General features: G+C 49.9%; 8 protein-coding genes across 29 annotated transcripts; 3 read left to right on the plus strand and 5 right to left on the minus strand.

Annotated features, from left to right (window-relative positions):
- Window positions 1-58,346: 58,346 nt before the first annotated feature.
- Window positions 58,347-62,203, minus strand: CAMK2N1 (calcium/calmodulin dependent protein kinase II inhibitor 1). Its single transcript, XM_088790314.1, has 2 exons — window positions 61,183-62,203; window positions 58,347-59,659 (listed from the first exon to the last, which is right to left on the minus strand). The coding sequence occupies exons 1-2, from the start codon at window positions 61,346-61,348 to the stop codon at window positions 59,589-59,591; spliced, it is 237 nt and encodes a 78-aa protein (XP_088646440.1). The 5' UTR covers window positions 61,349-62,203; the 3' UTR covers window positions 58,347-59,588.
- A 10,277-nt stretch (window positions 62,204-72,480) lies between these two features.
- On the minus strand, window positions 72,481-104,360 carry MUL1 (mitochondrial E3 ubiquitin protein ligase 1). Of its 4 annotated transcripts, none has more exons than XM_088790316.1 (6): window positions 104,222-104,360; window positions 95,832-96,099; window positions 79,648-80,195; window positions 76,156-76,243; window positions 75,625-75,745; window positions 72,481-74,456 (listed from the first exon to the last, which is right to left on the minus strand). In XM_088790316.1, exons 3-6 carry the CDS (start codon window positions 79,765-79,767, stop codon window positions 73,727-73,729), a joined length of 1,059 nt encoding a protein of 352 aa, XP_088646442.1. In that variant the 5' UTR covers window positions 79,768-80,195; window positions 95,832-96,099; window positions 104,222-104,360; the 3' UTR covers window positions 72,481-73,726. The 4 variants fall into 4 exon arrangements, with proteins under 4 accessions (XP_088646442.1, XP_088646441.1, XP_088646443.1 ...); XM_088790315.1 differs by lacking the exon at window positions 104,222-104,360 and adding an exon at window positions 104,027-104,165; XM_088790317.1 differs by lacking the exons at window positions 95,832-96,099; window positions 104,222-104,360 and having other exon boundaries at window positions 79,648-80,210.
- Window positions 103,271-106,962, plus strand: FAM43B (family with sequence similarity 43 member B). Its single transcript, XM_088790319.1, has 2 exons — window positions 103,271-105,587; window positions 106,687-106,962. Exon 1 carries the CDS (start codon window positions 103,799-103,801, stop codon window positions 104,783-104,785), a length of 987 nt encoding a protein of 328 aa, XP_088646445.1. The 5' UTR covers window positions 103,271-103,798; the 3' UTR covers window positions 104,786-105,587; window positions 106,687-106,962.
- Window positions 106,963-124,972: 18,010 nt separating this feature from the next.
- On the plus strand, window positions 124,973-146,289 carry CDA (cytidine deaminase). Its single transcript, XM_088790320.1, has 4 exons — window positions 124,973-125,183; window positions 137,269-137,380; window positions 142,436-142,493; window positions 145,882-146,289. Exons 1-4 carry the CDS (start codon window positions 125,030-125,032, stop codon window positions 145,996-145,998), a joined length of 441 nt encoding a protein of 146 aa, XP_088646446.1. The 5' UTR covers window positions 124,973-125,029; the 3' UTR covers window positions 145,999-146,289.
- An 8,803-nt stretch (window positions 146,290-155,092) lies between these two features.
- Window positions 155,093-168,260, plus strand: PINK1 (PTEN induced kinase 1). Its single transcript, XM_088790325.1, has 8 exons — window positions 155,093-155,551; window positions 160,027-160,314; window positions 161,731-161,831; window positions 164,708-164,890; window positions 165,387-165,550; window positions 166,477-166,604; window positions 166,966-167,202; window positions 167,957-168,260. The coding sequence occupies exons 1-8, from the start codon at window positions 155,165-155,167 to the stop codon at window positions 168,212-168,214; spliced, it is 1,746 nt and encodes a 581-aa protein (XP_088646451.1). The 5' UTR covers window positions 155,093-155,164; the 3' UTR covers window positions 168,215-168,260.
- A 1,497-nt stretch (window positions 168,261-169,757) lies between these two features.
- DDOST (dolichyl-diphosphooligosaccharide--protein glycosyltransferase non-catalytic subunit) lies at window positions 169,758-178,666 on the minus strand. The gene is made up of 11 exons (XM_088790326.1): window positions 178,437-178,666; window positions 178,125-178,235; window positions 173,743-173,829; window positions 172,832-172,935; window positions 172,604-172,698; window positions 172,215-172,308; window positions 171,790-171,938; window positions 171,222-171,369; window positions 170,491-170,611; window positions 170,261-170,367; window positions 169,758-170,185 (listed from the first exon to the last, which is right to left on the minus strand). The coding sequence occupies exons 1-11, from the start codon at window positions 178,591-178,593 to the stop codon at window positions 170,036-170,038; spliced, it is 1,323 nt and encodes a 440-aa protein (XP_088646452.1). The 5' UTR covers window positions 178,594-178,666; the 3' UTR covers window positions 169,758-170,035.
- Window positions 178,667-180,596: 1,930 nt separating this feature from the next.
- On the minus strand, window positions 180,597-223,201 carry KIF17 (kinesin family member 17). 4 transcript variants are annotated; one of them, XM_088790322.1, is made up of 16 exons: window positions 222,618-223,186; window positions 217,245-217,391; window positions 216,214-216,315; window positions 210,661-210,850; window positions 208,484-208,936; window positions 205,211-205,320; window positions 201,445-201,592; window positions 199,466-199,986; window positions 198,282-198,359; window positions 196,965-197,152; window positions 194,270-194,501; window positions 185,885-186,143; window positions 184,670-184,740; window positions 182,714-182,831; window positions 181,122-181,334; window positions 180,597-181,013 (listed from the first exon to the last, which is right to left on the minus strand). In XM_088790322.1, exons 1-15 carry the CDS (start codon window positions 222,846-222,848, stop codon window positions 181,156-181,158), a joined length of 3,027 nt encoding a protein of 1,008 aa, XP_088646448.1. In that variant the 5' UTR covers window positions 222,849-223,186; the 3' UTR covers window positions 180,597-181,013; window positions 181,122-181,155. The 4 variants fall into 4 exon arrangements, with proteins under 4 accessions (XP_088646448.1, XP_088646447.1, XP_088646450.1 ...); XM_088790324.1 differs by having other exon boundaries at window positions 180,883-181,013; window positions 182,714-182,834; window positions 222,618-223,112; XM_088790323.1 differs by having other exon boundaries at window positions 180,883-181,013; window positions 184,670-184,737; window positions 222,618-222,994.
- Window positions 223,202-224,424: 1,223 nt separating this feature from the next.
- Window positions 224,425-237,785, minus strand: SH2D5 (SH2 domain containing 5). 16 transcript variants are annotated; one of them, XM_088790334.1, is made up of 12 exons: window positions 237,196-237,782; window positions 236,858-237,014; window positions 235,914-236,022; window positions 233,302-233,544; window positions 232,879-232,959; window positions 232,311-232,385; window positions 231,096-231,242; window positions 229,591-229,839; window positions 229,252-229,426; window positions 228,716-228,824; window positions 227,272-227,431; window positions 224,425-226,608 (listed from the first exon to the last, which is right to left on the minus strand). In XM_088790334.1, the coding sequence occupies exons 4-12, from the start codon at window positions 233,386-233,388 to the stop codon at window positions 226,405-226,407; spliced, it is 1,287 nt and encodes a 428-aa protein (XP_088646460.1). In that variant the 5' UTR covers window positions 233,389-233,544; window positions 235,914-236,022; window positions 236,858-237,014; window positions 237,196-237,782; the 3' UTR covers window positions 224,425-226,404. The 16 variants fall into 16 exon arrangements, with proteins under 16 accessions (XP_088646460.1, XP_088646465.1, XP_088646454.1 ...); XM_088790339.1 differs by lacking the exon at window positions 236,858-237,014 and having other exon boundaries at window positions 229,252-229,423; window positions 235,914-236,025; window positions 237,196-237,785; XM_088790328.1 differs by lacking the exon at window positions 236,858-237,014 and having other exon boundaries at window positions 233,302-233,430.
- Window positions 237,786-243,793: the final 6,008 nt, after the last annotated feature.

Here is a 243,793-nt window from a genome sequence, read left to right on the forward strand (position 1 = left end):
GGAGGAGGGTACCTGTGCCCTGAGCAATCAGCAAGTATTCAAGACCACAAGCCCAAGTAGCACAGAGGGAAATAGATTCTGCAATGAGGGAGACTTCTGCTGTTTATTCAGCACGTTAGAATTTTCAAAGGCATCATCTCGTGAATCCGTACCACATACCTCTGCAGTTCAGAGAAGTTCAGTGACTTGCTCAAGATCACACAGCATTTCATGTGTAAAGCTAAGGCTTGACCCCTTGTCTGCATCCACATCTCGTAGCATTTTCTTTACGTCATGGCACTGCCCCAATGTAATGTATCAGCAGTGATACTAGTGATAAAATAGCATGGGACATGCTCTCAAGGGGTGAATGGGGACAAAATTGAAAAGCAAAAAGTAGGGCTTGTTTGGGCAGTTCCTCGTCAAAAGGTCATAAGAGAAAGGAGGACGCAGATGGCCTGAGGTAGTGAGGAAGGAAACACTTTGTGGAGGATGAAGGGCTTTGTCATGGGCCTTAAAGGATAAGTAGAGTTTGGATAAATTGTGAGGTATGGGGGCATTCCAGGCAGGGGGGAAAATCAGGAGCAAAAAGGCAGAAACTAGAAAGAGCTTGGTGTGTTGGCTGTGAGGGTGGAGACAGGGATGGACACGTGTTGGTCTGGATGAGAGAATGTCTGTTTGGCAGAAGGGGAGATGAACGAGGGGGGGTGGGCCAGGATCAGGGACTGACGGCCCAGCCATGAACTTCCAATCATTCAGCCCAAGGTGGTGCAGGGCATTCAGCAGGTACTTAATATCTTTCTGAATGGACGGATGATGGATGGATGGATGATGGATGGATGGATAATGGTTGGCTGGAGATGGATGGATGGATGATGGATGGATGGATGGATGATGGATGGATGGAGATGGATGGAGATGGATGGATGGATGATGGCTGGCTGGCTGGCTGGATGATGGATGGACAGATGATGGATGGATGGATGGATGGATGGATGGATGGATGGATGGATGGATTAATCAATCAATCAATCAATCAATCATACAGGGTGGAAGAGATGAGTGTGACAGCAAGGTCACTGAGCTGGGAACTAGGAGCCTGAAATTCAGGTCCCTGCTCTGTCAGTAACCAGCCATCTGAAGGATGTCACTGGGCCTCAGTTTCCCCATCTGCAAAGCCCAGGTGATTCTCAAGGTTCATCCACGCATGATAGTCTGTGATTTTATAGACAGAAGTGGGGGCTCAGGCTACCAAACACAGGTATCCTCAGGGAGGAGCTGGCAGCAGGGGGCCATCTCCTGGTAAAGAACACAGCCACTGGGGAGGAGACCCCAACCTGGGTTTTGGTCTGCCTCTACTGTCACTTAACTGCTGTCACTTCACCTCCCTGGACCACAGTCTCAGCAGGTGCACTCCAGCAGTCGAGGATTCTGTGAGACTTGTCTGAGGGGCCAAATCTACGAGTACAGCATGAGGAACCCAGCCCTTCCACCACGACTCTCTTACCCCACTTAGGCTATTAAAGCAACTTGGAAAAGGCACTTATTCTCAGCTCCTGGAATTGCCTTTCACTTTTCTGGCAGATAAATGGGGCAAACAGAAGATGCCCATGCATTTAAATGGAGCAAGGCAGGTGGAAGTTATAAGATTTGAATACACATTTTGGCTGCCTTTGAATATTCATTTGCCCAAGGGAGTATAGGGCAGCCAGATCCCTCGCCTAGAGGGAGGTTATTTGAGGTTGAGGGGAAGGGAAGTACAAACACAGAGCTGGCAAGAAGCCCCGCTCCTCAGGCTCTCAGAAGCTAACTGCAGTTCTCCACCAGCTAAAATGTCACAGGCTCAGAGTAAATTCTGGGAGTTGGTACACCCCATGGTTACTGTTGCCACAGCAACCGCCTCCCTGTAACCATGTGTACCGACAGATCACAGCAGATAAGACAAGTGCAAGCAGGTGAATGATGGAGCCAGCCCAAGACCCCAGCAGGCCTTCAGAGTTCTGAAAGATGTCCCAGAATTCCAGAATACACCCTAGGCTTCTCAAACACACCCTAGAATTCTGAAACAGAGCCCAGAGTTCCAGCAACAAACCTAGAATTCCAAAATCTGTTCTTCAATTCCAAATATGTTCCCCAAAGCCCAGAACACACTCTAGGTAGCCACAGCATTCCCTTCATTTCTGGTGATCTGGGCACACTCTCCAAGTAGCAAGCACCCCCCAACTCTAAAACCTGTCCTCATTTCAGAGAACATGCCCTGAAATGAGTCGATGCCTCCCGGGACCTGGTTTTTGGTCTAACTGGGAGGATTGTGGAGCGCTCTGGGTTTGTGCTGGAGAAAAGGGTCAAGGGGACCACCTGTGGAGTTGAGAAGTTGAAGACCTGGTCCCCATACCTTAGGAAACACAGATCATCAGACGTGCCCGTCACGTGCCAGCCCTCTAGTCAGAGGTGGCTCCTCTGGCCTGGCGCTGCCAGTGCCTTGTTCTCTGCAGTGGGGATGAGTCGACACTGAGTCACCCAACTCTCTGCCAAGGCCCCTGGGTCACCATCAGTGCATTAATCCTGGGGCCTGCAGGAAGGGCAGCCCCAAACTCTCCACTTTGCCCCGGCAGATTGAAGTGGGGAGGAGCTGAGTTGTGAAGCCTTACCCTCCCAGCCTGGGGTGAGGAGGTGGGGCGCCCCTGCCCTCCCCCGCCATCCCTACCAACATTGTCATCCAGAACAATTCCTGGGCCAGAGCACCTTCCCCATAAGCAGGTGGGAAACTCCCGCACTGCCTTAGTCTCTTCCCTCTTCCTTTCCCACCACACGAATTCACTGCCACATCAGCTCCATTCTTAGTTCCCTCTCTCTCCTCCCTCACTCCGTCCCCACCGCCTTGCTCCAGGCCTCACCACCGCTCAGCCTCCTCCCAGCCTCCCTGCCTCCCTGCTGCCCTCTCCATTTTATCACCCACATGCAAGGCCTTGATGATTCTACTGTCCTGCTCCAAGCTTCCGTGCCGCATCCCTGTGCCATGGCACACGTCAGGCACAAGCATCTCTCCTTGGCATTCAAGGCCCTCTAACAGCTGGGCCCAACGTTTCCCATTAATCTCCACCAACCTCTGCCAACCTGAATGGCTCACGGTTGTCTGGAAAAGGCCCATATCCCCCACTCCCAGGCCTCTGCCTCTCCTCTTCTTCCTCCTCAAAGGCGCCTTGGAATATCTCTAAATCCCTAAGCCAGTTGAAAGGCCACCTCCTCGGAGGTGACTGAAAGCCTTCCTCACCTCGCCCTTCTCTGAAACCCCAGCACTCGGCTGTATCACTGTTTCAGAGTGGGCTATGGGCTATCGGAGCTGCTAGGAGACTTTAAGATCATCAAAGCCAAGGAGGTTTCAAACTGGGCTTTGTGGCTCCCCCATGGTGGGGGGTGGAGAGGGTCTCAAAGACCTTGGGAAGAGGGACATGACGAGGAGGTGAGCCAGCCAGTGAGGCACACAGCCCTCCACTACTGTTTCGACCCACAGCTATCTGTTTTAGACAGTTATTCATTTATTCATTCACCCATTCGTCAGATGTGTTATTGAGCACCTTCACTGTACCTGCTGCTATGAATAAAGGAGACAAAGGGACCCTCATGAGACATGTAAGTTGGTGGGGATAACAGATCGTCGACATGCTACCAAATAAAGACACAGGAAAACATCAAGGGCTGGTAAGTGCTGAGGACACAGTAGGGTAGGGACGGGGTACAGAAGGGCTCAGGGGATGCCGGACATCACTAGACAGGCTCAGAGAAGGGTCTCTGGGGAAGTAACATCTGAGCTGACTCCTGGATGACAAGGGAAGGGCCAACGATGCATAGATCATTCTATAGAAAGGATATTCTTGCAAAAGGAAAAGCAGTGCAAAGATCCTGAGGCCGAAACAAGCCTGCCACCTTAAAAAATACAAAAAGGTCAGAGACATCGAAGGTGAGACTTCCACAGCCTATTCCACTTGGGGGAATTGGGTTTCACTGCTTTAAAAAATATAAAACCCATTGACCTAATCTAATTCCACCACTTTGCAGAAGAGAAACTATGATCTGGCATATCCAGGGATTATTACCCAAGGTCCAACCGAGAGTTAGTGGTGGCAGAGCTGAGACCAGCACTCAGGTCTTGGGACACTGCCCCCAGGCACCATCTGTCACCCTTGTGAACAGTGCAGGCCTCCCTGGCTTCTGCTGGTCCCAGCTTACCCAGCAGACCCTGCTCCTGGCCCCCGCCCCACCCGGCTCTGTGCACAGGTGAGAAGGTGAATGAGGTAATGTCTCCCAGGCCAGCTGAGCTCCAGGGAGCAAGCAGCCAGCCAAAGAAAGGCTTTATTGGATTTGTTAAACTCGCATCCTGTGACCAACGGCCTCCTGGCACCAGACAGCATCACAGAGGGAAAAAAGAAAAGCAGACGATGAAATTAAAAGGCATTTCATTTCCAGAGCTGAGCCTGACACGCGGGAGTCAAGAATGCGTCTCTCCCTGGTTTCTTCTCCTGCCATCCTCCCCTGTCCCCGGCCTCTGTCGGTGGTGCAGCCACACTGGCCAGGGTCGCAGCTCATACGGTGACACATGCCTCCTGGGCAGCCATCTTGAGGCACTTGACCCAAGAATAAAGGCCCTAGAAGGGCTTCTGGGGAAGGAAGGATATCCGGGAGATGTCTGAGAGGTCATTTAGTCTATCCCACTGTCTCAGGGCATGATCTGAACTTGATTATCTCTACTGCAGCAGAGAGTAGGCCCCAACCCTGGAGAGAGCAGATCACGTGAAGACGAGGGCCAGGGGGCAGTAGAACAGGCAAGGAGGGGAAGCCAGACAGACTAGGGTCCTGACCCAGTCCTCCCCTGACCAGCTTTGCAGCCTTGGACAAGTCACTTGATTGCTGTGCGCCTCTTTCCTCTGCTGCGAGAGAGAGGAAATGATCCTTGTGAGGATGCAATGAGATCTTTTAGTGCAAAGCTTCTGACACATACAAGGCACCAAAAACCGTTTTTTAAAGGCCCCTGGAGCCTCAGTTTTCCACATAGAGTGGGAGGGATGAAATCTATTTTTCTACTCCCCATCCACACCGCCAGACTCACTGTAATTCCCCAGAGGCTCTGATCAGAACAAACAATATAAATTGCATAATATTTTCACTGCTCTCCCCGGAGAGCATCACCTCATTTCTCTCTGTTCATTTCTTTTGATCACTCAGGCCACTAAGATATTTGTATGTAAATAGATGCTCTTTCCCCACCAAGATTGGGGAGGGGGGAGAGAGAGAGAGAGCGCGCGCACACTCAATTTTGTTAAATGCCCGTTCCTAAGGTCAAGGTTAGTCCTCTATTGTCTGTGATGCCCTTGAGAAAGGGTCTGTGGGAACTGACAAGCACCATAAGGAAAAGAGATGGTTTGTAAATTACTTTAGAGGAGATTATGTCACTGCTGGCTCTTTTTGACGTTTGTTTTTTCTTTTTCAACAAACATCTATTGAGCACTTAGTGCGTACAAGGCAGTGTAGTAAATATATTTTGTTCACAAGAGCAAACAAAACAGACCCATCTTCTTTCCTTTTGGAGCTTACATGTCAGGGCTGAGGGACTGGATGGTTAGGTAAATCGATAATCTGTCAAATGACCCAATTCAAGGGGTGCTGACACATGAATCGATGTCAGCCTGCAGGGGGTCTCTGATGGTGTGTCATGGGATTCTGTCTTTGGACCTTCTCATCAAGGATCTGATGATGGAGGGATCCTGGATTCATAAAACCCAGAGCATTCGTGCACAGATATTTACAGAACACCCACTCTGTACCAGGCACTACAGAAAGAGCTATGAGCAAAACAGACCAAAAGCTCTCCTCATGGGGCTTACATTCTAGTTGAGGGAAACAGATAATAACAAACCAACAAATAAGGGAAATGAAGAGAATGTCAAATCCTGACAAATGCTGTGGGAAAAAAGTGAGGGGTTAGAGAGTGCTGGGAGACGGGGGTTGGAATTTTAAAGATGATCGGGGAGGCCTCACTGAGAAGACATTTCAGCAAAGGCCTGAGGAGAGGAGGCAAATCAGGAAAACCACCTGCATGACAGAGAGCACGCTGAACAAAGGAAAAGCATGTGCAAAAGCCCTGGGGTAGGAGTGTGGCTGGCATGTTCCTGTGGCAGCAAGGGGTCCAATGTGCTTGGAGCAGAGTGGCTACGGGGTGTAGGGTAGTAGATGAGGTCAGAGGAGAAACAGGAAGAGGCCACTGTGGGCACGCAGGTGACCAGTGAGCACGCTTAGACCAGGACAGACATATGGAGTAGCGATGACAACGGGGGCTCCAGAGCCAGGTTGCTGAGATGAAGACGCACCTGCTACATCACCTTGCACAGGTTACTTTAACTTCCTGTGCCTCCATTTCCTCATCTTAAAATGGACATGGAAGGAGGCTCTTCCTCCTGCAGTGCTTGTGAGAATTAAATGAGCTAACACCCACAACAGTGTTCCATACGTAGCAAGCACTTAAATGTCAGCTCTTCACCTGGACAGGGGAGAGACCTGGCAAACAGCACCTTAATTATGTAGTCAAGGCTCCACCACCAGTCATGTCCCACGGGTGTCAGGGACCCTCGATACGACGTGACGAGAAGGGCATTTCACTCCTGTGGTCTGCTTTCCAAAACCCCACCACCCCAGTCTCATCCTGAGAGGAACATCAGCCAAACACAAATGAAGAGACGTTCTACAAGGGGTGGGGTTGTCACTGTGTAAGGGATATAAATGATAAATGTCTATTACATTGTTTTGTGCACCTGAAACTAATAAAAACAAATTTTAAAAAAGAGAGAGAAACTTTCTACAAAAGACCTGGCCATTACGCCTCAACATCGTCAAGGTCGTCAAAGCCAAGGAAAGACTGAGAAACTGTCACAGAGCAGAGGACACACAGGGGACGTGATGACTACATGGCCATGCGGGGTTCTGGATTGGGTCCTGGAACAGGAAAAGAACATTAATAAAGTCTGGAGAAACCCAAATGAAGTCTGGAGTTGAGTTAGTAGTCATGTTGGTCGCAAGTGTTGACAAACACACCACACGCACGGAAGATGTGAACAACAGGGAAAACTAGAAGAGGGGGTGGAAATATTAACTTATATGAAACTCCAAGGGCCAGATGATATCTTTGTGTTATTCACGCACCAAATATGGAGAGGGACACCAGGTGAGCCCGCATATTCTACAGGACCCCAGGGGCAACACAACAAGGAGCGAAGAAATGAGGAGTGGGAGGAAGGGTTCCCTAATAATCCAGGCAATTCATCCCTGGAAAGGGCACTTCCCCACCATGGGAAGGGCTCCAACGGAGGCTGGAGAACCCTCTGCCTTGGAGACCAGATTCTACCATCCAAAGAGGAGGCTGCAAACAACCTGGACGGCTCTAGTCCCCATCAGAAATATCTGAAGCCAGAAAAATCTCCAAGTGCAAACGCAACCCCCAGATGGGTCGGCCGCAGGTCACCCTCTCCCTTCCTGTCTCTGACAAACAGCTGCAGCTGGCCTCGGCAGGCCGGCAGGCCGTTCAAACCCTTTCACCACCACATATCATCACTGTCAGTTGTTCGACAAACTCTGCCTCCATAGGCGGAGGGAGTGCGGCACAGTTTAGAAGACGGGCCTTGGAAGGGTCAGATCTCAGCCGTGCCTAAGCTGTGTGACCATGGCTGGGCCCCTTAAGCTCTCTGAACCCATTTCCTCATCCAAAAAAAGGGCATAATCGTAGAACCTACTTCAGGATTGATGTAAGTGTTCATCAAAAGATAACTCTCATAATTATACTTATGTGGCAAGCGTTGTGCTGGACACAAAAAGGGGTACAAAGACCCGACCCTGACGTCCTGGAGGGAACTCAGGCATTTCACAATGAGTTACAATAAAGGAGAGTTGTTCTATTGGAAATGTCTATTAGGTCACAGAGTGTCCCCTCTGGACCTCCAGCCCCACGTCTCAAGGCTCCAAGGAAGGAATTGTAGGGTCCCTTCCTCAAAAGTTTGAGGACCCTGACTTTAGTTGGTAACCTGCCAAAGAAGACTGGCATCCAAAATCTGCATGCCGTGGTTACAGAAAAACTCTTTTTGGCTTTTTCAAAACACAACAAAAATACAGACTTCCCCAAATCTTCAAAGCAGGGTGCCAGATGAGCCCCCTCTTTTCCCTTAGGTCCCTGCCCCCCATCACCCCCCTGGACTTTGCTCCTGCAGCAGCCCTGGTCCTACGGGCACCCTGGACACGGCTCCTCACCCGATGCCCACTGGGGAGGCCTCGGTTGCCCCAGTGATGAACTGTCTGCAGTTTGGCCAGCAGGCAAGGACAAGATGTGTCAGGGCCAGGCTGTTTGGAGGCAAACACGAAGTGTAGACAGGCCAATCTCCGAATGGCAGAGGGCCAAGCTGCTGGACCAGGAACTCAGCCAGCTGCCTGGGGCACCAAGAGGAAGTCAGGTGCAGGCTCCTGCTGTTGGGGCCATGCGCAGCCAGTGGGTGGGAGCAGGGGACGCCTGGCTCATAGAACAGTGATTTCTACCGCACGCCTGCTCCGTGCCAGGCATTGTGCAAAACGATTTCATTCACTAACTCATTGAGTCCTTGTGGATGGGGGACTATTTTCTCCCCATTTTGTGGATAAGGGAATTGAGGCTCAGAAAGTTGAGGAACTTCCCCCGGTCACACAGCTAGCGAGTGGCAGAGCTTGACTTCCAATTCAGGTCACCATTTTCACCACAGCCCTGGTCTGCGTCATTCATTCCATTCAGGCTTTCCTTTCATGCCTCCCAGCTGCAGGCCTTGCACTGGGCTCTTGGGACACTGAGCTGAACAAGACCCAGTCCCTGTCCTGGAAGAGCTCAACGTTGAGGGTGAACAGAGAGTGGCAGCCATTTATAAGAAATCCGATGCTCACCCTGCGAGAAGGATATACACAGATCTGACGGAGCAGGCAAGAAGCTCTTCTCACCCCAGACCTCAGGAAGCTCTAGACTAGGGGGCAGCAGGCACAGTGCATGAGATGGCACTCTACTGATGACAGGGAGCAAGCTAGATGTCAAGATCCCAACCATCTCCCATCACTCTACTCTCAGGACACTGGCAGCCAGATTTACGTCTTCCAGGCAGACTACTGGAAGAGCTTTCTCTGGGAAACATGATGGATCAAGGAGACAAGACCTAGAGAAATCCTAGAGACACGAACCTTGGAGGTTTTCCACCAAACAGCCCTGCCAGGTCACCCTGCAAAGGCGCCCACAGCCCACAGACCCACCCATGAGTTAAGAGCGTCCAATCAGCTCCTACTTTCCTATTTGTAAATTGGCATGGATAACTGAGTCTGCCAGACATCACAAAGATGCCTCTAACCTGAAAGATAAAAATAAAACAAACAGAAAACAACAACTTGAAGATAACAGAGAATAATAGCAAGGAAAGAAGAAACCTGTCTTAATAGCCTCAGTTAATATAATACATGAACAGGTGAAATTCAAACAGGATTCTCATTTTTAAAGAGAGACACACAGCACAAAATTAAAAAAAGCTTTTAAAATGTAATGGCAGAAATTAAAAAGGAAAAATTAGAAGATAACGTTTAGTGTTTCCACAGTGGCAGATAAGGAAAATAAGAGAGAACATAAAGGAAAATATGAGGACTTGTCCAGGAGTTCCATTTTCAAATAATAAGAATTCTAGAAAGAATATAAAAATGTAGGGGGGGATCATCATAAAATAATTCAAGAAAATTCCATCGATCCAAAGAACAGCTTTCCAGATTTCAAGGACTCACCGAGGGCCCAGCCCAATAAATAAAAATAGACCCACACCAAGGCACGTCATCGTGAAACGTCACCAAACTGGGAACTAAGAGAACATTCTCTAAGCTTCCAGATTGAAAAGAGGAAGAATGAGAACAGCTTCCTTCTCCTCAAAGCAACACTGGAAGCCAGAAGGCAATTTCCTTCCAGTTTTCTGGAGGAAAATCATTTCCAACGTGGAATTCTATACCCAGACTAACAGGAAGAGGATGGAATAAAGGCATGTTCAGAAGTGCAAAGTTTCAAAAAATTAGTACCCATGGATCTTTTCTCAGGAACCACTGGAGGATATGCGCCACCAAAACAAAGGCATAAGCCAAGAAAGAGGAAGGCAGGGGATACAGAAAGCTGAAGCTCCAATACAAAAGAGAGACAGCAGAATCCTCCAGGCTGACCGTGAAGAATCCCAGCATGACACCTGTGCACCAGGTGTAGAAACCAACCAGTCCAACGTGAAGCAGGTCAGAGGCTCTGGAAGACTTCCTCAGGAAGGTGAAATGGATAGAAAGCTGATGCATCTAAATGTCTTGAGAGGAGAGCCACACTGTGGGCCAAGAATTTGGAATTTACTTAGCTGTAAGTGCAAGCGAACAAAGATACTTATTTTAAAAAAAGGCGATTAGTAACTCCAGGGCAAACAAAAACTTGCACAGAAAAGGAAAACATTATAGCATTATTGGGAAGCTAGGAGAATGGGGAAGAGCGAGGTAAAGCTGAGAGGGAGCAGAAAGAAGCTAAAGCCTCATTTCCTTTAGTGTAAAGTCAAGGAGTTGGAGTTGCACTTCTGGTGTGGCTATGTGAGCAGCTCTGCAGATTTGTCCCCCAGTGGAACTGCTGAAAATTATTTTAAAACAACCATTTAAAGGCCCCGAAAATGGTCCTAAGGGCATATAGCAAATGAGGAAACATTTATTCAAGAAAACTTAATAAAACTCCACAAGAACAGCAAGAGCCTGTGGCATTTGAACTATGACCCACTCCTCCCTCTCCCCTCCCAGCTCGCAGCATGAGGGAAATGCCACCCCAGATCATGTCACCCATAGTATAGGGCTCTCTCTCCCCCTAGCTCCCAGTTGGAGGCCGGCAGTGTCTTCCTGAGAAGGGCAGTATTTCTCAGTATTTCAGTATATATCAGTATTTCTCATCTTGCCCTAGTTTACTGCTACAGAGGCTAAGTTCTGGGGAAATGCAGCTTAGAGATGGGCACCCCTTTCTTCCCAGCTCCCACCAGTGGGATGTATGGCACGCTGAGAAATACTGGGCTACCAATCACCCTCACCCTGATTCATTCATAAAGCACAGTTGCCATGCCAGGAGAGGCAAGCTGAGAAGACCAAAGGTTACAGCCAGCCCCTATTGCACCAAGTGCCCAGTTCCTAAAGCAAGGATGTCCCGCAGAGAGAAGCATGCCATCGTCTTCCATACCCAGCTCCAGGGCCCTGGCTCAGACATCTTGCCCAAGGGGAGAGATGGGTCATAAAAGAGAGAGTTCTAAGACTCCTATCAGAAGAACTGAGTTCATTTGCAACACAGTGTGGGGAAGTTAAAGCCTAGGCTGCTTTCAAAAACAATAGAGGTGAAAAACTATTAAGAGGAGACTAGTAAATCCACCTGAAATATAAGGTGAAGCATAAACAGCACTAGGTTACCTGAGAGAACCAGGGAAGGAGACAGATAAGAAGAACAAATCTCACACGATAATCTGAAAAACTATATCCACAAAGGAGGCCAGAATTGCTACCATATATTATTTAAGAAGTCCAATTTCCAACCCCCAAAAATTTGCAAAACATGCATAGAAACAAGAAATTTTGGCCCACACACAAGAAAAATAGCAAGCAACAGAACCGCCGCCTGTGAGAGGAACCAGATGTCAGATGTAACAAAGAATTCTAAGGAGCTATTATAAATATTTTCAAATAACTAAAGAAAACCATGCTTGTTAGTGGAAATGTAAAATGGGGCAGCCGCTGCGGAAAACATTCTTGCAGCTCCTCAAAAGTTTAAGCATGAAGTTATTCTACGACCCAATTCCACTCCTAGGTCTACTGTGCCCAAGAGAAATGAAAACATATGGCCACACAAAAGCTTTTACATAAATGTTCTTAGAAACATTATTCATAGCAGCCAAAAGGTGGAAACGTCCCAAATGCCCATCAACTGATGAATGGATAAACAAAATGTGGTATGTCCATACAGTGGAATATTATTCAACCGTAAAAAGGAATGAAGGGCTGACACAGGCTACCATGTGGACGAACCTTGAAAACATTGTGCTCGCTGAAAGAAGCCAGTCATAAAAGGTCACAGACTACCTGATCCATGCATATGAAATATCCAAAATAAGCAAATATATAAAGACAGAAAGCATATTAGTGGTTGCTCAGGACTGGCGGCAATGGGGCAATTGGTGATAGCCAACGGATACAGGGATTTTTTTTTTTAAGTGATTAAAATGCTCTAAAATTGATTGTGGTGATAGTCACACAACTGTGTGAATATAGTAACAATCACTAATCGTACACTTTAAATGGGTGGATGGCAGGGTATGTGAATTATACCTCAATAAAACCATTAACCAAAAAAGTCAAATAACTAACAAAAACATGAAAATTCAAGTAGCAATACAAGCATGTTATTTAGAAATGTGAACATAAATACCAAAATAATCAGCTAAAAAAAAATGAAAGTGGTTGCCTCTCTGGGGTCAGGGAAACAGAGTGAGGTCAGGGGACAGCTGATTTTTATAATAAACCTTGTAGAACAATTTAATTTTTAAAACTGTGCTCATATGTAACTTTGATGACAATAAAAACTTTTTGGACTTAAAAATAAAATCTCTGGTCTTAGGGCCTAAACCATCTCAGTTTGGAGGAGGAAGGGAGGCTGTAGGGAGCGCAGGGAGGGGAGGGAGGAGGGAGACTGACGGGAACCTTAGATTTGCTCCTACAGAATTAAAAGCTTGTGCATTTGGCCAAGGGCTGGAGTCTAGCTCCAATTAGAGGAAACAAGTGAATCTTGCCTGACTCTGCCCACTGCCTTGAAGTTCTGGACCTCTGTCTCAAGGGAAAACGCTCCGGAGACACTGCAGCGGTCTAAAGGACACCAGCCCATTGCTGGGGAAGCCATCATTGTCTGTCAGAGCTGGTGCTTGCTCAGATCCACTGGCATTTATTGAGCACCTACTGTGTAACAGACACCTCCACAGATGTCCTCTAGTAATCGTCTCAAGGACCCTGAGAAGCAGGTGGGTGTACCCCCATGTTCCAGATGAGGAAAACTGAGGCTCAGGGAGGTTTTGCCACTTACCTGGGGCCACAAAGCTAAAGAGAGCCAGGTTTAAATCACAGGTCTGGCTGTGTCCAAGTCGGTTCTCCCTTCCTTACAGCGTTTCCCAGTGCAGGGGAGGGGACGGAGTTTGAGAAAGAGCCCCCCCCCCCCCGCCACTTCCTTGCTGGGCAACAGAGGCCCTATTTGAGCCCAGCTTACTCCAGGATGCAGGATTCTCAGTTTCTGCTTCTGGGAGGGTCGCAGTGAGAAGCCCAAATGAATCACAAGTCAATGAAGGCTCTAACTCAGAGCAATGGCTCAACAAGCTTGGCACTGGATCTGTGGACAGTGGCTCAAAACAGCTGGTCCAGCCCCACAGAAGCCCCCAGCAACCCAGTCCCTAGATGGCTCAGCCCATCACCGCTTGCCTCTGTTTGGGGCCACCCAGATGTTGAACATGACTTCGGGGCTCCCCTTGAGCCTCTGATGCCAGTTATGGTCACCCACATCAAACCTCCAGGAGAGAGTCGGCACCCACCTTCTAACCTGGAAGAGAGCTTAGTATCATTTAGTTCACTACCTTTATTTTACAAATGGAAGGCAGCACCCTCAAAGAGAAGGGGATTTATTTGCTCAGATCACACAGCAAGTGAGTAGCAGAGCCAGCTCTCTAACCAAAGCATTAGTGCCAATGCCATCCTGCTGCCCACAGCGGCACCCCCACCATAGACACCCTCTCTCCTTAGTCATCATCCATTCCCCCCTGTGACTTTCTCCTCTTTCACCCAATCTCGGTGCCAGGGTAGAAGCTATTAATTCACACTAAAGAGTAAGTGACTGATAAGAGCCCACTTCCCCCCAAATTTTAAAAGAATCTAAGAATCCGTCTCTTTCTCCCTCTCTCCATGACACACAGCTGCCACTCAATAATTACTTTGATGACAACGGGGAAAGGTGCCCGTGGTACCTCATTAGCAGTTAGGAGGGCAGGTTTGGATCAGACAGATTTGGGGTCTAATTCTGAATCTGACACTTAGTAACTATATAATCTTGGGAAAGCCACTCAACTTTTCTGAGCCCGTTTCTTCATCTGTAAAGTGGGGACAACAATATCCACCTCTCAGAGATGGGACGAGGATGAAGGGAGATGATGTGTGTGGAGTCCTTTACACAGTGCTCACCTGAGCACCTGAGTGAGCACCCAAGTGTTGCTACGGACAGTTAGCGATAAGGAGGGAGGGAAGCAGAAGGGGAGGGGACATGTGCAGACAGGCTTTTTCTTTTTTTCTAGGACATTCAGAATTACCTCTTGCACGAGTCTTGTCTCTCCAGCTAGACTGAGAGCTTCCTGATGCTGGAACCACAACTTTGACTCTGAGCCCCATGCCACCACACCCCTATACCCAGCACGGGACTTACATCATAGCAGGGGTTCAATAGAGCCTGTGTCTCCCTGCGGTTTGATACAGAGATCACCTTAATAGGAAGCGCACAGACCTTAACTGTGGCACCAGCCAGCCTCCTCTCTGGCAAGGACTTCAGAGCGGCTTTTCGCAGAGGACCTGGGAGGTAGTCAGGACCAGCTCTGCCCATTTCACAGATGGGTAGACCGAGGCAACCAATAGTGAAAAGACTTGCCTTGGACCACAGCCGAGAGAGCGGGGTCCTAACCCTCAGTCTTACCTCTAGAGGCTGGGAGGTGAACTCAGGCTCCGGGTCCATGTACATTTGAGCCCCAGCATCGTGATGCCACTTCCAGGCTGCTCTCTTAATGTCTGTTTTATTTTTAGATGCTCTGAGACTATTGGGGAAGAAGAAGAAAATCCACTTTCCTGTTTAGAAGTGTTGTCATCACTTTGAAACCACCCATCTCTTCTCTGTCACAGAAAGGCTGCTGGGGCTTCCACTTGGCACCCGTATCCTCCAGGCAGCCGGGCCCTGCCCCTCTCCAGCTCCTCACACCCCATTCCCTCTCACTCAAGCCTCCACCACACTAGACTGCCTTTAGTGCCTGGAACACATCCCCTTCTTCGTCCCTCCGGGCCTTTGCACCTGCTGTCCTTCTGCTTCAAAGTCCCTTCCCTGGTGCCTCCCTTGTACCCAGCGTCTTTATCCTTTGGAGCTCAGCGGGAATGTCAGACCCAGTCGGGCTCCCCCAATCTACATTCCATGGCACCCGGAACTTTTCCGTTGTATTACATTACACACATTTATAATGACTTAAGAATTTACAGTCGTTCTAAAGTAACTTTTCATTATGTATAATCATTTTATCCCTCTAGGTAGACAGTTTCATGATGATAAGCCCTATTCTCCCTTGCTCCTGGTTGTCCCCCAGTATCTAGTAGAGCCCCTAGCACGTGGAAGGCATCCAATAAACCTTTGTTGACTGACTGACTGACTGACCTTCTAAGGGAAAGGAAGCGCCCATTTGAGTGACTACTATGTGTCAGTTCCTATATGGTATTTTATCCAATCTTCACAACTGAGATGGGGTTGGTGGCCCCCATTTTACAGAAGAGGAAACTAGCTTAGAGACATGATGTGACTTGCTCAAGGAGATGAGAGGGATGCGATGGAAACTCAGGCTCCTTCCAGGTCCCAAGGGAGCCCTCTCTCCCCTCCAAAACCCCCTCCCCTTGAGGTTGTTAGGGGGTCATTATGACACCCTCTGCCCTTGGGGGCACCCCAGACCTGCCCCAGGCTCCAAACAGGCTAGAATTGGCCCAGTGCTGTGGGGCCTCCTCCCACCCCACCCCACCCCCACCACTCCTCACCCTCTGCACCCACAGCGACACCCACCCCTACCCCACTTCAATGCTTAGCGGCCGGTCCCAGATTGACAAGTATGGGAAGACCGTGGCGCCTCAGCGCCCTCTAGTGGTGGCAGGAAAGGCGTCTAAGGGGGGAGAGGTTGGGGAAAGAGAGGAGGGGTGAGAAGGGGACGGGGAGCAGAGAAGAGATGAGGAGAGAAAGTTGGAGCCGAGGAAGGCGTTGGACAGGAGCGAGAAAAGAGAGGCAAGGCATTCTGACCTTGGCTCCTCCTTCACGCACACACCCCCTACCAGCTGCCTCTCTGGGTTTCTGCCCTTCAGCTCCTCCTAGACTCTGGGGGTTTCAGGGGGGTACCCTGTCCCAGTTGAAATGATGGAAACTGTTCTCTCCCCCTCTCCCTACTGGGACAGTCCATCTCTCTCCTGGGATAGAGCTGCTGACCTCTCCCGCCAAAGACCTCACCCCACTAAAACCCGGCTAGGAAGGAGGACCTTTCCTCTTCTCCCTCCCCTCCACTCCCCCCACAGAGACAGTGGGGTTCTGCACATGGCCCCCCAACAATCACAGGGACCCACACACCCCGGGTCTGCCCCAGTCCTTACCCACTCCCTCCCCTCCCCCATCCTGACTCCCGGCCCAGCCACCCCAAAACCCCAGCAGCTGCGGTTGCCATGGTAATAGCGCCCCCCACCCCCTACACACAAATAAACTGCAACCTGGGGAACTGGAGCTGCTGGAAGAGGCCGAATGTGCAGAGCCAGCTCATTTCCCGCTCCTCTCACTTCGGGATAATTAGTGCAAATTAAATTTCACACCCCTTCTCCGGAGCAGTGAGAGCTCCCTGGGAATGGATGCCCCCACGATTCATGGGGGAATACAGTCGACTTGTCTTTTCACAATGTGCAAACATGAGAGAACATTTCTCTGGCTGCGAGCTCTCAACGACTCCCGACTCCCCATAGTCGCTGGCACCCAGGTGGGCTCAGACACACAACCACTCTGTGGGGAGAGGAGAACCCCAGAAAGGGGAGACTGGAGTCCAATCCCCAGCACTGGCACCCCCTTACCAGGCTTTCCTCATCTGTACAACCAGAAGGCTGGGCCAAATCACCATAGAAAGGAAACCCTGGGGTCCTCGAGGCCTCACAGACACACATCCACAACGTCATGCGCATGCCTGCCCTCAGGGCAACCTCCTCCTGCCACCTTCCCAGGCTCAGAGGGGCCCTGCTGGCTTTAAGGCTCTGTCTGCTGTCTAATTTTTTTTTTTTTTTTTTAAGATTTTATTGGGGAAGGGGAACAGGACTTTATTGGGGAACAGTGTGTACTTCCAGGCCTTTTTTCCAAGTCAAGTTGTTGTCCTTTCAGTCTTAGTTGTGGAGGGCGGAGCTCAGCTCCAGGTCCAGTTGCCATTTTTTTTCTAGTTGCAGGGGGCACAGCCCACCATCCCTTGCGGGACTCCAGGAATTGAACTGGCAACCTTGTGGTTGAGAGCCCGTGCTCCAACCAACTGAGCCATCCAGGAGGCAGCTCAGCTCAAGGTGCCATGAGCCCACCATCCCTTGCGGGAATCGCGGAGTTGAACCAGCAATGTTGTGGTTGAGAGCCCACTGGCCCATGTGGGAATCGAACCAGCAGCTTTCGGAGTTAGGAGCATGGAGCTCTAACCGCCTGAGCCACCGGGCGGGCCTGCTGTCTAATTTTTGAACAAGCGGCACAGATTTCATTTTGCACTGGATCCTGCAACTTCTGTAGCTGGTCCTGCCTGCACTCATTTATTTACACCTATTAAGCACCTGAAGAAGCAAGCATGCTAAACACACTGGATGCCAATAATCATAATACTGGACCAGATGCTGTTTGAAGTGCTTTTCGTAGCTTAACCCCGTGTAACCTTCAAAACAACCCTGTCAGTTTGGTGTCCACCATGCTTCTTGCGCTTTAATGTGCTCAGGCCTGTGGATTGTGTTCAAATGCAGGTTCTGGGTCAGCAAGGCTGGGGTAGGGCCTACAACTCTGCATTTCTAGCCAGCTCCCAGGGGAGGCTGATGCTCAGTCCCCAGGACCTCATTTTGAGAAGCAACGGTGTAGTAAAGGCTGTTGCTGCATCCCGTTCCCCAGCTGCTGTGACACGGGCTGCAACCAGCACACATCTGCTCCGTCTCCTGAGTAGTGTCCATAGCCAAACGCAGCTGCCTCACCGGAAAGTGCCTGGGAGATGACATCCTCCTCCAGGCGACGGGTTGTGGGGACACTGGCTGGAGAGGGCTGGCCTCCTCCCTTCAAGGTGAGCCAACTCTGTGGTGTCATGCATGTTCTAGAACTCCCCATGGGATCAGGCTGAGACCAGACTTCAGCTGAACCCACATCTCAGCTTAGTTTCTTTTCCAACTCCGTCCTTACTCCCTCACTCCCGTGCAAGCTCCTCCTGAAATCAATCACTTTTGTAAGAATGCTGATCTCGGGCTCTGCTTCTAAAGAACCCAATCTAGACAAGAAGATACTAGTATTTCCCCCATTTGATGGATGAAGAAATGGACCAAGAGGTTAACTTGCCCAGGACAGACAAGCGACAGAGACAAGATGCGAACAGGCAGCCTGGTTCTGCTACATGACACTGCCTCTATGTGCTTGCATATGCAGTGTAAATCCGTATTTGTATTCACATAAACTCTTGTGAATGCACCTGTTATGTGTGTATTTATACACACAGCATTTTTGGGGTGCACATTGACACACGCACATAGGTGGATATCCATTCATTCATTCTAACATCTACTCACACACTTGCATATCTACGTCTACAACCCAAAAAAGGCAGGAAGGAAGGAAGGAATTCATTCTTTCATTCAGTGAGTAAAGGCATTATTGCACATGTACATCATATCTCAGCTCAGATATCACTCCATCCTGGAGCTTCGATGTCTCCCTGAGATTAGTTCTGCAGCCCCTCCTCTCAGCTCCTTCAGGCCCTGTCTTCACCCAAGTTTCCAGGTCTGTCTCCCCTGATGGCCTGAGAGCTCCCCTAGGGCAGGGGACCTGGTTTGATCTGTCATTGTAACCACAGGGCCTGGCTCAATACGTATTCCTTGAACTGAATTTAATCCGATTCTGCCACTTACTAGTCATGTAACCTCAGATGAGTCCCTTCCCTCTCTGCACCTCAGTTTCTTCACCTCTCAGGGAGGGGGAGCCGTGGAGGCTGAAGCAATGGACAGAGTTCAGTCATAGAAAGGCACTGGGAAAGAGTTCTTAAAGGAAAAGAAGGGACACAGAGCTGAAATCTGAGGGAGAATCAGAAGGATTTAGCCAGGGGGAGAGGGAAATGGAGAGTTCCAGGCAGATGGAAAAGCATGTGCAAAGGCTCAGAGGTAAGGGAATGTGATTCATTCAAGGAGAAACCTGTTCAAAGAAGAAACCCACGTGTCTGGAGTACGGTGGGGAGAATTCCCCATGAGGAGGCCGGGGCCACCGTTTGTGTTTATATTGAGGGCAGAGGAGAGCCATTGAATCCTTTAGTGATGACATCTGATTTGAGTTTTAAAAAGAGCACCCAGATTGCTATAAGAAGAGTAGATCCAGGTGGGGTGGGGGATATTTAGAAAATAGAATCATGAGGCCTAGCAACAGCTTAGATGTAGAAACTCAGGGAGAAGTGAGCGTTAGCTAGACACCCCAAACCTCTGACAGACCCCATTCTGACAGATCTTGCTTCATCTTGCCTCACCCATCCTCACTAGAAGCCAGCGAGCCATTCCCTCTAAATGTCTCTGATCGGCTCTCTCTGCCTTCTCCAACCACAGCCAACCCCGCATATGCTCAAAACCAGCTCAGTCACGGGGCTGTTCCTGCAGCCTGCCTGGTCCTTCAAGGCTTTGGGACTCCCGTCCTTTCTAGCCCCATCTCCAGGCAGGGCTCCTCCAGGCAGGGTTGTAGCACAGCACTCACCACAAATATGCCAGTCAGCATTCTGCTCGGTCCGCGTAGATCTAAGTGGCCCCCAGGCACCAGCTGCAGCAGAAAGAGCCCTGAACTTAAAGTCTCGGTCCTCACTCTGCCACTCACTTGCTGTGCAACTTTGAGCAAGTCACTCTTCCTCTCTGGGCTCCAATTTCTCCGTCTGTCAATGAAAGGATGCGGGTGCAATGATCCCTAAGGATCTGGGCAATCAGAGCACCAAATTTCCTAGGCTACAGTGATGGGTACCAGGGTGGGCACACGACCCAAACTGAGTTGATGCGAGTCCATCATGAAACTTAGGCCAAAACTATTGTACAAAAGCATCTCACTTCCTGCCGAGGTTGGTAGCTGGCAGCATGTGAGCCTGGAGATGCCAGGCCCCTCTGGGAAGAGAACAAAGCCAATACTTATCCCTAAGGGCACGGTTCAAGCACCTGAATCAGCCATGCCTGAAATCAGTTACATGAACCAATAAATTCCCCTTTTTGCCTAAGCCAGTCGGACTTGCCCTTCCGATGTTTGTCTCCAAGGGCATCTTAACCTATGTATGTCTTTCTACTCGTATAATATAATATTTAGCACTATAATATTTAGTGCGTTCTCCTGTGACGTATTTGGGATGCCTTCCCTGCTCCCATCTGGTTTTCCTAATCCTCCTCTCCTTGAATGTAGCTGACGCACTGCCTCTGCCAAGAAGCCTTCCCTGACCACCCTGTTCCACACTGATCTTTGTATCCTTGGCGTTTCCCCAAATGTTTCCCTAAACACTGATCCTTTTTAAAATCCCACTTTTATAAAAAGGGCTGTAGAGTCAAATAAACTTAGGAAGCACTGTATGCTCTATCCTCCTTTGGGGGGAATTCACTGCCTGGGCCTATTAAGAATTCTAAGATGTTCTAATGTAAAGAAAACAATTCGCTTTGTGTTTCACAAACTTCTTTCCTCATGGAGCCTTTTCTTTGTTCATGGGATACCTATGAATATCCCTCAGGATAGTTTCCAGGGTCTCATTCGGTAAACACCACTTTATCCTCAACTTCCATTGATTCACTGTGCGGATCGTCCACAGGGCTTTCAGATTGATTTCTCTAGTGCTTATTACACGTCCACCATGCGCAAGGCCCAGAACAAGTGGCTGAGCATACAACGCTGAGTCATTCACATCCCAGCCTGGGAGGAACCTGCCGGCTGAGGGAACCTTACTGCAGGAGTCTGACCTGCGCCCACCTGTCTGTGTGACTTTGAGCAAGTCATTCTTCCCCTCTAGGCTCCAATTTTTCCATCTGTAATATGAGAGCATGAGGGATGCTGTTATCCCTCAGGATCTGGCCAACCAGAGCACCCACCCCACTAGGCTCCACTGATTGTTCCCTGGGGAGGGGAAGGGTCACATGACCCAAGTTGAGCCAATGAGAGTCCATCCTGGGGCCCTTCAGGAAACCAGTTGCCTCTTAAAATCAGGTGGCAAATGTGGATTTGAGTGCAAGAGTGCATTTTTGGAGGCAGAGAAGGTCCACAGCTTTCAATACATTCTCCAATGCCTCCATGACCCAAAGGAGGTGTATAAATGCAGGCAGTAATGAAAACTCAGCAACGGGAAAAGGTTAGAGTAAGAACCTTCATGCCTGTGTGAAAGGGTCGGGGGATTAAGGCTCTGATTGAATGAACGTGTTCAAGCCTCCAAGAAGGCTTTTATGGTCACCGAACTAAGGTGGCTTTGATCATCTGGCAGGTGAAAACTTAGTCTCTGATGAATTCCAGTGACGCCACTTAATAGCTGGTTGTCCTCAGGCAAGTTACCTCACCTCTCTGTGCCTCTGTTTCCTCATCTTGTAAAATGAGGAAACTTTCAGCTTTGATCTCATAAAGGGAGGATTAAATGAGATCATCATGCAGGTGAATTTCTTAGTCTAGGGATGGACATCGAATAAACATTAATGAAAGGTTCGCGAGTACCATGAAAGCATGGCGAAAATCAAACAGAAAGAATAGCCCTAAACAAAGAGAACAGCAAGATCTTCTGCAAGTTTCCCCTCAGTCAGGAAGGGAGTCCCACACTCCGTGTCCTTCTTCCACACTCCAGGACCTTTGTAAACTCCCCGCCCTCAAGTGTCCCCTAGATGCCTTCAAGTTCTCCTTACCTTGGGACAGATCAGAGGTGGGGTTGGTGTCCACGCTTCCGTTCTGATGTGCAAGGCCTTTCCGACCGTGTGCCTTGGAACTGAGGTTGCATAGCTCTCGTGGCTGGTGGTAGGCAGCTTCTAAGATGGGTCCTGATGAGTCCCCACCTCCTGGTATTTGTGTCCCATGTAAACCCCTCCCATTGAGTGTGCACTGGACCTAGGAAGTTGCTTCTGACAAACAAATTATCACAAGTCTCTTGGGATGTCACTTTAAAAAAATAGGTGAAAAAATAGTCTGGCCTCAATGTTGGTCACTCACTCTCTCTAGCTCTCTCCCTTGCTCACTCGGGTTGAAGCCAGCTGCCGTGTTGTGAGCTGCCCTATGGAGAGGCCAACGTGACCAGGAACTGAGGGTGGCCTTTGGCCAACAGAGAACAAAGAACTAAGGACCCCAGTCTAACAGGAACTGAATTCTGCCAACAGAAGTGAGCTTGGACATAGATCCTTTCTCAAACAAGCCTTGAGATTATGCAGCCTAGGCTGACACCTTCATTGCAATCTCGTGGGGGACTCTGGCCAGCAGACCCAGCTAAACTGCCCTTGGGTTCCTCACCCACAGAAACTGTGAAATGCTAAACGTGTCGTAAAGCCACTCAGCTTGGGGGTGATTTGCTACACAGTAATAGATAACCAACACACATAGCAAAGGGCGTGGTGCTTCTTTTTGACTCACTTAACTGAAAAGTCCAGGAGTAGAATTTGAAGTTTCAGGTATGGCTGGATCCAAATGCTGAAATGTCAGCAGGAACCCATCTGTCTTCGCTTGGGTCTCCATAGGAATAGAGGCTGAGACAAGGACCTGTGTGCAAATGATCTCTTTGAGAGGGACTGCAGGAAGCAGGAATGAGAGAGGCTGGAGACTGAGATAAGAAAGAAAAAAGAGTAATAACAGGTGTGTCTTCAAAGGCAGTGTTTTCAAATTTGCTGTGATAAAGGTTGAACTCCTCTGGAACCTCTGAGAAGCAGTGTCCTCCCCACCCCCAGCCTTGTCCGCTGAAGAATGGGGGCCAGGGGCACGTACCTGCCAGCTCCTCACTGCACTGGTTGAAGTATTAACTTCCCTAAAAGCCAGCGCTGCACCTACACTCTGGCTGAGTGGGATCCTCAGCTCCAGAGACCCTGGCAGCTGTGCCTGAGATGAGGCATAAGGTGATACAGGATGCCCAAAGCATCTGTGCACTGTTTCCGCCATCCCTCAGCTCCCCTCCTCTGAGACGCCTGCAGCATCAGGCAGCCTCTTCCATGTTCTTCCGCAGCCTGGGCAGCTCCTCGGCTTTCTTCCTACCACTCAGCAACCGCGGGGAAAGAGCTCCTCTTTCCCAATAGTTTCAGCAAACTCTCAAGACTGCATTTCATTGGACAACAAGGATCACGTGCTCATCCCTGAACCAACCACTGCTGCCGTTGGGTAGGCCTGGGTCGTGACCTACCCTTGGAGCCATGAACTAGGAGTAGTTCTCCTACTGAAAATTTGGGAAATTGAAGAAGGAGAAGAAATGAATGCTGGCAGGAAAATAAACATCTGTTATGTCTGCATGAGTCTGACTCATATTGGCAGGTTCTGAGATCAATGTCGTAGGTGATAACCAGCACGATTTTAAAATGGAGTAAAATAGTAGTTATCAAACTTTAGCTGCATCAGAACATGCAGAGTTCTTGTTAGATTACTAGGCACTACCCCAGAGTCTCTGACTGAGCAGGAGTGGGACGGGGCCCAAGAAACTGCATTTCTAGCAAGTTCTCAGGTGATGTGGATGCTGCTGGCCCGGGACCACGCTTGGAGAACCACCTGAATAGAAACTATCAGAGTGCATTGCAGCTCATAAGACTGTTTTATTCCATGAAACTTTTGTTTCGGTGATATAGGCATGTGGACACAGAGTCACCAAGTGAAAGTCATTTCTTACTGAAATCACCCCAGTACAGTACGATTCAGTAATTTGTCCAAAGTTTCATTGCTGGTAGGTGAGGGAGTGGGGATTTGAAGGCAGGTCTAAAAGGCTTTGAACCTCAATGCCATTGTGGCTGATCCCAGTCACATGGTGAGATTAGCTGCAAAGGAGGCTGGGAAATGTAGTCTTAAGCTAGAGGCCTGTGATGACTGGGGGATAACTGACAGATTTACAGCATCAGATATCATAGCCTGAGGTGCCTAACAGGCACCTAGGGGGAAGGAAGAAAGCCTCTGGAAGGACCCGTGGGGGTCTCCTAGCGACAGTCTCCCCGACAGAGGACAGGATGGTAGCCCAGCCTTACTTCCCAGAGACAAGGTCCAGCCACCCTTCTTCCAGCTCCCCACTGTAGATCTAATGCTTAACCCCTACCCAGACCAGGCTAACTTGGTTTAACATTTTCTAACAGGTTCCTACCAATAGCATAGTTTCCTGTTCATTACATCATGTCAAGCAGAGCTTTCAATTTTAAGCTTCAAAGTTCATTTACTTAGAAAATGTTGGCTTTATCAAAAAGGATGCTGTGTGGATATTAATAAAGCCATGTATCTCCAGCCATAAAATATTAATCACCTCTGGCTGAATGGGAGTGAGACCACATTAGACTTTGTGCCAGGGCTCATTTTTACTGGCCCAGCCACTGAACTTCACCTCCCTGTCAGCTTCCCAGCTGCACATGCTTCTTTTTCTAATCTTTCTGAAAAAGCAGTGACTCATAAACAAGAACAGATTTCTCTTGCTTGCAGAAAAGGTAAATTGCTGGCAGAAATAAATTTGCAGATGCTAGAATTTCACAGAAAGGAGCTTGTTGGTGGAGAGGGTTTGATATCCTGCCCTGTGCCACCCGCCTCCTTCCCCCTGCTATCTGTGCCCTTTCTCCTCCCTGCCGAGCCAATGGGTACTGCTGGGACCTGCTGGGCTGGGCCCAAGGCTGGGCGTGGCAAGGAGGTGGGCTCTGCCTGTGAGAATGACTCCCCTGTTTATCTCTCGGTTTGTCCCAGTTCCTGGGCTTGGGATTGGGCCGGGGGGCCTCTGAGGTGGAGGACTCTGGCATCCCGGCTCCACACAGTACACCGACCTCGATTTATGTGGGTTACTCCCAGCCTGTGGACCTGTCCCCTGGCAAGCAGAAGGCCTGTGGGACCTGCTCAGGGCCTGCAGGAGGTGGTTCCTCATTCAGGCAGACTGTGGGACCCAGGCCAGCAGGAGATGGTTCTAAGAGTGAGGGCCTGGGGTTGGGTCTAGAAGCCTCCGTCTCTGACACAGAATCCCTGGTGGAGGGAAAGAGGGGTGCAAACTGCCATTGCCTGCGCAGCTGCTGCGTGCTCTCACCAGGCCAGGACTCCACATGCATCTTCTCCGATCCTCACAGCCACCCTGGGAAGTTATTGTGCAGATCAGGAAACTGAGTCACGGGGGCAGGGGTGGGGGTGGGGAGTCACTCACCCACACTCACGCGCCCTCTTGTGGCAGATCAGTGCTTCAAACAGCTCCTGCTGGTGGTCTCATTTTCATTTGCCTTCAGACCTCCCTTCTCTTTCTCCCTCTCTCTCCTCTTCTCCCACCCAACCTTCCCTGCCACCTCAGCCTTCTTCACTCCTCTACTGGAATCCTGACTCCCTCCTCCTCCCCACTGCTCTTTTCACACTAAGCACAGAGCATCCCAGGGAGAACATTTTTCCAAAGAAAACAAATGTAGAGGAGCCAGAAATGGGGGTAGGGGAATCTCTGAGCCCGATAAAGAAAACTCAGCTCTCAACAGCAGCAGAGGCCTCAGAGATGCAGGCCAGATGAGGCATGGATCCTCCCCTACTCCCATCAACATCCAAGGACAAGTTAGATTCACAGTAGCCCAACACCCAGAACCACCTTAACAACTGAGTTTTAAACCACTTAAGTCATCTAATAGGCCTCACTTCGCTCCCATGCCTAAAGTCTTCCCTGTTGACAATTTGTTAATTTAAGGTTCCAATTTTGATTAAAATCCAAGTTTCTACACACCCTCCCCATCCACTGCCTTCCCAGAAAGGGTTAGTCATTTACACTCTAGTGTGAATAAGTCTCTGACCCTTCCCTGAGAGAGCCCCAGGGAGAAGCATGGGCTCTCTTGATGTCCACTCTTCTGAAGCTGGAGGGACTCCAGGTTACATTGTCTCCAAACACTCCAGAGCTAAGAGGTGCCAAATGCGAACAATGGCTGTCCTGAAACAGGTCAGGTGCTTTCCTATACTAATTCCTAGCATGGCAAAGGCCTGACTAAGGTCCCTACAGGCAGCAGATGGCGAGCCAACTTCTGCGTTGCCATGGCAGCCCTGGAATGGGGGTGAGGAGACTGCACTGTGTCTTATGCTTAGATTACATGAGGGCACATGGGTGGATGCAAGTTTCAGATGTTATTATTCCCTCCTCCCAACCCCATCAGGTGCTTTAGGAATTCCCAGAGGTGCCCTGGCAGGATGGGGCCTGAATGCCAACAGACGGGCTCCAGGTCGCCCAGCTCCTCACTCTCTGGCTAGAACAAAACCAGCTGTGAGGTCAGGTTCAACCAGGGGGCATCCGGGAGCCCACAACGCCCTGTTTGGAGGTTCCAGGACATCTTATTTGTAGGACCCTCAAAGACAGTAGGGGTCCCAGAAGCAAAAGATCTGGAGGCCAAAGACCAAAGGGCAGGTTAGCCAAAAGAGGCCCCCAGAACCTGCCTCCCCCATCTCTAGGAGGAGAGGCAGGTGCTGAGGTCTCTGATTGGCACCGACTGGCCCTGGCGTCCAGCTCAGGACCCAGCCCTAGGTGATCCACCCACCCCCAGATCCCTACGGGCAATTCCCACTCCTTGGGGCTGTCTGAGCTTTGAGAGCAGGCACCGTAGAAGCAGGCTCTTAGCCAGGCTAGCAGCGTTGGGCAGGACACGCACACAATGCTCAAGCTTGAAGCCCTTCTCCAGTCCAGTCTCAGAGTCAACCCTGGTTCTCAGAAGACTGACTACCATGTGCGTTCACATTACGCGTGGTAAGTGGTGTGATTACAATGTGCACACACTCCGAGTTCACACACAGTGAACACACGTATACAGTAAGTGCTCAGGGTGTGAGCACATCATGCGCCTGCCCCAAGGGCTCCCTTACCCACCAGTGCATGTACATACACTGTGCACACAACTTATGCGTAGGAGGTCTACACACACATTGGGCAGAAAACGGGTCCAGTGAGAACTTCTATAAACACACCCACACACCCACTTGCTGTGTACACAGTAAGCAGACAAAATGAACACAGCATGTATGTGAACAACACGTGTATCACACACAACAGCACACACACACATACCCACAGCACCTTCAGCCCTGCAGAGCTGGCCCAGGGAATGGGCACAAAGAGGCAGGGATCCCCTTGGCTCCTCCCTGGAGAGAAGCTAAACCTGGACGATCATCCACAGAGGCAGGTGGAGGCCTGGGGACCTCCTGACTCAGCATCTGTGCAGACCCCTCCAGGCAGTGAGGTCAGAGACCCACTCCCCTGAGAGGGCCCCAGCCAGGCCCAGCAGCCCTGGGATCACTGGGGACAGAAGTAGGGCTGGAGGACACCCCAGAGAGACTCCCTGAGCTGGGATGAGGCCTGGCATGGGGCAGGCTCCACAGCGCCTGAGTCCGGTCTTCTCTCTCAGTTACACCTGCAGGGCCGGAGCCCAAGGTGGTGGGGAGAGAAGCTGAGCAGAAAGCCCCAAATTGGGGATCAGGACACCTGCGTTCTAGGCCTGGCTCTGCCTCTACCTCAATGGGCATCGTGGGCAGAACTCTGCCCATCCTGAGCCTCAGTTTCCCCATGGATACCCAGGGAAATAATCTTAGCCCTCTGTGCTCATATTGTGTCACGTGGGTCACTAGTCACCTAAACACCTGACCCCACTAAGGGGTATGCTCCATGGTCAGGGTCCTGGCCCCATCTCTCTAGGACCTCTCCAGCAGCAACACTGGATGGGCTCAGGGGAAAGATGAGTGAGAGGCTTCACCACCCAGGGAGAGCCCAGTCTGCCCAGCCAGCCCTTGCTGGACAGGGTACACGGCCTGACTTGAGTCTGCACTTTTGAGCCACCAAGCCCAGAACACATGTACCTCTTAGACGCATGAGTATCCCAGAATCATGGAAGGAACTGGAGGTCAGAATGTGTAGGTTCCAGCCTCTGACTCTGTGTGGCCTTGCGCAGGTCCCACTCTGGGCCTCAGTTTCGCCATCTTTCATCCGAGGAAGCTGAACTGGAACTGGTCTCCAAGGGACATCCAGTTCTAAGATTGGTTCCATCTCACCAGAAGCAGCAGGCGGGCTGATGTTTGTCTTGCTCATGGCAACTGGTGATGGGCTGAGGGCTGGCTGGGCTAGGATGGTCTCACTGTCAGCGGTCTGTCAGGTGCAATGACAGAAGTGGCTGGGCCACTTGTCTCTCATCCTCCAGCAGGCTAGCCCAGAATTGCTGACATAGCAGTCACAAGGGTCAGAGAGGGAGGTAACGTGAGACAGAAGGACAGAAAGAGGGAGGAGAGGGAGGGAGAGAGAGAAAGAGAGAAGAGAGCTAGATAGCTGCAGCTCTCTTGAGGCCTAAGCTTGGAACTAGCAAGTTGCCATCGCCTCCACTTTGCATTAGTCAAAGCAAATCACCAGGACAGTCCGACTCATGGACTGGAGAAATGGACTCCACCCCTTGAAGGAGAAGCCGCGGTCATTTTGTAAATGGTGTGATTACAGAGAAAAGGGAAGACCTGGGCATGTTTTGCAATGGATCAACAACATTGTGTATCTATTTTCCACTTTCATTTTCACATATCCTCTTATTCCATCAGAGTCATAGAAAATCAGAGCTGGGATGGGGCGCTTAGAAATCAGCTAGTCCTCAACCACCCATTCTACAGATGGAAAGCCTGAGGCCCAGAGAGGGAAAGGAATGTACCAGGGGTCCCGGCCCAAGGCTCTTTCCTTTGACTCAGGGAACAGCACAGACCGGCAGCCTTCCCGTGCCTCTTAGCTGCTGGTGCCGTCCCTACCATCCCACTGAGCTGGCACTTGGCACTTCATACCCAGAGAAGATGGATCTCATCTCAGCCCCCACCCCCTCCTGCTATCCAGACTGAACACTCTGTATTTATATGAGTCACACCAAGCCCTGACATTTGTGTCATTGTCTTTCACATACAAAGTATCTTCACCCCTTTTTCAATCCCCACGATCACCCTAAAGGGAGGGCAAAAGCAATCACATCACCCTTAGCCTGTACTGAGCACGTTCTCAGGGGCATGCATTGTTCTAGATGTTTCACCCACATCAAGTCATTTAATGCTCACACCAGCCTAATGATGAAGATGTGATTGTTACCCCAAATTACAGAAAGGGAATAGGTCAGGGAGAAGTGCCTTACCCAAGGCCATGTAGCTAATAATCTGGGGACACAAACCCAAGTCGGCCTAGCTCTCTACCACAGACTATGCCAAATCAGTGAGGTGGCCTGGGCTCTTTATTTTTGTTTCCCCAGAGTTCCAGCCTGGAGTGTGGCTGGGGGGTGGGGGTTATCTCCTGAAAAAGGAGCTGTGCAGAAGCCCCACCAGGAATCAGAGTAGTGCGGAAAGCGGGGTGAGGCATGGAGCTCAGCTGCTCAGGTTCAAATCCCAGTGCTGTCACCTGAATAGCTGTGTGACTTTGGACAATATATTCAACCTCTTGGCACCCTAGTGTTCCAATCTGTAAAATGGGGATGATAACAGTATTCACCTCCTGGCTTTGTTATGAAGATTGTTCAATGGAAACATATATAAGGCAGTTACTGGCATACAGTAAACGCTCAATAAACATTGGTCTTTATTATCACTATCTGGCCCTTTTGGCTTCTGGAACACCAGAGAGCAGCCCTCATCTGCTGCCATCAAGTCAGCTCTCCAAGATGTCCTGCAAGACCAACCTCTCCACCAACGGATGGGAGCGTAGCCGTCCAGGGGTCTGCTCCCTTCATGCCCTCTGAGGGCTAGGTGCAACCTTTGCGAGACTCAACGCAATGAAAAGAGTATGGTGCCCTGCTCCCCCATGCTGTGCAAGTCCAAATAAAAATTCAAATAAAAATAATACTAAAACATAAAATGAGCACAAAGAAATTTAATAACGTTCTGATTTTTTGGATGACGACAACATTGATACAAATGGCATTTGAATTTATTTTGGTGCCTCTGTCTTGCTGGCATCTTAAGCATGTCCTGGGTCTGACTTGGTGTGTTCCTGCACTGTCTCCCAGCGGCCTAAGGCATCCATGGACCCCAGGCCAGGAGCAGGGGCAACTCAGGAAGTGGCAAGCGGATCCTTTTCCAAGAGCAACCCACCATTCAAGGGGATGCAAGAAGAAACCCCCCACTCCCCAGGGCGCTAAAAAAACACCCCTCCAACCCACATTTTGGCAGCTGCGGTTGCCAGGGAGATGATGAGGGATGCATGTGGGGCTGCCTGCTTGCTTGGCAGAGCCCCTGCCTCCGCCCCAGGGGGGCATTCTCCTGGTGTCACCGTGGGGGCGAGGGGCCAGGCCAGGAAACAGGAGCCTAACGATCACATTCCCCCATTGTCACCAGTTGTCCTCAGAGCAAAGGGCGTGGACCAGACAATGGGCCGAGGGACAATAGAGAATAGCAGATGGTCTCCCCCCTACCTCCACCCGCCAGATGGTGCCACCAGCTTGCCAGGCCTGCCTGAGAGGGTGGGGTGGGAGCCCAGGCTCACCTGGCTGCAGACCCCAGCCTTGCACCTGCCCACAATGGGTTTTTGGAAAGAGGCTTAAACTGGGAATTAAGACCCCTGAGTGATGGAAAACAAAAGGAAGACTAACCACAGCCAACACTCACTGTGTCTAAAATAAACGTGCTCTTCCTATAAAATCCAATCTCCTGCAAGGCCCAGCACCAGCAAGCCCCACGCCCGCTCTCTCGTGTCTCCACAGCCCTCTCTCCTGGATCTCTCAGTACCAGGGTCACACGGCTCTTTCTGTGTCTGAAATACGGTCAGATCTTTCCAAACTCCACACCTTTGCATAAGCTATTCTCCCACGCGGAACACCACCCCTTCCACCTGCCCACGTGGTCAGCTCTTCCCCATCATTCAGATCCCACCTTAAATATCGTCTCTTTAGAGACCCTCTCTGATCACCCTGTCTGAAGTAGATGACAACTTGGCTCCTTCAAATGGCACTTGTCACAATTTATAATTGTTGATTTTATTTATTTGTTTCCTTATTTATAACCTGTCTCCCACCACTGTCTGTAAATTCTAAGAGCATAGGAACTATTTATCTCATTCTCCTCCATATCCCCTGCACTAAAAACAGCGCCTCACACATAGTAGGTGCTCAACAAAGATTTCTTGAATTTTTGGATCTCCAGGCACTTAATCTCCCAATCTATCGCAGGGGTCTATGCCCCCATTTTACAGAAGGGAGAATAGAAGTTAAGAGAGGTTAATAATTGGTTAAGCCAAGGCTTGTATCTGGGGCTAATTCAACTCCGAAATCCCTGCTCTCAATCCCACTCCACTCCACTGCCTCCTGCCACCTCCACCAACACCAAATCCCTCTGGGAGAAGAATAGGTCCCTTCCCTTTCTGGGCCTCTGTTTTCCCATCTGTACAATGGCAACACAGAGCTTGGCATCCCTGGAGGTTCTTGTTACTCTGATAGCCTAAAATCCTTACAGAGATAAACAGCCCAACCAAGCCCTGCCTCTGCTGCCCACCTCTTGAATTCATGGTCTCACCACTGCTTGGGTTTTGGGGGCAGGGGTCTTGGGTTGAAGTGTTGGCAAAAATATGGAGGAACTGGAACTCTCATGCACCACTGATGAAAATGCAAATAATAGAGCCACTTTGCAAACCTCTTGACATCCACTTACCAGATGACCCAGCAGTTTCACTCAAGAGAAATGAAAACATATGTCCACGCAAAAATCTGTGTGTGATTGTTCAAAGCAGCTTTGTTGGTAATAGCCAAAATCTGGAAACAACCCAAACGTCCATCAACTGGTGAATGGACAAAAGGTGATACCCCTAAACGATAGAATGCTCTTCAGCGACGAAAAGGAGTGAACTACTGACACAAGCAATAACATGGATGAGTCCCAAAATAATTGTGCTGAGTGGAAGAAGCCAGACACAAAACGCATATACCATATGATACCATCTGTGTGAAAGAGCAGAACTAGTGACAGAAAATAGATCAGTGGTTATCTAGGCCAGGGGAGGGGGGAGGGGACAACTGCAAAAGGGCATGAGGGTGATAAAAATGTTTTGTATCACAACCGTGGTCATGGTGACACAACTTATGCATTTGTCACAAATGTATATCAAATCATACACTTGAAATTGGCACATTTTCTCGTGTATAAATTATACCTCAGTAAAGTGACCAAACAAGAGAAAAGGAGGATCCTGGTTTAAGTGCCAGCTTTGCCATTCTTTCTCTTGGACAAAGCACCCCCTTGCTTTGAATCTACTTGGGGGACGAGTCCAGGCCTCCTGGATGCCAGGCTTTTGCTAACTTGGTGACTAAAGCCCAGCTAGCAGCAGTTGCTACTTGGCCAAACCCCTCATAGGGCTGCTCCTGGTACCCAACCCAACAACCGCTCAGAAGGCCCTGACCCTGGATGGGTTTTGGGGCTCTCCCTGTCCCTTTTCTGCAGTGGCCCCTACCTCAACAGCTTCTAGGCAGAGCCAAGAATAGGACCAGAGCCAAGGCAGCATTACAGTCCCACCCCCAGGCCAGGGTGAGCCTCCTCCGGGGACTCCAGATGTCACTCGTGGCCACCTTGTGCCCCCAGTCAGAATGTTCCCTCTCCACGGATGAAACAGCCTGTCCCTGCTCAGCGGTGGTGCCCACAGGTGGGACAACTCCAGTCCCAGAGAACAGGAGAGTCCCTGACAGAGGTCTCCACACCCACACTCTCTCCTCCCTGCACCCTCTTTCCTGCAGGGTAGTAAGAAGGATGGGGGTACTGCACCCACCTCTAACATTTGCTGAGCCCAGGGCAAACATACAAATGGAGGTCTGTGTCAGAAGCATCCCCTAGTCCTTCTCTTCCCAACAGTGATTCCATCTCACCCTGCAAGGTGCCTCGTGGGCACAGGTGGGGCCTCACATGAACATGGCCAAGCATAGGTCTGACAAGTGGCCAGCTGTTGGCCATCGCTTGGACTTAGGGACACTCACATCAGAAGTGTGGTCCAACTGCAAGATGACCCAGGGAAAAGGCCCTGGAAGCAAACTCAGGGCCATTCGAGCAGGGAATTAGGGGGCCCAGGTCCTAAAGCGTATTCCAGAAGGGGACGTGTGACTTCTGGGAGGACACGTCCCCTTGGCCTTGCAGAATCCTTGACCACGGGGCTGGGCCTGGCCAGAGAACCTTCTGGCCAGATCAGGATTTCTACAGCACAAGCACAGGGGTAAGGTCTAAGTTGCTCAGGTCTAAGGGCTAAGGGCAGTGGTGGGAGGCGATGATTCAGGACTTAGATCACAAGGGGTTTCACATCCCAGGCTAAAGGACTTATTTACTGATCGTCCACCATGTGCGGGCCCGGGCCAGAAGCTGGGGAGATGGCCATAACCCCAATGTGACTGTCAAGGCACCGGCAACACCAAAAGACTAAGGAAACAGTGCTTGGTGGAAGGAAGGAAGGAAGGAAGGAAGGAAGGAAGGAAGGAAGGAAGGAAGGAAGGAAGGAGAACACCACTGACTGAACGCCTGCTCTGTGTCAAGCTAATACTGGGCATTTTGTAGAAATTACCTTGATTAATCCTCCCCATAACCTACGAGGGAGGTACTACTCCCCCATTTTACAGATGAGGAAATTGAGGCTCCAAGAAGCAAAGTGAGTTGCTCAAGTTTACACAGTCAGAAAGGGGTTGAGCTTCATTTAAAACTGGGTCTGACTCCAAACCCAGGGGTCTTTCCACTGCCAGAGGATGGAGCTGTCCCTCTTCCTGCAGTGCTAGTAGAGGTTAGGAGGCAGCGATGTTCCTTCCATAGGAAAGGAAGTTCACTGCTCCTGAGGACCAGCCAGCCCCACCACCCAGCCAGCTAGAGCACGTTTCACCTGCCTGTCTTAGAAAGAATTAAGAACTATGTAAAGCAATTGATTCCAGTGCGCAGAGAACTCCCAATTCTCCATGATTTCATCACTCTTGCCTTCCTCCTACTCCTGCCCACTTGGGTTTTCCATCATCCTCTCAGCAAAGGCACAAAGGAGTGGGGGAAGGGAGATTTCCTCTCCGGAAAGCTTGGTTCTTTGTATTCTTTGAAGAGATTGGATTGGAACCTGCCAGGGAAAGCCCAACACGAAGGTTCCCCGGGATTTCCTCCTGTAGAGACACAAGCCAAGGCGTCGGAGCATCTTCTCCAAAGACCACAACTCATGGGTGTGTCTCTGTGTGTATCCGTGTGTGTGTGTGTGTGTGTGTGTGTGTGTGTGTGTGTGTCTAGGTGTGTGCCTGTGTGCGTATCTCTGTGTGTCTTTGTCAGTGTGTCTATGTCGGTGTATCTGTGTGTACCTGTGTCTATCTGTGTGTCTGTGTATGTATCTGTGTGCCTGTATGAGTATATGTCTGCGGGCACGTTTGTGTGTGAGTATGTATATGTTTGTATCTTTGTGTCTTTGTGGGTAGGCGACCATTTAATGGCTCATGGTAGGTGCAAACGCTTCATGTCAGGCCTGGGCCGTGGTCCTGTCTCTACAACTCACTGGGTGTGGGATCCCTTATCAAGTTGCCTAATCCCTTAAGTCTCCTTCCCTCCCCTGTGAAATGGGGAGAGTGATAATCTTGTCAGCTGAGTTATGGTGAGGGTTGATGCAATGGGGTGTTATATGCATCATTCCAGATGTAAACTGAGTGTCCAACATGGTAGGTTTTTATGTTAGTAAGGGCCTTTCGCTCCTACTTGTGGCTGAGACCAGTGGCACTCATCCCCTCAGCAACTATTTATTGAACCCCCATTAGGTGCCATGTACTCCAGTTTTAGGCACTAAACGCCCTTTGACAGAGGTTATAGAAAAGGAATAGAAACCAGACTCAAACAGTCCTGGTCTAAATTCTTATTTGTTCATTCGTTCAATGTGTATTATGTCCCTTTCTAGCTGTGTGACCTCAGGTAAGTCATTATCCTCACTAAGTCTCCATTTCCTAATCTGTAAACAGGACATGGAAATAATGCCTGCCTACCTTGTTTGGGCATTGGAAGACTGAGTTGGAAACAATAGAGTATAAAAGGCCTTTTCCATAAACACAGCACAAATGGTAGTTATTACTAATATGAGGCGTTGTACCTGCATTTAGGGTACAAATCTATGCAGCTACAGCCGGAGGAAGTCTCAGGCTATGAATGATAAACACAGGAGTAGCTTACAGGTGCATAGCTGAACCACCTCACCTGTGCTGTAGGAAGTTAGTATGAGGGTCTCACTTTAGCAGGCTCTTCCTGACTCCACGCACACCCTGGCCCAGGTGGCTCTGCTTCCTCTTAGCCTCTGAGTTCCCCCTTCCTTGAGACATTCTCGGGTTGCTCACAGTTCTCAAAGCTTTTAAATTAGCCTCTGGCCAACTTACACCCTAGAGGGTGTCAGTGGCCTCTACCACGAGGATGCATTTCTCCAGGTCCACAGCTCCCCAACAACTGTCCCCTCAACCTGTCACACCTCCCAATAGAAACTCCTCAAGCTCGTGTTTACCTTCAAAACTGTTTTAGGTTTACCAGTTGCCCTAGCCTGCATGACTGTCTCCTACCCCCTACAGAGGTCACAGACACACAAGTCTAGCAAAGCAGAAGCAATTCAGGATATACCCCAGTTCTACCTCTAATAATTGTGCATCTGGTAAGTTGCTTCACCTCTATTCCTTCATCTGTAAAGTGGGGAGAATAATGGTACCTACCTCACAGAGTTTCTGTGAGAGTTCAATTAGTATGTGTAAAGTGCTTAGAATAGTTCCTGGCATATAGTCTGTACTCAATAAGCGTTAGTTTATTACTCTGTCTTCCAAGATTCAGGTCTCCTGGCCAGCTGATTTCTCCCTCTGAGCTGTTGTCGACACTTGTGTGGGTATTTATTTTTTCCTTACTTCATTCACTTTGCAAGCATTCATCAAGTTCCCACAGAGATAAATTAAGCCCAGTGCTGGCCCCAGGGAGCTCCAGCGAATGGAGAGGGCAGGAAACAGATCATCAAAATCCAGGATAAAGAGTGCAGGGATGGAGAGAGTCCGGGGGGCTGGGGAAACCGGGGGTGTCTGTGTTTGGTTAAGAAGGCTTCTAAGAAGGAGAGCTAACTGAAAGTCTGAAAGGATGAATAAGTATTAGGCCAAGCAGGGGAGAGGGCTCCTCGCACAGAGAGGACAGCATACGCAAAGGCCAGCAGAAAGAAAAGGCCTGACCCCTTAGAGAAACTGCAGGTAATTCTGGAGGCCAGAGCAGAGGGGCTTGGGGTGAGGGGCTAGACATGGGCTAGGAGATAAACAGAAGCCAGATCACGAAAGGCTTTCGATGTCCTATTGAAAAGCTAGCACTTCTAAGTGTAACCTGGTATCCTGGATTGGCACCTAGAACTGAAAAGGAACAACACTGGAAAAACTGGTGAAATCTGTAATTTAGTTCATAGCGTTGAACTAATGCTAATTTCTTGGTTTTTAACAAACATACGATCGTTACATGAGATGTTAACATTAGGGGAAGAATGGTAAAGGATATACAGAAACTCTCTGTCGATATTTTTACAACTCTTCTACGAATCTAAAATGATTTCAAAATTAAAAAAAAAAAAAAAAAAAAAAATGAAGGCTAGGACTTTATCTTGAGAGGAAAGAGGAAGCCACTGACGGGTTTATAGCCAGGATAACCAGGTCAGATTTGTGCTACACAGATTACTCTGGCTAAAGTGATGGATTATAGAGTGGGGAAGCCTGGACCCAAAGGGAGAATCCCCCATAATCCAGGAGGCTGTGGGGATGGAGAGAAGTGAGCAGAGTTAAGAGCTCATCAGAAGATAGAGTTTAAGGAATTTGGTTTTGATTGGACGGGGAGGGAAAGGGGAAGGCTGAACCAAGGAAGATACTTGAGTTGCTGGGTTGAGCAGTGTGATGGCCAGGATTCTTTGATTGTAAGTAACAGAAACACAATCAAACCGTGAGGAAAAAGGGCAAATGCATTACCCACCCACTCACCCCTGCCCCAAAAACAGACTGAGGGAAGTCAAGAGGTAGAGCTGACTTCAGGAGCAACTGTTAGGTTGGTGCAAAAGTAATTGCGGTTTAAAAGGTTAAAAATAATTGCAAAATACTTTTGCACCAATCTAACAGGACCTGGGCCTCAGGCACTCCAGGATGCCCTCTTTCCACCGATGTCTTGGTGTCATTCTCTGTCCAACTGCAAAGAACTCAGGACTTATCTCTTCAAAGCTTTGTATCGATTAGGAAACAACATTTTTCTTATTAGCTCCAGTTAGAAAAAAAATCCCAAGAAAGAGCTCTGATTGGTCAGTCTTGGTTAGGTGTCCACCTCTGTCCCTGGTGCTATGGCCTGCAGCCTAGGGAACTGTGATTGGCCTAATTTGGATGTTTCCCACCCCCATGGCCAGGAGGTAGAATGCTGATGGGCTGGTCCTTTAGACCCAGACTGGGAGAAGAATAATTATGCCAGGAAAAGAAGTACTGTTACCTAAAGGAATGCAGAAAGAGAAGTGAAAGAGACAGGCAAAAGGATGGATGGCAGTGTCATTTTTGGGGATAGAGGAGAACAAGAGAAAAGCAGGTAGAGGGGGTGAAGCAGAAAGGAAATGGGTTTAGTTCTGAACTTAGGGAATTTAAGGTACCTGGAGGGCTTCGGGCGGGAAACGCCATAGGCTCAGGAGGAGTCCTCTCTGTGAACTCCATTTGGCTTCCTGTGAACTTGAACAGCCAGACTTCCTTTCCCCAAAGCCCCAAGGGGTTCTGGGGCCTGGTCCTCTTAGCATTGACTGGCCCTCACCTGTGACACTGACTCATCACACCCCACTCAAGCTGCTTCATCTGTTCCCCCCCAGAGGAGGGGATGGGAGATGAGGGTTACCTGTGGAGAGTTTTAGATTCCTCCTCACTTCACATCTGGCTGCCAAGGAATGCCCGCTCAGGCTTTTCTTATTCTCTCCCTTTCTCTCCAGGGGTAAAGATCGGGAACAATGATCCTTATTAGGAGGGAATGGGGGACAGGGCAGAGAGATGGTCAGAGTTTGAGGAGATGAGGATCGGGGTGGGAAAGATTGGGTTGTTGTGGGAAGAGTGTACAAGTCAGCTTAAACCATTCCCCCGGAAGTATTCCCCACCACAGCCAAGTAAAAGGCCCTGGGCTCTGGAGTCACCCAGCTTTAAAGCTCAGTTCTGCCATTTACCGGCCAAGTTACGAAAACTCTCTCCATCTTACTTTCCTCATCTGAAACATGGTAATAATAATCCTACCTCATGGAGTCTTTGGGAGATTTTAGTTTCATTTACTCAGTTAGTTAATGTAGGTGCTACACTTGAGCACCATGCTTGAAACAAAGTGAGCATTGGGTAAAGGATGACCACTTGTAGTTCATCTTGTTTGGCTGCATTTGTGCAACTTTCTTGGTTTTGAAAGAATGGATGGATGGTTGCATGAATACATGGATGGATGGATGGATGGATGGATGGATGGATGGATGGATGGATGATTGGTTGCATGAATGGATAATTATAGAGATGGGTGGATGAATGGATCATGGATGGATCACGGATGGTTGGGTGGATGGTTGGCTGTTGGATGGACGGATAGGTGGTTTGACAAATAGGGGTTGAACAATAAGTGGATGGATGGATGGATCCAATGGTTGGGTGGATATTTACTCGTTGGATGGATAGATAAGTTGTTAGATGAGATAGAGATGTGTAATACATTGTGCCTGTCCTCACTGAACTCACAGTGCAGTGGAAAACAAAGACACAGAAACAGATTATTACAACAGAGTGAGGCATAGAATCCAGTTCCCTTAAGGCAGAGGGGCAAGTAGGAGTTAGCCTGGCAGGAAAAGAAGAGAGATGATGAAGGCAGTTCCTGCCCTCAAGGGACTCACAATCTAATTAAATAGCCACTTCAGATTCTCTTTGAAACTGAGCCAGGTATAAATAAATCTGTAAACAACAGTTAAGTAAGCAAGGTGTTCTTTAAAAGGCAGTGAGCTCAGATGTATAATAAGTCCTTATTCAAAACATCATTTTCTCCTTGGAACAACCTCAGCGTTAATTCGCCAAATTTGTCAGAATACACACATTTCTTTGTCCCTGCTGCTCGGCCTCACCTCCTCCCTGGGCCTCCTGTGCTAGCTACTGTGATAGGAAAATAAATATAGGAAGCCGTCTCCAGCCTGCATACCCGCAGCTGTGTGTTACAAGGTGAAACAGGCCCACTCATCTCCCCCGAGCAGGCAAGCAGAAACAGAGACCAAATGTCCACAAGCTTGTGTGGTGTTGGCCTTCCCATTAGTGGTTTAGGTTTTAGTCTTAAGTGGGAAATAATTCATGGCGTGAAATTGGAAAAATCCCCAACCAAGAGTAATTGAATGCACCCCAGACTCAGCGCTGGCTGTGGCTCTGCCACCTGTCATTGTGCCATCTGGGGGAGAAGGGGAGCTCAGACCTCGAGGCCCTATTTGTCAAACAAAGGATCCCACAGGATGATTTCTATGCTCTCAGACATTTAGCAACACACATATTTTTATGTGTAGGTTAAGAATGAGGGAATTGCAAGAGTTCTTAAAAGATCGAATGGCCTGAGGCAAGGTCGCGTCTAGCCCCTGAGCCTCTATTCACCATCTGACCCAGGAAGGGGATCATTCGGCCTCACAGTGGAACTGTGGGGTTCAGACGTGACCACGTCTGTAAAGGTGTTGACAAATGGTAAAGCTCTGCCCTGGTGAATAAGGAGATGGTTTTTAGGACATTCAGAGGTTGTGGGCCATCCACGTGGACGTGAACTACATCGCATTAGTTCTGACGGACACTTAGAGGTCTCCTGCCCATCTCTGCCTGGGGAACCGAGGCCCAGAGAGTGCAGGGACATCTCCCCGAGTCCATGGGGGGTGCTGGGACCAGAGCCAGGTCACCTCATGACCAGGACACTGCTCGTCACAGGTCCTGGCCTGGCCAGAACCTCCATCTTCCAGGGTCTCAGATCTCAGGGTTAAGGTAAATCAAATTCCAAATCTCCTCTGCCCGCAGTTCCCCCAGTGGTACCAAGCACATGTGAGGCAGCACACAGGCGAAGACACCCACCTTGGCAGCAGTAACAATGGTGTGACATCGGCAGCTGAGCAGTGGGTGGCTGAGGGAGGTGTTGTTTTCCACTGTGCAAAGCTGGCACGCAGGGGAGGCTCATGAAGACTGCTGCTGCTGCTGCTGCTGCTGCTACTATCCCGGCTGCAGGCCAGATGGGGAGAGGGACAGGGGACGAATGGCAGTGGTCCAGAGTCATCCTCAGCCCGACTCTCGGGGCAACAAAGAGTGTTAACTACTTACTGCCCTTTGCTGGCTGCTTGTACCAGGCCAGGCTCCACCGGGTGGTTACAAGCTGGGCTGTGGTGTCAAGTACTCTGTGTTCAAATCCCAGTTTTGCCATTTACTACCCTGCGCGTCTGCAAGCAGAGAGCTAATCTCTTTACTCCGGTTTCCTTGTGTGTAAAAATGATTTAATCATGGTGTGTCATTCAAAGGGCTGTTGGGAAGATTTCAGGAGGTAGGTAATGTGAGCAAAGGGCTATCCTAGGTGAGGCTCCTGAGAAACAGCCTCTAAGATGAAGACTGGGACCTGGGAGGTTTGTCACGGGGGCTCTTGGGAAAGCACCTGTGAGGGGTGCAGGTTGCAGGATTGGGCAGAAGGAAAAGCTGACCTGCTCTGCAGTTACCACAGTCTGGAGCTCTGGGACAGGTTTGCCCTTCGAGTTCTGCCACGCTGAGGCCAGGGGGCTGCACCTTGGAAGGGGTGTGCCCTCGACTTGGGCTGTGGGCAATTCTGAGGAGGCACTCAGCCATGAGCTCTCTGCAGGCAAGACTCCTGGAAAGTGGAGCATGAGCACCCCAGTCCTGAAGCGGGGACCCCAGCAGTGCACTGTACCATCCACTACAAGGGTTAAGGACTCAGTAAATAGTAGCTGTTAATGCCGTCATCATCACCACCACCATCGTCTTCATCTTGTGTCACCCTCAAAACTGCTCTGAAAAGTGGCTGCTATTAATATGTATATCATTTTACAAATAAGGAAGCTGAGGCTCAGAGAAGCTAACTGATTTACCCGAGGATGCACAGCTGGTGCATGACAAAGCCAAAACTGAGAAAGCAGATTCCAACGCTCATGCCTCTTCACTCCAAGGTGAAAGTCCATCCATCCCAATCAGCCTTCCTTTCAGAGCTGGACAGAAGATGGTCACCCAGCTACCCCATGAGTGGAAGTTCTCTCCCACTCGGTGGCCAGATCCAGCATGAGACTCGTGATGGAGCCACAGTCTGTCTCGCCAAAGCTCTCACCCCCTGAAGCCCTAGATCCATGCTGAAGAGCTCCAGTTCCCCTTCACAGGAGCTTCAACCATAAGCGTCCACCTCCAGGGTGAGAGAAGAGAACACCAGGGGAAGGACCTTCAAAGCCCTGAGTCTCGTACAGACACCTACAGTCCTGAAATACCCTTGGCCAGATCCCCTCCTGAAGAGATGCTTCAGGAGGAAATTTGGCCCCAGGTGGAAATTTGAACCCATCGCTGTCCCACCCTCCCCAGAGGCAGCCTTTCCATCACCTTGGGGTGTTTCCGACCCCCACCCCCCACCCTGCCTTTTTTCACTCCGCATCTCTTCCTAGACCCCTCCCTCTTCCTGATGCTCCCTTTCCCTGTCTCCTTTCCTGGCTTTCCCCCCTTCACCCTTTGGGTCCCAGCTTAGATGCTGGCTTCCCCAGGAAACCTTCTCTGACCTCCAAAGCCCAGGTCAGGGGCCTTTTCTCAGTGCTCCCCGGCACCCTATGCTGCCCCTCCCCCACCACAGTGAGAGCCCTGTACGCCGTGTCTTGTTCATTGCATCCAGCACAGCATCAGGCATGCAGCCTGTGATGAAGAATGAATGAATGAGTGAATGAATGAAGTGGTGAAAGAAGGAGAGTCACTTGTGTGATTTACCCAGTCCCCTAGAAATGACCCAAGAAAGGAGCGAGCCCTTACCCCAAAGTCTGAATATTCCAGTCTTGCCCTGGCCCCTCCCCTCTGCTGCACGTCACTCCCTACTCTGACATCCAGGGGATCTCCCCTAGCCCAACCCAGTGAGAACCAAACTGGCTCTCAGACAGGCATGTTGAAATTGTCTAAAATCATAGCCACTAAAGTCTTTAAAAACTTGTCAAAGCCAGATAAGGAACTGAGACCCAGAGAGGGTACATAAACTACCGAAGATCACACAGCAATCTAGTAGCCGCGCCTGACGGGCTTCTCCAATCAACCAGCTCTCCCCGGAACCCAGCAAATCCAACCAGCTCTTTTCCACCGTTGTGCTAGACCAGCAGTCCCATTGGCCCTGCTCTCTGGGGGTGGTAGGTGGAGGACACACCTTCTCCCTATCCCTGCCACCAAGAGAACACTTGGAAGTTCTCTGGACCCTGTAGATCCCTCCGCCTCACCCCTTCCCCCACCTCCCTTCTCCTCCCTCCGTCTTCTTGGCTTGCCTTGCCTCTGGCCAGGGGTGGCAAGTGTAGGAGGTTGGCACCAAGGGAGGCTGCAGGTGGGAATAAGTTCTAATCAAACACAGAATCATTCTGTCTTCTCCCTCTTCTCGGAGGACAGTTTTGCCATGTATTACTCATATGTTCAGAGAGAAATCTGAGGCTTCTCAGAGCCGGAGGGGAACTTGCAGGGTAAGGAGGATAAAAATATTTTCTTTTCCCCCCCCAGGCTGTTTCTTGCTTTGATTATCTTTTCTCTCTGCCTCTCATTAGGGCAGGACTTTTAGGAGATAGATTTCATTTGGCCCTTCTCTCCCCATCTTAAAGGCACAGGACATGGGGGGCGGGGGTCCTGACAGCGGACTGGAGCCCAAAGGCAGAGGACTGACAAGGTGGGGGGTGGAGCCAGCCCTGTAAGTTGGATGGGAGACAAGAGGGGACACAGGTGATGGCTTGTCATCATCACTGAGGACAGGGGCTGCTAATAAGGAAGCCACTAGAGAAAGGACAGCCTTTCCCAGAAACAAAGATCCAAGGAGTTCAGGATGATAACTGTTATTCTTGAGAACCTTAATATCTCTCTGTCCTTCATCACAAACCCACCAATCCTCTCTACCCCCCAAATGGACCCAGAATCCAAACACCTCTTTCTTTTCTCGCAGCACCCCTGTTCTGGCTGTCAGCATCTGCTCTTCAGACCACTGTAGGAGTTCCACCATCTGCAAGGGGGCCCCCCACCCCCAACCAGCAGCATGGGTGAACTTTCAAAGGCGTAAATCATGCCACATCATGACCCTGCTGAAACCAGAATGAAAGGCAACCACCGCCTGAGAGGCGCTACCTGCGTCCTCTCAGATTCCCTCATCTCCAGGTCGCAGCCACCCTGCCCTTATCCCTGTCCCTACACCATCCCAAGTTCTCTTCCCCAGGTCTTGTGGCAAACGCCACTTCCCCAGAGGAGCTTTCCCCACCCAGCTGAGCTAAAGCAACACCCCATCCCTGTCACTCTACCACATTATCCCACTTCATCTCTAGCTTTGCTCTGTGTCAATACAAGTAACATGGTGCAACCAACAGTGCAACTCACACGGTTCAACTAACACAATGCAACTAACACAATGCAACTCACACAGCACACAGTGCAACGCACTCCGTGGAAATGACTTCTCCCCAAATTCCCTCCCCTGGATAGGGCCAGGGTAGCATGGGGAACAAGAGACCTCTTCCATGAGATTTGGAAGGTGAGAGTGAAGCAGCAGCTACATGTTTTTACTATACTCGGAAGGCCAGGACAGGGTGCACCCTTGCCTCCAATCTGCTGCCCCCCTTGCTGGTGAGGGGCGGCACCGGGACCTGCCTCTCCCACAGCCCCACTAGGTCTCCCCTTCAACTTCCTCTAGTCCAGGGCCAGGGGTACATGCAGCTCCCTGGTGAAAGGTGCCCACGTGTCCAGCAGGTCACTCACAGCATCGAGGCTGGACGTGGGGAGATGCAGGTGTGGCTTCCAATGTCCTTGCTCTCCCCCTCATCCAGCTTTCCCTCCCAACTGCCCGTTGGCCGATCTATAGCGATTCAGGCCTCACCCCAGATGCAGAGGCAGCGGCCTGCACAGACTGCCCCACAAGTTCCCACACTTGAATAAGGCCGACCCCCTATAACAAAGCCTTATTCTGTCCCATTCGTAAAGCTGCTACTTCTCTGATTGAAGCCCGATGGATATTATCTCATTTTAGCCTTCATCAGTGCCAAATGTCAGTTTAGTTATAATGTGCTCACTGACTTTCTCCCCACACTGGATGGGAAGATCCTGGAAGGCAAGGATCCTGCCCATCTTTTCACAGTGGTATCCCCAGCACACAGAACAGAACCTCGCACAGAGCAGGTGCTCAGTGGTTACTGAGGGGAAAAATAGCTGGCAGGGCTTGATGAACAAGAAGAAGACGCTGCAGACATGAAAAGACAACTGGCCAACGAACTCCATGTACACGCCAGTATGTTCACAACAGCGAGGGGACCCTTGCCTTCTGCCTCAAACTGCATCCTGACCAAAGCTGTTCCCTCCGCCAAGACCACCCCCTCCATCTCCCTGCCCCGTCTTCCAATGAATGACCAAGGCTCCCTACCTGTCCAGCCCACCTCTTCTAACTCCCAACTCCCTGCGTTCTGGTTCCTGCCTCATGGTCACAGAGGTGGCCATACCCAAGGTCACCCAGATGGCCACCGGGCCCTGGATCTCCTCTACATTGTTAACCACCAGGCTTTCTTCAAGCTTTTATCCCATCCAGCTCTGCTCCCATCTCTCAGAGCATTTCTCCTCTGGCTTCCCAATCTTTTCATAGACCGTTCACAGGGTTCTGTCCTCCGTGCCTTCCTCTGTTCTCTTCTGCCCCTCACTTCTTTCTCTATACCCCCAGCCCAGGCAATAAGACCTACCGCCATCTTTTGACTCATTGCCTCCAAGATCATAATCCAAATCTTCATCTCCCAGTTGCAACAACTCTCCCGATTCCCCTATTTCCACTGGTCTGTGAGATCTGTGACATTTTGAGGTAGTATTTGGACCCCGAAGTATCAAAGTAGATGTGTTCAATGGTAAGTTTATGCTTCTCATTATCAAGTACCATTCCCAACCCACATCTCTGACCATAATGACATTGAGTCTTGTGAACAGACCCCTGGGAAGGGGAGGGAAGTGCCTGGAACCACTCATCAGATGCACCCAAGCTCAGCCCCAGTCATTCATGACACCCTGTTTCACATGCAGGGTTCAGCAGGTGTAGGATTTAATACACAAGTGCTGAATGGATTAGTGCATGGGGGGTGAGTGCTGATTCAACCGCAAGGAAGAAGGTTGGAGTATTTAGTGCTCCTTCAGGCAAGGAACATACAAATACAGGGGTGTCTGACATAAATCCGCAAGGGAGAAAGTAAGGGAGGGCACTCAGTAATGGTGACCGAGACCTTGGGGGATGTTGGTGTGGGTGAAATATTCACTCTCAGTTTGTAAGACTTCCTGCAAAGTCCTGTCTAATTAGATCCAAGGGAGGACAATCAGATACCAACCAGTCTTAAGCTACTCTGTGGTGATATGCCCCCCCCCCGCTGCCCCCCAGACACCATGTCACAGCCAGCCCAGGGCTGCAGCCCCAAGGATCCCAAACCACTCTGAATGCTGCTACCTGCATCTCCAGCCACCTGGGCCTCTGCTCCTGCAGGGGGAACATCTGCAGAGCACTGAAAGCTCCTGGAATGACTCTCACACTGACACGGTGCTTGACAGTTTGCAATGACATCCAGACAGGTACTACTGTCTCCATTTAACAGACAAGGAAACTGAGGCTCAGAGATGTCAAATGACTTACCCAAGAGCTAGCAAGAGGTTTGGTGAGATTTATACCCAGTGCTATCTGACTGGGACCTCACCATCCTCACTCCAACACGATGTCTTTTGAAGAAAGCTGAAATCTAGAGCCAGTTGAAATTCATAGTAAAGGCACACATGTGATGTTTGATCACGCAGTCAATGCACATATTCAGTGCTCAAAATACACGATAATTGCACACAACTGGTGCTGAATAATGCAGTCAGTGTTCACAACAGGTGGTTTCATCGTACACAGTAATTGCATTTACATGATGGTGATGACAAATGTTACCAAAGAGGAGTGTCTCAAGAACATGTTAATACCTACTGGCCTATTTACACAGCTGGATTAACAACCCAATTAGTTGTCACCTAGCAAGAAGCAGGGCTCTGGGGACAAATACACTTGACAGGTAGTGGGTATGGATAGAGGGTCAGGGAGAGTGGAGAACTGGGCCAGGAAAGGCGACAGAGTAGAGAATATGGGCCAGGGGTGTGAGGGTAAAGTGCCAGGGACAAGGAGGCATGCCAGGGACCAGGCCAAGGTTACAGGCCAGCTGTGCCAATGACTCCGTTTGACCGAGGCCCTTACCACTGGTCAAAGGAATCCAGTGGTGACGATCGTGGCAATGACTGATAATGACACCCGATAAGCAGCCTCTCCAAAAGCTCCCAGTGTGTGTCAGATCCCTGCTCTCTGTACCCACAGAACCCTGAACTTTCCCTGCCACCTCAGTGTCTGGTCGTCTGTCTGACTCCCGAATTTAACACCAGGCCGTCTGACCCGAGGGTCTAATCACTTATCCACTATTATATTGCTTCACGATGGATGGATGGATGGATGGATGGATGGATGGATGGATGGATGGATGGATGGATGAAGAGATAGATAGTTGGATAGATGGTTAAGTGGGCAGAGGCATGGGTAGATGGATGGATGTACAAAAAAATAGGATGGGCAGATGAGAGGTGGTAAAATGTTACAATGATGGTTATCATGGTCATTTAAGCCCATATCACATCCCAAGAAGAATTAAATCAAAGCCTAGCATAGACCCCCTAGGTCAGAGATCACCGTCCCAAAAGCCCAGAACTCATGCAATTCTCAGTAGAAGGGCCTGCAAGCATCTATGTGCCTTTACTCCCTAAAGGGACGGGCATCCTTCAGCACCCCGTCTTTTCACTCAGGATAGAGTCGTGCATATAGTCAAGACCTAACAAAATTCCAGTTGAACTTGACAAGGAACAATTATTGAACACCTACTGTGTGCCCAGTACAGGCGTTTGCTGACCAGCTGGCCAGCTGGCTGGCTTCTTCTGGCAGGCTGCCGGCCTGGCCAGCCAACTGACAGGGCCCCTATCAGCTTACACAGCAGTTGGCGTTTCCTTCACTGTAAATGTCCTTGTCTCACTGGATAGAGGGGGGGTGTGATGATGACAGGGATGATCAGAATGATTTAGTTTCATTTCTGATGCATCCTGCCCGGGGAGCTCTCGCTGTCATCAGGTGATGGCCGTTTATGGTTGTGGGTATTTAAACAGCTCAGCTCTATGTTTCAATAGGCATCATATAAAATTATAAACGAGCAGATGAGAGACGAAAGGTACAGCCTATCTGTTTGGAGAAAGATTACGTGGGAGCTGCTGACCCAGGCAAAAGTAAAATATTGACATGGGTGTGTTCTCAGGGTGTCCCAGACGTTACATATGGAGCCGACTCTCTGTGGTCACCCCTGTTGAGTCCAAAAGGAACGTATTCCTGAGTGTGTCCCCCTACTGTGGTGGTTTTGGGGAAAATAGTTTGTCCTCTCATGATAATAAAAGTAACTCATCCATTTAAAAATAACCCTCATCACAAAAAAAAAACCATTGACCTTTTCTTCCATCTTTTTATTTTTTCTTATATGTATTTGCAATAGCAGAGATAATAATTAATAATAATAATAATATCTTAATATCTGCAAGGCATTGTTCTAAGTGCTTTACACGTATTAACACACCACCGTCCCAAAGTTTCTATGAGATAAGACTATTGTTAGGCTTATTTTACAAATAATGAAACTGAGGCACAGAGAAGTTAGCTTGCCTGCGTTCACAGCCCTTTCCTTTGAGGCAAAGCTGGGATGCAAACCGGTCCACAGCACTGTTTCCTATCAAACGTCCTTTATGCTTTGAGCACAAGACATATGCGCTTTCTCCTGTCAACAATCTGCAGAAACATTATTTTTAACGGTTGCTAAATATTCTAAGTGGACGGACCACAGTTTACTTAGTCATTTCCCTATTTTGGGTATCTTTTCCCTGAATTTTCAGTGTTCTATACCATCACCAGCATAGTGGTGAACAAATCTTTGCAGACGCCACCGTTCTTTTTCCAGAGATTAGGTTCACACACAGCCACCCCACCGCCACCGTGCAGAGCTGGCCCAGCTCCTCACGAGGACTTGAAAGCAACGACTCCTGCCCCCCAACTCTCCACACGCCCCGTCCCCCAAGACAAAAAACTGGAACCAGAACTCAGGAGGCTCCCACCCTGGATCAAATATATCCACACCTGCCTCGAACAAGACAGTGGGAGCAGAGCACCTGTCCTATGGCCACCTGGGCAACGCACCGCATCTCTTCCAGCCTCGTTTTTTTCCTTGTAAAATGGAAATACCAATGCAAACCCTTCCTACCTCAAATGGAAAGTTTTCTGTGAGGATCCAATGACATAATTGCCATAAAAAGGCTTCTGAGACTGGAGAAGAGCTCTACATATACAAAAGATTGTTGTTTTTTAGTATCACATTAATTCGATAGCATTTCCTGAGGAGCTGCTCCGGGACAGACATTTGTGTGAAGTTCTAGGGATATGGAGACGAACAAGAGAGCCCCAATGCTGCCCAAGGGGCAAACACAGTCTGATGAAGGAGGACAGACCAGCAATAACACACAGTGGGATGAGCGCTTGGCCAGAGGGAAGCATCAGGGCAGAAGAGCCTAAGTGAGGGACCTAATTCAGGTCGAGGGGACTCAGAAAAGGCTTCCTGGAGGAGGTGACATGTCACTTGAAACCTGGAGAAGGAGTAGGATTTGGCTAGTGGCGAGGGGTAGGAGGCTGAGGGAGCAGCCTATGCCAAAGTGCAGAGGCATAAAAAGAATGACATTCTGGAAAGAACGGTGTGGCCAGGACACAGTAGGTTTACAGAGAATTGGAATGACAGGAGGCCTGCAGTATAGGCCACACCCCCATCTGTTCTTTTAACTGCTTTTGATCAACATGAACGGTTTGAAAGGTGAGGGTGCTATACAACCCACTCCCAGGAAGGTGACTTCCCCAGGCACACTTGTGGATGAAGGCAAAGCATCGCCTACTTTACAGCCTAAGGGCAGTACAGCATTGTGGGAAGTATCCCACAGGGACGGGTGGGTGGGCCAAGCTTCATAGAGAAGTACAGGATAGTCTTTAGAGGCCTCCCCCATCCCAGCCTTTGCCCACCCTTGGCCCCCCTTCCTCGAACCCTGTCTCCATTGCATCCCAGCAGGGCTACCCCAAAGCTCAAACTTGATGGATCTCCAAGAATCCCAGGGAAAGCACGGACTAGGTGCTGGGAATTCTATCATTTCTGTCACCTTTACATCCATCAGTCCTGTGAGGCCTGGATTCATGGTCCCGTTTCACAGATGAAGGTCAAAAACTGAAGTAACATTCCCAGGTCACTCACAGAATGTGTGCTTAGGGGTCCGGTTAATGTGGCCATCACACAGGCCAGGCCTGGTCCTCTCCGTTGGTGTCCTTGGACAAATTACCACTTCTTTAAACCTCACTTTCACACCTGTCCATGGGGTGACAATAGTGCTCCTCCCTGTGGGCCGCTGAGGCCTGGCTGAGACAAGCACCGAAAGCATGTAGAGTGCAGACCGCCCAGCAGCTCACTCATCATCTAACAGTGCCTCTGACTCTCCCACACGCCCTGCAAGTAGCCCCTTTCCTGAGGTCAGGACTAGGGTTGGATTCAATTTGAAATCTCTCTGCATTCACCAGATTAGTGGACAAGTCCAATGTCAGACACTAGACACATGTGCTGACTAAGTTCTGGGTTTGGCCAGAGTCCAAGATGACAATCCTTTCCAGCTCAGCTGGGATCCCAGGGAGACCCCTGGCCCCGCTGCCCTCTGGGCATCTCAGAAATGCCCCACACAAGGTCCCTTTCTGCCAGTGGCAGAGCGAGGCCCAGTGGCCCAGAGAAACTACCCAGGAGCTTTCCTGAGGCTTCAGCTGGAAAGCAAGAGGGTGAAAGTCCTGCTGTGACGCCACACAAGACCCTCAACATTTCTGTGCCCCAGTTTCTGCCCAATGGCAGGAGTTTCGTGGGACCACTGAAGTCCGAGGAGGGTTTATGTTTGTATTTCCTCCTCAAGAAATATTTTTTTCGACACTGTTCTAGATGCTGGGAAGAGAGCCAAAAACAAGACATTGCCCTGGGAAGGTTTCCATCCTCCTGTGCCCCTGTTTCCCCATTTGTTAAATAGAGAATATCATAATGCTCCCCCATGAAACTATAAGAATTATGTAAATCCATAGGTAGAGAGAGCTTGGTATGAGGCCTGGCGCTTCAGCGGCCCAGCAAATGTTCTTGTTATGAGTAGCAGCATTCCTCTTCCTGGGTTATAGGCTCAGGTGAGATCATATGTGTAAAGCACTTAGGGGTGTGACTGGCACTGTGCAAGCGTGAAAAAGATGACAGCTATTTCCTCAAAGGTTAGCCAATATAATCAACCCGTTTCAGGGAGGAGGGAACTGAGGCATGAGAAGTTCAGTGATGGCCCCAAATCCCACTTTGGTTGGTAGGCTTTTGAACATATCCTAATGAGGATTTCTCAACCTAGGCACACTTGGAGCTGGATAATTCTGAGTTGTGGGGCCGTCCTGGGCACCACCGGACATTTCATAGCATCCCTGGCCTCTGCCTACTAGATGCCAATAGCTCTAACCCCCTCTTCACATGTGACCACCAAAAATGTCTCCAGACGTTGCCAAATATCCCCTGGCGGGCAAAACTGCTCCCTGTTGAGAAGCACTACTGGAAACTGATCCATGAGCTTATATTTCAAGAACTTGCAGGATCTGACCTGAAGCCCCCTCCCCTCCAACCCTGGCAGCACCATAAGTGTTTGTTCCAAGCACTCCCCCAAGGACCTGCCCTTTGTCAAGCAAATCGCAAACCTGCCAGCCTCCCTCATGGTGTCCCCTACACCAAGACTGCCCTTCCCAGCCCCATCCCAAGGCCCACCTGAAGTCCCACCTGCTCACTGAATGGTCTCCCTGCCCCAGAACTCACTGTGTTTGTGCCCAGCCCTCCACCTTGTATCATACTTAGTCACGCACATGTCTGTCCTTGCCTGCTCCCTGTCCCTGACCTCCTTGACCTCCAACTCCAGACAGAAACAACTTGAGGGCAGAGGCTGTGCCTAACTCACCCATGTGTCCCCAGCAGCCAGCACAGGGCCAGGCACACAGAGCTGACTCATTGCTCTGTGCATATGGTGAGTCACAGATGTGACCGGTTCCCAAGCAGCCCGTGGGGTGCTGGTAAAAGGCCCTCAGGCTAAGGAGGCAACGTGGCATCCTGGTTAGGACTGCTTAAAAGTGACCAGTGTGAGCCAGACTGGAGCTGTTTCCATTTCTGGCTCCTTCCTGAGGACAGATAACTCACACCCTGTAATCCTGTTTCTTCATACCGTGTTTCCTCGAAAATAAGACCCAACCTGAAAAGAAGCCCTAGCATGATTTTTCAGGATGACATTCCCTGAACATAAGCCCTCGTGCGTCTTTTGGAGCAAACGTTAATATAAGACCCGGTCTTATTTTCAGGGAAACACGGGCATGTGCAATGGGGTAATATACAGTGTCCGTGATTCGTAGGATTGTTGTAAGAATTAACAAATGCTCCCGACTCCTAATCCAGGGCTCACTCGTTCTCCCTCGGTTTACAGGACAAGGATTCCCAGGTAAAGGTGGCCGGAGGTGGGAAGCTCCTGCCCCAAGTTCCTCTGAGGCCCGACATGGGAACTTCTTGGATAGGAAGAGGGGCTGCTGCAAACCAGGATGTGAAAAGACGGTGGGGGCAGGGAAGGCGGAGGCAGGCGGGGAAGCCGCTGAGGAGGCCGCCAGACAGTAAATAATTCACAAAGATGAACTGGAGATAAGTGCGGCTTCTGGGGTATAGAGTTCAGGTCGGAGGAGGCTCAGGCAGCTGGAGGGGACTTGTGGTGTCCCCTGTCTTAAGAGGGGAGAATTAATGTGGCTCCGTCTACCAAGAAAACCCAGCCCCAGGTGTCGGTTCGTGGCCACTCCCTGTCATTGGCGAGAGCTACCCGGAACTGCCCCGCGGGGCCACCGGCCTCCGCCAGCCACCTCCGCCCAGCCGTTCCCATGGCAACCGCTGGCCTGGTCCAGGGTTCATGGCCAACCGGATCCTCAGCCTCCCCTCCCCCATGGGAGGATGGGCGTTTTAGGCTCAGAACCCCACGCTGTCTGAGCTGCCAGAAGGGAGAGAAAGTTGTCTAGTCCCACCAACCCCCTCCATATATTGGAGCAGTTGAAACCAGGGTCTCTTGGGGTCAGCCTTCCTGGGTTTCAATCCCAGCTCCACTTTCTAGCAGGTGACTTCACTGCTCTGTGCCTCAGTTTTCCTTATCTGTAAAATAGGGATGATAATAATAATAGTAACTCCCTCCTACGTTTGTTGTGAAAAATTAAATGAATTAAATGTAAAGAGTGTAGAACAGTTACTGGCCAATAGCAAGCACCTCATAAATACTATTTTCCATATTGGGAAATGAGCTCCAGAGAAGCAAAATACCTGCTCCCAGTGATATTCACACAACCTGTTACTGGCACGTTTGAGAGTGGCATGCAATTGCCAGTGCATTTTAAGACACCCACTGTGAATGTTGGCAGCATTCTACTGGGGTTCCCCAAGGGTTTCCTAAGTTTCCTGTGGGCCACCCCTTCCTGACTTCTTGAAGCTTCACTGTCATTGAATGGTCATTGACCAGGCAGTGAGGTCCCTGAAGGCCAGAAAAGGCATTGCTTTAGCAAGCCCTGTCTGCCCAGTGCCAAGCACAATACCAACGCCCCCCCCACACACACCCCCCACACACACACACCTGGCATATGAGTCCTTGAATGAATATGGAATTAAACTCTTTAAGCCCTTAGCCACCTGCTTTCTCCCTTACAGGACACCCTTTCCCTGACGACTTCCTGTCCTCACAGTCTCCCCCCCACCCGCCCTACCCCCATCTCCACTCTGTTAGGATTTCCCATGGCACATTTCCCAGGTCCTCCTCTTTCTTTCAGCCTGTCCTCCCTGACCTTCCTTCCCCGTCAGTGACCCGTTGTCCTCAAAAGAGCTGTTTCTGGGTCAAAGGCCTTCCTCCTCCAGGCCCTTGGGTATGCACTGCCCCACGTTAAGGACAAACCCTCCCATGTGAGGGGTAACAAGATAAACTAAATCTTCACCCCAGAAGGGAGGGGAATGGATGTGGGCCCAGTACTGCAGGTGGGGCTGTCTGTCTGGGACTCTTGGTCTCACTGGAGAAGTGGCTCGGGCCTGAGGACACAGGCGCTCTATCCCCGAGGGCCACCCCACAAGCTCCAGCCCAGCTGCCAGGTTTCCCTGGATACAGCCCGGTCTCTGAGGATTTATTTTTGCATACGGTTTGGGAGAATCTCTGTTGCTGGAATAACGACAACCTTTTTTCCCCATCTCCTTCCCTCCAATAGGCAGATTTTATAAACCAGAGCAGCTGCCTGAAGGTTTCCAAGAGAAAATTCTGCACAGTTTCTAAGCAGAATGACAGTTCTCCTCCACAGGAAGTTGCTTTTATTATTATTATTTTTTCAATCTTTGTTTTGTAAGGTTCCACCTATCAGTCATCAGGCAGTACCTTGGGCCTGTGGGCATTTTTTGTCCCCCCCCCCCCTTCTTTGCCTGGAACTCATGATTACATCACAACCACAATGGGCTTGCCCAACACAGGGGCAAAGTTGAACGGCTGAAAAGTAAGCCACTCACATCGCCTGGGCAGAAAAATCCCAAGTAATTTATGGAGATATTCCCTCCTCAATGCGATGGAACATAACTGCCCACTCCTTAAGTGGGCTCCACATAATGATTTCCTTCCAAAGAGGACAGTAAGGAAAGGGGCTGGGGAGAGAAGCTTTGCTGTGGAGGAACCTGACAAACATTGTCTCCGTGATCAAGGTCACCATCAACAGTGATAAGTCATGGTGATAGCGTGTACCCTTGATATGATGTGATGAGAATTTACCTCCATGATCTTCCTCCCAAAACCCATAACTCCAGTTGAACCATGAGAAAAACATCAGACAAACCCCAACTGAGGGTTAGTCTACAAAACACCTGACCAGTACTCCATCAAAAACAAGGAAAGTCTGAGGAACTATCTCGGCCAAGAGGAACCTAAGGAGACAAGACGACTACAAGTAAAAGTAATGTGGTATCCTGGATGGAATCCTGGAACGGAAAAAGGACATTACATAAAAATGAATGAAATCCAAATGAACTATGAAGTATAGTTAATAGTAACGTACCAATGTTATTAGATTGGTGCAAAAGTATATCAGTTTTTGCGATTATTTTTAACCCTTTAAACCACAGTTACTTTTGTACCAACCTAATAGTTCCTTAGTTGTAAAAAAAACGTACCATAGTAATATCAAATGTGAACAATAGGAGAAACTGGGTCACGGTAGATGTACTATCTTCACAACTTTTCTGTAAATCTAAAACTGTTCTAAAGTAAAAGTGTATGCTTTTAAGTGGGTCTCATGTTTGGGTTTCAGGCGATCCCAAGACCCAGTTCTCTTTGGTGCCCTCTTTTATGTCAGCATTAAGGATCTGAGCCACTGACTTTATGGGTATCCAAGCCCCTAGCTCCCAATAACATTTTCATGGAAAGTATCATCATTTTCAAGCCCAGGGAAAACTCCCATTTCCTCACCACTGCATACCCAGTGAGCCTGGCACAGGACCTGGCCCATAGTAGATGCTAAGTTGATATCTGTCAAATGAATGAAACTTGAGGATCCAGGATCCAGGATCCAACAAGGGACCCAGGCACAAAGCCAAGCTCTTCCCTTCCCAGGGCAAGAGGTCAGTATCTGCTAGTCTCCATCCAGAGAGGGAAGACTGAACAATCTGGTTAGAAGGGGGTAGAGGACATTGCTTTGGAGAGTAAGAACACAGATTTACTTAGGATTACATTAATTGGGGGCCTTGATGAGCCGATGGAAATAATGAGAGGCAGGCTGACTCCTCTACTCCCTGACCCCGTGGGGATGCTTTCAGGGCCCCTTAGTACCTTCGGGGTCAGCTTCAGGCTGCCAAAATCACCTGCAAAGAAACTTCATGCAGCAAGAACTGTTTGCTAGATCTTGAAAGTCCATCGCCTGGCACACAGTACGCACTTCACCTGTGTTCATATTGATGGCTACCATTTATTATGCACCAGGCCCTGTGCTGGGGAGGACGAAGGGGGTTCCCTTTAACTGTCTGTGCAGTAGGCATTGTTGTCATCCCCATTTTACAGAAGAGGAAACAGAGGCCCAAGAGCTTGAGAAACTGGCCCCAAGTCACAACTAGAAAGCACAGGAAAGAGGTTTCCAATCCAAGTCATCTAAGTCCCAAACCAGTGCCCCTTATTCTCACACCTAACGTCTGCCCCTTCTACCAGGCCCTTGGGCCCCGAGAATCTACTGCCTGCTGTCTGCAGAGGCACCCCATGTTCATGCCTTCCTCTGTGGCCTCCAGACAGCAGTAATTTTCAAGTCTCTTTCTTTTAAAACTTAATTTGCCAATTTCTCCCTTAGAGGTGCCTTTTGACATTCCTTCAGGCTGTCAGCCTGGACAGGCTACAGAAGCAGAATCCAAAGAGATGAATGCTTATTACAAGCATTCAATTAGTGGCGTTTGAATAATGCAGCCCTGGATGCTCCATCCATGCATGGAGGCTTAGAGACACCCTCCCGTACCTCGGACTTTTAATGGCTTTTTCCATATTTATTGCTACCTAACCAGATATCTTGTACTTGGTATAATTTGATACCTGCCCAGTCCCCAAAGTGTCTTCTCAACAAATTTTTACCCCCATGTTAGAATGTATTTAAAAAATTTACATTCCCTTTTGCTGAATGGAATCCTCAGGAAAGGCAGACTGTCTTCCCAGGGAGAAGATCCTGCCTTGGCTGACAGGGTGGCCTCCAGCAGGAACATTTTAATCCATCACTTATTAAAATGAACCTGATCCTTGGCCAAAGGCTCCCACACTCCCCCATTCCCAGCAGAGGGCAGCTCTAGGCCATAGCTGACCACATCCAAGCCCTGCCTCCCTCTGACCCCTTACACAGTTGTGTAGAATACTGGGAGAGACCAGCCTCAAAACAACAAACCAACAAAAGGATCTGTAACACTAAAAGACAATGCTGCAGCTGGGACTGAGCCTGGGTCTGGAATCCAATGTCTCTGCATCCCCTTCCTGGAGTTTGGGCTCTGGGTTTGAGTCCTGCCCAAGCAACTTACCAGCTGAGTGACCTCATACCAGTCATTAATGTGTTGGAGTCCTGGTTTCTCCTGTACAGTCAGGATAATAACAATGCCTACTTCATAGGGCTGTTGTGAGCAGGGCATACAGTTAAGTTTAATTAACGTGGATGTGGTGTGGTTCTGTTAGCCCCTCTGGGGTGTCAATTTCCTCACCTACTAAAGACAGTTCATGGCAGTGGGTTTCCAGGATTGCTGGGTGGATTATGTGAGAGGGTGGAAGGGCAGTGCTTTGATCAGGCAAGAGGTAATTACTCCTGGGTGCAGACACGTCTTTGACTTCTGAAAGAATCTTTCCATATGGCTGTTACCTGTCTTGGCAGATTGATGGTGCACAGAGGTGGGCCCTGCCCCTAACTCTCTTTAAGGCATGCCCCAGCCTTCTCATGGGAAAGGGGGATTGCTGGGCTCCGTGGTGGCTAAAGGCCCATCAGCTCTAAAAGACTGGGTTTCTCTGGGGTCAGCAGGGAGGAGAGCCAGGTTCAGGGACAGTCACCTGCCTGGGAAGATCAAGCTCGCGTCCCTAAATCATCCTGCTGGTACTGCCAGATCCAGCTTGCCTGCCGTTTCTAATAATGACTGATGGGGTGATGAGCTCTCTACTGGGCCCCCCTGAGCTCTGGGCCTCCACTGCCTGGGAAAGGGGATGAGACATCACCCCTCCCCCACAGGCCCCCTGGAGCCCCTCTTCCTCCACCCTCACCCCCACCACAGGGCCTGTCTTACCTGATGTCTGAGTCACAGGCAGGCTCCTGTCACTGTGAGCTGTGTTGTGACTCCCCAGCTGACAGTTTTACAACAAACATATTAAAAGCTCCCAGCACTGGGGCTCCTAGATGTGGAACAGCCCAGGAGGAAAACCTCTCCCGTCCTTTCTTCAGCCAAAATCCTTCTCCCAACCCCTCCCCCCCCAGGGGACTGCTCCAGGGCCATTAACTGCCCTGAGTACAAGGGGCTGAGAATTTTTTTTCACAAGTCTTTTTGATTGGAGAAAAGCTGCCGAGTAAGGGAGCCTGAGACGTCCCAGGCTGTGGGCCCCAGAGGACCAGGCTCGTCCCCCATGTGGGAACCTGTGAACTCCAGAAGGAGCAGGTACAGGGGAAAGCATCTGGCTCCTCCTCAGCCCTGCCTTTGAAGACAGGTGGCCCTCGGGGAAGGATTATGTGGGCATTTGATCCTGAGTGCTACGATGTGCTGGGTATTGTGTTCAGCCTCCCAACAACCCCGACATATGGGAGCTGCATTATCCCCACTTTACAGATTTGGAAACTGAGGCTTAAAGTGACAGGACATGCTCAAATCCACAGAGCTAGGTAGGAAGTGAAGGACCTGAGATTTGAAGCCATGTCTGTCAGCCTCCAAACATTGCTCTTAACAATACTGATTGCCTCCCAACACACCAGCCCACCTTTTCTCAGCACTCCACCAGGGTGGCAGAAACCTCAGAGAAGCAGGGAGAGTCTGATGCAAATCCAAATTGAATGGACTTACTCTTCGGGGATGGCCTTGCTAGTCCAGCTTGTCTTTCCTACCATCTGAGCCCAACCACAGTGCCCTCCCTGCTTCACAGACCAAAGCTACCCTTCCCTCCTTCCTGTCTGCAATCAGCAGACAAAAAGCAAGTCCCCCCACTGACAACAATCAAAGCAAAGAGAGGAGTGAGACACAGGAACAGTTCTTTTATTGTACATCGGAGAAATAGCCCTGTGTGCTGGTAAAGGTGCAACATACAGAATATCGAATTAAGAAAAGAGGGAACAGGGAAAGGGAAGGGAAGAAACCTCTTGAGGTCCAAAGTTGCAAACAAAAAATGGTAAAAGATTTCCTCACGCAAGAGGCATTTTTGCAAATACCATGCAAAACAGGCAGCTGGTGTGCCTTAAAAGAACCCCTATAAATAACAGAAAACACACTCCAAGCATTCCTTTACGTGGACTCAGAGCACAGGAAAAGAAAAGAAACCAAAATGCCTTTTGGCATTTCAAGATATTTGGCACTCTTGTGATTACATTTTTTACAGTCCATTAAAGAGAATAAACTGACACAATATTAGAGAAAAAAACAGGCTGCTCACACAACAGACTGCAGGGAGAGGTTAGAAAAAGCTCAAGCATTTTGTGTGTGTGTGGTTTTTTTTTTTTTTTTAGGTTTTTTTTCCTGACATATAAAATGTGTTCATCTGCATTAACTTGGGCAAATAGCTTGCAGCAACACAGAAACACAAGCTTTACAATTCATTTTAAAAGAAAACAAGGTTTCTTTCTATGTTTCATTCCTTCGCAAAGTTCTCTTATTTTAAAACACATTCCTGATAACTTCAACAGATGACCAAAATAAAACAGAGTATCTATCGAGATCACTTTCTGATTTTCTTTGTACATCCAAGGATAACATAAAAAAATAAAACAACAGCATTTCACATCCAAGTGCACACAATAATTTTTGCAAGATTAAATAATGTAAACATTGGGAACAGCCAAATCAGCGAAGAATGCCAACACCTCAAAACACCCGGTGTTGCCGCTTCATTATTTAAGTGGTTCAAAATCCAGATCTATAATTGCGCAATATTCACTGTATATAAAAAGAAATTGGTATTAATTTTAACAAATAGCTGCAACTGAGACTTCTTTATTTCTTTATATGTGTGTACATAGTGATTTTGTTATTTTTAATTTTTTTTTAATTTTTATTTTTGCAGAGGAGCCCAGAGCCTTCTCCTCCTCCTCCGTCTCACACCTCATCTGTCTCCCGGCCTGACACGAGATACAGGTTGTTGATTTCATCGTGGGTAGCAAGCTAGCAATAAATTTCAAAGTGCTTTCTCTTTCCATGCTCTTTTTGCCATAACTGTTAATCGCCGTTCTTATTCTCTCCCTTAACTCATTGTCTTTGGGGGAGTTAGACACCAGGAGGTGCCTTGTCTGTCATATTTTTCAGCACGTCATCAATCCTATCATCTTCAATAACAACTGCAAAAAAGGGGGAGAAAAGGAGAAGTGAGCGCTCTTGGGCCTCGCCAGGGGTCTCCAACGTTTCTCGTGAAGCCCGGGAGCCAGGGCAAGATTGGGGGAGGGCGGGAAAGGAGGGCTCCTTTCTGGGCTCACACAGCCCTATCCTCTGCGGCCTCTGCTAGGGGTCCCTTTGTGGCTTTCCTCCGAACCACGCCCCCCACCTCCTGGCTGTGTCCCATCTGGGTTTTGAGAAAAAGATGCAGACGGGGAGCAAATCCCACTGCCCTGGCCACGTCTTCACCACCCACCCCACCACCGACCCTGGGCGCATTTATTTAGAAAGGAAGCCCCCGGGCAGAAGAGGGAGGGGAAGGAGGAGCCAAGGGCTCCCGGTCTGGGACCCTCGGGATGCTCCGAGCGCGAAGCGAAGCGGGTAGCCAGGGCTGGGTGCGGCAGCGCGGAGAGGGGGAGGGGACGCCAGGGGCCGGTTCCCACGGCGTGCCTCCTGTGGAAGGGTCTGGCCTCGCCTGGGCCCGCGCCCCGGTCTTGCGCGGACTCGGCCTCTCCGCTCTCCCCGCCGCTGCAGAGGTCAAAGCCTCCCTTCACTGTCTGCCTGGGGCTTGCCCGCCTCTCCGCGTCTGCCTGTCGCCGTGTCTTCCGCCTCTCTCGCCATCTAGACCTGGCCTCGCCTTCCTCAATCTCTCCATCAGTCTCTCGGCGCGACGGTCACCTGTCGAGGTCTCTGGGTCTCTCTCTGTGTCTGGGATGTCAGTCGCCCTCATTGTTTCAGCTGCTTCTCTGTCTTCCCCAGACTTGCGTGCCCAGCTCGCTGTCTCTCCCGCTCTGGCTCCCTCTCCGAGCTTTGTCTCGGGCTCTGCCTATCCCGGTATACCCCCACCCCCCGCCCCACGCCTGCCTCCCTATCTCTGCGTCTCAGTCTCTCCAGGCTGCTGTCGGTCTCCCTCCTCGTCCTCGCGCCCCTTAAGTTCCTCTCCGAGACTCTGCCTCCCAGTCTCTCCGGGGCTTTTCCAGCTCTGGCACCGAGCGCCCAGGCTTGGCAAATCCCCTTCCCCTGCCAAGTCACAATGAAACCCCTTGCGACCCGAAAGCCCCCAGTCTTCCCAGTAGGAATGGGGGGTCCTGCCTCGGCAGTTCCCCAAAACGTCCCTTGGTGAGTCGTGGGACACCCCAATCGCGGTTGTAGAGCGAGTGCAGCTGCGACCACAATGCGCAAAACAGGGGGTGGGGGGAGCGCAGAAATAAAAAAGCAAACTTTGGCGAGGGTGGGTTTCCACTATAACCTTTCAGCCCCCGCTGCAGCTAGAAGCCGCCACGCCCCCTGAGTGACCCCCTGGGGACCAGGCTTGAGGGGGAGGGATTCCCGAGGCCAGCCCAAGCCGTACCCGCAGTGCGGGATCCCCCCAGTTCTGCACGATGGGATTCCATTGGGTCGGAACTGAGGTGCCGGAGACCCCCGCAAACCCACGCCAGGCCTCAGTGTCCAAGAAAAGGGGTGTCTGGGGAGGAGGCCACGAACTCACCCCGCTTGCTCCGGCCGATCTGGCCCAGCTTGGGCGGCCGCTTGTTCTGCCCGGCGCCGAAGAAGTTGTTGGTGTCCTGCAAGCGGCAGGAGAAGATCTGGCCCACGTCGCCGCCGTCGCCGTAGGAGCTCAGCTTCTCGTCGCCGTAGGGCAGCACCTCCGACATGGTCGCGGCCGGGGGCTCCGCGGCGGCGCCTCCTCCGCCCGCGTCCCCGCCGGCGGCGGACAGGGTCAGCGGCGCTGGGGCCGGGGGCGGCCGGCCGGGGACGGCCCGCGGGCTGCGGCGGCGGTGGCGCCGGCGAGAGGCGGGGGGACACCGCTAGGGCGAGGGCGTGCAGCCCGCGCGAGCGACCCAGCGAGCGCCCGCAGCTGAGCTGCGCTGCGCTGCGGCTCCGCGCGCGAGTGACTGCTGCTCTGGCAGAGGCGAGCAGGACTCACATCCTCGGCGCTCTCGGGCGCTGGGCGGGGGCCGGGCCGGGCCGGGCGGGGCCGAGAGCCGGGAGGAGGAGGGTGTCCCAGCGAGCCCAGAGGGCGCGGGGCCGAGGAGGGCGCACCTCCGGGAGCCGGCGGGCCGGTCCTGCGGCGAGTGCAGGCGGAGTCCGCGAGGGTTCAGGGAGGCTGACTGGGGAGCGGAGAGCTGCCGGGCGGGGAGCGGCGGGGCGGCGAGGGGCGGAGGGGGAAGGAGGAGGGAGGGCACGGCAGGGGGTGGGGACCCGGAGGGTGGGAGGGAGGGGGGGGTAGAGAAACCGAGAGGAGATGGGGAGAAAAACAGAGACCGAAAGAGAGAAGGGGGCAGGGGAATGGACAGAAAGAGCCTGAAGAGAGGGAGAGAGGAAGGAGAAGGGGAGAAGAAGAAAGGAGGGAGGGAACGACTAGATCTGGATTGGAGAGGCCGAGGAGAGATAGGAGAGGGGACGGGGACGGAACGGGAGGGAGAGAAAGAGGGTCGGGGAGGGAAGGAAGCGAGTGAGAGAGGGAAGAGAGGGAGGCTGGGACGGAGGCGCCAGCCCTCCAGCGAGCTGCGAGCTAGAAATGCCGGCCGCCGCGCGGAGGCGAGGCACGGGAGGAGGGCAGAGGAGGGCGGGGAGGAGGGGACCCGGGGCCTCGGGGAGAGATCCCTGGAAGCCAAACGACGTCACGGGGCCGCGCCGGCCGGCGGGGCCGCGGCTCGCTTCCTGCCCCCGCCCCCAGCACCCGCCGTCCCGCCCGCGCGGAGGGGCCCCCGCGAGCCCCGCCTCGGCCCGGCGGCCTCCGGGCGCCTCCTTCCTCCGCCCGCCCCCACCTCCCTCCGGGTGTTTACCCGGTCCCGAGCCGGTGCGCGGCGGCTTCGCGCCGGACTCGCCTGCTCTGCCTCCCGCGGGGAGCTGGGGAGAGTGGGGGTTCCGGGAGCGGGAGGGGGAGCGGGCCGACGACGCACAAGCGGGGAAGGACAGATGGATGTCGGTCTCCTTGGAGGCCAGATGCTGGGGCAAAAGGTCGGAGGGCACCAGGGTGACCCGAGGACACGGCCTCTCCTGCCAGCGTCAAACCAGGGAGCCCCTTCCCCACCACACTTGCGCCCCACTTTGGAGTCTCGGGGCCCAGCCTCTTGGGCCTCACAGTCTACCTCCCCCACTCCATTCGCCCCAGAAGGCCCGGTTCTCGGGATCCCGCGGGGCTTGGGGGCTGAGGCGGTGTGGAGGAGGGAAGGGGCAGCCCTGCCTTCCGGAGGACAGGGGCGAGACTCTACGCGGGGCTCGCCTGGGATGCATGCCTCTCAGCGTCCTCTGCCTCCGCTGGGGACGTCCCGGGTCTGCAGCCCTCTGCCCTCGGGGACCTCCCTTTCAGCAACAGCCAGGAGCCCTGGGGAAAGACTGTGGCTTCTGAGCGGAGGAGCGAGCTCCCGAATCCCAGAAGGGAGACGGGGGCAGCCCAGAGGCCTGGGAGGCGCATCTCCCCAGCAGACGGCAACCCGAGGGGACGTGGTGCGTGAGGACGGCTTGTTATCCTTGCCCGGAGCCAACAGCACCTGTTCTCCCCCTAGAGACTACCTTCGCTCACACGTGCCAGCCTAACCACAGAAAGGGGCAGCCATCCCAACGGCATGCTTCCTGCCGAAGGCAAGCTTGGGAAACACGTCTAGATTGCCCTGCTGAGGTCTCAACTGGCTCAACGTGCTGCCTTGCAAGGGGCTCCATCAACAGTGAAGGAGTACCCTCAGGTTCCCTCTGCCCTTAATTCTAAAATTCTGGGTAGGTGGGGGACTGGAGGGAAAAGGGGGGTTAGCTGCTGGAGCGGCTGCCTGAGGGAAGCCAGCCCATTCCCCTCCCTAAACTGTGTAAAAGGGTCACCAGGCCTCCAGACCAGGTGCCTTGGGGGTAAAGAGGAAGAAAGGGGCTGAGAAACGGGAGACAGAGGCCCTGTGGCAGATAGAATAAACGTGAGCTTTGGATTCAGGCCAGGGATTCAAACCCATTTGCTAGCTGTGTGACTTTGGGCAAGTCACATCCCCTCTCTGAACTCTCATAATTTCAGCTGTCAAGTGGTGTTTGTGACTAGCGGCCTGTGTACCTCAAAGGACTGTTATGAAAACAAAACAACATCTGCTCTCGGTGCCTGGCTGAGAGTGGATGTGCACTAAAAATTTGAGAAATGACTCAGAAGTGAGTGAGAAAGAACAATCGCACTTCCTTCGCTCCCATTTCAGAGCCATCAGAGCTAGGGGACTCCTCAGAGATGACCCAGTCTAAGCTCTCATTTACAAATGGGGACACTGAAGCCCAGAGAGGGTCAGGGGTCTGCCCCCAATCCCACAGCTTGTCAATGCAGAAGCAGCAAGTCTCCTGCCTCCCCTTGCTTCACTCAGCAAGCTGCCTGTCTCCATTCATTAAGGCTTTCCTTTCCATGTCTGCTTTGAGGTTAGCACCAGGCCAAGGGCTGGGAGAGTAAACAAAAGCATAACAAGCAGGATGATACAGTTGTAACAAGAAGCTCAGACATTTGTATCACACTTTCTATTCCTACCCTCCCCCCCAAAAAAACATTTTTACATCCATTATTGACCTTGCTTCTCAAAATAAACACCTTTTGAGGTAGAAAGAGAAGATGTTGCATCCCTGTTTAACTGCTGTAGCAGGAAAAGGGTAAGTGGCTTGCCAAGGTCACAGGCTAGTGATGGAGCCAGGAGAAGCCACTCTCCCCAGCTGGGATTCCAGGTCCCTGTAGGGGAAACCCCCACAGCGGTGACAGCATGCAGGGCTGGGACCCACTCATCTTGTACTCACCTGGCTCCTGCTGAGTTATAAAGCAATTTACACATTGAGTGCCTACCACAGTCCCACTGTACAGAACGTAAGCAGAAAGGCACAGAGAGGCTGATAAATCCCTGCACACACAGCAAATGAGAGTAGGAAGAGAAGCCAGGTTTTACACCCCATCTGTTTTTACGTGTACCTTGCCTTGTTCCAGAAAGGTTAAAGGTGGCAGTGCCACACCTTCCCAACTCAGTACACACCCCCTTACTGAACCACACACCCCTCCAGGGCACATGGCACTTTATAGTTAGAAGAGTATTTCCGTGGCTATTGCCTCCTTAGAGCCTTCCATTCAGAAGCACCAAGACGGGGATGGTCAGGCCCATTTTATAGATAAAGTACCTGACATTTGAGTGTGATGTCTCCGAGTTCACACAGAAGTTCTACAAGGCAAAGCATGAATCAGTACGGCATCCCTCCACCCCTCCCACACCCAACAGGCTCCATTACAAAGGCCTCCCTCATTCCTCCATTTCTTCCAGCCTTCAGTGGGGCACCCCTTCATCCTAGACCCCTAGACCTGGATGCAGACACATCCTGGGGCCCCATTCCTGCCTTCCCCAACCCAAAGAGGGCTGGCTCAGAAGCCCAGGGCTGTGCTGAAGAGGCCAGGTCCAGATGGAGGATGGCCCGAGTGAGGCAGGAGTGGAAGCAGGCAGCCTGGCAGTACACAGTCTAGTGCAGTAGTCCAGGGTGAACGGGCCAGCCTTCCCGTTCAAATCCCTACCCTGTTGTTTCCTAACTCTGTCCTCATTTCACCTTTGTTCCTTGGTCTCCTCATCTGTCACATAGGGATGATAATTGTTCCTATTTGGCGGTTTGTTCTGGGGAAGAACATGCATGGATTATATGCTGACAGATAGTTTAAGTCTGAAATAAATGGTCTCATTACTGTTAACTATTGACACTCTTTGTGGCCTTGAATAAGCTAATTCTCTCCTCTAGGCCTCTGACTCTACATCATAAATTGGGAAACGTAGAGAAAAATCCTTTTTTTTTTTCAGCTGCAAAATCAACCAGGTCTCCCAAATCTAGTAAGACCAGCTTGAGGCAAAGGTGGGGGCCTTCCCCCTCAAACCTCTCCTGAAAGCTCCCTGACCTAACCTTAGAACTTTGTAGAACTGAAAACCGCAGGACTGGACTATCTCCATGGGCCCTTCCTGCACAGACATTCTAGGGTCAAAAATCTATATATGCGAGCCCCTGCTGTGTACTGAGCCCTACACTAGTGTTGGTGAGGTAGAAAAAGGGCGAGTCAGCCCCAGCGGTGCCCAGCATACAGTAGATGCTTGGCACACATTTGTTCCCTTCTCCTCCTGCTCTTATCCAGATGGGAAAAGTGAGGCACAGGCAGCCGCCTCAGAAACTACGAGAAGAATGTGGCTGTTGGATACCTCAGCCCTGGTGCGGGCACCAGCTGGCAGCTTAGCACCAGGATCCCACTGAGGTGGAGCCCTGGGTATGCTGAGCCTTGTCAGGGCTGGCTGCAACCCCTTTGGTCAGCAGGGAAGGCCAGGGTGGGGTGCTGTGTCAGCTGGTCATCTCCAAAAAGGCTAAGTGGCCTGCCACTCGGGGACCACCATGCTGAGCCAAGGCTGGATAAAAACCCATCCCACCCCCACCCCTCTCATCTCAGTGACTGGAACCTAGATGCAGCCAATTCCCCACCGTTCTTGAAAGGGGGGCCTCCACCCCCATCCCCACAACACAACACATATGCACAAACACACGCAGTGAGAGAAAGCGTGTTAACTGACTGAGGCTGAGCTCTCAACTGTTGGGTGACACTGCCTCCCTGAGGACACCTGAGAGTCAGGAAACCAAGGACAATCCTCCTCTAATCTCTGCATTTGGTTTACCCACAGAAACTGAGAGTGTAGATAAAAAAGTCCAAACGTCTTGCTGTCCAAGGCCCCCTTTGGGAATCTGATGAAAGAGATGAATTCTTTTCTTCCTAGACACAGAAAATTGCGTGTACAATTTCCATGGATCTCTGAATCCCAAAGGTTCAGATAAAGAATGCAGGACTAGATCCTACAAATGACAGTTCCCACCAGTGCCCTGTGACAACAGAAGGGCTTCTTATACCTTAAGCCCAGAGGCAGCAGAACCAATTGAGGAGGCCCTCAACCCGACTGTCCCCCAAACCTGGGGTCAGACGTGCAGGGGCTCACCCCTAAGCAGACGGATGTGTCTACTAACTGCTGAGCCAGTCTAAACCAAGGAGACTGTGCACGGCTCTGGACCCTTCTGTTCCCACATGATATACTCTCATCCCACACACGTGATGTCATTTGATGTCCACAGTAAGACTGTGAGGTCAGCAGGGCAGAGAAGGGGTACTTTCCCATCGTACAGTGGGGGAAAGTGAGTCCCAGATGAAGAAGATGAGCTGCCCAACTAAAGAGAGCCAGAACCGAGCCCCCAGGTCTCCCAACAGCCAGCTTAGTGCTCTGTTCACTGGACCTGATGGAGGGCAAATGAAATGAAGGGAAATCCGAAGGCCCAAGTTCAACCCCAGCTCCACTCCTTCCGACCTGAGTGATCTGGAGGCAGGCACTTCACTGTCTGAGCCAGAATTCTTCTCAGCTATAAAATGGGGGTAACCAGATCAGCTTCAAAAGGCTATTGTGAGGCTCAGATGTGGTGCTGATTGCATCACCAAGATAAGGGCAGGGGACAGCTCCATGCAGTGAGGCCCACCGTCCAAAGCCCTCCAAGACTCGCGGGGATGGACAGAAGGGCCTCTTCTTTCCAGCAAAGGAGCTGTCTCTGTAATAGCAAGGGTACACGAGTGAGCAGCAGCCACTGCATGCCCACAGAGGCCCTCCCCACCCTCCCCTGCCAGGCCCGAGGCTAAGCAGAGGCTGGGGAAGAGGGCAATCCGACCTGGTAGGGTAGACACCAGGCACAGGTGAGAAAGATGTGAGGAGAGACAGACTCACAGAAATAGAGCAGATAGAATAGCTTCGGAGAGGAAGACAGATCCACGCGCAGAGGAAGAAACTCTTTTCACACACTCAGAGGCCAGAGACACACAGGGCAGACAAGAGAAAGAACTGCCGAGGAAAGCAGGTGACAGTTCTGTCTCTTCCAAGAGGCAGCAGAGAAGGGACCCAGGAGCTTGGCGCATAGGAGAGAGAGCAAAGGCCAAGACAGGACGAAAGAGATGAGAACCAGGAAAGCAGGCCAGGCTGGGGGAGGCAGGATTTCTCCAGGGAGAAAAAGCTTCTGGGGAGAAAAGCAAAATCTATGCCATACAGTTTTTTAAGCACCCTTTACCAGTGTGAAGTCATTTGGGTATTTTAAGAACATGTGATGCATTATGCATATCCCGTTTTTGTTGAAAGAAATCATGGTTTGTATATTTAAAGATGTGAATGCCTGGAAAATTATAGGGGGAGAAATGTGGGATTTTTCCCCCCTCTATTTTCTGGGTTTCTCAAAACTTTCACATCTGCACCCATCTTCCTGGTGAGTGGGGTAGAGAAAGGAACTGGAGAAAACATTCCTGCTTCCTGCTTCTCCCCTTTACAGGCTATGCCCAGCTGGGCCTGGGATGAGCAGCTGAGGGTCCTCCTCAGACTCTGCTATCAGGCCTCTGAGGCCTGTTCCCCATCCGGGAAGAGAAAATTGCACAGGCCTTTGGAAGCACAACCTCAGTTTCAGCTCCAAGTCCTCCAGCCTGACTCAACCATAGGGGCACAGCGCCACCTGGAGGTCATAGTAGAGAATGCAGCGTCAGGAGGGATCGCATCACCAGTGCTGGGGTGGGGTGAGGTGGGGTGGGGAGGGAGTAAGAAGAAATAAAGATTATGAGCCAACTTATTGCAAGAATGTATATAGCCCCACCCTATGAAGCACCTTACATATTAGGGAAGACTGAGGGGGTAGGAGGCCTGCAGTTTTGGCAATTTGGACAATAATATTCGTATGACCTCATTTGTGCCCTCTTCCCCCTGAGTGTAATCTAGAGAACACTCAGATTACAGATCCAAGGTGCTTAAGAAGTGCTTGTTGCATTCAGCTGTGGCCCTCCAGAGGCATGGCTCAATCCTGGAGGAATCTGGATTGGAGCCACCTAATGTGAGGCAATGGCTCTGGCCGGGTCAGAGGTCAAGGACAAGAGCTGAGAGGCATGTTATTTCACCAGGCAGGCCCTCACCCAGGCCTGATCGGCCCCTCTAACCAATGCCCGTGTCACTGGCTCAGCCTCACGTGCCCCATGCTTGGGGAAGGGAAGTGCCAGGTCCCTCGGCTGCCATGTGGGAAACAATAAGGCAGCTGCAGGGGAAGTGACTAATGAGCACTCCAAGGGGCGATTCAGGACAGCACACAGGGAAGCTCATCCAAAATTGATAAGTGAACACTATCTAATTAGAGAGAATGTGCTGACTTCGCTGGCTTTCTGGGAACATGGTCCTGAGGCTGTGGCACACAGCTAGCCTGAAGAGGGTCCACATCGCATCTCTCGGACTTGCAGCTCTGAAGAGAGCCTCCAAACTGCCCTCTCTGGTCCCTCATCCACTCGTTTTCTCATGGACACGCAAAACGTCAGAGCCGAATGGAGCCTTGGAAAGCTTCTCATCCAAATTGCTCCTTTTATAGACAGAACTGAGGCCCAGAGTGATTAAATCACTCCATTAAGATCACACAGTAATGGAGCCAGGACCAGAGAGAAAGCCAGCCTTTGGGCTCCCCGTCCAGACCATTTGCCACCACGTGAAGACGTTGTCCTCAACTTTCCTATGTTGAGTCCTCAAAGCTCTGGTGAGGTCACTAGGCATGAGGTTTCTCTTACACAATCCACTCCCCTTGGCCTCAGGCCCTGAGAAATCCTCCCTGCCACAGGCCTCATCTCTGGTCCAAAAGGCAACTCCCACAGGCAGCCTTCCAGGATTGCTTGCCCCACATCTATTTCATTCACTAATTTACTCACTCATTCCATGTACATTCAGTGGTGAAGAGCCTGGGCTCTGGAGTCAGACTGCCTGGGCTTAAACCTGTCTCTGTCATGTGCTTGACCTCCCTGGGCCTTGATTTCCTTTTCTCTAAAGTAAGACTACAAATACAGACCTCAGGCTGAGGATTATAGGACATCAGTCATGCGCAGCACTTAGTAAGTACCGAGCAAAGAGCAAGCCCTACAGTTAGCTCCAATTAATGTGTAATGACAACCTCCAAATTGTCCTGGAGAAGAAATAAGATACAGTTCCTGCCCAAGATGTGGACAACACGAAGAGCAGGAATTGGAATCTCAGGGGTGGGCACCTAACCCGGCCTAGGTGGGAAGGTTCAGGAAAGGTTTTCAGGAGACACCTACAGCTGAGTTTTAAGGTAAGTAGACGTTAGCAGGGTGAAGAAAGAACCAGGATCCCACAGGCAGGAATCAGCATAAGCAAAGGCTCAGAGCCAGGGGACAGCATGGCAATTTAAGGACCCTCAACAGCTGTGTTGCTGGAGCCACAAGTGTGAGACAGAGAACGCAGAGGCTTGGAGAGGTGGCCTGGGCTGGGTCACACAGGCTTCATATGCCATGGAGGAGCCAGGGCTTGGTCCTGGAGGTGACGGGGAACCTGGGGAAGGGCTTTAAGCAGAGGGACATGGTCAGGTTGGTGTTTTAAGTACAGCGCCCTAGGCTCTGTGGGGTATGTGTTCTCTGCGGGTTCCCCTTCAGCAATGACCTACTGCCCTTGGTTGGTTTCTTTAGAATGGTCGGGGAATCTGCTCTAACCAGGCCAGTCTCAAAAGCCCCTGCCAGCTCCAGTATTCTGTGGACCACAAATATTACCAACAGCTGGGTCACCACACCTGTTCCATGGGCTGCACTCAAAGACCCTGAACCCTGTGGACGCAGAAACCGTCTTACTCATTTTTGCATCTCCGGCACAGAATAATTTAGCAAATGTTTGTTAGAGGAATAAATGCCCGTCAACGATACCAAACTTCCTTTGCATGTTCCCGATGCGCTGTGGGACCACCAGGATCAGATCCTCCGCCCGCTGGAGTCTGCACGCCTAGGACCCGGGTCGGACAGCGTGTCAGACTGGCCAAGTTGGTCGCGTTGTTTGCTTTTTAAATTTTTCCACACATTGTTGTTTGCTTCTTGAATTTTCCATCGTAACTCTGAATGAATTAGGATTCCAAAGTCCCACCTTCCAGCTCCTGCTCCCCCAGGATAAGCTGGGGAACCTCAAAGCCTCAACCGACAGTATATAGAACCAGGGTGTCACTGGTGACTCAGCGTGCTGACTGGCTTGAAAAGCAGTGTCTGTAACACATTCCTTCCTAGCTTCTCCAGCTCCATGCGATAAAAGGCTAAGGGTGGAGGCTTTACGGCCAGACCTTGGTAGCCTTGAGCAAATCACATAACCTATAAAAAGGGGGAACTATGGTCTCCCCTATTGTCTGCCATCAGCCTTACAGAAACGATGCCTGTAAAGAATCTAACATCGCCTGGCTCGTGATGCTGTGTGGCTGTAGGAAAAATGTAACTGCACTGAGCCCCCCTTTTCTCACTTGTAAGGGGGGACAACATCCCCTTTGCAGGACCCTGAGCATTAATGCATATAAAGTAGCTAGCACATTCATTGGGAACACCAGAGCAGTTATTCCTGCCTAATGCTGTGGGCCTGGCCCTGAGGCGGCCAAGCACACGGGCTGACTTGGCAAAGGACTAAAATTCACAATAATGCCAAGGTCAGTTCAGCACTAACTTCCTACTTCAGCTACGTCGAACCCCACCCCCAGCCTGGGCCCCACATATCAGTTCCGGCCCCATTCAACCCTCCCAGAGGTGAGGGTCCTAAAATGGAAGGTGGGAGCTGCCGCAAGTGAACGAGTGAGTCTCCGAGCCTGGACCTCAAATCTAGAACCTGCGTACGGGTGTCCGTATTCCCAACCAGCCATCACGTCCTGAGGCAGGGACAGTGGGTTGTTCCTGTATTCCCCGCAACTGTCTGCAGGAACTCTAGAGACGGAACAATCAGTCTGCCCAGGATTTGAGTTGGGCTCTGGCAGGGACAAGCTGCCCCCCCCCCCCCCCCCCCCCCGTCTCTTCAATCGCTTTGATCAGATTCACTCAGGAAATCTGTGCCAATGGCTGAACTCAGAGATTACCACGTAACTGCCCGCCACCACAGGCAATTCATTCATCCTCTACTAAAACCTGGACCCTCTTACAAAAGAACTGCGGAAAGGACGAGGAAAAAAGGGGCAGATGCTTTCAAGGCACTCAAAGGTCATTCCCATCGGCCAAGCTCACCCTGCCCCACCCCCAAAGCATCTCTATGTAAAACCGGGGTCTTAACACGTCACTGGACAGGACTCAGCCCTGCCATAGTGGGTTCTCACCACTGCTACCCATTCCTCCAGTGGCCCCCCTCTAGCAACTCGGGAAACAGGTATCTTGTGGGGACGAGCAGTGAGGGAATTAGTCAGCCCACCGCTGATGAGCACGTCGACCGGGAGCTTCAGAAACAAGTTGAAGTTTAACTTGGGACCCGCCACTTACTAGCAGTGTGCCCTCAGCCAGTGGGCTTCCCCTCTGGGCTTCCCTCTTCTATAAAATGCAGATACCTTGAGAGCTTTCGGGGGTTCTGTGAGGACTGACTCACTTTGAAATTAAAGTTCAAAAGAGCATATGCTAGTATAATGCTGGTAAATGTTAGTTTCCTCCCCTGCGGTCCCCCAACACCCCACCCAGTCCCTTTCTCTCACTGCCTGCCATTCAGGATGTCAGAATGGACTTCTACAGAGACGCCTCTCCGAGAAGCCAGGCGTGACCTAGGGCTGCGCTCCGGGACAGCCCTCTCTCCGGCTGGCTCCTCCCCCCAGGGCCCCAGGACCACCGAGCTGCACACGGTCTGTGGGAGCCCCAGATCCGGCTGAAGAAGAGAACACACACACAGGCCTCAAGGTGTCCAGTTCACTGTGTCACGGTGGGATTCAATTCCATCCCGGGATCCTCAGCCTGAGCAATGAACTCGCACTGACAAAGCGAACACTGGGTTATAATGTGTTTAATTTGTGCTGTCCACGCTGGACACTGCATAGAACTGGTGTGAGCCCGCTGAGAGCATCCCCACCTCCCCCGCACAAAGGAGGATCGGGAGATGAATGTCCAAAGCCAGGGAAGGGAGGTCAGAAAGAGCTGTACACACCTTTGACGACTCAGAGGTGGCAAGCGAGGTCCCCCCACTTCTCTTACACTCACAAACTCGAGCAGAAGTGAGGGGTGAATGGTACCAAGGGGCGATGCGATACACCCATGGGATGTTCACTCTGCAGTGGGGGACAGGGGAGCTTAGAAAAGGCTCTGTGCTCAGGATGCGGGGCCCTTTTCCTTGGTGAGAGCCTTGGAGAGCAGCTGAGACAGCCAGGAGGTGGGGGCAGCAGTGTCCTTATTGCTTCCGGTGGGAGAGGAGCCCTCGCCGGCTAGGCTCAGGCAGGGAAAACCAGATCCGCCCTTCAGCCTCTCAGGAGTTCCAAATTAGGGCGGGAGGCCTGCTCTGGTGGCCCCCGCTTTATGTCAGTGGAGATACCAGGGCAGCTGCAGCCAAGCTGCCGTCTTCATCACCGCTGAATTGACCACCATTCCAACTGTCCTTCAAGTGTCCGCTCTTCGTTCTGCTGATCAGAGTTCTATCCTTTCAGGTAAAAGGCAGATAGATGCTGGATGTCACTTTCCTTTGTCCTGACATACCCATGTACACATTTGGCAGGCAAGCAGGTAAGGGGAAAGGGACACAAGTGACATGTCCAGCCCGACAACTTTTTCCTGGGGTGTGAGCAAAAGGAAGAAAGACTAGGACCGAGTCTCTTCAGAGGCAGCTCTGTGAGGAACACACCACACTCAGAGCTCAACTTTGCCTCCCCTCCGGCTGAGTCACTCAAGGCTGAACAATTCACCAGGAAGGACCAGAAGACACAGGAACAGAAGGGCTGCAGACGACTGGCTTTGGCGCTTAAACAATGAGGTTCAGTCACACACATTCGCATTGGGTTCCTGGGAAGGGACGCCAGGCCACACACCCAAGGTGGGGCTCTGATTCTCAGGTCGTGCTGGGAAGGGTCCCCTCTCAGGTTGGAAAGGCAACATCCTATCATTACAGGTGTGGGATCTGGACAGTTCCCCCACCTGCCTCTGTCTATACCTGGAGGGACCCGCTGCTCTTCTAAAGGCCTCCAGATAAAATCCCCTGAAGAGGGGGAGGTTCCTTTTGAGGGAAGCCGTGGGGGCTTCCAGACTGTTAGCTATTATACAAGGGAACCACCCGGCTGATCTCCTGCCTGCAGATGGGGCACCTCTTGGGCTCCGGCAAAGCGCGGTAGCACTCGGTGCAGGAGCAGACATGCCCACACTCCAGGAAGACGCAAGACCTGAAGTTGCCGAGACACACGACACAGGTGCTCTTCAGACTCTCCCTGTCCTCAGGATCGGCTCGGCTCAGCAGCTGGGCCTCGTGCTCCTGGAACTCCTTCTCCATCTGCTGGAGGCGCAGTCGCTCCTGCCACTGCACATACTGCTTTCGGAGGATGAAGAAGAGGGCAGCACAAGCAGCAAAGCCAAAAACCAGCGTCAGGACTTTCCAGAGTCGGACGCTCGACTCCTGCCTCTGCAGCAGGCTGTCAAAGTCCTGGCTGCTCAGATAGTACTGCATGCCCTGCTTGGGGGGCTGCAGGCGGATGGAGTTGTTGTCCAGGACCAGTTCGCCCACCCCGGTGAGGGTAGCCCCGACCTTCAGCATCTCCTCCGTCTCCTGGATGCCTTTGGGCCGCTCACCGCTGATGTAGTGGCCGATGACGTCCGTGAAGGACTGGACCGAGGGGTGGAACTTCTCGTACACGGTCTCCAGGCCCAGATCCAGGGAGTCCAGGGGCTTGAGCACGCGCACGGCCACAGCCACACCATCCTCGTGGGGCACCAGGTCAAAGGGCACCGTGTTGGTCCTCTGGTGAATGACCTTGGAACAGTCATTCCTAAAACAATAAGACAACTCAGGATAAAATAAAGCAGACACCTCACAGCCAGGCGGGATGGGGGATCGCGTAAATGCCCGGAGGACGGGATCAAGTCTGAAGTAACGGGAAGAGCACAACAGAAATCACTATTATCCACGTGCCTCAATTTGTTAGGTTCCCAGGTGGTATCAGTGGGCAACAAGGACAGTCATCGGTCACTGCTACTGCTTATTTCCCTCGGCTGCTTTAAAATAAATAACCGATTCCTTAAAAAATTAAAAATAGAACCATATGATCCAACAACCCCACTCCTGGGTATTAAGCTGAAGGATCTTAAAAAGCAAGCTGCACTCCCACATTCAGTGCATTATCCACCACGGCCAAGACATGGAAACAACCTAAGTGTCCACCAACAGATGAATCAAGAAATGTGATACACACGTGTACACACGCATACACTGGATTATTATTCAGCCACAAAAGAGGAAATCCTGACATATGTGACCACGTGGATAAACCTGGAAGACACTATGCTAAGCAAACTAAGCCACTCACAGAGGACAAATATGCCACTTATGTGAAGAATCTAAAATAGTCAAACTCAGAGAAATGGAGAGCGGAATGGTGCTTGCCAGGGTCTACGGAGGAGAAGAAAATGAGAGCTGCTATTCAATGGGTATCAAGTTTCAGTTACACAAGGTGAACAAATTCTAGAGATGTGCTGTACAACAACCCTGCCTGTAGTAAACGTACTGTACCACTGCACGTAAAATTCGTCCAAAGGGTAGATCTCATGTGAAGTCTTCTTACCACAATGAAAAATAAAATAAAAATGCAAACCAAAAACCCACTAGGATCACTTGGAAAAATGGTATTCCATCTACTGTCACAAAATTGCCTTAATAAATATCGAAATCATTAATCCATGCCACACATCAGTGGTTCGCAAACTGTAGAGGGCATGTGAACAGATTCTGGGGCCCCTGTCCTGGAAATCCTGGTTTGGTAGTTCTGGAACCGACCTGATGTGAGAGGTCCTCAGACCACACACAAGAACATCATCAACGTTAAGAAACTGGTCCACACCCATCTGGGGAAAAACTGGAAACATGGAAACAGTGCCCAGGACACCAGCCTTGGAAGTGACCAACTGTCAGGTGTTGGCCGGTGGAGAGAGGCTACGTACCAAAGGTGGGTTGTTCGATTCCATACCATCTTGTGCTCCTGAAGTGTCAGCCGCTGGATCACCCCTTTACAGTGTTCCACAAATTGGCTGTTAAGTGTTTCCTTAACAGATCGAACAGCTCCTACACAGAAACAAATTATTTTGTTTTCTCAAGCACTGTTCTGTCCTTTCCTTTAAGGTAGCTTAAATTTTGTTCTTCGTTTCACCATTAATTGACATGATGAAAATGTTATTACCATCAGGTATGTGTTATGGGCACTCCCCTAAGCACCACATGGATCACATCACGTCAGTTTTACAACAACCGGACAAGGCCGAAATTATTTTAGAGATGGGACAATAGAGGTTCAGGAAGGTTGGGTAATTTCCCCAAGACCACACAGCAATAATGTAGGTCTTTCTGACCCCACAGCCCAACGTTCCGGACCACTGCCCCACGGCTACAAAAGGCCCTTGACACCAGCCAAGAAGTTCTTTATAAAACTTTTAGAAGAGGAAATTACTTTTCATTTTACCAGCAAATAAACGTACCTTCAATAACAGCATAAGGCACACATTTTCCTGGAGCTTCTGAAAGAATGCTCTTCAAGTCTTCACCCAAGTGGATTCTTTTAGCTCCCTAAATGCAAAGAATATATTGAACTGGCTATTGAACACTGACAGATTCAATCAAACTCAAAGGGCAAAAAAGGAAAAGACTATTTACTTTTTTCACATTGAGAGAATGAGGAAATCAGACAGAAGGGGACTATGAGCGAATCAGATTTCAAAGCTGTGTCCCAGAAGTTTTAACCTATAAACCAGGATGGGGCAGCGCCTCCCTCTCTGCCACCTGCAGAATGTGGTGCCATGTACACTCGCCATCCAGTGGAAACAAACACTCCTTTTCAACCTTTTTTATGAAAAGTATAAATCAATTTGCATATCATAGATGGAATATAGTTTAATCTCTTCTTGACAATACAGAACCATGCATCCAAAGGGCTTACATATGGAAAACACCTAAATGAGTGACTAGTACATGGTAAGTGCTGGAGCAATGGCAGGTATTGTTATCACATGCCTTTCAATTCATGCTCTAAATCACACTTTATCGTAAAGGGGTACCTTTGCCTTATAGGGCAAGGTGCCAAACACTATTCTATTTTCAGTTTGCCTTTCTTCCCTCTCATAATCAAGGGAGCAAGGCGACTTCTGCTGCTACCTTTCTCTAACAACCCCTAGTTCTCCCATCCCTTCCAACTCAGTTTCCAACCTGCTGTGCTTGGGAACCAACCATGCCTGTTACTGCTGCATCAAAAATAAGAGAAAATTAATGAAATTGATGAACATTTCCTGAGCATGTGTGTGCCAGGCACAGTGCTGAGTGCTAGGGATTCAGAGATGAAGGATAATTCCCACTTTCAAGGTATTCCCAGCCACAAATCTTAAGGATACCAGAGAAGCAACCTCTACAGAGGGGAGGAGGTACTGGATACATCTTAAGGTCACTCCAACACTAAGACAGGAGCAAGATCAATAAACACTTACACTACGAAGATGATAAAAAGCAACAGCAATAACAACTAACACAGTTTGTTTACTTATTTTATTATCTGTCTCCCTCCACTGGGCTACTAAACTCTAGGAGAGCTAGGACTGTTTGTCTTGTTCACTGCTGTCCCCTTAGTGCCAAGAATGGCAGGCACTAAATATGTATTTGTTGAGTAAATTACTAAATAAACAAACACTTAGATATACTATATATCAGACACTACGCTAAGCACTTTAAATGCATGAATCTATTGAATGTACAGTAGACATTCTTATCCCCAATGAGGGAGAAGGAAACTGAAGCTGAGAGAGAGGAAGTGAGTTGCCGCAGGTCACACAGCTGGTGATGTGTCCACCACATGCTGGCAGGTTAGAATTTTCTTAAAAGGCGGGAGGAACATGATCAGAAAACCCAGGGGTTGAATCAAGCTGAATGCATTTATTGTGACTTTGAGCAACTTAATTTATCTTAGTCTCAGCTTCCAAAACTGTAAAAGATGGGGCTGGCCTAGTGGCTCAGGTGGTTAGAGCTCCGTGCTCCTAACTCCGAAGGCTGCCAGTTCGAGTCAGTGGGCTCTCAACCACAAGGTTGCCGGTTCCACTCCTCGACTCCCACAAGGGATGTGGGCTGCGCCCCCTCAACTAGCAACAGCAACTAGACCTGGAGCTGAGCTGCGCCCTCCACAACTAAGACTGAAAGGACAACAACTTGACTTGGAAAAAAGTCCTGGAAATACACACTGTCCCCCAATAAAGCCCTGTTCCCCTCCCCCCCCCCCAAAAAAAACTGTAAAAGATGGAGAAAGCAGTCTCACAGAATTTTCATGTGGATTAAATGAACACTAACGTGTGAACGAACCTATCCCAGGGGCTGGCACATAGTAGGCATGCAATAAGTATGCATTCCCATCACTATGAGAGATACACAAGGATAAGACACAGACCCGACTCTGGAAGTTCTATAATCTGATCAAGAAAATAGAAGCTAAAATATTAGGAGTCCCAACTCTTTTTCCAGGAAGGGGCCATTTCATCCTCATTTAGGAACTAATTGGCAACGCTTTTAAGATCACCCAAAAATGGGTCCTGGCGAGTTCACTGCTTCAAAGACTCCCACATCCAGCCAACCGGTTAAGCCAAGTTAATTTCTAGTGAGTTTCAGAGTCAGAAAGTGAAATATCAGTTACACTCATAGCCAATCACTTCAGGAGTTACTTGGTGATTTAATTACGTGAACAAGTGGGCAGCTGGAATCTCACTAGGATGCCATTCGCACCACAAACTGCTTGGTAACTGGCTTCATTCCAGGCAGATTCCAAAATTTCCCTCACAGCAGGGATTTCACACATTGGTTTCTAAAGCCCTTACTGAAAACAATCTGATAATGAAGTTAGTAGATTTAGAAATCCATCTTTGAAATACATGTCCAACTAAGTCCTAACCGTTGTAGTGTGAAATTCCAGCCAAAACAAATCCACAAATATTTATTGAGTATCTTTATCTACCACTCGTCAAACACCAGGTTAGAACCTAAAAGGAATGAAGAAAGATAAATAAGACCCTGTCTCTAACCTAATGAGGCCGAACATTCACAAGGACGCATTCACAATGTGGTCAATCAGGAAAAAAAAAAAAAAAAAAAAAATCCTACACTTGGAATCAAAAGATCTAAGCTTAACCTCATTAAGCTGTAAGACCTTTCCCCTGAGTCTCAATTTCTTGATTTGCAACCCGGAGATAATTGTCATTTTCTCTACCTCGAAAAATTACTGTGCAGAAAAAATAACGAGATGAGAACGTCTTATGTAAGCCATGAAGTGTAGCTCAAGGAGTCTTACTTTTAAAATAACTCAACTATGAAACAAGGCAGAGTCTGTAGAAGCAAGGAGCTGAGTAGCTACACAAACGTATCAAGTCTGGGGTTTCTGCAGGGGCTGTTCCCTCTGCCTGAACTGCTCTTCCCGACACATCTGCAGTCTCCCTCATCTCCTGGGCTGTGTTCAAATGTCACCTTATTTAAAATAACAACCCTCTCTTTCTCCAGCATTCCATTTCCTCCTCCCTGCATGTCTCTGTAGTAGTTCTCCCCACCTCTCATACCATCGGATTTCCTTGTTCATTGTCTGTCAGTGCAGGAGAATGGACTCTCCACGAACGCAGGGACTTTACAGGCTGTTCCACCCATGCCACATCCCCAGTGCCTGGAGCATAGCATGTGTTCAACACATATTTGTCGAATAAAGTAATGCGGCCAAGATTCCTTCTGAGTAAGGGGAGGGACTGAGGAGAAAAGGAACCGTGAAGCAGTTATCACGAGACTTGAATTCTGACCCTAGTTCCTCCACTTGTTGGCTGGGTGACACCCTCTCTGAACCTGTTTCCTCTTTTGGATCGTTTTCGACGGTGCAGTGGCCCAAAGGAGAACCCTGGGCTCACCATCACCAGGGGCAGTGACCACCCGGCTGAGGCCAGGTCCGCTCCAGCACTGACCTTGAGCTCGCGGACGACCTGGGCCTTCTGCCGATACACGGAGTACAGGAAGGCGGTGACGACAGAGCTGGTGCCCAGGAGGATGAACTGGCCCAGCGAGGGCCGCCCTCCGCTCTCCATGGCTGAGCCGAACCCCGCGTGGAGGAGGCAACGCCGACGTCAGGGCCTGCGACCCTCGCCCCCCACCTCCCTTCACCTGGGACCGCACCGCGAGATGGACCGGACCGGAAATCCACAGCGGGTCTCCAGGCGATGACGCAGACGGCCGAACCGGAAGTGAGGGCGGGGAAAGAGCAGACCGGAAGGCCGTGTTGCCAGGGTGATCGCCGCGCTTCTGCGGCCTCCCTAGGGGCGGGGCCTCCCGAGTTGGGTGTTTTGCGGGAGCTGAGCTGAGGTGAGCGGTGGGTCCTCTGTCCTTGATCCTTTCGCCTTCAATGCGAGGCGCACGGGCCGGTAATTGGCTGGCCCTCGTCTCCCTGATCTCAATCCCGCTGATTTCCTGGCGTTATTGTGCGCTTGATGGGTTGTTCGATGTCTCCTTCATTAGACTGGGAGGAAAGAAGAGAATTCATGTGTAGTAAGTACTTAGGAGTATTACACATTTAAGCTTCAGGGCAAACCTTGAGACTTGGATTTTATTCTTCCACTTTACAGATGAGAAAACTGAGGCCAGAGAGGTTAGTCACTGCCAGTGAGTGGTAGAGCGGAATTTACCGGACTCCAGAGCCCTTACCTCCAAGAGAGCAGATTATATCACCAAAGTAGCCCCTTAATTTACCATCACTACACATAACAACATATTGCTTATTAATAATTACAGCTACATTTATTGAATGCCTATTATGTGTCAGATACTGTGACAAAAAGCTTCACAGACATCAGCCCATTTAATCGCCACAGCGCGGCTATAGAGCAGACTTCAGAGGCTGTTTTCTGATTTCTATAGTGATCTCCTTCCTAAAAGAATCAAGAGATACCCAAAGTCTTATCTAAAACATCTACCTGCAAAGCATGTGTTCATCGAGATGTCTTCTACAGGTTATGCTTTAAGTTCTTGAAAATACAGGAATGTACCCGTTGGCTCAAACCAATGTACGTAAAATGCATTTAAAAACTAAATTGCTCCCACTGAAATTAATAAGCATTTAACCAACTGCCTGCAGAATGTAATATTATATAAACTATTACTTGTTGAATTTATTATTCATAAAAAATGTCATTACATTAAAAAAGTAAAAACAAAACTAAACTACTCCCAAAAAGTAAAATCTCTTTATTAAAGCAGGTGGCTACCCTGACATTTTTCAACCCCATTCCTTAAATATGATTGGAATCAAACAAGAATTACTTTCTATGAACATGGGGTTAGAATCTTCAGATTGTCAACACCACCAGATGTCTTTGCTGATTTTCAATCCAAGGGATGATCAGGAATTTGTAACACACACACACACACACACACACACACACACACACACTTAAAATGAGATCTATCTTTAATTTTTTTAATGGAACTTGTCAAAAAGTTTGATAACACATTGTGTTGGCAAAGCTGTGGGGACACAGACTCATATATATTGCTTGTGGGTATAAAATTGGACACTCTTTATGAAGAACAATTAGGCAATGCTGATCAAGATTAAAAGTGCCCACACCCATTAACCTAGCAATTCCACCTTTAGAAATTCTTCCTACATAAATACTCACACATGTGAACATGACAAATTTACAAGATTATTCACTGTAGCATTGCTTTTAATAACAAAAGAATGAAAACAACCTACATGTTATCAGTAGTGAATTGGTTACATACATTTTTAAAATATGTGTATATGAATGAGCATAGTGAAGTGAAACTGCAAAACAGGATGAACCCATTTATTTTAAAAAGAAGGGAGAAGAGTATGTATGTTTGCATATTTCTAAAAGAGCTTATAAAAAGCTGATAATATTGTTTCCATAGAAGGGAATTGGGTGGCTAGAGAACAGAGTGACTTTTTACTCTTTTGTACTTTTTGAGTGTGAAAGTATGGCATATTTCAAATTAATAAAACTTGAATTTAAAAAAAAGGAAGATGAACACACCAGTCGTTCAATAACCAATAATTACAAAGGCCTCCTGCATCCCAGGCTCTGGGCTGGGCACAAGATTGTTAAACAGCCAGGATCTGCCCTTTGCCTGTTTAGGGGCTTGTGGAGAAGCAGACAGGGGCAGTTATCTATTGTCCCAAACCCGTTGAAATTAGGGCAAGCAAAGTGCCTCGGCAGGTAGAGTGACGCAATTTACTCTCTTCACTAGGAAAGGGATCTGAGTTCTATAAACAGGATGGAGGGTCGGGTAGCAGGATGGGAGCGGGGAAGATTTTGCATGCCGGGGGAACAAGGTGAGCAAGAGTGCAAAGCGAAGCAAGAGTTGACTGGTATAGCCTGAGCCCAGGACTTGTGACAGAGAGTCGGGAGCAAGTAATTGGAAAGGAAGGTTGGGATCAAATCCTGTAGGTCCCTAAATACCAAGCCAAACTTTTAAACGTCATCATCTGGGGGATGGGATCTAATAAAGCTGAGAGCAAGCCAGCCATGATCTAATGTGTTTGGTTTTTTTAATCATCTAAATTTCTGTATCCTTAGACCATACCAGGGGGAAAGAACAATAAGGGGGCCATAAAATCCAAGACTAGGGGAATGTCTCCCCTGCTAGGGGTCCTTGCTTACGGATTCTGTTTGGGAGTCCTCTTGTTTCACTGGCATACCGTGTTTTATTGTGCTGCGTTTTATTGCACCGCACAGCTGTTTCATATTTTACAAATTGAAGGCAAGACCCTTCACAGCAAAAAGATGACAACTCGCTTTATCGCAATAACTTGCTTTATTGCGGTGGTCTGGAACCGAAGCCGCAGTATCTGTGAGGTAGGCCTGTATGCTCCAAGCCCTTTTATGGATTCCTTGGGAGCTTGTTAAAAGACCATCACTCTTAAATGACACAGTTTGGTTTTAAATAACCCTACCACTTTTTGCCAAACGCTGAAATCCTTCATTAGCCATGCTGAGCACAGTCTTACTGGGACATTTTGAAGCTTACATCATGTGGGCCTTGTTAGGAGCGATGAGTGATGGGCAATTCCAGCACAGCCAGCTGTCCCTAGGGAGCTATTCTCAGTTCAGAATGGCTGTCCTCACTGAATCACAAATTAAAGATGAGCCTCTAAGTTCGAGAAAGTGAAGTTTTCCCAGGACAGGGGCAGTCAAGACTACAGTGGATACTATTAACCACAGGGAGGCGCCAGGAACACAAAATGCAGAAGGCAAAAAGGGAGGAAGGGTGTGGGGCCTACGGAAGGGAGATGAAGGATGGCGAGGCTCTGGAGATTGAAGGCAAGCCCTGAGGCTAACTGTGGACCCAGTTAATCCTCAGGTTTGCTATTTGCCAGCAGGCCCTGTAACCATCACCTGTTACTACCTTTACCTCCAGCCTCACCTGTGACGTGCAGGATTCTCCCACCCCACCCCCGCCGACGCCCCAACACACACACACCACCTAGTTAACAGTACCTGTTGGTCGGTGGCAGGCCCTGGCACCCTGGATATTGGGAAAGAGAGAATTAGGATAGGCGTGGGAGTCAGGCACTCTAAGTCCTGAATCAGCTCTACCATTTACTAGCCATGTGATCTCTGGCAAGTCCCAGCAACTTCCTGAGTCTCAGTTTCCCATCTGCAAAATGGCAACATTGAAGTAGATGATTCCCCAGGTGTCTCCCAGCTGGGATTCTGGTCAAGCTACTTGAAGGACGGAAATTAAAATGTTCTCCTCCCCAGGTACTGGGCAAACCACCTTCACTGTTCTGAGTCTTCATTTTCTCAGCTGTTTCTGCACTGATTGCTGTCAGCCGAGATATGCTGATGGGTGGGAGACTGCTGTAGGCATGTGTGGAATTCTCCTTTTATTGTTTGTGTTCTTGGCTTGCAAAACATAGGCAAGGAAGTGGATGAATTTGCACAATTGTTTTTTAACCAGTTAAATCAGTTCAGCATCATTTGGTAGGTAATTTTGTAGTTTCTGGGGAAAAGACTGTTTACTTTAAATCACAAGGTAATTAAATGTTTAATAATAAAACTATGGCTGAATGACAAATGGGTAATAGAGAAACATAAATAATACAGAAGTTCAGAGGAAGAAAACAACATTGCCATGGGCTTCTACGGTTAGGGAATAACAATAGTAGTATCATTTACTGAGCACTTACTATGTGCCAGGCACTAAGCTAAGCATTTTACATATGAATCATAAATGTTTGACTTGAAGCAACTTTGGGGGTCATTCTACAATTATATACTTAAGTGTATAATTATTCATTTAAGCTCCATCTCCCCTGCTGAATTCTAAGCTGAATGAGCCCAGGAGTTGTATCTGTCTTGTTAACTGCTGCATTCTCAGTGTTTAGCCCAGTACCTAGTATATAGTAGATGCTCAATAAATATTTGTTGACTAAATAAATGAATGCATGAACAACCCCATTCCAAACTCACTGCCAATGGGAGAAGCCCCTCTGCATTGACTCAGAGAGGGACATCAGCCTTTGCTTGAACAATTCCCTTGGTGGAGAGCTCACTACCTCCCAAGGAGTCTATTGTCTGGCACTTTGCCTTCTTGGTCCCGATTCTGCCGTCCTGAGCCTTTGTCCATCCTGAGGAAGAAACTGGATATGGAGCCCTTCTGCCCATCTCAGTAACTTCCTTTGAGTTCTGCCAGTGATGAGCCCACCTACCTCTGAGGGAAGAAACATTATAGTGGCTAAAAAGAGAGCAAGGTCATCTTTTCCTCAAGCTGGGAGGAAGCTGTCTATGTGTGAGGTGAACAGAATGGAACTTGGAGAGAAAACAGACTGTAGATACTGGAGAGGAAGGGATAAATGTAGGATCTTCTGGGGAACCACGTGCTGCAGGGAGATAGGCCTTGGCCTAAACCCCAGCCAATCACGGAGGTCCTGTTCTCCTTGCCAGGGATTGGCTTAGGAATGAGCACGTGATTCAGTTCGGGCCAATGAGCTAGGAGAGGAGGTCTGCTGAGGGACTTTAGGGAAATCTTAAGAAGCACAGATTGAAAGAGATGGTCCTTTTTCTGCCTCTGACCAATAAATCTGGAGGCGATGCAACTGTTGGAGCCATTTTGCTGCCACCAAGACCAACATATGGAGAAGGGCAAAGCTAAGAGAATCATAGGGAAGTGGAGCCAGAGCTTTGATCAAACTGTGCCTGAAGACACCCAACTCTTGAACTTTTGTCAATGAGATGTAATCCCAATGAATTGGCCATTGGTAAGTACCACCACCAAGAGCATCCTAACGGATACATAGATTTAAAAAAAAATAAAAAACTAACTGCATTAATTAGGTCCCTTTCAGTGTAAGTGCAGAAGCCTAACTATAATGTCCTTAAGCAAAATGTAGAACATGTTGGTTCAAATAACTGAAAAGTTCAGGGTTGGCTGGATCCAGAGATTCAAACCATGTGGAGCATGGTCCCCGGATCTCAAGGACTCCTCAGAGTCATCTCTGACACCCCCCCACCTCCATATGGCCCCCAGCTTTTTCCAGGCAGACCCACTCGATGTCCACCAGACAGAATCTGCTACCTTTCGGTTCTGTGGCCACCAGTCACTCACTTAAGACCCTTGAGCCTCCATTTCCCCATCTGCTCAATGTTTACCGTGTACAAATAGCTCCCAAGAACACATACATTAAAGGAACTGTGTGTCAAAACATAGCTAATATTTACTGAGTGCTTATTCTATACCAAATCCTTTGCATGACTTATCAAATCCTTGGGATAACCTGTGGCAGAGACAGCTAATTATACCCCAATATTGGTTCCATCCATTCTTTCCTGGTAACGAAACCTCTCATTTTTAGCTGGGCACATAAAAACTACATTTCCCAGCCCTTCTTGCAGAGGTACAACAATGTGATTAGCTTCTGGACAAAGGGGAAGGAAGGGAAGTGTCCCATCAAACTTCTAGGGAATGTTCTTAAAGGGAAAGAGGCACATCTTCCTGCACTCCTTTCTTCCTGCTGGCTGGAATTCAGTCAAGATAGCTGGAGCTCCAGCAGCTATCTCGGATCATGAGGTAGAAGCCAGGTGTGAAGGACGGCAGAGTGAAAAAATAAAGGGGGCTTTGGTCTCCAGTAGCTATGAAGCCACACTGCACTTCCTACATTTTTATTAGAGAAATGAACTTTTGTCTTTTTTAAGTCACAACTGTTTTGGGTTTTTTGTTACTCCCAACTGAACCTAATCTCAACTGTAATCCTAACTCCCCTGTACAAGCTGTCCCTACCCACTTCCCTGTCTTATTTTTCTCCAGCGCACTTATTACCATCTAATGTACTATACTTTAATAATTTGCATGTTTATCATTGGTCTGCCCTAAATGGAAGTTCACAAGGGTAGAGATTGTCTGTGTTTTGTCCATTTCCACATCCCCAGCTCCTCAGTAGTGCCTGACATATAGGAGACGCTCCATGAATGTCTGTTGACTGGATGAAGTGAGGGACAAGTAGCCCTGAAGGTACGTAACATTACGATGTTACAGAGGAAGGTGCTGAGACTCAGAGAGGGCCACACCGCTGAGAAGTGAGGGAACCTGGATGTGAAGTGAACCCAGGCAGTCTGGCTTCAGAACTCAAGCTCTTAAACACTAAGCTGCCACCCAATGCAGAGAAGTCCCTCGAAATTCCTCCAACTAGACCCATACGCTGCCTCTAATGGGAAAAGCTGCACTTCCGGGAGGAAATGTGAGCAGGAGCGTAAGGCTGAGAGGAACCTCTGAGGCTAATGAGTATTGGGAATGTAAAAAGGGAAATCTCGTGTTTCCTTGATTCTAAGACACACCATCAGTTTACGTGGGAGTAGGGAAAGAAACAAACTTATACACTGATCATAAGGCACATCCCAATTTCAGAAACACGCGTGGGGGAAACGTGCATCTTCAATTGAGACCATGCCATTGAGAAACTTGTTAAGAGACCTTTTCTTAAATCTTCCTCACACGGATATAGTTTGGCCAATCTTTTCCATAAAAGAACCTAAAACAAAGCTGGGTTGTTTGATTTCCACCCCTCACCCACATCCCAGCCAGAGTTAATCACTCCCTTCCTTCCTGCACCTTGTACACGCCTCTACCTTTTCAGCTGCAGTGTAATCTATGTGTTTACTTATCTCCCCTGTAAGACTCTAGGCTGGAGAGTGAGGATCACGTCCAAAATCAGGTCCTATTTGCCTCTGAGGCCCCAGCACAGAGTCTGGCACCTAGTAGCCTCTTGGTGAATATTTACTGAGGATTGGATGAGTGGGTGAATGGTGATGCTTACACCTGTCAGACCGGCAGCCCACAGGGTGTGTGTGTGTGTGTGTGTGTGTGTGCCCACGTATGGCCCCCGCCCCGTAGAATCCAAGCAAGTCTCCAGGGATGAGGGTATCAAAGAAGGGAGGGGCAGAAGACCACCTCCTTCCAAGAACTGGGGGAAAGGCACTAGTTATGTGACCTTGTAGAAAAGAGCTGCTTTTACATTGGGGGAGGGGGCCAGCCTCTGACCCTGTTATGGCTCCAAACCGCCAGTGTCTCACCAATTCTGAGAGGAAACCTGGTGCTGCTAACCTCACCGTCCCCCGCCCCAGCTCACAGGCAGGAAGAAGGCAAGACACATTTTCTGCCCAAAATATGCAGAATGGCGGTTGCCATGAGCACTAGGATCCTCGTGTTACTTGACATCCGTGTTTTTAGAAGTTCGGTTGCCATGGTAACAAAATACTGTTTGCCAGACTGAAGATGAATCTCTGGCTCAAATCTGAGGGAGATGAGGCTCTTTCTAGACATCTCCTGGAGTGTCAGGGTGGGACCAAGCCTTCCACCTCAGGACTCAATAAGCATCAAAGAATTAAAAGGAATTGCACTGAAGCAGCCTCCAAAAAAAAAGGCTGATGGAAGGGGAGTGCAGTTCCCATCAGCCTGCCTGGGTTGGGGGGCTGCCCAATGCCCTCCTCAAAGCCACCCCAGGCCCTGGCAGCACTGCCTGCCACACAGGTGGCAGGTGCTTTCAAACAGAGTTACCGTTGCTGGTGGCACGTATCTCAAGAACAGACAAATACAGGCATAGCCCAAACAACAGATGTTCACGCAAAATATCGTTGACCCTTGAAAAACACGGGTTTGAACTGCACAGGTCCACTTATACATGGATTTGATTCAATAAATAGACCCTTGGCCCTCTGTATCCCTGGGTTTCGCATCTGACTTGGGACTCCGTGTACGCGGAGGGCAGACTTCAGTTATATGTGGAGTTTTGACTGCACCGGGGGTTGGCACCCCAAACCCCCATGTTGTTCAAGGGTCAACTGTATTTATTGAGCATCTACTACTAGCCATGAATAGTCTTAGGCACCAGGGATACAGATAAAAATCCTCCTGGAAGAGTCTAAGTCCTGCCCTAAAGAAGACAGATGATAAACAAATAGAGAAGGAAAATATGGCTTATCAGAAGGTGTGATGGGTTGCTATCCAATTCCCTGTGAAGTGTGTGAATATTTTACATGGCAAACGGGATTTTGCAGTTGGGATAAAGTTAAGGATCTTGAGATGAGAGTATTATCCTGGATTATCCAGGTGGGCCCCAGGGAATGACAAGGGACTTCATAAGAGGGAGGCAAGTAGTCAGAGACAAAAGATGCTACACTGCTGGCTTTAAAGATGGAGGAAAGGGCCACGAGCCTAGGAATTTAGGCAGCCTCTAGTAGGTAGAAAAGGCAAGGAAACAGATTCCTCCCTGGAGCCTTTAAAAGAAATACAGCGCTGTGGACTTCTGACCTCCAGGATTGTAAGATAATAAATGTGTGTTGTATTAAACCACTGTATGCAGTCATTTGTTAGTGACAATGAGAAACGAATACAGAGGGAGACAAGTGTCAGTGGAGGGAAATACAGCAGAGAATGAGGGCAGAGTGCTGGTACAGGGGTGGGGAGGTGGCCATTTTAAATGGGGTGGTCAGCAAGCTGCTCTGAGAAGGTGGCATTTGAACAAAGATGTGAAGAGAGGGATGAGGGGACCTGTGGGTGTCTGAAGAACTTTCCTAGCTGAGGGGACAGCCAGTGTGAGGACTCTTAGGTGGCAGTGGGACTGGCCTGTGAGCAGACCCTATGTGGTGAGTGTAGCGTGATCACATCAATGGGAAGAATAATAGGGGTGAAGTCAGCCAAGCCGAGGAGCAGCTCATTGGAGACCTATGTGTCCCCACAAAAGTCATGTGTTCAAACTTAATCCCCAATATGATGGTATTAGGAAGTGAGGCCTTTGGGGGTGATTAGGTCGTGAGAGTGGAGCCCTCATGAATGGGATTAGTGCCCTGATGAAAGAGAGCCCAGAGGGCTCCCTCACCCCTTCCACCATGTGAGGACACAGGGAGAAGGCAGCCGTCTCTGAACCAGGAAGCAGGCCCTCGCCAGACACCAATTCTGCCTGTACCTTGATCTTGGGCTTCCCTGCCTCCAGAACTGTGAGAAATAAATTTCTGGTATTTATAAGCCACCCAGTCTATGGTGTTTTGTTAGAGCAGCCAGCCCGAGCAGACTGTGACAGGGAGCCACTGAAGGGTTTCGTGTGGGGGGGACATGATTGGACTTACCTTCTAAAAGGGTCTCCATTATGAGAATACACTGAGTAGGACCCAGGCAGAGAGAGCAGTGAGGAGGCTGCTGCATCAATCCAGGTAAGAGGTGAAAGTGGTTGGACCAGGGTGGGAGCCGTGGACTTGGTGAGGAGGGGTCAGATCCTGGATATACTCGCAGGTGGAGCTGACATGAGTGGGTTCGGATTGGTTAAGAGTTTAAGGAAAAGAGGAGTCGAGATTGATGCTAAAGTTCTTGGCCTGCGTACCTGGGAGGCTTGCATGGCCCTCCCTTGTTTGGTCATTTTAATTATGAGAAGTTTATTTGACCTCCAAGTGAAGGGTAGGACAGAGTCTAGAGTTGAGAGGAGAAGTCCTGTCTACAGATAGGCTTTCGAGATGATCAGCTTATAAGATGGGAGAAGAGCTAAGAGCATGGATGAGATCATCAAGGCAGTATGGGGCACTGCAACATCTCAAGGTCAAGGAGATAAGGAGAACTCGGCCAAGGAGCTTGAGGTGAGCGGCACTGAGCAAGGAGGACACCAAGTGAGGACGTAAAGGAAGTGTGTTCAGGAGGAAGGGGTGCTCAGCTGTACCAAATGCGATGGGGAGCGGAGGAAGGGGAGCTCTGAGAACCCATCACTGGATTTAGCAGCTTGGCGGTCGTCGGTGACCTTGAAAAGCGCAATGAAAGCTAAGAACAGATGTGAGCGGAGCCAAGAGAGTGAGACAGAAGACACTGAGCTCAAAAAGCAGAGAGCACTGTTTCAAGGTTTGCTAGAAAGAAAAGCAGAGGCATAGGCAGTGACTGAAGAGAGGATATAAAATCAAGAGAGGGTTTCATTTTATTTTTGTGTGTTTTTGTCTTGGATGATGGAAGAAATACAGCATATGTATATGCTAATTGGAAAATGATCCAAAGGAGAGGAGGGGGGAAATGAAGGCACAGAAGAAAGTGCAGGGTCTCTTTGGAGTGACAGCCTTGAGGAAGTGAGCAGGGATGGGCTCCAGCTCCAGTGGAAAGGCTGGCTGCAGGCAGTCAATCCACAGCAGCGAGAGGGAGGCAGTGTATTAACACAAATACAGGTGGGCGAGTGGATGTGCTGCTGACTCTGGGGAAGTTCTTTCCTTATTGCCCCAATTTTCTTGAGGAAGTCGGAAGCAAGAGACTTAGCTGAGAATAAAAACAAGGAAGGAGGCGTGGGGGTTTTGAAGAGAGAGGAGGAGGTGTGAAATCATCATGTAGGAGAGAGGAAGAGTGAATGGACTGGGGAAATACAGTACAATTGCCTTGCAATTACTTGTCTCAAGGAAGGGTTTACTTCAGAGGAGTGGTGGTGAATGTAAAATGAACTGTGGTTTCTGTCTTTCTCCAGCCAGACAGAGCTGCCTGGGTACAGACATGGAGGAGGTGGACAGTTGGATGAAACAAGATTTGGGATTTTGTTCAGGTTAGTAAAATAAACTGGGGGAAAGGCAATGCACTTGAGGGTCTTGCAGGAAGCAGAATAATGCCCCCACCCAAAGACATGCATCTCCTAATCCCTGGAATCTCTGAATATGTTAGATGACATAGTAAATGGGAATTAGAATGAAGGTTGCAGATAGAATTAAGGTTGGTAATCAATTAAACATGAAATGGGGAAATCATCTTGTATTGACCACATAGGCCCAATGCCATTCCAGGGGTCCTTATACGTGGCGGAGGAAGGCAGAAAAGAGAGAACCAGAGAAATGGCAGCATGAGGAAGACTCAGCCCAACGTTGCTGGCTTGAAGATGGAGCCGAACAACATGGGTGGCCTCTAGGAGCTGGAAAGGCAAGGACACAGGTTCTCTCCTAGCGCCTCCAGAAGGAACCTGGCCCTGCTGACAGCCTGACATCAGCCCAGTAAGACCCATTTCAGACTCTGACCTCCAGAACCGGGAGAGAATGCATTTGTGTTGTTTTAAGCTATTCAGTTTGGGGTAATTTGTTACGGCAGCAATAGGAAATTAATACTGGGCTATGCAAGGAAGTCATGGGATTTAAGTTGAGTGAGGAGGGAAATAAACTGTGAGAAGGATGAAAAGGTAGTCAGACCAATGAACTGGAGGACCAGGTGGAGTCAAAGAATTGTTGGAGATGGAACAGCAGACAGTAAATTCTGGTACTGTGAGAGGCTTCACACTGGCGTTAGGAATGGGTTGCGGTTATTGGTCATGGCAAGGTGAGAGGTATGAGAGGGGGAAATTGTGCCGAGATGGGGTGGCAGACAGGATCCTCAGAGGATGAAGTAGGACACCAGCACGTGGGAGGATCATTTTTGTGGATATTGAAATCAGCAAGCATTCAGCAGGAGTGATACAGCCGTGAGCCAGGAATTAAAATCTTTAGGAAAGAAGGCCCCGGGGACTGAAACATGACAGCAGCAGAGAGGAGCAGTGGATAGCATGGTCCAGGGACATGGGAGATTTTAGGGAGGAAAAAGAGATTTTGTTTTGTGAGCAACATTGGGGAATAACAAGGCCATCTGCCCCTCTGCAGGCCCTGTCATTTAAGGGGTGTGGGGTGGGGACCAGCCATCCATTGAGAAGGCTGCAGGAAAACATTGCATGGAAGCCCTATAATTAACCCCTACTGATCTATCCTTCTTAACTAGTCTCCAAATGCCTCCCAATGAGCCACTCTCCCAGCACTCACATCCTGATGGAGTCCCCTCCCCCACTGGATCAGGGCTGGCCCTGTGTGACCAACAGAATATGGCAGAGAAACACTCAGTGACTTCTGAGACTAACCCTTAAAGGCTTTGCCTCTTCCATTGTGGCCCGTTGGCTCGTTCACCCTAGGGAAAATCAGCCACCATGCCGTAATGACACTCAAGCAGTCCGATGAAGAAAAACTGAGGCCCCAGCCAATAGCCAGCGCCACCTTGCCAGGCACATGGTGACCCCTGCCCCAGTGGATCCTCCAGCCTCAGTTGACCCCGCAGGTGACCACAGTCCCAGCCAACATCTGAAGGAAACCTCGTGAGAGACCCCGAAAACTGTGGAGCTGAGCTACTTCCCAATTCCTATTCCAAACAGACCCACAGAAACCATGAGAGGTAATTAAATGATAGTTGTTGTTTTCAACCACTAAGTTTGGGGTGATGCATTTTGTTACATAGATAACTAAGAGACTAGTTCTTTTCTCTTTCTTCTTTTTTTTTTTTTAGTAGTCCTTCTCCTGGCAACACCTCAAAGTTTCAAGGGAAATGACTTTCTCAGGCAAGTGACCTCTGATCCCCTTGACTAAATTAGGAGCCCTTTTCACAGCAGTCTGTTCTTTGTACCACAGAATTCGATAATGATTTGCACAATAGTTCGTTGAGTGTGTATTCCTGTGACACACATCCTTCTCCTAAACAAGACCATAAGCCCCAGAGGAGAGGAACCATACATGCCTTGCTCTTCTCTGTACCCTGTGCCTGCCACACATCAGGTGTTCAGAAATCATTTGTTGAATGGCTGATTGAATGAATGAAGAGTGACCATACGTGGTTAGATTAGGGGCTCACGTGGAGGGATTCACGGTGAGATCAGGGTCAGTACAAAAGGGAGCCAATTTCAGAATCCCCTCCTCTGGCCCTGTCTCTGATCCTACCTGCTCTAGCTCAGGACCTGGGGGGCTGCAGGTGTCTCCTCTTACCTGTCTCATTCCTGAGACCCCGCTGTACCCTAATACTGGCCTTGGTTTAGACTGTTCTGTTTGTTATGCAAACATGATTTTGCTTTGAACTGGACTATAATTTGATGGATGCGCCCAGAGCTTATCTCTCAAATACAGGTGCACTGAAAGTAACGTTTTCATCCATCACCTTTGCTCCTCTCCCCCATCAATATCACTCAGTACTTGGGCATCTGAGTGTAGACTAATGCTATTCTGAAGGCTCCTTTATGCTTAAACTCCTTCAGAATGAATGGTAATTTTTGTCACATTCCTGTTTTTCTTTATTCCTTAGTCACAAATACACAATGTTTCCAAAGGTTAAGAGCATACCAAAACGATTTTAGTTACTTCTTTGCCAGTTACTAGCTGGGTGGCCTTACGGAAGTTATTTAACCTCTCTGAGCCTCATCTCAGCTCTCTCATCTGTAAAATGGGAATTAATAGTTCCTACCTTGCAAAAGTAATTGTGAGGACTGGCTATGATAAAGGAAAATGTTTTGCATGATGCGTTGACACGTAGTAAGCTTTAAGTGAATACTGGTTTGTTATTGTTAGAAATGAATAGAGCCAAATGAATTAGAAATGGATGCAGCTTCGAGTAAATCTGCAGCAGAATTGTGGATTGTTCGTGAGCATTCTAGAATAAACATAGCCCCCTTTTTTTAAATCGTTCAAAATTGACACATTTTATTATACACTATACACTATACCACCTATTTAATCAGAAATGTCTTTAGCATTGGGAAGCTGTCAAGCTCACAATTCTCATATCTTTCCATGTATTTAAATCTTCTTTACTATCTGTCGTGCGGGGTGTCAGGCGGGGTCTCAGCTTCCGCTCCCCACATAAGAACGCAGGACACGGTGAGGCCAAAAAGAAACACCCACGGAGCCATAGATAGGGGAGTCACACCACTATATTCTCACTGGCAACTGGGTTGGAGAAACAGGAAACAGGAGCCACACAATTCTCAACCCTCATTGCTCCGCTTGCCAGCTCAGCCACCATCTTCTTGCTAGCCCCCATTTTCTGTTAGCGTAGCCACAGCAGTTATATTAGTGGCCAATGGCTCACTGGTTACAGCTGATGGCCAACTAGCCACAGCTGATGGCCATCCAATCAAAGTTGATGGCCATTTACTACCTGAGCCAACACCTTTCTATGTGAGGCCAAGAGCCTGGAAACTGCTTTCTGGGGCTCTGTCCCCACACTATCTCTCAGCAATTACATAGTTTTTTCAATATAGAGATCGTTCACATTTTCTTTAGATTTATTTAAATTCCTTTATATGTATTTCTAAGCTGAATAGACTCTTCTTTTTTTAATAAGAAAGCAATTCTTATTTTTTTTTAACTTTTTGTTTATTTTAAGTGTGTTTTTCCAGGATGCATCAGCTCCAAGTCAAGTAGTTGTTTCAATCTAGTTGTGGAGGGTGCAGCTCACAGTGGCCCATGTGGGGATTGAACTGGCAACCTTGTTGTTAAGAGCGCCGCGCTCTAACCAACTGAGCTAACCAGCTGCCCCCAGACTCTTCTTATTAAAAAAAAAGTGCACACAAATGTATCCCAATCTAGTACCAAAAGGCAGGCAGGCAGACACACACACACACACACACACACACACACGCACGCACGCACGCACGCGCGTGTACCTTCTAGCAACCAGCCTGGTGTGAGAGCAGGTGGAGGGTAGGCCAGCCACTCCTTGGTATGGAGATCAGTCTCTCCCCAATCTCCACTCCTGCTTCTGTAACCTCCACTGGGAACCTTTCCCACTTACAGCGCCAACTGACCCAAAGGTTGTTTCTACCTGTGGGCTCCGCATTTGAGAGACACTGCGATTTGCACAGTAAGCGTGGGGGTCTGTGATTGCTATTTTTCAAACTGATTGGACTAGATGCTCCCAGTTCTACCTCTCCCTGTTTTCATGTTACACACGCGCACACACACACCTATAAGGGAGACACACATCCACATGGTAAGTCACAGCTCATTTCTAGTCATCACTTATACAATCATGTACAACCACCTGGATATTAAGAAAATCATGCTTTAAGAGCATTGAAAACCTTGCCAAAATCTCTCTAAATGAAACAGTTCCCAGCCTTCAAATGAAGCATTGTACCAAGTGCTATCTACATTTTTCAGAGAGGAAAGGCAGGCAGCCCAAGGTCACAAAATGAGTCACTGTCGGAAGTGAGAATTTAAAAAAATAAAATAAAAGTGTATGTTCTGTCCTTTAAGAATAATAGAGTGACCTGCCATCAATTAGGGATTTGCTCTCAGCTGTTTTTCCTGTAATGGAAAGGATGAAAAACAGAGTCAGATGGAGGGAGCCCATCTCACTCAGCTACTCAGCAAATCTCTTTTGAGCACCTACTAAGTTCCAGATGCTCTCCAGGGCACATGGAGTCGACATTGTAAAAGACGGATGCATCCCCTGCCCTCAGAGTACTCAGGAATAGAGGAGACAGGCATTAAATAAACGATTACGCAAATAATGAATTGATTACAATTCTGATAAATGCTTGGAAGGGCAGAACCTAGGGAAGTCAGGAGAGATCGGGGAACTATTTCTCTAGAGCAGAGACATTGAAGCAGTAGCTTGAAAGATGGACAGGTGAGAAGAGGAAGGGTGGGGTCAGGAGGGAACAGCATGTGGAGGGGACCTGAGGCAGGAAGGTGCTCAGTAGGTAGAGGGACCGGAAGTAGGCTAGCACAGGGTGCGATCATACAGAGATCTGGGGGCCAGTGTGGCAGAGTATGAATTAGTTACTTAATACAAATTCTCCTAAAGTTTTGTGACTGAAGACAACAATAAACATTTATTATCTCACAGTTTCTGTAAGTCAGGAATTTGGCAGCAGCTTAGGCGCATGGTTCCAGTTCAGGGTCTCTCACGAGATTGCAGTGTAGGTGTAAGCTGAGGTTGTAGTCATCTGAAGTCTTGACTCGAGGGAAGCTGGGGCTGGAGGGTCCACTTTGAAGATGGCTCCCTCACGTGGATGGTGACTTGGTTCTGACTGTTCCCTGCCGCGTAGGTCTCCATAGGGCTGCTGGAGTGTCCTCATGACATGGTAGCTGGTTTCCACCACAGTGAGTGATCTAAGAGAGAACAAACAGAAGCTCCAATGTCCTTCATGTCCTTGCCTCTGAAGTCACACCATGTCATTTCCTCAATGTCTTGTTCATTACTTAAGTCAGCCCTATTCACTGAGGGAGGGAACGACACACAGGTATGAACAGCAGGAGGTGAGGATCACGGGCGCCATCTTGGAGGCTGGCTACAACAGGAAGGTCTTACGTGTCTCTTCCTGTCCCCACAGTGTCTAGTTTTGAACTCAGCATCCCCTTAATAAAATGATTCCTAAGATGGCAGAATGTCCATACCAGAAGGAATGATGGCAAATCAGTCCAACTTCCTCACGTGACAGAAAAAGGTTACTGAATGAATGCATAAATAAATATGGATTAATCAATCAATTGATATGCATTGAGGTACTTGTACATTCCCAGGGACAAAAGATAATGAGACCAAGTGAATATGATCGATGAAGCTGGAGCAGTTATCAACCATCAGGAAACCACCGAGGAGAGACTTCCGTTAGACGTGGAAAAATTGAGATTAAATTCCCCATGCCTCACTAACATGACAATAAAGGAATAAAAGTGGCATAAACTGATGGGGGGGAAGAGGTGATGACAGCAGCCGAGAGGTGTTAACAATATTTTGGGGGGAAGAAAGAACATTTTGGAGGATGGAAGGCACATGGACAAGGGGCAACAAGCTCAGCAGAATGAAAAAGATGGATACCCAACAAGAATCAAACCAGAGCATGCTGGGGAGCCCTGGGGACCCAGGAATTCCAAGCTCCAGACATCTCTGGTGATAGGGTACAGGTGGTACACAAAAACCAAGGATGGGGAGGAAGCCTGCAGTGAGACCCCCAATACCCTCCCCTCTCCTGAGCAGCACGGAGAGTCCCACTCCACCCCTGCACCAGAAGCCTGGAGCTTTGCCCTGGGGAAACGGACCCAAAGCACCTCTGGACTGAGGACCGCAGGCCCAGCCGAGGATGAGGAGGCACCATGCTGAACACATATTGACTGGCAGCCTATATACTGAGACAGGAGGCGAGACCCTCATGTCCCTCCACCCCCAGAAGGCTGGCAGCCAGATTTGTACAGCCCTGTTCCCCAGGGGCAGAACACTCTGGCAGTTCTCTCTGGAGACACTGGCCAGACCCCAAAAAAGACCTACAGACATTTGAGGATTATTAAAGAAAAAATAGAGCTGGACAAACGTGATCAAAGCAGATTTTAGCCAGGAACAATTGCAATAGAGGGAAAAAAAACCTCATATAGAACAGGGCTCTCAATCCCTAACGTAGCAGGAACAAGGGGGTATTTACAGCCAAGGAGCAGGCTGGGGGGTCAGTGGATGGAAAATTACTGAGTGGTATAAGGGGTCCTGGCTAAACCAACTCAACCGGATTCCTGCTGAAGACAGGCCAGGGTGACGAGACACCACCTGGAGGATTGAGGGGGTTGAGGAATTTAATCAGATACCAAGGGTTGGGGTTCCGTTTAAACTGACTTCACAAGATTCTTGCTAAAACTGGGAAATGCAGGACTGGTTAGGATGAGGATTGTTGAGAAAAGGGTTCAGAGGAGCCTGGCTAAAGTTTGATCAAGGAGAGAATCTTTGTCAGGATTTCCTTACATGAAAGAATGAGGCCCAAGCATAACAAGTCCTGTTCATCCCCTTCCAACAGCTTAAAAAGGTTTCAATTAGCTTTTGTGCCTCTCAGACACAATGATTACCAGATGTCAGAGGAAAACTGTAAACATGAAAGTCAAAGATTTACATTTTTTTAAATTAATTATAAAAAAAAATTCAAAACAGGAAAAAGAAACTCAGGGAGCACAGCAATGCAAGAAACTGAAGAAGTCTTCTCAAAACAACTATAACTAGAAACCCCTAAAGATCACACACACACACACACACACACACACACACACACACACCTTTTAGAACAAACACATTCAGCAATGTTACATAATACAAAGGCAATGCACAAAAATTAATTGCATTTCTATATACTAACAATGAACAATCTGAAAAGGAAATTAAGAAAACAATTCCATTTACAATAGCATCAAAAGAGTAAAATACTTAGGAATGAACTTCACCAAGAAGGCAAAAGACTTGTACACTGAAAACTACAAAACATTGCTGAAAGAAATTAAAGAAAACACAAATAAATGGACAGACATCTGTGTTCATGGATTGAAAGACTTCATATTGTTAACATGTCAATATTACCTGAAGTAATCTACAGATTTAATGCAATCCCTATCAAAATTCCAATGGCATTGTTTGCAGAAATAGAAAAATCCATCCTAAAATTCATAGGAAATCTCAAGGGACCCCAAATAGCCAAAACAATCTCAAAAAAGAACAAAGTTGGAGGTCTCACACTTCCTGATTTCAAAACTTACTACAAAGCTACAATAATCAAAACAGTATAGTACTGGCATAGAGCTAGAAATACAAACCAATAGAATAGAAAAGAAACAGAAACAAATGCTTGCATGTATGGTCACTTGATTTTTGACCAGGTGCCAAAACCACCCACTGGGGAAAAGACAGTCTTTTTAATAAACGGAACTGGGAAAACTAGATATCCACATGCAAAAGAATTATGGTAGACCCATACCTTACACCATATCCCAAAATTAACTCAAAATGGATCAAAGACCTAAAACTATAAACTCAAAAGAAAATATAAGACAAAAGCTTCATGACGTTGGATTTGGCAATGATTTCTTGGATATGACACCAAAGCACAGGCAACAAAAGTAAATGCTTGCATATATGGTCAACAAATATGCATCAAAATTTAAAACCAAAAGTTGGAAGCAACCCAATTGTCCATCACTGGATGAATGGATAAACCAAATTTTGGTATGTCCATATAACAAAATATTATTCAGCTTTAAAAAGGAAGGAAATTCTGACACATGATACAACATGGAGGAACACTGAGGACATTATGCTAAGTGTAATAAGCCAATCACAAAAAGACAAATACTATATAATTCCATTTACATGAAGTATCTAGAGTAGTCAAATTCACAGAGACAGAATGGTGATTACCAAGGGCTAGGGAGAGGGAGAAATGGAGAATTGTCTAACAAGTACATAGTTTTGATTTTGCAAGATGAGAAAGTCTTGGAGATTCAATGCACAATAATGTGAATATACATAACAACCCTGAGCTATAGCTGCTTAACAATGGTTAAGATGGTAAATTTTTTTATGTGTTTTTTGCCACAATTAAATTTTTTTTAAAGTAGCTATAATTGACATTCTTAGAGACAACAAGAATAGGAAAAAAAAAAAAACAAGAAATTGCTCTTAAGTGAAAAATTTTGAGAAGAGAAATAAAAATAATCTAATAGAAAAGTTGGAAGATCAAGTTGAGGTACTGTCCCAGAAAACAGAACAAACCATTTTTAAAAAATGGAAAATTGAAAAGAATGTTTTAAAAAATTAGAGGATCAATCCAAGAGGTCCAACATCCAATTAAAATAGAAAAAAAACAAAACCAGAAAAAAGAATGGAGGAAATTATCACCAAGAAATTTCCCCAAAATTGATTTCCAGATTTAAAGGCCCACCAAGTGCCCAGAGTAAATGCACATCATTATGAAACTTTAGACCTCTGGAAAATTCTAGAAACTGCCAGAGAAAAATTGGGTCACACATACGAGATTAGGAATCGGAATGCCATTTGACTTTTCAACAACAACAGTAGGTCGTGTCCTCAAAATCCTGAGGGAAATTTATTTCCAATCTAGAATTCTACACCCAGCAGAACTATCAATCAAAGCTACTGGAGTATATGCTCTGCCAAAACAAATAAATAAACCACGGAGCGGGGAGAGGGGAAGGCAAGGGATCCAGAAAACAGGATCCAACCTGGGAAAGAGGCAAAGGAAATTCCCAGGACAGCAGAAGAGCAAAGTCCCAGGACAATAGCTACGCAGGTCTGTAGTAGGGTCAGCAGTCAGGATTGGAGCCCAGGGAGGAGACCTCCAGGAGCAGTGTCTCTAAGAAAAACGTGGCCCTGAAAGATCACCTGGTGTGTTCAACCAGGTTGGACGGTGGGGGATGAATTAGTAATAGGTACGTAAGGAAGTTGTTTTGTTTTGTTTTGTTTGTTTTAAGGACGTGATTACATACTCCTGGAAAAAGCAAAAAAAAAAGTTGTCCAATAAGGGAAATGGAATCATAGCATACTTCCAGGCCCAGCTTTGAATATTTGCATAGTCATAATAATTAAACACTGAATACTCATGCAACAACAGCAAAATGTCCTATGTAAGCTGGACAGAAGGAAGGAAGAAAAATGTTTGTGACAGGGGTAGATAAAAGGGCATCAAATCTTCATCTTCCATAGCAGGGAGGCAATACACAATGTCTTAAAAGGTGGAAAATCTGAATTAGAAATGTTTCTTAAAAATAAAAAGGCATAGGACAGACGTGCCATCTCAAATGTGTAAAAGAGTGGTTGTCTTTGGAAGTGAGAATTGACCTTGGGGAAGGGTACGGCAGCAATCGGCTTATTTTAAATGACGTCTACTATAAACCAGCTATTTGACTTTTTGAACTAATACAAGTATGATAGAAATAAAATTTAAGTTGAAAAAAGAAACACAAACTCCAACTGCATGCCAGTCTATGAAGTAGTGATGACTAACTGATGCAAAGTTGGGAGCTTTTTCCATGCGCTGGAAGGGAGGCTTACTGGAGAAGACAGCTTTGAATTCTGCCTGGATGAGTGGGATGAGGCCGGCTTTTCTAGTCATCTGAATAGAGAGGACGCTGGAAGCTCTGAGGGCAGCTGAGGCCTCTAAAGGAAAAAGTTTGGAGGAAGAAGAGCAGAAGGCCACGGCTGGGGGTGTATAAGGAACCTGTGAAGTGAGGAGTGGTCCTGGAGGTGGTAGGAGGGGATGGGAAAGCCTGTCAAGGAGGCCCAGGTGAGTGGTTGACAAGGTAACGACCACGTCAGATGCTGCTTTGAGGTCCAGGGGACTTAACATAAAAACAGACTATTGCACACTGTGATCTCGCACAGTCCGGGTGACCCCCCACACCCACCCCAGAGGATGTTCCAAAAGCAGTGGGAACAACAGAACCAGGACTAAGTGAGCAAGCCTAGGGAGGCTTGCAAGGGCAGCACACACCTGCCTGTGGCTTCTTGGTCTCTCTCGTTCTCCGGCAGGCAGGGGGCTTAGTTCCCAGATGAAATGCATGCCATATTTATACTTAAAATTGTTATTTATCTAAAACTCAAATTTAACTCGGTGTCCTGTGTCTTTATATGTTAACGCTAGCAACCTCAGGAAGCAACCTTGGACAAAAGCTTGGAGGAATCTCAGTCTTGCAAAATGAGACTTTGCTGCTGGCCACTCCCACCAGCCCCCTTCCATGTTGGGGGAGGGGAACCCCCAAGATAAGGTCCAGAAGGTGGACCTAGGTGACCTAGGGCAAGAGACAGAGGATTCTTCATTGAGCTGTCCTTCAGGTCCTGTAGGGAGCTTCTTGAGTTAATGTCTCTACGGGCCCCCAAAGGCAAATCTGGAGCCATGAAAAGCACCCAAATGATCATTGTGCTTCTCAGAGCTTGCTCTCTTGTGGGCAAATGAGGCCACATCTGTATCTCCAGGGTGGGAACACCGGGAAACATTCATGTCCTTCTTGGGTGATGTGTCCCACAAGCACGTATTACTTTTATCATCAGCAAAAGGTAACAAAGACATTTCCATGTTGAAAATAAAATAAAATGAGGCTGCAGTGGGCCAGATAATCTGTGAAGCCCATCCAAAGGTCAGATTCTATAATTCTAAGTTATTTCCTGTTCTTTATTCGCATGTCATTTTAGGAGCATTCAATGATGGAGGCTTGTTGTGCGTTTTTTTGTTTGTTTGTTTGTTTTTTGTTTTTTTTGCTTTTATTCCCACAAGGATTCTGAACCTAGCCCTTCACTACTCACGCCCTCTGTCCCTGAATGTTGCCCCTGCTATGAAGCACACCATCTTCCCACTGCCCCCACTCTTGGAGGTCACTTGCTTTGGTCTGGCCGGTCCCAAGACTCTAGTCTCATTCCCGACCTGGAGGATGGCCTGTTGCCCAGATGACCTGCTCTGAAGCCAAGGAAAGGGCTGAGGTGAGAGTCCACTGCAGTGACTCCTGGGCCCCCAGCGGAGCAGACCCAGAATTCTAGGGAGCTTGTGCCTTAACAAATCCTAAAAGGGGGAGGTGTGTCCCCACACCCAGGGACAACTGTCTCTTTCCTAGCACACTAGAATGCCTCCCTAGTAAGAGCCCCCATTGCAGGGTCCCAGGGGAGGATGGAAAACGCCCCGTCCATATACAGCATCCAGTGGACTCAGAAGAGTGAGGGCTCACTCATGGGCCACCTAAGCCTGAGTGGAGCCCTAGTTCGATCTCCTACCAGCCTTGTGACCTTGGGCAAGTCGCTAGACTGAGCCTGGCCTGCCCTGAGTTTTAAATGAGATAATGAATGCAAAACCCCAGAGGTGTTGGGGAATACTGGAGGAATTCACAAACAGGAGTTTTATCTTTTTAATTCTCAGAGAATCCAGAGGCTGTACTTTGACCAGAAAGAAGGAGCTTTTCATCTGCAATGCCCACCAGAACTGCTCTGGAAGCTTCCTGCACCCTCAAAAGCTACCCTCCCTGCTTCGTGCCAGGCGAGGGGCCACTACCAGACACTGGAGCAGTGACTTGGCCTCCCAGCTCAGGCGCAGCGGCCTGGCCCACGACCTTGGAAGAACCTGGGAGAAAGCTTCACCAGGCGACAGTACTTTTCCACTGCACTGCTCAGGCCACCTCAGCTGGCTTTCTGCTGTGCAGACAGGACGCAAAGTGCGCCAGGCCGGCCTCATCAGGAACCCACCCAAAACCACTCTCAGAAATGGGGGTAGGGACATGCTGTGCTGAGTGGCAGGGGGAATCCTAGAAAGAGAGGAGGGGGATCCCGAATGCGCCAGGGGGAGCTTGGAGACCAGCAGAGAGGCCGGAGAAATTCGCATCGGCAAAGCCCTCCAGTACATTTTAGAAGATTCCTACTCTTTAACCGCCCCTTCCACCTCCACCCCTCCGATAATAATGATTAAACCCGCGCTACCGCGCTTGTGCTGGGTCTGGGGCCAGGAGCAGCGCTAGCCTGCGCGGGGGAGGAGAGAGGAGGGAGAGGGGAGGGGACAAGAGAGCTAGCGGTCCCGCCCGGTGATGCAGGCAGCCCTGGGAGGTGGAGTCGCGACGCCTGAAGGAGTCCCCACCGCAGTCGCGCTCTCGTTCTACCCCCACGGAGCTGCCAGCCACCAGCCCCGTCTCCGGCGACCTCCCTGCCGCCTCAATTTGGGCGGCGGGGACCGCAGGATCCCCCCTGTTGGGGCCTGGGGGCGCCTCCACCACGCCCAGCCCTTGCCCCACCTTGCTACCCGGACTGCTGGAGCGACTCCCGGGGGAAGCTGTTCCCGGACGCTCGGCCACCGCCCGGGCATCTCGGCTGCCAGCCCGGCTGGGCACCGGGCATCTGCGAAGCTAGCCCTGCCCGGCCCTGGGCATCTCCCTGCACCGACTGTCTCCGGCGCCGCCCAGCTTCCCGCGACTCCGGGGCCTGGGACTTCTGTGCGCCCTCCCCTCCCCCAGCCGCTGGGTAGGAGGCCGGTGAGTTCCCGACGCCCCAGCCCCTTTGGCCGCCGCCACGATGCTGCCCTGGAGACGTAATAAATTCGTGCTGGTAGAGGACGAGGCCAAGCGCAAGGCTAAGAGCCTGAGTTCGGGGCTCGCCTACACGTCGCTGCTCTCCAGCTTCCTGCGGTCCTGCCCGGACCTGCTGCCGGACTGGCCGCTGGAGCGTCTGGGCCGCGTGTTTCGCAGCCGACGCCAAAAAGTGGAGCTCAACAAGGAGGACCCGACCTACACGGTGTGGTACCTGGGCAACGCCGTCACCCTTCACGCCAAGGGCGACGGCTGCACCGACGACGCCGTGGGCAAGATCTGGGCGCGCTGCGGGCCGGGCGGAGGCACCAAGATGAAGCTGACGCTGGGACCGCACGGCATCCGGATGCAGCCGTGCGAGCGCGGCGCAGCCGGGGGGTCCGGGGGCCGCAGGCCGGCGCACGCCTACCTGCTGCCGCGTATCACCTACTGCACGGCGGACGGGCGCCACCCGCGCGTCTTCGCCTGGGTCTACCGCCACCAGGCGCGCCACAAGGCCGTAGTGTTGCGCTGCCACGCCGTGCTGCTGGCGCGGGCGCACAAGGCGCGCTCCCTGGCCCGCCTGCTCCGCCAGACCGCGCTGGCGGCCTTCAGCGACTTCAAGCGCCTGCAGCGCCAGAGCGACGCGCGCCACGTGCGCCAGCAGCACCTCCGCGCCGGGGGCGCCGCGGCCTCGGTGCCCCGCGCTCCGCTGCGCCGGCTACTCAACGCCAAGTGCGCCTATCGGCCGCCGCCTGCCGAGCGCGGCCGTGGGGCACCGCGCCTCAGCAGCATCCAGGAGGAGGACGAGGAGGAGGATCAGGACACGGAAGAGCGCCAGGAAGGAGCCCCCCAGAGCGAGCGGCCTGAGGTGCTCAGCCTGACCCGGGAGCTGAGGACGTGCAGCCTGCGGGGCGCCCCGGCGCCTCCGCCGCCCGTGCAGCCCCGCCGCTGGAAGGCCGGCCCGAAGGAGCGCGCGGGCCAGGCGCGCTGAGAGGGGACCGGCCGAGGCTCGCGGCCCCAGACCCGGCCGGCCTGACTTACAGCCTCCAACCCTGGCCCTGCCCGCTTGGCTCCCCTTCCCCCCACCCCCATCCTCCGGCCCTTGCCTCCCTCGTGGTATCCGTTGTTGTCCGCTCTGCGCCTCTTTCTGGCTCAGGGTGACGCCTCATATGCCCTTAATTATTGGGGGACAAGATGGGCGAGCAGTATTCAGTGTTCACCTCCCCCCCCATCCGGAGTTTCTGGGCACCCTCTATTGTGGAATTGCCCCGTACGCTTTAGACCAAGTCTCTTTGATAGACCACTTCCTCTCTCCTAAGCCATCTTCTCAAGAGGAGGAGGGAGAAGTTTCCAGAGATCCAGGTGGAGGCAGCGGCCCTGCCCTTGGCCAGTCTAGCCTTCCTCCCTGGGATGAGACCAACCCTTGAGGAGGCATTCTTGTAGGGGAAGAATAGTGGCCCTGGAGAACTGAGGCCAGGCCGGAGGTGGGAACTGAGTGGGCTGCCATACACACAAGGAAGAGTTCTCAGGCCCTGTGCCTGGCCTCTCTAGCCCTTGGAGAACTGCTGGGACTTCACTGCTCTCCCTCTAAGAAGACTGGGATGGTCCTACCAACCCAGACAACAGATTAGGCCAGGTAACAGCTCTTTGCACCGGGCAGCTCCCCAGACCTGTGCCCTGGCACCTGGCACCCCCACAGGACTCCTCCCCCACCCCATTTCTCTGCAGACAGATGTGTGTGGTTCCCCACTAGGTGCGCCACAACCAGGATGGAGACAAGACCTCCAGGGGAGGTAAGGAGAACCTTTGCAGGTGCTTGGAGACACCACCTACCCAGAAAGTGGACATAGGAGGGATGGCCCCATGTCGAGAGTGTGTCAGAGCAGGAGGGTCCTGATAGCAGCTGGATTCTCAAAGCAGGATGAGGAAGGAGGGTATATTACCCCAACAGAGGGAGTGGGCCCCTGCCCAAGTGTCTCTCAACAAGGCCACAAAAAGCCCAAAGATCTATGTGTCACCAACTGATCATTGTAAATAAAGTGGACCTGCTTTTTGAGCCTTGTCATCATTCCTGTGTTGTGTTTGATGCCAGACCTACTGGGAGTGGAAAGATTATGGTCAGAGCCCTAAAGGAAAGGAGAAGACCCCAGAAAGTGGCTTCTTTAGCAGCTGGAGCCAACCCTCAGAATTGTGGACAGAGAGGGTTGCTGCCAGGAAGCTGTTCCCTTAATGTCAGGGAAGGAGACAGCAGGTGCCTTATCTGCAAATCATGTGTCAAGTCCTGGAGGAGAGCTGGCTGTCTGATTTGGCCTCCCAGAATATCTCTCCTCCTGGGCACTCAGATGCAAGCGTCCCTAGGACATTTGGCAGGAAGGGGGCACTGGTTGGGGGCTTCTCACCAGCCATGTATCTTTGAGAAGACTCCTGTGTATGTCAAAGCATGTGCTATATGTTTTGTCTCCTTGGGGCTGAGAAAGAAGGCAAGGCTTTACTGTAACGGCGAGCGATGGGCAACGCAATTGTCTTTCAGAGGAGCTGGAGAAATCTGTCCAGACCTTTGTGACAGTGTGAGTCTTGAGCTTGGAGATCTACTTTTTTCCTGTGCTAAGCTGGGCACTGATCCCAGAGTTATCCAGAGCCCAGACGAATGGTCTCTGCAATCAGCAGGGATCAGGATTGTTTCCTGGAGCTGCTGTAACAGAGGGTACCACTGCCACTTCACCCTGGTGGACTCCAGGCAGGGTCAGGGGACTTCTAAGGGGAAAGCCGGGGTTGACACCACATGTTTGACATGGGGAGAGGTGACAAGGAAACGCCAGGCAAGGAGGCGTGTTCATTGCTTGCCTCTTATGTATTGACAAGGCTTTTGTTGTTGTTTCTTCCCATTTGCAGGAGAGGAAGTGGGAAGATGTCAGACTTGGGAGAGGATGATGGGCTGTGGGCAAGGCAGCCTCTGGTGTTTGAGACGACCTCACCCAGAAACAAGGTCACAAGCACGCCCTCTTTAATCAGGTTCACGCTGCAGATATTTCCTAGGTACCTGCCTTGGGACAGGAGGCACTGGGGTCCAGGAGTCCCTCCCTTGTGGCCCCCACAGTCTCGAGTGAGATACATACCGTTAAAGGAGCAGTTGCTGTATAATAATTCACAGGCATGCTTCCAGGCTCAGCCCCTGGTCTCCACTCTTCTCTGGCCGCCTCGTAGACACACTCACCCATAGCCACCTCCTTCCTTCTCTCACCTGCCCTGTGCTCTGTAGACCCATTATTACAAGGCCCAGGTGAGAATTGTCTCTGCCTCCTTACCACCTGTGTGACGTTGAGCAACTCAGTCTCTGAGCCTCCCCTTTATCGATGGTAAAATGGGGAGAATACCTCTCAGGCTGCTTGTGAGAATTAAATCAAATCATGTCTGTGAAAATGCTTTGGTGGGGGTGGCCGGTTAGCTCAGTTGGTTAGAGCACGGTGCTAATAGCACCAAGGTTGCCGGTTCAATCCCTGCATGGGCCACTGTGAGCTGCGCCCTCCTTAAAAAAAAAAAAAAATGTTTTGGTAAATAATAAAACACCCAGCACCTGGGGAAAACAACCATCTTACCCAGAAGACCCATCCCTTTAGATTAGGAGTTTAGTGTGCCTTCCCCACACTCCATTCTCCCTGGTAGCATGGACCCGGTCCAACTTCCCTCCTCTAGTAGGTTGAGGATGAGATAAGCCATGGGTGAGCCAACACAGTGCCAACTGCCACCAGGCCAGAGAGTGGGGGTATTTGGGGCTGAAAAGCCACCAGGCCCCAGGCATCATTGCTACCAAGGGAGGGAGATGCAACCTGGGAAACCCTGCCCATCTCCATCCCTGCGCTTAGTTTGACGTTCTCCCCTGATCTTAGACACAAGATCGAGATGAGCCCTGAACCATTGTCAAGTTGTCTGGTGCCCCTATATCTCTTCTCCAGGCTTCAGATTCCACACCTGTAAAATGAAAGGGGTGGGGGCAGTTCTCTGAGTCCTGGATTCCCCTGGAGCTGCTGTGGGGAAGGGTGGGAGATGGAAGGGCGGGGCCCCACCCTACTTACCTGGCGTCCCGTATCTGTTTTCTCTTTGAGGTTCCTGGGAGTGAGTCTCTTTGAAAAATGGGATGCTACAGATTTTTCTCTTTAAACATTGGGTGACATGCTCTCTAAACTTCCCTTCCAGCCCTGACACCATATGTATCTAAGGTTCGTTGGGCTGACGAGGCCTGAGAAGTAATGTTGGAGGGTGTCCGTGTGGCAATGGAGGGCTTGCTAAGAACAACAGGCAGCCCAGGACAATGTGGGAAGTATGTCAGCCACTCAGGGGACAGCCACTCAGGGGACAAGACTCTCCCCAGGACCTCTGGGGCCTTATTTCCAGCTCCCTTGATCCCACTCTGAAAGGGCTAGGCTGTGACTGATGTGACTTGCGCCACAGCACATAGCCTACCCACCAGTGCCCCCCGACTCCACTGCTTCTCTTCCACCCGTGGACCTAAGCTTGTGCCCATGCTGTTCTCATGACCCAGAATATCCTTCCCCTTGGCTACACACTTTTAAATCCTACGTCTCTTCAAGGCCCAGCTTAAATTCTACCTCCTCAAAACTTTCCTTAATGCATACCCCTCCTCCACTCCCGCCAAATCTGGGGGTGATCCCTCCTCCCAAACTCACACAGGATGTAGCCTGTACTTCCCTTGTGGTCCTCGTCATGTTACACCTGGGAAGACTCTATGTACATGTCTTGTCTTTCATACTGATCCATCTTCACTTCCCCGCCCCCTTCAGCGCCTTGACCACAGCAGCACAGAGCATTGGTGCTCAGTGATAATCTGGTGAATGAACAGATGAATGAGTGAGTCAGATGGAAGGTCCATCGTGGGACAGGAAAGGCAGTGGGTGGAGATCGTTCCATCTGCCAAGCTTCTGCCGGGAGATGCTGAAGGAGAGCTCTGCTCAGACGCTCTGTTCAGACGGACAGCTATTCTGCATGGCTGGGCAGCAGGAGGACCCTCCAGACAGCTGCAGTCTCTAATTCAACACACAGGTAGTTGAACCCAGGCTTGGGTCTCAGCCAGACCTGAGTGTCAGGCACTGCCACTGGATGGCTGTATCACTTTGGGCAGGTTTCTGAAGGCTTTTGGAGCCCTGATTTTCCATCTGTAAAAAGAGGGATAGGTGAGTGTAGACTTTATACAGTTGTTGGGAGAATGAAGTAAGGCAGTGCGTTTGGGTAATATATTTAGCACAGTGCCTGACGCGTCCAATGAGTGGTAGCTGCTGCCATGATATTTATTATAATTTTTCCTGGAGTTCTCCTAACCTGACAGCTCTGGGATGAGGGGATCAGGTGCCTGGTCTCTGAGACACGAAACATGTTGCTTGTTTATGCACCGGGATGGCTATCTGCCTGACGTCCCATTCATTTCTAAGTCATGGGAACAGATTCAACTACAGCTTGTCTTTTTTTTGTTTTAGCTGTTCAACTAACATGAGAGTAAGCCTGATCACCTTAACACTAGATTAGATTCAATATCATGCTTTTCATGTATCTTTTTCACCTTAGCTCCCAGCACAATGCCAGGCACACAGTTAAGCACACAGAGGTGAATGAATGAATGAATGAATGAATGAATGAATGATTAGCTGCTGCCAGCAGCAATGTTGGCACATAGCCTTCCCAGTCAAGGTCTCCAGAAAGCTGGGATGTCATTCCTTTGTGAGTGATGGCTCAGCTTACCCCAGTCCCTGTTTGCCCTTAGCTATAGGCTACGGAGAAGAGGAAGCTGCTGCTGGCTTAGGGACCAGCTCATCCCCAATAAAGGACAGCTGAAAAGGATTGAGGGGGTTGACATGCAGATCTGGCGACTCTGAGCCACAACCGTCCTCTCTCCCCCTTTGCTCCACTGCCTGCCAGTCCATAGAGTGTATATGTGTTTGTTGACTGACCCAGAATAATTGAGTCTCATCCCCACTCAACCTAAGAGTGGGAAGGAGGTTGGGCAGGCAAGGGATTCAAGGGGGGGCTGGTATTCTCCCTTGCTGCCCCTTGCTGGAGCAAGCCATCGTAGGGGAGCCTTCAGCCGAGCCGGTGCTGTTGCTGGCTGGCACCCTTGACAAGAAAGCTAAAGGAGCTGGGCTCTGCTGGAAAGCCCAGGGAGACCGAGTGTTTCCCTGCCCAGCGTTCATCCATCCCCCTTTCATGGTGGAGGCTGCTTCCTCTTCCTCCTGGGCACACAACTAAACTCTCATTACCCCCTGCACTGAGATGTGGTCCTGTGACTGTCACTCCCCAGGTCTGGACTCTACAAAGCAGAACCTTTGCTTTGTTCTCCGGCCTGCCTGCCTGCCTGCCAGATGTCATCACCCAAGGTGTCCTTGGCAGTTTCGTGTTGAAGATGACAGTGCCTTAGCAGAGCCCCACCCCTGCCACGAATGGAAGCAGGAAGTAAAAGAGTACTGTGTTACCGCTGCCAAGTAAGGGTTGTTTGTGGCAGCACATAGCTTACCTTGACCAACACACCTTTCTGGTGACCCGCAGCCCTGATGGTCCTGGTGAAACCACAGTCCCCCACTCTCAGCTCCTGGGGTTCCAGCAGAGCTGACTTCACACACCTGGACTCCAGGGGAGGATCTGTGAACCTGACCAATCAGAATATCCCAAATCCTCAGCCCCAGAGATTGGTTCCGGGATAAACAGGTGACATGATCAGAGCCAGTGGAATTTAGTTCTGCGACTTTTGCTGAAACTCTTGGGAAGAGAGACGCTCACTTTCTGCTAGAGTTGCTGAGAGGGGGGATGTATGTCTGGCGTTTCTGGCAGCCATCTTGCTACCAGGGGGAAAGGGAGACTGAGGGACCAGCACAGTGAAAAGCGGAGCTGAACACAAAGAGAGCAAGACCAAATCCCATACCAGTGCTTAAGCCCCTGGATCCCGTCAGGCCTGTCCAGATCTGCCCCTGGAGTTTTCAGTTCCTGGAGCTAATAGGTTCAACTTTTTGCTGAAACCAGTATGAGTTGGGCTTTCCATGCATTGAATCAGAGAGATTCCTGGCCCTGCTATTACTGTTCTCATCAGGTCCCTGGCTCTGGTAAAGTGAAAAGCTTCAGGGTCTGTCACAGGGCCCGACTGGGGGACATCCAGCCAGTTGATGAGATTCAAAAGCCCCCCGGCCCTTTCCTCTCTGGGACCACCTGGTCTTCCATCCTGGCTGTCCCCACACACCTTCCCCGTCTCCTCTGCGTGGAATGGCTTCCTTCCCTGTTCACAGCACCTGTCCCTCTGTGCCTCCCATGTGCACGTGGCTCTGAGCCCCACTCCACACGCCTCTTCAGTCGAACCAAAGCCTCTGGGCTTGGTTCTAGTGCTAGACTCTGAGGCTGATCCGGGCGGGCCAGGTTTGGGTGGTTACCCCGGATCATCAGTCCCCCCGGTCACTCAGCTGTGTTTGGGGGGTGGGCTCACTAGGTGAAAGTTTGGCTATTTCTTAGGGGACCTTCCGTGGGGAAGGGACACTTCAGACAACGGAGCACGGGCTGAGTGGGCTGATCTCAGATGCAAAGGCATGGAACTGCTTTTTCTTCATTCTGGGACATGGGCAAGTCACTTAACTGACAGGGAGATGATACTCCCAGGAGTCCTGCTTCAGGGGGGTTACTCTGAGGGACCATTCAAATGGAATAGAGTTCGAGAGGGCTTTGAAAAGCATCAAGGACCATACAAGAGCCAGAGGCACGGTGCTTCCCCATTGGCGTTAAGACAAGAAAGCTGGAGGGAGGCAGCTCAATACCATCCAGGCTGAAGGGCTCCTATTTGGAGAAAGGGGCCTCCTGCCCAGGAAATGAGCACAGACAGCAGCAAGGGAGGCTTTAAATAGATATCTGCAGGGATTTCCTGGAGGGAAGAATAACATCACCAGGAAACAGCTTATGGAGCTCAAACAATACGCCCCCTCCCCAAACACACACACACACACACACACACACACACACACACACACACACCACCCCCACGGCGGACCTGAGGGCTGGATGGTGCATCCCTGTCTGCAGGGATGGCCTGGGAGGTCCCGGAAGACCCTTGCAGCCTGTGCTGCCTTTGAAGCTCTAAGCAAAACCGGGGAAAAGCAGGCTGGAGCGTCTGCCCCTTGTGGGGGAATCATGCCTGTGATCTCATATCCCACAGGCTCTGGACAGCTCCAGTGCAACTCCTGCCACCGAAGCTGACCTCAGATGTGATCATTTGACAGCCTTTGAAATATGGGCTCCGATGCTGGGAGGACATTCCAATCAGATCAAAATAGACACTGCCAACTCACTCAGTCTCCAAACGGCAGAAGACTCCGGGAGTTGCATCACATCAGCCCCTCTGCCAAAGTCCACGGATGTACAGGCCCAGAGGGCAGGGTGGGCCCTGGGAAGTCTCCGAGGGTCTGAGCATTGCCCAGGGAGCAGTGCCCATTGCTGGTGTCTGTAGATGTCTGCATCTACCTAGCAGTTTGACTCCTTAGAGATGTATTAAATTCTCCTTCCAAGATTATAAAAGCAACACATTTTTATTGGAAACCAGTGAAACAAAAAAGATATAAGAAAAAAATGAATACCTTTCCCCAGCCCTATGTCCTCCCCCCCGCCCCCACACCCCAAATCATCAGCAGACATACACTCCTAGGTAACTAATGTTACAGACTGGGATTTAGTCTCTCCCTCCTGTCTCCTTACTTGTGAACATAAACGAACCCACATGCACACATACTGAGATTTTGTCGTTCGGTTTTACAAAAATGGAGTCCTTCGCAAACACGTCCTGTAACTAGCTTTCTTCTCACTTACATCATGCGCTTCCCTCCAGCTCAGTGGATAAACTCATTCTTCTTTTAATAGCTGCACAAGGTGTTCGACCATCCATTAATATATGTTCAGGCTGTCCTGCATTTTTAAATGCATCTAATAAAGCTCTGCTGTGTGCAGATCTCCAGACCACACCGCCAGGAAGAAGGAGCAGACGTATGCGGAGCGTATTCACATGTGGGCTGAACAGTAATAGGATCAAGAAGAGTTTATGTGAATTCCTGGTGCTGGGATGTCTCCACCAGAAGGGTCCTCAGCCAGCGTGGTCCGAGCTCCTGGTTTACAGATGAGAAAGGGGGTTTGTCGAAGGTCACACAGCTTGCTACTGAAAAATCTGGGGCCATAATTTAGGTCTTCTGACTCCCAGACCAATGTCCTGTCCTCTGAACAAAGTCTGTTAAAATAAAAATAGAAATAAGACCAAGAAAGGTTTATGTAAACTCACAGATGCCCAATGTGAGGGGTGAAATGAGGAGATAAGATACACTCAAATCCCACAGAGAGTTAATGGCAAAGGGAAGGGGCCTCTTTTTATGCGCTTCCTCCTGCCCCTCTCACCAGTCGGGTTTCCCCAAACACTCCAAGCTCATTGCTGCCTCAGGGCCTTTGCACTTCCATTTCCTATGCAGGGACCACACTTCCATCAGATTTTGCAGGGCTGCCTCCTTCTCACACACACGTCTTAGCTCAAATGTCACCTCTTCAGAGAGGCCCTCCTTGTTTCCACCCCCCGACACACACCTCAAACCAATATCACACACACCTCAAACCAATATCGACCCATTCATCCCCCATCTATCCCATTACCCTGTTTGTTGTCTTCACAGCTTGTCATTATCTGAAGTGATCTTGATCTTGGTCTGCTATTTGTTTACGTGTTCGTTAGCAGTCTCCCCCAGACACCGGGAGGCTGCCAAGGACAGTGCCTGGCACACAGCAGGTGCTTAGTAAAGATTTAAATTGGTAGAACCCAAGTCTCCTGATTGCTAACCCAGTGATGCAACCTCCACACGAAGGAGTGTCTTTGCTACATCAGGGCTGCTGAGGCTGGTGCCCTGGGCTCCTGAAGAGCATGCTGGCAGCCAACTTCCATAAAGGTTGGGGAGAGAGTAGGGCTCCCACATGGATTAAAAGGTGACAAATCAGCATGATGTTCTTACTTCACCCTCAAAGCCAGGACCTGAGCCCCTCTCTGAATCGTCTTCCAGACCCCTCAGACCACCACGTCTCTGCTACCTCCACCTTCCTCTCCACTTGACCCCCATTATGTGCTTCCAGCTGGTGACTCTAGTTAATAAAATTGTATTGCATATTTGAAAGTTGCAAAGAGAATAGATTTTAAAAGTTCTCATCACAAGAAAAAAAATTGCAACTATGTATGGTGACAGATGTTAACTAGACTTATTGTGGTGATCGTTTTGCAATACATACAAAATCAAATCACTATGTTGTACACCTAAAACTAATATCATGTGTCAATTATGTCTATTTTTAAAAGGGGCGGGGAGAAACAGAAATAAAGTACCATGAATTAGTCAGGGTTCCACTGCAAAATAATCCACTCGGCAGGTTTAAAGGATGATGAGGGAAGGTCCGGGCTCCCTCCAAGGGGTGAGAAGCAGACTCTATTCCAGGCATAACCCCTGAATCTCATTGCAAAACTAGCCTGACAGGAACTTCTGCCACCACGGCCACTATTGCTGACTCAGGAACCTTGCTCCCAAGTTGCAGTCAGGAAAGCTGCCAAAGAAGGAAGTGGCTGACACCCCTGCTCAGCACCAAGAAGCCAGGAATCCATCTGGCACTAAGGCTTCCACTGCAGCTGCTTCGAGAGAACCAAAACACCTCCACCACCACACATTCAGAGGAGCCGCGTGGCCGCCTCCTGGCAGAAGCTAGGTGACACAGAGATCCTAGTGGTCAGAGAGTCTGGACACGTCCTTTCCTGCCTTCCAGCCTCTATACGAGGTGTGAACAAACAATACGGTGAATGTTTAAATTTAAAACAATTATTACAGTAAAAGACACATTGCCATTAATCCCCCTCAAAATAGTCCCCCTCACTTCAAACACACTTATCCCATCGTTCTTGCCACTTTCCGAGGCAGTTCTGGAAGTCCTCTTTCATGAGTGTCTTTAGCTGTGCTGTCGTGGCTGCCTCGATGTCCTGAATCATTTTGACTTTGGGGAAGAACCAGAAGTCGCCCAGTGCCAGATCCAGTGAATGAGGTGGATGAGGACACAGCGTAATGTTTTTATTTGACAGAAATTGCCATGTACCAGAAGCGATGTGTGACACAGAGCATTGTTGTGATGGAGGATGATTGATGGCACACTTTAAAACACACCTTCTCTCAACCGTAGCTCACACCTGACTGCACCGAACAAGTTGAAACTTGTCACACACTGTTACTAAGATTCGACGTGACACTTCCTGTATTGAGGATCCCTGCCTTTCCATTGGATGGTAATCAGCAGCAGCATTCACTGTAGTTTTTGATCACAACAGAAAGGCTCCGTGTCACACATGGCTTCTGGTACGGCAATTATTGTCAAATAACAACATTACAGTGTGTCCTCATCCATCTTGTTCACCAGATCTGGCACCGTGCAACTTCTGGCTCTTCCCCAAAGTCAAAATGACCATGAAAGGTAAACGTTTTGAATCGATTCAGGACATCGAGGCAACCACAACAGCGCAACTAAAGACACTCACAAAAGAGGACTTCAGAACTGCTTCAGGAAGTGGCAAGAACGATGGGATAAGTGTGTTCGAAGTAAGGGGGAGTATTTTGAGGGAGATTAATGGCAATGTGTCTTTTACCTGTAATAATCTTTTTAATTTAAACATTCACCATATTTTTTTATCACATCTCATAGTAGAAGTTATGACGGAAGGAGGTTTGGAGGGGTGCTGAGCAGGCTCGGTCATCAGTATTTGTCACGCTCTTTAGTTCCTCAATTATCCATCTCCATCCTACTTGCCATTCTTAAACTTCCATAAAGCAACCACATGTTACTGTCCAACCTAAGACAAATGTGTCTCAATCAAACAAGAACATTTGTATCAGTTTCTCAAAAAAATAAGTAAATAGGGTGGCAGGGTGTCTCAGTTGGTTAGAGCGTGAGTTCTCAACAACAAGGTTGCCGGTTCAATTCCTGTGTGGGATGGTGGGCTGCACCCCCTGCAACTAAGATTGAAAATGGTGACTGGACTTGGAGCTAAGATGAGCCCTCCACAACTACATAGATTGAAGGACAACTACCGCGTTTCCCCAAAAATAAGACCTAGCTGGACAATCAGCTCTAATGCATCTTTTGGAGCAAAAATTAATATAAGACCCTGTCTTACTTTACTATAATATAAGACCGGGTCTTTAATATAATATAATATAATATAATATAATATAATATAATATAATATAATATAATATAATATAATTAATATAATATAATATAAGGTCTTACATTAATTTTTGCTCCAAAAGATGCGTTAGAGCTGACTGCCCGGCTAGGTCTTATTTTGGGGGAAACATGGAACTTAGAGCTGATGGGCCCTGGAGAAACGCACCATTCCCCAATATTCCCCAATAAAATTTATAAAAAATAAAATAAAATAAATTTAAATTTAAAAAAATAAAATAAATAAATAAATAAATCCAAAGCCCCAGTAGTTACTGTATCCAGTTCCTACCCCCAGGAGTCTGAGTGATGTCACTTCTACCCTAGTCATAATCTCATCCTGATATTCTGTAATCTACACACTAAATTGTACAGTTTACCACCAACCAACCACCCTGGTAGAGGAAGAATTAACACCATCAATAAGCGTATGCATGACATAGCAAGATAAGGGCTATCGTTCTCATTTCTGCCACAGGAGGTCATGAGGCATTTATAAGATCTTTACTAGCCATTCCATTTCCCCTTTGCCTTCAGCAACAGCCTCGTGGGGGCAGAAGTTTAACTTAATGCGATCACCTGAGATACGCTCAGGAGGAAGCTGAGCCCATGGGTGTCCTGCTCATACTGGGTGGCTGTCATCTTCCATTAACTTTTACCACCGGCCATGAAATTAGAAGGTAGCCCAGAGGATTTCATGGAATCCCGAGACATACTTCTCCCCATTCCCATTGTACAAGTGTATTTCCACCCCCACCCCCCCCCATCACCAGAATCAATCATTCCAGCCAACACAGAACCACTCCCCGCCCCCCACATAACCTTTTTTTCCTGTTCACCCAGGGCATAAGGAGTCTGAAATGGCCAGATGTCGGTCTCAATTTCTATATCAGTGGTACCTCTGTGGTGTGCCCTGGTTGAAACAATTCTTCTTTTACACACTAAGACCTCTAAATTAGCAGAACCCAAGGTGTCGGGGAAGGGGAGCAAAGATTTTATGTTATCCAGCCCAAGATTCCCTGATCTAAGGATTCTAAAAGAAAGAAACATCAGCTTGCATTGGTTGCTGATTCAAAGCATACGCTAACTTTAGGCCAGCACATCAGAGGTCGCTTCTAGCTGATACTAACGGAGCATTGTGGGCCATGTCACGAAGCCATGAAGACAGATGATTCTGGCAATAAGAGTATGTCGCAAGACCAATAAATCTCATGCTCACCTGCCAATTTTTTTACTTCTTTGGCTAAAACATGAAGTCTCTGGTCAAAAGCAATGATATTTGGATTACCATGATTGTAAATAAGACACTCAGTAAATTCACTAATGATGTGACTGGCAGAAACATGGCAGGCAGAGAATGCAAACCCAGAGCTAGAACAAATGTGTGTTCCAGTAAGGGCTAATCTATGCTGCCTCCATAACGGAAGGAATCCATTGTAACCAATCTGCCACCAGATGGCAGGCTGGTCCATTCCGAATCCGGTATCATAGCCAAGGCTCAGAGTCACTGCTCTTGACAGCTGGTCACTCAGCTGTGGAGGGGAGACTAACGCAGAGACTGCTAATAGTCACTCAATATTCACTGTCCTCTTCTTCCTTAATGAAATAACCTTGACTTTATTCAAGTCATTGACGTACCCAGCCAAAGAAAACAGAATGTATTCCCTCACAGAGACAGAGGTTGAAAGTCCAAAGTCAAGGTATCAGCGGGGTTGGTTCCTTTTGCGGGTTATGAGAGAGAGTAGGTTCCATGCCTGTCTCCTAACTTCTGGTGATGGCCCGCAATCCTTGGCATTCTTTGGCTTGTAGATGCATTACTCCAATTTCTCCCTCCATCTTCGCATGCTATTCTCCCTGTGTCTCTGTGCCTTCTCATGACCACCTGCTTCTATGGACACCAGTCATATTGGATTAAGAGCCCATCCTACTCCATCTGGCCTCATCTTAACTAATTACATTGACAATGACCCTATTTCCAAATAAGGTCACATTCTGAAGTACTGGAGGGTAAGACGTCAACACTTCTTTTTTTTGGGGGGGGGACACAATTCAATCCATAACACCCACCTTATCCACGATGAACATCTCCCCATCGTTTAAGATTTGTAGGGGAGGAGGTGACGTCATAGGAATGGCGGCAGCGATGTGGTCTTCTTGAGTTCTTTTCTGGAACTTACCACAAATGGAACATCTATAACCCATCAAAGGACTCTCTGCTCATCACACAGAACAGCTAAGAGACCCGAGGATCACTTGAAGGTGGGCAAACTGGGTGAGCAGGGAAGAGGGAGAGAGCAGAGTAGAGATGCAGCTGCATCCTGGCTGCAGAGACGCAGGGGGTCCCAGGACAGAACAGAGACCACAACAGCCAGGAGGTGGGCTCTTTCCCTGCGTCCCACAGCTGATCTCTCCTACTGAGAGAGCAGTGTATCCAGCGTTTGAGGCAGTAACCTCAGTTGAGACCTCCAGTTGGGCCCTAGGTCGGACAAAGGACACAAACTTCATACCTGGGCCCCTCCTCCCGCTCTTCCAATCCTACCACCGCCTTCCAGAGACTTAAACTGGCCCTTGAACTGAGGAGTAGTGTCAGATTACAGAGAAGCCCTAGTGCTCAGAATCTGGGAAGACCCGGCTTGCAGCCAGAGAAGAGGCTAGGAAGAGTGTGACACAGCTGGGCTGGGACAGAGAAGACCCCTCCATCCCCAGCCCCCACCCTTTCTGGCCTGCCTAGGGTGGGGCAATTACAACTGTAGAGACACACCCAAGGGTCAGCAGCAGGCAGCAGTCACAGCTCTGGGCTTTCAGCAGCTCAGAAATCTTGTGCCCTACACACACACACACACACACACACACACACACACACACACACAAGGAAGAAGTGCCCTAAGACTCAGGAGACCTAGGCACAGGGCTGGCTGAATTACTTTCAATGCACCTATGTGCAAGCAAGAGCAGAAACTGCACTGACTGTAAAAACTACCATCCAGACCCCATAGCCCCACTCATCTAAATCTGCAGTCCCACAGTCACTCTGGGCACCAGGTGGCTAGCTCTGCCTGCACAAGACGCAGAGGACTCTTTGGTACAGCAGAGGACAGCCTGGAGATTACTTGGTGGGCTTAAACCAAGACTGGCGCTGCTTTTTTAGCTTTGTTTTGTTTTTGTATTTTTGATATTTTTGCCTATGTTGAGTGTGGGTTATCAGTTGTTTTCACATGTGAGTGTATTTGGTTTTTTCTTTGCTGTTGTTGTGCTTGGTGATTCACTTTTTTCTGAAATTCCCCTACCAGGCCCAGCTCAAGAGGCACAAGATTCAACACACCCAGAGGCCAACTCCAGACCAAACCAGAGTATTACCTGGTTTGACCTACAAGTGACACACCCAGAGGAAATTCTCTACAGGCACAAGAGCCTATAGGTACCAAGCCTCATTCGAGCAGTCAACCCTCACGCAGCAGATCATCCACTGTGGGCAGAGCCAAGTCTCACAACTAGTCAATCTAGGAGTCAATTGCACCTACTGACAAGCCAAAAGCAATTAAAGATCAACTTTAACAGGACAATATACACAACACATGGGTCACCTTTGGAGCACACGCACGTGAGAATAGGGAAGTGGTGCAAGTCAAATATAAAGGTCACAGGCTACATAAGATAACCCAGCAAAAACAAAGAACCCTAGGGGATCTACCTACTACATCAAAGCAAACACAGAGAGTCAGCCAGAATGGGGAAACAAAGAAACATGTCCCAAATAAAAGAACAGAAGAAACCTACAGAATTGGAACCAAATAAAACAGAGGCAACCAACCTATCAGAGACAGAGTTCAGAACACTGATGATAAGAATGTTTAAGGAGCTTAGAGAGGATACAAAGAAGGATGTAGAAATCATAATGAACAACCAGTTAGAACTAAAGAACACAATTACTGAAATAAAGAACTCACTTGAAGGAATTACCAGCAGGTTAGATGAAGCAGAGGATCGAATCAGCGACTTAGAAGACAAGTTAGCAGAGATCACCCAAATGGAACAACAAACAGAAAAAAGAATAAAAAACAATGAAGCTGGTTTAAGAGACCCCTGAGATAACATCAAGCGCAACCACATGCGCATCATAGGAATACCAGAAGGTGAAGAGAGGAAGCAAGGGATTGAGAACATATTTGAAGTAATAATGTCCGAAAACTTCCGTAACCTGGTGAAGGAAACCGACATACAAGCCCAGGAAGTGCAGAGAGTTCCAACCAGGATAAACCCAAACAGGTCCACACCAAGACGCATTATAGTTATAATGGCAAAGGTGAAAGACAAAGAGAATCCTAACAGCAGCAAGAGAAAGACAGCGGGTTACATACACGGAAACTCCCATAAGACTATCAAATGACTTTGCTACAGAAACATTGCAGGCCAGGAGGGAGTGGCAGGAGGTACTCAAAGTGATGGAAAACAAAGACTTGTAGGGGAGGAAGAAATGTTCCATCTGCCTTTCTAGGTCCTTCCAGCTGGTCTAATAATTAAATCTACACAAGACAGATTAACAAGAGAAAATAACCAAACTTAACTACATATGTACGAATGAGAACCCTACATACATGAGAGAGTCAGAGGCCCCACATACATGAGGGGTTCAGAGACAGACAGGAAAAATGGGGTATACGTGAAATCCTGAGCTACGGAATGAAGTTAGGTACCTGAAGCTTCAGAAGGGAGGTCAGTCAGTCGTTAACTGATCAATGAGAAGGTCAGATTTTCAGTGATTAGATGTTTGCCCTGCCCTAGAGGGAGGTCATAAAAAGTCATTGCTGGTGATAACTTTCATTATTTACATTTTTATTTAAATTTATATAAATTTAAATTCTTTAAGGAAGAGGTCCAAGTTTCTCTTGAGCCTGCAGGGTCTCGATTGCCTTCTGCCGAAAATAATCCACATGCCAAAGTAGCACATGTTGGGGAGGCCTTTTCTGAACCCCTTCAGACTCCTCAGCCTCCTGTCATCTGGGAAGCTTTCTCCAACACACACAACCCATCACTCCCTCCAGACAATCAGTTTTCAGTATTGCCACAGGACCCAGTACCTAATCATGTGTTCTGGTATTTTCTACCTGTCTGTTAACTTGTCTGTCCCCTTCACTAAAGTCTGAGATCTGCAAAGGCAGGTACGGAGTCTCAGTGACCTCTGCACAGGACCTGGCACACAGTATCCATTATAATACGAGCTAACACTTCTTGAGAACTTACCACATGCCGGTCCCTGTGCTAAGAGCTTTACATATATTATCTCACTTGAGTTTGACAACAATCTTAGGAAGTAGTATTCCAGTCTAGATGCCACAGTGTTGACAGAAACAAAACTCAAGCAAGTTTAAGCAAGAAGTGAATTTATTGGCTCAATTAGAGAAAAAGCTAGAAGTGTGCCTTCAGGAATGGCTGGATCCAGATGCTCAGAGAGAAATCAGGGTTCTTTTCCTCTATCTCTCGGCTTCTTGCTACCCAGCTTTACTTGGCAAGCAGGTTCTCGCTACCCAGAGGGCAAGTTAGCAATAGTCACATCCTCTTAGCTCAATAACCACAGTGGGAGAAACCAACATTCTCACTAACTCAGCATGAGGCCTCTGACTGGCCATCTTGTGTCAACTTCCTGTAATACTACCATGGAGTGAAAGCACAGTATTGGCAGCCCCCCAGGAGGTCTCCCCTAAAGGAGTCAAAAGAAAAGAAATGGGAAACCTTCCTGAGCAAAAACAAGACTCTGGTTATCACGGCCACCTTAGGTAGGTACTCATGCTATCGCTTTGTATAAATGAGGAAAGACAGGCACAGTGTGATGAGCCAACTTGCCTAGGTACCCAGCTGGGAATAAGAGGGTTTAAACTGATGGGTCTGATGTCGAGGCCTGCGCCCCTTGCATGTCCGTTATACCAGCTCCCCATGAGTTCTCAGATGAGCAAGAGCCCACGATTCCAGTGGAGACAAACAAACTTGGGTTTGCGATCCACTTCTGATTTCCTTGAGCTCAAATGTCCTCACCAGTAAAATTGGGGTAGTAATACTGCCAGTATCTACCTTGTGGTGAGGATTACATGAAATAATTCAGATCATGCATGTAGCAAAGACCCTGGCATATGGAAAGAGCTGATAAGAGTGAGCTGTTACTATGAGTAACCGTTCATTGAATGAATAAGTGAGTGAGTGGTATCTGAGCTCTAACCTGGGGGCTCTGGGTGTTTCTCCTCAGAGGAAAGGACTGGGAATGGGGACGGGGAGAAGGGCTTTGGACCCTTGATAATCACCACCGCTAAAACACCTTCCTAGGATAGCCCTGTTCTTTGAGCTGGGCAATGTGCTTTCCTTAATTTTATGTAAGTGGACATTAAAGCATGTTCAGAAAATGCTGTCAGTATTAGTGATCTATAACTTAGCTCTAAGCAAGTTTCCAGGCCCACTCTCCCCTTCCATCCAGACGGCCTCAAGCCCCTTCTATAGGGACTTCCAGAACTACTGCTGGCTCCCAAGCTTCATACAGCTGGGTTTGCAATGGGAGCTGTCTGCATTTATGACCACGTGCAGGTAAAGAGTTCTGAAGGTGCCAAGGGCCATAATTAGCCTGGAAGTGATTCAGGTTTCCTGGCACTGGAGCCAAGGAGTCCAGCTCTGGGCCTGTGCAGGGTCAAGACAGGGCAGGTAACAGCAACAGGACTGCTTATTGCGGTCTCTGACAGCCTTGGCATTATACTTGCCACCCCACCCCCCAAAGCTTTAGAATTATTCCCATGTTGAGCAGGCACATATGTTCCTGGGACATCCTTCACCTTGGGGGAGGGGCCTTTGGGGTTCCCCGGGGAGCACAGGGACAGAGGAGGCAGGTGAGCATTCCCGCTGGTTTCTCTGACAGCCCTGCCTCAGATCCAAGAAACTGCTGTAGATGCCAAAGTACAGACCCAGCAGGTGGGAGGAAACAGCTGCTTCTCTCAGGGCTGGATGTGTGTAAAGAAGGTGGGGTAACCTGAAGGGGAGAAAGGTAAGGGAGGAGAGATGGAAATGAGGCGTGCTTGGCCCAACTCTACCGAGGTCCATCCGGATCTCCACGTGGCTGAGAGCTCCAGGCCCAGGACACAGGGGCAGGCTGCAGACACAGAGACGCTGGGCTGCAAAGCCCAGAGATGTCACCATGCGGGACCTGGAGAATCTGCCTCATTTTACCCTCTCCTCCTTCTCCACCGTCACTCAATCCCTCAGAGAAGCCGCTGACTCACTCCTGCTTGCCACGGTGCTGGGGAACTTTGGATGCTCTGACACCCCAACTGGTGTTCTTCCCTTCCTATGTAACGCTGGCCAAGTCACTTCATGACAATAATCCAGTTTGCATGGAGTCACAAAGGGTGCTCATGGTGTGACATCCCAGGACCCTCCAACCACGTTCACTGTACACACATTATCTCATCAGATCCTAACGACAATTCTGCGAGATACGGTTAGTGCACCTGAAACCGGAGTCCAAACGAGTCCGGGGCTCGTGTTGCCTGCACTGCTCAGCCAATAGACCAACACAGGAGTTGGGTCACAGAATAAGCGTTTATTATCAGAGCACCGGTGGTCTGAGAAGGTAGAGGATTAACACCTCCAAAAACTGCCTTAACATTCTCAGACTAGCCTGGGATATTTAAGGGAAAATCCGGGCATTCCTCCAGAGACTACGTGATGGTCGGCATGGAGCCTCCCCGCCCTCCGGCGATGTGGCTTTCCAATGTGGTCATCAACCCAGGAGCAGTGATGACAGTAACTGGAAAGAATGCTAGACCATGAAGATTGTAATCGGCAAGCATGGGGGGCATTGTGACTAGTAAGCAAGCATAAGTTTCAGGGTATTATCTAAAGCAGGGAACTGGGACAGGGGCACCTAAGCCCAGGAACTGGGACGGGGACATTCCAAACTCAAACCGTAGGGAGGGGGTTGAGCAATTGTTAAGCTCTAGGGCAGGGCTCTCCTGGGCGAGGTCTCTTTTGTGGGGGTCCCAACCAGGCCCTGTTTCACACCCATTTCACAGATGAGGAAATTGAGGCTTCGAGAGGTGGTATTAACTTCCCAAGGTCATATGGCTAATTAATGGCACATCTGGAACTCAAACAAGGGTCTGCTAAATGAACTCGAACTCTTCCGTGATCCCTGGATGTAGAACAGAGATTCCCACTACCCTCACCACAGAGATGAGGAAATTGGCTCAGAGAGGTAAAGTAGCCTGCCAACAGTTACACAGGCGGAACATGGTGGAAGCAGGATGCAAACCCATTTCTTTTATCACCAACCCAGTGTCTACCTTGCCTGAGTAAATAATCTCAGCAATTCCTTCCAGCGGAGATACTTTTTAATTCTGGGTTGAGACAGGGAACAGTTGGAAGGAGAACGGGTGAAAATAAAGAAGTAACTTGGTCTTGTTGCTGTACTTCACACTCCATGACTCAGAAAGCCACTGTGGTTGCCCCAGATGTGCCCTGTCAGCCTCATCCCTTCCCTCGGTGCAGATTAAAACGTCATTCAGCCAACAGGGTTTGCAACCCTTGAAGCTTGGACTTCCTACACCTCACGCTGACCCACCCAGCAGCTTTTTCCCTGAGGAGTGTGTGTCCACAGTCCCCATCTACCCAGGGACACTTGTTCCCTGACCCACTCACCTATCAGTGTGTAAGCAGTGAGAGTGGCCCCCAAAGGAGAGTGTGAAACACACATGGGCACAGTCACGTCCTTCCACACTGGGACACACACCACACCCTCTGACCCCAAACGAGGGGGAACTCCTTTCCCAATCTGGCCCAGCCCAGCATCCCACCAGGGTGGCACCTGGAAGCCTCCCCACAGGGACACACCCTGGGGGAGGAGCTGCTGTCCCTGCGTGTCCCAGCCCAGCCTGTCCCAGCCCCGCCTGGCAGTGAGCTCCCGTTTCTGCTCCTCCGCTGGCCCTGTGGGATTGACATGGCCCAGGAGCGTTCTGCCTGCACCCTGGACCTCAAGCACGTCCAGCAGCTGGTGCTATCCTCCCAGGAGGCCAAGAAGGCTGCCTATTGCCCCTACAGTCACTTCCCCGTGGGGGCTGCCCTCCTCACCAGGTCCGGGAGGATCTTCTCAGGTAAGGCTGAGGGCTGAGCCCCTCTGGCCACCCCCCTGCGACAGCCTGATAGGGGGAGGTCAGAAGAGGATAAGCAGGAAAGGTGGGAGGCTCAGGCAGGGCAGATGGCAGCTCTGTCCCCTCTTGGCTGCCCCCCACCCCAGTATCACCATTGGCCCCAGACGGTGGGGATGACGGTGCTGCTCAAATCTAGGTGGTTTCAGTCCTTGGAGGATGGGGAAGCCGCGGTGGGTTGAGGGAGGAGGTTGGAAGGGGAAACCGAAAGTCAAAAGCATCAGCAGTCGTCTGTGCTGGGAGGGAGCGGGGCTAGTCCTTCCTGAGTCTTCCTCTGCGTCCCACAAGTTACATCAGCAAGTCCTCACCTCCAACCCACTGACCTAGGTGTCATGCCCGTTTCTCAATGAAGAAACTGAGGCCCAGAGAGGTGACATGACTTGCTCAAGATCACATAGGGCACTGGAAGTGGCACCCAGGGCTGGGGTCCCCAAAACGCTGCTTTCTTCCTGTCATCTACCATGTTGGCAGATGCCTGGAGGAGATAGGGAGGAATCCAGGTGGGGTGTCTTGTTAGTGGGGTATAGAAGGTCTCGGAAGAAAGAAGCCAGATGGGGTTTGAGAGACCAGCAACAAATGCCAGCCTGGGAGGTGCCAACAGGAATCCGAGTTGGCTCTAATCTGTCCTTAAGCTCTTTTTCTTTGGTTTGTTGGTTTTATAGAAAAGCTCACTTGAACAAAAATTCAAACTTGTCTTGGTTAAGCTAAGGGGCATTCTCTTTTCGGATCGTGGGAAAGGTGGTGTGGAGGTGGCAGGGAGGTCATGCCCTCCCCACTGCTCCAATTCCCACAGAGGGGCAGAGGGAAATGCCCAGCCCTGCTGCCCAGAATCCCCCTTCCGCTTGGCAGCAGCTATTGAAAGGATCAGAGACCCACATGTATACATCTAGTTTGTAACCCCCTAGCAGGCCTAGGCCAGGTGTGAGCCACTCACCTCCTCCACTGCTCAGGAGGGGCCCACACCTCCTCTTCTGTAGCGCCCCTTCTGGGGTCTCCTTGCTATTCATGTTGTTTCTTGTCTTTTGAAGTTCTGCATGGGTTTCATGAATCACCACCTGGGTCTTAAACATCTTCGAGCAGGAGAAGTAACCTTGAGTGCTAGTGTGTGAAAGGACCATCTCGCCCTTATAACCCTGCAAGGCAGTTATTAGAGCGCCACTTTGCAGAGAAGGAAACAGAAGCTCAGAGAGGTTAAACGCCCAAGACCATAGAGCTGGGATTCAAATCCAGAGTTCCCCTGTCTCCCAAGTTTGCTATTCGGTAGGGAATAAAGAATCTGAGTGTCCTGTGGAAATTCAGGCTGGCCTGGTGGCTCAGATGAGTATTAAACATTAACCACCACGGCAAACAACGCTGCCACCCGCACTGCCTCATGGCACCAAAGCCTTGAACATGGAATCAGCCATTGATTCTTTCCAGTGCCTCCAACATCCCCTCTTCACCCTTGCATTGATCCATTTGTTCAACAAATATTTGCCAAGCACCAATTATGTGCTAGGTAATGTATCAGGTGCTAGGGATACTGCAGCGAGCGGAAATGGCATAGTCCCTGCCCCCGTGGAGGTCCCCTCCTCTTGCACAGGCCATGGCTCAAAGTGGGAGCCTCACCAGAGCTTGTAGGAGTGAATGAATGAGGGCAGCAGAAGCATAGCCTATTCAAATTGCGGGGAAGGACCCAGCGTCTCCAAAGAAAGGGTTGTTGCCATGGGGATTTGGGGAGGCCCTCGCAGATGAGCTGAAGGCTCTGGAGTTAGAGGCTCCTCATTTTGAATCCTGCTGTTTATCAGCTGTGTGTTCCTGGGCAAGACGCTTGACCCTTCTGAGTCTCAGCTTACATTAGTAAATGGGGGATCATAATGTTTGCGTTTCAGGACGGCTGTGAACAGAGCTAGTTTGCCTGGCCCGGCGTGGCCGCCAAGGTCGCCCCTGATTGTGGGTGCCCATCCTGCATCAGTCACTGAGTGTGTTGAATCTCACCCTGGTTGTGAGGCTTTCAATGAGCTAATGCCTCTAAAATGATTGGCGCCGTTTCTGGCCCACAACAAGGATGTCACAAATGGTGGCTGCTTTTACTTCTACTATTAATGGTCTGATGCTAATGATATGATTATTTGGAGACAGATTGTGGAGGACTTTGGAAGGCCAAGCAGAAACATTATGATTTGATGAGGTAGGACGTAGGGAGTCAATGAATATTATTAAGGAGAAGAATAACATGAAACTGGTGGTTGAGGACAATTAGTCTGACAGGTACTCAAGAAGGGCTGGGGCAGAGGAAAGAGTATCAGGGGGCCAGGTCTACCTTGTTCGCTGACTTGTCCACAGTGCCAGCACATTGCCTCACCTAGAAAGGTCCTCAGTTAAGGTTCGGTGAACTCATAAATGAATGGCTCAGACTAGAAAAGTACCAGTGGAATGAAGGGAAAATGATCTGCGAGCTATCGTATGGAACAGATGGACCGGGTCTGGGAGGCCAGTATTAGAAATAAAGGAAAGGAATATGGTTCTAGGATTTCCAGCCAGGTGAGCCAAAGGAAAGATGAGGCACTGACTGAGGGAGGAGGCTTAAGGCAGAGCTGGGTGGTGCTGGGGGCGTGGTGGGCAAGACTACCAGTAATGCCAACAGACACAATGGATGGAGCATTCACTAAGGTGTGGTATGAAAGATTTCTTATAATCTCAGAGCCACCACGTAAACGAGTGTCACATGCATTCGTCAGAACACTTTCGGTTGTAAGTGACAGACACCAACCAGATCCCTAACTGGCAGTGGTACCTTATCTCAGGGACAGCTGGATCAAGAATTCAAATGTCACCATGCTCTTCTTTATCCTCCTGGACGCTGGTTTCTTTCTCTAGTCCCCTGTAGGTGAGCTTCCTTCAGGCACCAGGGGACGTGAATGCAGGAAGCCGCTGGTTTACATTCTTATGGTGTCAAAAGCAGAGAGGAAAGGGCTCTACCCCACTAGCTTGAAATGGAAATATTCCAGGGAAACGCTGTGGATTGGTCCGTTTCTATTCACGTGCACATCCCTGGACCAATCACTGTTGTTGTGATGGGGTAGTGTGATTGGCCAGCTGATTCACATATGCCCCCTCGGTGGGGAAGGGCGTCGGTTACCACAAGAAGGAGTGTGGAGATGCCAAGCAGACCAAAGGAGTAGCCAAACGTATCACATTTTACAAACGAGATAACTGAGGCTAAGTTTCATCTAATTCCAAATGCCATGCCCTTTCGGCTGTCCCTAGCTGCAGGGTGGATACACAGAAGCGAGGCAGAGAGTTGTGCCGAAGCGAGGGGGACAAACGGAGGGCACTTCCCAGAATCCCTGGATCTCCTCATTGAGACAGAAAGGGAGGGTAGGTGTCAATAAGCCAGGGCTTGGAAAGGAAGGGACCGTGAGCAACCAGAGGGAAGCTGAGAGGGCGTCACGGGGTGAGTTAGAGAGGATTAGGAGGCAGAGAGGGCACCATTGAATTTAGACATTGTGAGTTTACAACTTAGAGTAGGACAGGTCTGCCCAGTTCTGTGACTTCCTCCAGTTGCACAAAAGACCAGCCTGTGGAGTTCCCACCCTCAGACGCAGCTGGTGTCCCATCCAATTCGAAAGCAAGTCTGGCTATAAAGACAGCCTTGCTGTCATGGTCTTGTGATAACGATTATATTCTCTCTACTATCCCCAGTCCTGGCCAGGGCTTTATGCCCCTTGCAGGGGGGCCACCAGGATGATAATTATTTACTACAACAATTTCTTTCTCTGATTGCTGTGAGGAGAGCTGCAGAGAGACAAGGAGGCTGACGGGAAAGAAAAGCTGCTCAGGGAAAGGAAGGTGAGGACACAAAGAGAGGTGTTAAACTGGGACAGAAGGGGCTTTGGGCGGGGGAGATGGAGTCAGCCCTGGGCCTCCACGTGGCAGCGCTCAGCCCGTGTTTGTGGAACGCCAGGTGGGAGATGAGTAGAGGGCTACTCTTTGCTGGCACCACCCAAGGGAAGGGGGGGGTTTCTCTTCTTCAGCTCATGCCCTTGGGACAGTGGTCTATCTCTCCCTTTCCTCCTCTCTCTGGAGGGTCTTGAGCACTCTACACGTGTCATCGCCATTTATGGAAAAAGTCACTGCACTGGATCAGGTATAATGAATTCTGGGAGGAGCAATCACATTAAAAGAGACACTCAAGGATGTCCCGGTTAATCGCTGAATCCAGCTTGCCTTGGCCCTTAAATCTGACCCTTTGTTTGTCTTCTCCTAGGTCCAGTCCTCCTGATTTCCTCCGTAGGCTCCCTTTCTGCCCTACAACCACCCTTTGGTGTTTTACATGCCCCCTCTCTACAGCAGTGGATCTACTGCAGGTTCCTTCCCCACCCACAGCATCCAGAGGAGTCAAAGCAGACTTCCCTAACCAGCTTCTTCTCCTTACAGACCTGCCCACCCACCACCACCACCGGCTTCCCACAATCCCTACGCCCCCACCCAGGCTCATCCATTGGTCCTCTCCACTGTCACTCAAAAGTGGCTCATTACAAGGCTGGGCTTCACTAAAACCTCTTGACTCTATAGTTGAGTTCAAATACAATCCCTACATGAAACTGCGTGTGGCATTTGCGGTAACACAGGGAGGCAGGAACATGGAGATACTAGTATTTCTTCAAGCACATGGATATGACATTTCACTAATCCAGGGATTCTCAAACAGGGTCCCAGATCCCCAGCCTCAGCACCTCCTGGGAACTTGTTAGAAATTCCAATTCTTGTGCTTCAAGCCAGACCTACCGAAGCAGAAAGTCCAGGAATGGGACTAAGACATTTGTTTGTTTTCATTTTTGTTTTAGATTTTATTGGGGAAGGGCAACAGGACTTTATTGGGGAACAGTGTGTACTTCCAGGACTTTTTTCCAAGTCAAGTTGTTTTCCTTTCAGTCTTAGTTGTGGAGGGCACAGCTCAGCTCCAGGTCCAGTTGCCGTTTTCTAGTTGCAGGGGGTACAGCCCACCATCCCTTGCGGGAGTCGAACTGACAACCTTGTGGTTGAGAGGACGTGCTCCAACCAACTGAGCCATCCGGGAGGCAGCTCAGCTCAAGGTGCCGTGTTCAATCTAGTTGCAGGGTGCGCTGCCCACCATCCCTCGTGGGACTCGAGGAATTGAACTGGCAACCTTGTGGTTGAGAGCCCACTGGCCCATGTGGGAATCGAACCGGCAGCCTTCGGAGTTAGGAGCATGGAGCCCCAACCACCTGAGCCACCGGGCTGGCCCCAAGACATCTGTTTTAAGAAGTCCTCCAGAAGATGCTGATGCCCAGGTGCTTGAGTGTGAGAACCACCACCCTAATTTTAAACATCCTTCAGAATAGGGAGTAGGTACCATACTCCCCAGCACTGCTCTCTTCTCTGGGTGCCTGGGTCCGAATCACCCCTTTGTTGGTGAACTTCTTTCCTTGCTGATGTGTTGATGATATCCAACCCCAGCCCTACCTTAAGCACCAAACCACCTCAAAACATGGCCTCACTGAAATGCCATAGAGGAAAAAGATCAGTCCTTTGTAACTGACAGGCCAGGACATGAGTGCTGCCTCCCTGCCACCAGCCTCAGCCTCAGCCTTTACCTTCTGTAAAATGGAATTATAATCGTATCTCCCTTACAGAGTTGTTAAAAGGACTAATAACATAATACAGATAAAGTGTTCCAGGAAATGCCTGGTAGATGCAGCAAGGTCAAAAGCCAGCAAAAGTGGGAGGGGCAGGTGTGGATGGGCCAGCAAGGGCATGTTTAAAGATAGTCATTTCAGGTGGGCACCAGGTGGGGAGCAAGAGAGATGTATTCATTGCATTTCAAAATAAAAGCAACAAAAGAATAAAGGAAATCAATTAGTAACAGCACTATTATCATGGTATTATTTGGCCCAGTCTTATAATTATAGATTTCTAACTTGGCAGCATCCCAGCCTCTCATGACTGATAAAGGGCTTGTTTGCCTGGACAGGTGATGGCCTGTTTTCTGGGCTTAGGGAAGCAAAACACAATTGTCTTTTCAGGATTGTAGTACATGGCCAAAGGCTTTCTTCTCCTTCTCCTCCTTTTTAAAGCAAGACTGGGAAATTATACTTAACTTGCTAGAGGCCCCAAATACAGTTATTTCTTTGTATCTCAGAGATCTGGTACTGAAGTGGGAAACTCCACTCATTGGATAAGTAACTGAGAGCCTCACTGGCCTCCTGTTCCAGGCCCTGGGCATACTGCAATGCACAACATAGACAAAGTTCCTGACCCCAGAAATTTTACGACATAATGAGGGAATTAGATCATAAAGACATTTATTTCAGGAAAGTGTTAAGTGCTATGAAGATAATTAAAGCAGGCTAAATGGATTGAGAGTGTGGAAGACAGTGGGGAGAGGAAGCGATTTTAGATAGGCTAATCACAGAAGGCTTCTCTGAGGAGGTGACATTTGAGCAGAGACCAGAGTAGGGAGAGCCACGTGCATAGAGTTCCAGGCAGTGGGAACAGCCAGTGCAAAGGCCCTGTGGCAGGACAGTACTTAACATTTTTCGGGAACACCTGGAAAGCCAATTGGGCCTGGATAGCAAAAGGAAATGAGGTCCGAGAGGTAGACAGGTTGGCAGCAGATTACATAGGGCCTTGTAATCATGGAAAGGATTTCAAAGTGCCTGAAGGACAGTAACAGGGTCACTGCCGCTCCTTGTCCAGAAGGAGCAAAGCTCAGTCACATAGTCCTACCACCACTAATGCCTTGACTTTCATTCAGTTAATAATAGCAGCTGCTGAACAGTTACTCTGTGCCAAGCTTTATGCTAATTGCTTTACACGCATGATCTCAACTCATTCTCACTGGAGGCCTGTGAGGAAGACACTGTCATTATCATTTTATAAACGAGGACCCTGAGGCTCAGGGAAGTTCAGTCCCTTTCTCACATTCTCAGAGCCAGTAGGGCACAGGGTCCCAGGGCAGAATGGAACCTAGGTTCTCTGTCTAAGCAGTGAGGCATGTGAGTGCGCTCCCTTCTAAAGCAATTTCTCTCTCTCTCTTTCGCACTGGCCTATTGAAATTTGTACACAGTAAAGGAAGATTTCTCTATATGAGGCCATTCCGAGCATCAAACACAGACACAAGCAATGGTCCTGAGAGACTGGGCCTTCTGCAATCTGGCCATTTGCTTTCACAGCGCATCTGTGAAACCCAAGATTTATGGGAATCACGTTTAATAAGGAAAGTATCCCTGAGTCAGAGACAAGGCAGGGCTGGGAGGGCTGCTAGATGGGATGTAGGAAGCAAGGCTGGCAGGGATCTTAATTTGGGGGAGGCAGAAGTCAAATGCATCGAGGTCAAAGGTCAGCAAAGATGGGTGGGGCAGGCATGGATGGGCAGACAAAGGTGTGTTTAAAGGAAGTCATTTCAGGTGGGCATCTGGAACCAGGAGCAAGAGAAACATAGTCACTCATTGATCTAACTTTCACTGAGCTAGCTGAGAGGCTGAACAATATGGGGCCAGTTATCCCGGCTGCAGTAATTTCCATGTGAATATGAACAAATGCTTGGCCAGAGTAGGCGTTCAGTAAATGTTAACCACGATTTTCAGGGTGGCAACTCCCTGATTACTCTCTGTTCCGTATCCTAACTGTATTAACTGATTTCTATACAGTTGCAGACAGAAATACATGTAAACTACCATGTTTCCCGGAAAATAAGACCCAGCCGGACAATCAGCTCTAATGCATCTTTCGGAGCAAAAATTAACATAAGGCCCAGTCTTATTTTACTGTAATATAAGACCGGGTCTTATATAATATAATATAATATAATATAATATAATATAATATAATATAATATAATATAATATAATATAATATAATATAATACCAGATCTTATATTAATTTTTGCTCCAAAAGATGCATTAGAGCTGATTGTCCGTCTTATTTTGGGGGAAACAGGGTAGTTTAGACAAAAGGAGGGTGCATTGGTCCCTTTAAACTGTGGGAAGAGTTGGCGTGTAGCTGGGCCTCAGGGGCAACCTTGACGATTCAGATTCTTTTATCTCATCGCAACCACTCTTCTGAATGTCCATTTCATTGTCCCTAGTGGTCTCCTCCATAATGAACGGAAACCAGGACATCAGCAGGGCCTGACCCACACTCCTAGTCTCAGAGGGGAACTGAGTTCCTGCACAGAGAAGAACTCTGATTGGCCCAATGTGGGTCAGGTGCTCATCCCTAGACCAAACAAAAGGTCAAAGTCATGTGAGAAAAGATGGCAGCTCTCATTTGAACTACATGCTAAGGAATGAGGTGAATCTCATTCCTCAGGGAGGTAAAAACAGGAGGAAGAGGTACTAAATTGTCAAAATAGTAGATGCTCACTGTAGTCTACCCTTGGGTGCCCTTCTGCCCAAAAGTAGAATTCCAAACCTGTCCCCACCTAGTACCACAGAGCCATTGTATACACACCCACTCTCACCCTTGCAATCAAGGTACCCAGCCTGGGGATCAGGATGTCTAGTGACATCCATTCCTCTCCGTCAGTTGGACATGTATGCCTGTGATCTGGAGAATCATCATATGGTTTAATGTGTTAAGTGATTCATGTAACACCTCCAAACTTGTCCATATAAATAATGAAGGGACAGAAAGTTACGTGAGGAATCCATATGAGGAGATAATGACCAAACAATTTGCAAATCTGACGACTACAGGAGGAACAAAATTCTGCATGACGACAATGAAGATTCAGACTTAGAAAGAGGGAGTGTAGTAGATAAGGAACAGAATTAAGTCGAGGAGACAAATACGAACGCAGGGACTAGAGCGAGACGGCTGCTTCTTTCTTTCTCATCTAACAGACCAGAGGTGGCCTGGAATTCCCAGGCATATGGATTGTTCTGCTCTGCTCTGCTCTGCTTAGCAAGGTAGCTCAGATCAGATTCTTTCTGTCCTGATGCCCCGCCATCCCTAGAGGGTGTCCTAATCCAAATGTTCAAAACTGACCAACATCCTCATCGTACCCACGTTCCAGCCCCTGGGCAAGGGAAAGATGAAGGAAGGGGGCAAGCAATTTCCCATCAAAATGTCATCTAGAAGTACCCATCACTTGTGCTCACACCCCATTGGCTTAAACTATAGAAGTACATGAAGCTTCCAGGGAGGCTAGGAAATGTAGTCTCCCGCTGGGTAGCCATGTGCCCAGCTAAACTCTAGTGGATTCTATTGGGAGAGTGAACACAGGGAGCAGTCTTTGCCACAGGACCCCCTGTGGCCCTCGGGGAGCTTCTTCTTTGACCATTATTCTTGGCCACACATCTGCGGTGGGTGTTGGAGAGAATGCCCTCCTTGTGGGTCGCGTCCAGCGCAACACGGCCAGTGAGGGAAGGAGAAGGGGCGACTTTGGGTTAAGTTTTAAGAAAGAAAGAAGCAGAGACTTGATGCAGTTAAATCTCAGAAGGCCAGGGGTCTCGAAACCTGACCAAAGACTGGAGCCTCTAATCAGCCAACTGGTGGCTTTCATTGATATTCACATAAGGAATTAGCATTATCTATTCCACGGTTTGTGAATCTCATACATTATTTTACAAAAGTGAATCAAACCAATTATCTTTGTCCCCAAGCAGCCGGAGCAGAAAGTCTTGTGATGACTTAGGTGAGATATTCACCTCTCTGGGGGGCAAGTCTCTCACCTTGTAACAGTTCTGTTGAGATAAGTGGAGAGAGCTGATATTATTGCCCTCATGACTTCTCTCACAATCAGGTGAGAGAGGAAAGCCAGAGTCAGTAATGGCTTTTCCCAGGCAGGGGGTAAGGGGAGGCAAGGCTCCTTCCCGGATCTTCTATAGCAGCTCACCGGGGGTCCCCACTCGTTCTGCCTGGCTTGAGTTGTTCCCCCCATGGGGACTCTTACTCGTCATTGGCTGCAAACCATGTTTTGGGGACCAGACAGAGAGACATGAGGTGTAAAACATTGAGATAAGTAACATCCCAAAAAGGCACAGTCTCACAGACTTTTCTTTCCACAAGGAAAGACATGGGGGGACAGTCTGCTAGGCTGCTGTGTGACAACACTTGGGGGCACACAACTCTTAGATCACTTCTGACGGTAGAGTTTTAGGGGCCCAAGGGTGTCTTTAGGGATTGATCACAGGCTTTTGGAGACCAAACTTTTGGCTTCATTGGCTATCCAAGTCTATCAAAAACTTAGAAACCTTCTGGTCTGTTTGCTTCCAATCATTTTCATACAGGAATACCACACCAAATGATCCTTTCTGGGCATAGTTCTTAAGCCGGCCAACTCTTCTTCTTTTTTTTTTTTTTTTAATTAAAGTTTATTGGGGTGACAATTGTTAGTAAAGTTACATAGGTTTCAAGTGTACAATTCTGTAATATATCATCTATATATCATGTTGTGTCATTTTTTACTAACTGGCTTCCCTGCCTGGCCTATCCCTGCTGCCTCATTTCAATGGTGATGCCTTAAGTCACCCTAAACAATAGGTCAGGTGAGAAGATGACACTCTTAATCAGATCTTTGCCACAGGGCTAATTCCTGTTGTGAAGTGGAGAAATCCCAGTGGTAGATCTCATGGTCTGCCTTCCAGGTTTTTGCAGGATGGGGCTTGACAAATCTGCCCAGAGTGGCAAGAGCACCAGTTTTCTGCTTTGCTGTTCTGTAGTTCTTTCACATTGCGCAACTGCTAAGTTGTTAAAGCTGTCTCTCACTTTCCACACAAATTTCTTTGTTAATTGGGTGTGGGTTAAGCTGCCGTAACAAAAATCCCAAAATACAGTGACTCAAACATGACAGAGATCTCTTTTTCTCTCACATAATAATTCAGAGTAGGCAGTTAGTCCAGGACAAATAGGCAACTCAACTCTGCTCCAAATTCCTTCTGTCTTGGTGCTTCTCCATCCCTATGACAGTAAACTACATGGTCAAACGTATCACACCCATTCCAGCCTGTGGAGGGGAAAAGAAAGGAAGTAGAGGACAAGGAATCTCCTTACAAAAAATCTGATCCAGAAGTTTCCCACCTCTGTTTGGGGCACATCCCGGTGGCCAAAACTTAGTCACATGGCAATGCTGTGCTACAAAGGAGTCTGAGAAATGCAGTCTCTAGCTGACTGGCCATGAGATCCACCATATTGGAATGAGGGTCATTTGTATTAATTAAAGAAAGAAGGACAAAATTAACGGTTAATATCTCTGACGCAAGGAGAAAGGCAAGCTCCAAAGAATGCCACATCCTGACGAGCAGGGTAAAGCCAGACCCCATGCCATTTGTTCATGGTCTCACCTCCTTGAAAATGAGGAATTTCTTAGTCAACCAACCTGACTACGCCAACGCTTTGTCTCCTGGGAGCAGACCTTGCCCATTATCCCCCAGGGGCAGCCCTGAGAGGGACATGGGGAGGACCCCCTTACCGCAGGCTGTGCCACCTTAGCAGCCCACAACCCATTGGAGTACTGGGGGTTGCCTTAAGGCTTGTGCAATCACAGACACCTGTTGCAAAACTTGCAAGTATTTTGTTTGTTAATTTGTTGATTTTGACACTTTGTTTTGCAACACAACTCACAGAGAACCCTGGTTGAACTCTAATAGCTGGTAACCAGCACCAAAAAGTTTGCACAGGCCCAAACTTTGAATCAGGACCTGCCACACCCCCCAACCCAGCCCCATGGCTTCTGTCTCTTAGACCAGGGCTGGATGGAGGCTGTGCTCACCTTTTTAAGCCTGCCTTGATCTTGACGGCTGCTGGGGAGATAAGGCTGGGTTAATCTGTCCTGTTGTCCTACCCCTGTTCCTAGGCTGTGCTTCAAAATAAAGGCATTTGGTGGGAGGTTGTTGGGAAGAGCCACTGTACCAGTGGGTTACAGTCTCCCAATAGTTTGGGTCAAATTGCCCTCTCCTTCTCCCCACCTTGTTTGGCGTAATTGGTGCCTTTTTGCAGTAGAATGGGGCAAGCCTCTTACTCAACACAGGCAATGGGAAGCGATTCTGCTGGAAATACCACTGGGCTTTCCTCTCTTCTCAGGGTGCAACGTAGAGAATGCCTGCTACTCCCTGGGCATCTGTGCTGAACGGACCGCTATCCAGAAGGCTGTCTCAGAAGGGGAGAAAGATTTCAGGGCAATTGCTATTGCCAGGTGAGTGGGAAAGCCAGATCCCAGCAATATTTATTCATTTATTCAGCCAGCATCAACTGCACACCTGGTATTTATCTATTCATTCATCTAACGTTTGTTTATTCTGTACTTCCTGTGTGCCAGGCACTGTAGAGGACTCTAGGCTGAGTGCTGAGGATGAGGAGATAAATAAAGGGACTCTGCCCTGGGTGAGCCTACAGAGCAGGTACACAACCAAGACAACTCTAAGACAAGGGCAAGTGTGTTCTAATAACAGCACAACAGAAATCCCTCCAAATACAACAGAATCCCTCCAAGATGCAATAAAAAAGCAGCGTAGATACCTAAAGCTGGAGGGACCTCAAAATTACCTGGCTACCTCGACTCCCTGGTCCCTACCCCCATTTTATACCTGAAGATACTGAAGCCCAGAGAGGTTGAGCAACTTTCCTGGGAGTTAGTGGCAGAGCCAGGACAAAACCAGATCCCTAGAGTCTCACCCCAGGGCTCCTTCCACTTCTCCATGCTGTGCCAGGAGTTCACACACTCTTCCCTGTTCCCCTTGAGCTGATGCCAGGATCCATCCCAGTGCCAGCTGACGCCTGTAGTTGGGAACACTCACCTCCAAGTGCCAAGAACCAGAATGCAAAGATAGGCTAGTGGGGTGACAGCCAGGTAAACCTGGGCGATGGTTCCAAATAATCCGATTCCAGCCCAGGTTCTGGCTGAACAAGAACACTAACCAACACCACCTGCATGACCTAAACATATATTTCTAAGTTCCCACACGCGTGCCCCCACAGGGAGCTCGTTGAGTTCTTGTTGGTCCTGGACCCAGACTCAGTGGCTCTGGGGTTTGTGCATGTAAATGGGCTCTTTTACTAATTTGGACCCCGTTACGCTTCTGATTTAATGGTGAATTGCTCTTGTCTGTACCTTTGCATTATCTGTCCATGAGAGAGAGTTTTCTTAGCAAATTAATGGTGCAGGGGAAATGACATCGGAAATGTTTAATCCACCCAGAAAGAGACTGCATGGCTGACCAAATATTGGTCTTTCGGGGCATCTGGCTGAATGGGTCATGTACTAGGAGCGAATTATGTCTTCATGGGACGAAGCTCTAGCACCTTCCTGGCAGAAACGTAAGGACCTAGAGCAAGGCTGATGGGGGGGGTGGGGGGTGACAGAAATAAGCCTCCATTTCTGTTATAAGATCCTAAACTTGGGCTCGGTCTGGCCCCAAGGTGGACCAGGTTATGGAAGTTTTTTTTCCTGAGTAACTGGAGCCCAGGGTGCACTTATGGAGAAAAGCCCCAGCTTCCCAGAGCCCTTTTTGTGACAGAGGTCTCTCTGGCTTCCCTCCGGTTCTGGGAGAAATAAATGAGGCTGTGCTGGGAACATTTTGTGCGGATGAGCAGAGATCAAGATGTGAATTACATTTTATTAAAAAAGTGTATGTGGGGGGAATAACTCAATTTGAAAGCTGATCCAAGAAAATAATGATATTCTGGGGGAAAAGAGGCCAAAGTCAACAAAAGGATAATGGCGCAGTAGCCTTGCTCCGTTTAAAACGTTCCCAGTGAAAGGCTTTTTCTCTTGGTCATCATCTACTTTTAAATATGACTGGGTATTGCTAGCAATGATTAGCGAATGTCTTTATTTATGCAAAATCTGCATGTTTTTCCAGCACCCTACTGCTCTGCTCCAGATATTCAGCCCTCACTGGCATCCCCGAGCCAGATATACAGTCATTATTGCATTAATGACTTGTTAAATTGAGAGCATGGATTTAGAGAATGAACGGAAAATGCCAGCTCCCTTGTTAACATTGACAAGTGTGAACAGTCTAAGACGGCTCCTTCGAGATCTGTAAGACAGAGCATGCAGAGCCCAGAACGGGATTTTGCTAATGGGGAAATAAGCCTGTCCCACTGGGGTCCCAGTTATAGTCATCAAAGTTGATAGATTTCCAGCCTGTCAAGTCTAATAAGCATGGCCTCCGTGCGTGACCAAGGTCAGCACAAACCGCAGGAAACCGTGGCTACCCAGCACAAGCAAGAGAGAAGGAAGCATGGAGGGAATGTCCCGAGGTACCCAGAGTGTCTAGGATGCATCTTCTTCCAAGCTTTTAATTCTTACTCTTGGCAAGAATGTTGAGTAATGGTTAAAAGCCCAGGTTCCAGCGTTATTGAGACCTGGTCTCAAATCCTGCTCCACTATCGACCTCAGGCACGTTGCCTCAAAAATCTGAGCCTGGATTTTTATCTGTAAAGGGCAAGAGAGTAACCCCTACCCACTGGGCTCTTGTGCGAACTCAGGAAATGACTTCTATAAAGTTCCTGGCACAGAGTCTGCAATAAATTAAAACTATTGTTTTAATGTTATCGTTATTTTACCTGCAAGCTGCAAAACTACCAGAGGCAGAGTCCACAGATCCTGGGTTCAAATCCTGATTCTGCCACTTACAAGCTCTGTGACCTTAGGCAGGTCATGTCACATTTCATAATCTGTAACATGTGGATAATGAGAGTATCTGCATAGCCCCTACCTTATAAGGTTGTTAGGGTAGTAAATGAGTTAATGCACATAAGGTGCTTAGCTTAGTGCCTGGCACAGAGTAGGGCAACGTAAGTGTAAGCCGTTGTTATTATCAGGCGATCTGCCAGTTCTCAGAGCTACGCTGCTTGGATGCACCATCTTGTGACTTTGGAACCTTAGGCCAAAGCCATCTTCCAGTGGCATTCATGTTTACCCCACCACCTTGAAAATCCTAATGCAGGTCACCTTGCCCAACGAGCTGTCCATTGGATGTCACAAGATTGGGAAAGGGAATGGTAAGCTTGGCAGGGGCCTTACAGGCCCTGGAAGGGAGGCTGGATTTCACTCAGAGCACCTCTCCCATGGCCCTCACCGCAGTCTGCCCTTGTTTCGGCATTTATGTGCAGATTTTATCTCCCTTTCCAGACTAAGATCCCTGAAGGCAGGGATTCTCTGACTGGTCTTCGTTGCTCATTCCCCATGCCTGCCTAGCACAGAGCAGGTCAACATGTGTGGAATGAGGAAAAAAATAACAGAGTCCAAGGGCGGCCGGTTAGCTCAGTTGGTTAAAGCGCGGTGCTCTTAATAACGGGGTTGCCGATTTGTTCCCCACAGGGACCACTGTGAGCTGTGCCCCCCACAACTAGATTGAAACAATTACTTGACTTGGAGCTGATGGGTCCTGGAAAAACACACTTAAATAAAAAAAAATTTTTTAAGTTAAAAATAAATAAATAACAGAGCCCAACCTCCAAGAGCTTATGAGAGGCTCGGGCTGCGACACCTGTCACCTGGTAAACACAAGGGTGAATGTGGCTCAGTGTGCGCCCTGGGCAGGGGTCCCCACCCTCTCAGGTTCCCACGGGCTTTTGTTCTGAAGCTGGGAGTGTGCTCAGAGAGGACCCACATTTCCATGGAACAGAACCTTTCTTTGACTGGACCTTCACATATAAAAGGGAGTTATCAGGAGGATTAAATAAAATAGCAACCCCACCACTCTCTCCCCTTAGCTGCTTTATTCAATTCATAGCATCTATGTGCATAACCACTTGATACATGGTTGGCTGCTTGCTTGCTTGGTTGTCTGGCTCCCCTCACTAGTCTAAAACTCCTAAGTGCAATGAGTTTTGCCTGTTTTGTTCACTGCTGTATCCCCAGCACCAATAGTGCCTGGCCTTTGTAGGTACTCAATAAATATGGTAGTTAAAATGAAATAATGCATATAAAGTGCTTTTCAGGATGCCCGGCACATATTAAACAATATAGTAATTATTGTTAATATATAATAACATAAATTAATTATAAAATAGTACATAGAGCACATAGTTATATAAAAACACCATATATGATAAGGAACTAAAATTCACAGGACTTAAATATGTAAAGGAATATGTGCCCAGTAATTAATATGGGCAATAACAATATATCTATAGCATCTAAAGTTTACAAAGTCCTTCACACACCTTATCTCATTTTATCTTCTAACATTCCTACAAAGTGGATGACATTAATCCCCCAATTTTACAGGCAAAGCAAATGAGCCTCGCATGGGTTAAAATGACCTAGTCAAAGTCACACGTAGTTAGCAAAAGGAGGAGCTGACCAAGAACCAAATTTAGAATCGTGTACTCTTCCAGAGACATCACAGAGCTATGGGTTTAGAAGAGCAAGGATGGTAGTTGTAGCTGCTGGCTTAACCTCTGGGACTGGAGCAGCCTTGGAGGTTCCTATAGTTAAATCTACTTTCTTTAAGCACCACCCTCTGTCCTGCTCAGAGCTGGAGGATTGCCTGTAGGTGCCTTAATTCTCAGAGACAACCCCTCAGCTTTAAGCTTTTCTTCTCTACAATGTCTCAGATTCCAGGAATTTAGTTTTCTCTTTGACTCACATGCATATTATTCTTTCATGCCTCAGAGCCTTCGCACATGCTATTTCCTTTGCCCGAAACACAGAAAAACCTGGGGCTTCAGAATCGCACTCCTGTTACTTTATCTCACCGAACCTGTTTCCTTGCAGGAAAATGGTCATTTTGACAGTCAGGTTGTACTGAGAATTACATGAAATGATGTATGTTGAGTGCCTGGTACAGAGCATAGTAGGTGCTCACTAATGGTGACTTAAGAACTCTCTGCACGTCCTCCAAGAACCAGACCAAATGTCTCCTCCATAAAATATTCTCTCTCACTCCGTAGGCAGGGATTATGTCCCTCTTACCATGCATTCTCACTGCATTTTGTTTAAAATGACAAGTTTTCTATGTCACCCACTGGGCTGAGCAATCTCTCAAGAACCAGAGACAAATGCTCCTTAACTTTGTGTTCCTAAATGTTTATTGAATACACTAATGAAAATAATGGTCCTGCCTCTGGAAAGCCATCACGTGCTGCTTCTCAGCCTCTAGGACGCAGCTTGTCTATGAATCAGGAGCTGCCTGGCAGGAGCTGCCTGGAGGGAGCAAGACTCGGGGGCCTGATTCTTAGCAATTATCCTCATGCTTCGGGGAAACACTGATCCATGTTTGATTCTCTACTTCCCCAGTGACGTGCAAGATGATTTTATCTCGCCATGCGGGGCTTGCAGGCAAGTCATGAGAGAGGTAAGCAGCTTCTCTTTCTTTCTGGAATATAAATCCAATGCCTTGCTGCTTTTCCCAGGCTGTGGGAACAAAGCCAAGCTTCCAACCGGAAGACACAGCTAGTGTCCTGTTCGCTCAGTTGGCTGACTTCAAAGGCCTTCCCAAGCTTGCACGAATCACTGGAAATTATCCCTTCATCCCACAAATATTAACTGAGTGAGGGTCTATTCACTCCATGGCTACTATTCCCCAGGCACTGACCTAGCTCTAGGGAGACAGCCCTGCCCTCACAGAGTTTATAGTCTAGTGCAGGAGACAGAAAACAAACAAGGAGCACAATAAATAAACAGTAGAGTTTCTGACAGTGAGAGGGCTATGGAGAAAAGAATGCAGAAAAAGAGTCAAGGGTGACAGAAGGGGCAGCAGGTAATACTCTAGATCAGGGTAAGAGGTCAGCAAACAATAGCCCATGGGCAAATCCGCCATGCTGCCATTTATTCTCAATAAAGTTTCATTGGCACACAGCCATGCCCATTTATTCACGTATTGTCTATGGCGGCTTTGGCACTACCTGCAACAGAGGTGAGCAATTACAACATAGCCCTTATAACCCGCTAGTCCTAAAATATTTACTATCTGGCCATTTATGGAAAAAAGTTTGCCAATTCCTACTTCAGATGAACAGGAAGGGCCTCTCTTTGAAGATGATATTGGAACAGAGATACAAATAATGAGAAAAGATGAGGCTGACAGGTCTAAGAGAAGATTTCCAGGCAGAGGAAGCAGGAAGTTTCGTGCCCATGTACTTGGTGAGTTTGATAAGTCACAAGAAGTTCAAAGAGGCTAGAACAGTGAGTGGGGTGGAAAAAGTGACAGGTTGTGAAGTCAGAGGGGTGGGCAGGGCCAGATCACACAAGGCTTTGTAGGCCATGGAATGGAGGGTATATTTTATTCCAAGAATAAAGGGAATTGAATTGTACACTTAAAAATGATTAAAGTGGTAAATCTTATGTATATTTAATGACATTAAAACAAAAGTGGAGGGGAAACAGAATAAGGGGGTGTATTGGTGTTTTTAAGGAGGGACTTGAGGTGTCTGGTGTACCTTTGACCACAATCGTCTTTGAGAGCAGGCCTGAATCTCTTCAACTCTGAAATCAAAGGGGTGGATTCCATCCTGGGTTCTTCATCTGGGCTCAGTGGAAGTTTCTGATGTGTATGTGTACAGTTGGGGGTGCGAGGGGGTGTCAGTAGCTTTCATGGACTCTCAAAGAAGCCTGTGTTCTCCAGAGCCCCAAAACCCCTTAAAGCCACCAGCTTAAAGGATCCCATAGGCCCTTGAGCTCTGGTGTGACATCATCAGCCCCTCTAAACACAGCATCTCTTTTAATCCCCACTCCCAGCCTGTGAGGGGAGTATGGGTCATCATCCCCAGTTCTCAGAGAAGTGAAATGACATGCTGAAGGTCAGCAGCCAGTCAGTGAGGAGCTGGCATTCCCAGCCAGTTCAGGCCGACTGCAAAACCGTGCTCCTCATGGCTGCCTCCCTGTCTTTATGGTTCTATAAATGAAACAGATTCTTTCCAGCCATGGAGGAGCCATTATGGAACTTTGCAAAACAGGAGCTGCTTGTCCATGGGGGCTTCTGCTATGGGGTTGTTTAAATTTGGGGGGAGAAGTGGTCGTTTCAGTTTTGCTTTTGTGCCTTGGGATTTCAAAGCATCTGTCGAGCATGCAAGCGCCTCCATCTTTTTGCCAGGATGAGTTAGCAGAACTCATTTCCCAAATCGAGATGAAAAATGCCACCGTGAAGGCACTGAATTCACAATATGGACTTCATCGCACTTTGAAGAGCTGCGCAGCCCCATGGCATGTGCCAAGCCACACAAGGAAGCCACATCATGCAGCCAGCTCCCTGGCTCCCCGAGGCCTGACTTGATCCAATTGCTCATCACTGTTTTCTCCAAACAGATTAGATGTGGGCCAAAAAGAAGGCAAATGAGGAAGGGGAGGCAAAACTGAAAGCCCAATGGTAATAATAAGAGTGTCCTACACAACTAGACTGAGAAATAACGGCTTGAACTGGAGTGGGGGTGGGAGGCGGAAGGAAGGGGGGAAAAAAGAGATGAAGCTTGGGGGGACAGGGACCTGGCACTTAACCTCGCCTCCACTCAACTTTCATCTGTACCCTTAGGCAGAGTCTGCCGAGCAGAAAAGTTTCCTTCCTTAAAACATTAATTGAAAAAAGCCAGAAGACTGATTGTGCCTGGTGATAAATCACTTGGTGATTCAGACCACAGCACGGCAGAACAGCAGGCAACAAACTTGAGCGTTCATGAGCAACGGCTTGCAGTCGATAGAAACAGCTTCCATTAATTGAGTATTTACTATGAGCCAGGCACTGGGTATAAGCGCTTCACACCCATCGGTTCTAATTCTCACAGCACCTGGCCAGGTAGAGCCTCGGCCTGTTGACTCCAACTTCAGGGCTCTTTCCATGATGCCACAGCCGATTTAACTCTCCATCTATCTTCCTGCCTAGTACATTCTGTCTCTGAAGCCATTTCACAGGTCAAGACACTGAGACCCAAAGAGGTTAGTCATTTGTCCAAGGTCACACAGCAAGCAAGCTCCTGATAGCGTAAGAAAAAGATGGGGGGTCAGATGTGGGCTAAAATTCTGCTTTGCTGACATTACCCTAATAGGCCTCAGTTTCCTCGTCAGTAAAATGGGGATTATAATAGCATCTACCTCAAAAGGTAGACAATGAAATCATGCCTGTGCAATATCTGGTGTGTAGGGAGGCAGGCATGCACCCTCTCCTGGTTGTGAGGAGGAAACAAGATGCTGTAAGGCAGGGGTGTCCAAACTTTTTTCAACGGTTTTCACCAAGGGCCATATGCGGTAAAATACACAAACAGCCGGGCCACTCATTCGAGGTGAAGTACGTATTGCCTCACCTGGTTTATTTTAAGTAAACTAAATATATTTTTGGAATTTGTTGCGGGCCAATTAACAATGGATCATGGGCCGCAGTTGGCCCGCGGGCTGCAGTTTGGACACCCCTGCTCTAAGGGAACAAAGAACAAAGTTCTTTGTTATCGTAGGAGGAGGCTGCCCTGGGGGTTAGATGTTGTTCTTATAAAGCCCTGGGTGAGACCTTACTCACAGAAGGGAGCATTTAGTGCCCATTAACAATGTGCCAAGCACTGTGCTAACCGCTTAATACGCTACCTTTCATTGGCTCCTCCCTCAAGCTCTAAGAGTCAGGTACCACCGTCATTCCCATTTACAGATGAGAAAACTGAGGCACAGAGAGGACAGGAAGAGGTAGAGCCAGACTCAAATCAGGTCAGTCCTAACCCCTCAGCCACACTGCCTCCCTCACGCTAGCTTTGCCTCTTTTCCAGTTTGGCACCAACTGGGCCGTGTACATGACCAAGCCGGATGGCACCTATGTCGTCAGGACAGTCCAGGAGCTGCTGCCTGCCTCCTTCGGGCCCAAGGACCTCCAGAAGATCCAGTGACGGATGGAGCACGCCCACCGCCTGGGAGAGCCTGGGTTCATTCCCACATGTGCTTAAGGAAACAGCTGCCCAGAGGACTTCATGATGACAGTCTCACAGACCTGGGGACAAATGCCAAATGGTCGCCAACCCTACAGGGGCTTCCTTGCAACCCACCTTGTCCTTCCTCTCCTTCCTGTGGGTCCTCTTTAAAACTCCAGCCAAGTCTGGACTGTTTCCCCATTCGCCTTCCTGAGTGTCTGTCCTGCTCTGAGCAACTTTTCTAATTATAAACATGCCAGAACATCCTGACTCGGGAGAGTGAGTTTCACTCTGTATCTATCATTGCTCGCAACTCCTAGGAAGGACAGGGGGATTTGTCTTTCTAGAAAGACCTGGATGCTTTCTGCTGGGAGAGGAAATGGGCATCTTGGCACTATGTACCCTTCAGTGTAGAGAGATGAAGTTTTAAGCCTCTTGCCCCTGTATTTTCCAGATGGGAGGCCCCCCGGGCTGGGCATAACAGCCAGTGGCCATGTCTAGTATCTGTTTTGGGGCTCCCCCTTCTTACACAGGAGGATGCTGGGCTTCAGAGACATCAAGTAACTTGCTCCAGGACTATAGCAAAACTCAGACCAGAATCCAGGTCCTGTCATCCTCAACATAGCGGGGGGGGGGGGGGGGGGGGAGGAAAAAAGAAGAGAGAGAATGCTGGAATTAAATAGGCCAAGATGTTAACATCAGTTAACACTCTGCTTGACGGGAATGTAGATCAGTGATTGGTTTTCCTTTGTACATATCTATATTGTTTTTATTTTCAAAACTTTTTTTTTTAACAAGAAAAAAATAGTATTGCACAATGGTTAAACATTAGAACTTTGGAGTTGGACAGCCTCCAAACTGTGTGGTTCGGGGCAAGTTACTTCATTACTCTGAGACCTAGTGTCCTCATCTGTAAAATGGGGAGGTTGGTATCCACCCCACAGAGTTGCTGTGCAAATTGAATGAAATAATTGAATGAAACTATGAAGAGCCCAGGGTTGGAGACTCAGGAAGCTCTTGATCCATGTCAGCTGTTACTTTTATTAAGGGTGACAAATTTTGGTCCTTTGAGGGTGGATTTGAGTTTTGCAAATAGGCAGCAGTCTTTTACAGCCAATCCATTCATTCATTCAACAATTATTTATTGAGTACCTACTGTGTTCTAGGGCTGGATCCAAACCCTGGGGATGCAGCAGTGAATAAGATAAATATAATCCCTGCCCTCGCAGGGCTCTCTTTCTACCTGTGTGAAATGAGATCTAAATGACGAGTGTCACCCAAGGGGAAGAAAGTACTCTGGGAGCAAATAGCATAAGGAGAGGAGCTTGGCTAAGAATGTGCAAGGCTGCCCTGAGGAGGGGATATTTCAGCCAGGGCATAAGAAGGGTCATCCATTAGGGAATGGGGCTGGGGGAGGGGAAAAGAATGAGGACGGTCTAAAGGACTAAACCCAGAGTTCTTATACTTCGTGGAAACAGACTGCAGAAAGCAATTCACAAAAAGGGATTCCAGAAATTATTTGAATAATGTCTGCTTGGAAAAACAACACACATTTGGCTGCAGGGAGGCTGGGATGTTTGTTTAAAATAAAAGCACTTTCATTTTGCAGTCCCACTCTTCTGAGGACTCACGATCTCAGAGTAGCGCATGCTTTATTGTTCAGAGCTGTTGTGTTTTATAGGCTCCTAAAGCTGAGTCCCAGATTCCCGTGGCAATAAATAGAAGTATATACATGTATATATATTTCTGCTGCTCTTGCCAGCTGCTGCTAATTGCTTATGTAAACTACAAGATTCTTTAGGATTTTCTTTTGGCAGAGAGGAGGGCACGACTATAATTGACATATACTAGGGATACTTTGGGTGTCAGAAATGAAGCCAGAAAATGCTGTTCAAGAATAAGTAACGGAATGGCCTAATAAGTCTCACACACACATAATATTTTGCATATAATTACACGAGCACAGAAACAAGCATGGAAGGAACACCCAGTAAGTTAGTTGTTGAGGGGTATGCGAAGGAGAAGTTAAGGTGGAGGAGGGGATTAAAAATCCTATGACTGGGGGTGGCCAGTTAGCTCAGTTGGTTAAAGCATGGTGCTGGCAGCCCCAAGTTTGCCAGTTTGATCCCCACATGGGCTACTGTGAGCTGTGCCCTCCATAAAAAAAAATAAAAACAGCAAAAAAAAGTAAAAAATTCTATGACTGAACAGAAAAAGAAATTGGCACAATGATTGCATTAGTTATCTATTGCTGCATAACAAATTATGCCAAAATTTAGCAGCTAGGGACAACAAAAGTTTGTTATCTCACAATTTCTGCAGGTCAGGATGTGGGCTGAGTCATCTGGCTCAAGGTCTCACACGAGGCTTCAGGTAAGCTGTCAGCTGGTGCTGCTGTCTTATCTGAAGCTCAACTGGGGAAGGATCCTCTTCAAAGCTCACTCATGTGGTTGTTGGCAGGATTCAGTCTTGTGGGTTGCTGTTTGCACTGTTCAGTTCCTTGCTACACGGGCCTCTCCATAGTGCAGTTTACAATGCAGCAGCTGGCTTCCAACTCCAAAGAAACAAGCAAGAGAGCAAGAGAGAGTGAGCAAGACAGAAGTCAGAGTCTTTTTTAACCTAACCACAAAGGTGACACCCCATCACTGTGGCCAAATTCTATCCCTTAGAAGCAAGTCACTAAGGTCCAGCCAACAGCCAAGGGGTGGGGATTACACAAAGGTATGAATACCAGGTGGCACTCTAAAGATGTGAAAATTGGAAATGCACATGGACAAAGAAAAGTAAAGAAGATAGAAAAGTAGGCAAGGGTGACAGGAGGGCCAGATGAAGTAGGCCTGATAAGCCCTGTTAAGGAGTTGACCTTATTTCAAAGCGCAGCCATCAGTTTCAAGGCAGCCAGGAGGATATGGTCAGCTTTGTGCCTTAAATAGCTCAGTCTGCCAAATCAAGAGATATTAGAGAGCTGAGGGAAACCATAGAAGAAACAGCTAAAAGAGTAAAATATTGTTGCCTCTGGGCTTAGAAGGAGTCAGAACAGAAGATTGTTGCTTTTCATGATTGAGCCTATCTATATATATTGTGAGTGTTTTTTAAACCACATAAGCATATTACTTTTATTTAAAGGATTTTCTAATTTTAAAAAATGGAAAGAGAATAAAAAGAAAGAAGTTATAGAAAGGAAATTATTTTACCAATAATGTAGTATAAATTCTAGAGCACAAATGCAGTAGGTGATTCTGTTTGGGGGGTGGGTGGGGGGTGTGAACTATTTGACATGCCTATGGCTTCCCTCTGTCTCAGTGCCGGGAAGGAGTGAGTCATGTGATTGGGAGTTTGTGTTCCCAGAGGGCTGTCAAACAAGCACTGGAGATCCAGAAGGCCCTCTGCTGGGAGCTGGGAGGGTGGGGAGTGGGGCCTAAGCTTTAAAAATTACAATTTCTGTCCTTACAGAACTCACCGTTTAGAGGGGGAGACAGAGAAAGGGCATCTAGCCCAGTCTAGGAAAGGTCAAGGAAGGCTTCCTGGAGGAGATGGCCTCAAATGTGAACGGGGATTCTTTTAAGAGGCAAATCAAGACGGGATCAGCATGATGCTTGGGACAATGGCAAGTAATTCATGAAAGTAGGGAAAGGGCACAGCAAGAAAGATGCTAGGGCCAAATAGTGAAGGGCCTTCTGTGCCAAACTACGGAGCTTAGATTTTATCCTGAGGGCAAAGGGCAGGGGCCAAGAGCCCGTGAAGGACTTTGTACAGCAGGTGACATAGTCATATTTTTATTTTGAATAATCACTGCAGGGCAGCAAATTTATTGGACTGCATGAACCACAGATTGTCTGAATTTCCTAGCTACACATCTCCCTAATCCACCAGCATCACATTTTCATTGATTTTGTCCAGGCAAAACAGAGATGCTTCTTCCCAGGGAAATCGCACTCTCTGCCCACTGTTGTCTGATATTAACCTCCAAAAATTATAGCTCAGGAGTTTTAAGTAGCCGGGTTTTGATCTGGCAGAAGGCAGAGTTTGCTCTGTCAACAGTTTCAGCAGAAACTCCTTCCACTTGTGTTGGCAATTTAGAGATAGCATTTCTGAAAAGGGCTGTGGATAAAGGACGTTGCTGCTCTGGGAAAAGATGTCTGTTTCCTGCCAGGAGGAGATGAAGGACACCGTCCAGAGAGGAAGGTCAAATTGCCCTCAACAGTTCTTTTTTTTTTTTTTTTTAAGTCTTGTCTTTTTCCATTTTTATATTAGCATCAGCTTTTTATCCCGCCATGTCCTTTGGGGGAAGGTTAAACGATGCTTCTTAGGAATATTATGTACTTCACCAAACTACATGGTCCTGATGCCTAGAGGAAAAAGGGTACAATGACAACAGAGCAGGGTGTACAGCAGAGAAGAACAGCTCCCCTACCACCCTTTTCTCTAGTTCTTGTGGCTGAGCTTATCAAAGCCTGCCTGGTACCTCGTGATGTTTAATAATGTTCTAGGAATGTGAGGCTCTTCTGTAGAATAGTAAATCTGCAGTATAAACAGATGTCTCGTCAGAAAACTACATACCATATTCCCAACTTCCCCTTTGTCGTGCAGGGAGGCCTCCGGGGTCTCTGCTCCCACTCCCCACAAGAGAACGCAGGACACGGTGAGGCCAAAAAGGAACACCCACGGAGCCATAAGTAGGGGAGTCATATCACTATATTCTCTCTGGCGGCATCCGCCTCTCTGCAATCCGCTCCTGTTAGCTCAGCCACCATCTTCTTGCTAGCTCCCCTCCTCTTCTAGCGTAGCCACGGCAGTTATATTAGTGGCCAATGGCTCACTGGTTACAGCTGACGGCCAACTAGCCACAGCTGATGGCCATGCAATCACAGTTGATGGCCATTTACTACCTGAGCCAGCATCTTTCTATGTGAGGCCGAGAGCCTAGAAACTGCTTTCTGGGGCTCTGTCCCCACACCCTTTTAGGGATACCTCTAAAGACATGGAAGATGCTATGCGAGAATCTGAGGACCATCCCCTGAGACCTGCCACCATGGAAAGACTTTTCCTTCTCTGAGAACAGAGGGGGACAAAAGGAATCAGGGTCATGGTCCCCAAGAAAGGTAACCTGGTGCCTCTCCATGATAAGGTTGTATTATTGCCCTGAGAAAGAAGAACACAGAATCCCTGCAATTCTTACTGGAAGATTCTTACTAGAAAGAAATCCACTTGCTTCCCCTTTCCAGCCAGATGGCTGATGAAGAATCCAGCTTCATGCTGTGCTTGGTTCAGATCTGTCCAAGCAACTTAGATTTTTCTACAGAAGCGTGAACCAGTCTAGTGCCATCTTGACCAAAGTCCAGCATTCTCTGTTGAACAAGAAACTACACAGCCTACAATGGAGGGTTAATTAACATCGGTCTGGAGATTTGATTTCCACAGGTCGGTGGGTTAAGCATCACAGGTCTGGCAAGTATATTTGGAGCTTAGAGGACTAAATCCAAAGGCTGATAACCAATGCACTCTTGAACTCAAAACAACTAATACGATGTCCCTTTAGGTAGTATGTCTTACTATTACCAGACTCAGGCCCGGCATGGCTTGTCAACCCCAAGAACTTGAATGACAAGGGTTGATGAGAAGAAAAGCGTACTTTATTCTAGATGCCGGCAGCTAGTGAAGAAGGCAGACAAACGTCCAGAAAACAACCACCTTTTCGGAACTGAGAATAATCAAGAGGTTTTATAATCAGGCAGGCGGGTGGGGGAAAGAACAAAGAAAACTGGGAGTTGGTCAGGTAAATGTTTCAGGGCTGACAGTTGAGAAATTGCCTCCCAGGGCCTGGTCTGAGAAATGGCCTCCCATGGACTGTTTTGCTTCATAATGTTATCTAGAAATCAGTAGCTGTGGCTGGCGTGTTCCATGCGTCATCAGCAAAAATTGCAAGGGAGTTGCAACCATGGATCCCATTGTCCAGGCGGCAGAAAATTGAGAAATTGTTCTTTCCAGGTTAATGGTCTGCTGATTAATTAGATCAACAAGGTACGTATAGTCTTAAGAAAGGGAACAGAGCAGAGTTATTAAATCAGGCAGTGAGGGCAAAAAACAAAGAGAAAACAGCTGAATATCAGGAGGATACACAGCGAACTATGAGGAGAAGCAAACTGCAAACTAGCTAAGTCTAACTGTGTTACTGATTCCCACGTTTCACCCTTACGTTACCAGCTATGCAGTTATCACTAGCCTCCTGGCAAAATGTTACATTCCTAGGAAAGAAAATTCTTGTAGTTAAAACTAAAGATCTCAGAAAATCTCTTGTTCCTTCTCAGTAAACACGAAAGTGCTGTACTAATAATGACACATAGCAGATGAATAGACTTAAACTTTAAATGAGTCCTTTGCCCCAACTGAATTTCTTTCTAGACAGTGGTTTCTCTGATCCTCTCTTCCTTATCTTTCTCTAAAGAACAATCTCAACAGAGCATTTTAAACTGTAATTTAAAATTCCCTGAGATCAACCAAAAAAAATTAAAGACAATATCTGATTTCCACGTGCCTCGGTGTCAACATATGAAACGTCCAAATCTGCAGAGAATTTTTATGAGTGTTTTTGAGCCAAACTGACAACAATTGCCAGGAAGCAAAGTCTCAACGGACTGAGAAAATGCTCTGGAGATTGGCAGTTTTGCAGCTTTATTTTATACATTGGAATCAAAGGAGGAGACGTAAAGAGGGTTACATGAAATCCATTGGTGGTAGATTAAGGGGGCGAGAGAAAGCAAAAGAGGGAAGTCGCTGGGATTGGATAAAAAGTAAAAAAGAGAGATATACTTCTTTTACAATGGTGGGTACAGGATAGTTCATAATTAACATTTATAGCACATAGAGATGATATTTGGGGAACAAGATAACAATGAGGGTCTCTTGCTCTGGTTTGAGGGGTCTGGAAAAGGAAAGTACACTGACATTCCAAGGGCACGTTATCTTAGGTGCAAAAAGACAATAGACAGGCTTACTTAAGGTAAAGACTGACCTTTTTGTCAAGGAAACTACAGACCTAGGACATGACTGCCCATCATGCCTAGCTTTTATTAGGAATTTTTATATTCAGCCCATCCTGTGTAGTTTCTTTCAGTCTTTGAGTTTGTAAGGCCTGCCATGCTGGCCTCCCCTGAGCTTGTCAGGTTTAGTGGGTGCCCTCTTTTTTGTCCATATCTGTAAATAAATTGGAAAGAAATTGATTGATTTATCTATTTATGTCTCTCCCAAATAAATGTCATTGGATATCACAAGGGCCCTGCAATTTCTCCCCATAAGAGCAATCAGAACACATATACAGACACTGTTGAATCAGTTGCCAGGGGTCCACCACATGACCAAGCAAGCCTGGGGGGCCAGAACTCTTCGATGATCCAAGACTCCCTCCAGCAACAGCTACCATCTACATGTTCCTCGATTTAGTATTTAAGGAGGAAGAAAGAGATGTGAAACTGAGTATCAACAGGATAGTAACTAATATTATGGAATTAATGTTAATCTTTTACAGGTGACACTGTTTATGTTTTTTTAAAAATAGTTCTTATCTTTTAGATACTTGTAGATACCGAAATATTTATAAATGAAATAATATGTCTGGGATTTGCTTTAAAGTAATGGGGGGTAGGAGAAAGGTATTGTTAAACAACAAAATTCAACCAAGTAAATCTGAAGATCTAATTGACTTTATTAAGTGATTCATTAATCAGGCAACATCCCCTCTAGTGACTAGAAGAGAGTGCTCCCAAGAGTTGTATAAAATGGAAAATTTTTACAGGACGCGGTGTGGGGCAAGGAAGCTAATAATGAAAGAAAAGGATTATTTTGTGATAGGGACATCTTTTCTGTGGGAAAGTGAAGGGTTTTATTATGTAGATTGTCTCTATGGAGAGGGCTTACAAGTATGTTACAGTATTGGGGCTTGACCAGAAAATCCCATATTGGTTGATTAAGATTATGTTTCTGGGAGAAGTCAAAACTGCAATTAGATCTGGTATTAAATATGGGTTTGGTATCATGGGCTTTTAGCATCAGTGATACCATTTGGGACCTGTTTTTTCTTTACTTTAACAGTATAGATAAATAATGACCGTTTGTTGATAATTTGTTGAAGCAGGTGAATATGTACATAGGGTTCACTACACTATTTTTGTGTTTGAAATTTTCCATTTTTAAAAAAAGGCAAGAAAGGGGCAGCCAGATGGCTCAGTTGGTTAGAGCACAAGCTCTTAACAACAAGGTTACCGGTTCAATTCCCGCATGGGATGGTGGGCTGCACCCCCGGCAACTAAGATTAAAATCGGCGACTGGACTTGGAGTTGGGCTGTGTCCTCCACAACTAGATTAAGGACAACTATTTGGAGCTGATGGGCCCTGGAGAAACACACTATTCCCCAATACTCCCTAATAAAAATTTTTTTAAAAAAGGCAAGAAAAAAAGAAATCACTCATTATAAATCCTTTCATCAGCATTTCTAACAGTAGGTTTGGGTAACAGGGTTCTGCCACCAACAAGCTGTTTGACTGGGCAAATCCCTCCATGTGTCCGGGATTCAGCTCACTCATCTGAAAAATGTCGACTTACCTGAAAAATGTCCCATTTGGGTGGGATTTCTCTTGGAGTACTAAGAAGTGAGCAGGGGCTGTGCGTTTGTAGAGAGGAGATTAAGGGCACTGAGGAGAGTAAGGACTCAATAGTTATGGCAAATGAACTTTAACGTCACCTCTGATTGTCACTGCCCTTTCTATGAGTCAGTTTCCTTACCTATAAAAATGATATTCCTATCTCCTTGGTGGGAATATTAAATAAATTAACAGTTGTAAAGACTCTGGCACCACGGGTGATACTCAATAAACATTAGTTTTCCTTCTCCACTTCTCGACTGTTCACAATCTGGACCTGCCTAACACGAAACCCCTCCACCGTGGGTCCAAAGTGCAAAAGGGCAAGACACTACCCACAGCCAGGTGCGCGCACAGCGCCCCCGCGCGCCCAGCCAGGGAACCGCCAGATCGGCGACTCCGCCCATCGGCCCCCGCGCCTGCGCAGAGGCACCGCCCCCAAAGTTTCTTGTTGTGACCGGCCGCCGCGACGCCTGCGGCTGCTGGTGCACTTGGTCGCGGCGCTACCATGGCGGTGCGACAGGCGCTGGGTCGGGGCCTGCAGCTGGGCCGGGCGCTGCTGCTGCGTTTCACGGCCAAGCCTGGCCCGGCCTACGGCTGTGGGCGGCCGGGCCCCGCGGCGGCCTGGGGCCGCGGAGAGCGCCCGGGCCAGGCCGCGGGACCCGGCGCGGAGCCGCACAGGCTCGGGCTCGGGCTCCCCGACCGCTACCGCTTCTTCCGCCAGTCGGTGGCCGGGCTGGCGGCGCGGCTCCAGCGGCAGTTCGTGGTGCGGGCCCGGGGCGGCGCGGGCCCTTGCGGCCGGGCCGTCTTTCTGGCCTTCGGGCTGGGGCTGGGCCTCGTCGAGGAGAAGCAGGCTGAGGGCCGGCGGGCGGCCTCGGCCTGTCAGGAGATCCAGGTGAGCACTGGCCGCGGACAGCGAGGATGGAGCCCAGTGTCACGCTAGGAACAGGACCTTAAGTCGATGGGGACGGGGCTGGGGATGTGAGCCGGTCGTGAGCGTTGTGAGGGGCGGCGCTAGGCTGTGGGCGTGTTGAGGGGCGGGGCTGGGGGCATTGACTGACGGGGGCCCTGGATCAATATTTATCCTTGTCAGACCCGGAAATTCCTTGCAAATCACCGATTAAGGCTCATTTTCAATGTAAACTGATCTCCTGGTATGGGGCCAGCACCTCACATTAGTTTTACTGTCTTCCCTTCCTCAAACAGCACGTTTTGGAAGATATGCTGCTAATTACAGCTCCGGTTGCACCGTTGCTAATGGCTCTGTAAATTTTGTAAAATTTAATGACAAATCATAACGCTTTTGTCCCTGAGGTAGTGGTCATCCCCAATTTATGGGTGAGGAAACGTACTCAGAGAGGTGAAGTAACTTGCCCGAAGTCACACAGCTAATAAAGAGCAGTGCCGAAAGTCTGACTCTCCAAGGCCTGTCCCCTTAACCACTGAGCCAGTCTGCCTCCACGGTTTAGCCAAACAATTAGTGACACAGCTGAAATCAAAGTAAAACCATGAACAGCAGGAGAAAATATCACACCTAACAGTTTTTAGTTAACCTGTGTGGAGTTATTAGGAGGGAGTGAATATGTTATTAGGCTCTTTTAAATGCTTAAAATAGCCCAGAGACCTCTGTTTCTCCTCTACCAAAATCTGTATTAGTCAGGGTTCTCTAGAGATACAGAACCAATAGGATGTGTTTATAGAAAAAGTGATTTATTTTAAGGCGTTGGCTCTGCAATTCTGGAGGCTGGCAAGTCTCCCAAAAATCGTTTGGGTAGGTAGGCAGGACGGAGACCCAGGGAAGAGCCATTGTTGCCGTTCAAGTGTGACAGCCACATGCTGGCAGAAGTCTCTCCTCTTTTTGGGAGGTCAGCCTTCTTCCTAGGGGTTGGAGCCACTGTTAGTACAGCCCCTACAATTGACAATTTGGGGCTGAGGTGGTGGCAGATGGAGACTTGCCCAAGGACACGTCTGGTTAAGGACCAAGCATGTTTCCTGGTTTCCAGCCCAGTTCTTGTTACTCAGCCAGAGTGTCTCGTGTTTGAGCTCTGGCTAGTGTGGGACGACAGGTGACATCTGACCTAGTCCCCAGCCGCTGTCCTTGTCTTTTGCTACAGCTTGACTGGCAGAAGCCAAAGGTGGGAAATTTGATAATCCTGCTTAGAATTATGGAGGCTTTTTTATTTTAACCGAGGAGCTTGATCCTTCTGAGCTTGTTATCTGTACATCCTTTTCTCACACTTCACCCTACTGTGTCTTAAAATGTTTAATTAGTTGATGATTAATTTTAAAAATTCAGGTGTTCCACTTTTGAAAACAATCACCAGCTCTGGCAATTCTAATGCTAAAATTCCGTATGGTGTCAGACCAGACAAAGCAAAAGAGTGGCTGCTCCTTTTAGATGGAGGCATGTGGGGGGGAAAAAACCCAACAACAACCCAGTTATAAAATAGGCAAAAGACATGAGTGTATATTTCATCAAGAGGAGATACAGATGCCAAATCAGTATATGAAAAGATATTCAGCATCAGGGAAATTTAGGGAAATGCAGATTGAAAACACAATGTGATATCACTGCATACTTACTAGCACAGCTAAAATAAAATAAAAATAGTGATAATAACAAATGCTGGTGAAGATGCAGAGAAACTGGACTGCTGGTGAGACTATAAAATGGTACAACAACTCTGGAAAATGAGCAGTTTTTTACAAAATTAAACATGCAGTACCATATGACCCAGCCATTGCAGTCTCGGGTGTTTACCCAGAGAAATGAAAACTTATATTCACACAAAAACCTGTACACAACTTGCTGCTATCTAAAACAGTGCAGTAGTTACCCCAGAAATTAAAAATGAAATTATCATATGATCCAGCAATTTCACTTCTGGGTGTACACCCCAAAGAATTGAGAGCAGGGACTTGAACAGATATTTGTATACCTGTGTTCATAGCAGAATTATTCAGAATAGTCAAAAGATGGAAGCAACCCACGTGTGCATCAATGGATGAATAAATAAGCAAAATGTGGACTATACATACAATGTAGTATTCACCTTATAAAGGAAGGAAATTCCAACATACGCTACAACATGGATGAACCTTGGGGACAATATGCTAAGTGAAATAAGCCAGACACAAAAAGACACATACTTAGGTTTCCGCTCATCTGAGGTACTTAGAGTAGTCAAATTCATAGAGACATAAAGTAAAATGGGGGCCGCCAGGAGCGGGAAGGAGAAGGGATGGGAGTTACTGATTAATGGGTATAGAATTTAAGATTTGCAAGGTGAAAAATGTTCTGGAGCTGGATGGTGGTGATGGTTGTACAACAGTGTGAATGTACTTAATGCCACTGAACTGTGCACTTAAAAATGGTTTTAATGGTCAGTTTTATGTTATGTATATTTTACCACAGTTCTTAAAAATGATGTAAAAACCTGTACACAAATCATAGCATCATTCATAATAGCAAAATAGTATAAACAACTGAACCGTCGTTCTGCAGGTGAATTGTTAAACTCTCGTATCCATACAGTGGGATACCAAGCGATAATAAGGAATTAACTGCTGATGATGGTAACCACCTACATGAACCTCAAGGACATTGTGCTTAGTGAAAAAAGTCTGTCCCGGAAGGTTATACTGGGTGATTTCATTTACATAACTTTCTTTAAATGACAAAACTATCGATATGGAAAACAGATCAGTGGATGCCAGGGGGCAGGGACGGGGTGGGGGTGGTACAAATACAAAGAGGTAACACAAAGGAGTTTTTTGGTGATGGGACGGTTCTGTATCTTGAGCCTATACATGGGATAAAACTGCATAGAGCTACACACATGCACACACACACACACACACAAATGAATGTGGGTTAAAAAAGATGGTGCAAACTGAGTAAGGTCTGTAGTGAACAGTGGTGTACCAGTTCCTTTCCTGATTTTGACACTGTACTGATGCTTTATAAGATGTCACCATTGGGGGAAACTGGGTGAAGGGTGCACAGGGCACTCTGTACTATCTTTTTGCAACTTCTGTGAGTCTAAATTATTTCAAAATAAAAAGTTAAAAAACTACATCTCATTCTCAAAACCATGGTTGATAAAGGATTACTCTACAAAATGCTGCTTCTGCTCTGTGGAGTTTGGAGACTAGTAGACAAGACAAGGTAGACGTCCGTTTTTTTAAGAAGTGAAAGTTACCGTGCAAGGTGTATGAGCTTATAGACCGCGCTTCAGGACCCTCTCCGGAAGGAAAGGCGGCTGTGGCTGGGTTGTCAGAGCTGGTTGTACAGGAAGGAGGAGCTTGAGCTGGGGCTCCATGGGTGATTGGGGATGAGCCAGGCAGAGCAAAACACTAGAAATAGGGGCTGAGGGGAATAGTGGGAGCTAAGATGCAGAGAGGCATATGAAAGGTAAGTACGGGCATGCACAGGCCAGCCTGGTGAAACAGTTTTCACGTACAGGAAGTACCAGGACAAGGCACCGAATAACCTATTGGGTAGGTTTCTGAGCAGAAGGGTGACTCGTGAACGCAGTGTAGTTTGACCTGGCTCAGGAACAGGTGAGGGGATGACGTGAGGATGGGAAGGTCTAGAGATGAGTAAACATGGAAAGGAAGGGATCCGCAGATCAGACAGGATTTGAGGCAGAGCCTGCGCGACTGCACAGATGATGGCAGCTGCCTGCAGTGGGGAAGGATTTGATTTGGGGGAAATGGGCTCTTCCCAGTGCATCCCAGCAGTACCTGCATTTCCACCTCTTGACATCAGAATTCTTACACTCTTGTTTCCTTTCTGAAAATAGAGTGGACTCACCAGATTCCTAAGAGGTAGAGACAGGAAGACAGGATTTAGTGACTCAGCTCCAGGGGTCCTCCTGGTTTTGCTCCCTTGTCTACAAAAGCAACCAGAGGTCATTCACAAGTGGAGGAGTGGCTGTTAACCACGTGGTACTCCTGCCCACCCACAGCTCCTGGTCACCATCCGGTAGCTTCCTGCTAAGACCTTTGCAGAGAGAGCTGTCTCCATAATCAGAAACCTCCAACATGGTGCTGGGGGCTTGGCAGGCAGCAAAGGAATGGTGTGCCAGCTGCAGAATTTGGAAGTTCTGACCACTTCACTAACAGTGTTGTGTTGGGCTGTCTCTGACTGCAACGGAGCTGCAGAGTTGGAGACAAATTATTCTGTATAGTGAGAAAGGCACAATGGTCTGAGCCCGGGCTGAAAGTAAAACCTAACTGGGTTGTGTTTCTAACAGCTCTTGATCTTGTTGCTGAAGACCTTGCCCCGCTATACCTCCCCTCGCCTGCTTCTCTTTAACTTGATCCTTACTAGTCTCCCTGGCTCACAGTGCGTGCTTTCTTCCTCAGGCAATTTTTACACAGAAAAACAAGCTGCCTTCTGACCCGCTGGACACTAGACGCTGGCAGGGCTTCCAGCTGGAGGAGTATCTGATAGGGCAGTCCCTCGGCAAGGGCTGCAGTGCTGCTGTGTACGAAGCCACTGTGCCAGTGTTGCCCCAGAACCTGGAGGGGGCGAAGAACATTGGGCTTCTTCCGGGGAGAGGCCCAGATACCAGCCCACGAGGAGCAGAGGAGAAGCGAGCCCCACGGGCCCTTGCCTTTCCCTTAGCCATCAAGATGATGTGGAACATCTCGGTAAGCATGGCCCTTTCATCTTTAAAGTAGACATTTCTAAGTGTCAATCTCGGGGGACCTGATGGCACTTTTTCCCAGGAAGTAGGTAGAAAAAGAGAGATTCTCCACAGTCCAGCTGCCTGTATAGCTAGGCTGCCTCACCCTCTTCCATGGGAGTGTGCAGCAGCGTGTCTCAAAATGTAATGTGTCCACACATCGGCTGGGGATCAGGTTAAAAGGCAGATTCTGACGAGCAGGTCTGAGGTGGGGCCTGAGATTCTGCCTTCCTACGAGCTCCCAGGCATGTCCATGCCGCTGGCCTGTGAGCCGGACTCTGAGGAGCAAGTGCCCAAACCATTGGTTTCTCACTGTCAGTCTGGCTGATCAGTTAGTTAATTTCAGGACTGCAGTGACCACCATCTTCTCTCCTTCCCCTGACCTGTCTCACTGGAGAGGAGGAGCCATACTCCTTTCCCCCGAAGCCACCCTTCCGCCTCACCTCCAGATCAGAGGCTTGCTTTTCACCTCCCTCTCGAGGCTTTAGGAAATTCAGTATTTCCCCCACAAAAACAAAGATTTCTATCTATTTAGAGTAATTTCTTCACCTTGCCATTACATGGGTGGGTTCAGAAAATCCATCAAGACCTGGTGTTCTCTCTCCTGCTGAGAGCGTCCATTCAAGGCGAAGGGAGCAAACAGCCACGCAGTTCACGCTGGACACTGAAGAATGCGGTTTCTTGTTTTGTGGAATGAAGGTTATCAGACTATTGCACTTCCAAGCTGGGTTGACAGCTAACAAGTAGTCAAACCCTTTGCCCATGAAACATCCAGTCTTAGCATCAAAACTTCCATTTGTTGAGGCACAATAGCTTCTGCATTCACAAAAGCTAAAGGACTTGATTCTTACAGGATCTTCTCAATACCTAACAAGTTTCACAGGTCCTGAGAGGCATTCATAATGAAATGAGGCAAGTAAGGTGCTTTTCCTCCTCTTTGGTTTTATTGTTTGTTTGTTTCTTACTGGGGGATAGGAAGACTGTCCTGTGATTCAGCACAACTGTATCCGGGGTGGGCCTGCCCGCCGCTGGCCTGTCTGCTAAAGGGAGCCTGCAAGGATGAGCCTGAGTGTGACCAGAGGCATCTTTGGCAAGAAGATTGGTCCCATGCTGTGGCCATCTTGACATCTCTTCCTGCCCTGGCACCTGAGCTGCCAAAAGTTTGAGGTGTGGGAAGCATCCTCTCTTAGTTGGCATGGACGACACCTCTGCCCTCTCTGCCAGGAGAAACTAATCTTGGTTTGCCACTTCAGAGAGGTTATCTTGAAGGTCAAAGCCAATCCTAGGCAGTAGCTGTCCTGGTCCAGGTTACAAGGAGGGCTTAGACTTGCTATTCTGCTCGGGTCTGTATAACTCTGGATTCACTATGGATGTGTTTCAGGCGGGCTCCTCCAGCGAAGCCATCTTGAACAAAATGAGCCAGGAGCTGGTCCCAGCGAGTCGAATGGCCTTGTCCGGGGAGTATGGAGCAGTCACTTACAGGTAAGCGCCCATCCGCCCACCAGACTGGCTGTGAGTTCTTTGAGAGCAAAACCGTCATCTGTGTGTCCTCAGCACTCGGCACAGAGTCTGACCTGATGCATGGTACATAGTAAATGCTTACGGAGCGATGTGGTTAATGATGGGTTTCCATTGGTGGGGAATGAACTTGGGAAAGACTGCAGATCATCCGACTCCAGCTAAAGACGCAGATGGCTCATTCCCACGAGAGCAGGGAGAGAGGGCCATCCGAAAATGGCCAGCTCACAAAGTGGAGAATTGATCTGGTTTCTGATTCTTCCTAAGTAATGCCCAGGGGGAAACCACCTGCCCATACAAACTGAACTCTGTCCCCAGTAGAGGTGGCTTCATTCCACTAATAGCTGCAGTGCGCCTGATGGTGCCCAGAGATTTAACAACAACAAAGTGGCCTGTTCCCCAAGAGCTCTGCATGAGGCCCCGGAGCCGGACACGTTGGAAGCAGAGTCCCGTGTGGCAAGTTCTAAAGTGGCGTATTCTCGGGTGCTGAGGGAGCCCAGAAGTGGTGTGTGCACGGCAGGGGTGGGGGCCGTGCAGAAAGGCCTCTTGCAGGGACCCTTTGTGCTGCCTTTTGAAGGATAAGCATGAGCTCAGTGAAGAAGCAGGAGAAGCGACGCTGTCTGCAGAGCAGACGGCAGCAGCCCACGTTGACAGCGGCTTTGTGAATCTCATGTCTGCAGGTGGTTGGTTCGCCTTACGACACAGGCAGCACTGTGCTCACTGGTGTGCGTGGGCTGCCAGGAAGAGGTGGCTGCGGCGTTTCTGGTGATTTGTTCGAGGGTCCATTCGTAGGTCTAGTTGTGTCCAGAGCAGGAAAGTAGAAATAGGGACTTCAGGAAATATACGTGGAAAACCCCTTCGTGGCTTGGAAGGCTCCGGTATGACTGATGGTCCGTGCAGGCCCAGGAAGCAGCTGCTTGTGGGCTCAGAACTGTCACCCTCTTCTCCTGATGCCTTGGTGGCGGGAAGTGGACATCTGAATGTCAGCTGATTTGGGGCAGCTCAAATTACCCTCAGGTGGCACCGTTGTAGAGTTCACTTCAGCCTGCTGACAGGTGCTGTCAGGTAGCTGTGAGCTCGGTGATGTCTCCACTGAGAGGCCCACCCAGGCTTCTGGTTGGAAATAGTTCCCGCCTCTCCAGTCCTTCACCCGGCCGTAGTGGGGGGTTTTTTCCGTAGCATTTATCACCATCTGACCGTAAATCATATATGTCTTTGTCTGTTGTCCACTGTCTCTCCAGCTGTACTCTACACCCGTGGAGCACAGGACACACAATCCGAAACACGGTTGTTTAGTGCCTCCCCCCACAGCTCAGTGCGTGTCTGTTGAATGATTAGGTGAAGGTGGCAGAAGGTCTATTACCTGAAGTACTGGTGACATTTAGTGCTGTCTCAGGAGAAACACTATTCTCTGAGAGCACAAGTGGAGAATCGGGGTGTATTTCTGCTGAGCCTTTGCTCATCTAGGGACCTCAGATTTGGCCCTCTGTATCTGCTTCTCTCACTTCTGCCTCCTGATTTCTGATCTTGTCCCATTTACATACGCTGCTCCACCATAGTGAATTCATACTGCCCTCCCGGAACGCACCAGGCTCCTCCCTGACTGTCTTCTGTGCATGCAGTTAGCTATCCTGGGCTGCCCTCCCCACAACCTGTCCTGTTCCAGGTCTCAGTTCCGACACACACACACACGCACACACACCCAGCATAGCCACACCGTTCCTCTGTGCTCCCATGACAACTGAGCAGAGCCTTGAGCTGTGATCATGCTTCTCCCCCTCGCCCCAGTGGCCCAAGGGCACAATGCTGTACTCCTTTGATTGCAGAGAACGGACACACTCAGGTGGACTCGAGAAAGAGCAGAAGGCCACACGTGGACTGGCCCTAGAGCTTGGGCACTGAGCCAGTTCTGAGGACAGGGCAGGCAGCGCGCTCCCTCAGTGTTGTGTTGATGTCTCTGGGCTTCTGCTCCATTCCCATCTCTGCCACCCGCTGTCCTTACCCTTACCCCATAGCTCTTCTGTTCGTGCGTACACCTTTGGCTTGCTCGCCTCTTTGGCTTCCCATGGCCACAAACCTCATGGCATCCATTGCTGACTGCCAGCTTACGGCCATATTTCCTCAGAGAGAATCTATCTGGCCCCCCTTCCCTTTTGCCACCAACCATTTGGATCTCAGATGTGACTGCAGGCTCAGTGTCCTGGGGTCAGGTCCCATCCTTAGTTGAGGGGCAAGGCTAGTACACAGCAGGCAGGCTTGCAATCCAAAACACGGCCACCTTGCCTCATCTCAGGGCTGTAGGTGTGGGGCTCCTGGAGGAGGAGGGGTGAGAAAGGCAGGCAGGTCACATATCTACTATGAACTGGGTCTGTATCCATTCATTCAGCAATGTTTATTGAGCTCATAGTCCACACCATGTGTTATGCTAGAACTCGGACTCATGGGAATTCTGGGTCCTTGACAAGTACTAACAACCTATGAGGTAGGTTACTACCTTATTCCCCTTTTGCATTTGGGACTGAGCCCCAAGGAGTTAAGAAACTTGGCCAAGGATGTACTGTGGCAGACCTAGAGGCAAAACCAGGCAGTCTGGTTCCAGGGACTCTTAACCACTGTGTCTGTGACATCAGACGGACGGATGGATGGGCTAGTGAAATCATTGAATGTGATGATGGTTTATGGGCTTTTTCCCTCCAGCACCAGGCTCTGCATCGGCACAGAGCAGATCTACAGTAAATATTTGATAAATGGGTGAATAAATGCATGTCATTGTGGCCTTATCTTTCCGACTGTTGTACCTGATATTGGCCTCATACGTTTGTCCCTTGTGGCTAAAACAGAAAATCCCAGAGAGGGCCCAAGCAGCTGGCCCCTCACCCCAACATCATTCGGGTCTTCCGCGCCTTCACCTCGTCTGTCCCGCTGCTGCCAGGCGCCCTGGTCGACTACCCTGATGTGCTGCCCCCACGACTTCACCCCGAAGGCCTGGGCCACGCGCGGACGCTATTCCTCGTGATGAAGAAGTAAGTGGCGGGTCTATGGCAGGACCTGGCCCCTGCTTCTGTGCACTGGGGCACCATCTCGCTGTGGAAGATAAGGCCATGCTGAGTGCAGTTTCCCTTTAGAACAGTTTTCCACGGGAACAGGATCTCATCTTCATTCAAAACAGACTTGACCTAGTGCTTTTAGTGCATTTGACTGGTGCCCTTCTCAGGTGCTGCCTTACCTGTTTGGGGGTTTGTTTTTTTTAACATAAACAGTTCTCCTTCCTCCCCCTATGCTCCTTAGTAATGCCATGATGGGTATTTTAAGGAAACGAGCATCTCTGATGTCACTTTGAACATATGAGGCCCCAACTCCTACTTTCTAATTTCACGATAGTGGGTGGGAACACAAAGGACACTTGGGGAAAAGAAAGGAAAAAGGCTCCAAGAGGAAAGGCCGTCATCCGAGTAGTAAACGAGATGCTAGGGGTAGTGGATGCGCGGTAGCCAGAGGCCCTGTCACCCTCTCCACCAGCTACCCCTGTACCCTGCGCCAGTACCTTGGTGAGAACAGCCCAAGCCCACGCCTCGCCACCGTGATGACCTTGCAGCTCCTGGAAGGAGTGGATCATTTGGTTCAGCAGGGTGTCGCTCACAGAGACTTAAAATCTGACAACATCCTCGTGGAGCTGGATGCAGGTAGGTGCCCAGCTGCACCTCAGCTCTCAGGGGGAACATCGGGACCCTTGGGGCCGGTTTAGTTTTCATGCCCTGTTATAAGTGGTTTTGTCTAAATTTAGCTCTGTACTCAAGACATGAGCAATCACTCCTCCAAAACACTTTCGTTCTCTGGGATTTATGGAGTGATAGTTAACGTTCCCAAGTTCCTTTCTATTGCCCACTTTCAGAAAAACTTCTGTGGTGGAAGTTTTCTTAAATAAAGTAAAAGAGAGGTAGACTTGAGCTCAATGTAAGAAGAATTTTCAAACCGTGAAAGCTGTCCAAATGTAAGTCTAACTGCTTCTGGAAATAATGAGTTCTCCATCACTGGAAGCATTCAAGTAGAAGCTGGATGGCCACTTGCCTGATAAATTTTGAACTAGAAGATTTAAAATAATTAAATGTGCAATTAAATTACTAGAGGAACTGGCTTTTTAAAGGAAGATTGTGTGGATCCTTTTATAACTAATTCCTAATGCACCTGTTTTTTAGGTTTGGATTTGGGGTTTCAAGTTCAGATCAAAGATTCTTGGGGTGTAAGGGTCCTTAGAGGTCACCTGAGCTAAGCCCCATGTGTGAGTAAATCATGAGCAGCTCCTTCAGCCTTGGGATAGCTCCAATTACTAGATTATTTAGATTGAGCCAAACTTTTATCCAGTTCTTTTGCTTGGGGGCTCTGTGTGGGAGCGTTTATTTCCTAGAGGCGTTTCCATATTCGTGTAGCTCGCCCGCCCGTTCTGGGGAATGGGCTCCCATCCAGGCCTACAGGCCTCCGTTCCTGGGCCAACACTAGGTCCCTGTTAGCCCCTCGCACCCCTATCCTGATGGCTTTAGTAGGGACATAGGACGGCCTCTCAGAGGAAAGAGGGAGAATCAGTCACTTACCTCTCTGGTCCATTCCGCAGACGGCTGCCCCTGGTTGGTGATCACGGATTTTGGTTGCTGCCTGGCTGACAAGCGCGTTGGCCTGCAGTTGCCTTTCACCAGCTGGTATGTGGATCGAGGCGGAAACGGCTGCCTGATGGCTCCTGAGGTGAGTCCCACAGAGCGTGTCATGTGCCATCAGCAGACTCTTCTGTGTTTCCACTGATAGAACAAGACATCATACCTCATGATTTTCTCAACACTTCCGTCTTTTATGACCCATAATTTGGCACAAGTCCGTTCCCTGACGCTTTTTAAATCTGGATCTCCCTAATGTTCCCGGGAGATGCAAGTTTTATCAGCACAAAGCCGGCAGCCTAAGCAGATTCTTCTGGGTCTGAGCTACAACTCACTGAAACTCAGGGTTCCTTGGGACAGAGTTCAGATTAGCCCACGAATCAGGTGCGGTGCAGGAATATAAATAGGTTAGTAACGCCTCAGCCTGACCGCTTGCTTTGCTTTCCGAGCAGGTGTCCACAGCCTGCCCCGGCCCCAGGGCGGTGATTGACTACAGCAAGGCGGATGCCTGGGCCGTGGGAGCGCTGGCCTATGAAATCTTCGGGCTCCCCAATCCCTTTTACGGCCAAGGCGGGGCCCACCTTGAAAGCCGCAGTTACCAAGAGGCTCAGCTGCCTGCGCTGCCCGAGTCGGTGCCTCTGGATGTAAGGCAGCTGGTGAAGTCACTGCTCCAGCGAGAGGCCAGCAAGGTGAGGCTGTCCCCAGGTTTTGAGGGGTTGTGTGGATGGAAATCTCAGTTCATGTTCCAGAATAAGACCAGGTGTGGGCAAGCACTAGACAGACAGCTCCTCTCTTACAGAGGTAAAGGCCAAGCATGGGAGAACAAAATAGATTTAGTGTAAATAGGAGTAGGGGAGCTAGCCACGTTGCCTCAGTTATTCAGAGGGGAAAAGATGCATTTTTAAGAAACATCTAATGGAGATGTACTTCATGGAAACGGCTGAGCTCTGATGAGATACACAGGCGTGAAGACGTCTCTGAGAGCAGACCTGGCCGTTTTGAGATTCCTATAAAGGGATCTAAAGGCTGACACATGGGAGCCACAGCAGCAGGTCCGGCTCAGGCAGCATGCTTAGTGGAGAGCACAGACCAGGATTCAAATTCTCGTTCTTCCACTTACCTTTCACCGTGCAGCATACTGTCGCTGTCAGAGTAACACTTGCTGCTACCAGGTACCATGAGCTACGACTCCCTCCCTGCAGACAGTGCTCATATACAGGAGGCGGTTCATGCGCCTGCTGTGATGGGGAGGCTATTCCAACTGGGGGCACAGTGCCCAGTGGAAAAGCCTGGAGTATGGCCGCGAGCAGCCAGTGTCTGTGAAAGGTGTCGGAGCAGAGAGAAGGATAGAGAATTGGGTTGGGACCAGAGAGGGCAGACCAAGTGAGGATTCATTAACAAAGGATTGTGGGCCGAACACTCACAGTTCCCTTTGTGTTGCAGAGACCATCTGCCCGAGTAGCTGCTAATGTGCTTCATTTAAGCCTCTGGGGTGAACATACTCTAGCCCTGAAGAATCTGAAACTAGACAAGATGATTGGCTGGCTCCTCCAACAATCAGCGGCCACTTTGTTGGCCGACAGGCTTACAGAGAAGAGCTGCGTGGAAACAAAAATGAAGATGCTATTTCTGGCCAACCTGGAGTATGAGGCACTGTGCCAGGCAGCCCTTCTCCTCTATTCCTGGAGGGCAGCCCCATGATGGCTCTGATGTAGCTGGTGAATTACTAAAAACTTGGCAGCATGTATGTCGTGATGGTCTGTGAATGCTGAAGGAGGGCGCTCGAGGTGTGAGGGTGGGAGTCAAGAAGAGGTGGCATAGAGAGGGGTGGTCAACAGAAGAGAAGGCCTCTGGTTTGGCAAATGGGAGGAACAAGTTGAGTGTAGTTCATGGTCTGTAGTTACATCTCTAGCTGTGTGATTTTGGATGTGTCATAACCGGTGTGGTCTCAAGTTCCCTTACCTATAGAATGAAGAAACTGGTCTAGATAGGGGTCGACAAACCTTTTCTGTAGAGGGCCCGAGAGTAAAGACCTGGCTCTCGCAGCTACTCAACTCTGGCATCGTCGTCTTAAATATGTAAACGAAGAAGCATGGCTACGTGCCACTGAAATGTGAATTTCATGTGTCACTAAATACTCTTAATTTTTTAAAACCATTTAAAAATGCAAAGACCATTTTTTGCTTGCAGGCCGTATAAAAAGGAGGCAGCAGGCTGGATCTACAGGCCATACGTACTTTGCCCGCCCCTGGTCTAGATGAATTCAAAGGGCCTAACCTACAGAAAGTGCTAATCGCTGGGCCGTGTGTATCTGTGCTACAAGTAGTGTGGTAAGAGCTCTGCACCACGTGAGAGATCCCTCAGGGGTTAAGTGCTGACCGGAAACCCTACCTTACGCTCATGTTCTGTCTTCACAGACCTCCGAGGTTACTGGCCGAGCTGGTCTGTTAGACGAGGCCGGGCTGAGGAGGGGCAGGCCTGCGCCCCACTTTATAGGGAGGAGCCGGCCCGGTGGTGGCTGTCAGTGGCATGTCACCTGAGCTAAGGCAAACCTTTGCACAGGTCAGTACATTCACATATCAGAATGAAAAGACATGCAGGCCTGAGAAGTAGGGAGCCTCTGCACTTCAACTGTGCATTCTGGGCCAGCTCCAGGGTAGTTCTGAGAAAGCATTTCCACGGAGTTCCTCCAGCTCCTGAATCGAGTCTAGCAGAGCTAAAGTCACTGGTGAAATAGAAATTAACAGCATAGGGTTTTAAACTTGCTGATTTCCTTCTGTGTAGCATTTCTTATAGGAATTGTGAAGCATTAAATGCACATTTACAACTGCAGAATATGTATGTGCGTTGAACTATTTGGCGTTAATTCTTATACCAGAAAGAAAATCCTGTGGGCAGAGACCGACAATAGGGAAGGGATTTCACACAGAGTTCTGCACATGTTCTAGGAACACAGCCATTGCCTAAAGCAAGTGAACATACATTTAAGGTTCTTTTCAAGCAGGCAATTCCTTAATTCTACAGGCAAGCGCTGTTACCCTACATTTCCCATTTTGGTGATGCCCCACCAGCCTCAGTGTATTAATAACCTTATTTGATCCCTTGAGAAGTTTGGAAATGCTGTCATTTCATAGTTAAAATACAGTCCAGTCTTCAGCCAGATTAAAAGAGGCCACTTACTAGTCTATATCCAGTCATTACCAAACAATATCCCCTCCATTAGCAAAACACAGCAGGGGCCAGATGAAGTTTGAGGGCAACGTTTCTCTTTATTTTAGAAATGACTGTGACGGCACACACGGAAACCACCACTTAGCATTAGGTGGAAAAACAACATAAGAGTCGTCCCCTAACCCCCACCCCTTGGTACTCAATGCTGCATCTCCCACTGAGGTAAGGCTGTGCCATTGTCCCATGGCTTTAAAAAACAAACAAACACAAAAACCCACCATAAAGGGGAAAACACCCAGTCCTATTAAAGCCCGTCCACTCCGTGTTGTGAGGAGTCCCGGGCTCTGGCCCTCAGTCAGACTTCTCCTTCTCCTTCATGTGTAAGAAGACGATGCTGAAGAGGAAGAGCCCGGCCATCATGGAGAAGGCACTGGCATAGTAGGGGTAGGCGGAGGGGATGAAGCGCTCGTACTGCGTGTGCTGGAGTGGCCTCACTGACACCTGCAACAGGACAGAGGTGACAGGCCCAGGTGCGACACACGCTGACTGAAAACGGCGACTGCAACCTGTGCTTACCTGAGTGGAAGAGTACAGGTGAGTGTAGCCTAGCCGGTTGTAATCCACTTTAAACTGGAACACACCGTACACGTCAGGCAACTTGAACTGGACGCTGTACTTGCCACCTGGGGACAAGCAACACGAGTAACCAGGAGGGGTTTCCCGCCACGTTCCTGTCAGCCTCCCGAAAGCAGGCCCGAGGTGGGGGACTGTCTCCCCGCAGCTTCTTGTGCAAGAATTACATTTACCTTTCTTCTTCAAGAAGGTCCTAACAAAAGGATCGATGCGGACAAACTCCAGCTGAATGTCATCCCCATCAAAGGGGATCCATCTGCCATTTGAGAGCTGTTCGATCACAATGCTGTACTCCTGAGAAAAAAGGCCAGTCAGCCAGGGAGGCCTGTGATAGGAGGGATGTCGCCGTCCTCAGAGCTGCACTGATTCCACACTCATGAATCTGGCAGGAACTCCCAAGAGTCGTGACAAAGTGGGCAAGCCCTCCCACCCACCGCGGACAGTGATTGAGGTGCCACCCAGCAGGCCAACCCCCCTGACTTGCATCTGACCCCTGCAGGCCCAGGGAAGTCTGCACCCAAACCACACTCTACACCCCTTGACTGCCGAGCACTCTTGGGCACCCTGCTTCCCTATTTGCTGCTCCTACCCCGCCCCACGTCTCCTGCCTGACACATTCATCCTCAAGACCCGGCTCAGTGCCATTTCTCCTGTGATCCCCACTCCGAGCAGAGTGAGGCGGCGACGCCCCTCCTGCCTCTGCACTCCCACAGCAAAACCACACCTCTCCACAAGGTCTCCATTAGGGTCTCAGTTTCCCTGCACTAAATGACTTTCTTCAGGGTAAAGGTTAATTCATTCACCCTTATTTAGGCCCCTCAGGCACAGAAGTGTTCCATAAATGCTTTCGAGCTGAGTCAACTTGGCCAAACCCTTGGGCCCTCCCACTCCAAGCGGCTCTTACCACCAGGTCAGTGACCATGTAGGCACTGGGTGGGGCTGTCTCGCCCACCCGATGGTGGGACACAGGCCCCACCCGGAGTACACCCTCCTCCTTGAACACCCAGCGGGAGAGGGCCACAGCCAGCTCGTAGTTGCCTGTCTGGGGATACCTGCAGAGGGGGAAACAGAAGAGGCTGGGGCACCAGAACCAACTTCTTCCCAGTGGTCCTGGTAAGCAAGACTGTCCACCATCCACCAGGATGGAGTGCACTACGCTAATTTCCACCTGCAGGCCATACATACCTAAGTATCCTGGTTTCAGGGAACAGAAAAAAATGACAAGATATGAGGTGGTGTTGCTTTGGATGTCACCTGCTCAGAAAATACACTTTCAAAACCTCCAGAGAAGCCATTACTAGAAAAGTCTGGATCGCCAACATCAGGAACCGAGCGACAAAGTCAAGTCTTCAAGTAATTTGAAAGCACCTAAGATACTTAGCCTCTGACACTCACAGCTGAAAGGCTCGTCCCCCCTCATCTGCACAGACCCAGCATCCAGACCACACGCCCCAAAGTCCCCGGGCACCTACCTCTGGGAGCCGGGCGTGGCCTTCTGCACGGCCGAGTTGAAGAAGGCATCACTGAAGAAGTCAAGGGAGCCGCTGAAGATGACCCGGGCGTTGTTCCTGGCCTGCAGCCCGGCGATCAGGAGGGTGTTCTTCCCCACCGCATGGGGATACTGGGAACAAACAGGGCTGTCATCCAGGAGAGCCAGGGCAAGAGACAAGCCACTAGGGCAAGGGGCCAGGACGCCAGACCTGAACAACCGGGGCCTCCCTGAGGGTGAACCTGAGACCCTGCTGCTTCTGCCCACTTCCCCGCTCCCACCAACTTCTCATTTCACTCATCAGCCTCAACAAAGCATGCTTTTCTGCTTAGTTCTCATCTTCAAATAAAAAAGAGCTTTGCTACCAGGCCCAGGAGCTGGAGCCTCAAGGCTACAAAGGCCCCTTACCTGGGTGATCGGTTTATCCGGGAAGAAAGAGTAAGAAGTGGAAGAGCCCGTCAGGACGTCCAATACCAAAGGGTTGTCAGGGTCAGCCACCATCCTGCAGGAGGAAGACAGAGTCATCGAACTCCGACCCCAAGCACTAAGCCCAAAGGATCCGGGGCCCGTAAGGGCTACTTCTTTGCAGGAATGACTCCTACTTGCTTGATGGCCTAACACTTAGCTCTCTTCTTGCTGTAAGTATGAAGTTTAACTCAAATGTCATAAATTAATCTCATCCACACCCTCTGGAGGAGGGAATAACCCCAAATAATCACAGGTTCGGCTGGCTTCCTGACAAAATAGAAGGACCCCTCTTCCCCCAGGTTTCTGTAGGCTGTACCCTGCTCACTCACCCAACACCTCGAAAGAGAATGGGGTTCAGAGATGATTTCCCAACGATGGTCGGGGCCTTCAGCAGATTCTCCGTGTCAGCCACGATGAGCGTATGCTGCAAGGGCAGAGGGAAGGACGGTGGTCAGGAAAAGGGGCCTCCCAGCCAGGGCCCCTCCCACTTCCTTGCAGTTTCCAGGCTGAGCTCTGCTGTAAGGGCCTGAAACCTGGAAGGTGACAGGCCTGATTACCTGGCCAAGGTCTGAGATGTCATAGTTGTGATGGTCAATGACAGCAGTTTTCTCTTCATCAAACTCGATCCCACACTCACTGCCCAGCTCTCGAAGTGGGTCACCTGCATGGACCCGAGATGCGTTTGGCTGAGTCCTTACGGCTGGGCCCTGGGCCAAGCTATGTCACTTGTCCTGACATCGCCATGACTCACTCTCCCAGTGATCCCCGGAGCCCTGCAGCTTCACCAGGCCAGCCTCAGCCCCAGCGTGGACCCCTGGACCACGCCGGAATTGGTAAAACAAAAAGCCGCCTGGCCTGCTCCCTCCACAAATACACAGTGACCTGGGTTCTGCACGAAAACCCCCTTTGAAGCAGAGTAATACCTTGGGCAAACTTGACCTGGATGAGCCTTGGCTTACAAGGTTTCTCTTTTCCTCATCATCACCTTACTGAGAACCCCACCCAATATGGTTTTAAAAATCTCTCAGTACTGAAAAAATGAAGCAAGACTGGCCAGGTGTTCCTGGGTGAAGCTGGGTGATGAGTACGTGGGTTCAGGCTACTACTCTCCCCATACTTCTAAGTAGCTTTGTAATTTTCCAAAACAGGAAACCAAACAAAAATCTGTCCAGTGCTTTGGGCTCCACCCAATTAGCCTCCCCCTACTTGTCTTCTCTTTTTAGGGAAAAAGTCACCAAAACAAAACAAACAAAAAACAATAGCAACAGGATTCCCAGCCTTAAAAAGACCCACATCTCATTGGCTCTAGTCACAGAAAAGGAGGGGCTGATTGGCCCTGCCGTTCCCTCACTCACTCCCTGGCCAAGGACCACTCAGTGAATGCCAATTTGGCAGCTTCCATTTGTAAAATTCTCCAAGCTTCCTGGAGAGATGGTGGAAGCACCAGAGCTTCCGAGGTGAGACTTACCAATGTCTGAGCTGGCAGCTACGAGGACGCTGCCTCCACCATCAATAAAGGTACTGATGGTCTCCACATTGATGTTGCCTCCAAAATCTGAAAGAAGCACCAGACTCAGTGATCCAGAAACCCAGAAAGTTCCTCTCTCACCAGTCCGACTTTTGGGCGGGGTGGGGGATGCCACTGACTGCGGACCAGCCACAATCAATCACAGAATAGCGCCCTCTGGAGGCTCCAAACGACTGGGACGTTTACCATATAAGCCCTTATACTGGGCAATTCTCCCATTTTCCCTATGTGATGATCCAAAAATAATGGCTCGAATTCATAAACTTTTAAAAGTATAAATGAAATAGTCAAACAGCTACCAGTTATAGTCAAGTTACTTATACACACTTCAAATCATATATAAAATATTTGTTTAGAAACGTTGCATTTTTCCACTTACATTTCATGAAACACCTTCATTGAAACTCATCACCCGCACTTTTCACATCACTATCTTTGTCATCACAGAGCCACTTTTGGGGTGACCTAACACAGTTTCCCAGAGCCCGTCACTTCTGTCTAAGTTCTGTGAGAGAGAGCACTTTGGGATCTGAGGAGGCCTCTACCCCTTGAGAACAGCGTCTTTTTCCTAGGACTCCCCGATGTATATCCATGCGAGCCCTGGCAGAACCTGCGCACACTGTTCTTTAAAGTGACCGCCATAAAGACTCATTAATTTCCAGCACCGGTAATTGGGAGCTCATACCCTTTTCTGGACAGTCAGGTCAGGTGACTGCCAGAAGCATCCAAAACCAGGCTGCCCTGCGCTCGAGAGCCTTCCCCAGAGTCACGGGGGAGTGCCCAGTAATTCACTTATTCATGAAATGAAAAGTACTTCTGTGCTGGAAGAAAAGGAAGGGGACGATGAGGGAGGGAAGCGAGTATAGAAAGGTTGGTCAGGGAGCCCTGGACAAATGGCATTTGAGAAGGTGGGAGAGTGAGCCAGGCAGCGTGAGGATGAGGTGGCGGGGCGGGCATTCCGGGCACTAAGAACGACAGGTGCAAGGTCCCAGGGGCGGGTGCGCCTGTCACCAGCAAGGAGCCCAGTGTGGCTCAGCTGGAGAGTGAAGGGCAGAGGGAAGCAGCAGAGGGCACTGCAGTGACGTGAGGGAGGGCAGTTCATGTAGGGATTTGCGGGGCCCCGTGAAGATGTTGGCTGTGGGGCAGAGCAAGAGACCAACATGATCTGACTTCTGTTTGGAAAGGATGATTCTGGCGGCCAGGTGGACCACCAGGTACAGGGGGAGTAAGGATGGAAGCAGTGATGGGTCAGAAGGTTACTGTGAGAGTCCAGGCCGTGCAGACTGGCGACTGGGCCATGGCAGCAGAGGGGAGAGTGTGGAGGGGCTGCAGAGGGCCGTGGGGAGGGGCAGTGGGACTACGCTCACATTCGAAGGTAAAGCCGGCAGCAGAGTCCGCTGATGGATCGGATATGGGGTGTGAGAGAGACACTCAGGACGGCCCCAAGCCTTGGCCCCAGCAACTGGAAAGATGGAAGTGCCGTTTACTGAGGCTGGGCCCCGAAGTCTGCCCATTAGACACCCATGAGGCAGTTGGAAATGAGTCCAGAATATGACTTTGTAAAGATCTAAACGTGAGAATGGCCCTCTTTTCTGAAAACCATCAGGAAGAATAAAGCACCTTCCTTTCCTTCTGGCACAGACAGACATCTTATATGTGGGGACACAACCTCACACTACATTTAGAAAGCCACCTACCCACTCTCCTTCAGAGGCCAGGCAGAGTCTTCAACAATTCAAAAACACTTCTTAGTATAGTGCAGTGTTTCCCAGTCGGGGGTGATTTTGCACCTCCAGGCAATGTCTGAAGACATCTCTCGTTGTCATGGGGGGAGCTACTGCCATCTAGTGGGTGGAGGCCGCTGGCCGCTGCTAAACATCCTACACTGCACAGGACAGCCCCCACAAATTATCCAGTCCAAATGGCAAGAGTGCAGCTGCAGACACTCTTCTGTGGTGAAAAGATCACGGGCTTAAACCTAGGCAATCCCTTCACCTTTCTGAGCCCATTTCCCCATCTATAAAAAGAGGGCCCCGGTTTTTCTAGGTACAGTGGATGTGCTATGGATCTTTCCTCTGTAGCCAGTACTGCAAGTGACTTGGGAGCTTCCTGATCCCAGAGGGGGCAAGGATCCCACTGATACGCGGAGAAGGAAGCCAGGCCAGTGTCCCACACCTGAGAGGGCTAATGGTGGTCCCAGTACCACAGAAGGGCCCTGGGAGCAGGGGCCAAACCCTTACTCGCCCCCCGCAGGTACAAGCCTTCCCCCAGGAGTGCCCAACAGGATCTCCTGCAGCAGCACCACAACAGTGATGGGGGCAGGGTTTAAAATAACGTTGAATCTCAGTTATACTCCCTTCCCAATTACTTTTCAAGCTTTCTCCAGCAAAGAGAACCTCGTGGTTTCATATGGTCTTTAACACTTCCCTCACACTTGCTAATCTCTTTAAGAGGAAGCCCGGGCTCAAAGTCTTTGCCGGCAACAGAATCTGGCTAGAACTTAACAGCACTGTATTTATTCTATTTATAGTTACCTTCTACTCAAAGCAAGAAATGATACCGGATTTCCATTTTCCGCAATGATACTGGGTTCATTCCTGGTTTCCTTTTTTTTTAGGAGGGCACAGCTCATAATGCCCCATGTGGGGATCGAACCAGCAACCTTGGTTGTGTTAGCACCAGGCTCTAACCAACTGAGCTAACTGGCCACCCCTGGTCTCCTTTTAAAATGTTATTTTAGTTTTTAACAAGCGAGTCAGTTTGAAGAAAAATACTAAGTAATTATCAGCACAGGTGATATGGAATCTAGTAAGTCATGAAGGAGGTACAGGAATAGTTGAGTAACGCTTGTGAAACACTGACATTTCTCCCACCTGCTTTTTCTATCTTCTCCCTATCTCACCCACCATTTCTTCTCAATGTCGCTCCCAATCCACCTCCTGAGCACACCTTGGACAGTTCCTCCCCTCCATCATGTACATCCCCACACGGGATTTGGCAATCACTTCAAGTCCTTATTCTTGTGTCCTCAAAGATAGACTGAAAGAATCCCTTGTGGGCAGGCTCTCTGTCACTGTTCAGAACTCTGTCTTCCGTTTCAGAGTTCCAAACACAGCAGAAACTTGGCAAACACCAATGAACCTGCTAAAGGCTCCAACCACCTGCCCAGTAACTTGAAGATTTTAACTTGTCCAATCTGGGTCACTTCCACCCAGCTACACTGCCTTCAAAAAGCCAATTACAAAGGCACATACTGCAGGAGAGTTGGGAGTAACATGATTAAGTGACGGGAGCCTAGAGAAAAATACTTCGGGGATTTGGCGGAACCCAACCCCACATGAACTACAGAGAACAAAATATTATAGCTGCCAACGAAATAAAAGACTTCCTACACTCCATCAACTGAAGGAAGAGATGGCAGGCCTGTCTTACCCCAGACAGAGACAACCTGAGTCCTCTGAGAAAAAGATAAACTGAAGCCACTAAAGAAGAGAATGACTCGATGGTCAGCAAAAGAGGGTGGCAAAAGAGAACTAGCCAAAGGAACTAGGGGTGTGTGGTCTGGAGAAGAAACAGCTGAACACGCTATGATTATGTGGAGGCCATGCCTCTAAGCAAAATAAGCATTAGACTTGTTTCCTAAGGCCCCTTCCTCCTCTCCCCCAGGCCAAATAAACAAAGTAGGAAATATAGGAGACAAATTTCAGTTTAATATAAGAACTTCTTAACAGAGTTATCTAATGGTGGTGCGGATTGCCTCTGAAGACAGTAAGCTCCCTGTCACGGGAACACTGAAGTATCTACCAACTGGATAATCTAGTAAAGGTAGTCATTCTGTTCAACAACTAGCCAGCCCTCTGGTAGGCCCTGGACATATCCTTCCAGCCTCAACTAAGGGACGGGGCTAGGTAATCGCCAACGTTCTTTTTCAGCCTCAGAACTATGAATGAATCCATCCGAAAAGATCAACTACCAAGCCTCTTTACAGCAAACCATATTAAGAGCATGCCATTTCCTCTTTTCACACAGACCATCCCAACCAGGGGGGTCTCCATCTTTCCTATCAGGCCCTTTACAGAGAAAATTCACTTTTCTAAGTAGCAGGGCCCCAGGCTCCATGGTCTGTGGCAACATTTGACCCCACAATCCTCAGCTGTGTTTTTCAGAAAGAAAGTATGTTCTCCTGGGCCTAGGGTAGAAGTTATGCTCCTCAGGCAGCAGCAGCGCCCAGGGCTGGTGACCCACCCTGTGACCAGGAACACGCTCAAGATCCAGAAGAAAGCAATCGATTCCTAGTTCCGGGGGCGACGCACAGCACTTACCTTCTACCGAGGGAGAGAAGATGATGAGATTGTCATAAAGGAACTCCCCGTACTTAATAAGCGACAGGCTGGGATCATCTGCGGTCTTGAATGTGAGTTCAAAGCCCCGATCTGGACAAGAAAACAGGGAGCTGAGGCAGACGGGACGCAAAGGAAAATCACGACCGCCCTCCCCAAGCGGCAGGGCAGACCTGGGCGGCCCGCTAGCGAAAAACGAGTGCGAGGGAGCGAGAGTGGCCGATGACCTCGGGCTCGGGGACCTTTCCAACCCCAGATTCTCTCACCCGCCGCCCCCTCGGACCCCGGTCTCACCCTTCAGGCTCCGGAAGAAAAGCGAATGCGTCTCCCGCAGGTTGAGGTTGTCCAGCAGCACTAAAGTGCGGGGACCGCTCGCACCGACCAAGCCAAGCAAGGGCAGCTGCAGCAGCCACAAGAGGGACCAAGCATGGGACGCGGCGCGGAGCTCCATCTTTCTCCTCCTGCCAAAGAACCCAAGCACCTGGGCACCGGAAGTGCCCTGTCTAAAATCGCCCAATCGCGGCTCGTGGTCGTGGAGTCCCACCCGGAAGTGATCTGCGAACGCCGGGGTCGAGCTCCGGGAGCCGCTGCTGGAAGGGCAGGAACCAGGAGCATCACCGGAAGTGCTCGGGTTGTAGGCGGAGCCTCTAAACCCTATTGGCGGAAGGGGAGCGTGGCTCCGCCTCCCCAAAGGAAAAGGCTCAATGCTAGAGAGACAGCTCTGCAGCCGCAGCCAATCAACAAGGCCAGGCTCCCACCCGGCCCCCAGCCCGCCTTTTCATTAGACTGGTCTCCGCCTGCTTGGGCTTGACGGTCGCGTCTCGTACGGCGGGATCTGGGGCGGTGTGGCTCTCCCCGGATGAACTCTTCGGTCCTCTCTGGTCCTGGACAGACTCGGGACTAGGAACCAGACCCTCACCTCCACCATCTCCAGAGAGGAAGGAATTGCAAATATAAGATAACGGACAGGGGCACTTTAGTTTCCTGCCGCTGACGGACCAGGGACCTTGGCACGGGCCTGTCCTCTGCCCTTCCCAGCTTGGTGGCCTACGCTGGAGGCAGCGTGAATAGGCGGTGGACTAGACTATTAAAAAGCTCTAGTTGGGTTCATTTGCAAGCTTCGTCTCCCACTAGCCCTTTTACATAGGGATTTCACTTCTCTGCAGGTTACTGTCCTAGGCTGGAAATAAAAAGAGCTAGAAGCAGCCCTCCTCATCTGTGTGCCTTTCAGAAGGCCTGAGTTCTCGGGAGGACTAGAGCAGGTTTTAAAGCGCCTAGTGCAGGGCCAGGCTGAGCAATCGCTCGGTAATGCTGCCTCCCACCGCAGGTCTAAGCTAAAGCGACCACAATCAGCTCCAAGACTTGATGGTGCTAACCTGTTACTCTGGAGTCAGCCACAGCGCAGGGACAGCCCAGGCTCTTCATTCTCAGGTCTCCACTTAAACTCATTCGAGCAGCTTGATCCTCCTCAGTCCCCGGCTTACCCGGAACAGGTCTCTCACCTTTATCATACCCTCAGTTTACCCCTCTACCCCGCCCCCCAGCCCTTTGCTCATGCACCTCCCTCTACCCTGCACCTCCTCCCCACATGCCCATCTTAAGCCTACTGGATCTTCTCTATTCTTTATGGGAACCCCACCTGATGCTGCTCCCCTCACAAGGGTAATTTGTTCCCCATAAAAACCTGATCTCGCTTCCTCTTCCAGGACATACTGCAGCCTGCCTCTGGCTGGTTAGACTAATCTCCGTAGTTACCTAAGCACCTTCCACCACACCCCAGCTTCTCCAGAGCGTGAGCTCCTTGGCCCAGGCATGTGCTTGTGGCATGTGCCACAGTGATTAACATAGGAGGAGGAGGGATGAGGGGGTAGTGAACACGGAGCAGCTGCTATGCACCAGAAGTTAGATACCATCTCATTTCCCCGTCACATTAACTCTATGAGGTGGGTGTTAGCACCAGGTCACACCTGAGGCTCCCAGTGAAATGAGGCTCAGGACAGCATCAAAGGTCCAACCTTTTCCCTCAGATTGCAAGCCCCTCCCCCAGGGCAGGCCTGGGCTACCATGGACAGACAGGCAAGGGAAGAGGTGTGTTCTAGGTTGCTGGGGTGGGCTGGATTCGTTCCTGGCCCTGTCGGAGCCCTTGAGGACTGATAAAACCTGGGCCTCAACAAGACATGGCCTCTACTTTCCAAAACAAGGGCTCTGCTTTCCTGGGTCACAGATCCTTTGAGAACCCAATGCCAGTTCAGATGCTCTCCCCAGGGGAAAATAAACAGCACTTGTACTCACAATTGCAGGGAGTTGCAGAAACTTTGGAGCCTGTTTGTTCTAAAGGTCTCAGATAGTTAAGAAGCCCTCCTCCAGAAAGAGCGTTCCCACATCCCCATGAAGGCCAGGCAGCAGTGGCAGGGAGGGGCCCCAATGACAGTATCAGAGGATCAGGGAAGGGGAGCTTGTAGGTAAACGGCAGTTTATTGGGGCAGCTTAATATGGAATGGCCTCCTCTGGGCCACAGTCCAGCGGGCGTGGGCAGCAGGGGGAACGGCTGCTCCAGGACGCATGTACCCATCCCACAGGGCTTGGTACATGGGCAACTGGACAGAGACACAATTTTCAATCATCAAGATGTTGAGCTTGAGCCACGTGGAAGTTGCTGCACACTCTGCTGGGGCCGCTGGTGAAGGCCTCAAGGCAGAGCTGAGGCTCCCAAGTCCATCGAGGCACCGAACAACACTGGTGGGGACAGATGGCGGGCTCTGTGGCAGGTGAGCAGGTGGAAACACTGAAGTAGCACGGAGAGCCAGAGCGGACTTCTCCAAGGATGGTCCAGCCTCCACGGGGCACCCACCTCAGGCAGAAGTGGGCTCTCTGGGGAACAGGGAAGGGAATGTGTCTTCCTAGGGTGAAGACCCCCTCGGGCCCCCCCCCACTATGAGTCCTGGCTGGGGCTGCCCTGGGAGGGCCTGGCAGTCTCACCGAAGCCCAGAGGCAGGGCAGCAGGCAGCTGTGTTCACAGAGGCTCACTGCCAAAGCTGCTTTTGCTTTTCTTACGCTTGGCCTTGGTGAAGGGGATGTCGAGGGACTCAAGGCGGAAGGGCCGGGGTTGGGGCATCTCAGGGGCCTGGGTGGGTGGGATGGCAGAGTTGTTGCTGAGGGGGGAGCTGAGGCCTGGCGGTGAGTTGTGATGTGCTGTGGAGAAGAAGCACAGAGGGTGCTGGTGAAGCCAGGAGTACAGGGGATGGAGAGAAATCACGGTGTGTGGGTGGAGAGTCTGGCCCACCTCCCACCCAGTCAGAGGTCCTGAGGCCTCAGATGGGGTCCCAACACTAAGCTGCTGCGCTGGCTGAGGCCTCAGGCCCAGCACCACGGCGGTGTCCAAAGGGTCTGTGCTGGGAGCGTGGAATTTTAATGTCTCAGACTGAGGCAGACTGGGATCTCGAGCCAGAGCCAGACAACCCTGGGTTCAAAGCCCAGCTCCACCTCTTCAGGGAACCATTTCCCACTGAGCCTCAGTTTCCTCATCTGCAACATGAGCACAATGCCGGTACTCAGCTGCTGTTAGTTTTTCCTGTCCAACTTTTTCCTCCTTATTGCTCAACTCCACCCACTCTGACTCTTAACTCTCACTGAGTTAACTGATTTCAAGGTTTTCTTCAAAATGTGTCAAAAATCCACAAAAAATAAAAAGTTGATATTTTGACTATTTTATGCATTTAATAACATCTTGAGCTGCTTTGTACATAAATGACATTTTTATTTTAAACCTTTGTTATATGGTAATAAATTTACCATTATATTGAATTTTAGCAAAAAATACTCAAAACATACTAAGTGGCATCAATAAGATTTAAGTATAGATGAATTAGAATCTAATGGCATTGATGACATAAAAAATTTATTACAAAATATTATACAATAAGGCACACAAGACATCTTTGTTGTTGATAGTACAAGCCACAGGAAAATATATCCAAACATCACAGCAAGAGTTTAAATAACCTCAATGTAGAACTGAGATGTGCTTTTCATTATTTTATTGGAAGCTCTGTGGTCTTTTAGTTTTAGAAAGAAGAATGAAGGGATTCTTGATGCTTGCTTTTGAAAGTGTTTTGCTTTTGGGGCCCTGTTGGCCCCCCCCTTGGCTCAGTAGGAGAAAGCCATGATACTGGCATCTGAGGAAGCTGGTAGTAACTGACCCAGAGCTGGGCAACCCCACACCAGGGCCCTGAACAGTGTGTTGGAAGCCGACTACACGTCAGGGGAGACAGATGAACCAAACACCGCACCTCTCCCCCAGGAGACAAAGAGGTAGAGGAAAGGGAAGACTGTGTATTGAGCACCTACTATGTGCCAGGCTCTGAGTCATTTCCCCATCTCATCTCACCTACTCCTGAGAAGTAGAAGTATCCCCCTCCTTTAATAGCTGAGGAAACTGAGGCTCCGAGAGGGAAAGGGGTTTATAGCCCAGGTCTGTCTGACTCCACCCTGTCATGCCCCTCCCAGTTGGCAGAGGGCCCAGACAGCTCTCGGGGAAGGGCTGGGGGACAAGAGGTGGGCAGGGCACTCACTGAGGCTCCTCATGGGATCCGTGCTGAGGATCTGGCTGGCCCGCTTCGGCCGGAAGTAGTTACTGGCAATATTTTCACTGTCGCTCCGACTGAGCATCAGCTTGTAGCGGTCTTCTTCCTGCTGAGATTACAAATCCTCATGGGGCAAGACCTCTTGTTCGTGCACTTCTTACCTGGGGCGTCTGCAAGCCTGGTGGGGTGGGGCTGCCGTGAGCCTCACTGCACACTCTGGTGTACCCTGTACAGACCCTGACTCCTGGGGTGGGGTCCAGGCAGCTCAGAGCAGGGGAGTCCCAGTCTCCAGCCTCGCCTACAAAGCCCCAACCCCCCTTCCTTAGGATAGGAAGTGCCTTGTTCCCTCCTGCAAAACTCAAAACAGGGTATCCTGACAGCTCCATCAGGGCAAGGACAATACGACACACCTAAACCCATCATGACATATTCGTAGAATAGGTAATACAGTGCGTACTCAGCTCATAGGCACATTTATGATCATTAGAACTGGAGCCCTAATCCTTTTATCACCAAGAACTATTGTTTTTCATCACTATTGTGGATTTTTCTTCAACCTGAATCTCCTCCTTCAGGGAACTACGCTTCTCCCACTTGACATCGTCCTGGGGATGGTGCCCCAAGACCACCACTCCCGCCCAACCATCCCCTTGCTACACAGCTGGACATGTGACCCAAACTGGACCAATCACAGAACTACATCTGACATGCGAGTAGTCATTGGTCCAAAAGTAGGCGCATGACACAGGCAGAGCCGATCAGAATCTTACCCCAGTGTTGGTTTAAGGGTGCGCTAAGAGACCAGGTCTCTCTTCCTGTCAGATCACTCATTGCCTGCGCTTTGAGGCAATCTTTCCTGCCACATGGAGAAAGCCTGCCTGAGTGCGAGGCCAGCATACCAAGGGAAGCAGACCCAAGAGGTGAAAACACGCACAGAACTCTGACTGACTGAGCCCCTAGATCCAGCCATTCAGTACACTTAACATGAACCAATAAATTCCCTATTTTGCTTGATTGTTTGTTTTGGGTATCTATCACTTGGAACTAAAAGCATTCTAATATAAGCCCCTTGTGGTCCCAAGAATGTTTTTTTCAGGAACAACTTTCCCTTTTTCACAAAGTTAAGCTATCAAAAGTAGCCAGTCAAAGCTTTAGACCAGCTTGAGACATTCCTTGCAGCCACCCTGAATTGTTCAGCCAGAGATGCTTGGCTGGAATTCATTAACCTGGAAGTGGCCTTAGCATGACTACAAAAGCATGCGTGGTCTGTGTGGGTTTTCTGAAATATCTATAATGGTTTAAGGCAGGGATCCCCAAATTCCAGCTTATGGGCCAAATCTGACCCACAGACTGTTTTTGTCAAGTTTTATTGGAATGGAGCCGAGCTCATTCGTTTGCATGTTCTGTGCTACAATGGCAGAGCTGAGTAGTTGTGACAGAGACCACATGGCCCACGAGGCCTAAAATATTAACTGTCTGGTTCTTTACAGAAAAGATTGCTGACCTCTGTGTTAAGGATAGATATTCCTGTTGCAATACAAAATATGGCAGATATGAAAATAAAGGGACTTTGGAATCCCAAGTGCTGTTTGTAGAAGCTTTAAGGACCTTTTTGGTCCATGGATACCAGCAGGGGCCCAGGGAACCAGCATGTAATGCTTGGCCTCTGGGATTGAAGCTGAAACTTCTGTCCCTCACCAATGGGACTGTCCACCTGGTTTTATGGCCGCAAGTGGCTTTGAATGAGGTCCAGAGGACCCTTTGAATGAGGGTCTAGGTTACAACAGAGTCACATGGAAAGGATCCAGGCTCAGCCCTCTGCTTCAATCCTTCGGGCAGGGAAAAGCAGGAGTCCAGTTCCCTCCGGTAATGCTGACCCACTGCACCTGGGCAGCCAACTCCCACCAGCCCCCCACTCGTCCCTGCCTCTCGTGGGGGCCTTACCATGCCTAGTTCGCCGTTGTCTGCTGCAGAGGTTTTCCGGACTGGTTTGTTCTGTGGCCCTGTTAACACTGCTATGAGAAAACAAAAGCTGAAGTCACTGGTATGAGGGCAGAGGGACAGGGCGGGCTGCAGCACTCTCCCCGGCGGGTGGGAGATCAGGCTTGGCTCAGGCTTAGAGGGGGGGGATAATTTCCAGCCCAAGCAAAGGACTGGCTTTGGGAAACCAACAACAGGAGGGCTCAGATGCCAAAGAAGCCATTCCCCGGCTTCCAGGCCGGACAGCAGGTTGGTGGGGGCCGGGAGGAAGACTAGGGCTGCCTGCGGTTCATGGGAAATGGAGCTGGCGGGAGCTTCAGCAGGATGGTGTCAGCGGCCATCCACAAACATCAGAGACGTAGGACCTGGACAAACACTCTGCCCAGGGCGAGAGCAGAGGGGGGACTTGTGGGATGAAAGAGTCTACTGCTCCCTGAATGGGCAGAGCCCGCTAAGCGGCCGCAGAAAGAGCCACCCTACTCTGAGACTCGCTGGAGGTGGAGTGGCCTTCAAGATTATCTTATCTAAACTCTTCTTTGTGAAGATCAGGGGACCAAAGCCCAGAAAGGGACAGTGACCGTCACAGGTCACACAGGAGGTCAGTGACAAAAGCAGAAGTTGAACCAGGCCTGAAACTGAACAGCTTGTTTCTATGCCTGGTCCTCCTCCTCACGGCCATGGCTGTGACTGTGGAGAAGTCACTTAGATTCTCTGAGATTCCATTTCCTCATTTGCAAAATAGGTGCAATGAGTCTTGTGCTTCACAGGGTGGTTGTAGGAAGAAATGATAAAAATGATGATCATGATAATGACATAAAAAAACAATGTACCACACACAAGATGTGCCAGGCGTGGCTCTCAGGGTTTTACGTATATGAACACATTTCAAGCCACAGAACAATCTTTAAGGAAGGTCCTGTTATTAATTCCCATTTCACAGATGAGGACACTGGGTCCCAAGAGGTCACATAAGGAGTGGTGGAGCCAGAATTCCAACCCACATCTATCTGACCCCAGAACACACCATTCTCTCAGATCCCCAATGTTTTGGAATCTCGGGGTCACAGGTCTGCTGCACCCACAGCCAGCCGGGAGAGGCCCATGGCTCCCTGTCGGTCTGCAGGATGGCAAACTGTGGAGGAAGGCAGGGAGGGCAGAGGGGACAGCCAGGCTCCTGACCTACTGGGAGGCTGGTTTTGATAACGACAGGCTCGGGGATCTTCCAGAAGCCATTGTCCTCATCCCAGCAGCACTCGCGCCTGATCTTCTCCAGGTTGCTGTAGTTACAGTCCCGGCGAACCAGGGGCTGCACCTGCTCCAGGAGCTGCTGGAAGAGCATAAAGTCACGTTCCTGCCGACGGATGGTGGCCAAGTAATCGATCTTCTCCAGCTCAAACTCCGACTGCAGGTCTTTGATCTCCACCTCTGCTGCCCGAAGCTGAAAACAAAGCATAACGAGCAGTGAGTAGCAAAGACACCAAGACACTTCACCATCCATCTGACCTCCCCATCCACTAATTGCCCGTCCAGTCAGCCACTCCCCATCTGTGTGTTGACCCACGCATCCATCCATCCTCATTCCACCATCCTTCCATCTATATTCAGTCACCTTCCCTGGCACTGTCCACCCTCCCATCCATCCATCCACACCCTCCCAGCTCTCCCCCAGCATTCAAATGAGCACCTGCTGTGTCCACAGCCCTGCAGAGAGCAGGAAGAGTTCCTCGTCACCCCCACAGCCTGTCACCATCCCACAATCATACATTTTATTCAGGAGCCTATGAACAGGCTCCACACCCAACGCTATAGTCTCCACGGTCCTCAAAGATCTCAGAGAATTGCACAAATTCTTTTTCTAAGGGGAGCAGCGGGCATGCCTTCTCAGACTCAGCAGTGCCTGCTTTCCTACTGCCACCATCCTACTACGATGTGACAGACACTGGACTTAAGAGTCAGACCCACCTTGACTTGACCAAGGAGTCCAGAGTTTGGGGATCTCCTGCCCAGGCCTGGCAGACCGGCCCTTCATTCCCTGCTGAGCACAGGCGACGCCCAACACCAACCGTAACCATTCTCTCCATGAGCCCTAAGACTCCTTGACACACAGTCTATTTCCTCAAAGAGCAGGTACAGTTTGATCAGTAAAGAAGGATGTTTTAATCCATGGGAATGAAAATCACATGTAACCAACTGAGAACAGAGGGTACCTGGTAAGGCCCAGGTGGACAGGGAGCCACCAGGGAGGGAGGGCCAAGTCACAGGTGCTTTGATTAAATGAGTAATGCTCCATTTCTCAAGCTGGGTATTAGGCATATGGTGTTCATGGTAATAATCTATATATTTTAGTACATCTGGAATCATTTGCAAGGATTTTTACAATAGCTTTATCAATAGGTAATTGACATGTCACACATTCACCCATCTAAAGTGTACAACAATTCAGTGGTGTTTAGTATATTCAGAGTTGTGCAACTGATTAGCACAATTTTAGAACATTTCATCAACCACAAAGAAATCCCACTTAGTCACTTAGTCATTCCCCATTTCTCCCCAACCCCCAGCCCTAAGCAACCACCAATCTACTTTCTGTCTCTATAGATTGGCTTATTCTGGATGCTTCGTATAAATGGAATCATACATGTGGTCTTTGGCGTCTAGCTTCTTTCACTTAACACACAGTGTTTTCAAGTTCATCTGTGTTTTATCATGTATCAGTACTTCATTCCTTTTTGCTGCCAAATAATATCCCATTGTGAGGCTATGCCACATTTTATTTTTCCATTCATGACTGTTTTCACTTTGGGCTATAATGAATAATGTTACTATGAACATTAGTATACAAGTTTTTGTGTGAACATATTTTCATTTCTCGTAAGCGTAACTGCTGGGTCATAAGGTAACACTGTGTTTAACCAGTTAAGGAACGGCCAGACTGTTTTCCAAGGCAACTGCACCATTTTACATCCCTTCCAGCAGCGTGCAAGGCCTCCAATTTCTCCACATCCTCACCAACATTTATTATTATGTCTTTTTTTATTAAAGCCATCCCGGTGGGTGTGTGATGGTATCTCACTGTGTTTTTTATTTGCATTTTCCTGATGGCTAATGTTGAGCATCGTTTCACGTTGGCTTACTGGCCACTTGTACACCTTTTCTGGAGAAATGTCTGCTCAGCTACTTTGTCCATTTTTAAATTGAATTATTTATCTTTTTATTCTTGAGTTGTAAGGGTTCCTTATGTAGTCTAAATACAAACACCTTATCATGACATATGATTCTCATCCTGTGGGCTGTTGACAGTATCCTTTGAAGCACAAAAATATTAATTTTGATTAAGTGCAATTTATTTATTCTTCCCTTTGTTTGGTGTCATCCCTAAGACAGCTTTGTTTTCTTCTAAGAGTTTCAAAGATTTAGCTCTTACATTTAGGTTTTTGATCCATTTTGAGTTAATTTTTGTATATGATGTGAAGTTGGGGGTCCGGCATCATTCTTTGGCATTTGGGTCTCTAGTTGTCCCAGCACCATTTGTTGAAAAGACTGTCCTATCTCCGTTGAATCATCTTGGCACCCTATTTGAAAATCAACTGACTGTAAATGTGAGGGTTTATATCTACTCTCAATTCCACCCCATATACACCCAGGTCTATATGTCTGTCTGTACACTGGTACCACACAGTCTTGATTACTATAACCTTGTAGTAAGTTTTGAAAATGGGAAGTGTGAGTCCTCCAACTTTGTTTTTGGCTATTCTGAGTCCCTTGAATTTTCATATGAACTTTAGGATCAGCTTATCAGTTTCTGCAAAGAAGTCGGCGGGGCTTTGATCGTGATTCCTTTGAATCTGTAGAGGAATTTGAAGAGCACTGTCATCTTATTATTGTTAAGTCTTCCAAATCCATGAACATGCGATGTATTTCCACTTATTTAGGTATTCTTAATTTATTTAAACAGTGTTTTCTAGTTTTGTACTTCTTTTGTTAAATTTCTGTTTAATTCTTTTTGATGTATTATAAATGGAATTGTTTTCTTAATTTTATCTGCAGATTGTTCAAGTGTATAGAAATACAATTCCTTTTTGCTTATTGATCTTGTACCCTGCAACCTTGCTGAAATTGTTCATTGATTCCAGTAGCTTTTTTAGTGCATTCCTTAGGAATTTCTATGTATAAAGATCATGTCACGGCTGTGTGTGATGTCAGAAGGGTTGTAGATTGGGGGGGGGGGGTATCACTTTGTGAGGGGTATAAATGTCTAACTATTACATTGTTTTGTACCCCTGAAACTAATAATTTTTTAAAAAGTAGATTTTAGTATACAAAATGATTGAACTAAAATGACCAAAAAACAAAATCATGTCACCTGCAACTAGAGATAGTTTTACCTACTCCTTTAAATCCAGATGCCTATTATTTTAGTTTCCTGCCTAACTGCCCTGGCTAGAATCTCCAGCCCAATGCTGAATAGATGTGGTGAGAGCAGACATCCTTTTCTTGTTTCTGAGCTTAGGGGGAAAGCCTGAGTCTTTCACCATTGAGTATGTTAGCTGTGAGTTTTTCAGAGATGCCCTTTATCAGGTTGAAGAAGTTCCCTTCCATTCCTAGTCTGTTGAGTATTTTTATCACGACAGGTTTTGAATTTTGTCCAATGCTTTTTCTGCCTCTATTAAGATGATCAAAATACTTTATGAGAGATTTAAAACATCACTGATGAGACCAATTTCTGATTTAAAGTTGCCTCTTTCTAATTCTTTCACAGCTCTGCTAATCATCAGAATGATAAATGATTGGAAGTTTACCTATACTTGTAAATAAATTCATGTACATTTTATTTTAACAAAAAAAGTTAAACAAAATACCTATTATGTTCCGGGGGTAAAAAAAAGATGATCAAGTAGTTTTTGTCCTTTATTCTATTGACATCATGTATTACATTAATTGACTTCTGGATGCTAAACCAACTTTGCATTCCTCGGATAAATCCTACTTCATGGTTTACACTCCTTTTTTATATTTTGTTAGATTTGGTTTGCTAGTATGTTGTAGAGCATTTTGTATCTATGTTCACAAGAAATATTAGTCTGTAGGTTTACTGTTATGTCTTTGTCTGGTTTGGGTATCAGGTTATATTGGCCCCATAGAATGAGTTAAAAAGTGTTCTCTTCTATTTCACAATGATTTTTAAAAATACTTTTTAAAACCAATAGCCTTCATTTTACAGATGAAATCCAGTTAGAAGATATAATGGAAGAGGATACTCCACAGAGGAAAGCAATAAAACAAAACACCTATATGTAAAACTAATCAGATATGTCCAAAACCTACATGAGGAAATTTATAAAACACTCCTGAGTGACACGAAAATTGACTTGAACAAATAGACGGATATACCATATGTGTTCCTGGACAGGAAAATCAAACCTCATAAAGGTATCAGTACTCCAAGCTAATTTATAAATATAATGATTCCCCCAAAATTCCATCATTTTTTTCTTTTTAGCTAGGCCAATTGTTTATTAAGTTTATTTGAAAAGAAAAAGAATATCCAGGAAAAATCTGGTGAAGAAAATCATTGAGAGAGGATTAGCCCTATGAGATTGTAAAACATATTATAAAGCCTCTGAATTTTAAACAAAGCGGCTTGCACTGGTACATGAATAGACAGAGCAAGAAAAATGAATGGAAAAATCCAGAAATAAATCTAAATGCTTAGAGAAATTGAGCATACAATAAAAGCAGCATGTGAAGTCAGTGGAGAAGAATGGACTGTATGAAAAATGGTGTTGAGAAACATGTGCAAAAGATAACACTGACTTAGCTCCTCACACATACATGAGGCTAAATTCCAAATGGATCAAAGAGTTAAATTTTAAAAAAAAGAAAAAAAAGAAAAACACCATATAAGTTCTGGGAGAAAACGAGTGAACTTTCTCAACTATGACTCAAAATCTATATGCAATAATAAAAACATCGATCAATTTGACAAAATAAAGTTAAAAAAAATTTCGTATGGCAAAAATACCATTAAGCATAGTAAAAATGACAAACTGGAAAAAAATATTTTCGACATATCACAGACCAAGAGTTAATATTCCTAATATAAATCATAATATTCCTGATATAAAGAGCTCCTCCAAGTAGAGAAGAAAAAGAACCACAACCCGAACAGAAAAATGAGCAAAAGATGTGAACACAGTTCAGAAAGAAAAACCTGCAAATGTCCCCCAAAAATGACAAAAATGTTCAATCTTGCTCACAGTAAGAAAAACGCAAATTAAAGCTACACTGAGTTATAAAATAAATAAGTCCTGGAAATGTACCGTATGGTGACTATCGTTAATAAAGCTGCATTGTACATTTGAAAGTTGCTAAGAGAGTAGATCTTAGACGTTCTTATCACAAGAAAAATATTATAACGATGTGTGTTGATGGATGTTAACTAGACTCATTGTGGTGATCATTTCACAATATATACAAATATCGAATCATTATGTTGTATACCTGACACAATATTATATGTCAATAAAAATGGTTTTTTTTAAAAAAAGCTACACGGAGATACTATTTCTCATCTATCAGAATGCCAAATATCCAAAATTCTTTTCAATATACTCTGTTGGTGAGGCTGAGAAAACACATACATGTATGCTAGTAGAAATGCAAACGGATACAACCCATGGAGGGAAAGTCGGCAATATCCAGCACAGTCACATATATATTTATTCTTTGTCCCAGCAATCCCAGTGGGAGGAATTAACACTAAGAAACCCACAAAAAGTACAAAAGTGGTATGCACAAGCTATTCGCTACAATGCTCCTGACGGTAGCAAAAGATTGGAAACCACCCAAATGTCCACCAAGAGGAGACTGAGTGGATGAACAACGACACGGCCTCACAGTGCTGCACTAGGCAGCTTTCAGAAGGAAGGAAGAACACCTCTGGGTAAGGGGGGTGGGGGTGGGAGATGAGGGTGAGGGGGATCCAATATATGGTGATGGAAGGAGAACTGACTCCTGGTGAACACACAATGGGATTTATAGATGATGTATTACAGAATTGTACACCTGAAATCTATGTAATTTTACTAACAATTGTCACCCCAATAAATTAAAAAAAAAAAAAGAACACCTCTGGATACTGCTTATGGAGTGGTCTTCAGGATATAGCATTATATGAAAAAAAGCTGGGTGGAGGAAAGTGTGTATTGTAGCTACTTTTATCCAAGAAGGGGGAGGATATGTGTGTGTGTGTGTGTGGTGGGGGGAATGTGTAGACACACACCACATATCTCCTTATATTTAAAAAAAAAATACACTGAGTTCTGGGTACCTGAAGATAATGGCAGCTACCTAAATCTGAATCTCTCTAGAGAAATCCTCCAAAATAAAACACACAAGAACAAGGAGAAAAAAATAAAGTCGTCCTCAGCCCAGCCTACTGACAAGGAGACAAAGAAGACCAGAAGTTTCGAATTACGTGTAAATCCAACACACAGCTCCCGTGCCCACCGCACAGGGGAGATGAGCCACAAAGCATGGAAGAGGGAGGGCAAGGTGATGGACAGAAGGCAGACAAAGTCACTCCCCCAAAAAGAAAGCCCCACTCTGAGTGGGAAAATACTGAAAACAGATCAGATACTGGGAAACTGATGGAAGAGCCTGGAATGTGAGCACGACCCAAGGGATTCGTCTCTGTGCGGCATTGCTTCCGGAGGACATTTGGAGAGCATTCAGATGGGGGGGAGCCCTTGAAGTGGAAATTAAAAGTCCTTCAGAAACGAGAAAATAGCAAAAGACACACTGACCTCCTCCCACCAAAAAAGAAGAAGAAGAAGGAGATGGAGAAAAACTTTTGGAAAGCTAGATTGTTGTCCCCGTGATTCTCCCCCCTGGCATTATGCCCATGAATAAATTATCTTACCTGGCAAGAAGGACTTTGCAAATGGAATTAAGGTTGTTAACCAACGGACTTTAAAACAGAAGTGCAGGCTGCGTCCAGAAACTGAGAAAGACCGTGATCAACAGCCAGCAAGGAGACGGGAACCTCAGCCCTGTAACCACATGGCACAAAATTCTGCCCAGAACCTAGAAATGGATTCTCCCCTGGAATTTCCAGAAAAAAGTGCAGCCCTGCCAGCACCTTGATTTCAGCCTTGCAGAATCCTACGCAGAGGAAGCAGCCACACTGTACCTAGACTTTGACCTACAGAACTGTAAACAAATAAATCTGTGTTGTTTTAGGCAGCAATAGGGAATGAATAAAGAACTCTATTTAGGACTGTACCTTGCTATATGAACAGAAGAGTGTGCCCTTGACTGGAGAAACCTAGTAAGTGCCCCCCCACCCCAAACCTTCACCTCTGCATTCAGTTGTTATTGGAAGTGCAGAAAGCCAAGACATTACAAAACAAACAGAAGAGAGCAGATGTATCTAATCAAAGCTACTATGAGAACCAGCACATGGAAATCAATACATTTCAGCAGAAGAAAATTCTCCCCAAAGCACAGGTTCACAGAACCCAACAGATTAAGATCATAGCCCGATAGCCCACCGTGAATAAATTTCCTTCAACAAGTTAGTCACAGACATGAAAACTTCAAGTGAGAAATATAAACACGTGAAACAGAAGTGGACCCAAATGAAGATGGTGCGACGTAGGACACGAACTGAACTCAGGAAAGAATTACTTTAAAACGTAGATGTGGAGGCTGAATGACAAGATATCCAAGGAAGAATGAATTCTACTGAAAACGTAACATGGGGTATTAAGAAAAGGCATGAAAATAGCCAAGAAAAGATAAAACTAAAGAGGTTTAAGGAGGAAAAAAGTATCAGCGTTATGGTTTGGCAAGATCCTTTGGTTGCCAGTGTTGGGGAGGGACACGGGGGACATGACGGGGAGCAGAGCACCTGAGGGTGCTCCAAAGGAAGCTTCAGTGATTGTCACAGAGACGGGTCTCAGTCTCTGTGCTGTTGCCTCACTCCGGACGCTCAGCCGGTTGCCACCCTTCTGTTCCCAGAACCACTGACCTCATTCTTGGCACTGGCCCTTCGCAGCCCCGAAAGCTCTTCCTTCAGGTCATCACAGGGCCCGTTCTTTCTGACCTTTCAGGTCCCACCTTAGAAGCCACCACCTCCATGAGAATGCCCTGTCCCCCCACCTAACGTGGCCCCAGGAGCTTCTGGGGTTCTGTTAACCCTCAGTGCCTCCATGTGGGTGCCAGTTTCATGGTGCCTTTACTTTGTGGAAATGATTAAGTGGTGCCTTTGTGATTCTGGCATTTGCACTTCAAAAAAAGTGCAAAAATAAAGCCGCCTCCCCTTGCTAATGTCTCTTCATAGTGCTATCACTCCGATATTCTCTTGCTTGTTTTGTTATTTCACACACACACACACACACACACACACACACACACGCACACTCCCACTAGAAAGCAAGCTCCAGGCAGCAGACACACATCTGTCATTGTGACGGCTCCCACAACAGCGCGTGGCACACAGTAGGCGCTGGCAGGTGTGGGGGCGGGGCAAGCGGGGGCCGGCTGCTAAACGCAGGGCCTCACCTTCTGCTGCATCTTCTCCAGCAGCTTGCTCTTGGCCCTCACTTCCTCCTGGATGGAGTCGTAGACGGTGAGCAGCACCCACTCCCCGCTGTCCTCGTCCGAGTTCTGCAGGGCCGTCACCAGCTGCTTCCGGCGCTCGTCTGCGTAGCGCTTCCGCCGCCTGTGCTTCTCCTTCAGGTCCTTGTTCTTGGCCTGCTCCCCACCAACCACCTGCTGCTCCAGCAGCTGCAAACTGCCGGCATGGAGGAGAAGGCAAACATGACAGCACCTGCCCATCGCTGGGCGCTGGCTGTCAGCATAAGCTCACGGAATCCTTCCCACAGGCCCACTTCACAGAGATGTAAACTGAGGCTCAGAGAGGTGAGGCCATGGGCTCAGGGTCACAGCCAGGGTTCCTACCACATCTGCCCAACTCCAAGCCCGTGCCCTCAACCTCAGCGGTGGCTCTGCCCGACAGGAAGGGTGACAATGTCTCTGTGGACCCAGAGCTAACCCACCCGCCACCCTCCTCCCAGTAATGACAGTGGCCAGCAGGGCAGGCTGCACCCCCAGGCAACCTGCATGACTGGACTAGCCCTGGGCTGTGAAAACGGTCCATACACTCAGCGCCCTTGAGGGCATTACACTAAGTGAATGAAGTCAGACAGAGAAAGACAGACACTATCTGCCCTCACTTATGTGTGAATCTGAAAGGCAAAACAAAAACAAACCAAGCTCATAGCTACAGAGAACGCATTGGTGGTTGCCAGACATCGGGGGCCTGGCAATTGGTGAAATGGGTGAAGGGGGTCAAAAGGTACAAACTTCCAGTTATAAAATAAATAAGTCCTGGGGATGTAATGTACTGCATGTTGACTATAGTTAATAATACTGTATTGCATACTTGAAAGTTTCTAAGCAAATAGATCTTAAAAGATCTCATCACAAGACAAAAAAAGCTTTTGTAACTACGTATGGCAACAGATGGTAACAAGTTTATTGCGGTGATCATTTCCCAATGTATACAAATACCAAATCATTATATTGTACACCTGAAACTAATACAAAGTTTTATGTCCATTATACCTCAATTTAAAAAATACATTCAGTGCACAATGTTTAATCAGGCACGGACATGTACAATATATTTTAAAAAATATTTATATCCAAAATGCTCAAAAATGCTTAGAGTTTTGACCTTTAAAGGTGCAAGTGTTAAATAACCACAAAGAAAGGCTTGTGTGGAACTCCTCACTTTCTAATAAAGCATTTGAGATGCTGCTTCACCCAAAGGGATGTAAAGCGCTTATAACTGAAGGCAAGACGAGGTTCAGAACGGCAGATGGTGCTCAAGGAAAGGATGGTACTGTGCTAACCAAGCAGCTGGGCACTAAGCTGGATGGCGGCCAGGGCAGAGGGAGACCTGTCCAAGTCACTGCTCTGCTTAAAATCCTATCAGGAGGAAGCCCAGGGGGCACATAAGGCCTCTCTATCTCACCTCCCTCTGCACCGCATTACCCCTCACTCACTCTGGCTTTAATTTAACTCACTGCTTGTACTTCTCCAAACACTCAGGCTGCTTCCTCCCTCCACGCCTCTGTACCACCTTGGCTCTGCCCTGCATCTCAAATGCCACGCCTGGGGCATCTGTCGTGCAAACCGTATTCAGGTGTCCCCTGTTCTGTGAAGCCTTCCCTGACCGCAGTCCAGACCTCATCATAACAGCTGCCACAACACGTGCCGAGCATTTCTGTGTGCCCAACGCTGGGCTGCCACCTCTGCAGGCACTGTCTCATTTAACCCTCACGACAAGCGTCTGAAGCTGGAACTCCGACTATACCCAACTTTGTAGATGAACAGCTAAGGCTGAGAGGTTTCACATCAGCCCCAGGCAGCAGAGCTAGGTAGTGGAGGCAGCCAGGAAGCAGGCAGCCGACCGCACAGCCCACTCACTGCAGGTACACTGGCTCCCCCGGACCTTGTGGACCTGCCTCCCTCCTGGACCATGAGGCCCCTTGAAGGACAAGGCGGCATCTCATTCATCCTTGTGTCCTGGGGCCCAGTGCACGGTAGTTGCTCAGTTAACGTTTGACCTGTGGACTGGGAGACTGGGAGGAGGCTGGAGCCCTGGCCATGGGGCTGACTTCATCATGGAGGTGGACCTGACATTATTCTCGTTCACAGAAGTGAGATCCAAGTGTCAGAAATGTTAAGCGACCTGCACAAAGCTGCACAGCTAGCGAGGAAAGCCCAGCTCCCCAGGTGGCCTCAGCCTGTGTGTGTGTGTGTGTGTGTGTGTGTGGCGGGGGGGGGAGTGGGTGGCTTCTCCTAGGCGGAGCAAGTCTTCCATCAGGGAGGACACGGAGACTGGGCTGGGACCTGAGGAAAGCCTGTGTCACCCCGCCCTGGGATTCCCAAAACCTAAACTGTAAGCCCTGCACAAGCCAGGTGGCAACAGTCCTTCACTCTGTCCCAGAGCAGGCACCTGCTGGGATCTGGTGGCACCTGTACAGCTCCCAAAGCAGAGCCCCGCCCGTCTGGCTGAGTCTAGCACCGCACCTGCCCCACTGCTCCTGGGGAGGGGATCAGGGCCCCCTCAGCCACGTCAGGAGGAAGAGCTAGGTAAGGCCTCAGTGGGGGGTCTGCAAAAATCTATGGCACCTCTACCTCCACAGCCAGGGCATAGCTCCCTCCTGCCCCGAGCTGCAGCACTTACCGGGCGAGGACCTGCTGCTGGTCCACGATGGGCATTAGGTCATCAGTCAGCACTACCGCCTCCACACCCGCACTGTCCCTTTTGGAACTTGTCATGGCAGGCAGGGGCTGGGCCTCAGCCTCGGTCTTCATGCCAGGCTCTGCTGTCATCACCACCTCTTTGGCCGCTCCTGGGCCCAGGTCAACCTCCTGAGCATAAACAGAAACCGAGGTTGAGGCAGGGCGGCCAGACCTGGACACGAGCTCACAGCGGCCTCCATCCTACACGGGGGCATTACAGCCCTTGCATCCAGGATCACCTCTGTCTCAGCGACACCCAGTTATACAAACATGCACCCAACAAGTTCCTACTGCCACCGTTTCCACCTGCAGCAGTCTCCCAGCTCCCTCTCCCACCCCTTCCAGGCTTCACGGGGGGGGGGGGGGGGGGGGGGGGGGCAGGGCAATTTTCTTTAAGTATAAATTGATGACAGTCCTTCCTGATCACAGCCCTTCACAGATTCCCACTGCAGGCGCAGTAAAATCCAGTTCCCCCCGTGCCCTGCTATGCCCTCCGTGCCTGCTCCCTGCCTCCCCTTTCCCACCCCCCACCCCATCCACCCTGCTGTTTCTCTGGCCTTGGTTTCTGTTGCTGAGAAAGTCAAGACCTTTCCAGCGAAAGGACTTTGGCACTTGCTCTCCCCGGCCCCCTCTTCCTGCATGGGCCCTATCTCAATGTCACCTTATAGCCAGGGCTCTCCTGGCCAACCCACCTGCCGTCTACTAAGAACTTGCAGGGTGCCAAGTCCTACCCAGTGATCAGGTCCAGAGGCTGGAGGACAGTTTTCTTTCTTCAAAAATGGGAGTAAATTTAAAGGCTTCCTGTCAATCCCTGTGGCCTGTTGTGCTTTCTTAAGCAGAACAGAAAAGGGTGGGGGTCTGAGAGCACCAGTGTTCAAAATGTACCCCCCTTGCTCTTGGGGGATTCCCTGATAATGCCCCCAGGGACCCTAGCTGCTCCCTGCAGCCCTCACCCACGGCACACACTGGGCTGCCAGGCGTTAGACAAAGGTCCCAAGGCTGAGGAAAGCTGGAAAATCACTGGAGAACAGTGGCCTCTTATTTACCAACAATAAGAGACATGAAAGTTTCTCCACTTTGTCCACTGTCTTGCAATGGGCTCTCTCTGATAAGCTGGGGGAGGGCTGGGGTTGTTGCTCCCACTTTATGGATGAGGAAACTGAGGCCCAGAGAGGGAGGGACAAGTGGAGTGTCACAGGAAGACGCGGGTGCCTGGGAGTCATTCCACCACACAGAGGGCCAGCGCAGGGGTACTCACAGGCTCAGGAGGGAGGTCGCCGTCCACCTCAGCATCAGACCTGAGGTCACTGGCCTCCAGGACAGCTGTCAGGGAAGGCTGCTTGCAGGAGAATGGGTGGGGAGAGGAAGAAGGATGGTTGGGCTAAAATCAGCCTCTGCTGCCCCGCCCCTACCCTCCCCTTCCATTCCCCAACCCTACCACCTCCTTCTACCTGTCACTGTGGAGAGAAGGGGCGGGGAGGAGGGGTGATGAGATGACGAGAGAGAACAGGGAAAAGAGGAAACAGGAGAGAGAGGAAAACAGGGCACGTTCTGAGCACCTGCTATGTTCCAGGGGCATTACCTGCATTGCCCCATGTGAAGCATGCGTCGGCCCCATTTTAGACGAGGAAACTGAGGCCCAGAAAGGTGACTGCCCAAGGTCACATAACTGAGTGGTATAGCTGGGACCTGGACCCAGTCTGTCTGATTCAAAGGCCTGTGCTCTTTACATACAAACACACAGGCAAGGCAAGAGGAGAGGAATGGTGGGGAAAAGGCAGAGAGGGGAGGGGAGGGGAGGGGAAAGGAGGGGAGGGGAGGGGAAGGGAAGGGAGGGGAGGGGAGAGGAGGGGAGGGGAGGGGTGGGGAGGGCAGGGGAAGGGAGGGGAAGGGAGGGGAGGGAAGAGGAGAGGGAAGAAAAGAGGAAAAGAAATTTAAACATTAAAAAAACAGGGTTGAAAAGGGAGAAGACTGACAAAGGGGCAGGATGGAGGCAGAACAGAATGGCAGGATCCCTGGGTGGTTCCTGACCATAGCTGGATTCCTGTAGATCCCGAGCTCAGCTCCCTGCTCTGAGACTGCGCGAGCATGAGGGTTGACCAAAGCCTCCTCCAGCTCTCTCAGGCCTGGAAACTCAGTGTAACCATGGCAACTCAGTAAACTCTTGTGAGGTGTCCTTCTGTCAGCAGAACAGGTGCCCACCTGGCATAGCCTTGTATCTCCATCCCAACTTTCCTGTTGATTTGCAGAGCATTTAGCAGAGCTTCTCTTTCCCAGACCCCTGAATACTAGTACCCTAAGCCGGCCACCAAGCCAGAGCCACTGTGGAGGTGGTGCCGGAGCCACAGAGGTTAGACCCCTGTGAACGCCCAATGACCTCCATGACCCCAGCCGAGCTCCACCCACTGAATTTCTGCGTGCCATATGCATGACGTCAGGTACCTGTGTGGGGACCTTGGGTACGTCTGCCTGGGGTACGTCTGCCCCAGCCACGGTGGAGGAGAGCCTGGCCAGCTTGGCTTCCACCTCGGCAAACGGGTCATGCAGGCCTGGTAGCAGCTCCAGGGGCATCACCTGGGGCTCCTCCTCCAGGAAGGATTCCTGGCTGAAATCCCCATCCAGGAAGTATTTGCTCTTGGCCTCCACCTCAGGCACAGAAGACAGCTCCAGGTTGGAGGGCTCCGTGAGCCCCGTGAAAGCCTCAGACATGGAGGTTTCTTCGAGTGTGGATGACTCATCAGACCCAAAAGAAATCTCAGACTTGGAGGTCTTCACCTTGGGCAGGTCCTCAAACTGGGAAGGCACCTCAGTGTTGGAGACGTCCTCACTGAGTGGAGTGTCGATTATGGAGTAGACCTCAGGTTTCTTGTACCGGAAAGTAGATGAATACTCAGATCTGTTGGCAAACTTGGCTCTGAACATGACGTTGTCATTGTAGAAGACTTCTGCGTTCATGACAGCCTCTGCAAATGGTTTTTTAAAGGTTAGAACAAGGGGATCCTTTCCTGGAAGCTGGCCCCAAGCCCACTGTGCCCAGGAGATCAGCTGAAGAGTCAAGCCTCCAAGACTCCCAAGATACTGGCTTCCCATCTCTGCCCCACTGCCCTCTCTCCATCAGAACTCAAATCCTGTCTTCTACCACCTCTTCCAGGAAGCCTTCCCTGACCACCACCATGATCTTACTATTCTCTGACCTCCTTAGCTTACGTGTTAGGCTCTTAATACCGTCTTGGAACTGCTCTTAACAAGCAAGCAAGCTGCATGCAGGTCTTACTGCCTCCAAGGCTGAGAGCTCCTGAGCAGATTTCACCCCCAAGACCCCAAGGGGCCCCTACTGGAGTGCCCAGCTCAGGGCTGTTGTCCATAGGATATGCTAGACACACGGGAGCTCAATGAAGGTTACAGATAAATGTTAGAGACATCAAATAAAATCACTCAGAGAACTAACATGCAAACTGGACTGGAAGGAACACTGAAGAAAATGCTAGGACCTGCCCCTCCCTCTTTGCCTGGGTCTACACCAAGAGTGGCCCCTTCCTGCCGGCCTGGATGGGGCTACGATCCCACAGGCCTCCTTAGTGCGCCCAGCTCATGGGCATTAGGCCACCTCCTTTACATCTCATCCTCCTCTTTGCTGCTTGTGTCCTGGGCGCCCCTGAGACAAGACCAGATGTTCCCTTTGTCGCAAGAGGACATCCACTCCCTAGATCAGTGGCCTGAACCTCTCCAATCCTTGGTTTGCACACTTGCAACATGAGGATTCAGTGAGTCCTGCCTCTCTGAGGGAGCTCAGTGAAGCACCTACCCGGTACCTGGCACACAGCAATGCCCAATAAATAGTACCGATCACATGAGCAATAGCGTCATCATAACAAGATGGATTTCACCATGTTTGCGTGAGCACTGGGTTTGGCAGCACAGGTGTCTGAATGATAGCGGTGCGATGGAACATTCTAGAATGTCAAAAAGAAGACAAAAACTTCTAGGAAGTTTAAAGTTCTCGCTAATGATTCAATGCTTATTATGGGATGTGGTTGCTTTGGTAACAAGTGGACTCAAAAGTGAGAGGAGACTGTAGAAAATGCGGAAACTCGGGGAAGAGACTTAGCCATGAAACGTGGGGATACGTCACAACCCTAAGCTGGCCTAGGGCTGGGGCCCAGCCTGTGGCCAAGGCGTCATGACGCAGTGCTGTGTGTAAGAACACTGGCTCTAGGTTCAAATCCTGACTCCACTTTGCCAGCTGTGTGACCAGGGGCGAATTACTTACCCTCTCTGTGACTCAATTTTTTATAAAATGAGAGTAATGGTGGTACCTACATCGCTGGGCTGCAGTGAGGAGTAAATAGAACTGCTCCTGGTACATCGAAAGTGCTCTATACACGTCAGTGAGTAAAACGAGGAAGAAAGCAGGCGCCCACCTGTCTCCTTGCGCAGGCTCTCCTCCAGCGTGGACAGCTTCACGTCGTAGGAGTTGCGCATGGCAGTGATGTCCTCCTCCAGCCGGGCCCTGGACTCCTGCTCTGCCTCATAGTCCGCCCTCAGCCGGGCCAGGCGCTCCTCATACTCCTGCAGAGGTGGAGGGGGGCGGGGGGGGCGGGGGGAGCACACGGCGGGACAGTATTTTATCCCCATGTCAAAACATAGCTTTCAGTATTCCTTTCTTGTCATTCAAACAAGGCAGAAAATACAAATAAGCCAAAACAGAATTAAAATTACCTACATGACACTGGGATAATGGCTGGCGAAGACCCTTTTGAACTTTTCTCTATGCATTTTTAACAGGTTAATAATATATGTATTTGTAGTTTATTTTTTCCACACAGCAATACATCATGAACACCTTTCTGCATCAACAAATATGGTTTAACCCAACGGTCCTCAGCCCGGTCCTTCCACTCTCGCTCTCTGCAACCCTCCACCCCACCCCCCCATTTCTGCCTGGTACCTCACAGAGAGCACGGACACGGATACCGCCAGACGTGAACTTCCTCGCCTTCCCAGTCCCACATCTTCCCGTCCACCCACAGCCCTGCCCGAAAGCTCTGCGTCCTCTTGTGACAGTGGACGAACCATCTGAAGCTGAGCCATCCCCCTCAATGACTTTGCTCTTTCAATCCCCAGCTTCCTCCTCCACCACACTTTTCCCTCAGTTCTAGACAGTTCCCAGCTGTGTACGAAACATGCTCTATTACTTCCAATATTAAAAGCAATAAAACTTCGTTGGCCCCACATGCACCTCCAGCTACAATGCCCAGTACCTCACAAGTGCTCATAAAATGCTTGTTGATGATTGAATGGGGAGCTGAAGTGCAAACACAGACCCCTGAGTCCTGCTCGGTACTTGTTACACAACCCAACAATGAGACCCCCTTCATGTTCCTCTTTACCACAGCAAGAAAGGGGCGTTTATACTCAGGCTCAGAGAGCTAAGACAACCTGTACAAGGTCACAGAGCCCATAAGAACTGGACTTTCGGAATGTAAAAGCGGGGGGCCAGCCCGGTGGCTCAGGCGGTTAGAGCTCCATGCTCCTAACTCTGAAGGCTGTCGGTTCGATTCCCACATGGGCCAGTGGGCTCTCAACCACAGGGTTGCCAGTTCAATTCCTCTGCCACTGAGCTCCCAGATGGCTCAGTTGGTTGGAGCGCATCCTCTCAACCACAGGGTTGCCGGGTTGACTCCCGCAAGGGATGGTGGGCTGTGCGCCCTGCAACTAGCAACTAGCAACTAGCAACGGCAACTGACCTGGAGCTGAGCTGTGCCCTCCACAACTAGGATTGAAAGGACAACTTGACTTGGAAAAAAGTTCTGGAAGTACACACTGTTCCCCAATAAAGTCCTGTTCCCTTTCCCCAATAAAATCTTTTTAAAAAGCTGGATGGACCCTAGGAATCTTCTAGTCCAAATCCCACCCATACGGCTGGGAGACTGAAGCCCAGAGCCACGCCTCCAGCTCACAGCTGAGCTGACTCCTGTGCCGGCACCCTCTCCACTACACACGGGGACCACCTCCCTTCTCCTCAGCATCCTGACTGGTTCTGGAATGGAAAGGAAAGTACAGTTCCAGGCACACAGTAGGTGATCAATAAATGTGAGTCGCTAAGTGAAAACAAATGGGAGGGACGGAGGGAAGATAGACACTCTCAACTCTTCCTCCAAGTGTGGCTCAGAGAAGAAACCCCAGGGTCAGAAAACAAACCTCAGGCTGCAGTGCTCAGATGCAGTGTCCACTGGGTTGCCCCATGAGGAGGAGGCAGGCGACCCCCGACCCCAGGGCAGAAGGACCCACCAGACTGAAACGCGTCTCTTCTCCCTGGTGACCTCTAGGGGGCGGGGGCGCCCTGCTTATTCAACAGCCAAGGTACCTGCCCACCCAACCAGTCAGTCTTCTCTGGGGGAGGAAGCTTTCATCCCAGTCCCTGGCCAGCCCTTTCCATCCAGTACCATTTTGTGACCGATGTCCACCTGTTGCTACATGATTCCAAAACCCACGCTGAACCCCCAAAGTGTGACTTCTCTCATTCTGTGGGCTTGGGGTCGGCCATCACCAAAGCCCCCTCCTCCTAACACTTCCCCAGGAGTTAGACCCAGGGTTCTAGAGATGGACCTGATACCCAACCCTGCCCCAGGAGCTCCCAGACCGCAGAGGAAAAGACAGAGTGAGCAGCTGAGCTCCCAGGACCTTCACAGGAGCCAGGACCGGTCCACCCGGGGCCCACAGCTGAGCCTCTCTGAGCATTACAGCCTCTGCCTGTCATGATCAGCATCTGGAGACTCTTAGGTCAATCTCTCCCAGCCCTCTAGCCCACAGAACTGAGACCCCCCCCACCCCGCCCCCAGGCCTTACTGGGTCTACGCCCCCAGAGGCTGGGCCCTAGGCTCCCACAGCCTGACTCACACCTCTGGGGACCTCAGGGCTGAGTCCACCTGAGGTCATAGTTGAGTGGCAAAGGCCCAGCAGCAGACAGTCCCTGTAGAGCTGCCCCTGCTGCCATTTGGTTCTCCAGCAGGAAAATGCCAGGGCCCTAAAGACCAAATGTCAAACCTCCCATATACTTGGGTCTCAGAATGTGGCACTTAAAAGACAGGAACCTCTGGAAACCAACAGAGCCTGGAGTTGGGGACAGAGCCTAAGCCGGGAGTTAGGAGGCTATGCTGTGTCTGGCTGTACAAGTGCCCTCTGAGGATCAGCTCCGCACCTGTCAATCAGGGTGTTACCTGCCATGCTGGTTGCCAGGGGTGCTGGGGGGCCCACATGTGGGAGGAGGACCCAGGTGTGGGGACAGAGCCAGGAGAGCAGTTTCCAGGCTCTCGGCCTCACGTGGAAAGGTGCTGGCTCAGGTAGGAAATGTCCATCAACTGTGATTGGATGGCCATCAGCTGTGGCTAGTTGGCCGTCAGCTGTAACCAGTGAGCCACTGGCCACTAATATAACTGCTATGGCTACACTAGCAGCAAATGGGGGCTAGAAAGCAGATGGTGGCTGGCAAGGGCGTAGTGTGGATTGTGGATCGTGTGGCTCCTGCTTCCTGTGTCTCCAACCCAGCCGCCAGCGAGAATATAGTGACTCCCCTACCTATGGCTCCATGGGTATTCCTTTTTGACCTCACCATGTCCTGTGTGCTTATGTGGGGAGCGGCAGGTGAGACCCCACATGACACCCTGCGTGACACCAGGGGACAGCTTTTTCTGGGAGGCCAACATTCCACTTATCCACTGGTCAAATGGGCACGGGGGGTTCCACTGCCAACCCTGGCTACCCTGCTCTCAGCCCAGCCTTGTTGGCACCTGCTGAGGGGACCAACTCCTCCTACTCTGACCTCCTTGCCTTGGCACAAGCCATTCCCACTACCAGGACTGCCTTCTCCGCCTCCATCAATCCACAGCCACCCCTTCCTACAATACTGAGGAGACAGCGCTCCTGCAGATGCCCCCATGCCCCTTTCTGTTCTCCCACTAATATGAAATGTACTAGCCTCTGGAGTTTCCTAAGTCCCAGCTCTGACTCTCCCTAGCTGTGTGACTTTGGGCAAGTCATGGCACCTCTCTGAGCCTTTCTAAGTTCCAAAAGAGAGACTGTAGTACCACCCCCAGTGTGATGGTGGGATTGACACGACATCCTTCTGGAGATGCTCTCCTGACAGGCCCCCCGGCCCGCCATTCTCCCACCTGCTCCCACTCTCACCTCCCGGATCAGCTGCTTCTCAGCCTCAGTGTCAGGCTGGATCTCAGGTGGGGGCAACGGCTTCCCCTCCATTTGCACAGGGTTTAGGGGCACCTGACTGGACAGCAGGGCTGAAAGGAAAACAGGAATGAGATGCAGTGAGCAAGGTGCACACGGTTTGCAGGAACTGAGCCTAAATTTGTAAAGACAACCGCGTGCTCATTCAGAAGGACTTCCAAGTATTGAACTCATTTGAAGCACGTCGCTCTGTAAATGCTCATTTATTCAGTCACTCAAGAAATATTTCTTGAGCACTGCATGTTCTCGGCACTGGGGATGTGGCATTGAACAAAAGAGACACCCACAAGTTAAGTTTTCAACTGGGGAAGGAGGGCAAACAAAATAAATAAGCAAAACACATGACATGTTACGAGGTGATACATTCTAAGGAGAGAAAGAAAGCAGAGAGGGAGCTCAGGAGTGAGAATGGGGGGAAGAGGTACGATTTAAATAGTGTGGTCAGGGAGGTACTCTTAGACAAGGTAAGAGGCAAGCAGTGATCTGAAGGGAGAGACACAGACAGGCCAGCAGAGATCCTGGGGACACACAGAAGGGAGCCATGAGTGCGGAGGGGAGCGGTCGGCAGGATCTGGACGGTCCCAGGAACAGCCAGGAGGCCAGCGAACAGAGTGAGGGAAGGAGGAACAGTGTGTGAGAAGAGGAGGTGGGAGGGGGACCGGGGCCAGGTGCTGGGGACCTTGCAGGCCAGGGTGGGGGCCTGAGCTTTGACTCTGTTACACTGGCCATTGCAGGGTTTGTGCAGGGCAGTGAAAAGACTTGTATTTGAACAGGATTTCCCTGGCTGCTGTGTGGGAAAAATACTGAGGGGTCCAGGGCAGACGGCAGGAGACCTGCTGGGGCCTCTGCAGTAATTCAGATGAGAGATACTAGTGGCTCAGGCCAAGGGGACGGCAGTGGGAGGATCCTGGACATTTTAAAGGTAGAGACAGCAGGCTCTACGGCTGGGCTAGACATGGGTTTGAGCTTTCGAGAAGCAAAGGGTGACCACAGGGCTCCTGGCTTGACCACCTGGAAGGAGAAAGGTGCCGTCAGTTGGGTGGGGATAGCTGCAAGACAAGCAGGTGTGGGGAAGATCACGAACTCCACGTCGGACATGTTAAGTTTACAGGCAGCTGGATATTCAGTCTGGAATTCGGAGGACATTCTGCATCAATCATTTTTATATATTTCCTATATTTTATGAGGCTTTGACATCATGGGAGACTGGCTGGCCAGAGAGAGACCGTCCGTCCCAGGGCCAGCTAATTCCTAGAGAGAGTAAACACCTTGTCGGTGAGCCCACCTTTCGTATACAAACGTACCAACTTCGAGTCCATACCTGCAACCCCTTCTCTATCTAACCACACACCAAGCCATTATTTCCTCTGCCCAAAAGCACCCCAGGGTCAGCACCGGATAAGTAGGGGCAGACGCTATGCCCCAAGCCCACTGGAATTATTCAGCGCTCAACTTCCTCCTGCCCTGCCATGCCTTTCCCACAGAAACCCCAAAAAGGCTCTGGCTCAGGTGGCCCCTCACCGGCCTCTGCTCCCCTGCCCGACACTGCTTTCCCCTATGGTCCTTAATTGCATGCGCGCCTCTCGTGTCTAGGACAATTGTGAGGAACATGAAACTTTTCTTTGAATGGCACTGACCCCTCTGTGCCACCATTCAGTCCTGGACACAAATGACACTGCCAGGCTGGCGGCCCACAGGTGAGAGCCATGAGCATAGAGATGGTGTTTAAAGCCATGAGACCAGATGAATCCGCCTAAGGAGTGAATAGAGAGAGAGGAGAGGAGACAGGACCCCCCTGGGACAGCAGGTGAGGGAGAGGGGAGGACTCATGCGAGGGGCGGAGAATCAGGGCAGAGCGTGTGCAAGAAGCAAGGCTTTCAAGGTGAAGGGCGGGGATCAGCTGAGTGAATTGATGCTAGGAGGGCAGGGTGAGGTCTGCCTGAGGACAGATCACCGGGTAGAACCACAGGAGGTCATCCTTGACAGGGTGGACTCGGGGGCCTGGGGGCACAGGGTGTGCCTGGACTAGGGACAAGAGAGTAGGAGGAGAGAAACTGGGGCCAGTGAAAACAGACAAATGTTTCAAGTTTTGCCGTAAGGGGAAGAGAGAAATATTCCAGTAACCAGAGAACTGGGGCTGAGAGGGCTATGGCTGATGGGAGGTGTCATAGGGAGGGAACGCATGGAGCTTTGAGGCAGACACACCTGGTTTCAGGCCCAACTGTAAAGCATCATGTGCTGTCTAATGAGCCTTATGTGCTAAGCCCACACATGCGTTACCTATGTAGTCCTCCCAGGAGCCTGACTGACCACACCCCACCCCCAGTTGGACTTGGACACCCCTTTCTGCCCTGCAGTGCCTGTAAAGCTCTCTCCCCGAACACATGTGGTCTACTGGAGTGTCCTCCTCCTCCCGGGAGACGAGGGGCCCATGAGGCAGAGCCTGGATCAGATTCATCGCTATCCTCAGTGCTCAGCACAGGTCCATACACAGAAGGGGTGCTCAGTGAACGATGGATGGATGGATGGATGGATGGATGGATGGATGGATGGATGGATGGATGGACAGACAGATGAGTAGGTGAATGCATGTGTGAATAGAATGGATGGATAGAGAAGAATGTAGGTGGGGAGGCAGATGAATGGACAGATGGACTCGGGCTCTGTTGTGCTCTCTTCCCCAAGGGTTTCTCAGATACAGAAAACCTTGGAGTCCCTTAGTGGCAAAGACCTTGAAGGCGAATGTTCCAGGTGTGGATTTCTACCTGCCAGATGACAGCCAGATGCCTGGGCGTGAGAGCTGCCATCACCAAGTGCCTAATTGGGAGCCGAGGTGGGACGTGGAGGAGTGAGTCACCCAGCTACTAAGCTGCAGCATCACGATGCCGCCACAGAGAGAGCAGGCAGACAAGGGGATGGCGTGTGTGCAGCCCGGAAGCAGGGAGCAGGCGACAGAGCCCATGGCTGGTGGGACAGGCCAGACAGATGGGCCTCTTCCTGGGGCATCGGCAAGCAGACACCCTCTGAGCTGTCACCAACCAGGGGTCTCCCTGCTCCCTGACTCTTCCAAAGCTATGCTCCCACGAAGTTGAGAGGACATAGGGCGTTGCCTCCATGTCTCTCAGACGGGAAGCCGGAGGCTGGCAGATCAAGGGAGAGAGCCTTTCTCTTGGGCCCCCTGACCCTTCCTGCCACGTCCGCCCCGCGCCACCCCACCTGACAGGTTGTGGGGGCTCATCTGCTGGGCCAGAATCGCCTTGAGCTTCTTGATCTCTTCCTGGTACTCGCGCAAGAGGGCATCCTTAGGGTCCTCATTGATGCGTGGCTTGTTCTTGATGTTCTTGGCTCGGCTGGCATAGCGCAGCGTGCTGAGTGTCTCGTCGTAGTTGTTGTCAGCAGGCGACAGGCAGGCCACCATCAGCGTCTTGGTGTTGCCGCCCAGCGAGTCCTGCAGCAGCCGTGTCAGCTTAGAGTCCCGGTAAGGAATGTGTTTGCAGCGCCCATCCACCAGGGCCGAGATGACATTGCCCAACGCCGACAGCGACAGGTTGATCTTGGTGGCCTCCTTTAGCCGCTCCCCCGTGGCACCCGTCTTGGACTGCCGCTCGCTGCCTGCCAGGTCCACCAGGTTCAGCTTGCCTGCCCGGAGGTGGTCCTTGCCCCGCTCATCTGCAGACAGACCAGTAGAGGGGTGAGGGTTTTTAGGTGACCCCCACCTCCAACAGTAACGAGGACGGTTAGCTATCATGCTCACCACCCACCGAGGGTTTCATTTCAGCCATACAGGAGCCCCTTGAAGGAGGTGCTATTACTGTGCCCATCTTACAGATGAGGAAACTGAGGCTCAGAAAGAGCACTTAATTTGCCCAAGGCCCAAGTGGTAAAGCCGAGATCAGACCCCAGGGCAGTCTGACTCCAGGCAGCAGGGCCTGGAAAATAGAGACTATTTTCTGAGTGCAGCAGGATTTCTTACAGCCATCACAACAGCTCCTAGAGATCTTCTGTGAGGCCACAGGTGGGGGTGGGGGGATGTGACTGGGTCACTAGGGAGTTATCCTTTAATGCAAAAAACATCAGCTTTGGAGACTCTTGGACCTGGTTCCCATCCCAGTCCTGCCTCCTACTTGCTGTGTGACCTTGGAAGGACCATGGACCTCTCTGATCTTCAAGTCGCATGTCAACAAAATGAGACTAACAATAGCTCCCCACTAGGGTTGGTTGTTGGGAGGAGTAAAGCAAACTGACAGCACATTTTTACAGGGTTTGTACAGGGCCTGGCACAGAGCAGGTGTTTGTTTCCTCTGAGAACAAGCCCAGTTCTGCAGTGACTGAGCTATGCTAGCAAGGCAGACCCTGAGTGCCCAGGATGACAGGAGGCTGGGCACCCCGATTGGTAGCAGGGGCTCAGAGCACAGGTTTTGGAGACACAGACCTGGCGATTCAATCTTGATTCCATCCCTTGGTAGTGAAACCTCGGGAAATAACTTCATTTGTCTCTGAGCCTTAGCCTTTCTCTCAGTAAAATGGGAATCAAAGACCCACCCTGAAGGGTTGTTGTAAGGATTACGCCGATAGCACATGTGGAAAGAGCCGGGGTTGTGCTTGGCATATAGCAAGTGCTCATGAAATGACAGCTTGCTGCTCCCAATACTGTCGATAATTCTTCTTGTCTCTAGACGACACCATAAATGGTCCCAAATGAGATGAAGCAGGGGGGTAGGGGCTTCCTCCGTAGTTTCCTGCTGGTTGAAACCAGAATTGACCTGGTTTTGCCCATAAGCTCAGGAAGCTGAAGTAAATAGAGTTCAGCCTGGTACCCAGTAGAGGCTTGGACATAGGAAGTGCTTGATTCTTCGGGCTATTACAGAAGGAGGGACCTGGAACTGCCCTTTGGAAAGCTCTTTGTAGAAGGTACCAGAAGCCTTAGACAGGTTCCTGCCCTGCTCCAGGAGGTCCACTCCAGAGAACCTGGTCTGAGGAAATGACTCAAAGCCTAGAAAGTTTCATGCACAAAGATGTCCACGATGGCATTATTTACACTGGAAAACTGGAAACTCCTGTCACACCCTGCGGAGGACTGGTTAGAAGGGGGCCACGAGTCATGCAGCCACCACCCACCGTCATGGGCGCTAATGCGTCCAGTTGCACGGCACACCATAAGTGCTCAGTGGTCGCTACCAATATTGTGACTGCCGTCATTGATGCTGCTTATCCTGGAAACATGGGTTCCAGCGCAGGGAGGGTCCCCTTGTGTTCCCTCCGAGCCCTTTGAGCATCCTTCCCAGTTTCAGACGGGGCCCTCGAGGCTCCGAGAGGTGAAGTGTCCTGGCTGCTCAGAGCAGAACCCGGCTCAGGTCGTCCGGCTCCCCTCCAGCCCGCCCGGCCCCACGTACCCACCGCACAGATCTCAATGCTGATGGTGAAGATGGAGTGGGAGCGCGAGGACTCCTTGTTCATCAGGGTGTAGCCGACCGAGCGGTTCTTCCAGCCCGTCTCCATGATGCGCTCGCACTGGGCCACGCTGTGCACCGTGTGCATGGAGAGCCCCTTCACGTGCACTCCCTTCTCCGGGTGCTCTTTCAGCTGTGGGGAGGGAGGACAGGTCAAGGATCCCTGAGGGAAGGGCCCAATCAGATCACCTCTGCCCTCCTGCACAGCAGGCTGGCACCTCAAATACCCTATTAGGCAGAGGGTTTGGTCCAGGTGAAGCCATCCTCAAACATACCCCTGCCTCTTACCTGTTGTGGGACCTTGGGCCAAGTGACTTGACCTCTGAGCCTCAGTTTCCACAGCTGTAAAATGGGTATGAGATACCTATCTCCTAAGGAGATGGTAAAGATTTCACAAACTGAGGCCCATACGTTGCTTGGCACGGTGCCTGGCACATGGCAAGTGCTCCATAAATGCCAGCTGCCGTTCTCCCTGTTGTTAGTGCTCTAATATTATTGTGAAGATGGTTTTTAGTCTGGGAGCTTTAGCTCCTAAGGGCTCTGAGTGCTCCTTCTTTTGCCTTTCTGTCACAGCTCCAGGGCAACAGGAACATTCCCAGTCCCTTGGATTATGGCCTGTGAAGGGCCATTTGCTGCCCAGAACTCCCGTTGGCCCACAGCTCAAGCAGGCCCTCAGCACGATGGCAGTGAGTGAATTAATTTATCTGATTGCTCCCTGCTCGCTCGCCAGGCAGCCAAGCTGTTTTGTTGCTGACACAGAGCTGTGAAACGCAGTATTTGTCAAGTGTGAGAAGAAATAAAACTACTCTGGCAGGAGCAGAGTGAATTAGGACAAAAGTCACCTGTGTGCTGGTCTGAGCCACAGAAGGCTCAGATGCTTTGCCCCGGGCAGCTTCTGGGTCCCAGGTGGGGTTGGGCCCCTACTGCACAAGCCGGTACCTGCCCATCTGCAGAAGTGTGGAGAAACAGCCAGAGCCAGCCTGAAGGACTGGGCGTCACGGTCTAGATAAACAAGCAAGGCCCAGAGGGTGAAGTGACTTGCTGAAGGTCACACAGCTGTTAGTGGCAGGGCAGCAATGGCGTCACAGACAGTGGAATTGTCCAGAGACAGAACTTGGAAAGAGGTTGGAGCCTCTGACAGCAATGGAATCTTGAAATAACAAAGGGCTGACCTTGACCTGAGAGGTGGCTGTGAGGACAGAGCACAAAGGACAGAAACAGGGGACCCTGCAAACAGAGCTTGGTATGAAGCCAGCCTAGGATACCCGAGCAGTGACTGTAGCTTCATTCATGCCCACCTGTGAGCCGAGAGCTGCCTGTTTTGATCACGGCCGCGCTCGCAGGAAGAACCTAGACGTTTGCCTGGCACATAGTAGGCCCAGGTGAGTGAGCAGCTGCTCCCAGCTTCAGGAAGAATGCAGTTCCTATTTAGTCAGACAGGCCTGGGAGAGAAACCTGGATCTGTCACTTGCTAGTGGGGGAAGTCAATTTGCCTCTCCCAGCTTTGGTTTTGATAATACATCCAGTTTCTACATGGCTATGATGAAGATTCAGAAGAGAATGGAACTAATAAACAGTTCTGCAGTACTTGGCTGGGGCTCGGTGAACACAAGTCAAGAAGAGGATGAGGATGGTTTGTCTCTCCCGAGCAGAAAAGAGGGCAGGGAGGCAACTCCTCAATTAGGGGTCTCCCACGCACCCCATGTTTAGACCCAGGAAGGCTTGCCCCCCACCTTGTGATCTCCCGCTCCCTCTGTACCTCCCCCATTATTCCTTTCCCCACCCATCACCAGGCTGGGGAGGACGGAGTGAGTGACAGCCACCAGCCATCCTTTCTTGGTAGCTGCTCCTCCGGCTGCAAGGCCACCTGGTCGCCATGGCAACCAGCAGGGATGCACAGGCATGACACATCTGCCACTGGCCCAGAGCCAGGAAACACCCCCACGGAGGAAGGGGTCCCAACACTCTGCTGGACCCAACTGGAGAGGCCCGGGAGGGCCCACCTCCCCTGCCCAGTACTGGGTTGGGTTCCATGATCATTCGTGGTGGTTGGGGGAGGATGTGTAACTCTGCTTCCCAAAATCTCTTGCTGGCCCTAGCTGATCTAATAACCCCTAATTACCAGAATGATCAGGCCCTGCGTTGTGCTGCGGAGCCTGGCCACCAAGGTTCAAATCTGGTCTCTACCCTATGCCTTTAGGCTGGTCTTACCCAGGAGCACTGAGCCTCAGTTTCCCCATCTGCAATAGGATAAGAACAGCATCTCCTCCTAAGGCTGTTGTGAGGTGTACAGGGAAACCTATCTGCACCTCCTCTGGGAGGCATCAGCTCAAAAGATCGGTGTACCCCTGGGGGGTGTCATGGAGCACATCTGTCACTGGCAGCCCCCCAGGCTGCCTGGCTCACCAAGCCTGAGGCCCATGGCCCAGCTGGGACAAGTGCATGTAGCTGCCAGCACTTGGCCTTTCTAGGGGCCAGGGTATTGAGGAAGGAGACGAGGACACCCTGCTGTCCCAGGGTGCGTTGGCAGGGGACCCTTATGCTGAAGGCTGGCCTTTCAGAGCTGACATGTGGGAGCAATTCCCTGTGTCTTTCTCCTCTCCCCATTTTCCTGTCTGGGGGCTGAACTATGATTCAGCTGCTCCAGCTCCAGCATAGAGAAAACAGTAGAAAGACTCCAGGTGGGCGGCTGGAAGTTCCTGCATAGAAAGGGCAAAGCACTGCTGTGTTTGGGAGAAGCTGAGAAGGAGAGAGTTGGGGTGGGTCCTGGTCTGGATGGGGACAGGGAGGAACTGAGGGAGGGCGTTCACACCCATGTGGACCTACTGTAGCACGTGGCCTGGCACTTAGGGCGTTCACACCCATGTGGACCTACTGCAGCACGTGGCCTGGCACTTAGGGCGTTCACACCCATGTGGACCTACTGCAGCACGTGGCCTGGCACTTAGGGCGTTCACACCCATGTGGACCTACTGCAGCACGTGGCCTGGCACTTAGGGAGTTCACACCCATGTGGACCTACTGCAGCACGTGGCCTGGCACTTAGGGCGTTCACACCCCTGTGGACCTACTGCAGCACGTGGCCTGGCACTTAGGGAGTTCACACCCATGTGGACCTACTGCAGCACGTGGCCTGGCACTTAGGGCGTTCACACCCATGTGGACCTACTGTAGCACGTGGCCTGGCACTTAGGGTGTTCACACCCATGTGGACCTACTACAGCACGTGGCCTGGCACTTAGGGCATTTACACCCATGTGAACCTACTGCAGCACGTGGCCTGGCACTTAGGGCGTTCACACCCCTGTGGACCTACTGCAGCATGTGGCCTGGCACTTAGGGCGTTCACACCCATGTGGACCTACTGCAGCACGTGGCCTGGCACTCAGCATCCTCAAGTTCTTCCCAGTAAGTCTCTATTGAATGAATGAATCAACAAATGGATGTCCCTCCCTCAACTGAAACTGCATTTCTGGCTTCTTACTGCCCCAGGAGTTTCCTAGATTGCTGACCCCTAAAAATACTGGGAGGAAAAGCACCTGAACTTGATCTCACAAATTCTGGTACAACAGCTTAGTAATTTGCTGTGTGACCTTGACCGAGTCCCATCCTCTCCTTGGGACTCAGTTTCCTTATCTGTACCAGGAAAGGGTTGGACTAGAAGCTTTGTAAGGGTCTTTTCAGATCAAATTGTTAAGGATTTCCCCCACGATCTGACCAGTACAAACAAGTCTTTCAAGACCGCTGCTCCCTGAGGTCAGATTTGAAGCCAGGGCAAGTGGGGGGTTCGGGGGCAAGCAGAAGCTCTGGAGGTGAGCAGAGAAACAGCCCTGCCCCCACATGGGTGGGGGTGGGGTGGGAACCAGGTGGTTCCAGCATGCTGTCCAATCTAGAGGATGGAAGCGGGGGACCACAGGATTGGGAGGCGTCAGCAGCAGCCCCTTTGCCTGGTTCTGTCCCCTCCCCATGGCTGTCAAGGCCTGTGCCGTGGGGAGATTTAAGCACTTTGGGTCATGGAAAATGTCCAACCCTGCCTCTGTGGCTTCCTAGCCCAGTGACCTCAGGCAAGTCACCTCCTCTCTCCCAGCCTAGTTTCCTCCCCTGTAAAATGGGAATCCCTATAGCAACCTTCCAGGGTTCCTGCTCATTAATGACTGACACGCCCCCAACTCCAGCATTCTGACTCTGAAGGAGGTGGGCCCACGCCCCAGTGGTTGTGGACCTCTTGGCCCCGCACTGGTTGCTTGGTCAGATAAGAAGCACCAGAGTTGGGGGGCAGCCACCAGCACCTCCCCCCACTGGTCTCTCCTCCTGGGACCTGACCAGGCCCACCCAGCATTTAAAGAGTTCCGGAGAGGACACATATTCAAGGCCTGACACTCAGGTGAAGGCCCAAGGGTCCCAGCCCTGGGTCCAGCCTTGCCACCAACCATCCAGGCCGGCTAGGTTACTTCACCTCACTGGGCTCCCCAAAGCATCAACCAAGTTCTGTCTATCTCGATAGAGCCCCCAGAGCAGCTAATTCTGATTCACTGTGGTGACAAATGATGTTCTTTCATTCTGATTCGAGCCTTTTAGGAGACGGAGGGCACTTTACGAAACGTGTGTGATGTTTAGGGACCCACTGAGCCTCCTAACTTGTTCTGTACTGAGCTGCCCAGCAGTCCTAACTCCTTCCCCCACGGGTCCCACTGTGCAACCCCAGTCCTACCCATGGTCCTTTCTCGGAATCCCAAGGGCATGAAACAGCTCGCACATCAAACCCTTGCTACACACCAGCGCTCTGCTAAGCAGTTCATCCTCGTTACCCTCTTCAATCCTCACAACCACCTTATGAGGTTAGCGTGTCGGTCCCTGGGCCTGCCCGCACCAGACCGCTTTCAAAGGGAACAAGGTCCCAGAAGCTGAACCCCGCAGCAGCCATAACGTGGGGTTCTGAGATTCAGCACCTTGAAGTCAGACAGACCTGGGTTCAAATTCAGATTCGGCCACTTACTGCTGTGTGAAACCTGGGCAAGTTAATTTTCCTCTCTAAACCTCCCTTTCCAGGTCAATAAATTGGGGACAATAATATCTACCTAATGAGTATTAAACGGGATATTGTGCCTGAAGCAGGCAGTAAGTGCTCAATCAATGACAATTATTACGTTCTTTTTGGCTTGAAGGCCCTTAGAGATTTTCAAAGAAATTTTTTAGACGTAGAACCCTGCTTTAAATGATATCTATTACAAAACTCCATCTATTTCAACAGAGATAGGTGACATTACCCCAGGTAAGGTCCAGCCCTGCCTCGTGTGGTGGACGTACGCCCATTAACCCCTCCCCTGTGTCATGGACTCAGAATACTCCAAACTTCAAGTTCAGAAGTCCCCACCTTAGTCTGACCTAGCACCTGTGCCCTCAGGATACCGTCCCTATATTTCTGAGGGAGCACCACCTGATACCAACCTCCCTCCTCCCCCAGCTCCCACCTGCCTGTGCCAGTTCTGTACCCACCTCCAGCTTCTGCTTGGTGTCAGCCCCCAGCAGGTCACGGACGTCTTCATTGTAGATCTCCAGGTAGGAGGCCCGGACCAGGAACTTGGTGTTCTCCGCACACTGCAGGGAGCGGGCAGAGAGAGCAAAGATACCTGAGCACCTGCTGCCAGACCTCATGGTGACATCACGGCAGGAGGGGGGACATCAAGGGAAGAGGAGCCCCCACCATGCCCTGCCTGCCTGCCTGGCAAGCTCTCCCCTCCTCTCCAGCTCAGTGGGCCCTCAGGCTTCGCCAAGTTGCATAATTCTCATATCGCTATTGTCTAATGCTCTAATTCTACAAGCCTCAAAGGAAAGGAAATGGGAGAGGCGTCCCCTTGTTCCTATAGAGAAACCAAAGCCACAGGGAAGGCCTGGACCAAGCACGGCCCCGGGCTGATCGCTGTGTCTCTGGCAGCTCTCTCTCCTGTGGGTCACCAGGTGAGTCCTGGGGGTCAGATACAGTGGGCTCTGCAGCTGGCCCTGGTCCCAATCCCCATTTGCCAGATGCAGGAATCTCTGCACGGCTACAAATGGTCACCAGCAGCCTGGACACTGGGATGACTGGTCTTGACCTGGCCCATAGGGGCTGCAAGTCTCAGCTTCCCCATCTCGAAAATGGGGATGATAATTACCTCCTGGGTTAGAGTGGGGGTTCAGTGGGATAATATAGGGCTTTGCACAAGGCTGGGTCTGTAGCAACCGCGCAATGAAAAGGGAAGCTGTGATTGTTACATTTCTCAGGCCAGTGCTCGGGGTTATTGTATCCATGCGAAACACTAAATGAAATGTTAAACCCAGGAACGGCAGGAGGAAAACATGGAGCTGCTGGTAGCACTGTCTCCGTTTTGAGTTCTCCCGTCACCCTGTCGGAAACCAGAGCCTGCCTCTGCTTATCTGTGCCGAGTCGCCACACGCTCTGATTGTTTCCCATGGTCGTTCGTGGTAACGCCTGGGCAGCCCCAGGCCCCAAGCACCAGCCCGGCCCCTTCCCTCCATGAGGCCCATACCTGGACGCTCTCAAAAATGTGCTCGAAGGCCCTGGGGATGACGCCTCTCTGTGAGGGTGGGTCCAGCAGGCCCTGCATGGTGAAGGACTTCCCGCTGCCCGTCTGGCCGTAGGCAAAGATGGTGCCATTGTAGCCCTCAGTGACGCCCTGCATGGGAGGACCAAACGCCAGTGCTCGTGTGGCCCCGCATAGCCGGGCGCAAGGTCAGACCCCGGTCTGCGTGGCTGCCTCCTAACTCGCAGCCTCAGGGCCCCTCCTGGGTCTCCCACCACGATGTCCCTCAGCTAAAGGTGGGCAGGCAGAGACGAATAAGGCACAGCTCTGTCCTCAAGGAGTTCACTGCCCGGCGGGGGAGGAGACCTGTCCCCACGTGTGGTTAAGAGCTTGTGCCAGGGAGTCTAGTCTCCACCCTTTACTGCCTGTGCCCTCGGGGCTGTTCTTACCCAGGCACATTCAGCCTCACTGTCCTCCTCCGAAATAAAGGGTCAGAACAGCACCTCGTGAGGTTTACATGAGAATTACTGCATGCACTGGCACAGGGGTGCTCACTAAAAGTCTGCCCGTACAAGGCAAGTGGAGGCATGCGTAACGTCAGCAGTCAGGCAGCGGGTGCGGCGAGGGACTACAGAGAGGGGAACACAGAACCGTGTGGGAAGAACCAGGCACAGTGTCCTGGGTGCGTAGAGCTGGGGGACTAAAGGGTGGCTTGGATTTTGACAGGTGACAGAAGAGGAAGGCATTCCAGGCTGAGGGGACAGCTTGAGCAGAGATGCAGAGAGGTGAGAGGCTGAGAGCAGGTGGAGCTGGGGCAAGGGGGGTGGAAGGTGAAGTGGGGAAGGAAGGTAGGAGGCAAACCGGGCGGCATCCTAGTCATTCTCCTTCACTGATGCATTTCCTCACTTCCACGGTACTGACTATTTCCTGTACTGGGCACTGTGCTCTAGCTGGGGACAGAGCGATGAACAAGGCGGACACCCAAGTCCCTACCCTCATAGGTGAGGTCACTCATTTAGAACTTAGCCTGGTGGAGGGGGAATCAGTGTTAGAATGTGAGCCCAGAAGCCGCTCCCAGGCCGCAAGGGCCCCCCGCCGGCATCTACGCCCGGTTCTACTGCAAAGACCCCTTCTGTAAAACGACATGGGCTCCGGATCCCAGGGCCGGAGAGTGAATAAGACAAGCCAGGATTCACAGCTCCTCTGAGGGACACGCTTTGTTTGCGTGGGCACCTCTCCCTGTCCGTCCGGGGAAACCCTGACCGCCATGTGGGTTCCTACAGCTCATCAGAGCACCATGAACTGCACACAGGGAAGGTCCCCTACAGTGGGGGAGAGGCAGTGGCAGAGCCATCACCCAACCAGAAGCCACGGCTGTGCTCCTCAGAGCTGGGTGCACATGAAATCCTAAGACAAACACGGTGCAGCGTGTTATTCAATGTCACTGAAACCCAGAGAAGAGATTCTATGTAAAAATAAGTATTGCTGGACAGTCCAAGAGCGTAGCCACCAGCCACAGCAGAAATGGGCCTGGTGGAACTGAGAAACTGGATTTATTTTAATTTACACTTAAAAACTGAAGCAGCGTAAAATATCTTTCCATTAAACACAACTTTATTTTTGGGGATTCATTTCATTTTTAAGCATCGACACTTTGGCATCTGAGCTGAGATGTGCTATACGTGTAAAATACAGACCCAATTTCAAAGACTTCGTATGAAGAATGTAAAACAGTCTCACTAATAGTTATTATATAATGGTAATATCTATTATGTTTTACTGAAATGATAATATTTTGGATATAATGCATTAAATAAAATGTATTAAATTAATTTTCCTTGTCACCTTTTACTTTTAAAATGTGACTCCTAGAAAAATTTAAATTACACACATGGCTCACGTTATACGTGTACTGGAAAACACTGCTCTAGAGCCACTGGTCACATGTTGTTATTTAAATTTAAAATTAAATAAAATTAAATTTCAGTTCCGCAGTAGCACTAGCCTCATTTCAAACGCTCGCTTGCCGCATATGGCTAGTGGGTACTTAATTGGACAGCCCAAATATCAGAACATTTCACAATCGCAGGAAGCTCTACAGAACAGAACAGTGCTGCTCTGGAGTGAATTAGAAAACAATGTGACATGCATTTTTAAGGCAAAACATCACATTTCAAAAAAGTTTCACCCATCAACTTATACCTCCAAACCCACCAGGGACAAGCTCACTCAATTTCAGTCACTCTGTACGTCTGCCTGGGGCTGCCACATCCCCGGGATCTGTATTTACTAAATGATTTTCATGAAATCAGCTGTCATTTGACTCTCTTTTTAACCTGGTCTCATCCTCAGCCATAATTCCCGTGAAACTGCCTTACAGGTTGCATGTGCTAAATATTTTTTTCTGCTTCACATTAAACACATAACTACTGAAACTGAAATAAAAGGCATCTATCGTAGATTGCCCCAGGTCCCTTTCTGTCCTCTCCGAAATGAACAGCTCCATGTCCCACCCAGGGGCCAAATTCTATGGCTCCTATTGCATCCATGTCTCTGGAAACCAGGCCCACTGTCCTCAGTCTGGATGTGACAGAAGCCATGGTGCCTGGCCCCTGGGTGGGTCATCAGAAGTCACTTGAAGGCCATGGATGTGAAGGGGGGAGTAAGTGCAGATGGCAAAGCCACCAGCTGGGAAAGAGCCCGGTACCAGGCAGTGTGGTGGGGAGGAGCTCATGTTAGCTGAAAGGTGGGTCTGGGGTGGAGACTCAAAGATGTCACCTAGGGACAGAGGAGATCAGGAACAGAGCCTAGATGCAAGGGGTGGAGAGGAAAAGGAAAGGAAAGGGCAGAAAGGGGCAGTCAGAAGTCCTGGGGTCCCTGGGCAACAGGACCGGAAAGGAAGGTCCCTGGGCAGGAGTCCCCCGGAGGTGGTCAGAGCCCTGGGAGCCATGTCAGAGCACAGTAGGGCAGACACACAGCCACCAGGCTCTCACGGTGCAGCCACCCCTGGCTCGGAGCCACGTGAGTCGTGCTTTGCATATGATTTGCTTACTGCTCACTTAGTGGCAGGCAGCAGGATGGAGCAGGGGTCCCCAGCACTGTGTTGGGAATTGAAACCGCCCCTACCTTGTTCAGTAATGCTCCAGGCCTGAGTTTCCCCATCAGGAATGATGACTCCAGCTCTATACATCCAGTCTTGTAAAAATCAAATGCTGGTCTCTACCTGGAAGGCCCCTTCCTCCACCTTTTTGCCTGCCAACTCCTCTCATCCTCAGGTCTCAGCTTAGACTCCACCACCTCCAGGAAGCTCTCCCTGCCTTCCCCTCCCTTTCCATTCCCTCCAAAATTCAGGTTTGCTAGCCTTCTCTATGCTGCCAAATACCCTAGGCTTCTTCTGCCATTCATCACTCTGGATCATAGCTAATAGCTTAGCTACTTCTCCACCTGACCATGAGTTCACTAACGGCAGAGATAGTGCATACTTTAGGGCAGCACTCCCCATGCCTAAAATGGGGCCTGGTGTGGAGATGCTATATGTTAGATGAATGAATGAATGAGTGAATGGAGAACATGTGTGGTGTTGAGTTTGAGGCTCTATGGGAAGTCGAGAGCCAGGTGTCTGGCAGAAAATCACAAGTGGCAGAACTCAGGATCGAAGGGGGAGCTGGAGGAGAGATCTGATGTAACCACTGTGTCCTTAGTATTTCCCCCTCTGGGTGGGGCTTCCTGGGGACACTGATAAGTAAGGGAGGCTCGCTCAGCGGGTTACTTCCAGGATGAGGAGTGGACCCCTGAGCAAGGCTGAGGCCCTGGAGGAGGCAAGGCCAAAGATGAACGTGATCTTGGAACCTTCAAATCTTGGAGGGGCCGATCCTGAACAAGGGAGCAGAAGTGTCCTGTGGAGCTGAGGGACAAGGCCAGGGCAAGTGGCTGAAAGCTTCAGGGAGGCTGACTCTGACTCACCACGTAGAACGGCCTTTTAGGAGCCAAGAAGGGGAAGTGGACTAGGTTCCTTCAGGAAGAATGAGTTCCTGCCACTGGATAGACAGTCAAGGACCCGAGGCAGGGGTGGGGGTGGACAGGACGCACCCTCAGGTCCCTTCCAGTCTGGGAAGAAAAGCCTGACCATCCCAGAGCCTGGGCTCACCCCCTGGGGAGAGCTGCCCTCATCCCACCAGCATCATCTCCAGTCGGGTTCTGAGCACTGGGAGCTCTGGGCTTCACAACACTTCAGCCCTCTCCAGGGTTTTGACTGAGTTTGGAAAAAGAAACGGGACGGCCAAAGTTGGTGTTCTGGGGACAATTAAATGGCCTGACAGCCAAAACATAAAAGGTCCCATGGTCAAATCTATTGTGGCAACACTGTTAAGTCACACTGGTTTTTTTAACTGCAGGGCTCCCCAGAGCCTCAGGTACCCTCACATACCCTGTGCAGCTTCAAGTGAGAGAGGCTGTATGCAGCATCTCCCTAACTTTTCTTTTTTGCCTGGAACAACTTGTGACATCTCACTTAACAAGAGATTTGTGGGACAGCTGGGGAGACCTTGGTAGAAAGAAAAGAGCCCTTGCCCAGCAGACAGCAGGCACAGCTCCAGCCCCACCTCTGCCAGAGACTCACTGTGGGAGCTTGGCTGGTCTCCACCCTCTGGGCCTCAGTCTCCCCATCTGTGAAATTGAGTGCCTTCTTGCTATGAAGCTCAGATGAGCTACCTAGTGTGCGAGAGCTCTGGGAAGCAAACGCCCTGTAAAGGGTGAGAAGCTGTTGCTGCCTCCCTGTTCCCCAGCGGTTGAAGAGAAGTTAGACCAAAGGTAAAGGGTTTCCATTCCACCAAGGCCAGGCCCGTGGCCTTCTCTCTGCAGAAGCGGGGAACTGGGGAGATGTCTCCCCCAACATGGGCTTATACAGGCCAGCGCCTCTCAGGAAGACGGAGGAGGATGAGGGAGAGGGTTCTGAATACTGAGGGGAGACGCAGAGGCCATGCCTGGGAGGAGGAAAAGGAGAAGACCTGGGGTTCTTGGGAGAGGAGGAGAAAGGTGGGGGGGGGGGGGAGTGGCTGGAGCTGTCAGAGAAGTCCCGAAGCTCTGGAATGAGGGTGGAGGGCAAGTGGTCTTGGGGTCTTCTGGGAGAGGGGCTGAAAGGGACAGTGTGAGGGCAGCCTTGACACGGGGCTGTGGAGACCGGGACACAGATGTAGTGGGTGGGTCCCTGCTGACTCCTGCGTGGACAAGTCTTCGGAACCACCTGCTGGTGTCCACCTGCGCCCCTCCAGAAGGGCCTTTCCGCCTGGCTAGGGGGCAGTGCTGACCCTTAGGTCCTCTCAGGGTGGCCCCAACTCCTGCCCAGCCAGTCCTCAGACGCAGCCTCCGCGAAGCCCTCACCTCCACCAGCGGGTAGGCGATCTCGTTGTAGATCTGCTCAGTGAAGTGGTCCATGTAGTAGGCGCCATCGAAGGTGAACTGCTTGGGGGGCTCGTCGGCGGCGCTCGGGTTCTGGATGAAGCACTGGCCGCGCGCGGAGTCCACCGTCACCACCGGCCGGCAGTTCAGCTCCCGCTCCCGCTGGTTCATGGGGCGGCAGCGCACCACCACCTTCACCGACTCCGAGGCCATGGCGCCAAGGAAGGGGTTCCCCGGGCACCGTCGGACGTGGACACCGCGGCCGAGACACACAACAGCGGGGCGGGGGACCCCCGGCCGCTTGGACCAGGAGGCGGGTCCAGCGCTGGACGCCGGGGGCGGGGCTTTGCGGCAAGGGCGGGGCTGCGACGGGGGGACAGGATTCCTCGGGGGGAGCCCCGAGAGGAAGAAAGAGGCGGCGGGGGAGTCGCAGGACCGGAGCCGGGCCTGCCGCCTCCTCCCGCGCCCGGGCTCGGCCGTCCCTCAGGCCCGGCCCCCGCCGGGTAAGTGAGGGATCTGAGCTGCAGGCGCAGCCGCAGGAGCCGAGTCCCCGACCCGCCCCAGCTGCCCGCTCGCACGCACGCCGTCGCGGCGTTCGCGGTTGCTAGGCAACGCCCGTGGCGTCACAGGTGGCAGCTCCTGGGACTTCTGTGAGTTCTCTGTCGGGCCGCAGGGAGTGTGGCGCAGGAGGTCCCCTGGCTAGAGGCCTGCACGCGTGGGCTCCCTTCACGGAAGACTCGCACTGGCTTTGCTGGAGCGTCTGCCTGTTCCGTGCCAGGTGTTTAACGCCCATTCTCTTCTCTAATACTCACAGCCCCGGTTCAGAGAGGTTAAGCAACTTGTCCAAGGTTGCCCAGCTTAGACTGGAAGGCCAGGCTTCACTCCACCTCGGAGAGGGATAGAAGAGGAGGGGCCTCACGCTGGGCTTAGAGACCCACTAAGAAAGGCAACAAGGACCTTGCTAGCCTTTCTTCACATCCCGGTACTGACTCAGGAAAGCAGCCCCAGAACATGTCACAGTCCCTGGGACAGGGCAAAGCTTCTTCTAATGCTGTCCCTCGTTTTTCCTAAGAGTCAAGATTAAGAAACAAAACAAAAACTCTGAGAGCCAAAGTCTTTTTGGCTGCAGAGGCTGCCTGGCCTATCTCTTCCAGCCAGAACAGGACTCCTCCAGGCTCTACTTGTCACAGAAACACTGTCAGCTAGCTGCCAGGCATTGCGATAGGCACTGGGAAATGGCCCAATCCCTGCCCTCCTGGAACCCACAGACTAGTCTAGCTGGGGAGACCGACATCGGAAACAAATCTCCCACATACAAAAATCCCATAAACGAACAAGTAATTACAAACTAAAGCACCAGTTCTATGGAACATCCAACAACCTCACCCAACACTCCCACAGTGGAAGACGGGCTTCCTGAAAGTGACAGGAACTGAGATGGGAAGGTTGAAGAGTTAACCAGGCAAAGGGCAGGGAGGAGGACAAGGAGACCCGTCCAGACTGTGCAAAGGTCCAGCGGTATGTTACAGGAGCAGTAGGAAAGCCCAAGTGGCCAGAGCACACGACTTGAGTCTTTTTCTTGTAGGAAATAACTAGTGAAGGTTTTAAACAGGAGGACATGATTTCAATAAATATCCCAATCTGATTCCTTCAGGACATCCTGTGCCTCTGAGGACAGGACCTGTCTGGTTTACCTTTCAGCATCAGCTGAAGGTATGTTTGGCAAACAACAAAACAGGCAAACTAAACAAAGACCTCACCTGTCAAAGGAAAAGTTTGTACTAGACAATCCGAAGAAATGCATTTTATTTGTAGTACACACAGTAAGGAGAGCTGGGTTACCCAGGTGGTACTCGCTGGAACAAAGAAAATTGATCTATAATTAAGACGTTGAAGCATCTGCACACTTGGGTCAAAAATCTTGCCCTATTTGTACCACATGAGCAATAAATGCTGTGTGAAGGAAATGTTAAAGTGCTTTGGGGCCATTTCTGACACCTTGTCCACAGGATAATTTGCACAACAAAATATATCCATCACAGAGGTAATAAGCTTTGGCCTAAGTCTGGGCCAGTTACAGGTCTTCTTAAATGTGCAACTCCAGGGCTATAATCCTGGGCACCTCAGGTCCTTTCCAGGGCATTGTAGGGCTGGGGCCTCCCACTAGGGACCAGGGCTTTCCCCAGGGAGATGGGTTCTGGTGGCAATGGCCATAAAGTGAGTCCCAGGTTTCCACTCACGTTCAGTACAAAAATCAGTGCTGCAGTTCCAGTGAAAAGAGCCCCCAAAGCACAGCTTTCTCCTATCCCTTGTGACAGGAATGATAAAGTCCTGAGCTAAGACCATTACCTGGACTGGGGGTGCCAAAAGTGGGGGAACAAGAGCTTCTGAGGATCCTCCTTCCTTTCTCTTCTGTTGGGGCTGCCATCTTCATTCCAGGAGTCAGAAGTCTATTACTTTTCAAGGCACTGAACAGAGTCACATCCCACTCTCAGATAGGGAGAGGGCAGCCCCCAGACTCACGACTGTCTCTGCTTCAGAAATAGAAGTTCATCCAAAGTAAACTTGCTCCCTAACTTGGTAGATTCGTGTCTATCAAGTTCACTTATAAAGGGGATACCTTGATCTGTCAGTCAGCACAGGACCAGTGCCTTAGACTAGAATCAGTTCTGTGGGCCCCCTCTGGACACTGAGGACAAGACCCTTCTGGTAGGACCCACATCAGTTCTAGCTTTGGATGGCTTTGCTGACCCCATCACCAATGGAACTGGCCTAATGTGGTGACAGCCCTGGTCAGCACCATGCTAAGAGAAATGCCAGCATCAGGTGGCTTCCCAGGCAGTTGCCAAACCTAGACTGCAGCCTGCAAGCTGAGCTGGGCAGGGTCCTGGGCACTCCTCTAAGCCTGCAGCTCACTGCTAGCCCCTCCCAGTCAAGTGGCCAAAGGAAATGCACCTGGGTCTATGTATGTGCCTTTGTGGTTCTCAGGCATGTGAGGGGATGAGGCTGGGCATCCATTCCCAGTGGAAAGAATCACAACCTGGGGTTTTCAGTGAGACAAACCAGCCTTCACAAATAATGCACTCAGATTCTTTGCCTTGTTTGCTGGTTCACCTCCCTTTCTGCACAGGTGTGCCCATGGGCTTTGGGTGGTGGCAAGGCTCTTCGTCCATCCTGCCCTAACCCTCATTCCTCAGAATTCAAGGGAAGACTCAGAGGACTTGAGAGACAGGCAGCCTGGATGTAGCCCACAGGCTCCACCAAGTCACCTCTGTGTCCTTGATGAAGAGGGTGGCTTGCCCCCAGGCCTTTGCCCAAAGTGAGAACTCACTCCTCCTGCCTCCCCAAATACCTCTCCCTCACACTGCCTCGGTCAGGAGCTCTCTGGAGACTCCCAGTCAGGGTCCCAGGGCCTGGCCTGCTTAGGAGAGGGCTAGACCTCCATTGTGAGCAAATCTTCCTGCCCCCCTCAGAAAGCTCCTCTCTTAGGAGTAACGTGAAGCCCAGAGACGACATGCATCCAAAGTCACCTAGCAAGTTCACGGAATCTGGAGCTCCACCTGCCCCTCCTGCAATCCCAAGGGGCCACATGTCATGTGAGAAGCCATGGGCAATTCCCCATCTCAGGGCTCCCCCACACAATCAGCGAAGTGATGAAAGACGGGTCCAAGAGGCAGAGTAACTGGATGGAACTGGTGGCCAGTGAGGAGGATGAAGGATGAGCCAGGCGCCAGGATGAGGCAGGGCCTATTGGTGTGGGGCGGGCCTCCTAGCCCAGGCCCTGCAGTTCTGCCTCGGATTTGGCATGGCTTAGGGGCCGGAGTGTCCGGGAAGGCCTGACCTCGGGTCCACAGTCCTGCTCTTCATAGCTGGGGTTCAGGCGGCCCATGTCGAGGGAGCAGAAGAGGCTGCGCTCAGTCCCAGCATGGTGCTCCACCAGAGCCTCCAGGCTGGGGAACTCAGCTGGCAGGTGCTGCGGGAAGAAGGGGCTTCAGTTCCAGCTTCCCCTCCTCCATGGCTGCTGCTGGGCACCAACCTCTCCCTCACTTGGGATCCTGCCCCGCTTCAGAGAGGAGGCAATTTGAGCTCAGAGAGGTCACTGTCATGCTCACAGCAGAACCAGACACAATTTCCTCAGTGTCTCTCCTCCCAGCCTGGACAGGACTGAGGCACTTTGCGTGGAGGTTATGGCTCACATTTAAAAAGCACCACCTGTCCCCTACCCCTACCCCGCCCATCCCAGTCCCTAGAAACTTGTGATCAGCTAAGACTCCAGACCTGGAGACTCAGAGGCTGTATGAGCTTAGACAAACCCCTACCCTCTCTTAAGTCAGCTTCCTCCTCTGCTAGGAGATGGTTACGGCGTGGGAAAGCAATAATTTCAAAAGCCGGGATTCCTATAGCCCCAGACTCTGCTAGAGGTACCCTCCAAAAGTCACTGGGAGGACTCAAGGCCCAACCCATAGATAGAGGTGGGCTCCAGCAGGGCCAATGACGAAGGAGCTGAATGAAGTGAAATAAGGGGTGGGGCCAGAGAGAGCCAATAGGTGACTGGGATAAGGGTGAGGTGGGCTCAATAGTTAGAGAGGGGCGGGGCTTGAGGGCAAGGGGCGGGGCCAGCTGCCGGTACTCTTACCTCCACGCTGTAGCGACCCAGGAGGTTCCGGAAGACTTGGTGCGGCACCACACCGCACTGTGTCCGCACCGACAGGCACCACTGGCCGCTGGCGCCCGGCTCAGGCCACAACAGGAAGGCCCCAAGCACGTCTCTCCGCAGCAGGGCAAGGGCACTGGGCCTGGGAGGGCAGAAGAAGAGGCTGAAGGTGGGACCCTAGTTGGGACCCTAGCTTCAGGTTGCTCCCTGGCAATGGCATAACAGCCCCACAGCATCGGAACACAATGCCTGGGCGGACAACCGGAAGCTTTTAGACTTCTTTTCGGAAAGGTTTCTAGAGGGTCCTTAACTGACCATTTCAAGACTCAGTCAGGAGAATTTTAACCATGTTTCCCTGAAAATAAGACTGGGTTTTATACCGCATTTCCCCAAAAATTAATAAGATCTTATATTAATTTTTGCTCCAAAAGATGCATTAGGGCGTATTTTCAGGAGATGTCTTACTTTTTCATGTACAACAACCTACATTTATTCAAAGACAGTCATGTCATCTACTGGAACATAGTCCTAATATACTAAATGCGTCCATCTGGGGGGGGCTGGCGCGGTGGCTCAGGCGGTTGGAGCATGTCCTCTCAACCACAAGGTTGCCGGTTCCATGCCCGCAAGTGGGCTGCGCCCCCGCCCTGCAACTAACAATGGCAACTGGACCTGGAGCTGAGCTGCGCCCTCCACAACTAAGATTGAAAGGACAACAACTTGACTTGGAAAAAGTCCTGGTAGTACACACTGTTCCCCAATAAAGCCCTATTCCCCTCCCCCCCAAAAAAAATCTAAGATTTCTCTTTAAAACAAATAAAATAAATTCATCTGTCTGGCTGACGATCTTAACTGGGGCTTGTTTTCGGGGTAGGTCTTATTTTTGGGGAAACACGGTAAAGAGCTGACATTTAGGGAGCTGTGACCCGGTGGGTACTGAAGTCTTGACTCATCTGAATCACAGTGGTACCTCAGTTTTCGAACGTCTTCGTTGACGAACATTTCGGTTTACGAACGCCATAAATTATGGATCTATAATATTATTAGATAGTAAAATTTATGCTAAATTTGCAGTTTTAGGGGTTGATTTTAAAGGTCTGGAACGGATTAATCCATCTTGCATTACTTTCTATGAGGAAACCATGCCTCGGTTTTCGAACGTTTCAGAACTCGAACGGTCTTCCGGAACAGATTACGTTCGAAAACCGAGGTACCCCTGTACCTCACTTGATCCTCTCCACAGCCCTGGGATGAAGGTCCTTTGATTATCCTCACTTTACATTTGAGAGAACTAAGGGTGCTGAAGTCCCTGAGGTCAGGAGCACTCTGCCCTCCTACAGGAATGTGCTTGTGCCTGGGGGTGAGGAACACAGCCTATTTCTCTGCCCACCCCCAGGGGTTGGACACCCTGCCAGGCCCCTCCTACCTGGAGAGGCCAGCAAACGCCCAGATGTTCTCCGTCAGGCTGCCATCACTCTCCACCAGGCATGAAGGGCCGCCAGGACCCCAAGGCCACGCCTCCCACGCAGCAGGAACTATGGAGACCACCCAGGGGGCAGAGGGAGAAAGGCTGTCCGGTCCCCTCCTGTGCCCAGCCCAGCCCACCCCACAGGCCCCATGACCCCACACTTGTCTCCTCATCAAGCTGCTCCCTCCCAGTCCAATAGGCTTACAATCCAGTCTCCCCAAAAGGCACATCCACACACAGGCACAGCCCCACTCACACCCACTCACCAGTTAAAGCACATCCACAGCCGTGCAGTGCCCAGTGCAAGCCCCTGGCACGCAGACCTGGATGCACTAACCCATGTGGACACGATGCATATTCATTCCCACCACAGGCATCTGAGGCATAGTCACAGCCTTGCAGAAACGGACACTCAGGTGCACCCTCTCGGACTCACACTGGTGTACACAGGCCTGGGCCCCAGGTACGCCTGAGGCAGGTGCTCCGCTACTCACAGGCCTCCCGGGCTGACAGCTGCAGCTGGGTCTCGTAGGTGCAGCCACGGTAGGCCCCGGAGCGGATCACCTTGCTGCGGATAGCCTTCTTGCGTACCAGTGTGGGTGAGCAGTAGGGATTCCCCAGGCGGGCATGGCGGGTGAACCCACGGCCTTCCAAGTCGGGCAGCTCCTTCTAGGACACCAAGAGGGGCCCAGAAGAGCAGACAGGTCAGACTCCATCATGTCAGGTCAGGTGAAGCCCCCTCCCTCTGAGGTCCAGAACTGCCCCACATGACCCCCAAACCTTCACCCAGTTCCCTTCTCCACTGCCCACTCCCTGGCTGGGGTGCTGCCTACCCCACTTCCCATGGACCGGTCTGCAGGCAGCCGCCGAAAGGAGACCAGTGCATGAACGTTCTGTGAGAGCTGATCACGGCCGAAGGGTTCCCGTACTAGGCCAGTGGGTGGCCCAGGGCTGGGCAGTGGCTTCAGGGGCACATCCCCTGCAGGCCCCGAGCAGGGCTCAGGCTGTACCCGCTCCTCAGGGTGCTGTAAGAGGTAAGTGAGCTGGAAGGAGCGGCAAAGGAGCAGGTGCAGGATCTGGACCTAGGGAGAGGAGGGATGGGGCTCAGTTCAGGGAGGTCTCCTAGGAACTCCTTAGGCAGCAACCTACTCACCATGGGAGAATGCTGCCCCTCGGTTTGTAACACTCTTCCCATTCTTCCTGGGAAAACTCAGTTATCCCTCAGAACCTCACCACCATGCAGCCTCCCACACCAGCTTCCTTTATTCATTTAACAAATACTGAGCCTCTGCTTTGTTCCAGGCATTATGCTTGGAGCTGGGAATGCCTGGGCTAAATGCACCCCCTCCCCCTGGGTTGACCACCCTCACCCCATGCACTGGGTCAGTACCCTCGTAAAGGAGTGGCTAAGAACCCAAGCCCTGTCGTCACAGAACCTGGAGCCAATCTTGGTTCTGTCACTTAGGAGCTGCTGTGTGACCCTGGGCAGAGCATGGCACCTCTGTCCTCTGATTCTTCATCCCCACCTCCCTGTGCTCCTTTAATGACATGGAGCATAGACTCCCCAGCATAAACCCAGCACTTTCTACCCACCACACACATCATCCAGACCGAACACATTGGAACTCTGAGCTCCATCCCAAAGATCGATGGCCATGTCTCCGCCACCTGTCACTCCAGTAGCCAGCACAGGGCTTGACATACAGGGGTGATATCAAATGCTTACTGGATGGAACCACAGCCAGCCTCTGTTGGCTAAATGATTGGCTGCCAAGGCTCTGTTCATGACAGTCACATTGGCTTTGACTTCTGGGATCTCTCCGCCCCCCAACTTGCTCCACGGGACCAAGCACTGGAACCTGGGCCCAGCCTCTGCTCTCCAAGTCCTCCAGTGTCTGGGATTAGGGACAGACAGATGACAGAGTATGGCTCATGTCACAGGACCCCAGAAGGGAGGGGCAGTCTAGAGGAGTCAAGGTGGGCTTCACAGACACCTGGGCTGAGCCTTGCAGGGCAAGCTGAAATTTGTCAGGCTGAGAAGGAAAGGGCATTCCAGGCGGAGAGAACAGCAGGAGCAAAAGCCTGGCAGGATGATCCTCCAATCTCCAAGCATATGGCCTGGTCCCCATGGCATGCTGAGGCCACAGACTTGCTTTTGTGGCATCCTCCGTGGGCAGAGCCCCAGAAGGAGCCGGTGTGGCAATGGGTGGACGTCTGGAGGGGACTCAAGCCAGTGTGGCTAAGCGCTGCAAGGCCTCAGCCCCTGGAACCAATGGTGATGCACAGCACACCCCCACCCCAGCCTCAGTGGTGGTCCCCCTGCCTGGGCCCCAGATACCTCTCCAGGCTGGCTGCCCACAAAGAGGTGACAGAAAAGCTTGCTGGCCGGACTCCGGGGGTTTCGGGCCACAAAGGCAAACTGGCAGTCAGCTGGGCACCAGGTGGAGTAGAGTATTCGCCTCAGGGCGTGCGCCATCAAGAGCACCTGGGGAGGCAGCAGGCATGACAGCCTCCATCAGACCCACCACCTGGCCTGCAGCTGCCAGCCCAGTGTGCACCAGCCCTGCGGGCCCCACACACCTGTTGGCAGGACTCTCAGGCCTGCTCTCCAGCCTGTGTGCTCAGTTTAGGACCCACCCAGCTCTTGGGTGAAGGACTCTCCCTCCTTCCGGGCCTGTCCAAACCCTGCTCCACACTGAAACCCTTATCCTTCGCATGACCACTGGGCTTGGCTCTCTTGCTGGCTGGACTCGCCACGCCCATGTTATGGCACTGAGGCCAGAGCATTCCCGGCCCACCAGGTCACAGAGAGGCAGTGGCGGCAGGCCCTGGGGTTGCACGCCTAGTCTCCGGCGTCAGATGACCGGGGTTTAAATCCTGGCTCTGCCACTCACTATCTGTGTGTCCTGGGCAGGTGAGTATAGCCCTCGGAGCCCTTGTGACAGGGTGAAGTTGTGATAGTACCCCTGTGATGGGGCTGGTGGTGGCGTCAGTGAGACCTCGTGCAAGTGGCACGGGACCTGACCCCAGGGCCCCCTCAATGCACAGCTCGGGGACACCGTTTGCACCAGTCTTCGGAGAGTGGCGCCAGAGTTGCGACGTGCGCAGTCTGGAATGCAGTTAGTGTTCACCACATGTTGGCTTGTGTCACCAGGAGGAGGATGGACGATGAAGCAGCGGCTCCCAACCAGCCTCCAGCCTGAGTGCGGCCCCCCTCCCACAGCCATGAGAGGCGGCCAACACTAGGCAGGCCTGCACAGAGGCCTGGGGACTTGCCAAAACCTCATGGGGCTGCATAGTCTTGATGCTCAGGCCAGGAGGTGGCTCCTGGTGGAGATTTTGGAGGCCCAAGGACAGGGGATAGAGGATAAACTGTTGCCCACTGAGCTTGCCCTGGGGGAGGCCCCTTAGGGAGAGGACTCCACAGGCCCCAGCTGGTTCAGAAGCCAGGAGGCTCAAGGCACAGCCCAGGGCCTGGGTGGAGGCGAGTGCATCCTGAGGAAGGGGGACACCTGCCTGGCCAGTCCTCACCTGCACCCACATGGGCTCCTACCTCACCCTCCCCGCTGTACATCTTGAGACCCTGAAGGCTGAATTGCAGGATGACGGCCCGGCGTCTGTGACATTCCTGCGTGGGAGAGAGTTGTTGGGGGGCAGGCGTTACCTCCCTGGGTCTGCCCAGCCCAGCCCAGCCTCAACACCAGTCACCACAGGCTGGTCAGCCATCTCCACCCCACTGGCCAAAGGACTGAGCTCTGGACAATGGACCCCCCAGGAGCCAGGGAAATGGTTCCCAGCAGACCACCCTGCAGCCAGGGCGATAGCCGGTCATGTTCTGACCGTCAACCACATGTCCCACCTATGGCTGCCACCCATGGGGCACAAATCACAACTGCCCAAGGGAAAAGAGACTCTGGGCATAAGAAACGAGGCTCCATGAGCCTGGGTGTGGTCCTGGGGCCCACCTTTCAGCATGGCTTTGATCTTGCCCCTCCCTGGGCCTCACTTGCTCCACCTCTATGATTTGGGGGTGGAGTGGATCAGATGGTTTCAGGAGCGTTCGCAACCTGCCATCCCAAGGCTGTGAAGCCACCAGGAAGTGCCTTCCTCAGCTCCCCTACCTTCAGTGTCCACAGCTGCTGTTGCACAAGCCACACACTCTCCTGGGTGTCCAGGTTGTCCACGGAGAAGGAGCCCACGTACTGTTTGGGGCGTGGGTGGGAGGCAGGCAGGGCATCAGGCCCAAGGCTTCCGGCCTCTATCCACCAAATGCCGCCCCTCCAAACACACACTCTGCTATGCTGTCACGTAAGCCGTAGACAGTGACAGAGCACTGTACTCGGAGTCCAGGCTCTGCTACTTTCCTAGCAGGTGGCCTTGGTCAAGCCACTCAGCCACCTCCTCATCTGTGCCCGCACACACATTCCAGAGCCTGGGCCAGGGAGGGAAGAAATCTGTCCTCCCCACAGCTGCTCCCCAGCCCCAGGACCTGCCACCCAGTCGCCACCTACCAGAGCACACCCCATGAGGGCAGCCCCACTCACCTGGGCAAACTTGGTGATGCACCTGGGCCGGTGAGTGGCAGGGCCGCAGTCGGAGGCCCTCCGGCCCCCGGCCCCAGCCTTCTGCATGGGCCCCAGGATGCCCAGCTTCAAGCCCCACGGGAGAGAAGGCTGCAAAGGGCAGGGGAGAAGGGTTGGTCCCTAGGCAATCAAGGCACAGTGTTCCCCATCAGAGGACAGTGAGCTCCTTTGTCCGACAAATCCTTACTGAGCACGTACAGTGTCCTGGGGACAGAAAACAGAGCCCTGAACAAAATGACAAACTCCCTCCTGCCCTCATGAAGCCAACATTCTCCTGAGGGCGAAAGACATTAAGTAAGATATGGAATATGCTGGATGGTGACAAAGCAGGGAGGAGGCTATGAAATGCAAGTTGGGGGTTGACAACAGCCTGAAGGCCTTCCTGAGGACTGAGGTTTGAGGAAATGTTCAAGTAAGGGGTGTGGCAGTCCACGCCCTGGGTCCAACACTGAAACCTCTGGAAGGAGGGGGTAAGGACATGTAACCAGCTGCTACAAAGAGCCAGGGGAGATGGGGTGTGACAGCAGGGAGATCAGTCTGCGAAAGCTTCAGTGTCACACTAGGGAATTTAGGCTCGGCCCTGTGGGCAGTGAGGAGCCACAGCGGTTTCCAGGGTAGGAGCTCTGTGGTCTAAGGTGGGGCCCATGAGCTGGATGGTTAGAGCCACTTCACAGGCCCCTGGCTTAGTCAGTCAGCTCAGCCTGACTCCAGCCCCTGCCCAAAGCCCCCAACCCGAGAGTGCACTGATGCTGAGTCAGGAGGTAAGGAAAGTGGACGTTGCCCCAGGCCCCCAGCCCAGGCTCTGGTCTTTCCTGGGGTCTCTGTCTCCCAGATCTGCTAGTGGAGGAAAGGAGGAAAACCCCCTTAGTAGACTGTTTTCAAGGGCAGGGAGAACGTTTACTCCCCATTAGAGCTCAGGACCACAGCTGGTGTCAATGAATATGGTATCATGACAAAGAATGGCTGACTGCCTCTGCCTGGGTCCCTGAGGATTCTGCCCCCTCAGTCTTTCCTGGGGCCCACTTAAGCCCCCGCCTCCATCCTGGCTGGCACTGTCTCACCAGCCGACTTGTAATCACTGCACTTGGGATCAGAAAGACCTGGATCAAAATCCTGTGTGATTTTGGGCAAGCCACTTCACCTCTCTGAGCCTCTGTTTCCTCACCCCCAAACCTAGAATAATGTGAGGGGTCAATGAGAACTGAATGGAGGAGCAGGCACCCAGCATGATGCCAACAGGCTCGGCCAGGCTTGGAGCTGAACAAATGCTCAACAAATATGGTCTCACAGGGGGATGGGGGCCCGCAGAGCCTGCTGTTCAGGAGGGAGCTTGGCAGACAGGGAGGTCTGACCACTTTCAGTGCCCTCCTTGCACCGGGACACACACCCGACAGGAGACCATCCAGTCTGGGAGGATGCGGCAGCAGGGGAAGCCTGCCTGAGGGCTGTGATTCCTGACAGGATAAAGCCAGGATCAGACAGGGTGCCGGGCAGGAAATGGGTGTGTCCTGGGGGTGCTTCACCTAGAAGTCCTTGGAGAAGGAGGCTTTGGGAGCTTTGGAACTGATGCATTTAGTTCCAGGAGCCCAGAACAGCCCCAACCTCTGCCTGCCCGGGTGGAGGTACCAGCTGCGATCTACTACGATCTACTTAACTTTCAATCTACTAACTTTTGGTGAGCAGCTGCCCAGGAAGAGCCAGAATATAAAGGCTGCGCTGTCTCCTCCCTCAGGTAGCCTCTCCCCTTCTGTTTTTCTGGGCCCTTGCACCCTCAAGGGTTTTGATCCTGATCATTCTTCACCTCGTGTCCATTACCTCTTGTTCTTTTTATGTTTAAATAAAGCAAAGTTAGACACGTAACAGGCACAAAAGCTATGTGCTCCCTGCCCTCCCCTTCCAGGTATGGATATGGGGGCTTCCAGTGAGGTCGGGGATGCCCTGTGCCCCCAAGAGGTGGGGAACAGAGGCCGCAAAGACCAAAAACCAAATGGGCGAAAAGGAGACCGAGACAGAACAGAGGATGAAAAGGGGCCACAGAAGAGGGAACAATGAGGGATGAGAAAGACAAAAGAAGGGATAAAGGAGAGATGGGAGGAGAGAGAGATAAGGAGCACATTTCTCATCCTGCCTGTGCTGACACAGCCCCTCAGATACTGAGTGTATGTAAGACCGAAAGGAGACACATGGGTTATGACACACGCACACACTTGCCGTCACACACACCGAGACAGCTGTGTCTAGGGCTGTGAACAGCCTCTGCCGTCCAGATCCAGAGCTGCAGCTTTCCTGGGGACATCCCACGTCCAGGCAGTGAGGGTGGGGGTGGGGAGGCCACTGGCCCTCTATGAGCCCCCCCACCCCACTACTACGGGATCCTTCCCCTACCCCCTGGAAACTGGAAATTTGTCCCTTCTTCCTCCCTCCTCAAATGAAGCACAACACATTTAAGCGCCAGGCCTATAATTGAGGGCTAGGCAGGGGACCAGGGAGGGTACCAGACTCATCCTGATCCTGGAAACACACCTGCAGACCCCTTCCACACACAAACACCCACTCACCACTTTGGACCAGACCTGTTTTTCCGAGGTTTTACCCAGAAGCCTGCCTGGACCAGCACCTCCTTAAGGGGACACCTCTGGAATGAGCCTCTTCTCTTGCTCCTCTGAGGTTTTCCTGGTGGCCCTGCTGAGGGATAGAGGCCTGGATAGGTTGACTTGCCCAGAGGGTTCAAGGGCAGAGGCCCTCTGCAGCACTGCATCATAGCTGAGTGAAGTTATAGGGAAGATCCCCCTTTCCGGCATCCTGGGAGACCACTCAGCCTGCAGACTCTGGGCTTAGCAAAGGGTCGCTCAGGGGAGTGAAGCCACTTGACCAAGGTCACACAGCATAAGAAGAGAGCAAGCTGGGAGGCAAACCCAGGTCTCTGGGGCTCTTCCTAGAGGTCATGGCAGTGACCTTCTGCTCATACTCCCCCCCCTCCCAAGTAAACAGGGGGCCCACCTTTACAGTTTGGTGAGTCCCAGCCTATCCAGCTGCCCAGAACACCTAAGGTGCTGGGGGCGGATCTGATCAGCAAAACTGCTTCCAGCCAGAGGGTCCGGGGCTGCAGGAACCACCTCAGTCACCCGCTTCACCCCACAGCCTCTGGCTCAGGCACACAGAAGAGGTCTAGGCCCCAATACACCTTTCGGTGTCACCCCGTCCCGGGAGGGGTGTACTTGTTTGTTTCTCCTGAGCATATTTCCGAGGGGGGCTACGTATCAGGTGAACAAAACACAGTCCCAGCCCTCGCAGAGCACACAAGCCCGGTTGGGGGACGGTGCCGGAAACCAACAAGATTTCGAGGGCGAGGGGTAAATAATTTGGAGAGAAATACAGTCAAGTGAGGAGGCTCTGCGTTGCGTGTGTGGCGGGGAGGTGCTATCTAATACACGGTGGTCGAGGACGGCCTCTCCAAACAGACGACACTGAGCGGAACGTGCTGTTTTTAGGATTAAGCGGGGCCGAAGCCACGTACCGCGCCAGCACCGCCGCGGTGCAGAGCGCTCCCCCGCGTGGGTTATTAGTCCTGCGTTTATTGTGCTTTCTGGGGAGCGCGGCCAGGGCCAGCTGACAGCCCCCGCCCGGGGCAAAGAAACTCCGCGGTCCCGCCGAGGTGCGAGCGAGGCAGGTTGCTGGACGAGAGACAGCGGAGGTGAAGCCGGAGGTGCTGGCTGGTGATGGTGATGGAGGCACCGGGCAGAGGTGCTCCTCGCCACCCGAAACCCTGCCCCCATCTCTGGGCCTGGGGACCGAGCCCGCGCCCGCCCGACCCGAGCCCCTGCCGGGCTCCCCGGCTCCCCGGAGCTCACTCACCGCGGCCGCCGCGTCTCGAGTCCAGTCGCTGCAGCTCGGCGTGTCTCCGCTGCCCGCCCTGGCGCCCCCACTGCCCCCCACGTGGCCGCGGGAACCAGCCTCCAGGATCACCTGGCGGCGGCGCCCGGCCCTCGCCCACCAATCGGTGCCGGCGGATCGGCTCCGCTCGGCCAAGCCGCCTAATCAGCGGCCGTGAGGGGCCCTGGCACCGCCCCCGCCAGCTCGCGCCCCGACGCTCCGCCTTAAAGGGGGGGCGTCCCTGCCTCTTCTAGGGCGGGGGTGCTGAGTGCCCTGGTCGTCGCTGACAGTTTCCTCCTCCCGGTGAGTCCTTGGCTAGCTCCTCGTCATCCCGTCTTAGCCGGCACTCCTCCTCCGAGAAGCCTTCCCTGACCACCAGTGACTTCGCCACCCCCAGCAGAGCCCTCGCGACTCTTACTGGTCATCTCACCCCGGTCAGTAGTGCGCAAGCGGAGGGGCCTCCTTCCCCAGTGCGCAGGACAGAGCCTGGCTCGTAGTAGGCCTTCAGTGACTGTTGTCTTGACGAGTGAATGAACGCGTTCAGGCCCCGGTCTTTGGGAGAACCGGGCGAGTCTCAGCCTTCCTTCCCTCACCGGGGGTGGGGCGGTGGGGGAGTGGGAGTGGGTCGTGTATCCTCTTCCTCCGCGCCCTTCTCGGAGGAGAATTAACGGAGCCTGCTCAGCTTAGCGTCCGCACTAAGAAGTCTCCTCAGGAACAATGATCATTGTACACAAGCCGTGACCCTGTCCTTCCCGTTGCACTTAGATGGGAGAAAACTGTTGAGCAAATCCAGCTAGAAGTGTCGGTCACAGCTCTGAGCTGGAGAGCACTTTTGTTCCCAACAGGCCAGGCATCCTGTAAGTGCCAACAGAACGAAAAGCAAACCTGATCCAACCCAGCCTTTGGTGTGTATTTAACTTGAAATCTGCAGAGGAAACCCCAGCGACTGCCCATGCCCCACACCTCAGAAATGCCAGGACACAGGGCTCAGGTCCAGTGGGGGAGCAAAGGCTGCAGCCCAGGAGGTGAGCACCCAGACAGAGGGGGGCACAGAACAGAGAAACTTGGCCTGGGTCTGAGGACCTCAGGGGAGTTCCAAGAGAAGGCAAGTTTGAGCTGTGCCTGCCGACAGGGCATCCCTCTGTCTCCCCAGAGAATCTGGATGCCTTCCAGAGGCAACAGGGAGGTGTTTAGAGGCTTGGTCCCAAATCTGGGCACTTTGCCTCGCTAAATGTGGCACCTTGGGCCAACACCTTAATCCCCAGTGTCTCATCTGTGAGTGTTACTGACACCTGACTCACAGGGACTGAGGATCAAGTGAGTCAACGGGGGCGGGCTAAGTGCTTGGCACAGTACCTGACACACAGTGAGTGAAGCACTCAGTAAATAGGAGCTGGTATTAACTAGACTTTGCGTTTATTCTTGAATTTCTTTTATATGCGATTGAATGGCAAGTGTTTATTGAGTTCCGCATGCCAGGTGCTCTGGGAAACCCTTCACCAAGCAGGCCATTTGACAGTCTTGAGTCCAGTAATGAGAAAGATCAAGATGGTTTACAAGTTGGTCCTGCTTTCTGAAAAATCTCGACTTGTGAAACCCAGGGTACACAAAGGATAAAGGGTTAATCTTTACTAACTTTCTATAAAAGAACATGTAAAGTTTAAACACAGAACCTGCCAATTACTAGGTCCACAGTCCTGTTTTGAGACTATTCAGAGAAAACAACGAAAGCCACAACTGATGCATGCAATTTTAAAAATAGTGACAGGAATTTGAAAAAAGACCGAGGAATTAAATTCAGATAGTGAAATAGTTAAAACCAGAGGGATAATTCTGCCTTCTTAAATCTTTTTCAGGAGGGGGGGGACAGAGGGTCAAGATCTGAGTGGCATTACTCTGCTAGGTCCTGGGGATACAGAGATTTGCAACAAAACACACAACACACCACAAAAACCAGATCTGGAAAGATAATTGTGCGAAAGAGGTCTGTGACATTCACTCTTAACTTTACGACCCCCCATGCAGAAATACAATGGCAAAACCAAATACATTTATACATTTCAAGTTCATTCTTTCATTTTTATTTCTGTATCAAGGTAATGTGAGCTATTCCCCCAAGTTGCCAAATTCAATTGATCTAATTCCACTGAAAGCACAGGAACTTTCCAAGAAGCTTCCACAGTGCATGTAGCCTCACTAATGGTACATTAGCTGTACAAGCTCAGAGGTTTGCATCACAGGAAACAAACTGCAGTGGGTGTCAGCCACCTCCTGGGCGAGTGAACCTAATTCCACTCAGGACCGCAGCCTGACACAGCCACCCCTGCACCATTATCTGCCACATTTATCTAACCCTACATTCATGATAAGACAGCTCTCAGGAGTCATCAGGTATAGAACTTCAACCATTAGATTAATGACTCACTTTTGCAGGAAGCGCGAAGTCACCTGTATTATTAAGCAGGGGAAGGAATGCCAAAAAAAGGCAAGCGAGGGTGGCGGGGTAATGATCTGTGAACATGTTAGGGCACATGGGGGGCGGGCAATGGCCACAGCTTGGTATTTCCGGATGAGTCAATGACAATTACTAAATCACAACGGGATGAGCTTGCTATCCCCAGCTTCCCTTTTCTCTGAAATCCTGGAATCTGGTACTGGAGTTGCTGGCTGACAAATGTGAGTGGGATGTAACATCACATCATCTTGAAGCCTCTCTCCAACAATAGGACTGAAAACGGGAGCCAAGACGGAGAGCTTGGAACAGGCCTCGTCTCAACGCAGCATCTCGCCCCACCTGGTTTTTACCGCACAGGCTTCCATCTGTTTCCTTAGTAACACCTTCCCAGGCTGCTAGTTACTTTCAACTGTGAGCACTGTGGTTCTGTTCTCTCAGGTGTGTCCTCATGGCTGTCCCTGAAACTTATCCTCCATATAGCACCCCCAAAATAAGTGACCTAGAATGGAAATTAAAAAAAAAAAAAAAAATCCTAAGATGTGTTATGGGTTGAACTGTGTCTCCGCTTCCCAAATTCGTACGTTGAAATCCTTATCACTAGCACCTCAGAATGGGATGTATTTGGAGATAGGATCTGTAAGAGGTAATTGAATTAAAATGAGGTCAATAGAGTGGGTCTTACTCTAGGATGACTGGTGTCCTTATAAGAAGAGGAAATCTGGACACAGACACACAGAAGGAAGGTGATGTGAAGACACGGGAGAAGATGGCCATCCACATGCCAAGGAGAGAGGCCGGGAACATCTTTCCTTCACAGCCCTCAGAAGGAACTAACCCCGCTGACACCTATATCTTGGACTTTTAGACTCCAGAACTGTGAGAAAATAAATTGCTGTTGGTTAAGCCACCTGGTCTGTGGTGCTTTGCTATGGCAGCCCAAGCCAACTGATACAGTAATTACAGTAAGATTCCTTTTCATCCATTCAAAAAGCAGACCATAGCACTGTATGGCCAGATTCCATTTCCTGCGCTATCCTGGTTGGCGTACGTGTGGAGGGTACGGGATCCGAGCAATGTTATCTAATCTAGTTCCAGTCTCTCACCTTTCCAGTTGAGAAGCAGAAGAGTAAGTGATTTGCCTGAGGTTGCACAGATAGTTCCAACGGGGACACAGACCAGGAGCCTTGACTCGTGTTATCCGGGAGTGAATGTGCCCTCTGAGGATCGCCTGCTGCTGCTTTATTTCTAGGAAATCGTGTTTTATCTTATTAACTATTGGGGACTTTTTACTCCCTTCCATTTGTTTCAATATCGCTATTAACATAATGGCATTCCCTCCCTCAAATACTTTGGAATAGAACAGGTACCCAAGAAATAGGTGGTATGTTTATCTTGTTGCTACCTGTACCCCATTTCAGAAACGGGGGAACAAGAAATGGTTCGTAGTACTTTCCCAACTTAAAAGTACAGGTCTAAAGAGGACCCCTCCTCAGAAACACTTGCTAGAGGCTGTTGCCAGAGACAAATAATAGTCTAGAGCTACATTTCAGAAGGCAGGTAATATCAAACACTATTTAAAATAATGCCTATGTTGAAAATCATAAACTAGTGACAGTATTTAATAGAGATTAATAAAAAGAAAAAAAGGTTGCACATTGAATAGCCATTTTCTCTGTAGCCCCTGTCTTCATCCACAGCCAGCTAAGGCCCCAAGTCTGGCCCAGGTGGCAGCTGGTGGCGGCCTAAGCCTCTGGTGGCCCCAGCTTGGACAGCACTCACCTCTCTTGCTCACCTGGCTTCTCTTCTCTTGCTCCCTGGCGTCTGAAACTCAAAGCTGGATGTTTCTTTTTTCTTGCTCATCTTTTAATGAGTGGGCACTTGGCAGTTTAAAAACCTGGACTTAAAATATGCTAAAGAGAAAAAACCCAAATCTGCTCACCACAGCCCATTAATTTTACAGGAGGACCCGCTTTTAACTTGCCAGGTGTTTGGTTACCTGAGCTTTCAGTGCACAAAGCTGCTAAGGTAGGTGTGGAGGGCAGGTGATGGCCTGGGTGCGCGTCTAAGTCCATCACTGATTACATGTTTAATTTGGGGGAAATCAGCTCAACTCACGTGCTTCTGATAATTGAAGACAATGTCACATATCTTTGAGAATCTATTTGTGAGGGTTCGAGACAGTATGACTGAAGAGTTTAGGAATAGGAAACTGCAATGAATGGTAGTTTAAACCAAACTGAACTCTGTTCCATCAGCTGTTCTGGCTGGCTCATTTATTTAAAAACAAAAAATCATTGTTTTTCTATTATAAAACTCTAAGTGTCCGAGTAACCTGAATGTCATGAATATGGTTCAATCTTTCTTTGATACTTGATAATCTCACATTGCCTCTGGGTATTCTAAAAAATAAAAAAAATAAAAAAATTGTGGATTTGAACCTTTATTTTACAGATGAGGAAATCAAGTCTCAGGGAGATTAAATGGGTTGGCCAAGGTCACATAGTGGTAAGTGACACAGTCTCCAAGGATGACTGTGCAGGACCATAGCTACAGATGTTAGGATACTGGGCTGAGTGATGTATTTGAACCAGGATTTGAACTCAATGTGGAACTGATGAAAATTTCTTATTCTACATACTATACCAGCAAATTTAAGTTGTACAAACAAGTAACATAAGGGGTTTAGGTTCGACATGAGAATTTCATCACAGCAAAAGTTCTTCAACAGTAAAATGGATGAGCAAGGATGTGGTATAAGTCTCTGGGTTTTAGGGAAAAAGAGCATCCTTTGGTATTGGGCAAACAAAGCTGACAGAATCATGAATATAGGAGCAAGGATGTCTAATATTCCAGCTCATGATTACTAAGCAGTTATCATGTCCAAAAAATTCAGTTGTCAGACAATCCCCATTCTGGAATTCCTCTTTGCAGGCCTCATGAAGTACAAGTTCACAGTTTATAGAGAGTAAGCAGGCTGCTCACTTAGCTACACAGGGTCTGTTAGAAGCTGTGGCTCTTGGAGGAAAAGCTCTCACAAGTATCAGCATCCCATAAAGAATCTGCCAGTACTAAGTAAACTGCTGTGAGGAAACCAGCAAGTGTCCCATGGCTAGCTAGGGTTTGAGAATGACCAACTACCTGTGCAGTGTCCCCTCCAAAAAATCTTAGGGCGGCTTAGATAACATTTCCCAGTAACCCAAGATCTAATTTTAATAGTTCTTGCCCAACTGAAAACAAAAGCCATACTGAGTCCCAAATAGCAAACTTAGTAACTCCATCTCATTCCCAAATCCTCGGCAATCTTTCTTTTTCCATCAACAGAACGTGGAGTCATTGGGCTGGGGGATAAAGGGAGAATTCAGAAGCTTGCAAAACTGCGAAGGAGAGACGACCACCAAGCAGAACAGCTAGAGACGGGTCTGCATGAAGAGTGCCTGGGTTTAATTCCGGCTTTGTCACTTACTACAACCTGGACCAAGTTTCGGAACCTCACTCTGTGCCCGTTTTCCCTTCTGTAAAATGAGAGTAATACCATCTCATAGGGTTGCTAGGATTAAATGAGATAACATATGTAGAGCGTGACATGGAGGAGAAACTCAGTGTTAGCGATTAGTATTTAAGTAACTTCAAGTCAAACTTTTAAGTACACTTTATCAAACATATTCAAGGCACCATAAAGGTCTCTTTGCTAAACAGATTTAACAGCAATGCTAATTTTACATTTATATACAATATCGAGAGTTGCAATTAAAAAAAAATTTATTGGGGAATATTGGGGAACAGTGTGTCTCTCCAGGGCCCATCAGCTCCAAGTCGTTGTCCTTCAGTGTAGCTGTGGAGGGCGCAGCTCACTGACCCATCTGGGAATCAAACTGGCAACCGACTGAGCTCGCGCTCTAACCAACTGAGCCATCTGGCCACCTGAGTTGCAATTTTTGAAAATGAATTGGGAAGGTGACTGGTGAAACCTCCTTTGACATACTTACCAGCTATTGACAAAACAAACTAGGAACAGTTAAAACTAAGCTCATAACTTTAAATAATCAAAGGCAGGAAATTTCTCCCAACAGAAAAAAAAACCATTCAAGTTAAGAATCTTGTGGAAAATGATAGAAGAATATAGTA

The sequence above is a fragment of the Rhinolophus sinicus genome, chromosome 14 (assembly GCF_057876585.1).
Source record: "Rhinolophus sinicus isolate RSI-liver-muscle chromosome 14, RSI-T2T, whole genome shotgun sequence".
Classification (NCBI taxonomy): domain Eukaryota; kingdom Metazoa; phylum Chordata; class Mammalia; order Chiroptera; family Rhinolophidae; genus Rhinolophus; species Rhinolophus sinicus.

Coding starts and splice junctions, on each gene's coding strand:
- CAMK2N1 (XM_088790314.1), bottom strand. CDS start 61,348: ATGTCGGAGGTGCTGCCCTACGGCGACGAGAAGCTGAGCTCCTACGGC. Junction 59,660..61,182: donor GATCGGCCGGAGCAAGCGGG/GTGAGTTCGTGG, acceptor CCTTTTTTGCAG/TTGTTATTGAAGATGATAGG.
- MUL1 (XM_088790316.1), bottom strand. CDS start 79,767: ATGGAGAGCGGAGGGCGGCCCTCGCTGGGCCAGTTCATCCTCCTGGGC. Junction 76,244..79,647: donor AGGTCGTCCGCGAGCTCAAG/GTCAGTGCTGGA, acceptor CTTTGCATTTAG/GGAGCTAAAAGAATCCACTT. Junction 75,746..76,155: donor GCCTTATGCTGTTATTGAAG/GTACGTTTATTT, acceptor GTTTCTGTGTAG/GAGCTGTTCGATCTGTTAAG.
- FAM43B (XM_088790319.1), top strand. CDS start 103,799: ATGCTGCCCTGGAGACGTAATAAATTCGTGCTGGTAGAGGACGAGGCC.
- CDA (XM_088790320.1), top strand. CDS start 125,030: ATGGCCCAGGAGCGTTCTGCCTGCACCCTGGACCTCAAGCACGTCCAG. Junction 137,381..142,435: donor AGGGCAATTGCTATTGCCAG/GTGAGTGGGAAA, acceptor CTACTTCCCCAG/TGACGTGCAAGATGATTTTA. Junction 142,494..145,881: donor GCAGGCAAGTCATGAGAGAG/GTAAGCAGCTTC, acceptor CCTCTTTTCCAG/TTTGGCACCAACTGGGCCGT.
- PINK1 (XM_088790325.1), top strand. CDS start 155,165: ATGGCGGTGCGACAGGCGCTGGGTCGGGGCCTGCAGCTGGGCCGGGCG. Junction 160,315..161,730: donor AGATGATGTGGAACATCTCG/GTAAGCATGGCC, acceptor GATGTGTTTCAG/GCGGGCTCCTCCAGCGAAGC. Junction 164,891..165,386: donor CTATTCCTCGTGATGAAGAA/GTAAGTGGCGGG, acceptor CCTCTCCACCAG/CTACCCCTGTACCCTGCGCC.
- DDOST (XM_088790326.1), bottom strand. CDS start 178,593: ATGGAGCTCCGCGCCGCGTCCCATGCTTGGTCCCTCTTGTGGCTGCTG. Junction 178,236..178,436: donor TTTCTTCCGGAGCCTGAAGG/GTGAGACCGGGG, acceptor TTTCTTGTCCAG/ATCGGGGCTTTGAACTCACA. Junction 170,186..170,260: donor ACCTGTACTCTTCCACTCAG/GTAAGCACAGGT, acceptor GTCCTGTTGCAG/GTGTCAGTGAGGCCACTCCA.
- KIF17 (XM_088790324.1), bottom strand. CDS start 222,848: ATGGCCTCGGAGTCGGTGAAGGTGGTGGTGCGCTGCCGCCCCATGAAC. Junction 199,987..201,444: donor GAGCCTGCGCAAGGAGACAG/GTGGGCGCCTGC, acceptor AACCATTTGCAG/AGGCTGTCATGAACGCAGAA. Junction 197,153..198,281: donor GCGACCTCCCTCCTGAGCCT/GTGAGTACCCCT, acceptor GTTTATGCTCAG/GAGGTTGACCTGGGCCCAGG.
- SH2D5 (XM_088790338.1), bottom strand. CDS start 233,388: ATGCAGAAGGCTGGGGCCGGGGGCCGGAGGGCCTCCGACTGCGGCCCT. Junction 229,840..231,095: donor TGGGCAGCCAGCCTGGAGAG/GTATCTGGGGCC, acceptor TCCTCTCCCTAG/GTCCAGATCCTGCACCTGCT. Junction 227,432..228,715: donor GCGTTTGCTGGCCTCTCCAG/GTAGGAGGGGCC, acceptor CTGCCCTCCCAG/GCCCAGTGCCCTTGCCCTGC.